General features: G+C 41.5%; 5 protein-coding genes across 13 annotated transcripts; 3 read left to right on the forward strand and 2 right to left on the reverse strand.

The window, feature by feature from the left end:
- Positions 1-17,949: 17,949 nt before the first annotated feature.
- LOC134876599 (P2Y purinoceptor 14-like) lies at positions 17,950-29,108 on the forward strand. The gene is made up of 3 exons (XM_063901610.1): positions 17,950-18,055; positions 26,575-26,980; positions 27,413-29,108. The coding sequence occupies exons 1-3, from the start codon at positions 17,986-17,988 to the stop codon at positions 28,107-28,109; spliced, it is 1,173 nt and encodes a 390-aa protein (XP_063757680.1). The 5' UTR covers positions 17,950-17,985; the 3' UTR covers positions 28,110-29,108.
- Positions 29,109-68,212: 39,104 nt separating this feature from the next.
- fam49a (family with sequence similarity 49 member A) lies at positions 68,213-108,266 on the forward strand. 4 transcript variants are annotated; one of them, XM_063901452.1, is made up of 12 exons: positions 68,213-68,356; positions 90,278-90,333; positions 96,880-96,959; positions 100,549-100,670; positions 101,392-101,497; positions 102,616-102,752; positions 102,847-102,924; positions 103,826-103,942; positions 104,152-104,231; positions 104,341-104,467; positions 104,615-104,685; positions 106,083-108,266. In XM_063901452.1, the coding sequence occupies exons 3-12, from the start codon at positions 96,890-96,892 to the stop codon at positions 106,144-106,146; spliced, it is 972 nt and encodes a 323-aa protein (XP_063757522.1). In that variant the 5' UTR covers positions 68,213-68,356; positions 90,278-90,333; positions 96,880-96,889; the 3' UTR covers positions 106,147-108,266. The 4 variants fall into 4 exon arrangements, with proteins under 4 accessions (XP_063757522.1, XP_063757520.1, XP_063757524.1 ...); XM_063901450.1 differs by lacking the exon at positions 96,880-96,959 and adding an exon at positions 97,210-97,289; XM_063901454.1 differs by lacking the exon at positions 68,213-68,356 and adding an exon at positions 73,373-73,546.
- Positions 108,267-108,437: 171 nt separating this feature from the next.
- Positions 108,438-117,105, reverse strand: fbxo16 (F-box protein 16). The gene is made up of 9 exons (XM_063901449.1): positions 117,009-117,105; positions 115,830-115,956; positions 115,191-115,226; positions 114,817-115,023; positions 113,864-114,028; positions 112,721-112,983; positions 111,662-111,773; positions 109,929-110,211; positions 108,438-108,941 (listed from the first exon to the last, which is right to left on the reverse strand). The coding sequence occupies exons 2-9, from the start codon at positions 115,926-115,928 to the stop codon at positions 108,883-108,885; spliced, it is 1,224 nt and encodes a 407-aa protein (XP_063757519.1). The 5' UTR covers positions 115,929-115,956; positions 117,009-117,105; the 3' UTR covers positions 108,438-108,882.
- A 1,699-nt stretch (positions 117,106-118,804) lies between these two features.
- On the forward strand, positions 118,805-143,060 carry fzd3a (frizzled class receptor 3a). The gene is made up of 9 exons (XM_063901448.1): positions 118,805-118,975; positions 120,022-120,597; positions 133,203-133,399; positions 135,130-135,592; positions 135,670-135,969; positions 136,365-136,616; positions 140,792-140,940; positions 141,662-141,919; positions 141,989-143,060. Exons 2-9 carry the CDS (start codon positions 120,397-120,399, stop codon positions 142,245-142,247), a joined length of 2,079 nt encoding a protein of 692 aa, XP_063757518.1. The 5' UTR covers positions 118,805-118,975; positions 120,022-120,396; the 3' UTR covers positions 142,248-143,060.
- Positions 143,061-143,102: 42 nt separating this feature from the next.
- cdc42bpab (CDC42 binding protein kinase alpha (DMPK-like) b) lies at positions 143,103-232,521 on the reverse strand. Of its 6 annotated transcripts, none has more exons than XM_063901442.1 (43): positions 231,342-232,521; positions 193,898-193,989; positions 187,122-187,205; positions 184,825-184,920; positions 182,897-183,045; positions 172,729-172,822; positions 171,776-171,976; positions 171,465-171,603; positions 170,987-171,096; positions 170,818-170,897; positions 169,865-170,043; positions 169,353-169,475; positions 169,042-169,175; positions 168,644-168,765; positions 168,391-168,511; positions 167,548-167,658; positions 166,651-166,898; positions 164,681-164,786; positions 161,516-161,640; positions 159,639-159,744; positions 158,932-159,080; positions 158,703-158,794; positions 158,153-158,229; positions 156,580-156,618; positions 155,821-155,940; positions 155,190-155,273; positions 154,972-155,077; positions 154,680-154,816; positions 154,394-154,533; positions 153,839-153,920; positions 153,532-153,751; positions 153,258-153,320; positions 152,920-153,173; positions 152,713-152,837; positions 151,751-151,965; positions 151,566-151,663; positions 150,819-150,903; positions 150,378-150,501; positions 149,755-149,872; positions 148,835-148,937; positions 148,599-148,756; positions 147,848-147,922; positions 143,103-145,709 (listed from the first exon to the last, which is right to left on the reverse strand). In XM_063901442.1, the coding sequence occupies exons 1-43, from the start codon at positions 231,517-231,519 to the stop codon at positions 145,578-145,580; spliced, it is 5,394 nt and encodes a 1,797-aa protein (XP_063757512.1). In that variant the 5' UTR covers positions 231,520-232,521; the 3' UTR covers positions 143,103-145,577. The 6 variants fall into 6 exon arrangements, with proteins under 6 accessions (XP_063757512.1, XP_063757511.1, XP_063757514.1 ...); XM_063901441.1 differs by having other exon boundaries at positions 148,835-148,952; XM_063901444.1 differs by lacking the exon at positions 156,580-156,618 and having other exon boundaries at positions 148,835-148,952.
- Between the last annotated feature and the right edge of the window lie 3,753 nt (positions 232,522-236,274).

Here is a 236,274-nt window from a genome sequence, read left to right on the forward strand (position 1 = left end):
AGTGTGAATGTGTATAACAGTGTGTATGCATGGTCAAACTAAATGATAGCCTTCCTCACGGGCAACTATAGAGAGTGCGCATGTTGCAGTGTCCTATAGAAAGCCAAACGCTGTGCTGTGTTCTTTAATGGATCTATTATATCAACATTACAATGCAAGGGTACTGTTTGTCCATTATCAATTGAGCCCCTCAGGCTGCAGGCCAGTGCAGCATTAATTTTTATCACACTATGCAGGTGTGTATGAATTTAACCCAAGAGAACACAGTGCAGATCAAAAGTGTTTCCCCACTAGCGCTAGACTTTGATTAGCTAACCTCCACTGCTCCAGGAGTGCTCAGACAACCCCTCTATCCACCTCTCCATACAAAGGGCTGGTGTATAATCTGTATATTTTCCATGATATTTAGCGTCTCCAGTTTGCATGACCAAAACAAAAAAGCACATCAGAATTTCACTGACATCCTGCAATAAGTATGGAGCATCTTTTGTCTCCCTTCCCTTATTTTGGTCCCTTTGCTGCTCATTTTAAAAACATAAGCGAGCCTCCTTGTGTGATGGTTTATTTTCGGCACAGGAGCAGAAGGGCACACACTCAATGAAAAAAAAGTCATGTTCCTCCACTCAGCAGCTTGTCTGGAACTGAACGTCAAAGCGCAATGCCACAGAGGAATGCTTTGTCACTCCAGTTTCAGCAAAGTGGAAGGACAAGACGGCTGCCCACACAGAAACCTGATGGATGAAATAACCAATGTGCTTTTTGCGGGGGGAAACTTGACAGGAGTGATGCAGCAAATTAAACAACTTCCTGCCGCAGACAAAAGGCTTTGACAACACATTTCCACATACCTCTTCAAAGAAAGTGTTTCATTTTTACATCTATGTATCATAGGAAGAAAATCAGAGCTTCTGCTGGTTTTTAAATTGGTATCTCTGACTTCTGCTGTGGCTGTTATTTTTATTGAAGAAAGCTGCCCTTTATCTTAGATTTTGAAGGAGTCGCATCAAATCGGGGTTTATTCATGGTTTAAATGGAAGATAAATTGCTGTTCACAACAAATGTCTATATTAAGCAATTGAGACACCAGAAGTTCCATTTTTACCACAGACTGCTAGATCACTAGTAGAACATTGATGAATACCACTCATGTATCAATCTGCAGGAAGGGAATCACAGTTATTAAACTTTGTTGACTTTTAAAAACGGTCGAAATGGAATGAAGTTTCAATCGTTACAGTTGTACACACCTTTTGGTTTAACTAGCTTGTTAGTTAGGTGTCTATGGCTAGATTACCTGCTAGCTTATGCTGCTTTGTTTAGCTATTACCTTATTGGTTGTGCTTTGAACATTCAGCAGAAATCAAGTTTTTTGATCTATGAACTTTTTTGGGGCACATTTGAGTCATGGTGGGGTACAGTGCCTTGCTCAAAGCCACTGCTGCAGTGACTGGAAAACTTTCACCTACTTAAAGCACCACTCCACTTTCTTTAAGTTGGTTCTCATGGGGACTTGAACTGGCGACCCACCAGTTCAAGTCCTGTATACGCAAAAATGTTATTTTCTGTCAACATGAATGAGTACAGTTGCCAGCTCCTTTAAAGCTCACTTCAATCTTCTTTGTGATGAGAAACATAACTTTATATTTTAAGTACATGTATACTCCATGAATTAAACCATGATTAAAAAGACTTTATCCATCCACCCAGCTCATTTGTTTGTTTGTGCCAGATATGTTCAAAGAGCAAAGGTTTAATATAAGTCTTTGTTGAGGCATGATGTATCCAAAACCGGGCAACTTCAATGAGACAATCGGACGTGTCCAGGAAGTCACTTCACCCAGTTTGCTAAAGACTTGTTTATGAACATAACTCAAGTCATTTTAAATTTCTGTTTGAACACAGAGTAAATAAAGGCAACAGGGCATGTTGATTAATGTTCTTCAAAGTATGTGGTTTAGGTAATTTTTTACTCTGAAGAGAGTTCAGGGAGTTGATTGAGTTTGCTTCTAAGCTTTACTGGAAAATGTGTAGTTCTATCAAACTAATACATGCTTCTCTGAAACTTCTAAGATAGTTTCCAAAGAAAGCATGTTTAATAACAACAACTTTAAATATGACTGCTCCTTTGTCTCTCCAGAAAGGGAATATTGAAATACCTCTCTGCAGATGACATGCCAAGTTTTTTTCCATTATGCTAATGCCGTAGCATTTATCAGCTTTGGGGCGGCAGTGGCTCAGTCAGGGACTTGGTCTTGGGACCGAAGGGTCGCCGGTTCACGTCCCGATCGGACCAAAAAAAATATTTAAAAATGGAGTGAGCTGGTAGCTGGAGAGGTGCCAGTTCTCCTCCTAGGCCACTGCCGAGGTGCCATTGAGCAAGGCACCTAACCTCCATCTGCTCCCTTGGCGCCGGGTACCTGGCTGCCTCTCTGCTCTGCCACCTCTCCTCTGCATGTGGTTGTGTGTGCATGTATTTCCTCTGTGTTTGTGCATGTATATCCTCTGTGTGTTCAGGGGCGGATCTAGCCATTTTGGGGCCCTAGGCAAAATATAGACATGGGGCCCTCATTCTTGAAATGGCTGCTAAATTTTTCCAATCGTTTGTGCCATCGGAGCTGAACCGCTGCTTGTTGCAATTGCCAAACAGCCAACAACAGAAGCAAACAGCGCGGTCTTTCATCATGCTGTACACGAGCCAGGACCTCTGGATTTTTTCGCCATTCTTCATGTTCATGTTGTAGTAAGTGTTTGTGAATCGTCTGCCCTGAGTGTTCTGGGGGAAATCTCCTCGTATCTGCACTGGTCCTTTCTGTACTATTGAACAACGCTCTCTGTCTGTTAACTTTTTTGGCCAATGTGCAGGGTCGTCGCCTATTATTAAATTATCTCCACTGCTGGTGGTAAATGGCCTAGCACTACTCACCACTAAATCACCTTCGTCTTCATCATCCAGAGTCACCTGTTCCTCTGCTTCGGCTTCTATAGCCACCTCTTCTCCTTCGGCACCCATAGCCACCTCTCCTTCCACTTCAACATGTTCCTCATCAATACCTGCTGAGCATGTAGAACTAGCAAGTTCAGGAGCTACTACAGCGGATGCTGTAGCAGCAGGAGATGTAAAAAAGCCAAAGGACGTTAATTTTGGCAGTGTATCTGCAATTCTTTTGCTCTCTTTTGCTCTCTTTCTTTTAGAATAACCACTTTCGTAGCTCCGCTTCATTTTTACCGAGTCGCATACAGTTTACTTCCCGCTGCTTTGGTTTGAAGGCACGTCATTATTGCTACGTCATCATATTATGGACTAGTCAATGCACAGTAATGGAGGGGGGTATGTGTGCTTGGACAATTATTATTTAGACATTAATTCGGTATTATGCTGATATTTCTTGTTTTTTTATTAGAAATGTGTTTTGTTTTTTTACTTCACTTAAGTAACAAATTAACATTCGTTTTTTGTGTCTTTACTGTGACTGGGATGGTCAGATTTGGGGGCCCCTATTTGGTTGAGGCCCTAGGCAATTGCCGAGGTTTGCCTAATGGAAGAACCGCCACTGTGTGTGTTTAATGTGTGTCAACACAACAGAGTAGAGAAAGCAATTTCCCTGTAAGGGATTAATAAAGTATGTATTCTTCTTCTTCTTCTTCTTCTTCTTCTTCTTCTTCTTCTTCTTCTTCTTCTTCTTCGGTGGTGGTGTGTTGGAAGAGGGAAGAGGGGTTTTTGAAACTTTGTTTTTGGAACGTTATTTCGTTCTTCTTTTTCTACTGTGTTTGATTGTATGATCATTTGTTGGGTTATTTGTAGTTTTGTAAAGTAGGTTAGTTGGTTTTCACGGGTGGTTTTCCCGTGCCTCGTGGCGGGGATGACGCCCTCTGGGACGCCATCGGTGTCTCTGAGACACGGAGTGCGGTTGGTGGCTCAGGCCTCCAGCACCGTGGAGCAGGTGCTGCTGGCTGTGGGGGATCAGGTCGGTCATGAAAACATTTCTTATGCTTCCCGCATGAATAAAGCGGTCGTGGTCTTTCTAAAAGACCAGAAATACGTCACGGAACTCATCGAGAGCGGATTAACCCTAGATGAGGAATTTATTCAGGTTTCACCGCTGGCGACACCGTCCACGCGGATCACCGTTTCCGGCGTTCCTCCGTTTATCCCGAATGAAGCGCTGGAACGGGAGTTGAAGCGGTTTGGTAAGTTTGCCAGTAATCTCCGCACTGTTGCTCTGGGGTGTAAAGACGAAAAACTGAAACATGTTCAATCTCTGCGGAGACAAGTGTTCATGTTTCTGAATTGTCCCACTCAGACACTCGATGTGTCTTTCCGTGTGAAACACGAAGATGGTTTCTACATGGTGTATGCCAGCTCTGGGAACGTTAAGTGTTTTGAGTGTGGGGAGTTGGGTCACAAACGCATTGCATGTCCACATAGACGGCACACCGCTCCACCTGGTGCGTCTGGGGCAGCTGATCCCGGGGCGGCTGAGCCCGACACGGGCCCTGGTGCGGGAACCAGTGCCGCGGGTGCTGCGGACTTAGTACAGACGAGTGTTGTGAGAGAAGAAACCGGGACGGTGGAGAGTGTGGTGAGTGGAGCTAAACATGTGGGTACAGGTAAAAGGGTGAAGGATACTGTAGCAGGACAGGTGAGGACTGGTGCTGTGAGACAGGTGGAGGCTGTTGACACACAGCAGGAGCTGCCGGCTGGCTCTGATCAGCAAGAAGAGCTGATACAGGCTCCAGAAAACAGTGAGGTAGCAGAGATGGACACAGACGGTGAGGGGGATTCTGACAGTGTTTCGGTTGCAGATAGTGTCTCTCAGAATACGGATTTATATTCTTTGGAAGAGATTAATGTCTTTTTGAATGAGTCTTTTGGCAAGTCAGTGGAAGTGAGGGATTTTTTTCCTGACACTAATAAGTTTCTTCAGACAGTGAGCACTCTCCAGAAAATTGTTGGGATGGATCTGTTGAATGAAAAGAAACGATATCGTCTCAGAAAACATGTCACTGCCATGAAAAAAGGTGCAAGAGGAAGCAAAAGGGGGAAGAAACTGAAAAAGTCCAAATAATTTCAACATGATCATGCAACACTGGGTGTCTCCTCTCTGCTGTGTGTACCTGTCGGTTCTCTTTCTCTGTGTCTTTCCTCTAATGCAGGCTTTGAGGGTTGCTTCTTTAAACATTAACGGGGGTAGAAGTGCACAGAAAAGGGCTTTAGTGTCAGAGGTTTTCCATCAGAAAAAATTAGATGTGATCTTACTGCAGGAAACTCACAGTGATAGCCTGAATGAGACAGACTGGGGAATGTGGTGGGGGGGTCAGTATGTACTCAGTCATGGCTCTAACCTTAGTGCTGGGGTAGCTGTTTTATTCTCCCCCTCTTTAAATGTTAAGCTTGTTTCCAGCACGGAGATAGTGGCAGGTAGAGTCTTGATGGTGAAAGTGGAACTTCTACAGTTTATTTTCACTTTTATTAATATGTACGCACCCAATCAAGGCCCTGAACGCTTATCTTTGTTTCAGGTTCTAAAAGACAAGCTAGACACAAGTGGACAGGGCGAGTGTGTTATACTGGGGGGGGACTGGAACGCTTGCACCAATGTCACTTTAGACAGAATAGGACAAGAGCCTCATCCTCAGTCTTCCCTTTTATTGTCACAGGTGATCAGAGAGGCTGACTTAGTGGATGTGTGGAGGATGAAACATCCCTCGGTTAAACAATACACCTGGGTGAGAATGCTAGTTGGAGGCGTTAGTGCAGCCAGGTTAGAGTGATTTTACATGTCTGCCTCTTTTATTGCTCGAGCACTGAACTGTCACATCCAACCTGTTGGTTTCACAGATCATCATCTAATTTCCTTAGATTTGGTTTTATCCACTGCAGAAAAACCTAGATCGTTCTGGCACTTTAATGTTAAAATTTTACAAGATTTCAATTTCTGTGACAATTTTAAATTGTTCTGGATTAACTGGAAATCAGAGAGAAACTCTTTTCCTTCCCTGAGTCAGTGGTGGGAGGTAGGAAAGGCTCAGATTAGAGTTTTCTGCCAACAGTATACATCCTACTCCACTGCAAACATTAGAAGGGCTATAGAGCAGTTAGAGAGGGAGATCAGTGAGTTAGAGAGGGTGTCTGTTGAAAACATAGAACAGTCCCTCCTAAAAAAACAACAGCTTAACTGTTTTCTTCAGGAGAAAGCCAAAGGAGCTCTGATCAGAGCCCGTTTTACTTCCATGAGAGACATTGATGCACCAACCACCTTTTTCTTCAACCTGGAGAGGTCTGTGGGCCAAAGGAAGCAGGTGGTATGTTTACGTCTTCCAGATGGACAAGTAACCTCTGAACCTGCTGAGATGAGGAGACACGCAGTGTCCTTCTACACAGACCTGTTCAAAGCCGAAGGTTGCGATGTGGAAGCTGCTGATGAACTTCTTCAGGGTCTTCCACAGTGGAGTTCAGCAGAAAGTGACACCCTGGGTTCTGACATTACTCTGGAGGAACTGACCTCTGCAGTGACACAGATGGCCTCCGGCAAGGCTCCAGGCATAGATGGCTTACCTGCAGACTTTTTCAAACACTTCTGGAGTATTTTAGGACATGACTTGTTGGACGTGGTTAAGGAGTCCTTTGGAAAAGAGGCTCTTCCAGCTTCCTGTAGGCGTTCGGTGATTTCACTGTTACCTAAGAAAGGAGATTTAACCCTGCTGAAGAACTGGAGACCTGTGGCCCTGTTATGTACAGACTATAAGATACTGTCAAAGGTTTTAGCCAACAGGCTGAAGTGTTTTATTGAACTTCTTATTGGAACTGATCAGACATATTGCATTCCTGGCAGATCAATTGTGGACAATTTGTTTTTGATGAGAGACACTTTTGACGTCTGTGAGCTGTATAACCTAAATGTTGGTATAATTTCTATTGACCAGGAGAAGGCGTTTGATCGTGTTGATCACTCCTTTCTGTTTGCCACATTGCAGGCTTTTGGTGTTGGGGAGAATTTTTTGTCCTGGGTGAAGTTGCTGTACAGTGATGCATGTTGTATTGTGAAGGTGGGGGGAGGACTGAGCAGACCTGTACCAGTTAAAAGGGGGATAAGGCAGGGCTGCCCTATCTCAGGCCTATTATACAGTACTGCCATCGAGCCCCTTTTGAACAGGCTTAGGAACCGGCTGAGGGGCCTGTGTTGCCAGAGTCAGCTCAGGGCCCCCCTGTGGTTGTATCAGCTTATGCTGATGATGTCAGTGTATTTATCCAGGGTCAGCAAGACATCCAGGAGCTACAAGACAGTCTAGTTCTGTATGGCAAGGCTGCTTCAGCCAAAGTTAACTGGGAGAAGAGCGAGGCTTGTTTGGTAGGTCAGTGGGGTGTAGAGAATAGGCCCAGTCTTCCTGGTAACCTCAGGTGGGGAAACAAGGGTTTAAAGGTCCTGGGAGTTTGGTTGGGGACTGGGGACATGGTGGCACAGACCTGAGAGGGAGTGCTGGGAAAAGTGCAAGCTAAATTATCCAAATGGAAATGGCTGCTACCCCAGCTGTCCTACAGGGGAAGAGTTCTCATAGCCAACAATCTGGTCGCCTCATCTCTGTGGCACAGACTCCAGGTAATATCCCCACCGCCGGACCTCATGAAACAACTGTGGATTTCTTCTGGTCGGGACATCACTGGGTGCCAGCATCGGTCCTGTACCTACCTGTGGCAGAGGGGGGCAGGGCCTTGTGGACATCACGGCTAGGACTGCTGCTTTTCGACTACAGGCAGCTCAGCGGCTGCTGTATGGGTCATCTCCCTGCTGGCTGGCTATGGCCCGACTGTTGCTTTGGAAGGCAGGGGGTTTTGGTTTTGATAAACACCTGTTTCTGCTCAAGGCCCCTGCGTACACGATAACTGGACTTGCACCTTTTTACAGTTCAGTCATCAGTGCCTGGAAGATCCTGAGTTTTTCCAGACCACCTGACGCCCGTCCTGGGATGTGGCTGTATGAGGAGCCACTGTTTGATAGTGGTTTTCTTTCTGGAACCCCCTTCTCTTCGGCCACCCTAAGGAGCGGTTTCATCAAAGCAGGGGTGGTAAAACTGGGCCATTTGACAGGGATCTCTACAGAAAGACTGGCTGAAGTGACAGGTGTTTGGTCAACCCGAGTTTTACAAAACTTGGTAGATGAGGTGTGGCATTCGCTGTCGCCATCCCACCGGACTTACGCTCGGAATACGGATCTAGCTGACCAGTGGAGAAAGGGATACGAGTACATCTTCCCTCCCTTGAGTGTGGGTCCTGCGGTGGGGGAATGGAGAGAAGAGGACGGTCTCCTGCTGTCCCTGAGGACTTTGACACTTGGAACTTTCAGCTCCTGCAGTGGGAAGCAGCTATACTCTTGCTGTGTAAAGGTGCTCAACATCAGTTCACTTGCAGGCGTCAAGGAGTCGAGGTGGACAGATGTGTTTGGCTTGGGTTTTTCCCCTCAGGGCAGCTGGCGTAGATGGCTGACATCCAATGGAGAATTATACATGGAGCAATTGCCACAAATAAATATAAAGCACATTTTGACCCAGGCACAAGGGGGGGGGCTGCCCGTTCTGTTTCATGGCAGAAACATTGGAACATTTGGTAGTGTCCTGTCCCCGATTGGCTGGTGTAAAACAAATGGTACAGGAGTGGGTGGAGGGGTTAGGGGAGGTTTTCACCATACCACTATTTGTCCATGGCCCCAAATACACCCTGAAAAAGAGTAAACCTCTAGCTTTGGTAAATTTCTTGTTTGCTAATGCTAAGTTAGCGATCTGGAAAAGTCGGAAAAATCAACTTGCTGGAGTGGGATGGACAGATGAAGTGCTCTGTCTGAGGGGGCTGGTGGCAGCGCGTCTGAGGGTGGAGCATGCATACTACAAACTGACCAATAATCTGCAGGGTTTTTTGGATGTGTGGGCTGTTGGGCAGGTTCTGTGCTCACTTGGGGAGAACAACTCTTTAGTGCTGACTTTTTAAAAGATGTAGTTTGTAGTAGTGTGTGTGGTCTTTTATGGTCACAATGTTTAAATAATATTTATTTATTTATTTATTCATGAAAAACTGATGATTTTAATGGATTGTATTGTTATTTTCTGACTTTTGTTGTGGGAAAAGACAAAGTGGTTTTTAAAAATCAAAATCTTCTTCTTCTTCTTCTTCTTCTTCTTCTTCTTCTTCTTCTTCTTCTTCTTCTTCTTCTTCTTCTTATTCTTCTTCTTCTTCTGTGGAAGGGCCAGCAGCACAACAGACCTCCTGCGCTTGGCTTGAATGCAAAACTTTGACCACTTTAAGTTCCAGCTCCACTGGGCCTGTCGGTGCAGGTAGCTAATTTACAAGTCAGAAAATATCCCTGTGGTCCTCTGGCAAGAAAATATGCAGAGTATTTCCCTTTGTTTGGGTGCAGTTTGCTGGCAGCAGTGCATAGAGGGAACCACAGTTAGAAGCCAACTGAGGCAGGAGAAAGACATTTTTAGTAAGAACTGTGTTACTTTGAAAACATTAAAGTAGTGTATTTCTCTAAATTGGAAACTTTTAATGAGGTATAAAATGTGTTTATACAGCTTCTTCATTTCCAAGCTGTATCTAATGTAAACGGTGTCGCTTGTTTTCGAAACCCAACTTGAGCATTGAAAATGTTAACCTCTTTTAGCTTTTGTTCAGATTTTCTGCAAGTTCTTCTTTCATCAACTTGTTTCTTACGTTAGTAAATGGAGGTAATGAAAGTTAAACGTATAGCATCTTTAAAAATGCATATGATTAAGGGGCGGGACAGGCAGTATGAGAAAAATAAAGAGCTTTCTGAAATTGAAAGCATGCAAACATGTCATAATAGAGGATCAAAACACTAATACGAACCTTAAAAAATAGCATGATAGGGTCTCTTTATCTTTACTGTCCTTTCAGAGTGGAAACTAATTAAGTGCAACAGAAACCAAATTATACAATCAAAACTACAACTGCAAATCTTCGACCAGCCTAAAATGAAAACTAACCTGATAAGAACAGGACACGAATGACAAATGAGTGCCAATCCTCAGATGGGTCTGTCAATCAAATCAAAGTCATTGAGCTCAGTTTGGTTTATTGCTTATTTCCTGTGGCAATATCACTTATGGATGGACAAATGTGACATTTAGGCCTACTTTTAATGATTTATTGCAGTTTTAAAATAAATTATTTTCAGACTTGGAGTTTCACTCTTCAATGGGAGCAGAAATATAAATATGCTTTTCCTGAGGCTTTGTCCTCAATGGAAGACATGAAAGATCTGTGACTGCATTATGTAACTGTGCACCGAAGCTGCTGCAGCTACTTTCCTCTTGTATTATTATACTCCTCTGTGCAGTCAACCGGAGCCACTTCTGCTCTCTGCCTGAAATCAAAAGTCGCCTATCTTACTTTTTTGTCAGTTTCTATCTCTTTCAGTCATCGTATTGGAATTTCTATAATTCCCTCTGACCCTCTCAATCTCCATTCCTCTGTATCCCATCTATCAATTTTCTCTTTATTTCTGGCAGTCTCACAATTTTATTCCCCTCTCTTCTTCTTGCTCTCTTTTTTAACACCAGTTGAAACATGGATGGGGTGGATTGCCTTTGACAAGATAGGAATAGGGGTGTATTTCACCCAATGGAACGCAAGACAGACATTGCACACACTTTTATTATATTCTATACCCGCAGAGGAAATAATAAATATTTAACACTATCAATGCCATTGTGTGCCGATATCTTGTCCTGTCTGTTTCCCTGTAGGGTAGCAACAGGTTTTTCCATTTCAAAGACAAAGTGGGGGGCCTGATGCTCCCCAGGGTGACATTAAACTGAACTTCCATGGCTTGTTGTTCGCCGTGATTGATTCGCTGCTTTGCTTATTTTTAGTTGCATTGTTTGACCTCATCTGTCACTTTCACTTTTTCACTTTTCTACCTCACTGGCTCTCTTCCTCAATGCATTGCTCGCTACAATATATTCTACAAAAGTTGACTATCCATAAAACTAATTTGGGAGTGAACACAGATAACGGACCGTAACAGGAAGCATCAGAGACAAAGGCTTTAGTTTGAAAAAAACACTCATTACTTAGGAAAAGTTTGGTACACAGTGAATCAGTCAGCCCGAAATAGATTCAGAGTAGGCAAAAGCAGGGAAACGTAGCAAGACCAGGTACACCATGAAGGAAAAACTGCAACTACGCTTCAATATGAGGTACAAAGAGGAACCGGAAATGAGGGGGATGGGGAAACAGGGAGAGGGATGATAGTGCGACATAGGTGAGGCTAGGGCTGAACGATTAATTGCATTTGCGATAATATCGCGATATGACAAAACCAGATTTTCCAACCGCAAAGGCTGCGATTTGACTGGTCACGTGACCAGATCACGTGACTTGCAAGCAAACCGAGCCGAGCCGAGCAGGCAGGGAAAGAAGTCAACGCTGCGCTTGAACCTGTTGCACAATGGCCTCAGGCTCGTCAGAAGAGTGCACGGCTGGAAGTTTGGTACCAAAGAGGGGCGGCACGTCAGTTGTGTGGAATTATTTTGGCTTTAAAAAGGAAGATGCTGCGCAACGTCAGGTATTGTGCAGAACGTGCCTCGGTACTGTTGCTACCTCACGAGGTTCACGATTGTAATCACGATTGATTTATTGCTTGTGTTTGTTGAAAAATACATGAGAAGAGGACCTTGAAAAAATAATCGCATATTAAATCGCAATTGTACGACGGAGTATTAGGGCCACATATGAAGAAAAAAAATATTTTTGCCGTGACGAGATTAAAGTCGACACGGCGACTTTAAAGTCAACATGTCGACATTAAACTCGAAATGTCGAGAATAAAGTTGAAATATTATGTCGAGTTTAATCTCGACATGTCGAGAATAATCTCGACTTTATGTCAATTGACACTGAAAACTATTCAGAGAGAAAGCAACCGCTCCACAGGTGCAGTTTGAGTCACGCATGGTTCTTACACTAATCACCACACTGTGGTTCTGCGCTAAAACAGCGAGGATCTCTTTATTGTTAAATCCAATTCGGAAGTATAATTTGACCAAATGATCTACACAAGCCATTTCGGATTCAGTGCAGGACCTGTGGGAGCGGTTGCTATGTCTCCCAACTAATTTCAACTTTATTCTCGACATTTCGAGTTTTATCTCGACACGTCGAGGTTAAAGTCGACATAATATTTCAACTTTATTCTCGATATTTCGAGTTTAATGTCGACATGTTGACTTTAAAGTCGCCGTGTCGACTTTAATCTCGACACGGCAAAAATATTTTTTTTCTTCATATGTGGCCCTAATACTCGTCGTACAATTGCAATATTTACGACGGAGTATTAGGGCCACATATGAAGAAAAAAAATATTTTTGCCGTGACGAGATTAAAGTCGACACGGCGACTTTAAAGTCGACACGGCGACTTTAAAGTCAACATGTCGACATTAAACTCGAAATATCGAGAATAAAGTTGAAATATTATGTCGACTTTAATCTCGACGTGTCGAGATAAAAGTCGACATGTCGAGAATATAGTTGAAATTAGTTGGGAGACATAGCAACCGCTCCCACAGGTCCTGCACTGAATCCGAAATGGCTTGTGTAGATTATTTGGTGAAATTATACTTCCGAATTGGATTTAACAATAAAGAGATCCTCGCTGTTTTAGCGCAGAACCACAGTGTGGTGATTAGTGTAAGAACCATGCGTGACTCAAACTGCACCTGTGGAGCGGTTGCTTTCTCTCTGAATAGTTTTCAGTGTCAATTGACATAAAATCGAGATTATTCTCGACATGTCGAGATTAAAGTGGACATAATATTTCAACTTTATTCTCGACATTTCGAGTTTAATGTCGACATGTTGACTTTAAAGTCGCCGTGTCGACTTTAATCTCGTCACGGCAAAAATATTTTTTTTCTTCATATGTGGCCCTAATACTCCGTCGTAAATATTGAGGGAAAAAAATCGCAATTAGATTATTCTCCAAAATCGTTCAGCCCTAGGTGAGGCTAACTATTTTAACACAAGGGGAACCATTACAATAGAACAGTAGCGGAAGGATGTGGTGGCTCTGCAACGAGAGCAGAGATGAGTCACTAAGACAAAATGACTTGTCAAGGGGGACTTCCCCTTTTAAGTGAATTTTAGATTTAGATTTTGTTTTTTGTCATCCCATTTTAATTGGCTGTAAATGCTTTTTGCTGGTACTGCTTTATAAAAAAAGTCTTAAATTTGTACCAGTTTAATACAGGATGAGGTTACTTTAATCAACCCCAACTCTATCAGCACAACATTGGTCATAAGATACTACCATCAGAGTTTAAGTACAACCGGGATCTGGTATAGGACCACTGTTTGAAGGTCTCAACTGCATTTTTATCCAGTCTACAAACAGGACAAAGATAATTTATTTCAAGACGGCAACTGCCGGGATATAACTACATACTGTATACTATACTATACATACTGGATGTTCAACATATTACCTCAAATGGAACAATAAACCTGTTTCCCTCCCATTCCTGATGGACTAAAAATATTTAGGCAGTATATGCTGTTAAAAAACTGCAAAGATTTATTTCAAATACAGAAACTGCTGGCAGACTAATGACTATGACATGCCCATATTTGTTGTACTGAAAAATACTGTTGAAATATGCTACACAATATGATAACTTAAGCAATTTCGCCATAACCTTTTATTTTAATACCAGTTTTTGTTATTTATTCATTGATTGCATCACCTGCCAATCATTAATGACTTTACCAGCATTGCTCACTCACTCACTCTTTTTCTACTTTTTCTCTCCATCTATAATCCTTAACGTTGCTTCACGCTGTGTGGTTTGAGATGAAAGAAACTCTGTGTTGTTATTGACTGCGCCAAGAAACGTTAAAGTTGTCATATCACTGCTGCTGTGAAATGTTTTCTTCACCAAACCCTCAAAGAGAGCTCATTACGAAGAAAGGTCACTTCTTACGGCCAAGACATGAAACAGCAGCGATTTGCTACAACCTTCATCCTCCTGCCCCACACACACACACACACACACACACACACACACTTGATATTTTGGGCTCAGTAGTACGACCAATATAATGCAAAGCAAGCAAACATATTAGCCAGGATAAACATGGCGTGTAATAAGATCTCACAGTGAAATCAATACTGTATCTCTTTGTAGGGACACAACTCTGTCATCAAGCCGCTTGTCTATCTGCAGCTGAACAACAAAGACGGTTTAATAAGTTTTCGCTCAATGATGGTATGATGTGAATTTAAAAGGGGGAAAACAATTTCAATAAAAAACGTTTTTATAAAGGGACTGAAATTGATCCTCAGCTTCCGCATATCTAAAGAAACATTGGAAATATACATCAGCTGACTGTCATTGTAACACTGGCCTTACAACCATCGCGCTGTCATTTCTGTGGTACGATGCTGAAGTGAGCGACGAACTGAATATTGGAAACACAGGAAAATATTTTCATTTTTCCAAAATAGGAATCCTTAGACATTGTAAGCCTACTAATTCTGCCAAGGAGTTTCTCTTTTTTTGCTAGGTTTTTTTGTTTCGTCTGTCGCCTTTTCAGCAGGAAAGCTAAAAACAATTTACTTACTTAACTTACTTACATACATTTTAAGGTTCAAGTTTTTTTTTATCATGTGCAAAGTAGCTACAGTGTAGTTATGGCAATGGCAATGTTAGGTCCCGAGCTCAGTGGAGGGCTATATTATAGGAAAAAGAGAACCAATCAAAATTGTGGAGAGGTTCTAAATCACAGGATGGACATTCATAGCTGTTGTATTTGCTGCCCAATTCTAGGAAGGAAATTGCCTGCACAGTTAGAATTGATAACAGTGCTAAAAGTGCTGACATAGCTAACACTGTTAGCCTGTGGGGGAACTAGAGGATAAGCACACGGCAACATGGGATCAGGACAGTGTAATTAGTTGTTTTCGCCGAATGAGCACATTACAAAGCAGCAGCAGCTAGCTAGCTAGCTAGTGAGGCACTATGCACAAAATAAAGGCACGGCTTACCCTGGATTACAACAATAGACTGTTAATATAAAGGAATTACTACACACACAGGGAGAGTGACTTCATTCTCGACTCAGGACACCAGCACTCCACTATCTTTTACGTATAGCTACTTTGAATTTGATCTATACAGTTGAACCTTTACCATTTAGGGATAGGCCATTTGGGTTTGTCGGAGGTCAGCGCTCTTGGAGTGCCCTTCTAGTTCCAAGATGGTTACCAACTGCCAGCTTTTGTGACACACCGAAACGATTAATTAGACATTGTTGAAGGTTCATAGTGGTTTGTTGACAAATTAAATACCACACTTCTGTAGTTTCATTCAAAGAAATGGGAGATGTTGTTAAAAATGTTCAAACCATAGACTATATAAATAATGGACGTAGTATCCGTGACGTCACCCATAGGTTTGTGAAGAGCCGCAATGAAGCTCACAGTGGGCGACTCCCACCGTCGATATCTTCTCAGTCTACCTCCCGCCCACTCCCGGCTAATCCAAATATGGACATAGGGTTGGAGCTGAAGCGGGCGTGGCTACTGAAACACGCCCATCTAGCGCGAAGCTACATGCTACCGTATGCTACTTGCGGCGCTATCCCGCGGCCGCTAAAAGTCAACAGCACACTCTGCGGTCTCGTTGCTCCCGATTGCCGGTCGTCTTACTCAAGGTAAGTTAACCTGAAACTATACAACAAAACTTTACATACATTTCACTTACCGAAAAAACTGGAGACCAGACTTCTTGGACGGTCTGTTAGTACAATTAATCGCACATCAAGCCATATTATGTCTGATGTTTGGGCAACAACACCACCAATATGTCCGACAGGTCAAGTTCAGTGACTGTTAGCGGAGCTAGCAGAGCAGACAACTAGCGGCTAGCACCCACTGACGGCGCTAACCTGTCAATCAAAGTGACCACGCCCTTAATTATGCATAACTTTAAGCCTTAATATAATTAAAACGGGAGAGTTATATAGAAATTCACCCTCCTCACAGTTGTCATGAATAGGGAAATTAGCTATAGAGACCAAAAGCAATTTGTGTACCACGCTGTAAACATGTTTATTTCTGCTGTAAAAATGTTAACATGGGGGGTGGGGGGTCTATGTAAACTGCTCTGTTTTGGAGCCAGGCCACGTGGCCATTCGATGAACTGCAGTTTTTGGCACTTCGGTATGTGTTTCACTGCTCAGCCCCGGAGGTTGCCCCTTGGTTTGAACTTATTGCCTCTTTAAATATACCTCAACGAGTCAGGCTGGATTTCTCTTTTCCCCAATCGGCTAGTAATGACGTCTTTACATGGCTGGGTCAACAAACATTGATCCAAGATGGGTCTTTCCAAGTGTTTGCATGATAATAGCTGCATTTGTTGTCCATAATTAACAGATATATTTGTAAAAATTCAGTGTCTGGTCTTGAGTTTGAACATATTTAGGAGCTGCACGGACACACAGACCTACTCTCTTATGTTTCTGTAGCTCGGCCAGTGTCTCCGGTTCATATGTTCGGCCCTGGTGGCCTGAAAGCACGGCCTTCAGCCAGCTTCACTGAAATGAAAAGAGCTGCAAATGTTATAGAACAGGTTGTCCTGGAGGATTTACCAGAGTGTATGACTGTGTGCGTCTACTGTGTAAAAGGAGAACGTGCACTTACTGCTGTAGGCTTGTGTTTTTTTGCATCGCTGCAAGTTTCTCCAACACAAATGTACACAGTGAAAGCTTAGCTGCAAAGTCTCTCATACATCCGTCACATGAGTTAATGGAAGTAAACTCAAGTCACGGCAAGGCTGAGTTATTGCTTTAAATGCAGATTTAGACAATCAGAATGGACTGCAGTCCCTTTTCCTGTGTAGATAAATTAACTTAAAAGCTTTGATCAATTAGAGAGGAAAATATATCACTCAGGGAAACATAAAGCCTGTGTAAAACCTGCACATACACAGTTATGTAATTAAACGACCGGCTTTGTAGAAATGACTTTAAAAAAGGCCAGATTGCTTCTCTTTTATGGAACGCTCGTCCACCAACCTCTGTACAAATTGTTTCCAGAAATGCAGTATGTCATTTGGAGCCTTCAGTCTGCTTGTTATGACAGATGAGGATAATAACACGCTGCACTTAATTCAGTTTGCATAATGAATTTGTGATTTATTGGTTACGGGAGTAAAAAACAAAAGTGATGATTGCAAATCATCCCCACAGACGCCCATGGTGTCCAAAAGGAAAAATGGCTCATGCTTCTCCGCCAGCGCAGGCAATTAGCTTTGCAGCAAGAAGAATCTACACAAGATTTACTTTAAGATTTCCTCTAACAGCAGATGTGGTTATTAGTCTTTGTATGCATGGCCACATATAATGGAACAACTGCAAAAGCTTGCTCAGTGTTAAAAGGCATTATAATTACCCTTTACAATTTAAAAGCCTTGGCAGGAATTGCCTTTTTAGTTTATCTATGAAACATGTGAGTATAAACACTTCCTTTTGGGGTGGGCAGGGTGGGGTGGGGGTGGTGTGGGTGGACAACTTCACTGGAAAAACGATTTTATTTGCTCCATGTTTTATTTGACTGACTACGCTACTGCACTTTTAATATTGAAGCAAAGTAAGACAGACAGACAAAATAGACATTAGAAAATATTAAGGAATACATTTAAATACACTATAATATACCAAATTAAGTATGCAGAGAGTTGCATTTTGGTTTTATTCAAATTGAAATGCAGTGAGATGTGCAAAGTGTGAAGGGATACTAAGACAGCAAAAGAAAGGAGAGTCTGGTTAGGAGAAGGTAACATAAGGAAACATAAAGCTTGAAATGAACCGTCAGCCAAAGGTGAAAACAGACATAAAGGAAACAGAGGGAGGATCAGAAAAAGACAGAGGAAGTGGAAGTGTCCTCAAGAGACTCTCTGCTCTGAGTCTCACTTCATGAGAATTTTAAGATTTTCATCAGAATCATCTGTCATCTGTATCGAGCAGAAACCAGAGTGTTTTTATGGTGAGTAGAGTTTTGTTTTTATAAATATGATGTGCAAATACAAATACTACATTCAACTGTTATAATATGACAAGATGAATCAACAGTGAGTGTGGAGTGCAAAGTCTGCTCTCATTTAACATTTGAAAAGTGCATTTTCTTCCTTAAAATATAAAATAACAGAAATAAGCAGATTTTTATTCCAGTTGTGGGTCCACAAAACACCTGATGATAAAAGAATAAAATGATTATTTATACAGAAAGTTTTGAAAAAGAAGTCTCAATATTTGAGAGAAAGAATATGATGGAAGTGCAGAAGTTTAAATGACAGTAAAGAAAAGTTTAATCAGGATTTGTGATTCATGGTTATTTATCTTAGTTGCGTGTTTGGCCAGTGGCTCGTTTTGATTCCTAATTTAAGCACAAATTAACGCTTATAGATGTTTAATTCTAGTTTGCTGTAACATGTGAAAACAAAATCATTTTAAAATATAATTTAATTATAAGTTAAAAAAAACTTGAAATCCTCACATTTGAGAAATTTCAATCTGCAATATTGATCAAATATTAATTAATCATCAAAGCAATATTCAATTAATATTCTTGACATTTACAAGTTGATTGATATACTGTACCAAGTCATTTGGCTTGCAAAAGCTACCCACAATTTTTAAAACATTTTTTACCCAATATAAAATATGAAGGTTAAAGAAAATGAAACCTTTTTCTCTCCAAATATTAGACATTTATTTCCTTGTAAAAAAATTAAAAAATAAATAAAAAGCCAGGGCCAAAATTAACAGATGGAAGTTCAATGTGCAGAGGAAGAAAATTTAGCAAGTAACCACCACCACCACCCCCCACACCCACACACACACACACCCAAGGTCGCTTCACAAAGTGGGAGGTAGGTAACATTAACATTAACACAGGAAGACAATATTTAGAATCTCAAAGAAAAAATGGTTTGCTTCTGACACAGAGGATATATTTAAAGTAGCAGGAAATATCCAAAGAATATGAACTAAAGATCTAAAAATACTCCATGCTCCACCTGTACCTGCAGCGACATTAAAGTGATCATAGTGATTTTTGAGTAATTTCTCAAAAATATTATTGTTTATCAAATAAAATAAGTAAAACATCTGTAAAGTATGTGAAGAATGTTAAAAAAAATACTACAATATAAAAAATTAAAGGATCTGCACCTTCACCCGCTGCAACATAAAAGTGATGAAAGTTGAATATGTGAAACACGTATTCATGATGCGCCAGCGGACATTATTAATGTGCGTCTGCTGTGGGGGAACTCCACTTTCTATAATGCTGACCACTGAAAGCGGATCTAATTTGCACCGTGCTCTGATGGTGTTGTGTTATGCTTTATGAACGGGGACAACAGAGAGACATACAGTGGGGCAAAAAAGTATTTAGTCAGCCACCAATTGTGCAAGTTCTCCCATTTAAAAAGATGAGAGATGCCTGTAATTTTCATCATAGGTACACTTCAACTATGAGAGACAGAATGGGGGAAACAATCCAGGAAATCACATTGTAGGATTTTTAATGAATTAATTGGTAAATTCCTCTGTAAAATAAGTATTTGGTCACCTACAAACAAGCAAGATTTCTGGCTCTCGCAGACCTGTAACTTCTTCTTTAAGAGGCCCCTCTGTCCTCCACTCGTTACCTGTATTAATGGCACCTTTTTGAACTCGTTATCAGTATAAAAGACACCTGTCCACAACCTCAAACAGTCATACTCCAAACTCCACTATGGCCAAGACCAAAGAGCTGTCAAAGGAGACCAGAGACAAAATTGTAGACCTGCACCAGGCTGGGAAAACTGAATCTGCAATAGGTAAGCAGCTTGGTGTGAAGAAATCAACTGTGGGAGCAATTATTAGAAAATGGAAGACATACAAGACCACTGCTAATCTCCCTCGATCTGGGGCTCCATGCAAGATCTCACACCGTGGGGTCAAAATGATCACAAGAACGGTGAGCAAAAATCCCAGAACCACACGGGGGGATCTAGTGAATGACCTGCAGAGAGCTGGGACCAAAGTAACAGAGGCTACCATCAGTAACACACTACGCCGCCAGGGACTTAAATCCTGCAGTTCCAGACGTGTCCCCCTGCTTAAGCCAGTACATGTCCAGGCCCGTCTGAAGTTTGCTAGAGGGCATTTGGATGATCCAGAAGAGGATTGGGAGAATGTCATATGGTCAGATGAAACCAAAATAGAACTTTTTGGTAAAAACTCAAGTCGTCGTGTTTGGAGGAGAAAGAATGCAGAGTTGCATCCAAAGAACACCATACCTACTGTGAAGCATGGGGGTGGAAACATCATGCTTTGGGGCTGTTTTTCTGCAAAGGGACCAGGACGACTGATCCGTGTAAAGGAAAGAATGAATGGGGCCATGTATCGTGAGATTTTGAGTGAAAACCTCCTTCCATCAGCAAGGGCACTGAAGATGAAGCGTGGCTGGGTCTTTCAGCATGACATGATCCCAAACACACCGCCAGGGCAACGAAGGAGTGGCTTCGTAAGAAGCATTTCAAGGTCCTGGAGTGGCCTAGCCAGTCTCCAGATCTCAACCCCATAGAAAATCTTTGGAGGGAGTTGAAAGTCCCTGTTGCCCAGCGACAGCCCCAAAACATCACTGCTTTAGAGGAGATCTGCATGGAGGAATGGGCCAAAATACCAGCAACAGTGTGTGAAAACCTTGTGAAGACTTACAGAAAACGTTGGACCTCTGTCATTGCCAACAAAGGGTATACAACAAAGTATTGAGATGAACTTTTGTTATTGACCAAATACTTATTTTCCACAATCATTTGAAAATGAATTCTTTAAAAATCCTACAATGTGATTTCCTGGATTTTTTTTTCTCATTTTGTCTCTCATAGTTGAGGTATACCTATGATGAAAATTACAGGCCTCTCTCATCGTTTTAAATGGGAGAACTTGCACAATTGGTGGCTGACTAAATACTTTTTTGCCCCACTGTATGTTCTTCATTACAAAGGTTGGAATTGAAATAAAAAAGGAAAGTGAAACTTGTGCTCGTCACCCTCACCGTCCGTTCCACACAGTGGCGTAACTATCGGTAAGCAGGTACTACATTTGCGTCGCTCCATTGCAGGCTCCACCCACGATCACTACTTCGCTTTCGATTGTCGAGCCGCTGCTTTTCGATGAATTAGTATAAAGCCGTCATACGATACTGTTGCCATTCGGGTCTTATGAACCCATCAGAGTCTCACACACTTCTAATCCATGGTGTCCCTGGAAGCATATCCATCCAAATAGCATACATAGGCTGTATAAAGTAATTACACAATTTGATTTAATATTGACAACATGTTTTAGTGATCATGAAATATTTGTTAAAGCTAACAACGATGTATTTTGGTGTATTTCGTATGACATTGCGACTGGGGATTGTGGGATATGGTAGTGAACGTGCGTGTTGCGTAGCTCAGTGGAATCGGTTACACGTGAATTTGAATTAGCGAAAGATAGAGATAGCGATAGAGTCGTTCAATTACAAACATAAAAGTGGCTTTCAAAAGCGAAAACGACAAGAGGAATTGGAGAAAGACAGAAATAAATTGCCAAAAATCGGACGATTCTTCCAAAGGATTCCTCAAGAGGTGAGCTGGAGCAAGAGAGTGCACCTGAAGCATTCGGTGGCAGCAGCAGCTCCCTAGCTAATGCTAGCACCAGCCCATCGAGAAACAGCAATGGAGAGGGTGGATATTTGGAGGAGAGGGACAGTGAGGCACCTGCAGCGAGTTCTGTGGCTTGTGCTGACATCAGCGTGACTAACAGCAACAGAGAAGGTGAAAATATGGAAGAGAGCGTGGTAATCAGTGTATCCGACTGACATGGGACATTTTCCTGAGAGTCTACACTCAAACATCAAACGTTATATAGTGTCCATGGGGTCGTGCAAACCTACAGGCCCCTTCCCACGGGATCGCGAACAGGATAACCGCTGCTTTACAACGGCATATTACGTTTGCAAAACCAAGTCTGGCTTGGAGTTACCACGGACATGGCTATGCTACTCACCCCAACTAAATGTAGCTTACTGCGAGCCCTGCTGGCTCTTTGCTACGCTAACATGGAGAACAAATAACTGGCGAAATTTGTCGAGGAGAATCCATCAACATGACTCATGAGACATCCACTGCTCATAAGTTGCATGTGTGGTATATGACCATTGGCGTCAGAACAGAACTATGGATAAGGATATGGAGAGGGACATACTTCATGAGGCCAGCTTTTGGAGACAGGTACACCGTGTCGTCTCTCTGGACTTGCCATACTTTCAATTGAGAATGCCCGTGCGCGTCACCCGGATTTGGAAATCCCATGTTTTGCTATCCATTATCACCTGATCCATCTTACTTTTGTGCCAGTTTTTCAAAGGAACATTGGATTGGATCACTGTGATCCAAATACCAAATTTCAAGATTACCAAATCCTGTTTACCAGAGCCTTAAATGGAACCGCCAGTGTAGCCTACTGGCTTAGCAAGTAGGCAAAATACCAGAGGCCACAAATAGCCATTGTTTGTTTTAATTTTAGGAAACAGAAACAGTGTAATAAACATAATTATTTTACAGTCCTTATTTTTTTCTAATGTTAAATAACAAACAATACTATTCAATAGTCAAAAATCATTCACAGGACAGATACCAGCTCTTTTCATTTCTTCCTTTAGGAGTTGTATCTCCATATGCACTTTTGTCTGCTGCAGTTTGGTAAGCAACATTTGTTCTTTACCCAGTTGAATTTGTACTTCTGCTCTTTCGGTTTCCCGTTTCAGAAGCAACTCATAGCTGTCACCATCCTTGTTTGTAGCTGAGGAAAGTTTGCGTTTTCTTCAGGGAAGGTCTTGGACTGGGGATCTATCTTCCTCCTCAATCACTGGAGTCAGGTCCAGCACAAACATTTCCTCTGCAGGAGAACTTTGCTCGCATTCTTCTGAAGTCATAGTCTCTGTATTTGTGGGCTCTCCATCTGCTTCTATGCCTTCAATGCCATGCAGAGCCTCTGATTTCTCTCCTATTATATAAAGGACCATATCAGTGAATTCCCCCCTCTTATATGGCTTGTTACCTGTTTGGGTTTTTTTGGCTTCAGCAAGGTCTTTTGTTGCCTGGGCCCTAAGGTTCTTCCATCGCAACATTACTTGTTTTATGGTGTTCTTCTGGCCAGACCCAGTGGCATTGACATGATTGGTAATGTCCTCCCAAATGTTCTCTTTTACTTTCTTGGTTACTTCTCCACCCTGTGCAGAGCTGAAACCTCCTACTATCGATGCAAAATTGCCCCGGACACCCTCCAGCATTGCACAAGTTTCTGCCACAGTGAAATTAGGCCCTTTTGAGTCCATGGTTCCAACTCTTTGGTAAAAGCCAACACTGACCTTATAAGCCTTGAGCATGATTGCTTTGGCTTGTGCTCAAATAGGTTTACCTCAGCTTGTTGCTGGTTAATGGGTGAGACCATTTAAACACATCATGTCTTTGCACCCATTTCTCCTAGCATACAGAGGCATCCACATGGCGGGTATTGTTCATCGTTACCGTAGGAGAAGGTACCGTGACAGGGTGTATGCTGAGCAAACCAAACCACTTCAGCAATACACATCAGAAGAACTGTATGCACGTTTTCGCTTTGGGAGAGATGACATTAAGTACATTGCAGATCTTGTCAGGCCAACACTCGAACACCAAACCCAAAGGAGTCATGCTTTATCCGTGGAGGAACAGTGCTTAATCGCTCTGTGCTTTTACGCATGTGGGACTTTCTACCAAGTAATTGGTGACAATATGGGAGTGAGAAAATCAACTGTGAGTAATGTGGTGAAGGCTGTGTCAGTAGCACTGGGCAGTCTGATCAATGAATTTGTTTCCTTTCCCAAGGATGACCAGACAGCTCAGACTAAGCACAAGTTTTTTCAAATGGGGAACATGCCTAGCACAATTGTTGCTATTGATTGCACTCATGTCCATATCCAAGCACCTTTTGAAAGGGAGTGGGAGTATGTCAATCGAAAGGGGAGGCACAGCATCAACATCCAACTTGTGGGCAACGCTGACCTCATAATCACGAACTGTGTTGTGAAATGGCCAGGTTCTGTTCATGATGCACGTATTCTAAGAGAGAGTGCACTATACAGAGAGTTTCAATCCAACCGACCAAATGGCATACTATTGGGAGATAGCGCATATCCACTCCTACCATGGCTAATGACCCCTTTTTCAGTTGCAAACACACCTGAGCAGGCACGCTTCAACTCCTCACATAACAACATGTGCCATTAAACGCCTAAATGGAGTCCTGAAGACACGGTTTGCATGTCTAAACTACTTGCGAGTACAACCCAAGGTGGCATGCAACGTAATCCTTGCCTGCATTGTTTTTACATAACATTGCCACCAGGCGTAATGTCCCTCTTTATGACCATTTTGATGGATCTGAGCCTGATGTAGAACCAGAACAGCCGCCAAGGTTCTTACCAAATGAAGGACACATTGGACATGCTATCAGAGATGCTTTGTTTGGTTCAAAATCACAACTGGATCCACTCTTCTGATGGGATCTAGATAATCCGTTTTTTTGGGATCAAACAGATCCCAAACCGAGTTCAAAGTTTTGAAAAACCCAAAGGGCAGGTTTGATCCAGATCAAATGTAAAATCGGATTACATGATCTGATCTTATCTGGAATCCCTCTTTTGCCTTTGAAAAACCCATTTCCAAGATTTGATCCAATCCGTGATCCAAAATCCCACTAGATTACTTTTGAAAAACTGGGCCCTGGACAGCCCGGAAAATGAAATAACAAAACATAAAACATGACCAACCATTGACCTGGAGCATGATGAGACACATCAGAAACCTGACAAGACTAACATCTTTGATGAGACACATCAAAAAAATCTTCATAAAATCTTCCCTAAATTCTTAAATGTACATAATGATATTAACACTCTCTGCACAATAATGCATACATATTCAAATGTATATGTTTTGATGTATATGAAGTACTCTTCATGTTTTCTAAACTTCACTTATTAGTTCATTCTGAAAGCGGACTTCAGGTAACTCTTGTGTTAATTTCGTTACCAGCTGAATGTGACTGAGGTGTGATGCAGCGAGTTTGGTTTAACAAATTACTCTTGCAAATGTTTTGAATTTGCAAACCAATTATAAAACACTTACAGCAGCTCCTTTGAGGACTGTTGCATCACTTCCAGTTTTGCTGATCTGTAAACCTGAAATACCACCAAACCAAACACCAGCTGATAAACTGCAAACCAGTGGTCCTACCGATCCATGTCCCTTTCCAGTCAGGGGCCTCGCCGTCCCATGTGCCTGTCCAGTCGGGGGTCCAGCTGACCCATGTTTCTGTCCCGTCAGGGTTCCCGCTGACTCAAGCTCATGTCCCATCTGGGGTCTCGCCGACGCCAGTACTACCAGGGGTCCCGCCGAAGTCATCTCCTGCCCCTTCGGGGGTCACACAGATGCCAGTACCAACAGGGGTCCCGCCGACAACAGTTCATGTCCCGTCGGGGGTCCCGCCGACTTCTGCTCTTGTCTCCTCGGTGGCCCTGCCACCTCTTGCTCCAGGTGCTCCTTACCTCCCTCCGGAGCAGTCCCCTCGGCTTCCTGTCCGTCCTCCAGAGGGTTCCCATTGCGGCCTCCAGCCATGCTCTGTCTCATCCTCTGCCTTGCCCCCGGGCCATCCGCCCGAGATACCCTTCTCATCCTGTGCCTTTCCCCCGGGTCGTCCGCCCGAGACACCCTTCTCGTCCTCTGTTTTTTCATGTCCCGGATTTCTCAACTTTGTATTTTTGTTAAGGTCTTTTTATAATAAAATCACGCTTTTTGGTGAAATTGGTATTCCACCTCCTTGTGCTGCACTTGGGTCCTAATTTTTCCCCTCCCTGACAGATCCAAACTGTGAGATAAAAAGTAAAGGAGAAAAGGGACATTTAGTTTATAGATGCATCTGCTGTGTGAGGAAGGTAATCATATTCCTGCTGGCCCTGAAGGTCAAAAGCATAGACTGCATATTACACAAAATTTCACAAAACAGTAAAAGATTTTTTAAAACACTAAAATATATACAGTATATATACATAAACAAAAAAGACTCTTAAAAAAAATAGAAATCACTAAAACATTTATAAATGTTTTTACTAAACACTGCGCTTGTTTTGTCAGGTATCATCATTTGCGTGTGTTTTGGTACATGGGGGTTTTTATATTTGCATTGCTTTTAAAACTGCTACGTGTTTCACCTTATGTTAGTGTTTTGGGCCGCTGTAGGCCACCGTACTTTTGGCCAGGGATTCCTTGTAACAGAGTGAGAAACACTCCTGGTTCAATAACGTTTTAAAACAAAAAGGAGGTAATAGACAAAGGTCATCAAAAAAAAAGTACAAAATAACTGCTACACAAAAAAGAAGCATTAAGACTTGCTGTACATTAAAGTGTGTTTTTGTGTTTGCAGTGATGGATCACCAGAACACCAGCCACCTATCTAGCAACCAATCAGATGATAGGAGCATCTACACGCATCAGGTGCTGTCATCGCTGTACATGCTCACCTTCGTGGTGGGCGTGGCCCTAAACGGCATTGCCGCCTGCATCTTCTTCCGAGTGCCGAGCGACTCGGGGCTGGTGGTGTATCTGAAGAACATGGTGGTGGCTGACCTCCTCATGCTCTTCACCTTCCCTTTCAAGTTTGTCGCAGGGCTGGGGCTGGGGGGTTGGCGCATGTACTTGGTCCACTGTCGCTATACCGGCGTGCTCTTCTACTGCTCAATGTATGTGGGCATGATCTCCATGGGCTTCATCAGCCTCGAGCGCTACGTCAAGATCGTCAGACACACCTCGTCCACCACCTCCACCTGCGGGTACAGGTTTTTGATTTTAACTTTCATTATTTACCAACATTCACTTTAAATAGTAGGCTACAACCCTCCCGAATATAGTCGTGTCCCTCTAAAACAGAAGTAATACAATAGTGCAGGAATGAGTTCTTGTTACCCCACAAGGGGAAATTCTGATTTAAACTCACCAGTGAGGTTTTTACTGACGTATTTTATGTTGTGGAACAAAACATTAAAATATCTTCAGCATGTGTTAACCGCAAATTCCAACACGCATGTTAAGACACTGCCCGTGGTGGCCAAGGAGTTGTATTACACCCATATACATTTTACTCTACCTTTACATTCTTTTCACCGCTGAATCTATATTTAACTTAAACCTTAGCATAAACATTTCTTCTTAAGTAGGGTGAACTCTATGTAATCTCCTAAAGGATACATATTTTTATCCTGCAGGTTGAGGTGGTGCAGGGTCCCCAAGCTGCACCTCCTGCATAGAGTGGGCTTTGCGCAGGGGCTGGTGATCTTCACGTGGAGCTTCCTGTTCCTCTGCATGCTGCCCAACGTGCTGCTCACCAGCAAGAAGGTGAACCAGACGAATTTGCAACACTGCATGCTGCTGAAGACGCCGCTTGGCCAGCAGTGGCACCGATTCTCTGTCATCTTCAACAACACCGTCTTCTGGCTGACGCTGTTCCTGCTCTTCTTCTGCTATACCTCCATCACCTGCCAGCTTTACCGCTCCTACCGCCGCGTGCAGCGTGACAACAGCAACGTCTGCCGGAAGTCGAAGCGCAGCATCTTTAGCATCCTGGCAGTGTTTTTCGTGTGCTTCGTGCCGTACCATGTTCTGCGCTTCCTGGACGAGCTGGTCGAGAAGTGGAAGTCTAGCTGCAGCCTGGACAAACACTGCCTGCTGTTACAGCTAAAGGACGCCATGCTCTTCTTCTGCGCCATCAACGTCTGCCTCGACCCCGTCATCTACTTCCTCATGTGCCGCACCTTTAGGGAGTCGCTTATTAGGAAACTGTCAGTGAGGTGGAGGGAGGTGGAGGGGGTCACTCCCACCAACAGTCGGTCTGTCACATATTTAGTAGGGGGAGAGGAGGTAAGAACAAAAGTAAAGGAAGAGGAGAGGAAATCTAAAATATAATGGGGGACAGCAGGAGCATAGAGGAGAGGAAATGAGAAAAGAGGAAGGGGAAAGTGGGGAGACCAGAGTCAAATGTCAAATGAAGACGGTAACAGTTTTCACTTTGTTGTAATGTTGTATATACAGTATGTGTGTGTGAGAAGCCCTGCTCTGTTAAAGCTGATGAGTGATACGCTACAACTCCAGAGTTGGTAAATCGCGGTAAAGAAAAAATAATACAAATTCTCCTACATCAGTGAAAACTAAACCTGTGTCTAATGCAAACAATATCAGCCTTTCTTTATAAATGCCCATGGTTACTATTACTTACTTGTGTTAGCAAGTATGCCTAATGCCATTCTGGAGGAAGTGGTAAGAGGAATATGGAGGCAAGAGAGATCTCTATCAGCAGCACAGAGCTTCTGTCAGTCAGAGGGCTAGGTAACATGTAAGAAGATTTTATTGACTAACACTTCATTTGTTTGTATCCAGGCATATTGTGTTAATTAACAAAAATCGCCAATGTGCCCCTCCAACACGCTCTGCATTTGCCTGTTGCGCAGCTCTGTCATTTGTCATATTTAGATTTTAAACTGGATTTTGTCAGCAGTTCACAATTACATTTCATTACATGTCACTTATTAGACTTATTCAAAGCTCAGCACACTATCCCACTGCGCCACAGCCTGTCATTGTACATACGAAAGATACTCATGTTAAGCCAAACCATGATCCATAACTAAACATTAGTTTTGTGTCTTTTTTGTTGTTGTTTGGTTTTAGTTAGTTTTTACAATGTGTTAAAAATGTAAACCGAAATTGTGTATTAAATACGTTCCTCAATTCAATATCAGAATGCACTTTACAGTATGGGGAGACTATTTGTTAGAGAGTGGATGCCATCTGAAACAATATTCCATATTTTGGAAGGAAACATTATCTTTCCATAATAATCTGAAAATTGCATAAAGGTATTCAAAAACAAACTGTAAGTGTCCTGAATTAAAGAAATACACACAATGTGCGTGGTTAAGTCTTTGTTCTGTAACTGCACTACGAAACTAACTGCCAACCTTCATAATCATTAGAAGGAGCAGCATACAGTTCATATGATACTTACATCTTCCTCCCCCATCAAGCCATGTGTGTCCTTGATCTTCAACGCTTTTATGGTAACTCATGATTAAATTCGTCATTGCTGAAGCATCAGAAGTGATTAAGGTTATCTGGTGATAGCAAAAGGAAGGATAATAATGTGAGGGAAGCCCCGTAACTTGACTTTTATTAATCTGTGGTGCTTGGATCTGTAGATAAATGGTGCCAAAGCGAGGGGTATTCTCTCATATAGCTACTATTGATAAGGTCATATCGTATTTAATGAGCCAAACCCTTCGGGAAACACTGCGGTGAATACTCTTAACTAAATGGCACTTATCACTCTTATTCATTAGTTAATTACAGCTTCAAGCTGATGTTGGTTCTAATAGCACTTCCTAATTATTACTGCACATGTTTATCACAGCTGGATTCATTGAATTTATGATCTGCTGATTGCATTTAATTCTGCAGATCTGACCATGTGGGACCTTTATTCTGTGTATGCACTCTATGTACTGTCGAAGGTGTTTATATTACAGTGGCCATGAGGGCGGATTCATTTCCCATTCATTAAATTACACTACAAAAAGGCATTATTCAAGTGCTAGGGATTTTGTGTTGATGGCAAATGAGTAAAGTCACACATTTGCCATGTTTAGTCCTTGTTTAGTTTGTTAGTTATCAGGTTAATGGTATTTATTACCCGGCTGAGTTGAATACTCAATTCTGATTGGTCAATTCGGAACATGTGACACATATTTACAGTTTTTTTTTACAGTTGCTAACACACTAAAATGACATGCATAGCTCAATTATTTAAACTGACACACAGAGAGCAAAACCTCTTCTCAAGTCTCCAAAACTCTAAACACATTTTCTGCTTTACACACATTTTGCAATTCGAAATGGCACTGAACACGGTTCTCTGCATAAGACACAACAATCTGACATAAAGTCACATGTTTGCCATATGAAAACACTGCCATTCAAAATAACATTTCATGAGTTAATTGGCCAAAATATGTGCCACCTGGCCAAACACCTCAATGCTTAATTGTTAGCATTTCAATCAGGAAGTAAGCACTATAAAAGCACCACAGGTGAGCATCTGTTTTTTACAACAACAATGGAAAACGTCGCAGAGAGAGGAAGAGGAAGGGTGAGAATGAAAGGAGGAGGAGGAGTGAGAGGTAGGGGTAGAGCTGGTAGAGGAGTTCATGGCCAAAGACAACAACTTTCAAATTACAGTTTTTTTTTACAGTTGCTAACACACTAAAATGACATGCATAGCACAATTATTTAAACTGACACACAGAGAGCACAACCTCTTCTAAGTCTCCAAAACTCTAAACACATTTTCTGCTTTACACACATTTTGCAATTCAAAATGGCACTTTTTAAATGCACTGAACACGGTTCTCTGCATAAGACACAACAATCTGACATAAAGTCACATGTTTGCCATATGAAAACACTGCCATTCAAAATAACATTTCATGAGCTAATTGGCCAAAATATGTGCCACCTGGCCAAACACCCAAAAGCTTAATTGTTAGCACTTCAATCAGGAAGTAAGCACTATAAAAGCACCACAGGTGAGCATCTGTTTTTTACAACAACAATGGAAAACGTCGCAGAGGGAGGAGGAGGAGGAAGAGTGAGAGGTAGGGGTAGAGCTGGTAGAGGAGTTCATGGCCAAAGACAACAACTTTCAAATGAAATCAGAGCAACCTTAGTTGATCAGGTCATCAACCATATGCGAGAGGCTGGACAGAGAGTGCAGCCCAACTTGAGCCGTTTTACTGTCGCCTCTGTCATCCGGACATTTAGACTGGAGCACAGGTATGTAACCAAAATGTATTTCACACTTTGTAGTACACGCCATTTCATAGTGTATCAGTTGGGTGACACCTGTTTACTTCATGAATGGCTGATGTCATACACTTACTGTACACGTTTCCTGTATCATTTACTCTACTGTGGGGGAAATATCTTCAGGCTGCAGTGCCCTATGTTTTTGTTTTTTTGTTTTTCTAAAGGAGTGAGAGACGCAACCATGGTGGAGGAAGGGGCCTAATGTTTACCGAGGTACAGGAAGCTGCCATTGTAAACTTGGTTTTGGAAAGTAATGAAATCAGATTGAGAGATATTCAAAGTCACATCATCCAAGACAACACCGTATTCAACAACATTCAACAAGTCAGCTTGTCCACATTGATTGGCTCGCGTTCTCGAGCGAAACCAAATCAGTAAGAAACAACTTTATAAGGTGCCTTTTGAGAGAAACTCTCAAAGAAACAAAGAGCTCAGAAGAGCATATGTGGATGTGAATACAATATTGACTACAGTACACTACATGCAACATGGTTTCCCAGTGTACTGGATAACACCATGTTGACTGATGTTTGTTCTTTGTTTCTAGGGAGTTCTGGAAATGGATGCACATGCAATCCCGCATGAGTTCATCTTTGTAGATGAGGCTGGATTCAATTTAGCAAAGACCAGAAGAAGGGGAAGAAACGTCATTGGCCACAGAGCCATTATAGATGTTCCCGGCCAACGTGGTGGGAACATCACAATGTGCACTGCCATCTCCAATACGCATGGTGTCCTCCACCGTCAAGCCAACCTTGGACCATACAAGCCCATTGTCTCACATTTCTAGACAGACTCCACAATATTCTCATACCACAGAGCGTATGAATGATGCAGAGCATCGAAGAAACAGGTATGTTATAGTATGGGACAACGTGAGCTTTTCATCGTGCAGCCCCAGTCCAAACCTGGTCGTGCAATACCTCCCACCATACTCACCATTTTTGAACCCCATAGAAGAGTCCTTTTCAGCATGGCGGTGGATGTACAGCTGCAATAGTACAGCTGCTTGAAGAGATTGCCTCTGAGAACCATCCACAAAGAGCTGTTGAAGCTAGGGGGAAATGGGCACAGATTGATCTGAATTTTGTTGGAACTGTTCCGAAAGGTCTTGAGTGACTCTACATTTTTGTCAGACATGCTCCAGTCTAAAACATTGGACTATGCTAAGGCTGTTGAACTAGCTGAAGCACTTAAAGAGACATTGGTACAATATCATAGTGAAACCTCTTTTGATGAAGTGTGGAGTGAAACGCTCTATTTGTGTGAAAGAAGTAGCATTGATACAGCTCAGCGAAAGCCAAAGAGGTCAAGACAGACGACAAGGACCCTTCAAGGTAGTGTCATCCCTTCCACTTTTGGACAGCATGTAGTTCCAGATAGCAAACACTCTTTTTGCGTCAATGTGTACTATCCAGTTATGGATAACAGGATTGGAGAAATAGAAAGTCGATTTTCTAACACAAATGCAACATAATGCAGGGTGTCCAGGCACTAAATCCGTCGAGTACTACTTTTTTGAGAGAGGAGGCTGTTATTTTATTGGCTGATGCCTATGATTCAAATATAGATTATCTTAAACACAAGTTACATCAGACAAGGAGAGTACTAGAAAGAAAGAAGAAGGAAAAGGAGAGTCCTACTACCACTCTGATGGACTTTGCTCAATTTTTGGACCCATACCAAGATGTTTTTTATGAGTTGTTCTGATTGTGTAAAATAGCAGTAGTTTTACCTGTGAGCAGTGCATCCTGTGAAAGAAGTTTCTCAACTCTTAGAATCATTAAGTGTTATGCGGTCTACAATGACAGAGAAGAGACTGTCAAGTTTGGCTGTACTCAGCATAGGATCAAAACGCTCGAAAGCTTTGGATCTAAATAAGTTTGTGAGGCGTTTTGCTGAACAACATGGTAATCGCCGCATTCAGCTGTTATAGGCATATACTTCAGACAGGGGATGCCACCCCTCAAAATCTCCTGCCACCCTCTTGCCACCCCATGCATATTTTTCTAGATCCGCCCCTGCTTAGCGGAAGAAATGCGATCATGTTTGAGTCAATAAAATAATTGCAATTAATATTTGGAGTCGAGTCAGTTTGTTTGTTCAGGCTGATAAGGGAGCCTGACGTGAAGCGGAGGGTGTGCTTTTCCCTATAATGACCGCCTCGCTGCATATTATCCCTTACATGTTTCCAAGTACATGTTAAGATTTAATTTATGTTTGATCCTGTCTTGTTCAGGTGTGAGGTTAAAATCACGTATGTCTCGTCATAAACTGCCAAATGGCATCATTTGAAAGAGTTGTAATTCCGTGGTTTAGCCATTATGTCAAATTGTCTTCAAAGCCTGGAGCTGTTCTATGGGGTTTGGGAGATACTTGCATGCTTACGATGACAATGCTAACACACTGTTGTTAAGCAGGTATAATAATGATTAAGCATCTTACCATACTATCATATGCTAATTAGAAACAAACACAACTGAGGATAATAAGAAGGAGCCATGTTTTGAAGAATCCAAAGTTACTGATTGGACTTTTGTACGTTTCAGTGGAAGATAACTGTTTGTCCCACTCAGTGTCCTGTTGACAGCTTATTCCCACTGTATTGGCCATTTGAAGCCTTCAATAACTGTTATGTATCAACCAAAAAGATGCAGTGTATGTTACAACTATGCTGTGATGGGGGAAAAAACTGTTTCCTCTGGGTACCAGTCAATAGGCTTTTACACACAATCACTTTATTAAACATAAAACATCCCTCCTCTCTTTGCTACAAACTCCATTCACTCCAAGTGAGCAGTGTTTTGATTGCCATCTGAAGTCCTCTCATAGCATGTAGAACCACTTCAATCCATTTGGCTTTTTAGAATTTGGGCTCTACACTATCTCTTACATAAATGCAGCTTTTGCAGGGGGAGGGATGAATGATAAATAGATGGATGTGGTGGAAGGGGGGGTGGGGATGGAGGAGGTGTCCATAAGTGAACATCTCCATCCATCCTAACCCATGAGAGAATTACATGTGTGTTCTTTTGTACGCCTGTTGGTGACAGAAATGCCCACACATGTAATTACAGGCACAAACAATATCCATATATTCTGTTGTACAATTAATAAAGACAGATACAAGTGGGAGTGTACTGCAGCGTTGTAATGATTGTGTAAGTGTATGGAGATGCTTTAGTGAACAACAGAAATCATTATTTACTCCAATGTTCCATCGGCTGTTCCTTAAAACAAAGTATTCCATCCTCTTACTTCATTAGCATATATATATACATGTGAATTTGTTCCTACCTTTGTGTTTTCATGGAAATTTAAAAGCTGGAAGTGAGTGTCCAGAATTAATAAGTTTATGTGAACGTGTTTGATGGAATGCTCCATCTGCTTTGCTCTGCCAACCCCCTATCTGTTGTTATGTAAGTAGCTTTCCACTTCCGTGTGTGTGTGTGTGTGTGTGTGTGTGTGTGTGTGTGCGTGCATTGGACCTCATCCTTTCCGAATGCTAGAGAGTGAGCCCTACTGAGTGAGTTAAAAGTGAGTTGCTGTTTTTTACAGAGGTTTATTACAGTATAGTTTGAAAGGGTGGATCCCACAATCGGGTGAAAAAAGTGTGTGTGTGTGTGTGTGTGTGTGTGTGTGTGTGTGTGTGTGTGTGTGTGTGTGTGTGTGTGTGTGTGTGTGTGTGTGTGTGTGTGTGTGTGTGTGTGTGTGTGTCTCTTAATTTACCACAACTAAATTTGAAATGAAATCTTTCTGGCTGTTGCATATCCCCTATGATAAAACGTATTCGCTAAACAAAAATCAACTTTGAATAACATTACAAAACAATATTATCATTAGTGCCAGCAAATATGAATATCAGTAACTGAAACTGTCAATATTGACTGCTTTCCTTTCATGGTAAAACCAACCTTAACATGATAGTGATTGATTCTTGAAAATTGAATATGTACACAAATCTGAGGAGAAGATTACTTTCTTGACAGTTGAGTACACAGTAAACCAATAAAGCAAACAGGACAACAAAAGAAAAGGGTATAAATCCTGCATCTGTATGTCAACAAATATTGATTAAAGATCGGACAGATGACAGCTACCTAAAATGATAGCCTAAAACTCGCCCCCTGGTGGCTGACTGCAATGGAGCGCTCGGTGATGACATGTTTTTTCTAGCCCGACCTAGAACTTAGCATTGGGTCCGAAAACAAAAAGCATCAGGATTTTTCCATTTTTCCTTTTTAATATAATATATCATATATATATATTATATATATATATATAATATATCATATATATATATATATTTAATAATACTGATTGCCAGATTCTCAGAAATTGTAAGAGAGGAGATACTGTATAATCTAATTTTCCACAATTGTTTCTTTCTAGCCAAAAAGTTACCGTTGTGCTATCATAGCAGCTACGTGGCTCACGCTAACAGGCTTTGGCTATGCTCGACTTGAAATTGGTTCAGGCAGGTGTATGGGCGTGGCTCATGCCCCCATAATACTACTGCCAAGAAGAAAATGAGGGAAAATCTCAAGATAACAGCTATGTTCAGTTTCAAACGAAAAAAGTCCATCTATATATAGAGTGTGCCATATCCCAATTGTACCACATAATAATTTAGAAGTGAATGCTATTTTCATACACACCCAAAGAACGCAATACAATGCACCTGCAGGAATATTTAAGTGACTTTGATGAGGCAGTAAGAGCAGCAGGTAGTCAGAGTGTCAATTACTTTAGCTTTGTGTTAAAAAGTAAAACACAAATTGCCTCCTCCTCTCTTGTGTGATGTATGGGTGTTCCCACATGAGTCCCGGCTCTCCGTCTGCTGGCTCCTCTCTCTGATACCATCAGGGGCCGCAGCACCAATCCCGGTTGCTGCAGAGAGTAGCACACTGCCACAGCACACACACGCAGGGAGGAACACACCCACAACAGAACACACACGCGGCGAACAAACGCAACATGCCGGCATGAGCCGTGCTCCAACATGGTGCACCTGAGCCATCTGTCCTCATAATTTCTGTTCGAAATATGCTTGCATGCACACACAAACACACCCATGCATGCATTGACACAAACTTGCACACACGGTTAAATGCAAATGCAGGAGTCCACATATATGCAAATTAATGCATGCAGCATATCATTGCACATATTACCTTGCAGATAATGCAGGCATTCATGCATGAAATCATGAAAAAAAACACATCATTAATATGAATTCAAGCATGTAGGTGCACACACACGTGCACAGTCACAGGAACTTTCCATTCATAGCAATAGTAATGTTGAAAAAGTGATTCTGCTGTTTGAAGTGTTAAGGTAATGGTGCGTGTTATTCGGTCCAATGTTAAGGTATCAGAAAATGTATACAAAATGGTAATAATTATCTCCATTTTATATTTGATTTTCTGTGGTGTAGGCTATGCTAACAACTTCTTTTAGCATGTAACTGTCAATATGGTCAATATGCTAATATCAAATACAATGCTAACTTTCATGGGCATACATAGCACAGTCTGTCCAAAATTTAACAAAAAAGTACAACATTTTCAACGTACACGAGGCAAACTTCGTTCTGAAAAAAGACAAAGGAGCTTCCATTACATGTAGGTTTATGGAGATTCCCATAGGAAAGATTAACCTTCAGAAAGTGGCTCATAAAAGCCACCAAGCTATTGACAGTTCAACACGCTCGTTCATCTGCAATGGCTGTTCAACGACGAAGACAACTTCTCCCTTGATCTGAGATTACTATACATTTTCGGAGTCCATGTTCTGTTAATGTTCTGATTGTGAGAACCAACATTCTTTCAACAGAAATAACATACTGTGCATTTAATAATCAGAGGAACAAGAGAGAAGGTATACTTCCAATTTCTCATGACTGTAGTTGTACCCTGCCAAATGACATAACCCACAGGCCTCGTTATCATCCTCTCTTTCGTAGACCCTCGGCTGACATAAGGGCAGCTGATTAAATGAATTTAAATCCTCTCTTTGGCAACATTGTGAAGTAAGCGTCGATAGACTGTAATTCCTATTCAAACCTGTCGTCCTGATTGTAAAAAAGAGGAGCAAGGCCTTTGATTGCTTGCTTGGATGTCTGATTGTAGGTCAAGTGCTGGGCGTTTGGCTGCATCTGAGCTTGATTAAGGTTTTATTATTCAAAAACAGACCTTTTCATGAAGAGATTTAAGATAGGGGGAGCTAATGACAGGGACGTCTAGGCCTTGCTAAAATGTAGAAGTTCTCTAAATGCTTCCCCTCTCATCATGGTTGTTGTTGGAAACATTTTGCAGTTTTCAGATCCCAAAGAAGAAAGCAAGTTCCCTCCCCATAGAGTCTGACGGGATGACAAGCTGGTCCAAACTACGTCTTTGAAAGCTTGGTGCGGGGAGACGTAATACCCAAAGAGTCACACCGTAGAAAAAAAGCATTTTTACCAGCTGTTAGCTTCTCTCCCCATTTGCTGCTCTAACTCCCTGTAAAACAGTACTGGTGAAGCCAAGATACATTTGCTCATCAAGGCAAAATGACATGCACACACCCACACTAACACACACTGTGCTGCAGATGAGAACAGGAGAAGTGCACTTTGAATTATTGAGCTAAGAAGATAAAAATAGGTGTTCAAAAAAGACCCTATTAAAAATTCAGAGCCGTATAAGCGATTCACTGCTGATAGCGGAGAGCATCAGAGGGCTTCTGGATCCTTCTGCTGCCAGGCTTAAATGAGAAACTCCCTCCGGAGGAATACGATTTACATCACAAAATATGGTTCTTAATGTTTCGCCTAAAATAAGAAACTAGTGCACGGACCACTGACCAAAAAAGGTTTTAGGTTAGATGTATGTGTGACCGCATTAAGGATAGACTGTATATAAATTAACAATACTGATGAACAAAAAGTAAAAGTGAGCTTAAAGGTGCATCACAGACTATCTATAATGTAAGTGTGAATGTTGGAGCCAGTGGTTTGTTTATTAAGCCCCACTGCGCCACAGGGAGGGCGTTTCTTTTTCTGGGCAACTTTGGGTTTTTTGATTACAGAAACCCTAGGGAAAACATTGTGAGGTATCTGAAAAAAGGCTTATTTCAGTGTAATCAGGACAAATGCGGTGTCTGTTTCTTAAGGCTCTGTTGTATTTATAGCCTCAGAGACCCGGTAGAGAGTAGAGAGTTCTTGTTTGTTCATGGGGTGATGGGGGTCTTTGATAATCCTGTGGGCTTTCATCCTGAGCCGCTGGGAGTTGAGGTCCTCCATGGATGGCAGCTCCGCCCTGGTGATGTGCTGTGCAGCTTTCACCACCCTCTGAGGGATGTGCAACTGCCGTTTCTTTCTTGAAACCATGTCAACCTCATGTTTTATTTAACAGTTATCAATATAATGTAAATCTATAAACTACTGTTAAAGCTTTTCAACATAACAAAATAAATACAATTTTACATTCACTGTATTCATTCCGGAAGACATATGTGGAGTTTTGGAATATGTGACGTGCCTTTTCAAGTTAAATTATTAAAAGCCCCCATAAAAACAAGGAATTCAGACAAACTGTATATCATGTGGGGGGAATAACAGTTCCTACTTTTCCAAAAGAAAGTGCATTCATGTTCGACTCGGTATCATTGTAGGAACATGATTAGAAAAAATACATTTTCAGTGCCTTTAAAGGTCCCCTATTATGCAAAATCCACATTTGCATGTCTTTTATACATAAATATGTGTCCCCTCTTTGTTTAGAGACTCAAAGGAAAGTTTGAGTAAAAAAGACCCTCTGTCTTATTGTCCTGATCCATTTATATAAAAACCTGTCTGAAAATGAGCTGATCAGATCTTGGCCACTTAGTGATGTCACTATGATTTTTTTGGGTTGTGCAACCATTATCCAATAACTAACCAAGGTAACACCCGCCCACCTTACCACTTGAATCTCCTCCTAGAGCACCATTGTGCTTTTTTAAACCAATCGCTTCATGAGGGGGCGTGGCCAGCAGCAGCTCATTAGCATTTAAAGCTACAGACACAGAATCAGCAATTTTGGAACAGGGCTGAAACAGAGGGGTTTATGGGATTCTACAATGATCTGTTGGGTGTTTCAGCCAAAAACGTCAGAGATACAGTATGTTCTGTATATATCTGAGACCTATAATATATTGTTGAAAAAGAGTATAATAGGGGATCTTTTTAATCAAGACTTATCTTTTTCTACAGATGTGTTTTCTGGTAGAAAAGACTAGAGTTGAATGTAATGTTGTACTTTAAAACAGTTTTAAACGCTTTTATATGTCAGATTCCCTATATTGACTAGTGATAGTAATCTTTAGTTTGTTTGGTTTGAAAAGCGAGAGTATATGATGGTATCCTGCACAGTATGTGCTCTGCTCAAACACTCACTAAAGTCTGGGTTTGTTCACACTGCTGGAGGGCTCACAGTCTGACCTGATTATGTGGCTACGGCTTAAAACTGCTTACAGTCTTAGCGTTTCACACATACAGTAGCGTAGCCCAGAGAGCATGACTCACTCCCACCATGTGAGAAGACTTGGTATTAATAATATCTTGTGCATCATCCAGTTCGTGAGATTTTCTATTCTTTTCTTACCTTCAAATACCAGAGAGGATCATAGAAAAAGAAGGTTCAAACAAATTGTACTTTCTCAATAAATTAGCCAAATCCACAGTATCTTTAAGTACAACTTAACCTTACTAGCGACTGCGGTAGCAATAGCCAACCACAAGGTCACCTAAATCATTATGGTTTGATCTAAATTAGACTGTGATTTACAAAATGAACATCGTGTTGGACTGAAAAAGACATATAACTGTGAATATATAACAATTGAGACCAATTCACTCATTAGCAAAGTGGTGAGGCAAGTAGCCTGATTTTCTGACAGATGTAACTTCTATGTGAAATTCAGAGGTTGCACCTTAGCATAAATATCTACTAACAACTAATTTCTCAGTAACAATCCACATTAACAATCAACCGCTTAAGTAAGTTACAACAGGCTAAAGGCTAAGGCTAGTTTGCACTTACAAACAGTTGGTACAACAGACAGCAACCGGTAAAGATGTCATGCTGTAAAGCTACTAAAGCAACAATTCTGAACTACAGTAATGTGTGATTCAGCACAGATATATACATCATACATCACTGCTCAGGTGCATACATGGATAATCTATGAAACCTTTATTAATGTACCCACATAAATGAGGATTTTAATTTGGCTTAGCAACAGCCAAACCTATAATGACTCTCTTTCATGAAAGGCACTACCCTCTCAATTGATTTTGCCTTAGATGCAAGAAAATAAATTCAGGTATCTGTTTTCAGTTGAAGAAACTAAGCAGAGTGAAGATTCTTGCCTCAGGGCATCAGCAGCCCGGGCACAAAGGAAAGTACGGCACATTCTTTGAAGTAACAACTCCTACGGCCTCACGGACATGTCACAATTACAACGGTGCTGAATCTGTTACCCTGGGGGAAACACGTTAATGCACTTTTTCAGGTACATATCTGCAATTCTCTACAACTGAGAGAACTGTCATTGCCCAATCTTTAAATTCAGAATCATATACTATAAATAGAGTTACTGCAGAGGTTTTTCTGCTGCACATAAGTACCTTCCCTCGGCGGAGGTCTATGCTTTCAGGGAACTCTCCAGTTTCTAAAGTCATTAGCTCCAAAATAGAAACAGATCCTTTACTTATTATCCGCAGCTCACTGAACTTTTGCTCAGAAAATGTTGGTCTCCCATTTTTACTCAATATATAATTGAGGGTAATGTCATCCCCAACCATTCTTTCAGTTGGTTTACTAGAGAAGACTTTGTCAAGACCTTCAAATAAAATATGCATTGTCCTCCTTTTTTTGATATTTCACAGTGCCATTAAAATATGCATGAGATACACAAGAGAGGGATGAATAAGGGCGACAGGTTGGGATTATATAAGCTCTTTGAGGCCTTTTACCCTCATAAATCCCAAACTTATTTGAACTAAAACCTTGATCTTTTATTGAACATGCAAGTTTTGTGCATGTTTAAACCTGCAACCATAATCTGGGAGAACAAAGTATTGTCATATGTGGACGTTATTTTTAGGACAGTATTGTTTATTTGTATCTAATTTAAGTTGCTGAAGCACATCTTTACCTCCATAGAGTTGTTGTGGTCACAGCAGTCTGCTGTGTTTTTCCTCCTCCTGGGTTTGCCACTCCCCCTGTCGGTCTCACTTCACACCTGGCCGTCATCTGCAATCATGCTCACCTGGTCGTCATCTCCAATCAACTCCCCTTCATAAACCCTTGGATTCCCTGCTGTCGGTGCCAGATCGTACTTCGCTCTACAGTGGTAATGATACGTACCCGGCTCCAGTTTACCTTGTTACCTTGTTACCTTGTTACCTCGCTACCGAACTCTCGTCTCTTGTTGCCTTTGACCACAACCTAACTCTGTTTCCCTCTGCCTGCAGTTATCCGGATCACGCACTCCAGCTCGCCTGCCTCACCCTCCCCCCGGCTTCCGCGTCCTCTACCTGCTCCTCCACCTCACTCAATAAACCCCCTTGCATCAATTCAACACCGTCTCTTGTCTGCTCTTGGGTTCAGAATCGTTATCATAACAGAACGATCTGGCCAAGATGGACCCAGCGGACATGGACAGCATCCGCGGAGCTCTCGCCGCCCAAGGCACTCAGGTTGCTGAGCACAGCCAAGCCCTCCGGGAAGCTATGGAAGCCTTTAAGAATCTCGCTACCCGAGTCACTCAGATGGGTGCGCAATTGGACTTACTAGCCCCCCTTACCACAGCGCCTCCACCGTCAGCTTCACCTCCGCCGGCCCCCACTCTCCCGACACACCTGCCACGAGCTCGTGAGCCTCTCATTCCTGCGCCTGAGCGCTACGCTGGGGACATGGGTATGTGCAGAGCCTTTTTGATCCAGTGTTCGCTAGTTTTCAGTCAGCAGCCCCTCACCTATCCCACTGAAAAGGCTAAGATCGCCTACATTATGGGGTCACTTAAGGGTAACGCATTAGAGTGGGCTTCAGCATTATGGGACAGTGATTCCCCAGTCAACGATAATTTTGAGCTTTTTGTAGCCGAAATGAGGAAGGTTTTTGATCATCCAGTAGAGGGAGGTGACGCCGCCAAGCGGCTTATTTCCCTTCGTCAGAGCTCCCGCAGTGTAGCTGAGTTCTCCGTCGAGTTCCGGACCCATGCAGCCAGGTCGGGCTGGAACGACAGGTCACTATGTGGGCTTTTTCTTTCCGCTCTCAGCGAGTCAATTAAGGATGAGCTGGCTACTAGGGAGGAGTCTAACACTCTCGATGAACTGATCTCCCTTTCCATCCGGCTGGATAATCGTCTACGCGAGCGGCGTAGGGAGAGGACAGGCAGTTCCGTACCCCCGGCACTCGCTGCTTCCTATTCTCCTCACTTCCCGAGAGCTGCTCTCTCTGCCCCCGTGACACATGCAGTCACTGAAGAGGAGCCCATGCAGCTGGGGCGCACTCGTCTTACCCAAGCGGAGCGGCTTCATCGGATCAAGACCGGAGTGTGTCTGTACTGTGCGCTGCCCGGGCATCTCATCTCCACCTGTCCGTCACGACCAAAAGACAGGGCTCGGCAGTGAGACTCGGGGCCCTGCTGAGCCACGCCCCCTCCGTCCCCGTTCCTCACTATGCACGCTCACCGCTGGAGGCCACTCTGCTGTCCCTCGGTCATCCCTTTCCGGTATCGGCCCTTGTGGATTCGGGAGCGGATGAGAACTTCATCGACGCCGGCTTCGCGTCTCAGGTTGGCATTCAGTTGGAACAATTACCCTCTCCATTAAACGCTAATGCCTTAGATGGCCGCCACCTGGCCCTTGTTACTCACTGTACTAAGCCCCTGGAGTTAATTGTTTCTGGTAATCACCACGAGATGCTTCAGTTTCACGTCATCCGGTCTCCCCTTATTCCCCTGGTTCTGGGCCACCCCTGGCTCAAGCGGCACAATCCCCAATTTGACTGGTCTTCTGGCAAGGTGGTGAGTTGGAGCACCTTTTGTCACTCCACCTGCTTACAGTCTGCCCTGTTTCCAACGGAGGGAGGTGTCCCCTTGCCCCAGGAAACCCCCGACCTCTCCTTGGTCCCCCCCATCTATCATGACCTGGGAGAGGTGTTTAGTAAGTGTCGTGCACTCACCCTGCCTCCCCATCGCCCCTATGACTGTGCCATTGATCTCCTCCCCGGCGCCCCTTTGCCCAGTAGTCGCCTGTATAACTTGTCCCGTCCTGAGAGGGAGGCCATGGAGAAGTATATTAAGGATTCTCTTTCGGCTGGCCTCATGAGACCCTCCTCTTCTCCTGTTGGTGCAGGATTTTTTTTTGTTGCCAAGAAGGACAAGTCTCTTCGTCCATGTATTGATTTCAGGGGACTCAATAACATTACAGTCAAAAACAAGTATGCCTTGCCCCTCATCAGTTCCGCATTTGAGCCGCTGCAGGGTGCTACAGTCTTCTCTAAGTTGGATCTACGCAATGCCTACCACCTGGTGCGTATCCGGGAGGGCGATGAGTGGAAGACTGCTTTTAACACCCCCCTCGGCCACTTTGAGTACCTGGTCATGCCCTTCGGCCTCACTAACGCCCCTGCCGTGTTCCAGAACCTGGTAAACGATGTCCTCCGGGATTTTCTCAACCGCTCAGTTTTTGTCTATTTAGACGACATCCTTATTTTCTCTCGCAACCAGGAGGAACACTTCCAGCATGTCAGGCAAGTTCTTCAGCGGCTGTTGGAGAACAAATTATATGTGAAGGCCGAGAAGTGTGAGTTCAGTGTCACCTCTGTATCCTTCCTTGGGTTCATCATTGAGAGCGGGCAAGTGAGGACCTGTCCCGAGAAGGTCAGTGCAGTGACAGACTGGCCCATTCCCGATTCCCGCAAGAAACTGCAGCAGTTCCTGGGATTTGCCAATTTCTACCGGAGGTTCATCCGTGATTACAGCAGGGTTGCAGCACCTCTCACCCGTCTCACCTCTCCTGCCCGCCCATTTGCCTGGACGCCTGAGGCGGAGACTGCCTTCTCTGGTCTTAAGAGACTTTTCTCGTCTGCCCCCATTCTTATCCAACCTGACCCCTCCAGGCAGTTCATCGTGGAGGTCGATGCGTCTGACACGGGGGTGGGGGCGGTCCTGTCCCAGCGCTCAGCTTCTGATGAGAAGATTCACCCCTGCGCCTTTTTCTCTCGCCGGCTGGTACCTGCTGAACGTAACTATGATGTTGGTAACCGCGAGCTGCTGGCTGTGAAACTGGCATTGGAGGAATGGCGGCACTGGCTTGAGGGGGCAGAACAGCCATTCGTGGTTTGGACCGACCACAAGAATTTGTCATACATCCAGACAGCTAAGCGCTTGAATTCCCGCCAAGCCCGGTGGTCCCTGTTTTTTGGGCGGTTTAATTTCTCCCTCACCTACCGTCCCGGATCCCGTAACGTCAAACCTGACGCCCTCTCTCGTCAGTTTAACACTATGAACACACCGGCCTCCCCTGACACTATCCTCTCTCCTTCCTGCCTCAAGGTTGCTGCTGTCACCTGGGAGATAGAGTCCCTCATCCGGAAGGCCCAAGTCACCGAACCAGATCCGGGCAACGGCCCTCCTAACCGTTTCTTTGTCCCCAGTTCGGTTCGCTCTCAAGTTCTGGTGTGGGGCCACACATCGCGCTTTGCCTGTCACCCTGGCGTGGGCCGCACCCTGTCCCTCCTGAAGAGGCACTTTTGGTGGCCAGCGATGGACGCTGACACCCGGGCATTCGTGCTTGCCTGCACGGTGTGTGCTCGGGCCAAGTCCTCCCATCAACCTCCTGCTGGTCTGTTACGCCCTCTCCCTGTTCCTGGTCGGCCCTGGTCCCACATTGGCCTGGATTTTGTGACTGGTCTTCCCCCCTCTAAGGGCCACACTGTAATACTCACCGTTGTGGACAGATTTTCGAAGGCGGTTCACTTCATTGCGCTTCCTAAGCTCCCCACTGCCACAGAGACTGCCCAGCTGCTTGTGCAGCATGTCGTTCGCCTCCACGGGATTCCCGCTGACCTCGTCTCCGACCGTGGTCCCCAGTTCGTTTCCCAAGTGTGGAAGGCCTTCTGCCGAGCGCTGGGGGCCTCTGTCAGCCTGTCATCAGGGTACCAGCCGCAGACTAATGGGCAGGCTGAGAGAGCCAATCAGGACCTCGGAACCGCGCTGCGTTGTGTGGCTGCGCGCAACCCCTCGGCTTGGAGTGACCATCTCTCTTGGATCGAGTATGCCCACAATTCCATGTCCTGTGCTGCCACCGGCATGTCCCCGTTCGAATGCTCCCTGGGATACCAGCCACCCTTGTTTCCTGCTCAGGAGGATTACATCTCCGTCCCCTCGGTCCAGCACCATCTCCGCCGTTGTCGCAGGACGTGGAGGGACGCACGCACCGCTCTGCTGCGCTCCGCAGAGCAGAACCGGCGCATTGCTGATCGCCACCGGGCTCCCGCTCCTGCCTATCGGGTGGGTCAACAGGTGTGGTTGTCCTCTAGGGATCTCCCCTTACGAACTGGCTCCAAGAAGTTAACCCCTCGTTTTGTTGGCCCTTTCCCTATTATTTCCGTCATCAATCCCTCAGCGGTCACACTCAAGCTGCCTCCAGCCATGCACGTCCACCCCACCTTCCATGTCTCTCGTTTAAAGCCAGTCTCCACCAGTCCCCTCTCCCCCCCGGACGTTCCCCCCCCACCTCCCCGTTTGACTGACAACCACCCAGATTACACCGTCCGGCAGTTGCTGGACATTCGTCGTCGGGGCAGGGGGTATCAGTACCTCGTGGATTGGGAGGGTTATGGGCCAGAGGAAAGGAGCTGGGTTTCGCGGGGCCTCATCCTCGACCCCTCCCTCATCCGGGATTTTCATCGGGCTCACCCAGAGAGGCCTAGGCCGCCTGGAGGCGTCCATTGAGGGGAGGGTACTGTTGTGGTCACAGCAGTCTGCTGTGTTTTTCCTCCTCCTGGGTTTGCCACTCCCCCTGTCGGTCTCACTTCACACCTGGCCGTCATCTGCAATCATGCTCACCTGGTCGTCATCTCCAATCAACTCCCCTTCATAAACCCTTGGATTCCCTGCTGTCGGTGCCAGATCGTACTTCGCTCTACAGTGGTAATGATACGTACCCGGCTCCAGTTTACCTTGTTACCTTGTTACCTTGTTACCTCGCTACCGAACTCTCGTCTCTTGTTGCCTTTGACCACAACCTAACTCTGTTTCCCTCTGCCTGCAGTTATCCGGATCACGCACTCCAGCTCGCCTGCCTCACCCTCCCCCCGGCTTCCGCGTCCTCTACCTGCTCCTCCACCTCACTCAATAAACCCCCTTGCATCAATTCAACACCGTCTCTTGTCTGCTCTTGGGTTCAGAATCGTTATCATAACAAGAGTCCCACCATAATGCAGTATTGTTGCAAGATAAATGCATTAAGGAGAATTATCATGTGGTTGATACTCAACCTCATACCATACACATATTTATTGCATATGCAGTGACTCACATACATATGAATTAGGCAAATTTATGCATCTCTTCTCCTGCTTTGGCTAATAATAGTAGACATTTCATTACAACCACCGTAGTATACTTTTACAGAGGGTAAATCCCTTAAAAATAAACATCATCAGCTCATTTGTTTTCAGAGGTCCCCTTTCATACTCTTTTTTTTAACAATATATTACAGATCTCAGATATATAAAAAACCATGTCTCTGAAAGGCTCTGATTGAAACACAAAACAGATCATTGTAACATTCCAGAAACCCCTCTGTTTCAGCCCCGTTCCAGAAGTGATGATTGTGTTTGCGTAGTTTTAAATGCTAATGAGCTGCTGCTAGCCACGCCCCTCTGAGAGATGATTTGTTTAAAAAGCACAATGGTGCTCTAGGAGGACATTTAGGTGATTAGGTGGGCGGATGTTACCTTGGTTGGTTATTGGCTCATTGTTGCACAACCCAAAAAAACATTGTGACATCACAAAGTGGCCAAAATGTGATGAGCTAATTTTCAGACAGGTTTTTATATAGATGAGGGGACACACATTTATGTATAAAAGACATTAAAAAAGTACATCTTGCATATTAGGTGACCTTAATAAACACAGATGTAAAGAAAGGTATTTATTTATTTCATTTGTTATTCGAAACAATATTGTCGTTTCATTAGCAACTGTCCTTTCATTGACCACAGGAACCTGACATGTGTGATGGACTACACATACTCATCACAGCTGGTAAACTGACTCTACATGTTCCCTGCAATATTCTGGGAAATGTTATTATGCAGAGGGTACATGAGGAGAGAAATGTAGGACGTGCTCACAAAGAGGGTGAGACAGTAATTCAAAATGGGGTGACTTTAAAGAAAAGTGGTTTAGTGGGAAGCATAAAAGAAAAACAACAGTGCTATGATGAGATGGTGGGAAGGGGTAAAGGGCCGGCATGACATGGCGATAAGAGGAGGGGAAGGAAAGGAGGAGGGGAAGAGGAGGGAGAAATGAAGGTCGCAGGGATTGTTGTATAGGAGGGTGAGGGAGCATTAGAGGAAGCTAGGGATGGATAAACTGCAAGAGAAGAACAACTGGAACAGACAAATGAGTGAGACAGAAGAGGGAAAAAGGTGAAAGATATATGTAAAGAGGGAATGATTGAAGAGAAAGGACGACATAAGTAGAGTAAATGAGGGAGAGGCAGACGAGGGGAGACGCTGTGATGCAGTGGAAAGAGAGAGGGAAGCAGAGAGCGTGAGGGGGGAAGCCCGGCAGATCTTGTCTAGAGGGGAAATTGTATTGCTAAGGATTTATTGCTTCAAGTGTAATTGGGTTCAACCAGCGCCAGGAGAGAAAATCCATTGAAGTCTCCTCCGGTGCAGTCGAGAGCAGGTTGTTGATGCGCTTTGACTCACATATACTGCTGCTGCAGAGCGAGGTAGCCTATTACCAAACACATGAAGCCGCCCAATCATCTCCACTCAAATGAACACACCTAAATAGCATAACGGCAGGGGGAGCGCTAAAAAGGAAGCCCCATAATCTTATATCTTTAGCAACTCAATTTGAATCGCACTCATTCTGCTCCACTTTGTCTCTGATGTCGGTTAGATTGCACTGGAGTGGTACCATTAGCTCTATTGTTGAAGCATATTGTTTCCTAATTCCTATTCAGTTTCCCAGAATATACAACTCCAGGTCGTACGTGGAAGACATATGTCTGTATGTATGAAAGGGTTTCATTGCAAGATTATAGAAGGATATATTTTCAAAATATATTTATCAAATGCCATTAATGAGTAGACATAACTTGGTTAAGATGTTTTAACAGATGGATAGATGTCCTTTTCTTTCTGTGTTGTGTAAGAAAATAATAATCGATATTAGGTGTAACTACGACACTGTCTTATTCTGAAAACTGTTTTACTTTGAAAGTGTTTATTTTGGAACCGGATGTTGTCTTTAGCCTCAGATAGCATGTAGCTAATATTGTATTGTACATATGAGTAGAGGGAGAAGGACGCGTGGAGTTACATACTAAACACACCGCCTCTGCCTCTCACTCATTGATGCTGCAATAATACTATTGCGTGTTTAATAACTGATAGACCTCAGAAGGATTGCATAATAAGAATATCGTAGGGGAATCTGTGACTACGCCCACAAGATGGCGGCAGTGACGTCATAGCAGGACCCGCCTCCGATGAAGTCAGCCAATAGAAGAGACCAGGATATTCCCATGTGAGGACAAGGGGCTAACAGGATCCAGTCCCCGCTACCAACCAATGACAGGACGAGAGCGGAGCTCGTCTTATTTTGAAATTGTTTCTTTTTATGACCGGAAAGGGATGGTAGCTCAAAAGATGTTTGTATTGTGAAATCGAGCTCTCTTTTGTCCGCTGGCTACCAGACAGTAACTTCTCATGAGCTCCCCTCATTTGTGGCCTGTGGAAGCATGTTCCGAGCTGTTGAGCCACAGCTGTGAAACTTTTGTAAAACATACTGCTGCATCCTTTTATTAAGTACTCTTTTTAAAACTTATATGAGGGGCTTCACTTCGTTTTCTTTTAAATCTACTCCTGGACTTCGAATGAAAGAACATTCTTACAGTTGGTATCACTTTCTACAACAACAAACTGAGAGTTCAACAGTGTTATTCTCCCTAAACAGCTTTTCCCAACTGTGCACAGGGTAGCTATAAAGCTAGCAAGCAACAGACAGCCGGACTGGCAAGAAAAACATTTTTCTTTAAGTTTTTGGTATTATTATAATAATATTAACCTCAACATTTTCCTAATTTATAAACTATCTCCTCTAAATAGTATAAACAACATTATTTACAGAGCAACATTAAGGTGTGGAAAAGACTAAAGAAGCATCAGATTCACTGCTAACATAACACATGGTAGCTAATGCGCTAAAGAGTAGCTTGATGTACTTGGTGATTTTGTGTTTGTCAATTAAGTTATTGTACAGTTACTTTTCTATCCAATGATAGAAGGTGTTACAAAATGCTGAGAAAAACGTTTTTTAATTAATATATTCTTTATTTTTGAAGGCAGTATTAGTTTGGGATCACGTAATTCAATCAAATCAAACACTGTCACTCACAACACAAGAGAAATTTATAGAATTGTTCCAGATGTATAAAAAAGTGTTTTAATGGATAATAATTATGGATTAAAAAACTGATAGCTTCACCGACATGTATTGTCAGCCATGTTGTATTGTCCTAGGTAGTATTTTTTTTTGTCTAAAAACATAATATTGAATATTTTTACTTTATTAAAAATCATTCTGTTGATGAGATTTAAAGTCTTGATTCGAAAAAAGAAGGAAAAAAAATATTGACAGCTAACAGGAGAGATGCAACTTATTTCTGGGAAACCTATAGGAAATTACCAGCTTCTTTCTCCTCATTGGCTGTAGAGTCGGCAGTCCCCAGACGTAAAATTGGACCCACCTGGTTCAACCCATGCTTTTCCCTCCAAAACACTCTAAATGCCTACATACAATATGCAGATTAATTGATTTATGTGAAAGAATGTTCTTGCAATGAGGCGGCATAGCAGAACATTTACCATAAAAATACACTAATCGATACATGCAAAGGCTCCTTTTCAGTATGAGTTAAAAGAGACAGAAGCGTGACGGAGTCAGTCCAAGAAGGAATTCCTGGTGCAGCATGGGAGGTTTTTTTTATGAATGTGTGTGTGTGAGTTTGTGTGCTCACCCCACCCGCCACTGCAGTGCGATTCCCCTTTCTCCCTGACATGCAGCAGCATTCACAAACCCACACTGCAGAACAGAGCGGGCCTGGCTCTGCATACTAATCAGGGAAGGTTAGAGACAGACAGGGTGACAAAGGCAGAGAGAGAAAGAGAGGTGCTGTAACACAGAAAGACAAAGAGCGAGAGATAAAAGAGAAGAAGCACACCTTTCAACGTTCTCAACTCTGCAGTCAGCTTGTCATCCCACCCGGCCGAGCAGGTTACAGCTCTGAAGTTCCTACAAAGGGATTCTCCTCCCAGGCTTTCCCTGCTGAGGGATGAGGGGAGTGGGGGAGGTGGAGGCAGGTAGCTGTAGACACGTGGCTGTCATAGGGAGCAGCCGACCTGGCTTTGTCCTGATAATGGTATTGACTGAAATCGCATTGATTGAAGCACAGGGTGTTTCTGATGTAAAGGGTTGTGGCTCAAAACATTATTCAGAGTCAATCTGAAAAATAACTTGTTTCATTCTTTTTATTTGAGAAAAAATTATTTAAATCCTGTGTGGTGCCAAACATCTGAGGTGTAATTTGAGTAGCTGCAGTGAAAACGCCATTCGAAACAACAAGGTTTTATGGGCTGAAAGAGATGGATGTTGACATTTGATAGCCAGCAGTTACTCATGCTTGGAAATTCTCAAACAATAATCAGTCAAGAGTAAACCGTCGTCTGGACTGCAGCCGATATTTCTGCATGGGCTTCTACCATAAAAAAAACCCTGAAAAGTTGGAGACACATCCATTGTGCTTGGCTGAGGAATTGTTTTGACCAGAGATGTCAAAATCTTCAACGTGACGGGTGCAGGTCCCACAGTTTTATAAAAAGTGTTTTTCAATGAATTTGCAACTTGAGAGTTCATGTTCCTTTTTATTTAAACCTTGCTGGCTTATGTTCTAATGCTGTGCTCGCGTATTTGTCCTTCTTGATGTTGCAAATGCAGCTTCTGTGATGTAAGAAGGGATATATTTAATCTGACGCTACATCGATATGAATAAACGGATGTTGCTGTTAAAAAATTACATTATGAATTCTGCTGTGTCAGTTCTGTCCATGATGCAATTAGCAAAATACTTAAAAAATGTATTTCAGAATGTAGGTGAACTGAACTCACCCAGGGTTTAAGATGTGTATTTTTGGCGGCAGCTGCCCACAGGCTATATTATTCTCCAATTCCTTGATACAACAATGTCAAGTAAAGTATATCCACAAACTTTCTCAGTTAAGTAAAAAAAATAACAACATTGTCCCCCATTTCACACATAATTTCTGCTCTTGGAGTGACCCAAGCCCATAAGGTAAGAAGAGTCTTTTATGATTCATAAAAATAATTAAAAGGAAAATATAATGAAATGGTAGCTGTGCGAAGGATTGTACTTGTAGGGAAACATAATCATTTTATACAACTTTATCATAATTCATAAGAAGCAATCATGGCTCTTTCCAATTGTCAGGAGCATAAATTGAGTCATTTGCAACCAAATTGAGAGAAAGTATTGGATACATACTTTGGGGAAGCTCCAACCCACTGGTACAGTACTATGGAGTCTTTCATGTTCATTCCTACTGTAATAAATTGCTTCTATTTCCAAATTCACACTTGACTTCAGACTCATAACTATTCATGCTTTGGAGCTGTGCAGCCCAGCAAAGCTTGTCTTTTAGATTTAACCTTGAGAACAAGCACAGACATTTCCATGTGGACACATTTCCCAAGTGAAACTTCATATCAGGCGATGATGTATCTCATAAAGAAGCATGAAAAGGAGAGTGTTGCACTGCGTGTCCGGATGCTCTGACACATTTCAAAGAGGATAGAAAAAACTGCTTCTGTTGGGGCGCTTTAATTTCTTTGAGTTTCAGTTGATGAAATAGAGGGCATTTTGCTTGAGGGCATTCTCAAATTAAGAAGCTTTTATTTCAAAGTCATGACATTCTTATTCAAAAGACTATCCAGTTTAATTTTGAGTTTTTGCGATGCTTGGCCTTTATCAGACCAAGTGAAACTCATATTTATTCAAAGAAAAAAGATCAGATGAAAAACAGAATACAAATGATAGATTCAATTCAAACATCAAGGCACATCCTTATTAGAGTATCATCCACTGTGAAGTGAGATCTTATAAAGATGAATGCCTGACTGTTGAACCTGCCTTCAAAGCAAAGGAACGATTTGCTTTCTTCAGGATATATTTCTGTTATTAGGTGAGATTGAAAGCCTTCTTGAAAATGGCTTGAGAGGGCAATCACGGTTTATCCAGTTGATTGGAAAAGTGAGTGTATTTGGGTGACCCTTCTTCTGAGTTGGACTTATGAGGACGTGATTGTGTCTGGGGTGCAAATTGGACAGTCCTCTGTACATCAACGATCATCTGAGGGAGGGCAACAAAGGTGAAAATGAATTTTCCCCTCAGCTCAGGAAAGAATACAATCCAAAAATAAGTGTCATTGGCTTCACTGGCACAATTATTCACCCACTTAGGCCAAGTCTGTGACAGTGCTGCTGTGATGAAATGCTACATACATAGCATATGTTTTTGAGACATGTGGTTTTCGGATATAAAAGTAGGCCATCTTGGGTGAGGGAAGGGGTAACATTGTAAACTATGTCTCAAATTGGACATTTCCATTAGAACACTTCGAAACAGCACACTGTGTACACTATATACTAACCTGCGTAGTGCTGGAATTTGGACAAGGTGGTGTTTTATCAAATCAAACATGGCTGTAGTGCCCCGGAAATCAACACTGTAAGGTAGCTACCTATAAGTCGTTGAACCAAATATTTACAGACTGTTACATTAACCCAGAAAACAGACTGGTGGCTTTTATCCTACAACTCTACAGTGGTATTTGGTGAAAAAAACCACACACATGTACACTTTCATTTTTAAAGTGCAGCTGCTAGTACCTACCCTTTCGCTATGTAGCCAAGACGGCAACCGTGGAAGGGGAGAAATGTCCATAGAATGAGGGACTATACCTTTCTAGCTTTCCTTTAAATTCATTTCATTTTAAGGCTACATCTCCATATAATGTAACTGCGTATCTGAGCCCATCACACAAGACATGTTTCTTGCATTGTTGCTGCAGTTTCTCTCCACTCTCAGGAGGACTTTGTTGTAAAATGGTGGACTATTATTATCGCTTGCATTCAGAGTGGGGACACATCTGCTGTGGTGTCCATTGAATGTGCTGGAAATAGAAACAGAGGGTTTAACTAAAGCATTATCTCCATCCTTGCGTGTCATCTTTCCCTTGGAGATAGAAACTGGGTGTGGTGCCGCACAAACCAAGCGTGTTGTATCATCCTTTTCCAATCATGTGTCTGCCCTTGGAACACAGCAATAAATCTGTGGGGACCCTCTCTGATAGTAGATAACACTGTCACGTTAGACTGCGAAAGAGAAAATGAGGTGAGATAAAAAATGCTGCGTTCCAATTCATTTGTCGGCTAAAGCTGCATGCTGGATAATTTGACGTAGTGCTGGTCCAATGGGAGGCGCATGATTTAAAATCCCATGACACTGAGATCATTCTGTCATTTAATCTGTAAAAAATGGTCATCGTCAGTATTAGACAGGTGAATCATTGTCACAGCAAAGACTTGATACACCATCGTCTGAGCAGTTAAAATGTGTTATGTTTCTGCCTTTCGTGGTGCTATTTTAGCATTTAAAATGTTGGCCTTCAAGCTACTCAAGAGTACAAGGTTTATTTGTGATTGAATAATCCAAAACAGTATTCTAGTCATTAGCTTTAGTGTTTGCGCCTTCAACAATTATCCCCAGCAATAGTGCAATCCACTGTGTGCAAATCATTGTTATATTTTGCTTTTTTAATTTGAAATCAGGATTCGAAAGGGCATAAACATTACAAATACAGTTGCTTGATGAAGCTAGGATGCTGGGAGACATTTATACACAAGTGGTAAAATTACTCGAAAAAAAGGCCAATCAAAACATGCACTTAATCATGTATTTGTCTTGATGCAAATGTGGCTAGGCCCCGCCACGTCCCATCAGCGTAAGGCACAAACAAAATCCAACGCTTCCAACCACTGATTGCACGTCAGTCCCCGTCAAAGGCAATCAGAGGCTTCTGTTTCACTTTGTTAAGCTGTCTATGTGTATGAGAGCATGTAGGAGTGTGCAAAAAGAAAAGAACAGAGAAAACACAGACGGAGAATTGCAATTATGTTTTTATATAATATGGTAACAGCTGCCGCTGTTTAGAGCAGAGGAATGCCGTTTGCTTTGAGTAGAAATAATGATGATGCCCCAAGGGTTTTGACTACCACTTCGAGTGTTACGCAACTCCAACTTTGGCTGAGAATGGGAGATTTTTGATTCAAAGAGCACTGAATTACATAATTCAAATGCAAGATGGAAACTTGCATGTATATTTCAGAAAATATCTATTATTTACGAAAGGATGTTGGCTTGTTCTGTCTCTTTTTGGAGTTAATGAGAAGAACATCTCAGAGAAAGTGAGCAAAATGTTACGCAAGGCATTTCAGGTATGATATTCTCATACCATTATTTATGTTTAAAGACTATGTGCGTTAACAAATAGCAGCTTTTTTCAGAGCTCCTGTCAGTAAATCATGGTTACTCCATCTGCAAACAGCTAATCACGCTCTAATAAAAAATCTCATGAAGGTCAACGCTACAAATCAGCAGCTTCCGCATACAAGTGAAATGCTTTTATGTGAATGCTCCCCTTTCCCGTAGTTTCACGCTTGAGCTCAAACACAGTGAGTGAACGGCAGGGCTCCCGGGGGTCCTACGCCACTGAATTAAATTGAAAACCATGAAAGAGTAGGGGACAAGAGGCAAAAATAAAAGTCCTGTGAGGGAGGAAGTTGCTCATCCTTTACAAGGCTAAGGTCAGACATTACAGTGAGGAAAAGTGTGAATGCACTAGATGTACTGTATGTGTTGTATCGTAAATGCAAATGTGACCCAGCAACATAAGTAAATGAAACATGCTTACCACTCACAAGGGGAGTATGCAAGGAAGGCAAGACTAGAAACAAGTACAGTACATTCAAAACAGCAGTGAGGAAATGTGTCTTTAAATCAAACAAACAATAGACTCCAGTCCAATAAAAAGTAAAGATTTAAACATACACTTTGCATGAACTGATTACTAGCTTGTAGAAACTTACTCCTAACACCTCTTAGCTTCACAATGTCTTTAACTGCCTTTCAGCTCATTGTTTTTCTTTTAAGGCCCAAAACGTTTTTTATTTGATGACTTTCACTGGCCTCTTTAATGTTCTTTCCAGTGGAAGCAAGCCGATGTTAAATGTTAAAGTCTCTATAAACCCACTGTACTGTACTCATATGGCACCAAATCCCAGACAACCAAATGTAGCTGCTAGATAATAAACATAATGGAGCATTTTAGCTTAAAGGGAGCTGGTGGATACCAAAAAAGCTCCAAGTAAGCCTTTGTAACTTTGGATTAACTATGTTTGCCAGTGGCAATTAGTTGCTTAAGTGAGAAAACGTAGTGGATGTCAGTTTCAAAATACCTTCCTGAAGTTTTGGAACATTAGCCAAAATAATCTACTGCTCATGCCACACCAAATAACGCTGTAGCAGTAAAACCACAAGGTGTGTTATTTTGTTTTTTTGTGCTCTTAATACCATGCCTGTTGCCCTTAGCAACTAATAATGATGGGAATGGGTTTACATTGCAGTTAGTTTGACTAGTTAAGCCTGGTGCATCTCATATGTGTTTTTCCACTGAAGCAGTTCCATTGCTGGTTTGGAGCAGAGCTCAATTCTGAACCAGTTTTTTAGTTTTTCCAATGCAGAGGCACCTTCCTTCCCCGAAAAAAAAAAGGTAAAACTCAGGAAACAACTATTTGATGGGTTTATTTAGGCTTACGACAGAGGCAGGGGCAGGGATATTCTAATTGTTAGAGCCATTTAATGAGAGTTCATGTTTGGGTTTTTAGCTGTCACAATTAGGTGTTACTCACTGTGTCACTGTCAGATTACCGATGGCACAGGTATTTAAGGTTTGTTTTGTCACCTGATTGCATGTGTCTGAAGGGCAAATGTTTTTTGACCGCATTACCACGAGTGTCAATATTAGGATTGTTTGTTGAGGCAAAATAAATGGATTATATTATTTTGAACTTAAATACAAGGCTACGATTCATTACTGAACACGACAACAGAAAGTGTATCGTATCAACAGTAAAGCGCATCAACCAAGTCATCCCTGGGAGTTAAACCACCACATGGAAGCTTTAGTATTGGGCCAAAGCTCCTACAGTAATCGCTAACAGTTCAGTGTGAGTACGACACATGTAAAACGTTGTTGGAGCAGCTATCAATCTTGTTTTATTAGAGTTAGAGCAACATGAGTCCAGCTCTGATGCAGTTCATACTTGTTGTCATTGTACTGGAAATTAGCGCTCTGTTACTGAGAATAGCGACATCAACGGTGATGTTGATCTTCTTGGGCTTTAGTTGGTGGAGAAGCAAACAGGTGCTTAGGAGATTTCCTCGACACTAGACCTAGGAACCAATTTTAGTAGAAAAGTTTTAACAAATTCTCAATGGTGCCCTGTGAGTCGGTGTCAAGATGCTAAGACCTACTGCCGAAATGTTGGTATTTGATACCCTGGAAGTGAGACCAGGCTTTGCTTTGAAAGAAAGAGTTAAGCTCTCAATCTTTCTCTCCTTCCACATAGCCTGAGCTTCTTTCTCTCTCTTGCTGTCTCCAACTGATTCACTATTGAATTTTTTCTTACCTAAAGTATGTCATGGCTGTCTCCTTCTATTTCTTTTCTGATCTTTCTCTCATCTCTCTGTCTCTCTAACCCTTCTCTATACTTTCAAAGCTTACATAGGAGACTATATATAGATTGACAGCATCATTACCAGCAGCAGAGCCAGTAAACCGAGCCGCACCACCACAGAGATGATAAAACGGGAGGAGAGGAGAGCCCCATAGCAGCTTACAGTGGATCTGTATGTGGTAGATGGCATAAAGCAGAGGGTAATTAGCTTCATAAGGAGAATAAGCATTAGCCACACCAGTCTAGGGCTGCATGAAAAGCTAAACTGAGGTCAGTTTTGGCTTTGTTTTAAAGTGCTGCCATTTCTGTCCTCTTTACAGGTTTTTTTAATGTTAGTATTTGATAAGACATGCTAAATTTAGCATTAAAACCTCAGACAATTTAAGAGGGTTTCTGTAATCTGACAACCTCATTGTAATCCTTAAAGCGGGGGCAGAAATTGAGTAAGGAAGCTATCGTGGTTCAGGGCCCACTGACAACGAGTGAGTAAAAAAAAAGAGCTCTAAGGAGGGGTAGTAAATTCATTTTGATGACGCATTTAAAAGCCTGAATGGATATTTTATTGGACTTGTGAATCTTTTGGACCATACCGACAGAGGACATTTTTGAAGATCATTCATCATTGGCTTTGCAATTCCTAAATCCTGAGGTTTTTACAGGCTTTCCTGTGCACTGAAAATGTTGAGCTGGGTTGCGGTGGAATTGTCAATTTTAGAAAGGTTTGTAATGGAGTGAAATGACCTGAAATTAGTGGCAGTCATTGTCTCTAGATGTTAGGAAAGGAGCTTCCATACTTCCTTTATTATCTCCTTTAGCTTAAGAAACACTGGATCATCCTTTATGAAAGGAAAGGAGAATCTAACATAACATTCGGCTTTCACAGGAACAACCGATGACCCAGAAATGCAGATTATGTGGGTTATGGTGCTTATTAAGGGTTTTACAATTTATATCGTTGTTAGGATCTCAGTTTTGGTACTTATAGTTTACGGTTGTCACTCCTGTCTTGTCTAGTTTACTTCCTATCTTTAGTTTTCCTCCTGTCTGATTGTCTGATCGTGCTCACCTGTTGCCCCTGTGTTTCCCCTCCCCCTTCCCAGCTGTTTCTTGTCTTGTGATTACCCTCCTCTGTATTTAGTCTGGTCTTTCCTTTGTGTTCTTTTTCGTGTCGTCATCGTTATTTGCCGTTTGCCTGTTCCCTGAACTCTTTTGGATCTCCCTTTTTCAGCCCTCCCTCTTCCACTGGTTTGTCCCTGTTTTAATTTGATACTTTTCCTTAGTTTTACCTTTTGTCTGCATTTTTGTAAAAAGCCTTTTTATAAATAAAAGCTCGCCCTCTGTTACGTTTGAACCCCTGCCTCCTCTATTGATTCTGCACCTGGGTCCTTCCCCCAATCCTGACATTACGAAGCGACCAAAGAATGGACCCAGCAGAAATATTCGAGGATGCCTTCCCAAGACAAGAGGTCTTGATAACCCACCAGGCAACCTCAACCCAGCTACATGCGCTGCCTGACCTCAACGTCCTGATGCAGCGGCTGGCTACCATGGTAGAACAGCTGGTCCCCATAGATGCTATTCTACCTCCGCCCTTAGCTCCGGCACCTGTTCCAGCTCCTGACCTGACTGGATACGCTCCGGAGCCTCGTGTGGGAACGGCGGAACTCTACACTGCCCTTGCCCCGTCCTCCATGTCGTTTCAAGGTTTTGCCCCCGCCTTCACTTTGTTCCCAGGCCGAGTCCCGGCCGCCATGCTTCCAGCTGCGGCCTGGCCCACTCCATCCCCTCCTGCCCTGTCGGTGGCCCGACCGACTCAAGCCATTCCTGTCCTGTCAGCGGCCCAGCCGAATCCAGTCCCGCCTACCTTGTCGGTGGCCCGACCGACTCCTGCCCTGTCGGCGGCCCAGCCGACTCCATTCCCGTCTGCCCTGTCGGCGGCCCGGTCGACTCCAGTCTCGCCTGTACTGTCGACTCCGGCCTGGCCTGTCGTGTCGACTCCGGCCTGGCCTGCCCAGTGGACTCCAGCCTTGCCTCCAGTCTCGCCAGTCCTGTCGACTCCAGCCTCGTTAGGATCTCAGTTTCGGTATTTTTAGTTTACTGTTTTACTTTGAAATGTGTCTTGTTTTGTCACTTCCTGTCTTGTCTAGTTTACTTCCTGTCTTTAATTTCCCTCCTGTCTGATCGTGCTCACCTGTTGCCCCTTTGTTTCTCCTCCCCCCTTCCCAGCTGTTTCTTGTCTTGTGATTACCCTCCTCTGTATTTAGTCTGGTCTTTCCTTTGTGTTCTTTGTCGCGTCGTCATCGTTGTTCGTTGTTTGCCTGTTCCCTGAACCCTTTTGGATCTCCCTTTTTCAGGCCTCCCTCTTCCACTGGTTTTTCCGTGTTTTAATTTGATACTGTTCCTTCGTTGTACCTTTTGTCTGCATTTTTGTTAACAGCTTTTTTTTATAAATAAAAGCTCGCCCTTTGTTACATTTGAACCCCTGCCTCCTCTATTGCTTATGGACCTGGGTCCTTTCCCCAATCCTGACAATACGACGCGACCAAAAGATGGACCCAGCAGACTCTGTGTCAGACCTCTATGAGATAACTTATAATTTAACGTGCCTGAAAAATGACGGTACGCCTCCAGTACAGAGTGGAGGCATGCCATCATGGCTACGGCATGCATGGAGATATGTTCGAGGCCGTGGCTAAGGGACTTATTACCAGAGTGGGTTGAGGAGTTTTTTGGAAGCTGTGAGTCAAAACCGGTTTCTCGGCCTGCTAGCCCCAGGCATGCTAGCTCCCTGCCTGCCACAGCTCCCCACTTGGAACCTTATGTGGACCCTTTTGTTGGCTCCCGCCTGGCCTTTGGAGGTCCGCGGAGCCTGCAACAGTCCACTAAGGGACGCAAGGCCAGGCAACCAGCCTGTGCTCCTGCAGCCAAGACTCTTGCAGCCACGCTTCCGGCTCAAGTTTTGGCCCTAGCAGCCATGTTTCCAGGCCCAGCCCTGGCCACCATGCTTCCGGCTGTGGTCCGGCCTACTCCAGCCCGTCCTGCCCTATCTGCGCCCCGGCTGACTCCAGTCCCGCCTGTCCTGCCGGCGGCCCGGCCGACTCCAGTCCCGCCTGCCCTGCTGGCGGCCCGGCCGACTCCAGTCCTGCCTGTCCTGTCGCCGGCCAGGCCCACTCCAGCCACTCCTGTCCTGTCGCCCGCCCAGCCGACTCCGGCCTCACCTGTCCAGTCGACTCCGGCCTCGACTGTCCAGTCGGGGGTCCCACCGACACGTATTCCGATGGGGGTCTCGCCAATACCTGCTCTTGTTCCATTAGGGTTCCCGCCATCACCTAGTCCGATGGGGGTCTCGCCAATACCTACTCTTGCTCTGTTGGAGTCAGCAGGACAGACGAGGCTGGAGTCGACTGGACAAGCGAGGCCGGAGTCGACTGGACAGCGAGGCAAGGCCGGAGTCGACTGGCCTCCGTCGCCCTCCTGCTCCTGCTCCGTTGGGGGTCCTGCCATCCCCTGTTCCGCCGTGGGTCCCGCCAACACCTACACCTGCTCCGTTGGGGGATCTGCCGTCACCTGTTCCGATGGGGGTCCCGCCAACACCTGCTCTTGTTCCGATGGGGGTCCCGCCAACATCTGCTCCTGTTCTGTTGGGGGTCCCGCCAACTCCTCAACCCGTCAAGTCGGTGGACCCTCCGACACCCGCTGCCTACGCGGTCCTCAAGCATGGTCCTGTCGTCCTCCAGCCCGACCTCCAAAAGCATCTCGCCGTCTTCCAGCCCGTCCTCCAGAGGCGTCTCGCCGCCCTCCTGCCCGTCCTCCAGAATATGTTGTATTGGGATTTGTATGATATTTGAGGCCTTAATTAGGGTTTTCTCAACAAAAGCTCTTTATCTGTATTGCTTTGTATTCCTCTTTTTTCATTGGCTCTGAATTCATTGATGCTGACTTGATGTACCCAGTCTGAAGTGAGAAATGGGAAGTGATGGGGAAGGAATAGGCCACATTACCCCTCGGGTGAAGAAAAAACCTCAGCATTGTGGAATTCCAGTTTGTAGACAAACCTTATGGGACCCATCCGACTCAAACCATCAGGATTCAAGTTCATTCAAGCCAAGTAATTCATTCATTCCCTTGCATTGCTTTAACAATATATTATATACAATCAGATTTGAGCCAGAACATTCACTAGGCTTTATTGCAGTTAGACGAGACTTGAATATGCAAGCGTAGAGTTTAGCTCCAGGGCAAAGAAAGACACATTTTTTATTTAAGAGCAAGCTACAAATACTTGTCTACCTACATTGCCTGAGTCTAAAGCGCCTCTGTTAATATCTGACACTAATCGGAAGAAGCCTCGGGTATATGTAGCCAATAGCTTGCAAATTCAAGTTTACTCTGCTTTTTTCTTATGAATGTTCCTATAACTCTTTCACACTGATACCCCATGGCTGCTGATGTTTCTGACTCGTCTCTGCAACAATTATTCCACTCCGGCCATCAATCGTGACACAAAATCAGACGTTGTTGCCATTTGTAATCCCAGAACCCACCCACTGAAGATGCACTTTTCCCTGCCACATCAGAGGTCAATGGTGGACAAGATGGGGGAAAAAAGAACAGGAAAAAGATGTACATACACCATAAACAGCCGGCAGCATCCAACAGTGCAACCAGGTTCTGGAGGCTTTGATAGTGATTGAGTGAGCTGCACAGAAACAGGCAGAAAGGAGGAGACAGAGCACAGTGGAAGCGGGTTATGACCAAGTTAATTAGATCAAAATGTTCAGAAATATCCAACAAGTGCTCCACGTCTGGCAGATCTGACAAAGGCTGTTTACTGTTTGCTGTCAAGATGTGTGTGTGTGTGTGTGTGTGTGTGTGTGTGTGTGTGTGTGTGTGTGTGTGTGTGTGTGTGTGTGTGTGTGTGTGTGTGTGTGTGTGTGTGTGTGTGTGTGTGTGTGTGTGTGTGTGTGTGTGTGTGTGTGTGTGTGTGTGTGTGTGTGTGTGTGTGGCCGCTCAAAAGAACAGAAGCCAATTAGCATGTCAACAATGCGAGGAACATGGGTGTTGGAAAGCGCTGGGCACATTAGCATGCTCTTAGGTCAGGTGAAAATCAAACAGCTTTTATTTCAAAACCCTTCAAATATCTTGTGAAGCAAATTTGCGGGGGGTTTTCTGAAACATTTAGGCAGATCGGATGCTCTCAAAGTCAGTGAACAGGCAGCTGTGTGCAGCCTTGACCAAGCAAAGGCCTCAGGCAAGGCTAGCAGCTTCCCCCGGGCTAAGATTTAAAGAGGTTTCACATGTTTTTTTAAAGTCAATACATCCCTTCCTGTGGTAGTTTTCAGTGAAAACAAGGGGGAACAGTTAAGTCGAGAGTCACCAAACCAGAGAAAAATGGAAAAAAAGGAGGTCCAGATTTAATTCATGTTAGACTCTCAGCTCTATTTACAGCACGCCGCGCAGAACTCGGTGTTTCCTCAGCCACGGAAAACCCAGAGCTGACATTTGGATGGTTTGCAGAGGTGGGAAAAAGCCTTGCATCCAACAGCAGCAGTGACATTTAGAATCCCTGCACGCTCACATCTGTTCTGCCAAGGTTTAGACTCTGACCCGCAAAAAATGGAAATCTTGACTTATCAGCTGGAAGTATATAATAATAATGTTACTGTATATATTTTATTGAATTGTGTTCTCCCAAGTGTTTGTACAATTCACAAACCTAGAGTAATCTGTCATTTGACTCAAGGTGCGTTTCATTTCACCTGTATTCAGAAATCAGATCTCCTTTTTTCGTTCCGCAGTGGAGAACCGTTTCGGTTTAACAGCAAACGCAGATAAAAGAGGAAAGTAAAAAAAGGGTTGACTAACATATTAAATAAAGAGGCAACTAAAATAACCAAACAAATAAGTACCCATCAACGGTATATTTAAAAAAAAGAGCAGCATTTTAAATATGGAATTAATGAAGGAGCCATTAATATAAACACATTTTATATCAATTGTAAAAAATAAAGAGTATATTGCACACAAGTTGTGATAATGGCATTGTCTTCCCTTCACACATGGCGTATGGTGATTGTCTGCCAAAATCTCTAACAACTTTTTTGTCCTGTTATGAACTGTCAATTTAACAATACAGAAAACAGAATAATAAATGAATACAAAAATGTTTAGATCATGGTCATTTTTAACAGTTTATTTTAACCTGAAGAATGATTTAAATTATCCGGGGTCTGAATCTTATCAAAGCATAGGAAAAACACAATTAACATAAAACTGCTTTTAATCACAAGGTCCGATTGTTTTGCAGAGGAGACCTCTGTGGATAATTCGGCTTCCAGTAAAAATCTGACCATTAAACACTGAATAAATCTTAACCAAGATGAGTGGAAGAACTGCAATGGAAACCCCCAATTGTTTTGTGTGACACACCCATCATGGCAAAAAATAACATTGAGTTCCTACTTTTCTGCCATTGACAGTTTACTCACCATTTTTTAAACCAAAGCATGGAAATTCTGTCTTAAATCAGCTGAAAATCTAACCAATAACAAGCTTAAACATGCTGAAAATGTTCATATATTACATATCCAGTACAGTATCTTCTATCTGTGTGTGGGCATGTGTGTGTGTGTATTGTTTTATTGTACAATCAAATCTATGTAGCCGTTAGCAACAATGCGCTGGCCTCCCGCCAAGTATGGACATTGAGAGGTGAAAGAGTGGAAACGTGTTCTGATCTGCCTCAGACCAAGGGCAAACAGAGAGGGGAGCAATAACATGCTGTTTGTTTTGTGTTTCTTTCTTGCTCCCGGGCCTGAATGTTAATATCGCTGTATGTATTATAACACTCTCAGTAGGCAACTGGAGTCAACTCCTCGGATGCAACAAACAACCAATTGCATTATGTCACCATATTTAGCTCATTTTCAATCCCTGTGCTGGGAGTAGATTAGTGTAGACAATAAACAAGGTTTGGGTGTCCTTGCTCAGGGGCACTAATGGCCCTCACTGATACGGTTGACTCCAACGAGTCTTGGACTTCTGTACCCTCTTTTCCACAGAAATGATCAGTGCTAATCAGCGCTGGAGCTGATAAAAACTGTGACCACTGCTGAGTCATTTTTTCCAAGGAAGGGTTTTCCAATTGTTTCCTTCCCCACTACAGAGGGTAGCCAGATGTTAGAATGTTTTTTGCAAAGTAGGATACACACTCTAGACTCCCTTACTAATCTACCAATAGAGTGGCGCAGTGATGACACTAATGTTGGCCGACGCAGAAGTTAGCATCTTATGTGATCACTTGTCTAAAAGCAATAGGATTTTTTAACACAGGTTTTTGATACTTTACACCACTTTCTAACTTTTGAATGTAATTGCCAGAAGTAAATAAGCTAATGTAATGCTATAAACACCAAACTTGACGGTCGTGTTACTTCACATCAACAGTACACCGCTAAGCTAAAGGTGGCTAATGTGTGGCTAAGGTAATAGTCTTATTTGTCAGTCAATTTGTTAGCAACCACTATATTTAAGACATGTGACAGATTCATGTGTTCACCAGTGGGGTGTTTAATGACATATTTTAGATTGTGTAAGCTTGTATTGTCCGCATAGAACATTTTGGGAATCTAACCAAAAACTCTTTCCAAAAACAAAGGCTAAAATGCTAAGACATTTCGTTTTTAGGACTCATTCCTGCAGTGATCTATATGCCATTGTATTACATCCTCAAGCATTTTTGCTGTATCATGCCTCCAGCAGCCTCGTTGGACAGCAACAACCTAGTTTTACACAGCCATCCCTCAGCATCATTAACACAGACTCTAGGGGATAATGGGATTAATATAGATCATGTCCCAATAAAACAGACAACACACTGAGCAGGATAACAAATATTATGCAATATCACAGTGTCTGCATGTTTCTTATGTAAAAGATACTGTGTTTTTTATACATCTTGCTAACATGATTATGGCATAAATCCCATGTAATCTTTTAACACAGTAAGTGGCAGTTGCAACTCAACCCAAGACTGTGTTCATTAATCATGCAGCATTAAGTATAGAGTGATGGATGAGAATGCTAGTAAAACTGTTTATAATATTTTGCGACTTAAAAAAAAACCGTTAAAAAAGCCACAAACTGTAGATCATGCTAACAGATTGATTCACTGAAGTGAAGATTATGCACATTATTATAAATTCTGTTGATATCTGTGCAGATACAGGCAGGAGCAGCTGAGTCAGCATTATGGTGAGCTACTGCCTCCTAGAGGAGGATGGAGGGAAAGGGTTATTTTACAAGCAACACGTGAAAGTTTATAGTGACATTCAAATGATCACATGATTTCTCACGTTTTTTTGTGACTCTAAAAGCTGTACTCTCTGAAGACATTTATTTTCATAGGGCAATCTGTTTTGTTGCATTTTCTGGTATTTAAGCTTTAACACTTTAACACAAATTTTTTATTTTCGTTTTATTTATTCAGGTCGTTTTTTTTGTTTTTTTACTTAACTGAATGTTGCTTCTTCACCTCTAACAGTATTTTCTTGTGTTTGACAACATTTTTGCATTATGGCTCAAAAACTATTATCACCAAATGTTCAAACATACAAATCAAACATCATACATCATAAAATAAATACATACATCAATACATACATAAATCAATACATACAAATACATCAATACATACAAATACATCAATACATACATAAATACATACATCAATACATACAAATACATCAAATACATACATCAAAGTTTACTCAGGTCTGAGTAAACTTTCGGTACTTTATTTTCATGCCTAACCTCTCTTTCAATAATCTCTTTGTAACAACCTCCAACACTACAATTAACATCTTCAACACTGTTATTCAAAACATTTGAATAGGACTTTAGGATTTATTTTTAAAAATACATTTCCATGTAAACTCTATATCTCTATATATTTTTTTTATACTTATAGTGTTGAAACCTTAAGGATTTATGCAATCATTTTCATCTTCTAAATCGTTCTAATTATTTTTAAGTATTATATTAAAATATGTTTGTTCCTTAGCCTTTCGTGCACATGGTTTTTAAAATGTGTTTATGTGGAATAAACCCCCCAAAAAAAGTCTTCCTGTATTTTTTTAGCATTTTGGCTCAACCGTTTAAGCTTTATTTTCTAAATCTTACAGAGGATAAGACATTTAATTCAATTTCTTTAAAGTCGGAACACATAGAATAGGTTTAACATAACAATTATCTTTCTTGTGAAATTCTGATTAAAACTTTACTACTTCAACGATTATGGCAACACTTGCATTTGCCACTAGGTGTCCCCTTTACACCATATATACAGTTGGACAATCTGTATGGGTATTTAGACACTGTGTGACCAACTACTGTAACTCCCATAGCAAAGGTTTAAATTATTGTTATTTTCAGCCGGCAGCAGGCGGATCAGGGCACCACTCTTCAGGATAGACTTTCAAATGCACTCATTGTGTCATAAACAAAAAACCCTTCTGTAAAGTATATGCATTTATGTTTTTTGATGTCCTAAATTGACCTGTTGGATAGATTAGCTAAACAAATTACTGCTTTATCACAAAAGCTTCTGCCATTCTACTTTTTACTCACTGTTTTTAAGTGATGTATGGTTTGGTTGTAATGTTTCCTGCCTTGGGATCTACAGTAGTAAAACTGACAGTCATACTTTCAGTTTTCCCTTTCACTGACCTATTTATTTATTATTAACTCGCATGATACAACACATCAGTGGATAACAATAAAGTGTGGCCTCGGAAAAACGCAGGACTGTACTGTAATAAAATCATACTGAAAGTGTCTGCCTGTGTGTGTGCGCCTAAAGTCACTGTAAAGGAAACTGAACTCCATGACAACAGGCGGTTGTGGTAGTGGAAGACGTAGGCGTACTATGACCCCAATCGTCTAACCTTCATGGCCCTTATGGTCCCGTGGAGGTGTATTTACCCTGAACATAACTTCCACCGCACTGCAGACAACAATGAGCTCCAAACCATTCCCAAAGTCACACATTCTCCAAGCTCCAGCAGGCGTCGTGGCAACTTGATATGGCACAGACATAGCATCAGGGAGCTACATGAGGCCTTGCACTGAAACGATTGCATATTTTCATTGTAGAGCCTTGACATTTGTGTGTGTGTGTGTGTGTGTGTGTGTGTGTGTGTGTGTGTGTGTGTGTGTGTGTGTGTGTGTGTGTGTGTGTGTGTGTGTGTGTGTGTGTGTGTGTGTGTGTGTGTGTGTGTTCCTTTTGCTTTGCTTTACATTCCTCAGGGATAAATATGAGAGCCCCCCAATCTTCAGATGCATGACTGTTGTCTTTGACTTCATCCATTTTCAAACCAGCGTTAGAAGCAGGAAGTTTATTTTGTTGTACTTTGCTTTGCCATCTGAACCCTGACCTGGTTGTGAATGCTATGAGGTCAAAGCAAAAGTATTATGGTTTGATAAAATACCAAGCCCAAGAACACAAGTTATAAAATCTGCTCTTCCTCATTACAAATTGTTTGTTTGGCTGCAACTATAACTTAAATTGGCATTTCATCTTTTGTTACAGTAAAATGTAATGTGATCTTCATTATTTCTGCTGATTCATTGCTTGTCGACAAACTAATGATCTAATAAACTAATATATACTATAATTATTCCCAAGATGTATATATAATTAAAGGATATACACATGGAACAGTAAAAGTGGTAAGATAGTAGTGTTACTAGCAGCAAAGATTTAATTAAAAGAAAGGTTGAACTGGAAATGAAAGCTATAGAATATAACAATTGATAAAGCAATGTAAACGTTTTGTGTTTTCATCAGAAATACTTTTCACTTTTGAAGCAGTGCAGGGGGGGTAATGTGCTGCATTACTGTTGAAAAAAATCAACAGCAGATGTAATTGGCCCATTTTGTACTGTCCTTAATATTGACCAATTACAAAACACAATGGGCGGAGCTTGAACGTCGATTTTTTGTCTTGGTTTTCTGGTGGCAGAGGGAGGGGTATGCGCTGAGAGTGTTGTTGTCTGTCGCTGCTGGGGACACAGAGCTGCCAAGGTCGGTGAAAGTACGGCTGAGACCAACAATACATCCTAAAAAGTACTCCCCAAGAAACATACAGGTGAGTTTTTATGTTTAACCAACTTTTAGTCGTGTTCAGTGGGCGCTGAGTTGCATTTCCTTTGCCTGGTGTCGTGCCAAAGTGTGTATCCCCGACAAATCAGTGACTGTCAAATGAGTTCACATGGGAAGAGATGCCGGGGGGAAGCGCTAACATGCTAGCTAACATTAGCCGCTTTTCAGCGCTGAAAGTAGTTATTTGCTGCCGTTAAACGTTTTGCAAGTATGACAAGACACTTATACATCACCGCTTGTGGTAGCTCTGACCTGTTCATTGAGGAAATACGTTTCCGCAGGGTTTGCTTGACAGCAGTGCCAGCTAACAGTCGGATTGGCTAGCCAGCAAACTTAGCTTGCAAGTAGCAACCGAATACAAGCTACATTTGAGTGTGTACATGTGAGTTTTCAGAACCTGTTGTCCGTATACCGAATAGTTTAGTTATTGCTGCATTTCGACCGGTAAATGCTTTGATAAATATGTGATGTCTGAGTGAATTGAAGTGCTTTTCGGCCATGGTTTGCTTCAAGTTATAACAATTTGACAACTCTTACCATCCTCAATCACTGCGTTAGATTACTGTGAAGAATATAGCACGATGTGACATGAATGTGCTGCTATAAATATGGGTCATTCAGAATTGGAGGATATTTAGACATCAAAGCGTTGTATTTGTAGTTTTCTGTTATGTGTTTGAGATAAACTGGTAGTAAACTATCACAAAAACTGATATGACCGTAATATTGCTTTTCAGCAGAGCTCAATAGTGGGCTATAACTTTGAAATCAACAGAAATACATTTTATAAATGTCTGTTAACCTCTTGATTTAACTATCATTCATAAACAGTTGTTTTCATTTTGAGTTAATTGTAAAGAAACTTTGTTAACTGTCGCAACCTTATCATGCTTAGGCTCCCTGGTGCCAATATCAATATCAGATGTTGTGTGTTATAATGTGTCTTTCTCTTCTCCTGTCACCCGTAGAAATATGTGTTGTTCTCAGACTACAATTGCAAATCCTCAACAACAGCAGCTGTTTCTTTCTCTTCCCTTCTCTTCTGTTACTGCAGTACATTCTGCATTTCAACCAATAACAGCAATACATAACGTGCATTCAGTTTAGCATTATGAGTCATTGCAGTGTTGAGGTGTAGGTGGTAGTACCCAGGAAGATACAGTGTGCTGTATAACATAGTTGGTATTGATTGTTTGAGAAATTATTCATGACTAAGGATTTTCCAAGAATAAAGTCCCCATTAGTTTGCTATCTGAAACACTAAAACACAGAATTGTGGAAACAAGTAAATTATTCAATGTAGGAAGTGTACACACCCAAAATGTTTGTATTGATCACAAGCTTTACATCGAAAACCAGCTAGAACTACCCCTAATGTGGTGCTTCTGAGAGGAATGTTCTTTATAGTGGTTCTCAATGCACTGAAATGGCGCTCTTTTGTTGGAGAGAACATACAGCAACAGCTGCACTCCTCCACAACTGTGTGTCTGTGTGTGTGCGCTTATGTGTTTTGTGTCAGTCGGTATGCCAGCCTGTAATTGCAGCATTTGGGGAATGCTGGTTGAATCCTTGTCTTAAACACGCTGTACAATGGCTGTTGTGGATTAACCTGATCTCTCATGGAAGACGTTGAAATGCTTTGCATGTTCTTTGCATGACATAGTTTTAGCTGTGCGCCTCAGTATTCACTTTAAACCCCATTCAGACAAGTTGGTGCACGCAGGGCTTCATGTAGCCCCAGAAGGAAGCCATGTCATTGCTATACGCGGCAAGACACAATGCTGCACTTTCCACCACGTGTTAATCAGATCTCGTTCTGTTGGACTTGATAGGGGTATCAAGACTTCTGCTTTTATGTCAGACATGCATAAGACGCACCACACTGTTTGCAGCGATGATAGAGTGTAGCTTCGGACAAATGTTGAAATAGCATGACCCTTATTTATAACGCCCAGAACACGTCTATAGCTGTTTTAAACGGAATAATATTGTTGTATTGACAAGTTGAGGCATTGCTTTTGAAAGTCTCAGCGATGTTCCAGCAGACTAGTTTTGGCAAAGATTCTCTCCTGATTATCTGAAGTGTGCAGCTAATGTAAACTAAGCAATCGGTTTCTGTAGTGTGTTGTGAAGCGCTTGTGAACCATGGTGCAGCAAATGAGATCATTCAGAAAGAGCAAAAGACATGTCAGACTTTACAAATGTGTCTTGGCAGAGTCTGAATGCAGCATGTGTGTGTGTGACTGAAACACTGATCGAGCATTACTCTGTCAGAGCGGGAGCTGCTAGATTGCAGGTGAAGTCTCGTAGTTTGGTTCTCTCACGGCTCAGAGACAGAAAAACAGGATATGGCACCTCACACCCTTTCAAACACTGCCCTTCTTTGATACTGTGGTTTTTAACCTGCTGTTGCATTACAGGTTGCCTGAGGCAGTCACGGGGGCTTTTGTGTTGCATAATCTACTTCTGGGCTGAAATTGATGTGAAACCTAAAGCTTAACTACAAATGCAATACATCACCTTTTGAGTTAAATATGTATTGTCATGATCAAAAAAATCACAATCCATCTGAAACAGGGTTTGCAGGTTACCTTTAGGATGTGTGAAATATGATGACTGCAGCCATTAAAGTCCTATTGCAAAGAGACACACAGATACTTGAATGTGTTGCTTTAAAGCCTGGTGAAAGGTAATGTGATATTCACAGTTAAGCTGCTCCAAAATTCCTCATGCCTGCTGCAGCAACACTGGGTTTTTTGTTTGTTAGTGTAACTACGAATCACAAGTTACTTTGCGACAATAAATGAGAAATCTCAAAGGATTTCCTTCCAGCATTGCGCTCTGTGCCAAGTCCAATATCTCTTAAGATGTTTTAGCTGAAAAAGCATTGTGAATCCTTAAACACTTTTGATGCCAACTGAGGTTAGCCTGCAGCGCTGCAAGTCTGTCTCTGGTGCATCCGATCACACATGATGTTTATGTGTGTCAAATTTTGGCCAGAGAACTCCTCTGTGCTCATTAAGCTGAAGAATTAGCATATCACTGTTGCAATAACTGACACAAAAACAGAAAGTAACAACCGTTATTTTAAAACCCCAAGCAAATATGGCAACTGACCTGCACGACATTTATGCCCCAAAACTGAAATATCTCAAATAAAATATGTGACGCCTTAATCCTCTTGATTTATTTTTGTTTGTTAGTTAATGGCAATGTGGTGCACATCCTTAAACACTCTCATTACATTTCTTTTAATCAGTAGCCTATTTCATTCAGACTGAACAAACTGGCTACCAGTCCTTCAGCCCCTCAGCTCCTGGCTATCAGCGCTCAGCTCTCCTCCTGTTGTCAACGACTAATCATCCAGTTTACTGTGAAGCAGCAGCCACCGCTGACTCAGCCAATGCTGCCATCTGGGCTGGAACAGAAAACACAACAGACTTCTCTCTGGCTCCAGAGCCTCAGATACTCGGCTAACAGATTGTGTGTCCCTGTGTATGGGACAGTTATAAAAAGTGAAAGAGACAAATGAACTGTATACAGTAACACGAAGATGGAGAGGGGGAAAACAAGTTTCAAATATTAAATAAAAAAAGTATATATTGCTCTTTATAAGTTCTCAACACATATTGCTTTATGACAACATTTCAATCCACAAACATTGCCAGTCCGCTCGGCCTCACTGCCCCAGCTTACGGTGTAGTATTGCTGCTGCACTCGGCTCGCCTGGTATGTGGTGCAGTAATGAGTTCTTAACCCATCAATAAGTTAGCATTTTAGTACTTCAAGAGCGTTTGATTCCCAATATAAGCTCTGTGATTATTACACTGTAAGCGGATTTTCATTTTATTTTTTTAATTACGACATAAGAAATGTTACTGAATGCCCACCGCGTGGCTTAGTAGTGTTGACCTGAAGTCATGTGAACGCGATGTAGTTTGTTTTATAGCCGTTAGCCTAGCCGTTAGCCTAGCCGTTAGCCTGACATAGGCTTTTCACTTTTGATTATCCTGCTGAACAAATTGTGTTAGTATCTTAAACATGTCTTTGCTATAGATCTTCTCCTGCAATAGTCCAAAATCCAACATGAAAATCCCATTGCAATACTAACTTCAGGGGCAGCTTAAAAGAAACTGTGGAGTGGGTGCTGATTTGCCCGATTAATGACAAATTACTCACAATAGGTTGATTTCTATGCAGTCTTGTTTTTATTCTACTGCTCAACATTTGGTTTCCACAGAAAGTAAAGATAAGTACACAGCAAGGGTGAAATAATATGACATTCCTACTTAATTGTATTGCTCACACGCAGCAATAGCTTTGCTACAAAACCCTTCGATCTTTGCAGCATCCCTTCTCAGCTTGTCTCTATTTCTTTTCCGTGTGCATACTAATGTGTGCATGTAAAATGCTGGAGTGAATGCAGATTTAGAAGAGATTTAATGATGGCTGAAAGGCCTATAACGCAGGGCTATCATTTCATCTGCAATCATCCACCTACTTACACAAGGAGCCTTTTCAGTCCCACTATTTGGCAAAGCAGGATTAATAAATCTCCTCTGTTAGCGCAGCTTATCCCCTAAAAGCTTAAAGTGTTTTAACTCTTAACCCACAAGCATTCAGTGTTCACCAGAGGAATTAAATAACGTCCTCAAGTCAGAATATCTATAGGTTATTAATTCTTGGCTCTCCTCAATCGCCTCCTGTTTTTATTACTTTCAGGAAATCGTGTGTGTGTGTGTGTGTGTGTGTGTGTGTGTGTGTGTGTGTGTGTGTGTGTGTGTGTGTGTGTGTGTGTGTGTGTGTGTGTGTGTGTGTGTGTGTGTGTGTGTGTGTGTGTGTGTGTGTGTGTGTGTGTGTGTGTGTGTGTGTGTGTGTGTGTGTGTGTGTGTGTGTGTGAGTGAGAACTGGCTGTGTCGCAGTGAAATACAAATGACTGTGTTCTCCGAGTTCCTGTTTTACGTCAAACTAACGTGTGCCTGTCTCTGTCTGTCTGTGAGAACAAGTGTGTGTCGAGCTGCGCTGCTTTATGACCCCACACACTTCCCGCTCACGTTTCACTTTTTATGCTCACATCCTGTCAGTGGGACAACAGCTCTCTGTGAGTCTGTTACTGTGCAGTTCGCTCTCGCTGGCTTCTATTGTCCAGAGGACGTGCTGTTAATTTTCAGCCCTGGTAAGTTTATTACCCCCGAGGTGATCCAGTATTACTGTTGGTGTTTTTCTTTACTTTGTTGCTTGGTTGCTCATCCAACAACATAGACTCTCTATTAAATTCATTTTTTACATGGTTTAAAATCCTCCATGTAGCCCACATGTGCAAACTCAGAGCAATGCTTGTTTTTTAAATTTAATTTAGTTTACTCCTCCCTGCTTTGAATATTTTTTGATTTCCTCTTTTTTATATTACTTTCTTTTTGTCCTTATTTGGCCTTGTCGGGTCTCATGCTGCCTCATGATAGATAAGTAACCTGTTGTTTCTGAAACCTGAGTGGTGGTGTGATGGGGTCATTCAAAATGCACACCATCTGTCCTATCGATCTTGTACAAACTGCTTTCAACGACCGGCTTCTTTGCTTTGGCAGTTTTATTTATGCACCAATGCCCAGAGCATCTTGCTTTTCTAGGCCAATGGAAAATTGGAACGCTTTGAGAAATGTGTTACAGTACAAAGCTTGGCTGATGGTTATGAAACTCAGATTGATTTTGTCTCATTCTTTCTTTTGTCATGCTACTGACTGATCACATTTATGCAGCACATGGACTATAATTCAGCATGATGATCACATGTCTATTGTCAGGGTTGATGCCATTCAACAAAAAGCAAACATTGCCTCACTTCTGCTTCTGAATCACACTTATGGTTATGGTCTGGTTTTTATGAACTGGAATTACCTGCATGAAACTTTTCTTTTTCTGGCTCGATGCTACAGCCAGATCTGTCCGTTTTAAAACATATTCTGTTGGAATGTTGAATGGCTTTTGATACAAACATGCATCCAAAGAGTGGTGCAGGATTGGCTTTTTGTAGGCAGACTTGGGAGTTAGCATCGCAAGGCCTCCTTCAACTAAAAGCAATGGGATTGTTCTGTTGGATTTTGTAATATTGTAGAAAATAAGATATTTACACATTTTGTTTAGCAGGATAATCCCAATTTATTCACAACACTTGTATAATTGTTCATGTGTAAGTTCAATGTTGAGCTAAAGGTGGCTAACATTCGGTGTGATAATGTTTGGTATGGTTTTGGTCTCACTACCAGTGGTTAGAAACCACCATTGTTTTTACTCATAGAAATTCATTCACCGGTGGGGTGTTTACTGACTTATTTTATGTTGTAGAAGAAAACGTGAACAATCTCTTAAGCTCTTCTTAACCACAGATCTTGTATCAGGCATCTAACATAAAGCCCGATGAAAAAACATTGTTTTCAAGGTGAGCGAACCGGGAGTTCTAAAATGCTAACTCATTTCAGGGTTTTGGGACCACTATAAGCATCACAGAGCACACCACTAGTTTGTATTGATAGAGGTTAGAGAGCTGGCCGTGTGCTGCACCGCCACCTGTTTTCCTGCATCTCCACAGCTGGCAGAAGGATCTCTGCTTCTTGACTGGCTTTTTGCAATTCAGCACAACTTCCACTGTTCTCTGCAGGTGCGGGAATCCAGAGATTTACAGCTGTTTATTGTTCATGACAAGCTAACAGTGTGTGAGGTCAGGGCTATTAGGAAGTTTAGGAGGACCGCCGTCATGCTTCAGTGAGACGCTTGTATCAGCGCACAGAAACAGTGGAAAATGACAGCAGTTCGGTCCGGGCAGGGCGCTGACTGTCAAAACTGATTTACTGTGTGCAGGTGTGTGTGTGTGTGAGCTGCAAAGTAATGGCTAAACCTCTGTCGCTCAAGACTGTATATAAGCATTGTCATGATTATTCGTCGTGATATTTGATTAGACAATTATTCTTTGTGTTCCAGAGCTACTAAAACTAGAACACAACTCTGCAGCAGCAATGTGCGTGCAGTATTTGTGTATGAAGATAAATATGCAGTTGTTCCGCAAAGATAAACATAGCACTGTTATCACCTTAAGTAGTCCTAGTTCCTATTTTTTGTGTTCTGCCTGTGCTCTGTACACACTCCTCTAGCTGCAGGTTGGTGTATGTTGAGCTACACTTGCACTTGTGCAGACTCAGAGCAAAGGTAACAAAGTGAAAGCAGAGTAAGTAAAAGATGTGACCAAGCTATGTTGCATGACCAAGTATACTTGATCTTGATCCGTGTCAAGATAAACAGATTTGTGTGATGACAGAAGCCAAAGGTCAGGAGTCGTCTGCTGGACCAATCTGACATGATTAGCACTGATCCTTCACTGTAGAGCCAACGTTCAAGGAAAGACATAAATAGGTTTGTTTTCAAAAGGAACTCCCAGGTGCCCCACTACTCTGTGGGTATAAGAGATCCAGATACCATGTCTTTGAGCTGTGAACGATCTTATCCTTTTGCTATCTCTGTGTTGAAGGATTAATGAAGTGATTCACTGGCTGGACAAAATTAAAAATGTCAACATGAAGCTACTGTAATTTAGGGTTAATAGTTTAGGTTTTGTATAGTGCGGCAACGTTTATTAGCATCTCATCGAAATCGCACTATGTTTAAGTGGAATATTCAAATGGCAAGAAACACAATACTTGTTAAAGATGATCTAAGGCTTTATAATAATAAACTTACATAAAGTATTGTGGAGCTGCATTCCTCTTAAAACACACATAATCATTTAATATACTTTTTAAATATAATGAGAATTATGATTCAAACATGAGCAACCCCTCCAATATCCTGAGTCATATTACAATATTAGAAAACAATCGCAATTTGATTGTTTTTGTCAATTACTAGTTTTGTAAGATGTATAGAGAATACTTAAATAAGTGACAAAAAATCACTATAAATAATCTAAGGATTATTCACATTTTGGGGAATACACTTCCTAATTTAGTCGCTGCACGCCATTCCAATAAGATAAGCAGTAATGTTGTATGTGATTTAAATATTACTTGCCATAATACAAATAGCTTGATGAATAAAAGCATATTAATTAGGATAATCCTGCCGTCAGGGTCAAGGCATCTTCTGTTAGCCTAGCGTGGGTGCCTCCACCCAGCAGAGAAGGAGCCTGCAGTGGTGGAGGCTGCTTGATGCTCTCACACACACTAGCTTCACACAAGTCTCAGTCACACACAGACATGGTTCCCTTTGTATCTGCAGTGCTGCTGACATACAGGGCTTGGCAGAACAGAAGTGGCATTGAGCAGAGACGTAGGAGGAATTTCTACGCCTGGAGACCCACTCCACGCAGCAATGGCTGCTGGTAGCCAGCTCGGCCTCTTCCTCCTCTCCGAATACCAAACGCCCTCCTTAACTTTCCTACTTTGCCTTGATTTCTTTTCCTTCTTGTATTGTTCTCCTCATGTGCCTTGGCAGTCCCTCTTTTCCCACTCTCTCAGCATTGACAGAAGAGTTGTTTACTACGTCCACTGATCCCCCCCTCCCACTATGCTGCTCTGCAAACAGAAAAAAATGACCACTGTGACTTTTTTGTCTCTGTTGTTATAATGAGATTCATTTTTTCTCTACACCAGAGGCCAGATGTGGTGAAGGGATAGTAGTGAGTCTGTAATAAGCGAGTGTAAAATGAGGCAGCCCAGCTGACTGCACAGAGTGCTGCTGATCACTGGCCTCTGTGAGTGTGTGTGAGTCTGTGGCTGTGTGATATGCTTGGTTTCTGAGGGAGAGCAACACGAGTACTTCAAAATGAGCTGAGCCTGATGTAAGAGTCCTAACTGCTCGAGTGTTTGGAGCACGGTTAGCAGACCAAAACAGTAGAATCCTCGGCTGCCGGTCCTGTAAGAGGCGGGATAAAGAGTGTCAATGATACAGCAGAGAAGCAAGGCTGCCATTGTGGTGGTGCTGGGCAGGTTACTCCACCCAGCCCACCCTCCTCTCCCCTGCCTTCCAGCAGCACTCCACACACCCCCCACCCCCAGCCTGTGTCCATATTAGGGCAAAACTCAGCCAACCTCCCTTGCAGCTGAGCTCAACTCCCCCCAACACACCCTGCTGTCACATTTGCTCCAGCAAAGGAAGCCTGAGGGAGACGCAGCTCCCCTAACCCAATTTGAAAGTCTGTATTCCCTGGCCAGTCAAAACAGCCAGGCATTCAAATATGGATGCACAAGGCCAAGGCTGATCTTGTTTTGATTTTAAATGTGGATGGTGCATTTTAAATGGTTTTATTTTGGCAGTTTATGGGCTTAACTTGAGCAGAGATTGACCATATGCCACTTGCTGATCACTTCTCCAAAGTGCCATGAAGATGCATCTAGCATTCTTAGTTAAGGTTACCACAAGATAATGGATCCCAATCCTTTCTGCGTTGGTGCCAACTAGCTTAAGTTGTTCTGCAATCGTGATGTTAACAGTTTTGCTTCTGACTCCGCACCGTACCTTTAATAGGGTGACATAACGGTTAGTTGCTGCTACTTTCACAATTGTTTGAGGATAAACTAAATAAAGAACTACAGTAACAACCTTCAGCAGGCACCGAGGTAGCAAGTTTGCACAGATTATACCAGACTAAAGGTCAAGAGCACACAAGTACATGTTCACTCACTTCACTGGAGGCTTATTTATGAAAAGGAATTGGTAGTTTACTACGGTGTTTCAGGGTGTAAATTCTTACCGATTAGACAAAGTTACAAACACAATAAAGGGATCAGTATGAAAAAAGGGATGCTGTTATTGCACTGTGAAGTTTGCAACAACACTGGTAGTGAGAGACGCACTGGTTTAACAATTGGTTTGTGCTTGCCAGTGATTTTCCAAGAGATTCCCAAACAGAAGTTATTTTGGGTCATTGGTGTTGATTTTGGTTTCCCTCGGTTTATACAAAGTCTCTCTCAGAAGAAAAGGGTTGACTTAACAGACATAAGAACTACTCGGTTACTACGCATACAGACATGTTTGACTAAGAACATTTTCACTTGATACTCACTACAATTAGCACAAATTGTCATAAATGGTTTGGATAAGTTCACTGGCGAAAAAACTGTTGTTTTGAAGGTTGGGTATATTGACATTTCCAGACCTCCATTATCATCTGAATTTGACATCCAGTCAAGAAACAAAGTCCAAAGAAAAAAATCTAGAGAATAATGGCTTATCATTACGTCACCAAGTTGTTCCTAATCAAATCAGGACTTTGGGAAACACAATGAAATTGGGGAAATGAGTGGCCTCTAATTCAATTATTTTGGCTATTAAATTATAATTAGATTGTTAATGTGATTAAATACCCAGAAAGTGCTGAGGCATGTTTGCTTCATTGACAGACGTTTCGGCCAATCACCAGTTGTTATCAATCACTGAAAAGTTCTCCTTTATCTGCGATTTTGATTTAGCATTTTAGTCAAATCCAGGCTTAAAGATTGTATTAAAGGGGCTTCATTATGCTTTTGGTGGTTTTCCCGTTACTATAGTGTGTTATTTTGGTTTCTGTGCATGTAAATGGTCTACAAAGTCTAAAATCCATGTGTTCCCTCCAGAGGGAGTTTGCGTTTGACCCACTCAACAAGGCCTTTTCTGAATGGATTTATAGTTATCTGCAGTTTTGTGTTCCTCAACAGACACACAAAAGTAAGCTGTGCTTTTTAGTCTGGTAACATACTCCTCAAGATCAAAACTTGGAAGACATTCATTGTGTTCCAGGTTCATTGTTTTGTAAGCATGGTTGTTTGATTGTGTGCACCGAGGTACAGGAGAGAGAATTAGCTTGCCTCATTACATTTGACCTTTTATGGGGCTTGTTTGAAAGTGTTGTTAGCTGACTAATAATAGTTACCTGAGGGTCGAGGAACTAAACTGAAAACAGATTCTTTACGCTGCAGGTCAGGTTTAGCTGGCTTGGAGTCGTCTAAGCATTTCCTGTTACGTGTTATATTTGTTACATGTACAAGTACACAGAGATAATAATTTGTTGTGTCTTACCCCAAACTAGGCTGTGCCCGTATAGTAAATGAACCACATTGCCTGTGTTGCTAGATTGTGTTATTTATTCAGATTCTTTCCATCAGAGGGACTCAAACAACTTAACTTTCATCTAGTTGCTCCAGCGTCCTGACTTAACCACAGCAGACATTCTAGAAATATTTCGTAAAGAGGAACTTACGTGCAGGGATTGTTATGAGGAATTCTAATGGTTTTAGTGATGGTGATTCGGTGCAGCTCAACGTCAGAAAGAGAAAACTGTTGAACACATTTCCCACACTTTTCAGCACCTGTTCGTCCTGCTTTGGGTTTCTTTCATTCGTTTTGTGTAGAGAGGGTGAGCGACCCAGTTCTTGTTCAACGGAGTGTTAGTTAAGGAATAAAAGGTTTCTCACTTTTTAGTTACTGAGGGTAGTAGGGATGTCATGATACCAATGAAATAGACAATACCAATACCAGTATTGCCAATTCATTACCAACGTATAAACATTTTTTTTAAAAGCGCCGTGTACTTCATCACACTTTGAAGGTCATCATTCCCTCTCTTACTGCTCTGTTTCTTAAATCTTTATCTCTACATGTTTGGCAGCCATTCCAGTGTCTGTTGAATTCCGACACAGAGAAATGTTGTCAGTAGTTTATAGAATACAATAAAAACATTTAAAATGAACTCAAACACATACCTATAAATAATAAAACCAGAGAAACACATACTGCTGCAGTGGAGCTGTATATATATTAGATACTTTAAACTTTGCTAAATCTACTGGCTAATCACTACATTTTTTTTAGGACAAACATTTGGACATATAGTGACAGTAAAATGTAACCAGTTAACATTTTTACTGAATAGACCTTGAATGCACCTTAATCCCCCAATAGAACCTCGTATTTCAAACGCTAACAGCTAAACATATGGGCTACTCCTGTGGATTGAACAGGGATCTGCGTTGTTTTCAATGTAGCAGTATCAGAAAAAGACCTCATGGACGTGTCATTGTGCGGTGCAATAAATAAATGATGATCAAAAGTGGCCCGATTAGGTGCTTTTGGAACCCATGAGTAAACTAAAGATTGATTTACTCATTTCCGTTGGGATTTTAGAGTTTGAACCTGAAGCTGTTAGTCTGTAGCCCCGGTACTTTCTACTGTAAATCAACTTGTTACCAAAGTATAAATTCTCTCATCCCTAAAAGAGTATTAATAAAAGCTAGAGTTCTGCAAACTGACATGTTTGATGTCATAAAATGAAGACGTGGAATGTAGGCACTTGCTACATTACGCTGTCAACCTCATGAATCCTAACGGTTGGTGATGTTTCCCCCTCAACCCCCCCTCCTAAAATCCTCAGACAGAGCTCACTGGGCTGCATGAATCCATCAGCCATTCATCAACTGTTGCCATGCAGAATGGAAGAAAGACGCACCAGAGTTGACACACACACACACACACACACACACACACACACACACACACACACACACACACACACACGCACACGTACGTCCATTTACTCATGGGACAGTGGCACACTTCCAGCCCATTGAACCTCCAATGAGAGTTAGCCTTAGTTTGAACCCTTAGAGGGTGTTTGCAGGAGGCAGATCATCCAGAGCCAGATGTGTCACTCCTCCCCTCCTCTCCTTTCTCTCTCACTGACTCCATCCTTGGCGTTTCACATTGCAGTGAAGGACAGACTTTTGCCATCATACTCGTGCACAAACACACACATTAATCCTCTTGCCCGATGTCACCTGGGACTTCAGCTTACGCTCTTGCTCAGTCACAAATTAGCACACCTACTCCCCTTGCGTGACCTTGAGCAATGTTAGGAATATACTTTGGAATTCTCCAGCGGTGGAGATAATGTTCATTCATGTGAATAATTGATTTACAGGTTCAGTCCTGGATGTCTGAACATCAACAGCTGTCACGCTATCCAGGGTTTATCCCGTTGGTTTAGGGAGTGGGTAATGGAGCAGCCGATTAAACTCATAAAGTGTGATTTTACACAAACTAAACAAATGATGTTCACAAACCGACAGCAAGTTTAAACTGCACATTTATTTTCTTTTTAATATGGCTAATACTACATATTACTTCAATTATTTTAAATGCCCTCAAAAAACAAAGCAGTACTGTATGTTCATTACATTTTATTCTAGGAGGACCCAGTGGTTATATAACTTGTTCTATGAAATGTATTGATGTGCTTACATTAATACTATGTGTTTAAAAGAAGTCACTTTTCATTTTTTGTAACATAACCAATCACTCATGCTGGATATTTACTGAAATACGTTAATGAGTGATTCAACAATGCATCAAAGAGCAGTGTTTTTTAAAAATAACTTAATGTTTCAACCTATTTGCCAGATTTACATGCATTTTACATCAAATAGGAAGAGTGAGGAGTTGGACCAGGCTTTATATTTAATTAATTTCATTAATGAATTTTTTTCTTTTTTTAATGAGTGAGTGCCTAGTTGAAATTGAAGGAAGAATTAAAGCAACGATGACAATGAGCTCCAAAATGTCACCCCTTATAACCGTATATAACACAAAGTTATGCTTTTCCTTAACCCTCTGCACAAAAGGATGCCTATCATAGCTGTAGACCAGGCACAATTTGAACTATTCCTAATTTCTGACTGTGGAAACTTGGATGCAGTATTAAGAAAACAACGGATCTTGATCCAAAACTAGGTCACGGCCTGTTCCTCCCCTCAGGACAAGAAAATGTTCCTGACTGCAAAGTAGAGACTTGCAGATCAGCAGTATGCATCTCCCTGTAAAACTCAGGAACCAGTGTTCATGAAGCTTTATATTTCCAATCTGGTGTGACAACCTTGACTCTTGCCTTTTTCGTAGGAGGTGGAGAAGAGTTTAGGGCACTTCTGCTGTCGACCTTGACAAATGCTCTGTGACTTTGTCTCTTTGTGTCTGTGCTCACCACTCTCCCATCAGCGCAAGGGAAAAGACACATGATGTTTCTTCACTCGATTGATTTTTTACACTGACTGATAACTTTATTGAAAAAATGTGGAACTAACCCATGCACTTGCAGTAAATCTGATTTGTTTTATAGAGTACAATGTCGTTGTTTTATTGTAATAGGACATTTTCAAGGTTTGTTTTTCTGCTTGGCACATTTCCTGGATGTGTTTCAGTAGTAGTAATAGCTGTGCAAATGCAATATCCTGATCCGGGTGTACTTCGGCATGATTTCCGAGACCTTTTCTGGTTATGACATAGCATTACATTTATGACCCATTCACCAGTAACTCCTGTAAATCACAGCTAGAAAGACATTTCACAGGCATATTTATGAGTAACAATTTCAAGGCAAGCAGATAACACGATACTCATTGGAAGAACGTAAATAAAGCTAAGAGATATGTCATGCTCACACACTGTATTTAGCTTTATTGGTAAGGACACTTCAAATTGTGTTGGACATATTTGCACTAGATTATAAAGTGTTCTTACTGATTCATTAAGTACTCAGTGGCTTGAGGCTAATGTTGGCCGAGTAAACAGTCCCTGAAAGCACAGCTGATATGAGGGACTGATAAGAGGGACTCGGGAATGTTCTCTATTATGGTCCATTTAACCCAGTGAACTGTGGGACATGGAGTCTTTGGTCTCATTGTTTAAACTTTGGCTACAGACCATTGGAGGGTTACATTTGGTAGTAGCAAGTAGTCTTTCCATGTTAATGCACCTTTTTAATAGATCTACAACTGTTTTGATTTTCATTCAGAGGAAGATTTCCTGTTTACTTGTGGATCAGATTTGAAAACATAGTCCATGCGTGAACGTTTTTTTCCAGTGACGTTTAGTTTTGCTCCCCTTCGGTCATTCTTCTTTGTTTAGTGATTTCCCTAAGCAACATAAAGTCAAAATATTGATGCGCTTTTTGTTCGTCTTTAATTTGTTTGGATGCACAATGCATATTTTCCCCCTGCGGGATTACTCCTCCATCACACTCTACCTCTTTACCCAGAGGGGTTAGCATCCTGCATGCAGTCAACCAGAAGTAACAGCAGCAGCTTTCATCACACACCTTCCCCTTTTCCAAACCGTAACCTATTGAAGAACAAAGTGTGTGTGTGTGTGTGTGTGTGTGTGTGTGTGTGTGTGTGTGTGTGTGTGTGTGTGTGTGTGTGTGTGTGTGTGTGTGTGTGTGTGTGTGTGTGTGTGTGTGTGTGTGTGTGTGTGTGTGTGTGTGTGTGTGTGTGTGTGTGTGTGTGTGTGTGTGTGTGTGTGTGTGTGTGTGTGTGTGTGTGTGTGTGTGTGACACACTCGTATTAATGTGCTTCCCCTGTTTTAACCGACAAACTGCTGTCACCATGGAAACAGCTTTTAGAAATGGATTGCATGGTTGTGCACAAAATAGACTAATGTGTTTGCGGGTTGGGTGTGAGGACCACACACCAGGTTAGAAAAAGGTCATCGTCTGTCAACAAGTACTTGACACGTGTTGCACATTTGAGTGAGACTCGAACTAAACTGTGATAAAAAATGTTCCTTTTCCTTCAACACTCTTTGTTTGAACTGGACATTGGTCGCCGGGGTCTGGTGAATCAGAGTTGTTACAAAGATCATAATTCTTTAAAGCTGACCAGATGGGTAAAGCGTATCTGGAGAAAGTGTTAGAAACAGTTCCACTGAAGCTGCCATCATTGACCCAATTCCAAACCCATTCCTACACCCGCCCACTCCCTGACAGAGGGAACTCCCTCTGTAGTCGCTCACAGCTGAGGGAGGCTCCCTTTCTTTAGGTGTAGCGTACAATTAAAGCCTCAATCGGTTGTATATGTGCCGCTTAGTTTTGGCAACTGACCCTGTAAAAATACAAAACAATTGCACATGTCTACAATTTATTGACAAGACAAGGTTTTACAGCCCCGGGAAAAAATGAAGAGACCTCTTCAGCATTATCATTTTCTCTTGTTTTAATATTTGTGTGTCTTTGAGTTCAATTATTTTAAAAATGTGATTCTATAAACTATCGACAATTTTTCTCCGTGTTGGAATTCAACAGACACTGGAATGGCTGCCATACATGTAGAGATAAACATTTAAGAAAGAGTGGTCTCTTCATTTTTTCCGGAACTGTATATGTTCCTTATAAAAAATATATATATACACTGCCCAGCCAAAAATAAGGTCACACTCTAATATTCGTTGGACCGCCTTTAGCTTTGATTACGGCACGCATTCGCTGTGGCACCGTTTCCACAAGCTTCTGCAACGTCACAACATTTATTTCTGTCTTGCATTATTTTTTCGCCAAGATCTTGTATTGATGACGGGAGATTCGGACCACTGCGCAAAGTCTTCTCCAGCACATCCCAAAGATTCTCAATCAGGTTCAGGTCTGGACTCTGTGGGGGCCAATCCATGTGTGAAAATGATGTCTCATGCTCCCTGAACCACTCTTTCACAATTTGAGCCCGATGGATCCTGGCATTGTCCTCTTGGAACATGCCCGTGCCATCAGGGAAGAACAAATCCATTGATGGAATAACCTGGTCATTCAGTATATTCAGGTCAGCTGACCTCATTCTTTGGGCACATTGCTGAACCTAGACCAGACCAACTGCAGCAACCCCAGATCATAGCACTGCCCCCACAGGCTTGTGACCTTTGTTTTGGCCATGCAGTGTATAATGTAAGCTTTAAGTTGTTATAATACGTACAACGATATTGTATGTCAATCTTATTTTGTGCATTTTAATAGCAAACTCAAACTATTTCCCCTATTTTCCTCTTCCTAACCTACTGTTTTTGTTTTTATACAACTTAACTTACAACCAGTAATATTATAACTAATGGAGGATCATTACTACCTGACTTCCTGGGGATTTTTGCTACTTCAGAATAAAGGATTTTTATGGTAACTTCATTATAATCTGCCCAGCAGCTGCTTTGCACCTTCAGGGGTGTTGACAGGCTATCAGTAGTGATGTTAAAGCAATCAGATAGTGATGTGGGGGGGACTTTGAGTAAGAATAAGGAGTGCTGACTACAGACACCGACAGCTGCCTGTGTCAAAGCTAGGGTCGTCGTAAAATGTTCAATTAGTGTATTCTATGGGGCTAAATATCCCAGCCTATTAAACCATTTAGCCTGACTGCCAAATGGACTGATGTGTAATAACGGAAGATTTGTACAAACTCAGCCCCTCATCCAGAAACGTATAAAAAGACACTAAAGCTCAACTACAGCGACAGCTAATTGTATAAGTCTCACTTTATGAAGACACCAGTGTTTTTTGATAGTCCTCATTTCCATAGGGCAAAGAACAATTCAGCCTGAGTGGTTGAGAACAGACTAGATATGTAAGCGTTGTTTGGGAATAAATTAGTTTGGAAATGAAATGCCTGAGATCCATCATTTTTGTAGCTTTTGTTTAAGTTTATAGATAAGTTGGTTTAAGTCTGGTTGGCAATGATTATCTCACTGTGAAAAAAAGTAAAACCAACAAAAGGATCCGATGTAACACGGTTAATAACACAGAATGGGGCCTGTATTATTATGCAAGCTATTCCCGGTGGGGTCACTGGAAAATTCCATTCCGGCTTTCGATTGATGTTTCCTGAAAAACATGTTTATTTTTTCGGAGTCTGCACGCATCTCCATCCTCTCTGTCTGGCTCTACCACCTGCCGGCATGATTGACATATTTACTGACTTTCTGACCGTTAAACCGAGTCGTCTGCTTACTGCCTGACTCAATGTGCGCTATATAACTGCCCATATGAAGGGTTATATGGATGACAGTCTCCATCTGGGTCGCTAATGGCTGTTTTTATAATCGGAATGGACTACGTTGTAATTGAATTCAGTGTCATTGTGCAAATTGGTCGATTGCCTGGTGACACCTGCTTGTTTCCTAGCATTGAAAAGGAAAAAATAAAGAATATCCAGCTTTGAGTCGTTGAAGAGGAAGTGGAGAAATTAAAGGGAAAAAGAAATCGAGAAACGGGAAGGAGGGAAACCCTGATAAAGAAGTTGACTCACAGAAAGAGAGAAGTTGCTTGTATAATAAATGATGGTGAAGTGTCTGCTCTCCTCAGCGCTCGGTCTGTGCTGTCCACATGGTGTTTTGGCAAGTGTGTGTGCCTAAGAGGTCCAGAAAGGGACCAGACGTGTGTCTGTGGGGACAGCATAATGTTGAGGTAATGTGTCAGAGCACGGGGACTCACCGCACATTACTGTGGTGCAGTGATGATGAAAGGAAGGTCTGTAGCCAACACATGCTTATGATAATTACATGTTGTGTTAAGCAGGATAATCTCCAAATATTAACACCAGTTGTGTGTTTTTGGAGGCGTAAATTGCCGTCGCTAGAAGAAGAAATCTAGAGTAAGGCTAAAAACAAAGACATCACAGTCACAAGGCTAAGCTAAATGTGGCTAATGTTTCGGCGTGATGACATTTGGCGGTCTCGTTTATTAGCAATCATTGTTTCTGACTTCAAACCAGAAGTGGTAAAACTCATTGCTGAGTTTTAGGACTGCTCTATAAGGAGTGTGTCTAGTGTCCCTAGGGGGCCCCCATCCATCCATCCACAGCATGCCACCTTTATTTCCCTGGCTTGCCGTGCAGGTTCTCCAGAGGAGGGATGTGGGTCAACACAGATGGATGAGGACTATTTTCTCTGACAGATGGGACTGTCTTCAGGCTCCTGGATGCTGTATTATTGCAATAGAAGAAAGGAGATTTCACAGTTTGTAGAAAATGTGCACACAGTAGATAGATAATGCTTCCTGCTACCTGGTATGATCAGTGCTTGTACTAATTTGTATAGGGGTGAGTTTATTCTGAAAGTGTGTGTGTACGCTATGCAAGCTTAATCACCCATGGCATATCATTTGGCCTCATGCATGAATGTTCTCTTATTTTCTTCTTTCATTTGTTCGTGCACATGAGGAAAGAAAGAGATCCCTTAAACGTGCGCTGACAGCCAAATCTGTTCTTACCCTGATGAATGTGTCTGATCTTATATTGGATGTGTGTGTGCGAGGCAATTAGCATTTGTCACGTGAAAACACCCGAATGAGCCCAAATAAGGGCAGCAAATTGAAGTGCTGTGTGCAAACCACAAACTAACATACCCTGACGTTTGACAGGTCACATTAAACCGCAGGCCGAATTTTTTTGAAATTCATAACTCTCTGAAACACTATTTCCTGCATTTTGAGGTGAACATTTTGTGGAATACAGCCACGTTTTTGTCTTTGTTACAACATTATTTTTGTGCTGAGGTTGGGAGGAGGTATGTGTGTGTGTCGGGGGGTGGGGAAGACCAGATCACTTTTGGGTAATATTATAATTACACTGATTGATATACAATATATAAGTTAATACAAAGAACAGTGAGTGTAACTGAAACTAAAAGGTACAACTTAATTGTCACATACATCTTGTATGTCTACTTATTCAATTTTGTTAATCTATATCATATATTTATGCAAGACACTTAGCATACAGTTGTATTAGCTATGTGTTTGTGATGCTTTCACACCTTTGAACATTCACACAAGAAAACAATTCTTACATGACTACTCTGCTGGAAGAAGCTGGATTTCGTTGTCTGTGTTCTTCCTCTTTTCCTCATCTTTCACAGTCACTTGAAACTTTTTTTTTTCATTTAGCCTTCATATCAAATCAAATCAATCAAATATTATAAAGGACATTATCAACTGTAAATATGTCAGTAGTGGGAATTAAGTACACTGTTCTCCACAAGCAACATCCATTTATCGATCTTTAAAAGTAAAGGCTCCCTATTATTCAAAGGAACCACACACATTTTGATATCCGTCATGCGCCCCCCTCCCCACTACAGTTCTCGCCGGTCGCATCGTCCTGACGTTTTTGTTGTTGTTTTTCCCCCGGTTCATCGACAGTTATTGCCACCAAATAAGAATCGGCGAATTTTGGTCACATTCAGCGAAATTACCGGGGAAAACAGCGGAGGAAAAAATTAGGGCGTCTTTAGGGCGTCTTGCCTAAAAGTAGGGTGTCCAATTTCTTATTATTTTTAGTACAGGGCGTCCAGACTCCCCCCTCCCTAAAAGCCTGTGTGTGCATGCATACTGGTCTAATTTAGTTGTCATTTAGACTAAATTAGTGTGACACCATGTCATTGAAGCCTGCTAAAGATATGAGTGTGTTTTATTTGCTTTAAATAGGTTTTGCAGCTCTGCTTTGCTAATGCTAGTCCGTGTGAAGGGTTTCATTTTAAACCCCTGTCTTGAATAGCTCATTTTTTATTTAGTGACTCTAAAATGTGTCTACAAGACATCCCTGATGCTGCACTGTGCCCTCGTGTGTTGAGTAGTTTTTCTTTTGCCTTTCCTTTTAATAAAAAATATAACTTAATAAAACATTCACACAATAATTCTTTAATCCATTCAGAATCGTAGAGCCTTGGTCATCATGTGAATCTTCTCTTTGTGGTTGTAGTTCATTTATTGGAAGATTGGCGGTTCGATCCCTTGGCTCCTCCCAATTCAATCCAGAGTCAAAGCCCAAATTTCTAAACTCAATTAACCATTGACCACCTTTTTTTCCCCCTGTTCCTCACTGGGAAATCTGAGATTTGCTGATGCTTGTATCTTTTCAGTCAGGTTTCTATGTCTGGAAATTGGCCGTTGTATTCCCATGCACTGGAGCACAGAGAGTATTTATAGATGGGCTGGAGTGCGTAATGATGGCCTGCCCTGCTAATGATTTCCTCTATTGTTCAGCTGGATGCCATCTCAAAATCCATTCTGATGCCAGAAACAGTTCCACCCTTTGGCTCTTAAAGTGTCTCCACCAGCAATAATGTCACTGCACAGCACAGGTGTTCCAGGTCCAAATGAATCATTCGCAGATATATTTATAAATCACTCATAAATCTGTTGTTGATAAAATGTTTAAATGTATCCTTTACTATATATTTCAGCTGCACGATTTAGAAAAAAATAACGTATAACGATTATTTTGGACGTTAGACATTAGAATTACAGTATTGATTTTTTTTTTTTTGTAAAACTGGAGTCATTTCATATATTTGTGTATCTTGGGTGTGATATTAAGCTGTCTTTGGCTCTTTCTGCTGTAAATAATGAATATGTCCCCTCTGTGGGATGAATAAAGCCATCCGATTCTGATTGATCATCTTTCCATTATGTTCATTTTCATTGAAAAATATAATTGAAATGGTTATGGTATGATTTTTCTTTTTCCATTGAAAGGATCAGTACGCAGCTAAGATATGTTAGTCTGTAGAAAACAATGTTTAGGGTGGGAAATCTATGCGCACCTCAATCCCTAATTAAGATATCTTATTCTATCTCTTTTGCCTGTAACAAATATATCGACTCCTGCTTTTTAAATAGAAACAATGCAGGATATTGCAATTGTTCTTATTTATTTCTTTATGACATGTCCAGCCTGACGACATTTTAAAAAGATATATAAATTAACTTCAGATAATTCTTTCATCGGTAGAAAGAAATGGTGCCATCTTTTGTATTTATTCGCTGCAGGCAGTAACAGTACAGAGCAGGCTAATGACTGTAAGCATCCCCAGCTTTTCCCAGGACATTTAATACTGCAGTGAACATGCAGCAGACGGAGCTTTAATCAGCTTTATTTTAAACATCACACAGACAAGGGTGTAGATTTCACTGTTAAATAATTCAGTGTGTGTTTTGTGGCTGTATTTGCTAGCCGTACTCTTATATGTGAGAAAGGTGGAGGATGGAAATGTGATACCCTACCTGTCCGATGCACACATGTTGTGTGATTGCCTTTATTTCCAATATGTATTTTAACACGCTCTTTCTTTTCTCTTTTTTCAGAGACAAAGAGAAAGCGGATGATATAGACAGCAACCCGGGCTCCTCCACCAGAGAAGGTATATGACTCTTTCTCTTTAAAACACAGTTTCTGGAGCATGTGGAGTCATGTTGGAGTCAGACCACAGTGTGAGCTGCCACTGAAGCACATCAGCCCAGTCACTAAGCTGTGGTTTAGATGACTGCTGCTGGGATTAGCCTGCACTTGTTGTAGAGCGCCCAAAACTTTCTCCCTCCAAGGCACTGTTTATCCTCCGGGCTGTTCAAAGAGAAATACAAAACTCTGTTAACATTTCTTAGATTTGGGCAGAGGGAAGGGTGAAGTTTGGATTTCACTTATTACATGTGGAAAGAGCAAACATTTTAATGACCATTGTATTCTCTGATACCCCAATATCTAGCAAGTTAAATGATTAGTCATTTTCATAATCCAAAGGCCTATTAAAAGCGTCTAATGCCAGGCAAAGGCTTCTACTACTGACCATCAGTTACACATGGCCACATCTTTAGAGGATTAACAGGATTCTGAAAATATCCAAGCTTAGGGAAATGTATCTTTGAAAATAATCTATATTACTGATACGTTTGAAATGAGCATTATCAATTAGGCTCAATTACCAAGTTTTCCAGTTGGGTTAAAGAAAATGATTGCAGCTTTAGAAAGAAATGAAAATGTGTTCAAAGAGAACAGCTGCAGCTATTTTCTGTTTGCAGGGACATTTTTGGGTCTCTTTTTCCAGATGTTAATTAAAGGTGCCCTGTGGAGCTCCTCTCACTGATGAATTCAGTTTCTGGTATTGGATCTGATTTGGTTGCTATGTGACAGTGCAAATTATATTTTATGACATTCATTCTCACACCGTTTTCCGATTAAAAAGAAAATATGAGACCTTGGAGGAATACAAAATGGATTTTAACTCTTCAAATGATTGTGTTTGTTTGCTCACAGCGTCATTTGTCTCCCAACAGAGGTTGTTTCAGACGGCAGAAGGCAATTTGAACGTGGCATTCATTTTGAGTTTGCTTTAATTATAATACGCAGATAGCCTTGAGGCGGCTGCATTGTTTCACTAGCACATCTTTTAAAGAAGAGGAATGTTTGAAATGAAGTTAAAGGAGGACAGTGGGGCTGTTAGGCAGGTTTGTGTCGGTTAGTGTCCCTGAGAGCAACTTGTGGAATGTTTTATTTGTGTCTTTTTTTTTTAATCCAACTAATTTAATATTAATTATATATTAATATATATTAACAGACAAGGTACAAGAAAACTAAATTAGCCCTCCAGTGAGTATCCAATTTCAACATGTTTTGTTCAAAGACTCAAACATTGTGACCAAAAGAAAAATAGAAATAATTAAAAAGATCTGTTTAAGGTCTCAAGTTACGAGTTCACAAAGCATCTCAGGGGCTGAAATAATAAAATAAATACAATACCGTAAAATGAAAAGAGAGAGAAAAAAGTCATACAAGTACATATATAGATCATAAAACAATTTCCTATAAGTTGACCAACAAAATAAAATAGGATGAGGCGACTAACGTCACCTCTGGTCAAAATGACGGCCCCGCCCTCTTTCCAGTGAAAATACTGCATCAGAGCGAAGTGGAAAATAAGTGTTCCTTCGTGTCTTAAAGCTGCTGAGTCATATATTGCACCTCAAACAACAAATAAATCCGAGATACAGTTTCTTTCCTTCCACTACTGAAAAAGGAGCGTAAAAGAAAGCATGTCATTCAGAAATCACAGTTTCAGTGTACGCCTGCTGCCTGCCACTCGTCCACCCGTCCACCCAACGGACATCCATCCCCTATTTATTCTCCGTAAAAACAGAGCTGTCTCTGCCGTCGCCGTTTTTGACAAAAAGAAATATTGTTTTCTGCCATCACTTTAAAATGTTACGAGGAAAATTGTCATTTTGGTATGAGGGCGCACGCCGACAGTAAGAAGGCGAAGCACCCCTGAAGTTCCCCAGTCACACAAGTCTGACATTTGCTTTTGCACCACAATATCCGACCACACCTTCCTTATTTCTTTCCTTTCTAGTTGGGATATTCTTGTAAATGACTTCATGAAGAGAAATATTATTTGTCTCGCACACAAATATCCCTATCTCTGGTACACTGTATGTGATATTTCACTTTCAATCTGAACCACGTCAGACAGCTGATGGTTAACACTATGGGAAAGAGTTACATTTTCCACACTTTCCATCCAGGCCGTAGAGGTAAGTGGTTTTGAAAGAGGAACCGGGCAGACGAGAAATTCCCCAGCAGAGTTTCCCCTTCCCCGTCTGTTCTGACCGAAGCGAAGAGACGGGAAAGTCTCATGTAACAGAGAGTTTATAGTTCTCTGAAGCTCTTAGTAGATGCAAAAGGTTCTTTATAGTTGCCCAATCCTGAAAACACTTATCCACTCATAGTTCTGCTAATCCCCCTTGGGTATAAATTGCATAACGAATATTTCCGTATGGTAACGCATGTTTAGTGAACATGAATTGTACCTGTATCATCATCACAGCTAATGCCTCGCACTGTAGAAACTATTTAAAGAGTTCAGTTTGCAACTGTAGTCCCACACACTTTACTGCCAAATCATTGAGTTACACAGAATGACCTTACATATATCCAGTTAACTCCTGCTCTGCTACTCAGGTGTGTCTCACTCTTTTTTTGTTGAGCCACCTTTGAGGAGTTAATCGGATTAAATTAAACACCCATCCTATCTGCTGGCTTCGTTGACCCAAGTCAGCAGGAGTCATGTTATGTGACCACTATTTAACCCTGCTTGTAACAAGCAGAGATTTCTGAGGAAGAAAAGCAAACAATCCTCCTTTAAGTCATAAAAGGAAACCAAAGACTCTGAAACATTCATATACCTGGTTAGACCTCGCCTGTCAAGATGAATATGTTCCAACCAGCATTAGCGAGGCTTGTCCTTAATTGTTCTCTTCACAGCAGACATTTACATATTCCATGACAGGAAAAGTACTGTCATAATAAACAATAGCTACTGCATTTAATTCATGTAAGAGCAAGCTCCAGATTCCTGACTCACTGTGCTGGCATACTTAGATCGTTAATAGAACTGAGCCATTGTTTACGGTATTGGTTCCATCTGTGATTTTATTGCTTTACAAATAAAAATGTCTGCAGTTGAAAACTCCTGTGCTCCAGCTAGCCAGCGTTGTTATAATGGCAAGAAAACCATATATGTAACATGCCTTAAGTGAATAAACAGGAGACCTTGGGGAGTGCAGACATCTTTTATATGCTCAGTTTTACTCTTGATTTTACCATATGTGGCATGTTGTACACAATGACAGTGAGCTTGTAAAAAATGTCTCTATCCAATCCTTTTTTAAATTTTGTATAAATGTACGTTTCTTTAATTATTAATAGTGTGTTCAGCTTGTCTGGAGCTGCTGTTGCTTTCATTTCCGCTTTCAAGAATGCGGCTGGAACTTGTTTGTTTTCCCTCAGGGGGAAATAAAGCTCAAACCTAACTACACGTTGAAAGCACAGTTCTCCACGCAATCTAAAATGTTTATTTTTCTCTTACCTGTAGTGCTATTTATCAATCTAGATTGTTTGATGAGTATCCAAGATATTAAGTGTAGGGAGGTCTGACTCCTCTGCAATATTAAGAAACCACATTTCACTCAAGTTTGTTTCTCAAAGCGCCCAAACATATTTTATGTACTTTCCTTAAACCAAAGAATGACTCAACTCATGCTAGGCTATTGTTAGAGCTAACTTACATTACAGCTCAGCCTTGGAGGACAGTATTAATGTTTAATGTTTACATCGCACCGTCATCATAGGTACAAACCCTTCTGCGCAGTGATACAGTGGAAAGAAAGTAGTTCCCACATGAGACAGCTCACAACTAGGCCCATGCAAGTATGTTTTTCTTGGTTTGTGGTTAGAACTGTCCCTTAAGATAACTGGCATAGGATATTATCTTAGCTTGAATGAGCATACATGTTGGAATTTTTACTCCTTTGGTCAGATTTTCTATATGTTAGGTTTCTGTTTTTGTTTATTGAATGATCTTTCCTCCCTCTGTATCGTACTTTAATCATGGTGCTAAGTTGACACATATTCAGGATATCTCCTTGGTGTACCTTTTCACTTTCTCAGATGAATGCTTCGTTTTTGAATTCCCTTGTCTTTAGGTCATCTGTACACGGACCTGTTTGGTCCAATTAATCAACAAAAGCCTTAGCATACCAGAATGCAATGCAGCTACATTTTTAGTGACATCACTGCAATCACGGACACTCCCTAGTGTTCATAAACCCGATGACTCTAATGTGTTCTGTAGAAGTTGTTGAAGGCAGTTCATGTGTCGTAAGACAAATTAATAGTATAGTTTTAGACAGTTTAACATGTGAATTATCTTCCTTAAGGCATCTGTAGACAGTCCCCCCCCCCCCCCCCCCCACACACACACACACACACACACACACACACACACACACACACACACACATAATGAACCAAAATACCCGGAGTTGAAAGTTATAGTATAGCTTGATGTATACGTTGTTTTTGAAGCTTTGTTGTCACATGCTCAGTCATTCATGTCTGATAGTAGTATCTCTTCTGCTGGATACCGGCACCTGAGGGTAGCAGAAGCAGAGTTTGGCTGCGGATAAAGGCAGAGACTCGCTGAGGAACTTGTTGTAGCTGCAGGTCAGGGTTGCTCTATAAAAATGAAGCACATGTACCAACATGCTATCATTTCAGTACAACTGCAATCCCTGCTGGTGGAAGGTAAAGTAAAGCAGCACTGCCTCCTTCTGGAACAACCTTGTATTACAGCACTGCGTTGAATCACTTCATAAAATCCATTATCTGAACACTTTATAGGATTAATCATGTCTCCAGAGTCAAAGCTGATCCTCAATAAATTGTACTCGATGTGTTTTTGAACTTATGAGGGGTGAAAGAGGAGGAATGAGGGTTATGATTGGAAATAGTGGCCGCTGGAGGCTGTGCACTGTGAGGATCATGTGCACAGGGCAGGACAGAGTCGCTTTTGTTGTCTCCTCAAACTATGGCAGTGAAGTCAAGGAGAGGTTGGATCTCTGTGTGTGAGAAGAAAAGAGTGTGTGCCCGGATAGTCTGTACAAACAGCTGCTTCATGTCCTTAATACACTGACTGAATGATAGAGGCAATAAAAAAGAGAAAGTATTAAACAGATTCAGAGTCATTATCCTTTATTTACCACAGGGCAAATTATATTCTATGACTATCGCTTCATTTTATTAATACAAAAAATAGATTATATTATACTAAATTAATACTAAATAAAATAAAATAGATTTTTGTTTTCTACAAACACAAGAATTTAAAGTAAGAATTTGTTCAAAACAATTATTAAATAAAATAAAGATATTTCTATAAACATAAGAAGTTACATTTTTTAATATTAAAAAATATATTTCTGTTTTGTAAAAAAGGGTTTTGTCAGAGGACCTAAGGTGACTTTGGTTTCCCACCCAACGAGAAGTAAAAACGTCCCTCTATCTGAACCCAGTGCAGTTATCCAGTCTCCACAGCCCCGCCATGATGTGCTGTGAGGTTTCCTGCCGCCGTGCCCTCATATTATACAACTGCTGGGATTACAGAGTTGAGACCACCCTCCATGGCTCAAGAGGGAGAGACTTTTCTCTGGAAATAGCTACCTACTGACTGCCTTTTGCGTGTAATAAAACATTTATGGAGTGAAACCGCCATTTAGGGCTCCCACGTGTTCTGGAACCAAAAGAGCTGGGAAATAAGGTCAGAAACTCAGGAGTTCTGTCCAACAAAGGTGGGAGGAGTCATTGCCGTCTCAGCCTCTCTACTGACCAGGGAACACACGTGCACACGGAAGGAAAAGTGTTTTTTTGTTTTACTTAAGTTCTTTGTGTGTGTGTGTGTGTGTGTGTGTGTGTGTGTGTGTGTGTGTGTGTGTGTGTGTGTGTGTGTGTGTGTGTGTGTGTGTGTGTGTGTGTGTGTGTGTGTGCTTATTGATACACACAAAATAAGAAATCCTTAGTTTACCCTTCAAATGTATTCAAAATTGTAGAGCTGAAATAATACATCCAGTAACTGATGGATTAATAATCAGAAATCAGTAGTTTTTTATTTATTTTTCAAAACAAATACCTACAACTCTGACTTTCATTTTGTTCTAGGATGTAAAATGTTTATCTTGGAGTTCAGTCAAACACGAGACATTTTCTGGGAATTTATGATGGCAGCTTTTGTTCTTTGCTGTCTGAATTGATGGATAAATAATAATGTGTTATTGTAGTGAAAAGGCTGAATTACATTTATTATTATTGTTATTGGCTTTTATCTAGAAATGCAGCTTTACTTTTATAATGGCTTGCCTAAGCTGCTCCTGTTTTTAGACTGGGTCACAAAAATAACAAATAATTCTCATTTTCAACTAACTTCCTACTTCATTTGTAATTAAATAAAACCGCTTTCTGAGTAGTGAACTGAAAGGTCAACAGTCAGAACCAAAGGAAACAACCTCTGTTAGATACAAATGTTTTATTGTGAGACTCGTTTTTAAATGTGTGTTATTCTCTGCTGTATTCTGACCATCAGGTTTGCTGGAATGGGTAACCTGCTAAAAGTCCTAACAAGGGATATAGAGAACTATCCACACTTTTTCCTGGACTTTGAAAGTAAGTCTGGCGGAGGAGTGGATCAAAGACACAAAAGATGGATGGAGAAGGGGGGGGGGGTCTCTCAGCTGCTTGCTTTCTATCAGCAGGTCTCGATGAAGAAGCCTCGAGGAGTCTGCTTCCTTTCTGTCGCTTCCTCCTTTTTTTCCCCTTCACTCCGTCGGGACCTTCTTCTCCTTTGTTCCAATAACGTATTTGAGACTTTCTAACATCACACTTTGTTCCTGTCTCTCTTTCTTCTCTCCTGCAGAAACCAAATGGGGAATCTGTTAAAAGTGCTCACTTGCACAGAGCTTGAACAGGGGCCAAACTTTTTCCTTGACTTTGAAAGTGAGCTCAGCCCCCCACCCCCCACACTCCTCCTTCCTTATCCCAAATTCATCTTTCCTTGAACCTCTCTTTAGCTGCTCTCAGGGGTCAGGGGTCAGCCTATTCAACTGTTAAACCTGCTTTGCATTTATCAGACTGATTTATGCTTTTGAAATCCATTCATTAGAGACATGTTGAAGACCAATGGAGCTGACCCCTGACCTTTTGCTGTCTGCTTTTACTAACTTATTTGCATGCACTACTCTCTATGTGCACTTTTTATACTAACACAGCATCAACAGTTCTCATAATAGTGCTGCAGTTAATTCAATATACCAGGGAAGTCTTTCTGAAGTGGATACAAGTACTACAATTGGTAACTGTTTGAAAAAGCCACACAAAAATCCAAGATGGAAGCAACTTTCCACCAAGGATGTCTGGGAAATGTCATCTTTTGCCATATAATCACTCTCTCTTGCCCTATATGAATGATCTTGGTGTCATATCATGTGTTTTTGGCCTTGTAGAAACCAAATTCAGATGGGGGGATTTCCTCAGAAGCTTCTTTTTACCATGTTTAAGCCATATAATCAAAATTATCTGCCAATAACTGGGTAGCTTTTAATGCATGGTAGTTGAGATGCTGGAGGTATTATGGGGTGCAGCAGTAGAGATGGGCATCATGGTGTATGTCGGCTAACAACTTCTGCTTGGATAAAGACTAGCTAGTATTAGAGTGTTTAAGTGTCCCAAATGCTTTCCAATAAGGCCCAGATTTTAACATGTTGTGTTTAAAGTGACACAATATAGCTCTGAAGAAGTTCCAAAATATTACATTTGACTTCCTCACAGTCAAAAACATATAATTCAATATTAAAATCAGCTAAATTGATCCAATGCAATGTTAAAATACTGTTTCCTCAGCTGGAAATGGCGACCATTTTCCAAGATGTTCACCATTATGGATATTTTGGTGCCTTGATCCACTTTTGAAAGATTGCTACAGCTGTCTGCAGCACTATATAGTGTTTTAAGTTTCCCCTCCTGCATTATACTCATATCTGTGGTTATTATTTCATGATGTTATGAGTGTTTTATCAATATATGAATGCTTTCAAAACTCCACATTCCATCACTGCAGCACCCACTTCCCTGGGTTCAAATTCAAAAAGGGAAATTGGTTCATTTTTATACAAAGCACATAAATCTGCCTTCTCTTTTTCCTGCAGAAAAAAAACGCCCCCACAGTGGCATTTCAGTCACCCTCACAATGTAGCCATCCCTTTGTTTTTTCAGCAAAGAGGAAATGATGGGAGTGGAGGGGCTTTAGAAATGCAAAACACCACGCAGCACAGTTTAAAAGTCACTTACGCTCTAAATTTAGAGCCGTCGTTCTGTCTGTGGTCAGGATAGCAAAACCCTGTGAATTAATGTTACATTTAAAACCTGACTTTGACTCTCAAAATATTAAAACATCACCTCAACACTAAGGCAAATCAAACTTATGCGAGATACTGAATATAAGGCCATTAATTGATGGCATTATGTGACATATTCAATGTATTCCTGCTGAAGTATGATGTAATCAATGTATAGTTGCAGACATGGCAGAGTAGAGGAGAATATCGTTTAAATATGCAATATAAATACCATTAATTCAATGTGGTAAAATGTATAAATGTAGTATAATCAAGACTTGTAAGACATCTGTTCCTGTTTACCAATATGGCTGCACAGTTAACAAAAAGGTATTGCAAAGGCAATAAGAACTAGTGCAAGTTTAAAACTGAAGGAAGAACAATATTTCGCAAATGATTTGAAAATATTGTTCTATATAAAGTATTGTGGTGCTGCAGAGAAGTCCCAGCCCACAAACAGTTGTTCAGACTTAATTAAATAAAAGTATTTTCTATATTTGTTTGCAAATCCTCCTAAAATAAAAAACCAACACCAAGGTCCTTTTATTCATCTTTTTAATAGTTCAAATAAATATTGGTTAAAAAATAGTTATTCCCCTTCTATTATACATCACAAATCATATCGCAATGGCAACTTCAGTCAAAATAATAGCAATCAGTTATTTTTCTAAACGGTTCAGTCCTATTTTAGAACAAAAACCAGGTTTTATTTTTCTCCATGTCTACCCAAGAGCTAGCTGTAGCATGCTTTGGATTAGCCTGCCCTGAACACATCTCATAATATTTCACTATAGCAGAACACTTAGTTTACTACTGTAGCACACACGGTATACCTTCATGCTAGTCCTTATAGACCCGACTTCTGAATATTTATACTTTAAAATGACCTTTTCCATTGTATTCTGTTATCATTCAGTCTTCAGTGCTTTCATTTCATCATATAAAACTCTAATTAAACATGCCACTAGGATTTGTTTTGGCTGCCCATTTTGGGGACTGACTGTTAATGGACTCGTGTTGATATTCCCTGTGTGCTAAACGCTCAAACTGATCACTGAAGTGACATAATAGTGCTTTTAACACACTTCATTATGTTGAATGATTTTGTGTCATCATAATCTTAGTTTAGCTACTATTTAGTGGCAAAAGCATTCTGCACACATTCCCATGATCCCCCAAAAATTGTTCCATCATGACAAAAAAAAAACCGGTCATTACTTATTTAATTAAAGCCCTTTCACATCAACTTACAATTTGAAATGTAAACTAGAAAAACTAAATCTTTGCTAGAATTACAAATGGAGTCTTGATGTGAAAAGGCAAAAACTGATCAGTTTTGAACTTGTGCGGAGCGGTGCAATGATGACATCATTTTGTAGGCACAAACCGGGGTTAGCATCGCAAGGGCTTCCTCAACATAAAGCCAATGGGATTTTTCCAATTGCATTACGGAACTGTAAATTAGATCAGTTGCAACCACACATTTATGATACTTTACACGTTTTGTTCAGCAGGATAATCTATTCATATGAACGCCGCTTTATGATTGTAGAAGCATCAAAGCAAACACCAGAAGTAAAACAGTAACGCTAGGCTTAAAGACATCCCAGTCACATTAGCCACTTGTTAACCACAGATTATTTCAGACATCTAACCAAACACCGTTCATTTAAAGACTAGGAGACTGAAAGTGCCCAATGCTAACTCATGTCCGGGTTTTATGACTCATTCCTGCACCACTTTGTTGATACAACTTCAGTAGATTAGCTTAATATATTTATGGCATGTGTGTTTTTTGTTGTATATCTGTATTCCTGCATGTGTACATGTATTCACATCTGTGTGTGTGCTCTGTGTGTCAGATGCACAGCCGACGGAAGGGGAGCGGGAGGTGTGGAACCAGGTGAACTCAGTCCTGCAGGACTCTGAGAACATCCTGACCGGCCTGCAATCGTACAAAGGAGCCGGCCAGGAGATCAGAGATGTAAGACACACACACACACACACACACACACACACACACACACACACACACACACACACACACACACACACACACACACACACTCCAGAAAATTAGGAATATACATTTACTCAAGTATAATTGTAATGTTCTTGTACTTCTCTATATTTAATGCAACTTTATACTCCTGCTACATTTGGAAGCCAGTATTATATATTTTACTCCATTAAATGTATCTGACAGCTTGAGTCACTGTATAGATTCAGATTATAAGCTTATACAACATATAAATCAACCAATAAATATCAGTATAGGCTAAGATATCTTTATGAGCTGTAATGAACACATTCATGCATTTAAAATCATACTCAGTCATTTAATAGATATGATACACATGATAACTACTTAGTGCTTTAAGTATATTTTGATGAAAATACTTTTGTACTTTTACTTTAAGAAGATTTTGATTGCAGTGTCATTTTACTATTAAGCATAGGGACTTTTACTCAAGGAAATGATAGGATTAATTCCTCCATCACTGCGTACACTACTGTCAAAGTGTGAAACACATCTGAACAGTTTGCAGCACAAGACAGACGAGAATAAGCTCCATTTAAAATAAGTGGAAAGTTTCCGAGGTCAAATCTTCTACTCAACATACTAAATGTGTGTCTGTGGTCATTATGGCTCTATTGATGGAGGTTTTCTGATGTGTTCTGATGAATTTTAATTTATGTCCCAGGCAATTCAAAACCCCAACGACTTCATGCTGCAGGAGCGAGCCTGGAACTCAGTGTGCCCGCTCGTCATCAAACTCAAGAAGTTCTACAGTTTCTCCCTCAGACTAGGTATGCTCATTGTGCAACAAAATATCTGTTATCTCTTTTTGTTTTTCAGTGGCCACTTTTTGAACGGTTTAAAGCCGGAAAAACAGCAGAAGATCGGCCGCATCTAATGTCTTTAGAAATCTGTTGAGGCTGTTTCAACCTCTGCACGACACGCTTTCATTCTGCAACAAACAGTGACCAAACCAACCTGTCAGGGAGTATTTAACAATACATTATGGAAAATAGTACGCGCCAACAATCAGTAAACAGCATCCTGTAAGCGTGTGGCATGTTGACCTATGTCAAAAATAATTTAATTCCACTTAAAATGCGTTAACCTGCCTCTCAGAACATTCTAATTCTTTTGTCACTATGCTAGGGCCTGCTGTGTTTCGGGCATAATCCTTATCTTACAAAAAGGGGTTGTCTTCCTTCACTCAGGGGCTCTTTAAATTAGTCATTTTATTTTACTGTCACATAATGTTTTTTCTTGCATCTATCTTGTAAATGTTTTTGGATAAATAATTACAATATAAAAAGAAGTAGTTTCTTTTTTATGATAAAAAGTTGTGTATTGTGAAAGTCTGTGAAAAACCAGAGGTGGGAAGATACTAACTCGAGTACTGTTCTTAAGTACAAGTTTGAATTACTTGCACAATTATTGAATACCTTTAGTCAGTTTACACATTTGGATTAATGATGGTAAATATGATCAGCCCTTAAATCAGACTTTAGTTCACCTGGAGTAAATCCAGCAGCTACCCTGCAGTATACAAAGCCATTAAAACTAGCTGCAGCTTTACCAGCTCTGAGAACACTTTAATGATCAATCATTATAAAACATATCAGAGATATTATTCTGAAATGGACCAATCAAACAATGACTACTTTTACTTTGGGTACTTTAAGTACATTTGATGCTGATACTTTTCTACTTTTACTTGAGTAACATTTTGAATGCAGGACTTTTACTGTAGCAGAATGTTCCCACACTCGGGTACTTTTACTTAAGAAACTCAGGTCATAAACAAATGAAGTGTTGATATCTTTTCTTCTCTTCTATAAAATCTCTGAATGTCCATATTCAATCTAAACTGGACAACTCACAATAACTGAAATGTGTGTGTGTGTGTGTGTAGAGGAGGCCCTGCAGAGTTTGTTGGAGAGCCTGACCTGTCCGCCCTTCACGCCCACCCAACACCTGGAGAGGGAGCAGGCTCTGGCCAAACAGTTTGCTGAGATCCTCCACTTCACTCTGCGCTTCGACGAGCTCAAGGTTTGCTCATCTACTCACTCAGTCTTCCTTCATTACTAAATTAAATGTTGTTTATTCTACGGTGATGTTTAAATATATTCTTGTTTCCCTTCAGATGAGAATTCCTGCCATCCAGAACGACTTCAGCTACTACAGAAGAACCATCAGTCGGAACCGGATAAACAACATGAATGTGAGTTGTGACTGAAATTGCCATTACGATATAGGAGGGATTAATGTTATTGTCATGAAAAAAACATGAAAAGATCATGGTATATGTTTTATCGGTTTATTTTGAAGAGAATCTGTACCAAAACATGTTTTTTCAGTCTGTGGAATATGACTTCTTCACAATACTTTATTCAAAATCATATTTAAAGGTCACCTATCTTTCCTGTCTTTTATACATAAATATGTCCCCTCTGTGTTAAGAGACTCAGATAATTTCAGGAACAAAGACCCCCTCTCTTTTTGTCCTGATCCATTTATATAAAACCTGTCTAAAAATGAGCTGATCAGATTTTGGACACTTTGTGATGTCACTATGTTTTTTTTGTTGTTGTTAACCCATCAGCCAATAACCAACCATGGTAACACCTGTCCTCCTTATCACCTGGATCTCCTCCTAGAGCACCATTGTGATTTTTAACCAATCACGTCCTTAGGGGGCGTGGCCAGCAGCAGCTCATTAGCATTTAAAGCTACAGACACAGAATCAGCACTTTTGGAACAGGGCTGAAACAGAGGGGTTTATGGGATGCTACAATGATCTGTTTGGTGTTTTAGCAAATCAGATACATGTTCTGTATATATCTGAGACCTATAATATATTGTTTAGACCTTTAAAACATATTTAGCCCTTTAACATATATGCTTATGCTTCCTGTGAATATGAATATAATGTTAGGAGACAGGAAAAGATGGCCGCGTTCACTGTCTTTAATGTCACATGAGAGAAGGAAATAGAAATAGGCAAAATAGTGTCCTATGGTATTAGAATATGTCAGAGAAGGTTGTAATTAATGTACTCAAAGACGAAAATCTCACTCCACTGACACTTTGTTGATGTTTGTTGGTTGTTTGTGCTCCTGCAGTTGGACATTGAGAGTGAGGTGAACAACGAGATGGCCAATAGGATGTCTCTGTTCTACGCTGAAGCCACACCCATGCTGAAGACGCTCAGCACCGCAACCACCAACTTTGTGACAGAGGTGAGAGCTCTGACCCTGCATCACTGCTGTGGATGCAACCCATCTGCCACACAGGGATTGTGTTTTTCCAATGCTGCAAATCTCTGGGTTCAGACATTTCAGTTGCTTTCACTCTGAATATTAGGATTTTCGTATTTTCTGTCAGAAATGTCTATTATTATTTATTTTTTATTTAATAACTGAACGTATTTCTTCATCGTCTCATACAGAACAAGACTCTTCCACTGGAGAACACGACAGACTGTCTCAGCACCATGGCCAGCGTCTGTAAAGTCATGCTGGAGACACCGTGAGTCACCGTGCTTTTCTACACAAACAAACAATTTCAAATTTTAGTCAGTTTTCCATTCTTTTCACAACTCTCCTCTCTAATCCTCTCCTCCCCTCTCTGTACAAAGGGAATACACGAGTCGGTTCAGCAGCGAGGACACGCTCCTGTTCTGTATGAGGGTCATGGTGGGAGTCATCATTCTGTATGACCACGTTCACCCCAACGGAGCCTTCAACAAATCCTCCAAGATAGACGTAAGACACACACACACACACACACACACACACACACACACACACACACACACACACACACACACACACACACACACACACGTATATATAGCAGCACCACTGTGAACCTTGGCTCTGTTCCTGATGCTGCTCTGTTCCTCTCTTCAGATGAAAGGCTGCATAAAGGTCCTGAAGGATCAGCCGGCAGACAACGTAGAAGGCCTCCTGAACGCTCTCAAGTAGGTCCACTTTGGAGTGTGAAAGAGCTTCTGAAAAACATATTGTATATATCTCAGGGATGCAAACTTGCCGCCTTCTGTAGTAATTCGCCATTTTGAGTTCAATATAGGTAGTCCTATAGTTTTGTTTTTTGTATATAATTTAATAAATCGTTTAGGTAGTTAACTTGCATACATCGTCACTAACTCCTAACTTTAGCTTTAGATTTTTCATGGGCACTATGTTACACACTATTACATGTCAATATTTATGTGTTTTAAATCTTATGTTAAGGCTATAAACAGAGCTATCCCCTCCTGACCCTCTGTTGCTGTTGCTGTTGTTGCTGTTGTTGTTGTTGCTGTTGTTGCTGCTGCTGCTTCAGCTGCCACAGCAGCAGTGGTTGAAGCCTGTGTAGCCTGTGACTATTACACTCAGGGATACGAAGTACTCATGAAATTTGGCTTTGGTTTAATTCCATAACTGGGAATATCATTGGCTGACTTAATAAAACTGGTTTGCGCTCTTATCATGGAAGAGAAGCGAAAATGTAACCTCATTAAAAAAAATAAAGTTATTATTATGTTAGAAAGAACATGCTCACAAAATGCTGCTCTTTTATTTTTCTTATCCTTTATTTTCCAAGGGGAACCTATGATCTAATTTATTATCTTCCTTTTTGCCTTTCCTATCTGCGACGCAATAGAATTATTTATTAAAAAGATGTACGGTAAACAGATGCCAGTTTCTCAGGAATACTATTTTAAAAATCGTATAGTGATCTGGATCATTTCCTGACTTATATTATGTTTGGGCAGGAAGTTCATATCGTCGTGTACACATTTGCAGTTGATTACGACTAGCAGCTAGCATGTATAGCGTGCTGACATCGACGACCCTGCTATATTTTCACTTTAACTGCGAGACTTAGCTAGCAGATACATTTTTGTTAATACAGAGCTGCCCAAACATATGTTTCGTTCGTCTTTAACCGCACAAACATGTGTTATGTATTTCTGTTTACTTATTTGTTGTTCATCGCTACCAATTATTTTTTGATGTGATTTTTAACCACCACAAAATAAATTGCCAACTACTTGAATAATCCTTTAACGGTGTGTTACTATGCAAACGGTGTTGAGTTACGTCTTCCAGTTATTATTTTTTTAGCTGTTTCATAAACCACCCCCACCTGAAGTAGTCAAAGATAGAACGTGTTAATCTGTAGTTTCTCAACACATCAAATATCATATTTAATGGATAAACCTGCATTAACTTTCCACTTGGATTTGCCAAACTCTGTTTAGAACTACTAGATTAGCCTTAGCATGTGCACAAAAACAAGATGGCTGCTTTGTATTTTCTGTTTTCAGTTTACATCCCGCTCACATACACTTTCACGCTTGTTCCTCCTCAGATTCACCACAAAACACCTGAACGACGAGTCCACTCCGAAGAACATCCGGACGATGCTCCAGTAACGTTTTCTTTTCTTTTTTTAAATCTAAACAGATATGAAGAGGATCAATGCTCTGACCTCAAATAAGATGTATATGTTTACATTATTTAAAAAAACTCTATGTTAATACTCGTGTGTATTTGCATAGTCATTCCCTCCGAGCTATGGAAAACCTTGTACCTTGTTCTAACTTTGCAAAAAAACAATATGAAAGCACCACATGACTCGCCTCTGCTGTCAGCAGCTGTCAAAGCACAACGACGGACACCCATCAGCCTTATGTAACGAGCTTTGCAAGCGGCACACGGAAAAACATGACGTTCTCAATCTTTTATTTGACAATGGAAGAAGTTCAGTGTACAGCTTTTAGTCAAATTTGAAGCGAAATAAATCTTTTCATAATGAGCGTTTTAGATTGTGACAGTGTGTGTTAAAACAAGTGGAAGTGTTTCTGTCTTCTCACTTGATCTGAAGTCTCAATGAAATCAATCAGTGTGTGTTGCAGTGAAGGGCTAAACATTGAAGCAGATAAGGGATTGGTTGGTTTGATGTAAGTATTGCTAAAAGCATTTTCTCTTTCTATGCTCAGCTGTTGTATTTTTTTTTTCTCACACTCCAATCTTGTGAAATAAATCCACTGTGAACATTAATCTTACTTTGCACATCCAGTAAGATCCGGTTGGCTTTAAATCTGAGTTCTGTAAAGGCAAAATCAAATCAACCCACCATGTGTTTTTATTTAACTGTTAATGCGGCAATCCTTCTGAATGATGGTCGATTGTTTCGCCATATTTTAAGTGACTTAGTGTGTGGCTTTTGTATTAAACAGAAATTTCTATAAAAAAAAGGCCGACCTTTAATTCTGAATAAATGATATGTGCTTCTTAACTGAACAAGTTTTTAAAAAAATCTTTTTTATTAGTGCCCTCCAAACTAATGGCATCACTATGTAACACTCACACTTCTATTTACTAACACTCCATCACATTGTACGTGATAGGCTAAGGGGCGGGACTCCTCTAAGCGGTTGACCAATCACAACACAGCTAACCAATCAGAGCAGAGGGTTTCAGACATTCTCTTTCAAACATACAACGGTTTTATTCCCTGAGGGAATAACGGAACATTCATCTCGTCATTATTTAAATAGAAACTTTTAGTTGAGTTTAATTACATTTTGTGTCATCTATAAATAGAACTACAGCCTGGATCTGTTCATAACCTGACATTTTTCTTTAAAATTAGGTATTTATCTCAAATTTGACTACTAAAGTATGATGACCTTCACATTTTGTGAGCATGATTAATGTCATATCCTCACTTGGATATTTCCTAACGTTCTTGACAATCTCATAATTCTCGATTACATTGTTTTAAATTGAATTTTGTTTATTTTAGTAACTTCTTAATGTTGATGGATAGGAAATTTGAGTAAAAAAGGAACTAATAAAAATGTTTGGAATGTAAAACCTCCACTTCTCCATAAAATAACTAAGCAGATTTGAATTTGACCATGTTGCATACTATAATAACTATAACTGCAGCATCATCACCCCATGATTATAAAACATTGAAGTACATGTTGCTTTTCATGGCACCGCCTTAAATATAATCACACACTGAGAAATATTACGGTTTTAAGCTTAAAATAACTCCACCTACAACACAAATACTTCAAATCAGTTTCATCATAAGCCATATACAGTATGTAGAGATCTATACCCCCCTCCGCGCTTTCATTAACATTCAGTTCATGAACATGCATTAACACGTCAGGTATTTCCTTTAATTCAGGCCTGTTGTTTATTTCTGATCCTCTTGTATTTAGTAATATATACCTGTGTATGTGTGTGTGAGCCACACTTTGAATGCTATGTAAGTGTACAATAATTGGAGCAGGTGTGCGTATGATACTGATATTTCATATCTGACTGAATCATCATGATGGATGTACACCGAGCCCCCCCTCCTGCGTGTTGAGTGCGAGGTGTTGAATTCTGCGCCAGATTCAGTTTTTTTCCGTCAGGTATTGTTTCATATTTCTGGAGTTCAGACTCACTGTTTAGATGAGTTGCTTTGGCTTTGTACTGCGTACTGAATGGGATGTGTGGATTGGATAATAAAGGTGGTACATTTCTTATACACGGTTTCCTTTGGCTTTCTTATATGCAACATGTTGTGCAGGGTGAAGTAAAAGTACCACACTGTGAAAAACACTCAACTACGAGTAAAAATACTGCATTGAAAATGTAACATGTGAATAGTAAGTATTTTGGGGCAATATACTGAAGTACTCGAACTTAAGAATGAGTCATTTTACCTCAAAATTTAAATAGGTTTTGATGTGAGTTTATATAGTATTTTTGATCCAATGTTTTTAAGGTAATAAGGAAAAGAACTATTCAATGCAGAAGCCAATATTTAAAACGTTTCGACTAAGTTAAAGAAAAGCAGCAAATCCTCAGTTTGTGTATAGAATATATAGATTGTGTACGCATTGTCTCCTTTAAGATCATTTTTCTGTTCATGAGTGATTTGATTTTCGTTTTTTTCCCCCTAAATTGTTCTCTGTCAACCCTTTTCTGTAATTCTTTTCACATAGTCAAAAAGTGTATAGTGATTTAAAATGACGAGTAGTGCTGTGCTTACTCAATACCATGCCAAGAGATTGCAGTTGTATGCGGCATTAAATGTTAGAAATATATAAAGTCCACCCTTTGGCGGAGCTTTGACGTCTTCCTGATGTTGGCGTTGAACTTCACCCGTGTGTGTTTGAAAAAGGCACAGTCCAGTGATGAATCTCAAACAGGGGAATACCTGGGAATAAGAAAATACATTGTATTAGTGATGTTTACAGCTGAGGTTCAAATCACTCAACACAACCACTGTCATGTGGAGGAGTCGGTTTATTCAGAGGGAGACATCTGATTGGTCAACATGATTATAAAAGGGTCAGTAGCCCAATCACAGAATTCCACTTTGAACCTTTTCCGTCCCACAAAAAACATTTGAAACATTTCAAACATTTTGTCGATGCATTTGAAACATTTGAAACATTTTGTCGATGCATTTGAAACCGCAAATACTTGATTTTCTGTTTCTTCACCTGGACTGTCCCTGCTTTGACGTCCGAGGTCTGCCATGAAAAAGATCTAAAACCTTAAATACTATTTATCTTTTCGTTTTGGCTGCAGCATGAAATAAATAGCTTTATTTGAAAATAAAATAATAAGCAATAGCAAATGGTGATTTTGAACCTTTTTATCACTAAAAGTGGAATGGAGAGGTCTAGGTTTGAGAAAAGAATTAAAAGTACATTAAAAAAGGATAATATATTTAAAGGGAAATCCAATAAAGTCTTTCAAATGTATTTGTTCTGTTACTTTTATAACACTACTTTTATTGATGTGTGCTTTGCCCTTTATTTATTATGTTGGTCTACTTTATTTGTTGTGCTTTTTATCTGTACTGTCCCCTTTGCTATAACACTGTACATTCACCCACTGTTTTTCAATTGATGTCCTGCTGATGAGCTGCAGCCAATAACTTCAAATGCTTATCTTTGAAAATAAATGTTCTGAATGAATTATTCAGCTTCACTCAGGAATTAGTAACAATACCAGCAACATTTCTAATGGGGTCACAATCTAATAATAAGATCTGACATTTAAGCAATTGTAACAGTGCCTAAATGATGGCACTTTCCTGCAGCATCCAGGGATTCTATCCCATCATTTGTCCTGAATGTGTGTCTTGCAGTGTGTTGCATCACACTGAGCCCTGGGGGGTGCACTAGCTGCTTACTGGGGGGGCTCCTGTGAGAGCGCTGGGACGCCCTGAGCGCCTCCTCCCTGAGCCGGGGCACCGCCGACCTCACCGGCCCCGGGCGCATCCCAGCATTCCACTGGGCCAGGCGCAGCAGGCTGCTGATGGTCTCCTTGGTTACGGGGATGTCGTGACTGGGAGAAGCCCAAGAGGGTCGAGTCTCATGATGAAGAGGAGGAGGAAGAGGAAGAGTAGGAGGAGGAGGAGGAGGAGGAGGAGGAGGAGGAGGATTTCCGGGTCTGCTGTTGGAGCTGAGGAACATCTGAAGGAAGAGGGAAGAGGAAGAGAAGAGGGGTTACCTTGACAACCACGTTTTCACTAGTTTCAAGAGTCCTGCATTTAAATTCTTATTGAAATCAAAGTGCAGTTATTTTTTCAGGATAATGTACTATTAGCATTATAAAGCAAACGTTGTTAGTGCAAAAACCTCACAATTATTTTTGGAAAGTTTCAAATAAATAAAAGAAAATATTGGAGGAGCTGGAACTCAATATTACCACAACACTTCCCACTCATTTTTCTATCGACTAATCATAAGGGCTATACTTGGATAAACAGGTGGGTTTTGTCATTTATCCTCTTTTATAATCCTTAGTCACACTGAAAAAATACTCTGTTAAAGTAAAAGTATTGCATGGAAAATGTTACTTGAGTAAAAGAAGGTAAGTTCAAAAAAAATGTGCTTAAAGTTTTAAAAGTCTAAAGTCAAATAAAATAAAACATAAACAACTTCTAATTATTCTATAAAAATAAATTAAAGCTCTTTTCTGGGGAGTTGGTGGGGGACAGGGTAGTGATGGCAACCCCCCCCCCCCACACACACACACACACACACACACACACACACATAGACACCCCTGATAGGCAATACCAGGTCTGTAAATATAAAACTGTGTGCAATATACGCTCCCGCAATTCCATGCTTATTTTCTTAAAAACAAATATACTGCTACTTTTTTTAGCATGGTGTACTATCTGCTACTTTGTTTTAATATTGTACTTATTGTGTTATCAATAAGGGAAGCATACATAGCCATCTGTTTCTGATTCAAGCGGTTGACCAAAGACAACAGAACTGGCCAGCAAATCAATCAGAGCAGACTGGGCTCTGGTTTCAGGCAGTATGAGAAAAATAAAGAGCTTTTTGAACATTATAGCATGGAGACATGTCCCAGTAGAGACACAAAATACAAAAATAAAGCTGAAAGTGTGCATTATAGGGCCCCTGTAAGATATGTATTGTAAAATACAAAATGTAAATTGTCGTGGAGTAGAAGTTAAGGGGCATGACAAGAAAATACTCAAGTAAACTACCTCAGATGTAGTGATACTTGAGTAAAATAGTTCCATCTTCACAGTGTGCTATGTATTAATTTATTAGCTCCAGTTTCCATGCTAATTAATTTTGTCTGATAAATACCACCAAAGCCTGATTAATAAGTGCCACAGTGTCCTCTGTCTCACCCGTTCCTCCCCCCTCCTCCCTCACACCCTATCATCAGCATAATTTCTCTCCCCCCTGATGCCTCCCTCTCTGAGCAGCATCATTAACATGCTGTGTAAACGCTGCTCCATAATGCATGATGTCTGCTGGTTGCACCATCTCCAGAGACCCCTCCCGCGTTTATCCCCCCCCTCCAATTCAGACTTGGAGGTCACAGTCACAGCAGGGGGGGTGGGGGGTGGGGGTTGATGGATCGAGTGTGCTTTACCATCGATTTGGCTTTGCGTAGTTTGTAGTGCCTCTCAGACAGGGATTTCTGGTCCCCGCCGCCTGGCTTCGGTGTGTTGCTGCGGCAGGTGGAGGCTCTGAGGGACCTCCGCCTGCAGAGAGACAGGAGCAAGTGGAGCAACACCATTAATACTCTTCTAAACATAGTAATCGGTTATATTACCTGCAGATGACGAGGGTCAAAGAGCAACATGAGGCTGTTGCGCTGCAAAAAATGCATTAAGCTTATAATGCGTTACTATAATATTTTTGTTTCTGGCATTATCGAAAGAATTTGGGCTTCTTTGCAAGATCCTGTAGATGACAACAACCTTTACTATTGGGAACACTGTTTTTGGTCCTATTTTTGTGCATTGTTAGAGACAAGAGACCCAGTTTAAAGAGTATGTGGAACAAAAACCAACGCTATATGGCTATATTTCTCGATGTCTAGGTCTCATATATCAGATTGTGGCTGTGGACTATGAGGTGTGTCTGAATATAGTATGGCGTGTAAATACAGAAGGTGACATTGTTCAATCTCTCTTGTTTGTTGGCCAATCACTGGTGAACGGAACGCTTTCCATTTACAATTCAGCACCCATTTACACACAGTCATACAGAAACTGTCATACAAGGTGTCCTCTGCTCAGGGAGACACACACACACACACACACACACACACACACACACACACACACACACACACACACACACACACACACACACACACACACACACACAGTTGGCCATGTATCTTAAGTATATTTCCCAAGGACACATCAGGATGTTGACTGTGGGGGCTGGGATCAAACCACCTACATTCTGATTGGTAGATGACCACTCTAGTCTCAGCCGCCCTATACTCTGGACTTTGGAATTGACGTTCAAATTGGGAGCGCTAATGTAACAACCATTAATTAATGATCTACTAACTAAATGTCCCATTACAAACATGATGAAGTTCAGTAAGTGGTTTGTTTGTTTGTTTGTTTGTTTGTTTGTGCTAACATGGTGAGTTTTTGTTTGTGATCAATTACAATCCTATTGGACATCTTACATGTTCAGGGCCTGCTCAGAGGGGTCCAGGTTGTCAAGGTAGTTAAAGCGCAGAATGTCTGCAGGATGTCTGTCAGAGTCTCTCCAGGGTGGGGGGGCAGCCGGCTGCTTCTCCTTTCTTAACCCTGTCCTGGAGATGCTTCCTGTAGGCTGGCTGCTGGAGGCCGCACCCTCCTCACTGATGAAGACTTCTGACAGATCTTCAGGTCTGCTGCTGATGGAGGATACATGTGGAGCCACCGACTGCTGCTGGGGGGAGGAGGCCTGGAGGTAAACAAAAAACGAATTGTATTACATTTTATCACTAAAATGTAATACAATTACCATGTAATTTCAGTTTTCCTGCATTAAAGATTTAAAGAGTTTGCTGAGCTAACGTGCAGGAAATTTACCTGAATCATGTTTCAGGCCAATCAGCATTGGAATGTCAATTATTAAGAACACACACATTTCCTTAACCAAGTAATTGAGTACTTTTTCAACATTCTTATTCTACTCCATATCTTGATAAATACTGAACATTTCACACTACTACAGCTTTCATAACTTAGCAAATAAATATTTTACATATAAAACAAACAAAAAACTCATAAAATAAGATGTTTTCTATAATTTAGCTACCCAACCGAATAATATATTCATCAATCAGTTGATGAATCAACAAATATATATTTATTTTGAGAAGGGTATAAGTCATTTTTCATGCAAAAATGTTATAGTGCCAGTTGTGAAAAATTGCTGCTTTTTTCTTTAATAAAAACCAATGTCTTTCAAATAATTTCAAACGGTTTCTTAATTGAGAATGCCTTCTTTTACTAACCCTAATACTTTAAGAACATTTTCCTGATTATTCTGTCACTTAAGTTACATTTTCAATTAAGGATGTATGCTTTAATAAATTATTTTCACAGTGTGGTAATATTATCTTTATTAAACAGGAACCATGAATAAATAATATTATTCTCAACAGAGAGTGGATGATTTCATTTGCATGTGCAGTCCCTAGGCAGGTTCACACATAATAATCTAAAGATACTAAAAACACGACATGGGTTCAATCAGTTCTTTACATTGTAGTTCTTTTAGTTAAAGAACCTGAATACTTCCTCCCCTGCTGGAGTTATTCTGTGTGTGACCTCCTGACCTGCAGTGAGGTGAGCCTCAGCTCCTGCACAGAGTGGATGTAGAGTCTCTTCCACACCCCCTGCTCCAGAGGGGTCGGGGTGAAAGTGAGGCACCAGCCTAGCCTCACACACTTTGGCATCCACAGCTGATCCAGCTCCACCAGGCTCCTCCAGCACCAGCTCACCTGAAGCAGAGGTTTAAAGAAAATGGATTTGTATGCAAAAATCCTCAGTGCTAGTTAAGACATCAGTTTGAACCATTCGTTATACAGTAATATTATACTTAAGACGGATACAATCTTGAGACACTTAACTTTAAATCTTTAATATTGTCCTTTTTTACTTCCCTGCATTTATGTACCTTGCAGATTAAAATACATAGGTCAAAATATTATAATAAAACATATAACGATGTAATAAGATGAGACCATTTTGTTAAGACTTATTAAGATCAAGCTTTATTGATTCTCAGGTAAAAGAAAGTCCCATAATATCCAGCAGATAAAAATGTGATCAAAGATAAATTGAGCTCCACCTGAAGCTACTTATATGGCCTATACTTCTACTCCACTACATTTCTGGGGGAAATATTAAAATCTTCTTAGCCAACAACACTTATTATACAGCTTTAATTACTTTGTATATTATTAGATATACAAAATAAATTAAAGTAAAGTCAGCTACCCTGCTGTGTATTTAACATGAGCTCCACCTATACACACTGCATCATTAAAATGATAAACCTTTAATAGTGTTATTAATGGAATGGAGGACTTTTACACTGTGGTATCGTTAGATTTATGTTTAGATTAGATTCCTTTATTGTCCTTTCACACAAGTACAACGAAATTGAGTAGCAATCCTGACGGTGCACTCACACACAACAAACAGCAATCTTACTTCTTCTAAGTAAAATATCTGAGTACTCTTCCCCCTCTGCCTGCATCCACAGAGTGTGTCATGGTGTGTGTACCTGTGCGCAGCGGCTCAGGCTGCGGGGGTCCAGGAAGGAGAAGAGGTAGAGGCAGAGGGCCCGGGGCAGCAGGCAGGTGAAGTCAGCCGCCTGCAGGGGGAGCCGTCTGCTCACACTGAGGCTGAGGAAGAGGAGCTGCTCCACAGAACAGCTCAGCACCAGGTCCTGCAGCACCGCCCTCCTCTGGCTGTCACTCCACCTGTCAATCTGACACATGAGGGAAGATCACAGCAGGCTCCACAGGCACAGAATCAGCACAATGGAGAGGTTCTCACGACTCCCGGAGCTCACACTGAGTTCACTCAACAGGGTAAAACCAGCAGCTTCATCATCATCATCATCATCATCATCATCATCATCATCATAGAACTCACCCACTTTGCCAGAAGTTTCCTCCTTTCTTCAAACACCTGAGAAATAAGAGAAAAAATGTAAGTAACCATGACAGATTGGGTGTATTGTATTTTAGATTCTATTCAAATGTATTCTCTTGGCTTTTTATTGACATTTTTAAAAATTGAGAAAGTTAATTTACCAGATGCTTTTTTTTAAATAACTGTATGACAACCGAAGGGGTAAAATTACAAAATATTCCACTGAAAGCACAATTTTAAAGTCGAAAAAATAAAGACAGATATGGGTAGTTGAAATGTGTTGCCCTATTAATCAAGTAATATAACAATGTATAAATATCTTAAAATCTTTAGAGGGGACTGACCCCTCCTGCTCTTACATTAATGCATCAGTATACAAAATATAATGATGTCATATATGATAACAAATCGTTCATATGGTCCATTTTACTGCAAAAAGAGTACAATAACTTTTGATATTTTGATCAAAATGTGTTAATATGAGGCTTACTTCTGTACATTTACTCTAGTAAGATAGTGATTGCAGGACTTTTAGTTGTAATGGAGTCTTTTATACACTGAGGTTAGTTTTTCTTATTGAATCAACACACAGAATATATCTGACTCATTTGTTTGTGTCTGATGTTTCAGAGTGGTGACCTTGCTGTTGGAGGGAGCGTGGTTCAGAGGTGTCCAGGAGCTCAGTTTGGTTTGCATCTTGGAAGAGCTGGCAAGTGACCTCTGTGCAAGCGGCATCATTGAGTAACAGCTGGGTGAAGGTGATGCACTAAAATACACAGAACAAAACTTTATCAGCAGGTAATTTACATTTCTGTGTGTGCAGCATGCCATTTAACATCATCTGAACACTTTTGGGCTTGTGTTTAGCCTTCTTTAAAAATGTTAAGTTACATAACATACCAGCTTTTATCTCACTCAAAAGGAACAGTGAGTGTGAGTGCAGTCTTATATGATAAATCAATGAATAAATGTGTAGATTTATAAAAATAAAGATTAAAACCAGAGGAAAGTCAGTCCTACAGCAATAGTTCAAGTATTAAAAAAGACACATATCCAGCCTGCAGAAAGACACTTTTATGTACCGGAAAACCACATGTCCAACAAATACGACATATTTTCTGGAGATGCACAAGGGAGCTGTCTTGGTCCCCTCCTTTTTTATCATATATGCTACCACTAGGTATAATTATTAAAGTTTTAGACACAAAATCAATGAATAAATGTGTGAATATATCTATATCATGTTTAACGATGTTTGTGCAGTCAGATATATAAACCTCTAGACTCCCCTTCTGTGTTATTATGTTACTATATGTTATACTTTTATGTTACTACATTGTTACCAAATACACAAATAATCTCCATCTTTAATTCCATATCTTATAAAACCAAGAGTCCTACATTTCATGTCAGAATAAGAAAATCTAGCCTGCATAAAAGACGATGTGAGAGAACATATGTTCATAAGATCCGACATGTTTTCTGGAGTTCCACAAGAAACATTCCTTGGTCCCTTCCTTTTATCGTTATATATGCTACTGCTAAGTATAATTAATAAAGTATTTCATAGTCAATCAATGAATAAATGTGGACATATAATGCCACATATTGGCACTATGTAATATTACCCCCATCTTCGTTATTATTCAACTTGGTAATTACTAATACACAAATAACATACAACTTTAATTCTACATGAACTAGGAAAACCAGTGAGCAGTTAGAAGAAATGTAAACGACTTAAGTCCCGCCTGGCACACACCATGAAGTGTTATCATAATGTAGGCTACACACACACTCCTATAGTATTCTACTCACCATCAGTTTTCTGCTGACAGAGGGAGAAACATTCCCTCTCCGTCTCTCTGTGTACTCCCGAGAGCCTTTTTGTCTGTAAACCAAGCTCTTCTTCTTCTCTTCTATTTCCCACTTTCCTGTGCACAGTTTACTCGTTCCCATAGTAACAGTGAGTGGCAGGGCCTGTCACACACAGAGGGGGGTGCTGCAAAGCAAACCACAGTGCAGAGTGGAGTGTGCAGGCGACAGTGACTTTAATGATGACAAATACGAGCTGCAGAAAGCCTGACACCGCAACTGCTGCACAGACCATCTGCCCGTGATAGTCTGATACTGCAAAAAAGACCTTTCAGAACATGTTTTCTGACATAGTTTGTGTGTTTATGAGTATTTTCACACTGGAAATATATATTGCTCTAATGCACAGTTGATAACTTGTATAAAACACTAGGATAAATTGAAAGGAACATTTTGAAGGATTGTGTTCTACAGTAACTGACCTTTTAATTCATCAAAAAATATTGTGTTTTAAAACAGTAATATGTATGAACAGCTGTTCGAATTGTACATATTATATTATGAGTAATTGCATTAGTAGAAAAAGTAGTAGAATAAGTAGTAGTATTGATATACAGTGGTGTAATGTAGACTCATTTAAACGTAGGTACTATTTTTATTTGTACTTTGATTGAGTTTTACATGCAATACTTATTTATACTGCTACTACACTACATTGCAGAGGTATACATTTAGCTTTTTACTCCACTACATGTATAAACACTTTTGTTTTTTACATATAAAAATACATAATATGTTAAAGAAGGGTTTAGCATATTACGTGTTTCCTTTTCTATAATAAGTACTCTAGTGACCTTTTAAAATCAACACTTTTACTTGGAATGGAGTATTTCTCCTTCAAAGGTAAAGCAACAGAGAAGGCCTAATTTTTCAACACTAGTAGTACAGTAGTAGTTTAATAAGATAACTTTGTTTTAAGCTTAATATATTGAATGAAGTAGGCGTTGGCTGTTTTCAATACAACAATGCCTCTTTTATATGACGTTTGAACTGCTGCTGTGGGCCTGCTGATAAAACATTTTAGTTTTTTTTGCAGACAAACACTGAGTGCCCCCAGTCTGAGAAGTTTTTCATTCAAAAGGCGGCTCGTCCTCGGATGGGCGGTCGCGCGCAACGAGGACAGAAAACCTGCTGTGAAGAAAGAGGGAGAGCTGCGTCAATGTATCAGACACTCACTGAGCGAGACCGGAAACCAGCTGGAGCACCTTCAAAATAATAATGATTATCAATAATGCATGGCATACATGCATTTAAATGTATAACAAATTTAACAAAAAAATAGCCCTCACACCAACTAAAAGTGGTATTTTATTGTGTACTTAATACATTACATCAGTGAATCTTAAGTGGCCTGCTATTTTACAGTAGCTGGTAGGATTTTCCTCGATGGAAGTGCTTTAATTTGAATTAGCCTACAGGAGGCTTAATCACCTAACTATTTTACAATTCTGTTTTTCATTCATTTTAATGAAAACCTTATCAACATTATTACAATTGTTGGTTATAATATTCAAATTAAACCTCATGCCTTGATTTGCTGCAACAACATTTTTTGGGGAAATCTCTCCAGCATCCGTGGTTGGCATTTAAGTACCAGTAACAGACTAGTTATTACCATACTGTATTTAATTTACTGACACACTAATGTGTTGTGTGCTTGGTCTTACGTTCGTTGTTGATGAGGCTTTTATTTTGTAGACTTTTGACTGGAAGCCATTTTGAAAACATAGCTGGCTTGACGCTGGGCTGAGAGGGGGACATAAGCGAAGCGAAGGGGGGAGGCGGACAGAGGAGGAGGACAGGAGGAGACGGGAGGAGGGTTCTGGTAGGGGGACATTCAGTCATTGTTAGCAACTCGAGGAGCGGCGGAGACCCCGTCGCTACACGTGAATTTTCGGCACAACATTCAGGTAAAGTTGCCTTGTGTTTTTTTCCACTTTAGCTAACATTTATCACCGGAGTGTTTCTCATGAACAGGCACCTCCGTCTCAGCCCGGCTCGGTGCGTTTAATTATAACACCGGTACACGGGCAACATATGCCCCGGTTACTATCATTCAGGATAACTAACCGTCATCTTTTGTCTCCGCTGCGCCGCTTGACATTCTGTTTTATTTAACCATTTTAATGCAGGGAGGCAGGTACAGAGGGCAGTGGCTAAGATATACCGTGATAAGCCTCTTGGTGACGTTAGTTGTAGCTAGCTACGCTCACATTTAGGAGGCGCAATTCATTTATGAATTCCCTATCCGGAGCTCCCGTTAATATTGAAACACAGGTACGCTAAAGGGCGCACTAATATCGCGATATTTCAAATACTTAACCTTTAAAAAAAAGCAGCTACGCTTGTTTGATATTTGTTAACATAGGCGCAGGTGTACAATATATTTGCTTTGCTTTTCAGGGAATTGGAATGTGTTGGGTTGTTATGGGTGTGTACTGACATGTTAATGAAGCTGTAAATGTATTTCCGCTGTGGAAATGTGGTTGAATAAAAGATAAAAATAATACTTTTTCTGTATTGTTGGAAATGTAAAGTCACAACATTTAAATTACACTAATACCAGTAATAACAACATACAATAAATCATGATAAGTCAGTTAACTAAACTACCACTCAAAACCTGTGAATCTTTGAATATGGGAATGATGTAGTGCCCTGTATGGAAATGCTTTGCTAATATTATTAATCCCTAGCATGATATATTGCTGTTAATTAATTCTGTAAATGTTATTATCAGTCATGTACATTACCAACCACACAGAAATGCAATTACCAAGCCTCTTGAAACAGCCATTTGTGTGTTTTTCAGTTGCAGTCTGTTAACAGACAAAAAACAAACAAACACGTAGCTTTTTACATTTTTTTATATAAACATATTACAGATGTTGAGTAACCCTCTGCTAATGAGCTGTTACTGAACATATATTTAAAATGTTTTACTTTCATTTTTCAGATCCTACCCTGAACATCATCTTCAACAGTGGTCGTCATCTGTCTATATTTCCTCCAAAGCATCATCGCTTCCCGTCGCGGCAGGAGAGGGAGCGGTCATTCACAGCGCAGCATCTTAAAGGACCACAGCATCTCCCAGGCTATGGAGCTCCTGTGACACACATCCCCAGGGTGATGGATGTAGCTATCTTCAGCCATGGATTACGCTGCCAGACCCAGACTGTTTCTCTGTGAGCTTAAGCGGAGGAAAAGACTACCAGACAGTCCTCGACTCACCTTAAGCCTGGTGATTTCCCTTCCCTGGTGAATGAAACGGATGCTAACAGGGCTCAACCCTTCTTCTCAACAAGCTTCTCTCCTCCTGTACTGACCGGTCATGGATCTCCTGTGGGTGCTGTCAGTGTCCATGTTGACGGCGTGCGTTGCAATCCCCATGGACGCGGCAGGGGAGAGCCATAGCCTGTTCACGTGTGAGCCCATAACCCTGCGCATGTGCCAAGGCCTGCCATACAACGCCACTTACATGCCCAACATCCTGAACCATTACGACCAGCAGACTGCCGCCCTCGCCATGGAGGTACAGTACACCGCCCATATGTGGAAAATATAGACAGCAATGCATGCTTGATTCCAATGTGTCAAAGGCTTTATTTGTCATATGCATAGTAGATACAGTGTCTCAGGTTCCTCCAGTAATGCATCATACAACATAAAAGTAAAAGACATAAAATAGTGAAATATGCAAATTTGTTCAAATAATTTTCAGGCATAACCAAAATAAGTAATGTGAAATTAAATACTATGGTGTAGAATAACTACTGTTTTCAATATTTAACGCTTGTTGGGTTTCTATAAATTGAGATTGTGAGGGAGAACTCTGTATTTGCTGATATTATGTGCTTACAATCAAGACTGATCATTTTATTCCCCAGAAAATAAGGCATTGGTGTTTTCTCCGCATTGTCAGGGAGATACCTTTTTACATTTAGGCCACAATAGACCCTGTAAACTGCACTGAAACAGCAGATCTGCTACACATACGTATGTATTCAGTTGGAGATAAATATCTGGAATACATTAAACCTTTTAAAGGGATAATCTGGTTGTTTTTGAAATTGGGTTCAAAATAGGTCATTTCAATAGTAAGTGTGAAACGTACTGTGTACGGCTGTCGACACGCCTCTAGATTCGAGAAGAGGACATGAATACTAGCACGGAAGCTAAACAATGTACTGCTGTGGACAGGCAGAGCAGTACAATTCATTTTAGCCACATAACAAAAGGATCTACTTATTATAAATGTTTAAAATAATAACATTTAAATATCTTTGCTTCATATAGTGGCCATGGAGGCACTTTTTAGCAGAGATGATTTACAAAAAAATGACAAAAAGTGGCCTTTTTTCATATTAATATTTAAACCTGTATTTGTCTTAACGGTCTCAAAAAGCCATCTATTATTATATATACATGCAGTACTTTATTTTTTTAAACACAATGTTATATGTGAGTAATCTATATGGAAGAAGATAGGAATTAATTAGTATTTGAGTTATTAAGGAGTTCTAAACAAAAAAAACAGACCTTTTGGCATTTATTTTGGAAAATTGCACATTGCTTTCTGAAGCTGAACCTTTCTGCCTTCCTCTGTTTCATATCATTTTAAGGGATAGTTTGGGTAGTTTGAAGTGGGGTTGATGATGTACTTGTACATAGTCTCAGTAATACATATAGTAGATGGCGGTCAGCATTCCGCCAGTTAGGAGACACAGACAGGAGTACGGGCACGGATGCAAAGCTGTACATTGCTTTGCAGCCTACAGGGCCAGCAAGGCTAAAAGGTAAGACGCCCTAAAAAAATATGGTGACTCCAAATGAATCCTCTTAAAAGCCAAATCACACAATAACACAATCAGACTCTCGTGTACTGCAATGAAAAATGACAGTTTCTGACTGTATTATGGAGTTTGGGGCTTGAAAGAGAGCATGCATCACCATTTCAGTTCCAAAAAAACAAACAAAGGAATGTTTGACGGCAAGGTAAAGCTGTAAAAAAATCTCAATATAGAGTACAGAAACTGATATTGATTTGTCCAGATTAGGCCTTTTTTAAAGTGGTTCAGATACATTTTTCCTGCTGCCTCAGCACTACATCGCTTAGCCCCCGCGCCGTGAGTCCGGTCTGTCTCTCCAAACTGGAGGCATGCCAACCGCCATTACTGTAGTGATACACTGACTATAAGCACCTCGTATAGCACCACAAAAAACATCACAATCTTTTCATTTTAATTTAATTCATCTGGTTATGTCCCCTTGGTTTTATAAAAAATGTAAGGGTCAGTTTTTCATAATATTTTTAGATTTTCAATAGACTGATTAATGGATTGTAAATTGTTGTATACGTCTGATGGATGGAAGTTAGTTTAATGAGGATTTGACAAGCTAATGAATATATTTTAAAAAGCTATGGAATCGGAACAAATATAGGAACTGGCCTATATAAAACAAGATTACACCTGAACAAAGAAACTATTAAATCACATATTGAGGGAAGACAGTTTATATTTTTGGCATACATAGTAATAAGCTGAGCAGATAGAGTTACTGGGTGCCGGTTATCTCCCCCAACCTATTTCTTTCTGGAGATAGCATGACTTTTGAAATTGCGTACCTTCAGTTTTCCTCCCATTTTGTTTCCATCTCGTACCGTTTCTGAGCGTTTCCTTTGACTTTCTTCCTCTGTTGTGGTTCCCACTGTTGTGGCTACAGAAGTGAAATGGAAACACATCTGCAGACACACATCTTTGCAGACGAAGCCCACAGATTTTCTATGTGGATGTAGGCCTATGTATTGCCAGATCAGGACAGGGGTTGGTGATCTCCCTCACATGTTGTGTGTGTGTGTCTGCTGCACTGCCTGCCCCATAGACATCAGTAGCCTATATAGCTATCACTGCAGCTAACAGTGTGTGTGCTGAGAGTTGGTAATATCAAAGTGCTAGCCTACTTTCATTTGGCTCCTGTAGCTCCAGGGGCTGTGGGTGTATTACCAAAACATTAAGCAGAAATTAAGTTTTAATACTTTATCTCTGGGAGCCAGGAGAACAGTGCATTATTAAACTGTCTGAAGATGGTTTCTGGCCGCATGCTGACAGACAGGCGATTTACCAACACATGTAGCGACCCATCACATCAAAACCAATTTTAACAGTAAGTTAGCTCAGCCTGGGAGACACCAACCAACTTATTGAGTTTCATCTGAAAGATTAAAGCTCAGTTTCTCCTGTTTAGTCCTTGTTTTATCGTTTCCACCCCACAGATTATCTATAGATTTAGCAGCCACAGTGTCTGAATGTTGTGGTTGTGTTATCCTCTTTGAAATGACGAGTTAGACATTTACAAACAATCATGGAGCAGATGCATCCCCTCGTTAACTTAATCCCATCGTCCTCTTAGGCCGATCCCTCTGGAAGCTCAATCTATCTAGCAATTACTGGCCAAACTGTACCAAAACATTAGACTGGATGAAATATCTACCTATCTGTGTGTGTGTGTGTGTGTGTGTGTTTCAGTCCTTCCATCTATATTTATCCGCACTTATTCATGCTCAGCATCGGGTTCCCATTGGCTCCCACCCCCTCGATCACTTTTAGCCTTTGACACCCGCCCTGCTCCGCCTGGCACAGGGATGATGTCGATGTGCACACCATCTGTGCCTTCTCCTTTACGCTGCACTCAACATAGACACACTGAGCGAGGGAGATATGGAGCGATGAAGGGCGGGTTATGTAACCTCTGAACATGCTCTGGCCGGCTCACAGCACACTACAGCACATCTGTACGCACGTTAGGAAGCAAACAGACGCTCCTACCTTCCTGCTTTGGGTCCTTTCCTGTCTTAGACGAAATATTCCCTCTCTGATCTTGTGGATTTAATTTACATTTTCAAGATCAATTCAAGAAAATACATTTGGGATTTTTGTACAATCATTTCCTCATTGCGTAGATGTTGCTTCCCCGTGATGTTTTGAAGCCACGTTAGCTTTTTTACGCTAATCTCAGTGTGTGGGTTACCGTGAACAGAGAGAGGCACTTCTGGTTTGGACGGTGTTCACTTTGATTGGTCATGGAGCCACAATTAAGTCTCTTTTAGCTCTCAGAAATGCTCATTGGGTTTGGAAAAGACACACGGAAACCAAATAGGTTCCAAATAACAGAGACTGTGCCTCTGTTTGGCTCTTGTTTTCCAGATAACTCGCCCTAGATCCAGTTCATGGGAGAATTCAAAGCCTATAAGATGTCGAGGGCAGCCAAATGAGAATTGACAGTTGATTTTAAAGAGAATTAGGTCCTCTGAATAGCCATGATAATGATGATGAATGCCTCGCACCGTGGAGAAACTGGGAGTTGGACGAGAACCAACGCCTGCCGTTCTTGCAGTTTTTGTCTAAACCCCCTGAAGTGGTGTCTGTCGGAGTTTCTTTTCTCCTGTCTCGCCTTTTAAAGGGCTTTTCAATGTTTTTGTTCCTTCTGGAAAATGGGGGCAATTTGTCATGATATCGTTAAAACTTTCTTGGTTCTTTATTTACCTTGGTTTAGTGTGTGCAGAGGTTCACTGTAGCCTATTTAAAACTAGACGGGCGCTTACAGTGTTGGCATATTTGGTGTATGAGCTGCAAATCACATTAGCAGATCTGATTTACCCGGAGATAAAAGTATGATTTTTAACTTTATTTGAACAAAGACAGATTGTATGGTTCGTTTGAACTGGAAACATGACAAACAAGGTGATACCGATATCATTTTCTGTCCCCGTGTTGATGCTCGCTCCGGCAGTCATCGCTGACCGATAAATGACCTCTCAGCTGAAGTGGGGCAGCGGCCTCGGGGCTGGGAATCGGCTATTTCTGTGCCACAATGATACTGTGCAATACTCTATACCATAAGTGGGAGCGTGGCGGATTTGACTGGCATTACAAAAAGGAAAAAATAAATGGGCCAAAATCCCCTTCTTTACAGATAAATGCACACTTCAGCTACAGTAAGGCAGCGTGGCTTCAGCACAGTTAATCAATTAAGCTGCTATGGACTGAGCTTGGCATCCAAAGCAGATGGCATTTATCTCAGTATGAAATCATTTCATTCTTTAATGGACGTTGATGATATAAAGCTATTACGTTTGCATACGCTTTAAGGATTTTTGTCTGGAGAGGAGACATAAATGTGATGGTTCTGTTATTCCAATGCTTTAACTGCCAGGTTAAAGGTTAGCGCCTGGTGTGTTGAGAGAATAGCGTTTATCGTATGGGTACTGGCTCCAAAGCACACAATCGCACACAAAAAGCATTAAATACTCAATATTCTATAAATTGTTCATTCAAATGTTTTGTGTAGTGGCATTGCCGCCTTGCGCTTTATTGCACAGCTGGTAGAAGACATCGAAAAAATGCCAGACATTTTTTCCCGAGCTCTGGACCTAAGCTTGCCACCACAGATATTTAAAAATAAGCATAAATACGCCAAAAAAGAGGGGGAAAAATGCTAAAAAATCCACATATTTTGTGTTTATTTATTTGGAATCTCACATATTTAGTGGGATTAAGACAAAAATGGTTGCAGTAGGAAGAAATATGGAGGGGTATTTTTAGGAGGGTACAAGATGTTACTGTCAAGGTCAAAATAATAAGAACAGGAAGTGCTTATTGAAAACCAGATGGTGTTAGGGTCAGTTCCAACTGAAGATATTGATTCAATTAGGTTGGTAAGAGGGGTTTGTTTACAGGATGCCAAAGCCCAGCCAGCAAATCTTTCTCTAATGACTACAAGATGAAAAAAAGGTTTGACCCGGTGGATATTCAGTGATCATTTTTGCAGAAATGTAAAAGGGTTATTGGTAGAATTACCCTCTAACATGATGGCACAATTAAAGAATAATTATGGCCTTTTCCCGGTCATGAGGATTTCAGCTTTTCACAGTATTTCAGTGTGTGTGAATGCATCGCGGTGACACAATGGTGTGTTTTTAATCTGCTCTGTCCCACTTCCACTCATTTCCTCCTCCTTTCAGGTCGTTAAATCAGCCCCTTGTCTCAGGTTTACAACGCATTCAGACAAACTGTGTCATGTTACAGCTGCTGTGTACAATAACCCAGATACTCCACCCATGCTGTGTGAATGGATTTGTAAAGAGGAGCTGAGATTTGTGTGTGAATGTGTGTGTGTGTGTGTGTGTGTGTGTGGGAGAGTTTCAGGAAAATGCTGATGAAGCTTTCTGAAGACTCCAAGTCTGTTAAAACGCTGCAGTCAACTAAAAAGTACACCTTTTAACATGACTGTGGTAGCTAGTGAAGATGTATCCCAGCTAATCGCACACACACACACACACACACACACACACACACACACACACACACACACACAACATGGTCTGATAAATCCTACTCAGCGTGACCCAGGCTATAAAGGAGCCTCTTGTTTTATTTAATGTCCAACACCGTGTTTATTGGCAGTGGACTGAAAGAGGAGCACTAAGAGAGAGCAAGTCGCTGGTCCACAACAACCTTTCTGTGTGTGTGTGTGTGTGTGTGTGTGTGTGTGTGTGTGTGTGTGTGTGTGTGTGTGTGTTTGTAAAAGGACGTTAACACACTGTCACAGCGAAACGTTTTCAAACATTTCTTAGCAGTGAATGACACGGCTGACTCGGCCGACCCATCCCTCTCCTACTGCTCTCTTCCCCACTCTCTCACCCAAAACCCCCACCCGCCTCCTCCTCACCCCCTTTACTCTTTTGTCCTCCCCCTCCCCCCTGCGCAGGGCTCACCCGTTGCCCAGGAAACAGTCCCAATTGTGCTGTTAACAAAGGCAGCAGAGGCTTTCTTGCCTCCCGGGAGGTGGTCCCCTCCGCCCCGCACCCTGACCTCCTCGAACCCCGCTCTCCTCCCTCTTCTTCCCTCACTCCTCCACCCCGGTGATGCATCACTCGTCTCCATGGCGCTGAGCTTTGAAATTTTGGGGAATTGGAATGGCAGCGGAGGAGAAAGGGGGGAGAGAAAATGCAGGAGGGAAAGGGTCAGAAGCAGGGAGGGGGGTGACGGGAGGAGAGGTGACCGGGAGGTATTTCTTAAAGAGCGACTCAACACAGACCAGTTGGCCTCGGTGGGCTTCTTTGTCAGCAATTCATCAGTCACTAACATCCCAGCAGCAGACCCCCAGCCTTCATTAAAAACTAATTACTGCAGCATCGGGCCGCTTCAGACCACCACCCTCGGATGACTTCATATGAATAGGCCATATTAATATTTAATATCTTGATCGGATTCAAAACACGCCTGATAATCTCAGAAACGCACCGAGGTGAAACTAAGGTCAATGCTGTTTTTCTGCAGCCTTCAAAGGCTGTGGATTAAAACTAAAGTATGCAAATACATGCAAAATGACACATTAAGTAAACACATTGGACCGCATGCCAAAATAAATCTAATTTCTAATCATATTCCCCAGTTTTTTCCTTCGTTGCAATTCAGCCGAGCGGTTTCCATGCAGACTCGGAGCTGATGTTGGCCATTTAATCAGAGATGATTGACATATCAGGGAACGAACCTGATAACTCCAGTAAACAAGCTTTGGCCAGTCCTCTCTGCAACATAATTATATGTTACAGAAGATATTTTTATGACGCAGTAGCAACAACACTCTTGTAAGGCTGAATTTCATTTAGCTGTGTCTGTTTCAGCTGGCTTCATGCTGACTCCCTCTCATATGGTCATGGTTACCGGTACACTTGTGTGAAACGTCTTATATAAAGAGGAATGTTTGTAATGCATATATGAAGTAGGACAGGACTGGGGAACATATATCTTCTTCTGATGGATGGAGAGACAGTTCTTCCTACATTTATTTTTTATAAAAGACACTTATTTCGGATACAAGTGTCACCTGGTTTAAAGAAAAGGCGTTTCTTCTTGCTATGCCGTTGTAGCAGAAAACAGCCATCTGTCTAAGTGCATCATTAGCATGGGACACTGTGCTTTCTCCTCCCTCGGTCTATGTCTGTGGAATCAGCTTCCAGAAGACTTAAGGACCGCTGCATCACTCTCGGTCTTTAAGAAAAGCCTCAAGACCCACCTCACAGCGTTTCAATGACTGTCCTTTCATTATATTTGAACCTTTCATGCTCCTACGCCTTTTCTTTTATCTTTTTAAAATTCAGCTCCCTAGTTTGATTTCTTTAACTGTATTTATTAAATATGTTCCTTAGCTACATTTGATTTCATTTACGTTTTTTCCCCCCTCACAGCATTGTGAAGCACCTTGAGATAACGTTGTTTTTAAAGTGTGCTTTAGAAATAAAATGTATTATTATTATTATTATTATTATTATTATTATTATTATTATCCCTCTCCCCTTTTAGTGTTTTTTTCTTCAGTTTTTGTCTTCCCTTAGACCATCTGTTTGTAGGACATTTCGATCTTAGGTGTTCCTAATATTAGAGTTATCAGAAAACACTTCTCATTTACGCTGAGTCACCTTTCCGTATTTGCTTATTGTAACCCTTTTTTTTGTTAGCAATGTAAGATAATGGCACCCAGCAATATTATTTTTGGCCTCTGTCCACTGCTGAAAGAACTTAGCCCCGGTACTTTGGAGCAGCCCGACAGCACTAATTTATATTAGAAATTAAATGTTAGAACAGACATTACCTTCATTGTGTAAAAGAACACTTGTTTTTTTATGTGCAAGTCAGTGTGTCACCTTCCCATGGATTGCTGTTGACCAGAATCCTGTGTTCCTCTCACACACATCTGACTGTGTGTGAGAGTGGTATTTCCACAGTGGCATATTATTCCACATTTCCAGAGATAAAAAAATCCCCATCTCAAACGCTCATGAATAAGTAATGAGTGTAGCAGTGGGGATAGAAGCTGAAATGACATTAGCATACCACCCCTCTAGGCCCACCCCGCTGCACGGAGCCGGGTATTACACGCCTGATTGTCCCTAACACGGTTCCATGACAAACCTCTGGCCATTCACCGGACCGGCGCTCCACCAGCTGTTTCCAGTGTGGCCATTAACATCAAATCCCCATGGAGACTGTGGGGGGCTCCGCAGGGCTTCAAGACACTGCTCTGTGTGGGTATAGCAGCGACCCGCCATATGTCCCATCAGCCACCAGCAGCAGCAGCAGCAGCAGTCCTGCCCAGTAGCATGATGGGTCGACTCTGATAAAATGGCCGCATGGAGAGTCTGAAGAGATGGAGGAGGGGTGGGACAGGGATGGATGATGGTAAAAATAGAAAGAAGAGAATCATGATGAATAGGCAGAGTCTCCTCCAGTAGATCATCACTTCCTGTAGCCTATATATTTATTCAACCGTCTCCCGTGGCAGCCCTGTTTGCCACGCAGAGTAAAGTGTGGTACATTGTGTTCCGTGGTGCAGATCTGCAGCCTGCGGGAGGCAGTGGGAGAGGGAAGAGTGGGAGAGGGAAGATGAGAGCTCACTTTAGCTGCATTAGCTAATGTTTGAGTGCTTAACCAGCGCTGACAGGGCGCTGCAGATGAAGTAATAGAAGTCACAGGACCGCACACTGGCAACAGAAAGCCCAGAGATCCACAGAGAGGCCTCGCTACAGTAGCACCATGGCAGGGTGGGGGCAGGGGGGTTCAGGATTTTCTGCTTTTCTCTCTTATTCTTCCAGAGAGTCTGACAGCATACTTTCCTTCCTCTCTGATCCTTTGACCCTGCTGTGCCTGACTGTAGCTGCAATATAATGATCAACAGATGTGTATGTCTCTATAATAAGTCTAGCAATGCTTTTATACGAGCTGTGAATTCACTATCTCTACACACAGCTCCGGAAAGAATGATGTATGTATGGCAGCCAGTCCAGTCTCTGTTGAATTCCAACAGAGAGAAAAATTGTCAGTAGTTTAGAGAATACAATCAAATAAAAAGTAATTTAACTCAAAGACATTCCTATAAATAATCAAACAACAGAAAATGATGATGCTGAAGTGCTCTCTTCATTTTTTCCGCGGCTGTATTTTTCTCTTCATTTTCTGTAAATCTTCAGGTGTTTTTAGATTGCTTTTTTATAGTATTTCACTTTAAATGCATACTTTTATTTATTTAAACGTATATTAAATGTATATGGTTTTTGAAGACTGACACTTGATTGTTGACTAAAGGGTTATTATGTGGTTATTTATCAATGAATTCATTGGTTAATACACATCAAAAGAATGAGCAATTATGGTTTTAGCTCCTCTAGTGGGAATATCTGCTGGTTTTCTTAAATGTATTATATTAAACTGAAAGTATTTGGGTTTTGGACTGTCACTCTGACAAAACAAAAGCTTTCAAAATGTCATTTAAAATAAAATATACTATTATTGGATTATTAAAGACAAATGATTGGTGCATTAGGTGTAAAATGGAAAAAATGTCATTTTTGTCAAAGTCTCATAGCCTTTGATGTGTGACCGATGCTGTACGTCTGCAGTAATAGCCCCATGTCAAGCTGGATCTTCTCTCAGCTGATTTGTTTATGCCTCTGACTCGATGCAGTGGTGCTCAATGAAACGTGGTGCCTCCATTTAGAAATTACACGATTGAGCGGATGATTGATTTCACAAAAGACAGCCGTGTAACTCACCTAAGTTGTTCTTCTGGCTTTTAAAATACACATGAATCAATATGGATTCCACATGTGAATATAAGTCCTTATATTACCATTACCAATCCATCCCTGATCCCTCACAAAGGAAGTGATTACCTCAGAGCCCATATGTCTGTCTGGCGTGAACAGTGATATGAGCGAGGGGATGACAAATGCTGCTTGGATGTGGCTGCTTTGTGCTCTAACACCCATTATAATCCTTTTTACATAAAGACATTCAATGTGGGTGGCAGGCAAACAGGCTTTCAGGAGAAAATATGCTGACGTGGTGGGAACACATTAGAATATTCTGCTCAGATGTGATCAGGTAGCAAACAAGGGAGAAGATCCGCAACACCCCCGGCCCACTGATCACTGAGTTATTGCTGCATTCTGAGCTCAAATGTTCCTAGCAGAGCAAGATGCTGAAGCCATTTTTCATTTCTAAAGCTGTGTACTGTTCACCATGTGTTACATGTAGGATCAAAGGGAATTTGATTGGAATCTGTTTTTACACAAAATCCAATCTTGAGATTTCTTGAAACGTGGTTCAGATGAGTTTTTGTAAGCTATCATGAGGGTCAGCAGAGGATACATACTCAGTGATAGGTGTAAATAGAGCTGTGTGTGTTGCTGTATGAACTTCTCAGTGCTAACCCAGCTGCTGCTTTGACTCCATCACTGTAGCAGTGCTTGAATCCGTCTGGAATTACATTTCCTACTCTGAAAGTGTCATAAAAAACACACACAGAGCTACATTGTATTTTTCACTACCTGTCTCTTTTTGAAGAGGTCCTATTCTGCTTTTTGGGGTTTTCCCTTTCCTAGTAATTAAAAAACGTTTGCATGTCAATGGTCTGCAAAAGCTAAAACCCCCCTGCCCGAAACGGCTCCATTGGAATGCTTTGCTTACTACCTTGTAAACACTCGTGCTTCTATTGGCTAGCATTTCAAAATAGTTGTCTGTGATAGACTAATGTTAGCCATGGATGTATAATAAGAACTGGATACAGCGTTGGAGGCGGGGCCTCGTTCATTCCTATGAGAACTGCTCATTGGAGCATGAAGACGAAATGGCCTGAGATTCTCGAGAGCAAAACACCATAAATTACCCATCATGCCTGGCTGTTCGAGAGCATAGAGCATGCGCAGTTGAGTTTTCCCTTAAGCCCCGCCCGACATCCGCTCTCGGCTCCAATGAATGGAGAGAGAAAATAAATCTGGATTCAGCTTTTAGTGCATTCTACAGCTATAAAAGGGTTCATACTGGGTCATTTATTTAGTTAAAAAAATGATCCACCGATTTACAGACGTCTCTTTCCCGATGTAAGTCAATGGGAAAAAGTATTTCTGGGCCGGGTGACATCACAGACTGATATGGAAGATGCAGTACCCGCTGTTTGGCCACTACGAATACTTTCTCAAAGTCCGGAGCACTCGCTGGGGGCTTGAGGTTGACAGCAGGGCTGGCCAGCTAACCAATCAGAGCAGACTGGGCTCTGGTTTCAGACAGAGGGTGAAAAGAGGTGCTGCAGCACAGGCAGTATGAGAAAAATAAAGAGCTTTTTGAACATTAAAGCACGGAGACATGTCCCAGTAGAGGCACTACATATAGATATGAAGCAGAATATGGCCCCTTTAATCTGAACAAAATGTTAACTCGCAGGGATCCTTAACATCCACCCCCTAACAAACACAGAGACAAATTGCCCCCTGCCTGTCCTTCCCTGTTCTCACCCTTCCCTCCCCCTCCCTGTCTGTCACAGACCTCTGTCTTTACATCTCCGGGGGGAGGAGGAGCATGTGTCTGACTCGCTTGGGTGTGGCTGCAGGCCTTTCAGCAACACAAATGTAAACCCACGCAGCACAGAGCCTCTCACACTGATCTGTACATACATGCCTTCCCACTCACACACACACACACACACACACACACACACACACACACACACACACACACACACACACACACACACACACACACACACACACACACACACACACACACACACACACACACACACACAACACACACACACTCTTCCTGAAGCATTTGCATATTCACAACATGACCCACGAATGCTTCCTGCACTCCCAACGCCTCTTGGCTCAGTGTGTGTGTGTGAGACTATTATGGTGCTGTGGCGTGGGTGTGTTTGCATGTAAATAATAAACTTGTGTTGGCTCATGTGTGTACGAGTGTGTCAGTCAATCTCAGCGTGGTCCTCCCTGCAACACAAAGGCCTTGTCAGCACCAGTGTGTGTGTGTAAATGGTGGGGGTCGCCTGTTGAAGGTTGGAGGGAAGGAGGAGATGGAGGAAGGGGGGGGGGGGATGGCTGATATCATGTGGGGTGGAGGGGATTATTAGGAAAGAGGCCAGAGTTGTTTTTATGGACTCATCTCCAGAAAGTATCCAAGGCATGCTCCACTGATCTCTTTGTGCCTCAGAGCCTCGCTGTGAACTCTCTGGCATGGTGTTGTTTTAGTATTTATTAACACTAAAATCTCCTTCCCCCTGCAGCCGTTCCATCCCATGGTGAACCTGCACTGCTCCCCGGACCTCAGGATGTTCCTGTGCGCGCTCTACGCCCCCGTGTGCACCGAGTACGGCCGCATGACTCTCCCCTGCCGCCGCCTCTGCCTGCAGGCCAAGAGCGACTGCTACAAACTCATGGACATGTTCGGGGTCAGCTGGCCGCAGGAGATGGAGTGCACCAGGTTGGTACAACAGAAATAATGACTCCCCCCCCGGATGTATCTCTGCAACCCTGATGCATCAGTAATGCAGAGCAGGATGCCTTTCATAGGGACTACAGAAATGTGGCTTTGAGGAATACCATGTTTTTAGAAAGACAACTGGCTGCCTTACAATTACAATTAGGCTACAACTAGCAGTGTGTAAATGAGTTCTGCTGCCAGATAATTGGTTCAGTCATCCTCACATCAAAGATCTCCTATTATGCAATATTTGAACAATACATTGTAGGGCCATATCTATACCAAATCTGTCTGTGAAGTGTTTTGCTCAAAATACCAAACAGATCACCCATTGTAGCCATGCCTCATCCCCCTCTATTTCAGCCCTGTTCCTGAAGTGCTGATTCTGTGAGCTGACCTGAAGCTAGCATCATGCAGCTCTTTCTGCTGCATGATACTCAGCTAAACGCTGCCGTGATTAAACCCCATATTATGTTCCAAAACACATGAAGCGTTATTTCTGAAACACTTCTCAGAGTTTACCACTAGAACAGAGACATTATATGTATTATATACACAACAACTCCAAGTCCCTCCTGCAGACATCCTGCACAGACACACAGAGGTGCTGCGGAGGGGATTCAGCTCGCGACTGTATATTGCGGACGATAGGTTGAGAAGTGTCACGTGGGCGGGACGTTGCCAGGAGTTCCCACATTTTGGTTATGACATCATAACCGAAGCAAATCTGGATCAGCTCGTTTGTACCCCCGTTTTGAGAGATGTGGGTAAGGAGAAAAAGAGAGAGGGTTGTATTTTCTGACACTTTGTGAGTCTCCTTAAACACCGGGGACACATATTTATGTACAAAAGACAGCAAAAAGAGCATTTTGCATAATGGGCACCTTTAAATTACAAGAGAGATCTGAGAATACAAACAGCAAAACAGAAAAAGCCACAAATTGACATGAAAACATAAATAATAAGGAAATACAAATTGTTACACAAATAAAAAAACGTGACATTATACATGATCTCAGGACAGACATGAAGGTTATCTGCACAGTCGTCTTACAGTTGGAAGAGTCCTTTTCACCTGCTGTAAGGAGCAGTCTTCTTTCTTTAGAAGAGCCTTATATTGTGTACAAGCTATTCAGACTCTTTATACACAGCACAGTGTCTCTGATCCAGTGGGACCGAGAGGGGGGTTATTTTCCATTTCAGGAGACGCAGTCAATCAAATGAAAGGCAAATATACCAAGTTGTGTTTGAATGCTGAAGAGGAGACACGTTTAGGCTAGAAGGTCTTCCACAAGGTTTTTAAGTCTGATTTGAAATATTCTGCTAAAGACGGACATGATTGAATATTAGGAGGAGTGAGGTGTACTTTAGTAAAGCCTAACATTAGAAAGATGTATCTAAGTCGTCTGAGTCGTCCTTGTGCTAGTCAAACAGTCTTTCTTTATCTCATTCCCTATTATATTCTTATTTAATAAAGAACTCCCAAGAAAACTCACGAGGTAATCAGCTGCTTCACGGAGCTGGTATGTTGTGATTGAGAGAATAAAAATAATCAAATACAAACTCAAATGAAAGATCCTTCCCAGAGAAGCTTGAAGTCATTATTCTGAAGTTGGATTTCTTCTTCTGTGTTTAGACGCCCTGTACTCCCCAGACTCTTTCAGATGCTAAATATAATAAATTGGTGGCAGTGTGAGTAATTTTATCCCCCCCCTCTGATCTCCCCTCAGGTTCCCGGATTGTGACGAGTCGTACCCCCGCCCCGTGGACCTGCTGTCCAGCTCAGACTCCACCGACTCCCCCATCTCCGTGCAGAGAGACTACGGCTTCTGGTGTCCCAGAGAACTCAAAATGGACCCCGAGCTGGGCTACTCCTTCATGGGGGTGCGGGACTGCTCCCCCCCATGCTCCAACATGTACTTCACGCGCGAGGAGCTGGCGTTCGCCCGCTACTTCATTGGGGTGGTGTCCATCGTCTGTCTGTCTGCCACCCTCTTCACCTTCCTTACCTTCCTCATCGACGTGTCGCGCTTCCGCTACCCGGAGCGGCCCATCATCTTCTACGCCGTGTGCTACATGATGGTGTCCCTGGGCTTCTTCCTGGGTTTCCTGCTGGAGGACAACGTGTCCTGTAACGCAGCCAGCCCCGGCAGGTTCAGGGCCTCCACGGTGACCCAGGGATCCCATAATAAGGTCAGACCTCTCTCTTGAAGCTGTTTGTTTGCTGCCTAAACACTGATATTGACCCTCCCCCCGCCTCTCTGTCCCAGGCCTGCACCCTCCTCTTCATGGTGCTGTACTTCTTCACCATGGCCGGCAGCGTGTGGTGGGTAATCCTCACCATCACCTGGTTCCTGGCGGCCGTTCCCAAGTGGGGCAGCGAGGCCATCGAGAAGAAGGCGCTCCTCTTCCACGCCTGTGCCTGGGGCATCCCCGGGGTCCTCACGGTTACGCTGCTCGCCATGAACAAGATCGAAGGGGACAGCATCAGCGGCGTCTGCTTCGTGGGGCTGTACAACCTGACGGCGCTGCGCTGGTTCCTGATCGCCCCGCTGGGACTGGACGTGGTGGTGAGGAAGATGAGGATAGAACATAAAGGGAGATGTGTTCTATTTAATAGATTGTATTTTTCTATTTTAATCACAATCAGAAGCCGAACATTTTATCCGCTAGACAGTTGGTTTCATGACAGTGGCTCCATTTCAGTAATGAAATAAATTAAAAATAAAAACATATATTTCTATATACAGAAACAACTAACACTTTCTAAAATAGATTAACTTTAATCAAATACCCTACATCGTGGCCTGCATCCTCCATTCCACTCAGAACTCCCCCTTTTCTTTTTATTGTATTTAGCAAGGGTTATTTTAAGAAATCTAATAGTAACATAAAGTCTGTACCCCATGATCTCCCTTTCAATATGAGGGAGAACTATAACCCCCCCTCTCCTCTATCTTCACAGGTGGGCGTGGCGCTGCTGCTGGCGGGCATCGCCGCTCTGAACCGAGTGCGCATGGAGATCCCTCTGGAGAAGGAGAACCAGGAGAAGCTGGTGAAGTTCATGATCCGCATCGGCGTGTTCTCCGTGCTCTACCTGGTCCCTCTGCTGGTGGTCCTGGCCTGCTACCTGTACGAGAACAGCTACCGGTCCATCTGGGAGACCACCTGGGTCCAGGAGAAGTGTCGGGAGTACCACATCCCCTGCCCCTACCAGGTAATACACACCACGCTCCTCACGGTGTCATTCATCATCTGCAGCAACATTATTTATATTTGATCAAATCTGCTTTGGGCACAACATAGATTTCACTGAAAGTTTAAAATACGTATTAAAGTTCCCTTTGTTTAGGATAATAATAGCTCAGCTTGTCTGCACTTCTTCCTGGTTTTGCTGAACAACGGCTCAGTGCAGAGATCAAGAGCGAATTTGGCTCCGTGACCAGAACCGATATAAGGTCAGATTTCATTGAATGTTTGTTGCTGCTAAACACTAATATTATGACTCCCCTATATGTCAGTCACTCTCATATGGTGCTGTAATATTACATAAATGGCGGCTACGGTGGTAATCTCACTCACTGTTTGAGGTTCCCAACATGGGCAGCGAGCCATTCAGACAAGGGCTCCTCTATCAGCCTATGCCTGGTGTCATCCGGGTCCTACGGTTCTCTCCCATGAAAGTAGGAAGCTTAAACGGTTCTTGGGCTGTACAATCATACGCTGCGCTAGTTCTGATGCCCGATGGACTGCGTGTGTGAGGAAGATAGGATATACAAAAGGGAGTTCTATTAATGAGATTGTATTTTCTATTAATAGCAGACTCAGAAGCCACCTTTTTATGCAGGACGTGTGGGCATGCAGTGTCTGTAGCAAATAAAGTTCCCTTTGTTTAGGATAAATAATAGCTCGCTTGTCTGCAAGTTTGATAGTTTGATGTCATCATTTCTTTTTGACTGTCACTCTCCACTGTCCTATCCGATTAAAGGCAAAAAGCCCCCAAAAAATATCAAAGGGAAAAGAACCTTATCGTTTAGGGTCGTGCAGGGCTGCACTGGAGCCTCCCTACTCCAAACCTAACGTATATATCCAGCTGCGCTACATCCTATAATCCAGAAACATCCAGCTCACTTTGAGTTTAAACCCAGTTGAAGTCCTTCTGGGGGACCTCTGGTATCTGAAGCGCTGCTGCATGTATTCAGGATGCTCACCACAGATGTTTGAACACGGTAGAGCTACATCTGGGACTCCCGCGAGGAAGCAGGAAGAGCAGGAAGAAACAGCTGCAGGCGGCCAGATGTGTTTGCACACAGAGACATTAGAGAGCATGCTGCTCACTGACAGTGTGTGTCCTAAGTAAGCCCAGATACTGAGTGCATATAAACACAACCCCCCCACACAGAGTGCAGCCACAGTCATAAAGGACTCAATACAGTGATTCAGGAGGACACACTGCATCTGATAACAGCTGATAATGGTTCAGCCTCAGCCCCCTGCTCTCCCCATCGCATGTTCCAACTGTGTTTCATGTGGCAGAGTGATGCAGTTTATTTTTTAGTGTATATCTACTTATTCTATTGGACTGTATTCTCTATTCTACAATCAGACGCAGAATACCTTATCCACAAGAGAGGCGGTTTCATGACAGAGGCTCCATTTAAATCATCAAATAAATGAAAGAAAAAATCTAAATAAATAAATAAGAATCTGCAAAAAAGCTCATATTTCTATGTACAGAAATAACTCGAGCAAAATGCCAAGCAAAAATAGATCAAATAGAATACAAGTAATGTAAACATGTCAGAAACACAGGTGCTACAGTCATGGCTAGGGCTGGGTTAGGGTTCCAACAGAATACCAAATACTATCAAAACTTCTCAAGTCTACCCGCATTTGATCCGTTTTGTGCCAAGATCTAGAAAATACTATCTATATACTATATGTAGAACATCAGTGGTGTCTGCAGAGCGCTGTAGAGCAGAGCCAGAGCCCTACAGTGAGCTACATACTAGAGGTTTCGTTTAAACACACTAAACTTCGACTTTTCTCAACATACCATACTTTATTTAATATATCCGACTTAGACCATGAGGTTTTCTCAGATATTTTCAACATACTATACTATGAAACTTTGTTTAACATACTTTGTCGTGTTTCCTGACTGCATTGTTAAGTCCATAAGTCAAAGTTTATTACAAATAAAGATTAACGTAATCATTTCCAGAATTTATAACAGTGATTTTCTAAAATAATATTCTGCTTTAATTCTTATTTGTTGATGTTTAGCCTTTTAAAAAACTACATTTTTATTCTGGTCCAAAAGGGAAGCACACCTTCATTCATGAAGCGGTTTAGCCGTAAGCTAACAGCACCATACAATACATTTAAACAGCCATAATACACAGAAATAAAGACTTTTTCGGGTGTGGCGCTTAAATACTATGACAGATGTTCAAAGTGTGATTCTCAGATATTAATAGAATCTTCAAAAAAAAGAAAGAAGATATTTAGTACGACCTACCTCACCTGGATAAGACCCGCACTGATGCAGCTGTGGGGGAGCGCTGCATTCTTAATCTGTCACGTAAACACTGCATTGTGTAAGAGAGCAGTGCAGTAATCCTGTGTGTGTGTGTGTGTGTGTGTGTGTGTGTGTGTGTGTGTGTGTGTGTGTGTGTGTGTGTGTGTGTGTGTGTGTGTGTGTGTGTGTGTGTGTGTGTGTGTGTGTGTGTGTGTGTGTGTGTATGCATGAGGACTGGGTCAGTGGGGGGCGAGCTGCATCCCAGTGGCTGCAGATGTGCTGTCTGTTCTGTTAGCATCAGAGCGCTGTAGAGATGCCTCTAGGTGTAAAAGCGCACAAAGTTTTTCAACCCCCCCATCCCCCCACCCCCTCTGTGTTCATAAAAGCGCACACACTCTCAGAATGCATTCACACACAGTCAGTACATCAGGAGAGAGCTGAGACTCAAAGTGCGCTCCTATATTTATCTTTAAAGGCTTCCCTGAGGCTGCACTCTGCTGAGGCTGGACACACACACACACACACACACACACACACACACACACACACACACACACACACACACACACACACACACACACACACACACACACACACACACACACACACACACACACACACACACACACACACACACACACACACACACACACACACACTCAGATTGGTCAAGTCAATAAGAAGAGATGTGTTTTGTGTCTTGGATCGAGGCAGAGCTTTATTAAACGCCATGATGGTGTATCCTGAAGCAGAACAGATGACAGTGTGCAGCGAGGACGTCCTGCAGTCCGTCTCTATCTCTCCGCTGTAATGAGTGTATCAGTGGATCGCTGGGCCGGGCCCCGGGGCCCTCCGCCTAGCCTGCTCATAATGAGGCCATGATGACTACATCTGTGTGTGTGCGTGTGTGTGTGTGTGTGTGTGTGTGTGTGTGTGTGTGTGTGTGTGTGTGTGTGTGTGTGTGTGTGTGTGCACACAGAGAGAGTGTCTCTGCAGCCGTGTTGCTGAGACAGACTCGGTTGTCTGCCAGTGAATAACCTCCATCAGAGAGCACGGAACCCCTCTAAGGTTCTCTTTGCTGTAGCACAGGGGTGTCCAAACTACGGGCCGTGGTCCGTTTTGAATCCCTGAATCTGAGTAGAGCTTTCGTCCACAGCAAAGGATGTGCGCCAGGGAACCTACGTTCCAGATAAGAAGGGCTTCTAGACGTCCCTGAACAATACACATGTCAGCTTGTGCTTGCTCATAGACTGGCATCAACAAAGCGCCCAAGCTGCCCCTTCTTAAGGGAGATTACAGCAACCTGAAGGCCGAAGATTTATGCCATGGGAATAGAGACAGAGGAAGGAGAAAATGATGGTCTAGGTCAAAGGTTAAACACATAAGCAAAATATTCCCTGACAGTCCTTTTCAGCAATATACACATGTGGACACAAAGAACAGATGAGACAAACGTAGAGACAAAAGAACATTTAGGGTAGACTCTTCTTTACAGCAGAGTACCTCACAGTGAGGCCACGTCCCCCAGTGTGAAGTAAACTGCTCCAGTTTATGATAAAGACAAAAGCAGTTATCTGGTCCATGTTATAAATGTCCATCCATTCAGAGTCGGGCTGTCCTTCCATAACCATATCCTGGTTAATGCAATCTGAGCAGCAGCCAGCAGAATGTTTGACAAATATTTCTCCTTTTCGATCATTCTGTGGCAAAGTATTGATCTGTGATAGCTGGACAGTCCCAGAACACATGGTAGTGGTTTGCAAACTTCTACACAAACATTGGATATTTCTTTCAGCGCTGTCTCCACCTCACACACATCCCAAACCTTAACCTCCTCTCTGTGTGTGTGTGTGTGTGTGTGTGTCCTGCAGGTGGAGCGCACCAGCCGCCCCAACCTCGCCCTCTTCCTCACCAAGTACGTGATGATGCTGATCGTAGGGATCCCCTCCGTGTTCTGGGTGGGCAGCAAGAAGACATGCTTCGAGTGGGCCAGCTTCTTCCACGGCAAGAGACGCAAGGAGTACGTACCTCACCCCTCACACACACCTCTCACCCCTCACACTGAGGCTCACATGAAGCTAAATATCCGAGTTACAAACTTCGTGTGTGAGCAGAGTGCAGAGCATGTCGTCTCTCTGTGGTGATCATTAATAAGAAAGGGACCGTTTATTTGAATCTCATTATTTATTCTTGCACAGAAAATATTTACATATTTAGCAAAGAAAATAAACGATCAATTTGAAGACAGCTGCTTTAAATAGGATTAAAGTAATGTGAAGGTTTAAGTGGACAAACATTAAAGCATCCTCTGTGTGATGACAGCTGTAAATAAACACAAACAAACAACAAAACACCAGGAACAATAATTATATCAGATTAAAACTTTGAATGTAAGGCTGCAGCTCCACAGCTCAGAGGACTATTATGGGATACATGAGGACCATTTACAGCAGAACTCTGGTGCTACAGGAGTGTGTGTAGATGTGTGTGTGTGTGTGTGGCTTGGTGGTGGTGAACACTGGCCCTTCTCTGCACCCCCCCTCCAAACTCAGAGCATTAACCCCTTCTCCCCCCGCCTGCTCCACCCAATCCTCCATCCTCTTCTACCACACCCACCGCCTCGCTACCTTCCCCCTGTCCCTCCCCTCCCTGCTGCGTCTCTCCCTGCCCTCCCTTCCTCCACTCCCCCCCTCTTCCTCCTCCTGCTCGTCCTGTTCCGCCCCCTCCTCCCCCCTCCGCAGCCGGATGGTGAACGAGAGCCGGCAGGTGCTGCAGGAGCCCGACTTCGCCCAGCTGCTGCTCCGGGACCCCAACACACCCATCGTTAGGAAGTCCCGGGGCACCTCCACCCAGGGGACCTCCACCCACGCCTCCTCCACCCACCTGGCCATGCTGGACGAGCCCCCCAGTGGCAGCACCAGCCGCGCCGGCTCAGTCCGCAGCGCACGCTCAAAGATGAGCAGTTACCACGGCAGCCTGCACCGCTCCCGCGACGACAGGTGGGTGTAGCTCTCAGATTCCCCCCCCCCCTCAGAGTCCGGCTCCTGACGCTGTTGTTTCTGTCACAGGTACACCGCCTCCAGCTTCCGGGCCGCAGATGAGCGCTCCCCTTACGGCAGCATGCCCCGCCTCAACGACGTGCCACAGTCCCGCCACTGCAGCACCAACCGCCTGGACAGCCTATCCCGCCATGGCTCCACGCAGGGGCTGGAGAGCCAGTCGAGGCACAGCAGCGTCAGGGACCTCACCAGCACCACCCAAGCTGTCCTCGGGGGCCCTCGGAACGGGATCCACAGAGTGCTGGAGGAGAACGGGGGCACCGCCTGAGCACCACCTTGGAAAAGACTGTTTCTAGAAAGGGAAGAATGAGAGGATCCACAGGGAGCCTCTCAGAGGGTGGAGGAGAAGATGGAGCTCGGAGCGGATAATGGCAGCGACGTCCCGCCACAGAGGGCTGAGGGTGGTGTGGATCGACGCCTTAAAAAGTCCTCTCAGCTTTCCTCCACAAAACTGAACTTTGAACTGACCTTTGAGCGGTTTACACCCCACCATGGATCGGGTGGTGCTGATGGTGCCCTGTGAAACACTGGAGTACTCTGACAGATTCACTGGATGTTTTTACTGTAGCTGTTTGTATAAAGGACTGAGTGATGGATGCTACACCCCTCTTCTCTTTAGTTTGGGCGGAGGCAGGGTGTTTTACCGGCTACATGTACACTGTCTGCACCTGCTCACTAAACAGTCCTGGTTTATAACCTGCCGTTTATTCACACCCAGTTTCCAACTCCACATGAAATGCAACAAATCTGAGAGCTCTCTCTACATGCTGTACATGACTCGTGAATATTACAAAAGCCTTTTGTCATTTTTAAAAACAGTTTTTATATTCAGGTTCTTCATTGCTTTGGTGGAAGGTGTACTGACCCATGGCAGAGTGACCGGGCTGCACCAGGAAGCAGCTGAATCCAAACTCCGGCCTTACAGTGAATAGATGCTAGTCCTGAGAGTAGAGTGATTCTGATTTAGTGTCCTTACTCGTAGAGCTGCTGTAAATGTTAGAGCAACATTCCCTCTTGTGGCAAAACTTGTATAGCTGTAAAAACTTTTGCTGTCCATTTGTAATAAAGTTTTTTTAAAGAATGTACATTTGTCTGCGTAATGACCACACAGCAACACACCGGGTTTGTATTTGTAACAGCCCTCCGCTTTATTGAAATACATCGGAGTCAGGTTAATATAATGAGTTCTCCACATCAGTGTGGCAGCCAGTTCCATACATTATTTTTTGTTTTGACCTTACACCTTAAATATTTTTTTTTTTGTGCAAAAAAGAATCTACATCACCTGTAGTGGGTTATCCTCAGTAAAACGCCCAAACCGTTCAAAAAAGGAGCAAGTAAAACAACAAACCGAAAACAAAAATGATTACATCTATAACATGCAAAACTGTACAAATTATTACAAAGCAATCCTAGAAAAAAAAACAAAGTGTAATATGATATGAAAGAGCAAAAATAATATAGAAGGTACTGTAGATAAGACCTCACTGAAATGCAAAGGCGTTTGAATTTTTTTTTGTTGATTTTCTTACCACTGTGGCACCTGAGCCATAAACCCCCTGCCACCCTCAACGCATTTTCTCCACCTTTATCCTGCCGCCTCCACCTCTACTGTACAGCTCTCCTCACCATCCATCCATGAAGATTATTCATTGGTTCTTCTGACAATTCCTGAGTTTCTCTTTCTGTGTAGGATCCGTTTTTCTGTACAATATGGGCCAATAATAAAACACCCCAACCCCTCCCCATCTATCTAATACATTCTACAGAAACTGCAGGAGACTCACTAGCTTTTTAAAATAGGTGGTTGTTTTGGAATAAAACCAGCAGACCCCCCTCCCCCCTTCTCTTCATATAAAATGGAATACTTAAAAGAAAACACTTGGAATGGATCGTGTTAGCGCCGCTTAGCTTTGTGTCCCTTTCTAACACACAATGGAATAGATTCTGAGTCTTAAAGAGTCACCAACAACAGGCCGGTATCAGAGGACAGATGACACCACGTTAGACCACATTTTATTTAGAGTTTAATGTTGCCCCCCTACAGTTTGACACCCTTCTGCCCTCGACCGAAGCACTATCCTATCAGGGGGTTCCAGGTACTTTATTTCCGAGGCCTTTCTAACATCCAGCCCTTACAGACCACAGGAAGCTCTGAGGTTAAATCATCTGCGCTTTATCAAGACAAACGGTGCTGACTTTAAGTGTTACATTCTGCTTTGTAGTGTTTTTAAACAAATGTGTCGTCAGAGTATACATGAGAAAGATCGTCCTCTATTGTCCTTTTTTTAGTTTTTGGTTAAATCAACACTGATCTTTATTCCGTAACCGTAAATGATCACTTCCTCCTCGGACAGGGAGGAGGAGGAGGAGGAGCAGGACGAAGGCATAAAAACACCACCTCAGAGTGCGTGTGTGTGTGGATACATGTGTGATAACTGTTCACTCTACAGTAGTGTTGATCCAAACGCAAACAGAGTGGGGGAAAAAAAACAATGTGTCATACATAAAATATAAAACAAATCTAAAATCAATGGGTAAAAAAGAAAAGTGGTTTAAAATGGCTTTTTGTGACAAAGGAAATGAAGAGGATTCTTGGTCTCTCCTGTGTAGTTCTCTAAAGTATTTCCTTATCATATATTACTCTCTACTTTCAACCTATGTACATTATTGTGATGGTTGGTCAGTTTGGTTGTACAGCAAGGCGGAGCGTCTACACTATGACGATGATGTCACTCGCGTTGGACCAATAAGGAGAGAGCACAGATGTGATGATGTCATAGTAGCTTTTTGCTGACGGTCAAAATAAAAAATAGTATAAAGTCACCGCACGTAATATCATGAGCAAAAGAAAAATAATCCTTTCTCCTTTTTTTTGTTACATTTTGAATTTTTTGCAGCACCCAAAGAGAAAGCAAAGAAAGGGTAAGTGAGGGGGGAGAGGCTAAACTCCACCCGTCTGATTCTGGCCATGAAGCAAAAACAAGCCTCCCTTCTAAGATTGATAAATAAATTAAAATATCGTCCCCTCAAACCCAACGGGTCCTATGTACAAGTACAAATCCTCTTCTCTCATTATGATCCTCTTCTCTTTTTGTTGCATCGTGAGGCTTTAGAGTCTCTGAATGAATCTCAGCGTGGGAGGGGGTGGGGGGTGGGGGGGACAGAGTAGTGTCAATGACGCTTCGGTTGATAGCAAAAACACGGGAGCGCTTCATTCCTATATCGTATGCCCTTTCTGAATTAACACATGCACACACGCTTTTTGGCAAGCGCATACAGCTTCACACACTCTCACACTCTCACACACTCACTCACACACTCACACACTCACACACTCACACACACACCTCAAACATCAGCACCTACATGTACACTCATTTTTAAAGTTATCCCTCGGAGAGACGACGAGTCTTGGAAGTACGATAAGACAAATAGAGGTCATGAAGTGGGACAAATGCTCGTCAGGAGGTGCAGTTATCTGGGCAGTGAAGGGGGGGGGGGGGGGTGTCATAAAGGTTGTGAGAGGTTGCGGGGGAGGAGTCCTGTGCTGTCGGTCAGGGGGCTGGCGGGGGGTGAAGAGGTTTCAGGCGGAGGCTCATGTGTCCCAGCCCATCCGGTCTGTGCTCTCCAGGGACAGGGACTTGGCCTTGTGTGGGGAGGCCGGGCTGGGGGGGCTGCTGAAGGTGGAGCTGTTGGAGGCCGTGGAGTGACGGGGGGAGTCCGAGTCCTGGAGGGGGAGAGGAGCAGGGGAAAGACAGGTAAGTTAGAGGAGGTTCAGCTGTAACGTACATTACAGTATTCCTGATTCACACTGAGGAGCTAAAGGCTAACTGTGGAGGCTAGCAGAGCTGCAGGGACCAATCACGTTCATCCAGAATCAGAAATAATCCCAGGCAGGGGGGAATGTTTTTTTGGGACAGATGTTCCATTATACACAACATTTAAAATAGATCAATAAAATATAATGTTTTGTATAATATAAGAAGTAAGAATGTGCAATAAAGATCAAATAAAATATGTATAAAAATAAGAATGAAAGTAAAATGTCCAATAAAAGGTATAAAAAGTATTGATGGATAATTGGATTTTTCTATTGGATTTTGCATTGTTGCAGAGATAGGATCTGTGCTAAACACATGTTTATACTCATGAGTTTGTTTAAGCACCTCTATGATGTTTGAAGTGTAAATGCAATCAGTGGAGGTAAAAATCTAACATTTTAGACAAACTAAACTACGTCTCAATTCTCCACATTTTTTAGGGAAACTTTCAATCTTAAAATTCATGTTCTGGCTATTCAAGAAGTGCTTTATGTCATAGGAGAAAATACAAAATATCTCTTAAGCTGTGTAAACCATAGACCTTATTCCAATCAGGACTCATTCCTGCAGTATAAAGATATTAAATAGGGACCCATTTTAGACTCCCATCTACAGCAGGGGGAGGGATACCTCACTGATGCATAGCGCTCTTTCTGCTGCTCAGTGTGGGGGGAGGACAGATATAAAGGGAGATCAAACCCCCCCGCCCCTCCGTTTTCCACTACATCCCACACCATCAGCAGAGGACCGGCTCAATTGAGCAGAAATGATCAGCTGAGGGAAAACAAACATGCAGCAGGCCAGATGAGGGGGGGGGCATACTGTACTACTCCTACAGTATGACTGTCCTGATGAGACACATGATTCTGTAGAGGAGAGGAAACTACATGCATGCTACTGGATTCTGTTTACAGTCCGGTGATAATATCCTCAGGTTATTATGGGATGGATAATTATCTCATGTGTTGTTTGGATACACAGTTTCCTGTTCAGTGACCCTGATGTAGTACAGGCTCCTGGGGGGATTCTAGAAACACACACATGCTCTGGCTTGTAAGCAGCTTTTATTTCATTTTTTTTACCAATATTCTTCTTTTTGCTGTTCTTCTAAGTACACCAACATGAAGTGCTGTATATTAGAATGTAGATTTCTTGGACAGTTATTGCGTTTACTATTGATGATAGTTATTAACTAAAGTAGTGGTAGAAGGCGCAATATTTGTTACAGGTCAAATGTGTAAATATTATTTTCATCAAGGATTGTGGTGTTGGATACAAATCAAACTACTCACAGACTAAATCAAGTATCTTACAGATCCTCTCAAAACACAGAATCACACCGGGTTTAACTAATGTTAATAGTAATGTTAGTAATGTTACATGTTAGTCTCAATCACAATTCTGGTTTTTCCCCAAATCGTTGGCCCTAGTTTAACATACATTTCTATTGTATCCCAGTGTCCCCCCCAGGGATCAGGAAGTAGTTCTGACTCTGATTGAAACTACAGAGCGGCTGCAGTGTGTGTGTTGGGGGGCGCACTGCCCAGCTAGTGTGTGGATGTGTTGTGTTTCAAAGTGCTCATCCTCATTCTCATCATCATCATCCGACCCAGAGATCAGAACCGCTCTGAAGCATGCAGCTGTGCTCCATCTGATCGGCTATGTGTGATCAGACGGTGAGGCCCCAAGCGCACGCACACACACACACACACACACAACTCTGTGTCTTTATTTTGCTGCGGGGCTGACAGCTCATGTCAGGAACATGGCGGCGTCTGTCGGGGAGCCGTGTGGAAGCAGACATGCTCTGTGAGGGTGGAGGAGATGGAGCAGCAGCGTTTATCCAGCGACAGAGAAACATGACGGAGGCCGGGGGGTGTGAGGGGTGGTGCGGCTGGCGCTCCGGTGAAAGATGTGACAGCCATCAGGTGGGCGAGGCACGGTCCGTGCCTGGCTAATGCGTGTGTTTATGGAAATGACACAGTGTGTGTGTGTGTGTGTGTGTGTGTGCAGATACTCAGTGACACTCTCAGGTTGACATTACCTTCATCTTACTAAGCAGGGTCCTTAAAGCCCTTTTCAGATCGGGGGTCTTCTCCGACGGGGAGACCGCCTGCCACTGCAGAGGAGAGTTCACACTCAGCGCCCGGCCCACAGACAACATGCCGGGAGGGGGGAGGGAAGGAAGGGGGCGAGGCACGGCTGAGTGAGGGTGGAGGGAAGGCAAGGAATGGGGCTGATGGGGGCCATGAGGATGAGGGGGGGAGCCACGGGAAGGATGGCAGGCGCTTTGAAGGTGTGTGGGGGGGAGGGTTCTGGATAGAAGTTGCCCAAAAATCGCAGAGGCTACATTTGATCCGAGTTATTTGGTGTTTTCCGGGGACCGTTACACGCTGATTTGAGGCAACAGCTAGCCCGCTAACGCTATAGCAGCTAGCACAGGAGAGCCTTTACAGCGCTAACATCACAGGGAGCTAACGGTGTGTGTGGGATGAGGTGGAAGCCTGCACCGGGGCCCGGGATGTGTGTGACGGATGGGTTCAGGGAGGAGGTGTTTGAAGGGGAACAATATTATGGCTTTTTATAATATTTCAGCTTCATGGCTAGCTGCCGGATTGCAGGGGGCAATGTCTGGGTCATACAGAGCCAATGCTGGGTTGACATTACCGGCTGGACGGAGAGCTTCAGTTAGTAGAACATTAGTGCTTTAGCTCGTCCACACTAAGCCTCTCTTAAAGAGTTTCATTTTGAGTAGCTAGTCAACCGCACATGAAGCCGTATGCTCAGCTACTCACCTCTCTGTCAAACTGGGAGAGCGGGGCGTCGCCGCAGTCCATGCCCCCCCCTGAGGACAGGGAGCTCTCCGAGGGGGAGGTCATGGTCTGCCGTTTGGAGCTGTAGCTTCCTCCCGACAGCTCTCTGCGGAGCGCACTGCCGTTCTGAGAGGAGGAGCCTGGAGAGAGGAGGGGGAGTTGAGGGAGGAGCAGCGAACAGGAGGAGCAGGTGGAGTGTGTTCAGCTCCGGTACTCACGTATGCCCAGCCCGCTGCTGGCGCTCATGGAGCGGCCCGGCTCCGCCCGGTTCTTGGTGATGGAGGGGATGCTGACGGAGCCGCTGAAGCCCGCCCGGCTCTCCTGAACACGGACGTTCTGGTTTAAACACGCACGGAGCAAACACACACACACAGGGTGCAGTGCAGGGGACAGCAGTGAGGAGGGGGCAGTGACACACACTACATGCAGCTGAACACTAAGCTGTGATTGGTCGCTGTGGTTTGCATGCATGTGTAATAAACCACAGTCTGACGGGTTGGGGGGGACTATACAGGATAAAGGGGTCTGATGGAGAGGCGGGGCAGCGTGGAGGTCAGCAAGCTGCTCAGGTTTGCTAACAAAGCAGGTGCTGATTGTTAGCAAACATGCTAAAAGCCGTGGGGGGCGGGCTGGTTCTGAGGTAACACACACATCTCACACACTCCCAAGTGTTGTCTTTTTTAATGTGTGTGTGTGTGTGTGTGTGTGTGTGTGTGTGTGTGTGTGTTTAACGTGCGATCCTGTGTGTGATTATCCTGCTCAAAATACTTTATATTCATAATAATATCCTGATAATCAAAGATATAGATTAAAACATTACTCTCCCCTGCATGAATAAAGAATTAATACCTTAAAACCTAAATATATTGGAATCACTTTAACTAAAGTAATAAACTATGTTTTGCATATATGTTTTATAAAGGATTTAATCATAGCATTAATAAAAGATTAAGAAATCCTGTTTATTTATAAATCAGGCTCTGGTTATTTTATTTACATCTCGTCTGACCATAATAGAAATAAACACAACCTATAGCATTTTATTTTTATTAAGCCCTTCTTCTACGTGTCAGTGTGCTCACACAAGTCTTTAACAACGTGCAAGTGTGTGTGCTATGCTTATATTTTAGGATTCTACCATGGGCAGGTCTTTGAGGATCTGGATCCCGTCTCCTGGTCCCATGTGGGCCACGTGGTTGAAGTTGGTGGGGTTAGAGATCAGCTTGTTCCTCATCTCTGGATCTCGCAGCATCTCTCTGGAATCACAAACACACACAGAACATAAGAAGAGCCCAGACTGCTGTGATTGGTCAACTGCTTAAAGATGTCCCGCCTTTTAGCATATCACGTACAATATGTTGAGCTACGATCGCCGACCATTAGAAGAGCGAGTGTTTCAAAGTGATGTCACTATATTAAGGAAGTAGTGTGAGAGAGAAACTGCCTCTAGATTTTAGCCCAAAGGAGTGTGTGGGAGAAAGGTATAACCCCCAAAAGTATAATAGGGCCTCTTTAATGCTCACTTGCATAAAGATGTCATGTAAGCATTGATTGTTCCGTATTTTCTGAGTGCCGTATAGCATAAAAACCTTACTTGAGTCACATGTCTCTTCTACAGCAATTTAATCTTTACTTAGTCCCCAGTTTCTGTGTTTCTGTTGTGTTTTATTCTAGTGTTCCTGAGAGCTTTGGTAACGGATCCAGGAACAGCTCAGAGAGAGTACAGAGTGTGGGTGCTGCCGGGTGCTGCAGGAGCTCTACCTCCTCTGCTGAAGCCGCTCCTCTTCTGGCACCTTGAAGGAGAAGCGTCTCTTGTTGTTCATGCTGCGCACCATCTGCTTCCTGCTGTTGTCTGACGTCTCCGGGACAACTAGCTCATCACCCTCTGCGAGATCACAAAAAACACACAGATGTTTACGAGAGAGACGACAAAGTGCTGCAAGTACACTTTGCTGGTTCTGACTGGCCTGTCAAACCTCCTACAGTTACCCAACTTATAACATAATGAGCAGAGGAAAAGTCAAAAAGTGAAACAAATTCCTGGAAACTGTAGCTTCATATCCAGCTGGAGCTTACTTAGGAAGCAACTGCGAGACATAAAACCTTTACTTTTTGGAAAAAGAATGGAATAAATAGGAGGATTTGTTGTGTCACCCTTCAAAGTCTTTTTCTTCTTCCCACAATACTCTTGTGAATTCTTACCGGCCAACTTGTTTCTGAAGTAGATCAGCCGTACTGTTTCCAGGCCCAGCAGGTTCAGAGAGCCGTCCACATTCAGAGGTCGCACCTAAAGAGGAAGCATCACATGTATAGAGTTATGTGATGGGGCAATAGACCAACTGCACCAATCAGCAGCTCACACTGTCTTAAGAGTTATTGTGTGATATTATTCAACTGAGCAACACTAACTACACTTCCTATTATTACGGTATTACTCTGTATTTCCAGCAATACTCTGATTAATCTCATCATTAATACCTTTAATAACCACTGTATATATTGTAATTTACACATTTTTACCTATTTATTGTGGTTAATTATTGTTGTAACGAGCATATTTGAACGTCTTATGTTTAAATAAAACTTAATTCATTTAGATGTTCTTCTTTTGTACATTTTTCTTTAACTTCTTATGTCTACAAAATATTTCCATTTTATTTTATTTTACCTTTTTTATTTTTCAATGAGCAACTGTCACAAACATAGTTTCCCCATTGGGTAAATGAATTATTCTGATCTGCTACATTTTACAAAAGTAAATGTTGTTTATTTATTATGTCAATCTGATGTAAAGTAAACTTAACAATTAGGACTTTTGGTTTTCTATTCATCAGAGGAATGAGTCAGGCTTCTATGATGACAGAGGCAGGTAGGATGCTTTTTAAATCCAGCAGGTGGAGCCAGAGAGGCCTTCACTTGTCCAGATAACTTGACACATTTTCTGCTGACCTTCTTCAGAGGGATGGTCTGAATCCACTCCATGGTGTTGACGTCGAACACGTCCACAGCGTTCTCACTGTACACCGACAGGTAGGGGGCGTTGTAGCCTGGACAAAAGAAAACAGCATTGTTTTTTTTTAAATGAGCCTCCATGTTTGATCTCCATGTTAATGAATATTGAGATGAGCACTCACAGGCGGAGATGGGGACAGCGGGCCACATGAGCTCCTGCTGCCGGGACCTGCGGCCCTGAGAGTCCACGTACACCCCGATGGAGCTAAAGCACAGCAGCAGCTCCTTGCTGGAGATCTCCACGGCGCACAGTGCTTCCAGGCCCTGCTGTGGGATGAAGGCCAGGGTGTGGTCCTCGTGGTGGAGCAGGTTGACGGGGGATACGTCACCATGTACACTGTGGAGGTCAGAGTAATTACGTTCAGAAATGTGGAGGAAGGTAAAAATGACCTTAACTTACATACTATACTGAGGCGCAAACTCAATACTCTAATGTTGTATGTGAGGGAAAGACTCATCACTTCACTAGATCTCTGGGACAAACATTTGACTTTTCATTTACCAGACAGCTTTACGTGCTAGTTGCTTAAGGTACATTTGAGTGTTCATTTTTTGGAAAATAAATTAACTAATTAATTGTTTCTACTTCCTCTGCTAAATAAAATATGTATAAGGACTCTTAGACTAGATGGAAAATGTATTTTCAAAAAAAGCTGCAGATAGTAGAAACTCATTAAAAACGTTGACTTTTTAGAGAGATACAGCGACCAAGTTACAAACCTCACGGTCTTACAGAATATATGCTTTGCTCTAGATTAAAAACTACACAGCCGTATATAGAGGAGTTCAAATGAGCAAACCATAAGAACTTTCAGCAGTAAAATGAATCAATGACATTAAGGCCGCAGTAATGTTGATCAAAACACTGACATTTTACTGCACAATTACTCATTGTGATACTTGAAGCACATTCTGCTTATAATACCACATACTTACAGTATACTTAAGTAAGGTTTAGAAAGATTTAGATTTGTATTCTTTTAAGTAAAGGATCTTAATACTCTTCACTGGATCTCAACACTGCAACAACAAAATCAGATCTAAAACCTTCAGAGGAACATCTTTACTGTGTTTATAGCAGTACCTGTAGCGTGTGAATCCAGACTGGTATCCAACGTAGAGACGCTCACTGAGCAGACCCATCCACTGAACGGGCCCCGGGGCCTGCACCTCTCTCAGCCGGCGGTGACGAGCTTTACTCTTATTCACCTGAAGAATAGGAGGGCAAAGTTTATACCTCAGCGAATAATATAAATATGATAAGAGGACTACTCCTGCTTTGTGTTCCTACCTCGTAGCAGATGATCTGTCTCTTCATGGCCACGCAGAGGCAGGTGAGGGAGCCGTTGCGCACGGGGCCGGAGACGATGGTCTGGCAGCCCTTTGTCTCTGCCAGCTTGTAGGACTCGGTCTCGCGGCCGTCCAGGGCCTGCGTGGGGAAGAGACGGACATGGCGGTTCCTGCCGGAGATCACCGCCAGCAGCAGCTCCTGGGAGATCAGGTCGATGTGGTGCACTTTCTTGTTGTCCCCCACCCGGATAATATCTGAGGGGTGTGAAGAAATGTGAGGACAAACGTACAGGAAGAACACTGTGAGGTACAACACAGATCTTAGAGAGGGGATCTTACCATCTTTGGTGACATGGATGACAAAAAGGCCTTCCTCGTTGCCTAGGGCGACACGCTCGTGATCTGGGGGCGGTGAAAATGAAGTTTCAGTAAGACGACAGAAAACGACATTCTGTGGGAAAAGTTTCAATTTGCTAGCTCCTTTATTCATTCTCTCTTCTGATTGGCTGTGAAAAGATAGCCTCTATTGTTGAGGTGGGGACTGCATAGAGATTAGCTTCCTATTGAACCTCTGTAGTGCTTTTTCTCAGCAGGATTGCAGTGTGGAGCTCACCTATGATAGCAGCAGACTGGGTGGTCTTGATGAGCGGCAGGGTGCAGTCGTAGGCCTCCTTGGGGACGTAGACGAAACGCTCCTTCAGCTTGTTCTTCTTGAGGATGCGGTGCAGCTCGTTGAGGAGGCCCACCCATTTGTTCCTCTCCTGATCGCTGTCGGCCAGGATCAGGATGGAGGGCTTGTGGTTGCTGGAGGGGGAGAGCTGGGATGCCGTCACCTGGGGAGAGAAGAAGGTGAAAGGTTATATGAGAACTATTCAGATTTTTTTTTAAATCTTCAGTTGCAGAAAAACAAGAATACTCACTCTGAATATACAGGGGATGTCTTTGCGACTGGCATGGATGACATCAGAGGCCAGGACAGAACTTACTGAAAACTCTTCATCCCTGGAGGACAGGAGGAAGATAAAAGGTTAGACCAGTGGCTGCAACAGTGAGACCATTAGTCCTTTAGATGATCGACAGAAAATCAATCCGCAACTATTGGAGTTCAGCTAAATCATAATTTATCTTGAAAAATTTTCCACTTGTTGATTTGACATCTATAATAGTAAATTGTTTCAAATATTTAAGTATATATAAGGAAGCATACTTTTCAAAAATAAAAAAGTGGGGTATCGCAATGAGTCTTTTCTATATAGACAAATATAAAGTAAAGACATTTTCTTTTTAGTTTAACAATCAAAAATTATTTTAAAAAAACCAAATAAAAGTAACAAAATAAACACATTTTAATAATGATAAAAGTAATTTAAAAGAAAAAAAGACAAATAATAATAAAGCTATCATCCTCATTTAAAAAAAAAACTGGAAGTCAGAATAAAGTTAATCCCTAACTTGAATTCCTAGACTTCTCTTACCTCATATCTATGACTTGGCTGACTACGACACTTGGCAGAGTTGCTTTTCCTTCTCCCAGTTCGTACAGGAACAGTTTGAAGTCACACACCACAGCCATCGCCCTCTGCCAACCCTTCTTCACCCCGGTCGGTTTGGGCACCTAGGACAGAGACAGAGACATAGATGAGTGATTCTGTGTGGGACATGACCAGGGTCTCCAAAAGTCTGCATTGTTTTAAAGTGACTATTCTAATTCACACAACCATTATCTGAGGCCAGAGCCAAACAGAAGTCAGGTTCACTCACCCTGACGGTGCCTTCATACGCAGTACCGATCCCCCTCTGAGGGTCGATACCCAGCGGGCCCTTGGTCTGGTCCTGGGGCACGGGACACACAGCTGGAGCCTTGTCCGCACACGTTACATGGCAGGAGAAGTTACACACTGGAGACAGGGAGACAGACGGAGACAAATAAGATGTTTGACTGCTAAAACATTTAAAATCTATTTAAGGGAGTTGTTATTGTTATATAAATGTAATGCTACTTTTATGTTTTTATGAGTGCAGATGACAATAAAGACTTTGAATCCGTCCTTACCTTCACAGGTACAGCCTTGACGTATGAGCCCCACCATGAGGGAAGTACACTGGTTACACTTAGTGGGGGTGCTGAAGGACTTCACCACAAACTGATGGGCTTTGGGCTGTGGAGGACAAACATGAATGAGCATTAAAGAGCAGGAGAGACATCACGAGTGGTTGTTAACATAACGCAGTCTGGTGTGGGGACGTTTAACCAACTGAAAAATGTCTAACCTTAGGAGAGGAGCGTCCAATACTGCCGTACCCTCCTGAGCGCATGGTGGGGGTCTGGACTGTGCGAGGAGGGTGGTCTATCAACTGCATGACAGAAAAAAGTAAAAGATTGAGCAGTGAGATAAAGTACTTTGGCTGTATTTGAACTATGTATGAATATTCACTTATAAAACATGGTAAACGGCTTCCAAAAAATCTGAAATAAGGTTGAATGTGACAAAGTAGGAGCTGGAATTATATACTATAAACAGTTTCTAAGAGGGTCATATTAGTAGAATGTGAGCAGTGTGATCGCTTGCAATGAATTGTAAATTATCTGTTCCAAATTTGATTTTCCAGCACCACGAGTCTCAATTAGAAGACTGGTATTAACTCGTAGCACCATGTTGGACACAAGTTCTATTTTCTCCTTTTTATTGCATGGCTCAAATGTCTCCATTATTGAGCAAATTGCAATTGACCAACACTGACACACTCAGTATTGTGTGAGTTGTAGTACCAATTTCTTGTTCCTCGACATGGACATAACTGGTGATGGGGGGGACAAAAGTCTTGTTGTACTAAGACATGACAACACTTGGCAATACACAAAGCAGAAGAGTGTAATGCCCAGCCTCAGGGAGGGTCTGACCTCTATGGGCTCCATGTCACTGGCCATGGAGGGTGACCGCGAGCGGGACTTGAGGTGCAGCTTAGGGTCATCTTCCCTGGATGGAGTGTTAGAGGGGGTGAAGTTATCCATAGAGTCCACCTGAGAAGGGAGAGGCAGGATGGAGAGGAGAGGGAGATGACACAGGGCAATGTAAGAAAGGATAGGTGAGAAAATAGGGGGATGAAAGAATGAAAGGAGATGAGGAGGAGGTAGGGGAGGAGAAAAAAGCAAAAGGAGTAGAGAATTATTTACAAAAACAAACAAGAGAGTAATATGCAGCATCCATGCTTAGAGAAAGAGCGGGGGCATAATACACAAATAGAAAACATTACACAGATATTATGGTCAAGATGTGTGTTCATATCCAGTGGCCTCCACATCTTATTGCACCCCATGTGTTGTACCAAGGAGGAACACATCACAGCCCAGTGACCATGCTAGTGTGAGACACCCCAAGCACACACCTTACACCATGCACAGCCATCCACAATGCTACACCAATACACAGAGGCAGCACATAGAGCAATACCCAATGTTGTTCAAATATTGAAAATCCAACACATGAATGCCTTTGACAAACACAAATATGAATCCAAATGTTTATAGGACCCCTGCCATGCAATCAGATAGCCACAGGTAACATACGCAGGAAATGCACACACAAATGAAACACCGACATGCCCAGAGGGCACATTTAAAAAGCTGAATGAGATCACAGAGAGCAGTGATGGTGCTTACGCGTCTGCCTTTGCTAGCTGGGCCAACGGATGGCGAGCGCTTCAGTGGCAGGAGAGCAGAGAGTGGCAGAGACAGAGAGATGAGTGAACATCAGACAGGCTGTCTAACAGAGCTCAAACACAGTCAAACACACGGGGGCTAACTATTTCAAAAGTAGATATCTATTACTTTTAACCAACTATCAACTGTTTTTCTGTTACTTTTAGCCAGCTATTCACCTGCTAATCCATTACTTGTAGCTAACTAGACTGTTTATCTATTAGTTATAGCTTACTATTTCAAACCCAATATATTTTACTTTAAGCTAACTATTTCAGAACTTACTATCTTTTTCCTGAAGCTAACTATCAACCATTACTTTTAGCTTACTATTTCAAAACTGTATTTCCTTTACTTTTAGCTATATTTTTAGTTCTGTATCCATTACTTTGACTATTTTTATGTCAACTATAGCTAACTTATTAAACTGTTTATCCATCACTCTAACCAATAATTTCAACCATTCATCCATTATTTGTAGCTAACTTAATCCAAACGTGTTCTTTAACTATTCCTATAACTTTTAGTTGGGTAAAGTGCAGATCAGGTAATACTTGGAGATTTCCACAACCTTCCTGCCACTTTCACCAGCACCACTAAGAGTTGGAAAACACTGCATGAGACTACTGTATGTCTTTGTGGGTTGAATTGAGGACAGAGGCTGGATAGGATGGATGGGGGGAAATGGGAAAATAAAATACACATGGTGATGGGAAGGGAGCTGGAAAAGTCAATACGGAGCACTGTGACAACCTAAGTTCTCCTTCTGGCAAAAAAAAAACTCATTACACAAGTATGTAGGAATTAAAAATAAGTACGGAATACTTTGTGGCTCTGTTATGTTCGACACAATTTAAAGCACCAGAAAGCCATTCGAATAGCCCACTGGCTTGGCTTACTAGGACTAGCAAGCAACTGCATACAAGAGCAGAACACTTCAAAATAAGTATATGCACTTGAAATAAATCATTCGCATTAATCAGAATTTCACTACTTCTCTCTAGTCCCATCTATTTTTAAGTTTCAATGGATGATAGTGGGCCTTGTTTAAGACAAGATTGACATACTTAAAGGGTTTCTGCTCTTGTTTACAGTCACACTGATGCAAAGACACAAAACGTACTGACGTAATACACAGATCTAAACTGTCTTTCTCTACTGTAAAACAAAAAAACTTTTACTCTACTACAGCATACAACTACTGGTACACACACGTAGACCTCCGCCTAACCAACACTTACGTCTTCCCAAAACTCAATTAAAGAAGATGAGGATGAGGAATAAGAGTCCTGATGTACCAGAGAATGAAGCAAGGAAACAACCAAAAAGATAGAACAAAAATAAAGATTGTGGAAAAATCATACGAACAAAAAACAACAAAAGCATGAAGAGAAAGCACAGATATATTTTATGACCTGCTGATTAATGATATTTATGATGTTCTGGATCATAGACTTAAAAATCATTCATTTCTGAGAGATGGTTGCTCAAATCAGCTGTATTGTATTCAGGATTTGTTGTGTTATATACTTACGTCAAACTGGTCAAGCGCTGAGGTGGGGGCGTTGAGAAAAGCCAAGAAGGAATTCTGGGAATCCTGGTGCTTGACACCTACAGACACAGAACAAATAACACCAATCGAGGTGAGGTATTAAAACATCAAAGGGTGACTTAAACAAAATGAGTCACAGGACTGTTTCTAAGAAATGGGGGGGGGTTTCATATGACCTGAGTAACAATACATTTCCATGCTCATAGCACATGATTTCCTTTCTGTATTATGGCTTCTGATGCAAAACCTAATTTGGGACATTATGGGACTTTTAGGGATTATTTCTCATGGAAAGTTTCAGAGGGTGCAAGTTATTGTGTATTTTTGGGCAATAATGATCACCAAAAAATGTTCAAATATCACCATTTGTGAATTAAATCCAACAAGAGAAAAAAGTGCCTTCTGGTTTGTTGTTTTTCATTTTAACCTCGGGGAACGAAGTATTCTAAAATGATATGTTAACAGTTAAGCGGCTTAGAGGATTGGGTGCACTGACTGAGGAAAGAGAGACAGAGGTTGCTTATTTGTTTACCTCTTCGTAGCCGCAGCTCCTCCGTCTCTTTCTTCAGCCTGTCGATCTCTGCGAGGAGTTCCTGGTTTTTACTTTCCACATCTTGCAGTTTACTGGTGGATCAGAGACGATAATGCATCATATTTTATCAAGAGGTTTGTTAAAAAATATCTGAAATCTGAAAACAAACGACAAATCTGTTTTATGTGAAACCTAAAATCTGTCCCTGTGATTATTCAAGCATCCGTACCATTCCGTGGACATGTTGTTAGCCTTGACTTTGTTCAGCTCGTCCTGGATGCCCTGCTTTGCTCTGATCTCAGCGTCTAAGGCCGACTGCAGCTCCAGACGGGCCGACATGTCCAGCTTGGCGAAGCGCCGCATCTTCCACGGCATGTCCTGAATCAGAGAGTAAAAAAAAATTATAATAAATGAAGGGATATGAAAAGGGAAGAGGATTGTTGAAACTGAGCCATTTGTTCTTTCTCTGAAGTTTACACTTGCTTGTCAAGATAAGATAATATAAAGATAAGATAAACCTTTATTAATACCCTTGGGGAAATTCAGGTGTCATGGCAACAACAGCAACAGAATGAAACACAGGATGGGACAGATAGAGTTCACACAAGGATAATAAGACGGTAAAAAAGAAGAAATATTAAGTAACAGTGTAAAACGAGTATATGAGTTACATGTATACAGATCATTCTAAATAAAAAACATGTCTATATGCAAGTTAAGTCCAAGTCCTTATTGAAGTTTTTTTTTCTACGTTTAAAAGTTTGAATGTGGTGGTCAAGCCTTGACAAGAAAACAACATAAAAAAGGTGTCGAAAGATTCCAAAAAAACACATCTTACTTAATATTTATCATCTGCTCAAAGGGCAAATTTATTTCACCTTTCATAATGACAGAATGAATTTCTAAAGGAGTTTGAATCAGTGTGTGTGTGTTTACCGTGGCCCTCGCTCCCAGGCTGGTGTTTCTCAGTCCCTCCAGCTCTTCTGTCATCTTAGTGGCCAGAGCCTGCAGATAACCCCGAGCATCCTTCTCATCACTCACCCTGCAGCAGACACACACAAACACACAGATTACTAATCATGCAGAGCCATTACAAGTACATACACACACCCATAAATAATGAAGACGGACCTAATACCTGTTTTGACTGCAATACATCACTTACATTGAAACTTGTTTATGTATTTTAAACTGTCTTTAAACAGTCCACAGGCAGATGAATTCAAACCCATCCTACTTTTCCCTCCATTTATGAAAAAGTGACACCATTATATGCTCTTTATCAGTTCCAAAGCATTACATTTACAAACACCTATAGATACGGACCCACGCTCAGGTTTCAGGTCTCAGCACATTGCTAATGTAACACATTGCTAATGTAACATTAAAATAAACACTGCCTGTGTAAAGCATACATTTTCACCGTATCTCAAACTTTCTCTCACATTTTCATTTGAATTCCTCAGAAACTAAACAAAAAGTGATGATATGTTGTCCACATATCATATTTCACCCCCTGGAATCCTGTTTCCCCATTATATGTTCTGCAGTGTCATAGTATCTCCAGCAGGGGGCAGCGGTCATCGCTAAATTCTTCTTTAAAAATGCATTCCACTCAACATTTGTATGTGCATGTCTGGAATGTGAGTTTGTGCTTTGGTGTATGTATGTTTCTGCGTCTGGATGGATCTATTAGTGTGTGTGTGTGTGTGTGTGTGTGTGTGTGTGTGTGTGTGTGTGTGTGTGTGTGTGTGTGTGTGTGTGTGTGTGTGTGTGTGTGAGAGTGGTATGTGTGCTATGTGAGGACTGCGGGCTTGTCCTACAGAGGGAGGCTGAGCAGCTGGCAGAGTGTCAGCTACGAAGGGAAGTGATCTGAGAGGAAGGGAGGGTGAAGCGGCTCTGAGATCTTTAGAGGCATGTAAGAACGCTGCAGTTATACTGTACGGAGGAACCCGATACACTACCACACAACATGGGTGTGTATGTGTGACTATACCACTGAATACGTCTATAGCATCAAAGGGAAGGTACACGCCTCAGCTTGTAGTGGGGACATTTGAGAAAGTTCCTGCTTGCATGTGTGAGAATCAATCATATATCTTTATATTGATATACTAAAGAGAACACAAAGTGCGTCCCAAAACAAAAATGCAAATTAAAAAACAATAAAAACACTTAATTCCAACCAGCAATAAATAAACAGAGGACTTAAAGAAGCAAGAATCAAATATAATTCAAATCCAAATTAAAGGTGTGTCTATTAGCAATATGAACACTGTATGCAGAGCAGCATATTAGGGCCACACCTGTACAACGCCTGCAGTGCATGATCTAATAAAATGATACTTTGCAATAGTTTTTGGTAATAAGGAAAGACTATACTCGTACGGCGTATTCTTATAGGCATGTGGAATTTGGAGAATTTGTCTAAATTTAGCTGAAAATACTGACTTGATTATTTGTCTTGGAGTTTTTTCTCTTAATATAAGCCGCTCCATCACTCGCCTGTGCAATTGTTATTCTTTCTAACCAACAATGGCCCAATCATCCGTCCCATTTTTGATTTACAGAGTTTACCCAATTACACAAATTAATCAAATAAATCATTTTTCTCAGGGGGCTTTAGAGTGTGTACATCCCATGACACCATTTGTCCTTGGATCCTTGTACTACAGAAGGAATAACTTCCAATTAATTAATGATTGTGGAATCTTTGGGAAGAGCAACAGAGGAGAGATCCGTCTCACGAGACTCACAGATGTTTGTATAGATAGAATTATATCACTGACAGCCTATGTGTGCGCGTGTCTCACCATTGGATGATTTCCGTGATCTGGGCCTCCCAGTGAGCCACACTCTCCTTCTTGTCGGCCAGCTCCCTCATCTCATCCTCCAGCTGCCTATTGGAGCTGCTCATCTTCTCAAACATGCTGGTGAGCTGCAGGGATGCACACAGGGAGAAAAAACACATCATATTAGCCATCATGCTAAAAAGCGTAGCATAGTAAAGCTGTCAGTGGGAAGCATGACACCTGGTAAATGGATTCATATACAGTATATATAAATAGAGACGCCATGACATAACAAAACTGAAGTACTGTGTGATGAGTCTAACAGGTAACGTTGCTGCGGAAGCAAAGGTGCTCTGCCTTGAACGTGATGACTGCTCCGATATGGAAAATGAATCATTGTATTGTTGAAGGTTATGACAGTTTTCATGAGTCAACTCCCAGATGATCAACCACGCTTGACTGCAGTGCTGCTGTAGAGGTGTGTGAACTCACACTCACACCTACAGAAACAAGAAGGGTGATATAACATGACGCGCCAGTGAATACTTTCGCTCATTCCAAGCCTCAAACTGCCCTATTGTTTGCTTGAATATCTAATTGGTGGGCGCATATTTTGGGTGTATTGCAACGGTAGAGACTGATGTAATGGTCAAACTGAAACTGTAATTTATTATTGTTTTGAATTAGCTTGCCAATCTAGCTTTTCAAACAAATGTTTTGAATATCTCTGAGAACAGCCAGAAAATGATGTTGTTGAAAAAGCTTCAGGCCACTGAAATAAACACAAACATGATATGAAAGAATTTAGTTTTTAAAGCATGTGCTTTTACTTGTTGGGCCCTTTTAAGGCTGCATTGGGTAAGGTCTACCACTGATGAAATCATTGTTTATATGACAAAAGTGTAAGTGTTAGCAGTCTGTGGTTGCTAATTGCATCACAAGCCCCAAACCTTGTAGAAAACACAATGTAGGTTAAATCTGCACTGCCATCCAATAATGTAACGTAAAACCTTAAATTACATTTACTGTGTTAGCGTGATGTACATCGTGGCATGCCAACTTATCGTGAGGTTTAGGGCTGCATATTAAGTGGGAATTATATCGAAGTCGCAATATGGACTAGTGCGATATCAAAATAGCAGGAGGTACAATATTTGTTTATGGCTAAATATGGGATACAATTGTGCAGAAATATGGCGGCCCACAAATCATATTATAGAGATATGACACAGAATAATTGTTTGGTACAGATTCTGCTGCAGCAACGGCGGTATGGGAAAAATAAAGACCTTTTTAACATATAGCACCTGAAAATTAGCATAATAGATCCCCTTCAATATTTATTTTTAATCACTAGTGAGAATAATGATTAAAAAAATCCCCAATGGCACCAAAATCTTGTTCATATCTCAAAATAATCACAAATACTCTCACAAAATCATTACCTGAATTGTGCAGCCCTAGTGACAACTTATTTGATTCATTTTCTTACTACATTTCATTGTAGAGTTAAAAGGGACTGCTGATTCTGAACTGGAAGGAGACTGAAGCACTCCTTTGTGCACCAGTCAATTATTATTATTATTATTATTATTTGCATACTTATTCTTTATTAGTTATTTTCTCACATACCCCTTTACATCCAATAGTACTCCAATTTAGATAAACCGTTTCTTTAACAATTGGTCACAACATGTATAAGGACTCAAACCCAAAAGAATCAACATGAGAATGAAGAACAAAATGTATAGAAATCAAATCAATAATAACACCAAGAACGTAAATAACAACACAGGTTTCACACAAATAAAATAAAAGATGGGTTGTATATAAGGTCCTCCTACATATTACAATAATACAGTCCAATAGACTTAGGAAAATATCCACATACTAGAACATAAACAAAAAAAAGAATACCTAATTTTAAAGAAGCCATATTATATTATTTTGGGATGTTACACAGCCCAGTTCCTTTTTATGCAGCCTTTATAATCCTTATATTATTAATCCCAGTTCCCTCCTATTACCTCCACCCATGGTTTACATCCTTTGCCCCAGTCAACTCTAACAGTAAATACAGAGCTGAATCCCAGGTCGAATGCACGCTAAAGGGTCTGGAGCATGTTAGTGATTGTGACGTTGTGTTAAATATTTGTTATTATGTCTTAATATGTGTCCTTGTTAATGTTGCAAATGGAGCAGCTGTCACGTCATTTTACACTTAATCTGACTATTAAAGTATTATCGTAAGCCTTGCAGAAAAAGAAAAGAATTCGGAGAAGAAATGTCTGGCAGTAATCTAAAGCTCCTGTTTTCTACAAACGTAATATATTCCTCCATAACCTCGTTTCTCTGGCTGAACCATAGCTGAGCTCCACTTTCTGTATCATTACCCCACATCCATCACCAATTCCAGCTTGTCAACAGTAGAAATTAAACTGAAATCACACACAAAAAGGCATCATAGTTGAAGATGGAGTGCTCTGATTTAGCCAACAGGGTTGAAATTCATGGCCTCCTTTGAAAGATAAGACTATTCAAACAATAATATTTTCACACACTCCAAATGCATTGAAGAACTGTCTTTGTGCAAAGAAGCAAATCATACAGACGGATCTAATCTGTCCGGAGTGCTTTAGCTTTTACAAATATTATTTCTCAGAATGTGAGAAAACATTAGTGATCATTCCAGTGTTAGCCACATACATATTCTCCTCCATTTCCTCGGGATAGTTTCCATTTTATCAGCTGCAGACTTGAAAAACAACACTCTTTTATTCCATATGTCAAAATGCCTCCCACTTCTTTAAATTGGGAGCCTTATTAAACTTCCAACAGCTATTTCCAAAGTCAACAGAGTTTAATCCAGAGAGCCATTCCATCTGAGTGTGTAGGAGGCTACAGGCTGTTTTTACCGGAGATATTGAACAGTGATTTCTTTGGCAAAGCCAGGACAGAGGGGGTGGAGGAATGTGATGAAAGAGTGGGGTTACCTGGGGTTAAGGAATTGTGGGTATTTTTTTACAAGTGTATGTGTGTTTTCTGAAGAGATAAACAGACCACTAGGCTCAACTTGAAAGAATGTCAAATACGAGTACAAATATTGACAGAGAAAAAGGAACCGGATTCGTTTTTTCGTGTGTTTTCGGAGAGATATTTGTTTATTTCTGCGTAAAAATGTCTTACCTTATCCAGCTCACTGGACAGCTTCTTGTTCTCTTCGGTCAGCAGGACTCTCTCCCTCTCGTACTTCTGCTTGTACTCGGTCTCAAACTCTTCCCTCTCGCTTAGGCTGGAGGAAACACACAAACATGGAGTGTTAAATTTGTGACATAACATACACAGACATTTAGTCCCTACCCATAATTCACAGCTGCAACTCCAATCTTGAAGCTGCATGTGGGAACTGATCTTTGTTCAGGTTGGAAGCAGAGCCTTAAGGTGAAATCTGCAAGTTTTTTTTAAAGGTTATGTAGCCTGCTAGCTTTATCGCCGCTACATGCAGCTGTCATTTGATTGGTTGCGCGTCGAGAGGTCAGCGGTTAACGGCGTCAAAGCTGAAATAATTTGAACTCCAGGTGCCGTTAAGCCCCCAGGAAGTTCACCGGATATGATGGAAATATTCACAGTGGCAAAATAGTGGAATGGTGGAATACAACTTCTGTGTCAGTCTGTGACATCATTGGGCCCAAAAACTACTTTTCGCATTGACTTGCATACCCAATAGGATCACTTTTATAGCCGTTATTTAAATCATTATGATCTAAAAGCTGTAAAATGCGCTCAAAGCCGAATCCACAGTTATTTTCTCTCTATTTATTTGACGGAGCCGAGAGCGGGAGATCGGAGGCGGGGCTAAAGGAAAACTCAAGTGCGAAAGCTCTATGGCGTACAAAGTGCATTCAGCTTGACACCTTAGTTTGTTTTCATTTTAACATTTATACTAAATCAGTTTTTCAAAAAGGGACTGAATTAAGAGATTTCAAGTTGTTCAGAATTATTTTTTGTCTTTCAGGCAAAATACCAGGTGATGTAATAAGGGGTTTTATAACGGTCTTTAAGTCGATGTCTCATCTATCCTCCTACCTTTGTTCCTGTGTGGGCCTCTGAATCCACACATTTCCTCAAAACTTAAATCAAAGGCTTGGTACTGAGACCAGGTACACATTATTCAGCCTGAATGCGTTAATACAGTCAGAACCTGATCCAGTTCTGTTTGAAAGTGAATTAGAAAGCAGTGAGAATAACATGTGGGGAACAGCAGGCGGGAGAGTAAGACTACAGGGTACAAAAACAAAGCTCTAAAGCTTTCTCCTCAAAAACATTATTTTAATAAAATTTGATTAAACCAGCAGTTCTTAACGTTGGATCAGGCCCCCCCCCCCCTAGCTTCGAGGGGGGTCTGAAGCAGAAAAATAAGTTTTCATTTCTCTGTATTGCATATCCAAGTTGGCACATTTTGACACGATTTTTACTAAGTGAACCCTATTCACCCTTTCTTTATCCTTTAAAAAAAGATACCAAACTTTTTTTTTATACATTTCAATTCAGAAATACATCCTAATTTAAGTCAGGCCGGATTGAGAAGCTCAGTTCGACAGCTCATTCTGCCTTGACATTTGCTTTCAACTCCAAAAGGACCTATTATGCCTTATGTATGTCAGAGTAGAGGCACTAAATAGAAATATGAACCTGAAAATGAGCAGAATATGTCCTCTTTAATGGCTCAGGAAAAAAGAAAAACATTTTAAAACGATTGCCTATAAGATCACCTATATCAGCAACTGTTCCAAGAGGAAAATAAATGACAAATCTTCTTCAGAATGCACACCTCCATGCATCCCTGTGTGATTTGGGTCATTATGGAGGGATGAAAAAGATTATCTGGTTGGGTTGGGAGCAACATTACTATAACATTCTGATAACATATTAATCTAACACTAGTCTAGTAAGATTAACCACTCACTGCCACTACACATTTATACCAGACTCAAGCTATTTTTAATACCACTGTATTTACCTCACGCAGCCATCACTGGAAGACGCAATGAAGGAAAAAAAAATCATGTAATCACAGTCGGGATATAGGACTCAAAATACAAAAGAAACAAATCATTTGCATGGATCAGATGTAAAAAAGACAAGCTGATGAGTACCTCTCCCGGCGAGTCTTGTCCAGCTTGTCTTTGAGCATCAGGATCTCCTTCTGCAGGGCAAGGTGCTGGCTCTCAGCGTCCCGCAGCTCTTTGCGCAGAGCCTTCAGCTCACTGCTGTGCTGGCCCTCCCTGCGCGCCAACTCCTCCTCGTACTGGACCGTCTTCTTCTCCAGGTCCCCGCGCAGGCGTCCCACCTCCTGGGTCTGGTCTGCTGAGGCCCCGGGGGTGGAGGAGCCGGCCTGCTTCACCTGGGTGGGGAAAAGTGACGTTAGTGAGGATGGGATGAGGTATGGAGATAAAATAATGGAATGGTAAAGGGTTCATAAGACTCCCTGGCTACTGTTGTATTTTTAAAAAGTATTTTCCTAACAACTTGTTTTTAAAAATTTCCTGAAAACGTTACGGAAAAAATGTGGAATCAAGAGAAATAGCTTAATAAACAGTTATTAGCATTCATAGTTAGCATTTTTTGTTTAATACAACACACTCTATAGCACACCAAATATGGCATAACATGGAAAATGCTTTATCAGACAAATAATTTACACAATCTGTCTATCACAGTGTCGCTTGAACTATAGAGGAATTGTATGACCGACTCTCTCCTTTCCTTTTATAAATGAGGGTCCAATGTATGGTAAGCTAAGGGAGGCTACAGAGAAAGCATTCATGCTCATTTCCTATCATCTAGAGTTCAAACAGCTCCTATCATGGCTGCCATTTCACTACTTCATTTCACTCAGTTGGTAACCTTAAAGTAAAAAAAATGGACCTAAACCCTTGTGTCAGCACAGAGTAAAAACACGACTATCTGAACACAGTCTTGACTTTTAAAGACGTGCAGTGACTCTGCTGATGGAGGGGTTAATGATCATCTGTGTTTGTTTGCACACTCACCTTAAGCCCCTCCAGCTCCTCCTCCAGCTGTCGGCTGTACTGCTCATTACGCTCCCTCAGCTTCCTCTCTTTTTGTGCCTCTGCTGTCTGCTCTTCAGAGTGCGCCTCCATCTGACACACACAATTGGATGCAATGTATGTCATGCACTATTTCCATGTTACAGCCATTGAAACATTGTTTTTTTAATCTACGACGTGAATAGAGTGGTGCAGTGATGACCTATTTTAGTAGACCAACCCGGAATTTAGCACCGCAGGTGCTCCCTCCATAAAAATAAATGAAAACGTTTTTTCAAATTCCAAACGAATGTTAATGATACTAACACATTTGTTCAGCAGGATAATCGACACACAAACACCCTTTATGATTTTTGAGGTGCAAATGCAATCAACAGAAAGAAAAAAGCTAACGTTATAAAGTTAGCATGTGGTCTCATAGCATCACCAGCGCTAAGCTAAAGGCGGCTAATGTTAGGCATGATTACGTTCAGTTTCGTCTCACCCAGAAACTTGTTAATGACCGCTGTTTGTATGACACATACCTTTAAGCATTAGTCAGTGGGGTGTTTCCTGAAGTGTTTTATGAAACTTGAAAATCTCTTCAGCTTGTATTAACCACAGACCTTATTTCAGGCATCAACCCAAAAATATATATATTTTCTACTTTAACCAGAATGCTAAAATGCTAACTAAATTCCAGGTATTAGGACTCATTCCTGCACCACTCTATCTTCATGGAAGTCTAGAAATATTTCATAAGGTGATAGGAGTACTATAAAAGTAGGCAATAGGTGAATGGAGACAGAACAAGGTGTGCTAGCAAACACAGGGAGACTACTCTACCTCCTTCTTGGCCCTCTCGGCCTTTCGCACCTCGAGGCGGAGTGCCTCCACCTTCTGACCCTGACTCTCTACCTCCTCCTCTTTGTCACGCAGCTGCCGAGCCAGGCGTTGCTTCACCGACCTGCAGCAAAAGATCAGGCAAAGGTGAGGAAAGGAACAGAATTAGGCAATAAATGAAATGGAATACCGCCTAAAATCACAATTTCTGAGTTTAAAAAGCAGGAAGTGCAGCTGTTTTGGGAATTGCTCCTACCTGAGGTCTGTGAGCCTCTCGTTTAGCTCTGAAAACTCCTGCATTGCCAATTTTCTCTGGCTGTGAGCATCCTTCAGGTCCTTCGACTGAGCCTTCAGCTTCTCGTTGGCATCCAAAAGATCCTGGCCAGAGAGAGGGAGAGTTTAGATATACATTCTCACAGTGACTTGAAAGAAAATACAATACTAAAACAAGCTAGATTTATTTGAATTTTTGGACAATCAAATCTGAGCAGATGTTTTTTCTATTGATCATTGTTATTTGGTCCATGTGAAATAAAACTATTTTTTGACTATAGAACTGTATAACAATACTACCACGTTTTTCGATTTGATTACATTTATTTTAATTTCCATATCTGCTCTCCTCTCACACTCCCCACAGAACACTGGTTGTACCTTGTGCATGTCGTCCCTCTCCTGTGAGACACTCTTCATCTGTTTCTCCAGAGTCCTGGTGTGTTTGGAGGAGTCCTCCAGGTCTCTGCGGGCCAACGACACATCCTCCAGCTGCTTCTCAATCTGACCCGAGTCTGACAAACACATAAACAAAGGAATATCATTAAATCAAATACATTACGTAAACATTAACTATTTTCGCTCTGGCTGCTTTATTCATTTTATCAAGGTTTTCCCTATTCTAAAATTATAATTTGAACATTGATTCATTAGCACATATCATTTGATGGTGTATGAAAGAAAATCCTCACCAGCGATCTGCTTCTTGAGGATGTCGATCTCGCTCTTCAGACTCCTGATCTCCACCTCCCTGTTGGGGCCGACAGGGCCCTCGCCTGACGGGTGCTGCAGGGCCTGCACCGTCTGAGTCGACTCTACAACACGTTGAGCAAAGAGAGGCTTTAGTAAAGTGCTTTGTTGTGTAAAATCTCCCAGGAATTGAGAGATAAACTCCCTCTTTATGGATTTTAGCCTTCCTAGGTCATTTACATGCACAAAAACGTATATAAACACACTACAGGGAAGTGAAACCCGAAAAATCCTAATACGGCCTCTTTAAGATTTGTTCTGGTCCACTTTAGCCTTTACCAGAAAGTGACAGTGTTGAAGGAGGGCGATCACACGGGTAATGAGACTGCAGGCCGGGTTTTAGACCTGTGTCTGCCAACTATAGACTGAGCCCCAGTACATGGGCTGCCATTTTTGTCTTTTCAGTGATGGTCTGAATAAATCTCTTTGCCTCTTTAAAATGAATCATTCTTACCATGCAGTTTGCGGCTCAGCTCTAACTTCTCCTGCTCCAGGCGGCGGATCCTCCTCTCGTAGGCCTCTGTGGCCAGGCTGTCCTCCAGGCCGCGCTGGACATCCAGGTCCACCTGGTCCTTTCCCGGCTTACCCGGATCCCCAGCCAGCTGCCGCAGGGAGGCCCGGTCTGATAGGGAACTGCAGAGGGGGAGGAGGGAAAGAGATTAGAGGAGAAAGGTGTAGGAGGCAGTGACATCAGCCATTATCAGCCAAGTGTAGAGTGAGGAAAGGGGATTCAAAAAAAGTTGAAACATAGACATAAAGGTGTTAACAGAATAAGAAAATTCAATATGAAAGTGATGAGCAAAGGTCGAGAAAGGGGCCAGAGGGAAACAGCAGGAGAAGGGAAACAGGAAAGAGACGTGGACGACTCAGATAGAGATGAGTTGAAAGATGAGAGGATGTTGAGTCATGGAAGAAGGGGGAGAGGGAGGGGGGAGAAGGAATGACAGCGACAAAAAGGAAGATGGGGAGTGAGAGAAAAAGAAAGAAAGGAAGAGTGGAAAGGGCCATTATCACTGAACCTTGAATAGATAAGAAAGTAGCGGTGGGTTTGTTGCTTTCTCACGGGCAGGCATCAGGGTGAAGACCTACAGCCAGTCTTGAACATCACCTTATTAGGGAGGGAAGCTACTGCAACACTCCTACGCCTCTATGCTATGCAATGAGGGGGCTTACTGAGAAATCGGTCCATTTATGACGACTAAGTACAAATGATGCTAGATTGGGACAACACTGCTTTCATCCTTAGTTGGTAAAGGTTTACAAATGCATGCAAAATCGAATTCTGAAAACGTAAAGTGAGTTTAAAAAAAAAAACACAAAATGACCAAAATCTAAATTTAAGCAGCGGCTAAAATAATCCTTTATATATGATCTATTTATAAATCTGTTTCCAGTGTTATCACTTACCATTTACTGGTGTAGGTAAAGCCCACAAATGGCAGGTGGTGGCCGGAGAAGGCAGTGTGAGAGGGCGGAGGCATGGTCTCCTGGAAAAAGATTTAGAAACATGACAAAAAGAGTTAGATATTGACATGGCGAGGCAAGGATAGAGAAAAATATGAAAATATTCCCTTACCGAGTTCTTTAGGCAGTCATCGTCCACATCAAAGTTGGAGGTATCTGTAGGACTGCTGACTTCTGGGATGTAGGGAGCCTCACATGTGAGAATGTTTTCCCAGATAATGCCTGAGAGGTCACAGGATACTTTTAAGCATCAAATAGTGGCACGACTCTATTCAAAACTAGTTACCCTGATAGTGGATCATTAAAAACCTGTTTAGAGATATACTGTCAATCACATTCTTCAATGTATGCAGTATAAAGGTTTGGTTTCACATACAATATAAAAAACGACAGACATCATGTATGAGGAGATTCAAAGGTAATGTGCTATACAAAATTATAATAAAATATATTAAATGATCGAACCACCAAATCAGGATGATACACACACTTGTAGATAAAAATACCTCTACGATATATCCTTATAATGGAAATAGAAGCTACATTTAAATCCTTAAGGACCTCGTGACATCCGTAATGTTAGAACGTACCAACAAAGAAGGGGTGGTGCTTGAAGTCTTCGATGCCGTTCTGGCCCAATCGGTGCTCTCTGCTGCAAATGAGCCTGCGAATCAGATCCTTCGCATCCTCTGACACGTCTGTGATCTGCTGCGGGAACTGGAAGCGCTCCTGTGGAACACGTAATGGTACTCATTAGAGGTGATGCGGCGTTACTGGAACATTTGATAAGATCAAATTAATCCCACTGTTTCGCCTATCTTTTAAAACTATTTTGTATTACCATGTGATTGACACACACACAGAAACAGCGTAGAATCCTCTTCAAACTCTCTAAGCTCACCTTGTGGTTCATGATTTTCCCGTAGGTTTCCACCAGGGACTCTGCATAGAAGGGAGTCTCGCCGTACAGCATTTCATACATGCAGACGCCCAGGGACCACCAGTCGCACTCAGGCCCGTACTTGCCCTTCCCATCCTCCATAGCCTGGAGGATTTCTGGGGAGATGTAGTCTGGAGTCCCCACCGCCACGGAGGACTGGACCTAACAGAGGGATAAAAGAAAAGTCAAGAACTGATGCAAAAGATCTCTAAAATCTCGCAAATGAGAGAAAATCTCTCATGCAAAGAAGGAAAATAATTAAGTATTCAAGTCCAGCCTGCACGCTAACGAAAGTCATTATGATGATGAGTAATAGTGTGCCGTTTTGGAAGCGTGTGAAGTGAATACCAGCGTTCTAGCAAAAGGACTATTTTCAATCTTTTTTGGAGCTCATTTTTAACTTCTAAACCAATTTTGATGCTGAATCCTGTGTCTAATTCTATATGATGTCTGGATTAATCGCCACATTTCCAGAGTGGAAGAGAAAAGCAGATGTTGGCATCTTTTTCTCAATTCGTCAGAAAGTTGCTTCAATACAGATGAAACCCCCAAGACTCTTATCATGATTTGAAGGTGTTCCAAAAAAATGTCAAACAAGCCCCTACATTTATTTGTTCAAATGGTCATATAACCTCATCACTTTATTATCATTGAAAGAAGACACTGGGGAACTTCTTTGATCGTCTATTTCATCCTGTCATTTCTCCGTTATGTAACATCTTTTCTTTTGTTTTGCTCGGAGAATTGTCCGAATCTCACAAAGTGCAGGCACAGCCGAGCAGCTGAACCACACACCCCTCCTGGGAGACCCCCGGGGGTTGACTAGGAGGTCAGTAAAAGCTCTGGTATGTTTGCTTTGGACCGGAGGAGGCTTCAGCAACAGTGTGGTTTAAAAAAAAAAAAAGAAAACCTACCGTCCCGTCCTCCATGAGTTTGAGGCAGGAGCCGAAGTCTGCCAGGCGGATGTGGCCGTTCATATCCAGCAGGATGTTGTCGGGCTTTATGTCCCTGAAAGAAGAAAAAGGAGAAAATACGAAATAAATAAGCAAGTTCGTCAGAGTAGAATGACGAAAACGCCATTCTTCCAAAGACCAATATACTTTGATGACATTCAGAATGCCGACAAGCCCGACCTCATATCACACCATCGATCATAATCAAAATGAACTTCTTAACCTGGGAAAATGTGACTAACAATTCAGATATTTATCATTCAATTAAGTGTAATTTCCCCATTGCGCATTAATCAGCAATGTGACAACTTTAAATTGACCGTAAGAAACAATAAACACTGGACTAAGTTGGACTTGTGTTGTGGGAATTAGCCTTGCAGCAAGTGTGTGTGTGTGCAGCTTTCAAAACACACACACACACACGCTCTGTTGGAGGAAATATGCAGGGGCACAAACACACTCCCACTTGCAGAAAAAAAGACCCTGTGTCCTAAACAGACACACTCCCCTGTTCACGACTCCTTCAATATTTGTGAACAGAGACAGGCTGGGTGGGGGTTTGGGGGGGTTACTGACAACACATTCTTTCACAGATGTGTACACGGTGGCTGGCCACTGTAGATGTTTCTTCTCAACCTGCATCTGTTCTGTATTACTCCTGCTGATGGTGTGTTTATAATATAGATACTGACTCTGGCTGCCCCAGCTGGATCATCTCAAAACTCATCAGCTGCTTTCACTTTTTAACAAGCGACAAATGATAAGGCGATCATGATTAGAAATGGTGCTGTTGAAAACGCATTTCATTAGCTGAAGTGAAAGTGAGCGTTTCAATTTTCAAAATGAGTTCAGTTAGGTGTTGGGCCAAAACACCATCTATATATTATCAACATTTTGAGATGGAAGGGGTTGTTTTTGCAGCCATGTGTGTGGCTTTGCATCTATGAATCACTTGTTCTGATTCATAAACTCTAAAAAAAAAAATGTCAGAAAACAATTGCCTTTAGTCTTTGTTTTTACTCATAACCGCTAGAATATAAAGCCATTTGTATATGGGCACGTAGAAGTTGATTTCATACACACTTGCCGAACCAGCCAGCAGGAAAACATATTGAAATGTTGAACCCTGAACAATCGTATAAAACGGATACAAGCAGGAAATGCTCACAATTGAAAAGTCATTTTCTGTCTAGTGTGGCTGGCTAGATGATGTCAAACCATCTGTTTCAAGTTGCTTTTATAATAGTCAGCTACTTCTCCAGTTGGGAAGGCTCACAGATGACGACGTTTTGAACAGGAGGGCCAAGATAAAATGAAATATAATGATTCCTAATTGGAACACACAACACATGATAAACTTTTCACTGTACTTTATCATGGACCGACATTATTTATTAGTGTTGTTTTCTTTTATTTTGAAATGTGTAGGGTTAGTTGTTTGGTCTAGTTATGTTCTGTACTATTTTTGAGTGTAACATTAATTTCTCATAGTTGCAAGATGCAAAAACTCATGTGTCATGACATTAAACTTTCCACCTACACTGTGAGAACTGTTCAACAAGGCAGAGAAAAAGGGAAAAAAATGATTGCTATTTTTGCTTGATGTTACTATGCAGAACTTCTAAGGCAGAAACACTAAAACAGCTGGGATGGTTCTAAAATATGTATGCCTACTTTTTAACCATACAGAAAATTGGTTAGAATCAATATAGAAGAACAGGAACGCATAATAAGAATTGATAATGGTGTTGATACCAAATACATCTTATCAATTCCAAAGTTCCAGTGCTGGTTTTTCTTTTTCTTCAACGTTATGAAAACGGTGTATACTTTCAGCAATCTGCCAAAGCCATGGTAACGTTAACTACTGAGTGCAAACTATTGGAAATGTATCCAACATGAGGATGGTTTTTAAGGTGCATAAGATGGTCCAGTACGTCTAACAGGTGTTCACTGACAGGTGGTTTGTGTCTGACTGTTGTTGCTATTGTCTTTAATGGCAGTAAGTGTGTTAATGTTTATCTCCTAGATCTACTGCCAGGCCTGGTTTAGTCCAGTCTTTGTGGCCATGGTGGGCATTTTAAGGGTTTTAATTCTGAGTTATTCCAGGAACAAAAAGGCAGTTGTTGGTTTCATCTGTGACCTTCTGGTGTCAATGTAATTATTCTTGAATTATGTGCGTTTGAAATCCACGTCATCTTAATTGTAAAATCTTACCGAGTGACCCCAATGGTTGCAGGGCATGACTGGTATGAAACAAGAGGCGTCACTGTCTTCCAGCATCATGGCTAAATATAGCCTCTGTGCTGGCCTGACCAATCCCCTGAGGGGAGACCCTGTCCAGCCCAGTGTCTGAGGCCCTCTTATCAACACAGTGACCCACCACATGGCTCAATACACACAGCATGAGGCCACATAAAAACCCTAGTAACACACACACACACACACACACACACACACACACACACACACACACACACACACACACACACACACACACACACACACACACACACACACACACACACACACACACACACACACACACACACACACACACACACACACACACACACACACACACACACACACACACACACACACACACACACACACACACACACACACACACACACAACTGAGCTGCTGCTATTAATGTGAGCATTGTTCTGCCTAAAATAAAATATAAACCTGATGACCAATACAAGCACACACACCCACGTTGCTACCCCCACACCACTAGCACTCTCATAATGATAAGAAGTGGATGAGTGTACAGAATAAAATACAACAAGGAGATACAACCAAAACAAGCAGAATACCCTAAAAAGGAAACCCTCTGCCGGTTTTGAACCATTTAATGCTTTGTTACTACTACAGATTTTTGTCCTTCCATTTTTGGTAATAACGTAGGCAATTACTTGCATTATTCAACCGGTACAGTGTGAGCATTTTCTTCAGATTTGGCTTCAACAGACCTAAATCAAGCACTATAGAATAATTCCACTGGCTTCTAAAACAACCGATGTGATGACGCTCTATGGCAAAACCATCGATTTTTTGCCAGATAACAAGTCGTCAGGAAGTAAAAGCTGATCAGTAAAAGCTCAAGAAATTCCCACATTTCACTTTGAATTATTCTGAAATTCTTGATGTCTCACTAAATTGCATACATTGAGACTTTCACCCAAGCCTGGGAGATGTTTTCTTTAAAAGAAAAAGAGTGTGCAGACATAAACTGGCTTTGAAGACGTCTTTGATGTTTCCGTCTTCCGCGAGACATCTCTTCAAAGCCAGATGTGAAGCCCCTGTCATTTTCCAGAAGCGTTAATAGTCGCATCGCATGGGGGTACAACAGGGGGTGGGCCAGATATCTCTCTACTTCAGTGACGCCACTAAATCACCAACCTATAAAACCATGGATAAAAGTAATATGTGCACATATGTGACTTGTATAGACACATTAACGTGGCGCTCCAAATGTATATATACATAAATTGACACTTACTTTTCCATATCCCCGTTTGCATCATGGGTTACTTAGAAGTCTTTTTAAAGAGCTCAGATGAGTTCCAGATTGGACATCACTTTCCAAAGTGGATACTGTATATAGCATTTGGATGGGAACCACATACTGTACCCAAGTGCATAGAACATTCACATATCAGGAGTGATGTGAACTTGGCAGGCATGAACACGCAGAAACGACTGACGCGTTGTATACTCAAGGTCATATTATCGAAGTACATCTGAAACTTTGACGTAGTATTAAGATTTCTCTGATAAAATGTTTATGTTTCTAATAAAATGACTGTTATGTTGGACCTTACACTGCGCCATTACATCTGACATTTTACCTTGACTTTAACAACTCCAAACTAATAGTGGTGCTAATGGAAGGCAAGAAGACACAAGCTTGGGAATTTCCGCTGGAAGAATTATACAGCTTTTGGATTGTGATGGATTAATCTTATAACCAGAACATTCAGAACAAGTTTAGCCTTTGTTAGAGTTGTCAACTGTGCTCATTAAAAGCAACGGATAATTTTAAAGTGGCCCTACTTACCATTTATAGCGCTATGCAACAATGTTTTTCACAGGTAAAACATGTGGATTTGTACACTATACGAGGGTTAGGGATAGATTACTCAACAGATCGGTTATACAAAAGTTCTAGGAGGTAAGACAAATGTGTCAGTCCTTCAGGATACACACCATTTTTTGATGATGATCTTAATGTAAATACAAACTTTATTTACAAGGAAACTACACCGGGGATCTTTAAATGTCAAGTCTGTAGCTTTGACACCAGGAATCTAAGTTCAAATACCTTGATAGACATGATCCTTGAAACGGTTAGTATCTGATACTAAAACAAACAGAGGACTAGCCTAGATTACGTCAAGTTTCATTTGCAATATGATGACATAATAAGTCAATTTCCCAGCAGCACTCAAACATGACAGTGTCACATTTTTCTGTTTGTGGGTATCACTGTTGAAGCTGACATGCCATGTGGTTTGTTAATTAAACATCTGAGGAGCCATCAATGGAAACTGGACAAGCACTTTCAAAACAAACTTCGCATGTGATTGAATGACACATCTGTCAATCAAATTCTTAACAAAGATAGTCAGCAGATGAGCGAAAAAACACCCTTTCCACCAAGAAAAAAAATCCACCATACCAAAGGCGCACAACCTCTGAACACAGAATCTGAATCACCTTGACAGGTAGTGACAACCCTACAAATAGTAAATGGCAGCCGGAACACTCGTCTGTGTTCTATCACACTGTGAGCATGTGGATCTGTGTGGATCTGTGTGTGTGTGTGTGTGTGTGTGTGTGTGTGTGTGTGTGTGTGTGTGTGTGTGTGTGTGTGTGTGTGTGTGTGTGTGTGTGTGTGTGTGTGTGTGTGTGTGTGTGTGTGTGTGTGTGTGTGTGTGTGTGTGTGTGTGTGTGTGTGTGTGTGTGTGTGTGTGTGTACACAAAGGTGCTCCAATAGCAGAAGGCCTTAATCTGTTCCAGAGATTTCTGGTCTAGCAGAGAGCAGACAGCGTGAGTTGACCCTTGCCTGTCCATGTGTGTGTAAATGTGTGTGTGGCAGACAGGCAGCACAGTGGGGGTAAGGGAGGAGGGTAATGGTGCAGCTACTGATAAACCATTTAGCACTCAGCAAAGCCCCCGTCTGCCCATTCCCCTCTCTTCCACTCTACCACCCTCCTCATTTCCCAAATCTCCCTAAACCTTTTTCCCCTCGCAGACACCAAAAATGTATTCATCTAAATCAAATGTTTTCTCCCCCCTGCAATTAAAATCAGTTTTTTTTTTACACTCTTTCCCACTCTTTTTAGATGAGCCTGCTAATCATCAGGCCAGCTCCAGAAAAGTACCGAGCTAACACTGGAGGCTAACAGCACAAGAGCTGACATGCATTCAGTATTCATTTCATGGTGGGTGCTAAGCTAGTGCTAGGCTAATTGCCATAGCTTATTGGGCTACTGTATCGCAGGGCTTCTGCAGTCTTAAGGAGCAGTGCAAAGACGAGAATAGAGGGAGGTAATCTCTTCTAAGACCACAGCATCCATCTGGGAGGGCCATCTGGACACACACACACACACACACACACACACACACACACACACACACACACACACACACACACACACACACACACACACACACACACACACACACACACACACACACACACACACACACACACACACACACACACACACACACACACACACACACACACACACACACACACACACACACACACACACACACAGCAACAGTCGAAACTGCACAGACAAGGCATGTCCACATGGCTCTAGCCAAGCATTTGTGAACTATGGATCAAAGAACTGCTGCCTGTGTGACTTCTGGCATCCCTTGATACCGACACACACAGACTACAAACACCCACACATTCCTCCTACTTATTGGACAACAAACAATTCAAATACATGCCCGTCATCATTCACATTTGAGAATATTCTAATATCTAAGAAGTCAAATAGACTAATTGAACAATATGTATGAAGTGTGTATGTAAGGTATTCTGATTCTGATGTGTGATGTGTGTTTCTAATTTCATTGAAATAGGCAAAAGATAATGGAAATAAATGCTTTTCTTTCATTGACTAACATTATGGGATTATTAATGGGAGTATGCACATCAACACGAGCTTACGGAATGATGACACTTCTTCATGTAGTAGGCCGAGTAAGGTACCATCAGATATGTGTAGAGTGGGGACGAAATGTAATTAAAGGGGCCCTTTTATGCTAATTTTCAGGTTCATATTTGTCTGTAGTGTCTCTAATGTAATGTCTCCGTGCTTTAATGTTCAGAAAGTTCTTTATTTATTTTCTCATACTGCCTGTGCTACAGCACCTCTTTTCAGCCTCTGTCTGAAACCAAAGTCCAGTCTGCTCTGATTGGTTAACTGGCCTGCTCTGATGTCCCACACCTCAGCCTATAATGTGCATTATAGGCTAGCCAATAGAAGTGTGAGTTTAAATGGTGATTAGAGATTGTATTCACGGGGGGGGGGGGGACATAGTTAATCAGTAATGTTTTTTTTTTACACTGCATTTATTGACATTTATTGTTTGATTCACCTCAAACAGATGTAATAAATGTTTTTCTGATGTTTTTAAAGTGTGCATAGAACAGGTGGATGGTCTAAGACTTCTGATCTATCCTCTCTTAGATCACTCTGCTGTGAAGAGACACATGGCGCCGATCAATAATAAATCACACAAAGGCCACAATCAATAGGAAAACACACACCATGGCGAGTACACACAGTATTCTACTGTAGTAAGACCCCACTCAGAAAAGCAGTAGCTGTCACACTGCCACACGACATCTTATTTCATTTAAGTGAGTGGTAATTCGTCTTCCCCTCTCCATGACAACAGATCTGCCCCTCTCCATCCATTCACACAGCCATCCCTCTCTACCAACCCCCACCTCCGCACTCACTCATCAGAATCACAGAGTGTGTCACACACACACACACACACACACACACACACACACACACACACACACACACACGCACACACACTCGTGGCAGACAGATGTGGTGCTCGGCAGCACAAAGCCATGCTGAGTTGGCCTATTGAAATGTTTGTCAGGCCCCTTGGGGAGGCCACGCAGATCACTGACCACTGAATAAATGAGTACACACACACACACACACACACACACACACACACACACACACACAGGTTCTCCCCTTGCCTCTAACGCACGCTGCCTCTCGTGGGACTCAGCTGAAGGAGACAGAAGGTTGACCTCAAGGCTTTCCTCTCTTCATTTCTTTCATCTGGGCTCTTTTCAACTTAATCAGTGTAAACAGGACTGCAAATATTCATTTAAAAATGGGCCAATGTTGTGGCAAGGTCAACGACTTCACAATAAAAACATTATTTTTAATCGAGCATTAGGGGAGCTTAAATACCCTAATTTAGACATATAGGGTTATTAAACAATATACAATGACATACTCAATACACACTCGTCCATATAGTTTCTACCGAGGTAGCCCTCCATTTGATATGTTTGACTGCAATGGTGGAATAAGGCAAATCGATAATCAGTAGCATGAGACTAAACATCACTAAGGCCTAACATTGGGAAGTGATATAAACATATTGCAGCACCATGTTTGGAAGCCGGAAGTCGTAAGAGTAAAACAAATCCAGCTTACAAAGCTAACAAAAAATGGGGGGACCCAGCAAACATTAGGGTTTCATAATCCATATTCTGTCCTGATCACACTAGAGTGAGCTCATATTGTTTTTGGGAGTTAAACATTACCCTATAAATAAAGCAGGTAACTAACTCATACTCCAGAGAAAGCTGAATCCTCACCACAGTTAGCTAGGCTGCGAAGCTTCTCTGCCTGTGTGTAGTGAGTCTGTTAGAGCTGGTCAAAGTGTTTAGTTCTCCCAGGAGTTTTGCTGGCTTGTGCAGTGTGTTTTACTAAAGAACTACAGATGGCCAGCTAACCAATCAGAGCTGACTGGGCTCTGGTTTCAGACAGAGGGTGAAAAGAGGTGCTGCGGCACAGGTTGTATGACAAAAATAAAGAGCTTTTTGAAGATTAAAGCTTGGAGACATGTCCCAGTAGAGGCACAAACTACAGATATGAACCTGAGCATAATATGTCTTCTTTAAAGTGGGTCACAGTAGAGTGAGTATAAGACCTTAAGTGATCCCAGAAGATCCACAGACCACCAACAATTCCTAAGACAAAAGGCTGGAAAACTGCATAATTGCCTGTATTTCCAAAAGTGGTTGTGTGTGTTTGGTGTAACGAAAAGCGAGCCATGAATTTTCATTTCCTTTTTAAAACGTTTATTAGAGCCTTTCACTTACAGGCCTGCTGCATTGTTCTCCAACTCAGTCACAAGAGTTGAAAACCGTCCAAACTCGTGCACCATCACCGAGATAAACACGCCCCGATGCACATGCACCCAAACACGCAGTCACTCATCAGACGGGATCAGCCTGCAGGACACGCCCTCCTCAGGGGACCGGCCTGTCCGTCTCCACCCTCTACAAAGCAATCTCCCACGAGTGTGTGTGTGTGTGTGTGTGTGTGTGTGTGTGTGTGTGTGTGTGTGTGTGTGTGTGTGTGTGTGTGTGTGTGTGTGTGTGTGTGTGTGTGTGTGTGTGTGTGTGTGTGTGCAAGTGAGAGCAAAGGAGGAGTTGGGGGGGGGGGGGGTAGCGGTACCACACCCCCACCCACACACCTCCCATACCATATCATTACTGTCCCGAAGCATCCACGAGGAGAGTCAAAGAGAAACTGTCCCCTCCTCCCTGTCCCTTTTTTTTTCCTTCCATGTACTATTCCGTCTCCGCTGCCACCGCCAACCCCCACCATTGGCCCCCAGATAACACCATGCAATTAGTGGCTCCCTACTCTCTTCTCGCTCACTCCCTTTCTTTACTTATACATTTATATCTAGGTCTGTACATAACTCTGTCTCAGTAGGTTTCTTTCTCTCTGGTTTTGCCGCGGCGCATTAGAGATCAGAGTATCAACAGATGCCCAAAACGACGTTATGAACCCTTGATCTGACCCCTCCCTTGATATCCATCCATCTCTCATCTGTCCCTCAGTTTATCCCTCCCTGCCTTGCTTCTTCAACAAAATTGCTGTGCAATTCCCCTGGCCACTGCAACACTGTAATTGTGTTAGCATGCCGATGTGACCACTTCCTGTCTGGCAATGAAACACTTCCTGTTCCCAAGGGCATCTTCTGTTGGCGGACAAATTATTTAAACATCTACAAGAAAAACAATCGCAGGGTGTGAACAACTTTGGGACAGCTGAACACAACAGTAATGTACTGTCACATATTAGCTGACATGCTAACACGTTAACAATTGCTTATTTACGAATCAAGCAACTTGATCACTAAGTCCAATTCTCTCTGTCTTTTAGCTCTGATTTTAGGCCTTTTAGCAGCTAAATGTTCACCAGCTTGTCCCTAAATATGTCTGTCTGCTTTGGCAGGTAGTGCACAACATGTTTTTAGAACCTTTTCAGAAAAACTAAAACCATAAAACCCACTTTGAATCTCTAAAGCTGAGGATCTACAGAGACAAGAAACACATTTCACATTGCTGCATGCTTTCACTTGGAGAAATAACTGTTATACCATGAATGATTATAGCCACTATTTATATTTAGTTAATACTACTTCTCTTTTACTTAAGCTGAATTTAAGATGCAGGGACCCTTTCTTGTAATGTGTGGATAATTAATGAAGGAAATTAGTATCTCTTCCAGCAATTCAGTTATTTTCCAAAGCCTCTCACTCACAAACCTATTAAAACACACACAGGAACACAAACTGACATACTCTAATTAGTCAGTGGTATCGACCACCTTCAGTGATTACTGAAGTCAAACATGTGCACGCTCACTTGTCTGTATTTTCATTTAGCTGCTCCCTGCTGCAGGGAAATTGCCCGCACAGCAATAATAATGTTAATACACTGAGCATCCATCATCAGGTCCTAATGCTCAGTGTGTTCCTCTCTCTGAATTATAACAAACACCTCCAAACATGGACACACACTCTGCCTGCTCCTCACCTGTGGACGTAGTGTAGCTGGTGAACAGAGTCGATGGCCAGCACCATCTCAGCCAGGTAGAACTTGGCCATTTCCTCCGGCAGCCGGTCCTCAAACTTACTGAGCAGAGTCAGCAGGTCACCACCAACGTAGTAGTCCATGACCAGGTACTAGAGAGACGAAGATACAAACAGGAAGAAAGAGATTAGACAAAAATGCCACCTATGAAAAAGCAGTATGGTTCTTCCTCACTTAATTGATCCTTTCCAGCTTTCTTAAGGCCCTAAAACAACAAGCCGACTATTGTTTGTTGTCAGTGAGTGTTTGTCGACCTAGTTTGTGTGACGTGATTGTGATTATACATGTTGAAATATTCAAATTAAGGGAATCAAAGAAAGAAGATAAATGAACGGACGATAGGAAGAAAAGTAAGTGGTGATGGTCAGCAAACGCAGCTTTGTTTTGATGTTTTATCAAAATAACGGCTTGTATATCTACAGACCTAAGTTTTTCCAGTCTAGACTAATGCCTCCTGCCAAAATGGAGAGATATTTCCTCTCACGCAACTGCAGAATTCATGTGATAGATGGCGGAAGTCCTTGCAGTATGTTCAAATGTGGCTCTCTGATTTTGTGTGTCAGTTCCTTTTTTAGTCAAGATGGTGGGAAATATAACCAAACAGGGATTTGTTCATCTCATAGTGTGCCTAACTTTAGTAGATATTAACAGATTGAGGAATAGATTAATCGACATGTACTCTAGTTCAAAATAAGAGCAGGACATTAGCTGTTAAACCTTGACAAAGATAAGAATGCGGCCTGCAACAGACTAGCTAATGCTTGTTTTTAGCTTGGCTAGTTGCCAGAAATTCCTTTTGCTACTAAAGCGGTTGTTTATTACTTGTGGCTCATACTGGCACTTTAAGAGAAGCAAAAAAGACAGCAGAGAATCACAACCACCAGAGGTCATTCAGCATGCAGTCAGAGATGTGCACAGAAAATGCTAGGCTGATGGATCAAGCAGTATGCGAGATTAGCTGCAGACAGACCGACACGTGACCCAACACGTGGCCCCCTCCGGGAGTTAGCAGAGATAATGACAGCTAGGGGAGGGAAATGAATTGGGGCGGAGAATAACAACAAAAAGTAATAGTTTAGTGTGAAACAGTGAGGTGTTTTATGTAGAAAACAACCCTAGAATTTCAGACGAAAGTCAGAAATATACCAACCTTCTTTGCCCTGCCTCTCTCCCTTTTTTTCACAGTATCATTACTATAGAGGGGCAGCCAGCTCTTAAACGATTCTAAAGTTATGAAGCTTTTTCCTAAAAATAGACGGCTGGTCGGGCCGTGCTGTGTGTGTGTTTAAGGCCTTGGGGAGTGTCCAGGGTGAAGCATTTGTTGTGAGAATGTGGGAAATGGAATGACGAGCAGTCCTGGCATTTGAACTCAGGGTCACAGGGAGAGGACAGACTGTCAGGTTGGAGAGAGACGACTTGCCTCCAGCAGCCAATCAGAGCGAAAAAGAGCCGGTTTGCCAGCTCATTCTTTTTTGCTCTTTTACGGAAACGTTGTTTGGCCTTTTCACATCTGTTGCTCAACTTCCTTCAAGTCATATTGTGCTCTGTGGTGAGGAGTGAATGTGCTGGTCAGCGTTTGGCAGGTCACCAACCATCGAGCAGAGGTGGTGCTGTTTTCTATAAATGAAATGGCAGGTGGAGCCGCTCAGTAGAAATGTGGTTGTGATTTTGGAAAGTGCAGAAATATTTGAAGCAAGATACTGAAAAACGAGTCATCGGATAATAAACGTTCAAAGTTCACTGGGAGATGTAAAGGTTAAAATCCTGGCAGGAGGATTTCTGGAAATACAATTATGGTGGTTTGTGGAGAAAAAAATATATTTCCTGCTCATGAATATACAGAGAGAAGAACAAAGGCAGTACTGTGTTACCAGATTATTGTCGTCCTGGAAGGCGTAGTGCAGGGTGGTGATCCACTGGCAGTTCCCATTTACCAACACGTCCCGCTCCTCCCGGAAACACGCCGTCTGAACAGAAAAGTAATAAACACATTCAGATTAGAATTTGTGTAGTTCCCTGGGCAAGCCATTTGTTTTTTTTAATCAAATGCAATGTTACTTCAGAGACGTATACCAATTAAAGTATAGCAGAAGAACACGTGGATGATTTCTTATCAATGTCATGAAACCCTGCATCGTGCAAGTGACACCTTTTTATCTGTCCATTAGGAGGTCAAACGTCTACATTCTTGGAATTGAGAAATATTCTTCAGCATGAAGATGCTTTCTCATCTTAGAGTCATTTCTTTAACTTACCTAGGTGTTGAAAGTGTCATGCAATAACACATCTTAACCATATTAAACAGAAAGCCCCTTTATTGATTCACACGAGAGAAACAGGATTTAATGGTCATCAATAGACTTATTATGGTTATTAGGTCACTTTTTACAAAACTAACACGGTACGTAAAAGAAAGATTCGGTTTATCTGCCAAAATAAAACTGAAAATTAAATAAGTTTAAAGAAGACAATTTACACAACAGCAGGCAACACAAACAAAAAAGTTAGTAAAATCTCCAAACACACCCTGACCTCTCACTTTTTGTCAATCCGTACTCTGTGACCAAAAAAAAACTGTATTATAAAATTTAAAAAATGTTTTTGTCTAAGAAAATATTATAAATATGTTATGTTTTACTTTATTGGACATTTTACTTGAACTTGTATAAATATCTTTATTTTATTGCACTTTCTTACTTTAACTCCTTATATTTATGCAAACATTTTATTTATATATCTTTGATTTTAATTTGAATCTTAACTGTCTCAAAACCAAATAAAGTACTCTGATTCCTACTGAACATTAAAGTTGTAATTATTAAAGAAAGTTCATTTTGGGACAGAGCACTTAATAATACAAATCACGACCAAATATGGCCAGTAATCTTGCTCTGAAAAGGGAAGAAACTCCTGACTAAATGTCAGTATTTAAAATACTTGCTCAGTGCTTTGATGTTCGACAATTACATGCTTAACGTGTCTACAGTACATCTGTTGCTCTACACTGTTTCCCATGTCCAGGCGTCTGCACACGCACACACAGATACGCACACACACACGCACGCACTCATGCACGCACTCATGCACGCATACAGCAGAGACCAGTTTTAGCCTGTGACGTATGAGGCATGAAGATTGAAGGCCCAGGGGACAGACAGGAATGTCAGACTGTCAGGAAGAGTTCGATGAGAAAAACATGCAGCGGCAACTCGAGGGGCTCAAGCAGCAACACGTCCTGCAAACATCTCTCAGTTAGCGCCTGATCAGAGTGCTGATAGTGGAGCCAACATTTCTTTAAATAATCACAACTACATATGATTTTCCATAAAGATTTCCCCAATACTGCAGCATGGTGCTGTATCGGGCTCCCAGGAAGTGGACGGTGCGTTGAAATCATGGATGTATAAAGAGGATCCAGAGGAAAGGAGGGACCCCGTTCATTCCTACTGACGTTACTCAGTGGCGCATCAAGCCACAATGGTGTGACTCGAGAGCAAAACCACCCGTATCTGGGCCAATAGAGAGTGCGCACTTGAGTTTCCTTAGGCACCGCCTCCAATCCACAGTGTCACGCTGGTCTTGGCTCAGTCAGAATAATAGAGAGTGAAAATGACTGGACTTTTAGCACATTTCACAACTTTTAGCTGCTAATGATTTAAATAAGGGCTATAAAAGTGTTAGTGCTGGGAAGCTGGACGGGAAAACGTCTATTTGGGCCATATTAGTCACGGACTGACACAGAAGGTGTATGAACACTGTTTGGCCTAAGATAATTAGCTTACGCCGCACTTCTGGGAGCTGTTAAGTTAACTTTGCAGTCTGAAAACTGTACTAGCCTAAATCTTAATTTGGTCCTGCCAGTGTAAAATGTGTTAGTCATATGCATAGTTGTTTTCCCAATCATTTGACTGATCAGAGAGGGATGTGATATAGCAGATTTAAGGCAGGGCTTAAGGAAAACTTGTGTAGGATTCGGAATATAGCTGGAGGAACCGCATATTTTCAAGAGTGATTCAAATGAAGTCCTTTTGGCTTGATTTGCCACTGGTCCACCTTCATATGAATGCATCCAGTTCCCCTTACAAAAATCATGCCGCATATCCATAATAGGCAGCAGTGGTGCATCCCAACACAATCTTTTTAACCTTTTTAAGTGTGTGACGCCTACCTCGGCTCGCTTCAGCATCTCCCACTTGTTGAGGATCTTCATGGCGAATACCTTGTCAGTGTTTCTCACTTTTACGACTGCAACCTGCAAAAAGGAAGAATTGTAGTGTTAAAAAGACGTTAATCACACGAGTGACAGCAAAAGCCAGACGAAGAATGTGGCCAGTGTTACGAACACAGACTGACAGATTTAATATGTTATCCTTGACAGCAACAGGAAACAGAAACTCAAGACCTGCACAATGACAACTCATGCAGAATCATATTTCAACCTAGGTTTTATTTAGAGAGCAACAAAAATGTTCTTCATCATAAATAGAAATGTTAAACTCTAAATAGTACAGCCATAGCTGCCCTTTTTTTAGGTGTGTTGTGGTGGAACAATAAAAAACAAGAGGGAATCATCTCAGCACTTTCTCACTGGGCATTGGGCTTTAAGGCACGAACCGTGAACCACAACACCCTCAAGAACCAAGCAAAACTTAAAGAAAACACTGACACAGAAGGGAGGAGGAACAGGGAAAAAAGGGATGAAAATAAAAAGATACGGTCAGGGATTATTTAGAGAAAGGTCAGCAGTACCAAAAAACATGTTGAAATGGAACCCCAAAACAGGGATGGTTGGATAAGGACAGGGGCTGGAAAGGAGGAAAAAGAGAAGCTGGGGTAATAAAAAAAAAAAACAATGAGGAGAAAGCAGAGTAAGCCAAGAAGGGAAAAAGCAGTGACAGGAAGTGACTACGGATACTGAAGTGCTGACCAACAGATGCAGTCCACCTGGATCCACATCCCTCCTCTCAACACACAGCTGGACTCTTAGACATGATTCATGCTTCCTACATACAGAGTCTGCAGTCTGACAAAACTGGAACAGTCCTCTAATCACTGTGTGCAATGATTTCTAAATGGGAACACATCAATAGTGGATGGACAGATTTAAAGCTATGTGATGGTTTTGGAAGGAAGTGATCACACAATATTGATGTGGTCTAGCTATCAGAATCCCAGACAAACCATTAAATGGATGCAAGTCCCTTAATATTACTATCTCACAACCTTTATAAAGAAATCATCTTAAATTATGTATCCCTCTATCGTTTGAGATCATGAACTCGTAACTATAAATTACACACTAACTGTTTTATAGTTGGAATTAGGGCAGAGTGATATTAAACATAACATTATCTTCAACTAAACACCTCTTTTTCTATATTGTAGAACAACTGTTGGGTTGATTGTGGTTGCTTTGGATAAACTAACGACTTATCCTGTAAAAAACTGTATACATTTGAAATAAAACCCTTAAAATTAGGAAAAGAAAACAATTATGCAATATTAGAATGTAAAGATATCGAAGATAAGATATATGAAATCCATATAACTGTTCCAGAAGTTAGCATCACAATAGTCCCTCGATTAAAAGCAAGGTGGTTTTCATTAGACTTTGCAAACACTCATTTATTATACCTAATAGTTTAGTTCAACACAATAATATCCAAATAACAACAACAAATGTAAAGTGTGAATGCAATTTTCTAGAGTAAAAAGCTTACATCACAATATAAACAAGCTACATGACATGTCGCTAAGATAAAGGCGGCTAATGTTCGGCAAGATGATGGTTAGTAGTGTCACTTAGAAACTGCTTCAGATGTTGACCAGTGGGATACTGTCTTGTTTGGATTATTAAAATCATGAAGATGTTGTCTGGTTGTATTCACCAGAGACCTTATGTCTAACCAAAAACGCATCCAAGAACCTAAAATGCTAAATGCTCATATATTAGCTTGTTTCTTACACTGCTCAGCCCTTCTCTCTTCCAGATTGTGTTTCACATGCTCTTTTGTACTGTCCGAGCGACATACCCACTCCCAACTATCCCAGCACTGATAATTGCCATGACAAACTTCCGCAACTCCGGCTTCACATTTTGCCAAAAAAGGAGCTGCACAAGCTGCTGTGACAAACCACATGTTCATGAAGACTTGCTTCTTTCTTGAAGCCTCTATTTGTATATATTTTTTTATCTGAGTGCAATTTATTTTTACCTCTCTAATGGTTAATGGAAAACAAAAATATGCATGAACAAAAAAATCAAGGAAAATATACATGCAAGTCAACAGATTTACACACACACACACACACACACGGGAAGTGAAACAAACAGGCGCCCTGTGTAGCAGAGGGGTCTGCAGTCTATTAAATGAGCTGGGGAATGCTGCTAATGCAATACAATGATAACATTCCTGCAGTGTTTGGATTTCCCCTAGTGATCCCTCACCAGAGAGGAGAGAAGGAACAGAAGAGGAAGAGAGGAGGACAGGGAGGAGGGGGGGTACTGTTCTTAGCAATGCCTGACTGTTTTTGTCCTTTCCTCCATCTCTCTCCACTCTTTCTTCCTTCATCTAGTCCTCCATATTGGCCAAGAAAATACTAAAGACGGACTTCACTATTCCCGTGTATGTATTCATAGACAAATATGATGTGTCTTCACTTTCTGTGGTTTCTTTTAGTGTAAGCTGAGAGTGTCCACTGAGTCTTCAAATGTGGTTTGGAACATGAGGCAGACTACAGTAGCTTATATATATTTACTACAGGACAAGTATTTCTCAGAGTGGTGATGACAGTCTGAAAACACACCATCTGCTATAATTGCCGCACAACTAACACACTTAACAGCCAAGGCCATTTTGACATGGATTTGAAGTGTTTTTTGACCCAATGCATGAAGTACCACAGTAGGGTGGTGCAGGAATAAGTCCTAAAACTTGAAAATGAGTAAGCATGTTGCCACTTCTGGTTCCCTCCTGTCAAAGTCAACATATTTTAGTATATATGCCTGATATAAAGAGCTGTTGTTAACACAAGCAAAAGTGATCAGCACATGTGTGTGTGTACTGTGTACTAACATGTGACTACATGAGACTTCTTAACCGCTTAAGCAACTTTTTTAACTAAATACCTCTTTTTCAATATTGTGGAAAAACTGTTGGTGATTTGGACTTGTCGTATGCCGTGTTTCAAATTAGTGGCGTGTTTCAAATATATTAAATGTGTTGTTTGAATTATGTTTTTATGAATTGTACCTCTTTAAAGTGTCTGAGTTTTTAGAAAAGCGCTCTATACATTTTTTTAAATGGATTGTCCGTATCCCTCTATCGTTTTAGATCATAACTTAGGTGGTCGAGACCTATAACTTACACAGTAACTGTTTTATAGTTGGAATTAGGGCAGGGCGATACTGAATATATTAAATATAACATTATTTCTTTATCAAATACCTCTTTGCAATATTGTGGAAAAACTGTTGGGTTGACTGTTGGTCTTTTGGATAAACTAATGACTTATCGTGACAAGACAAATTGTATATATTTGAAAATAAAATCCTTAAAATAAAGAAAAGACAACAATTATGCAATATTAGAATGTAAAGAAAATTGGAGGTTATATATAGAGCATCATGAAATCGATAAAATATTGTTTGGTTGTTCCAGAAGTTAGCATCACAATAGCCCCTCGACTGAAAGCAAGGTGGTGTTCTTATTAAACTTTGCAAAAACACATTTATTACACCTAGTTCAACATAATAATCTCCAAATAATAACAACAAATGTGAATGCAATTTCCAAGAGTAAAGAGCTTACATCACAATATAAACAAGCTACACGACAGTCCCATGACTTCACTGTCGCTAAGCTAAAGGTGGCTAATGTTCGGCAAGATGACGGTTAGTAGTTTCAGTCGCTTGTAAGCTGTTTCTAAGACATGTAAAAGCGTCAGATGTTCACCAGTGGGATATTGTTTTGTTGGATTATTAGAATTTATTTAATTAAAGTCTTAAGCAAAACACAAGACTAACTTTAGCTTTGCGGACATAGTGGATTCGTGATCATGTGACCGTGATGTAGTTCCTTTATAGCTTAGCGTTTTACTTCTGCCGATGGCATTTGCACTTCAATATCACATCAGTGGTTTTAATATTTGGAGATTATCCTGCTGAAAAAAACATACAAGTATCATAAATTTGTTTCCAAAGATGTTATTTTCTGAAATACTCCAAAATCCAACCCAATGCCTACTTTGCGATGCTAACTCTCCGGTGGGCCTACAAACATACGTCACCACTCTTTAATATTTATCATTGTCTGATGGGCCCATGAGCTGTGATGACATCTTTTGGAGTAGAACCTGTAACCCTGGCATTGTTCGTTGCCAAACACTATCCACAGAGAACCATTGGGCCTGTCTGTGTTGGTGGCGAGGTGACACAGTCGTAATGGTGGCATTATCAGAGGCAGGAGGCTAGCACACACTGGGCCATTCATCAGACGAGCGCCACAGCGTCACCCACCCCGCACCACTTCTCCGCCTGCTGCCGACAATGGGAGGATGAAATCAAAACATCCTGCACTCAGGATCTCTCCTCCCTTTCTGACTCAAGTATTTTTCTTGACTTTGTTTTCCTGTGTCTGCCCATCTGGGTCCGTCTCTTTCTCCGTCTGTCTCTTTTTTAACTCTTAGTTATTTAAGTCTCAGGCCTGTTCTGAGTTTTCTTCAAAACTTCCTACAGAGAAATAACACCCGGCCTTTTACATTTTTACAAGGCCTTCCCAAAAAACACATTTTGCATGTTTGCCTGGTCCAATCTGAGGTTAGACGGCTGTTTTTACTATCATCTGACTGTAATATAGTAAGCCGTCCTAGCTTTATGATGCCAACAGTCATAAAGAAAACAACAATAAAGTGCTTTTAAACCACAAAAAAAGTAAATGCAATGATTACAATAGAAGGACAGGAAATACTGCAGTTAATCTGAGAACCCTCACGTAGCGCAGTGAACATGTTTAGGGTTTTACTTTGAACGGCCGGAACGGAAGGCATGGAGCTGCAATGAATTCAAGTTGAAAGGAGTACTAGAATTTGCTGTCTCAGTTCGAACTACGCAGCCTCCATGTTATGGCATGTTGTTGTTTTATAATCAGCAACTCATAACCCTTGGCTACCGCAGAAGGTGATTGGTTAACAACAGATATATAGCCACGGAAAGAATTAAGAGACATTTAAATGTTCTCTTTTATTGTTTGCAGACATGTCTTTGAGTTAAATTATTTTTATTTTTATTGTATTCTATAAACTACGGACAATTGTCTCACCGTCTTAAAATAAAATACAAAACTGGAATGGCTGCCATACATGTAGAGACAAAGATTTAGGACGAATCTGGAGTGGTCTCTTAATTTTTTCCGGAGCTGTATATCGACGTGGCAATTATTAAACCTATGGTGTGTTAAGACCAATAATTTAATTTATATGTAAAATAAGCACAGAAAAGATCAATATCATCTGAACAGTCGTCTGGCAGTGCTAACCGGTTGCAGATAATTATGAAACGTCCACCACTTAACAAAAGCTGTCCAAAAATATAAACTACTTCAACCACGGACTCAACATGACATCTAGCTTGGGCCGTTCTTTTCATTCTGCTACTATTTCCCCATGTCTGTTTACTACTTCATAACAGTAACTACCACATGGCAACACACTGGGAAAGTGTTTTTAAAAGTGGAGCCATGGGACGATCCTGATGTCTCTCAAGCCTGTGCAAAAAACACACACTGGCACAGCTGACTTGGCAAAAAAAGGCTGTGGAATGTTAGCACAACTCACGGATCTCACACACAAACACACACACACACACACACACACACACACACACACACACACACACACACACACACACACACACACACACACACACACACACACACACACACACACACACACACACACACACACACACACACACACACACACACACACACACAGGTGTGTCCAAGTCTCCATCTAATCATCTATCACGTTCTTCATTTGTCTCCACCAATCAGACTGTGGAAAAAGAGCTCAGGAATTCTCCAACTTGTTTGTACAGACAGGGAATAACACTTTCAGACATAAAGTATTTAGAAGTGTTGTACTGCCTGTCTTAATTAAGCAGCAAGATTAGCCCAGTTTAGCTTACAAACAAGCAGGCATTAACAAACGACTTCCCTTTGATGTTTCGGTTGATGTTTCCTGGCTGTATGTGGGAGCTGACCACCAGCAATAACTGGACCAACATCCTGCTAACCTCATCTGGTTGCCATGACTCTACAGAGCCTCCAGAGTTGAGAAAAAGGGGAAATTCTAAATGCAATTCTGTGCAAAGTCAGCTATGGGACACAAAGGTCTTTGCAGGATATTGACTTTATGTAAGAGTCTTGGATGAGGACCACAATACCTGTTCCACTAACATTCCCCAGCTTTGACATCATTACCTGAAACCAAATGACAAATGTATTTCCACCTCCCTACGGGCATGCAAAATAGCTGAAACTAAAACAACGAGATGGTTTCACTGGCACTGTGATGTCTGCTCACGGGTTAAATGTGAAATAAGAAATTAAAAAGTGTTTGCTGCAAGTAGAGTCATGCAGCAGACCAATACTATGCTGGAATGTAGCAGAAAGTAATTTATGAAATACAACAACTGATTGCTTGTGTATGAGGGTTTAAAGTAATATAGATTGTTACTGGTAGGTACTGTTTCAACATCATACAGCACAAAGAATTTCTATATTTTAAAAGACAAAAACCACAAAGAAATCTATACAACGATCCGGCATTAACACCTGCTACTTGTTCAAAAGAGAAAAAAAGGGGAAATCCTAATTGCAGGTTCTCACCATGTATGGTTAAGGATTACTGAGTGTTTAGTGTAAAAACCAGAAGGTATATTACCTCTCCGAAGGCTCCTCGTCCAATCACCTTTAGGATCTCAAAGTCTTCCTTGTGCAGGCGCATCTGCTTCACTTTGGAAGTGAAAGGTTTAGCTGTAGAGAGAAGGAACACATACGTAAGGTTAAGTATAAAGTGATGCATAAAGGATCTTAAGCAAAAGGAGACACATACAAAGTCAGATCACACGAAAACATAGGAAATGTAGGAAGCTATGATTGACAGGAAAATATCAAACAACCAGGACTGGAAGGATCATTGTGCATGTACTCAAAAAGATAATTGTATGCTCTAGCATTTCAGCAGTATTTTACAAAGGTGGTATTGATTCTGCTAACACCTTCAAGATTGTTTATAAGAAAAGGAACGTGAAATTAGACTTGAGATTCAAAAAAGAAGCAGTGGTACATAGATATCAAGGCTTCAGGATTCTGTGCTCAGATGGTGATTTACTGATCACTCTATACGTCCACTTAGCAGTTAATCACAGGAGAACATCACAATAAACCTTGGGAGTGTTTACGAGTAAAAAAAAGGGGGCAAACAGATGAATCTATCACAATCAAGTGTTGACGTTTGAAAAAAGCATGAAGTAGGGGTAGGAAGTCATTGCCTTATTGACTAGAAAAATTACTGTTGCCCTGGCCTGATGGAAGCTTTTGGGCTTTTTCTATCAGTAACCCAAGATGAATAAATGTACCCTTGTCCTATGACCTGGGATTATGGAAAAATCATTGCGCTAGTCATGTGGTAACCCACAATATTCCCATAGCGCATAAAAAGGCTGCCATGCCATTCTAAATGTTCTTTATCAAATTGTTAGAGACCACTTGGACCACTCCGAGCCCATGACCCCGGACACAGAGCGGCTTGGTGATAAAGCTTGCTATTGTTACGCCTGCACTTGTGGTTCCTGGTGGAAAACGCACTCGAAAAGCAAACACAGATTCCATCTATGGCTGACAAAGTCGGCATTTCCCTCATTTGTGAAGAGCTATTCAACCACTTCCTGGTTAACATGATCCCAGCATGCCATGGAAAACCTAAATTGGCAGCAGGGTCAGCATACTGGTGACATTGATACTGATTTTCTGATAACATAGGCCTTTCTACGTTCATGTATGAAAAGTATACTGCCTCTACATTAAGCAGCGAGTTTAGCAGTATTAACATACAGACAGGCACCTAGCCTTATGGTTAACAAAAGACAAAACCTCCCTCCACTATACACGTTTGTTTTGGTTGCTGTTTCCTGGGTGTGTGTGGGAGCTGACCACCAGCAAAGCCTTACTGGACAAATATGAAGCTAAACTCATCTGGTTGCCGTGACAATACAGAGCCTCTAGTGTTGAGGAAAAAAATGAAATGATCCCACTGTGAAATAGAGTAATGCCTGCTGAAATCAAACAAACAGATCGCTCGAAGCTCAACAATTTGCACTTTCACACTCCCTCCTGACTCCACTGACAGCTGGCCTGCTATGACCACAGTGCAGTGGGAAAGCAGGGGCCAGTGCAGTGTGCCGTGTCCTGGTACACTGACCATTTACACAAAGAAATAAACAAGAAACAAGGCTATTGCACTGAGTAAGGCTGGGAACACATGACAAGGAAACTCTTATTTTAATCATTTTCCTGTAGACCGGTTACAGAGCCAGTAGACCAGAACCATCATCACTATTCTGTGATTTAGTGTCAGGCAAGTCCCCAGGACTACACCACAGATCTGTAAAAACAAGCCACACTTGCAGCAGAGTAGGGCAGTGATGACATATAGTTCTAGGCCAACCCTGAAGTTAGAATTGCAAGGACTGCCTTGACAAAAAATAGATATTTATCCATAGGATTTCGTAATATTTAATAAAAAGCTACCGCTAGGCTACACAATCTATATCTTTTTTTTTGTATCTTTTATTATGAAAAATAGCAGTTTACACTTTATTTACATAATATATACATTTACACAATGTAATATCCTTTATGGACATCTTTTTATCACTCAAACAAAATTATAAAAATAAAAAACCACCTCCGCCAAAACCTAATAATGAAAACTAATAACCCAGAAAAACATACACAAATCAAATAATTAAACAAAACATACGAGAAGATATAATGTCCATTTTCTCACACAAAAAAGAACAAAGCAATTTACAGAAAAACTAAAATAAATCCAATTCTTCAGATGAGGGGAAAACAATAATAAAAAATGTTCTGCTCATGCGCGGAAGTGGTGTGTAAAACTTAGGAGCGTGTAGCTCCCGTTTCAAACTTTTGAAAAATACGGTTATGAACGGATGATCAAGTTGTTCAGTCAAAGTCCATAGTGAAATATAATGTGGGGAATATAATGGCATCAAAGAAAGCACACAAAAAGGCTAAAGTGCCGTTAAACGAGAGCAGCGGCCTGTCGGGAGTGAATGACACACGAGCAGCTGAGGAGATCACCATGGAGAGCGAGTCCTCGCAGGTGAGCCACTCGGAGCTGTCGGCACTAATACGCTCAATAATAAGAGAGGAGATAGGGGCTGCTTTCGAGAGATTCCAGCCGCAGCTTGATGCCTTAAAGGGAGAACTCGACTCATGTTGTCAGAGGCTTGGTGATGTGGAGGAGGGACTGACCGATATGGATTGTAGGGTTGCTATACTCGAAACCGCAAATGGAAATCTAATGAAGGAAAACAAAGAGTTTAAAGACAAAATTGAGAGGATGGAGATTCAAAACAGAAAGTTGAATCTACGTGTGTTTGGACTGAAAAAGGATATAGAGAAGAGCGATCCCATTGCCTTTGTGACAAACTTTTTAAAGGAGGTATTCGGAAGTGAGCTCTCATGTGACCCGGCAGTTGAGATGGCATACAGGATTGGGCATGGGACTGATATGAGACCCAGACCTATGATTGTCACTATGCAGAGATACCAAGCAAAGGAAGCTATCTTGAAGCTGGCAAGAAGCAAGGGAGAGATCATTTTCCGAGGCATGCGAGTGAAGATATTTCCTGATATTACTGCGGATATTGCCAGGAAGCGAGCACTTTTCAATGACGTCAGGATGAAGCTGCGTAAGGCTGAGGTGAGGCATGGACTACTGTTCCCTGCAACACTCATCGTAACCTTCAATGGACAAACAAAACTGTATCGGGACTGTAGTGAAGCTGAGCATTTCTATAAAACAGTGATAAACCCGGTTTCAGCTCAAAGCTGAAATAGAGGTGGGAAATGACTGATGGACATGACATAATTAGATGGTATGTTTATGCATATTAGGAGATGAAATTAATTAAATTATGCAAAGGGAATTGTTGCAGTTTTGGTGTATTGCAAATGTATTTATTGTAGGCCAATATTCACTGGCCTATAAGTTATCTACTACCTTATTTTAAGTTATTTATTTCATCAACTGCGACTATGAGATTACGTTTGATAGATTTTGAATAGAGGCCAATTTTAACTGGTCTCTATTGTTGTTCATTCCTCCTAAAAATGTCATTTTGATTTATTGATTTATAAATTTGATCTTGCGTTGCAAGACATTACCATGAATGTATTTAACACAAAGGTTTTTATCTAAAATGTTAGGGAGCTACCGTGCTGCTCGTTTAGGTGAGTGAGTATGCACATGGATAGCAATCTATGGGCAGTGAGGTGTGGGGTTGTGTGTGTGATGGTGTGTGTGGTTGAAGTTGTGTTGCTTGTATGTTTTGGTTCAGCTCTCAATTTGAAAAGAAGTGAAAAAGGAAAAACATTTAAATTGCCATCTTAATGTCAAATAAGTTACCAAATAAAGGGTTTAAATTGGCTCATATCAATATTTGTAGCCTAAGAAATAAAGTGTCTGAGATAGAGGAAATATTATCATGTGGTATTCATTTGTTAGCAATATCAGAAACTCACTTAGATGACACCTTTAATGACGCTGCAGTGGACATTCAGGGATATAGTATATTTAGAAAAGACAGGAATGCATATGGAGGTGGGGTGGCAGTATACATTCAAAAGGAAATACCAGCTAAAGTCAGATATGATTTGATGTCTGCTGATATTGAAGTACTTTGGTTGCAAATTCATTTACCTCATTTGAAACCTTTGTTGGTGGGATGTTGTTACAGACCTCCTAATTCAAACCTAAATTATTTAGAAAAAGTATGTCAAATGTTAGATAAAGTTTGTGATCTTGATAGAGAGATTTATTTTATCGGTGATTTAAACATTGACTGGAATATGTCCCACTGTGCCTTAAAAAACAAGTTGCAGACAATAGCTAATACATGTAACTTGGTACAAATGGTGACTAAACCTACTAGGATATGCATAAAGAAAGGTGGAGCAACAAGTGCAACTTGTATTGATCATATATTTACAAATGTTAGCCATTTATGTTCACAGGCAATATCAATTCCAGTAGGGTGTACTGATCATAATTTAATAATTATCGTGAGAAAGACAAAGGTGCCAAAAGCAGGACCGAAAGTAATTGTGAGGAGATCAATGAAATGTTTTTGTGAAGAGTCATTTATAAAGGATGTTCAAAAGATATGTTGGGAAAATATTTTTGAAAAACTTAATCCAGATGATGCTCTTGCAGTATTTAATTTGTTATTCATGCAAGTGATTGACAAACATGCACCACTTAGAAAACTGACAGTAAGGAACTTTAGAGCACCCTGGTTAGATGATGAATTAAGAGATCTAATGAAACAAAGAGATGATGCCAAAATTGTAGCTTTCTCATCAAGTTATGAGTCAGATGGGCAAATTTATAGAAGGTTAAGAAATTATGTAACAGCATTAAATAAAAAGAAAAAACAATTGTATTACGGAAATAAAATTAAAGACATTAAGGATGATAAGAAACAGCTGTGGAGTTTAGTAAATGGCATGATGGGCCGTAAGCCAAAATCCACCTCAACATATCTTGAGGTAGAAGGGAAATTCTTGACTAAACCAGTACAAATTGCTAATTATTTGAATGATTATTTTCTTGATAAAGTGAATGATCTCAGGAGAAATATGAAGCAACCTATAAATAGGAACTCCACTTCTCTAATAAATGATTTAATTATGGAAAATAAGAATTGTAAATTTAAAATAGAGAAAGTGACAATTGCAGATGTTGAATGTCAACTAGGTAAATGTAATGATAAACCGCCAGGTGTGGATAATTTAGATGGTAAATTTCTTAGATATGTTGCTAATTTGGTTGCAGAGCCTATCTGCTATATCATCAATTTGAGTATTGAACAAGGCATTTGCCCACAGGCATGGAAAATAGCAAAAATTATTCCACTTGCAAAAAATCCAGCTGGACCATTTTCTGGTACAAATAGCCGCCCAATAAGTTTGTTACCAGCACTAGGAAAGATAATGGAGAGAATAATTTTTAACCAAATACAAAAATACTTTGAAGGTAACAATCTTAACAGTGATTATCAACATGCTTACCGGCCGGGCCATTCAACATGTACTGCTTTAACACAAATGACCGATGACTGGAAGGTGGAAGTAGATGATAGGAAGTTAGTGGGTGCAGTACTACTTGATTTTAGTTCTGCCTTTGATGTCATTGATCATCCATTGTTGTTGCACAAGCTAAAACAATATGGTTTTAATCTGAATGCGCTGAGGTGGGTAGAAAGTTACTTGACCAATCGATGTCAAACTGTTTTTTTTAATGGAAGTTTGTCAAAGATTAAGTCAGTCACTTGTGGAGTTCCTCAGGGTAGTTGTTTGGGGCCACTTTTATTTTCTATTTTTACAAATGATCTACCATTAGTGCTACAAGAATCCAAAATTGTAATGTATGCAGATGACTCGACAATATATGGAGCAGCATCATCTACAAGTGAGCTGAGTCACTGTATGAACAAGGATCTAGAACAGATCTCAGAGTGGGTCATAAATAATAAGTTAGTACTTAATGCTGGAAAAACTAAATCTTTAATAATAGGATCAAATCATCAGTTAAAAGGTGAACCTAAATTGCTATTACATTTAAACCATATTGAAATTGAACAGGTCAAGGAAACGAAATTGTTGGGTATAACTCTGGATCAAAAATTATCTTGGTCTAAACAAATTGATAATGTTGTATGTAAAATGGGAAGGGGTGTGTCACTTGTTAAAAGAATTGCAAAATATTTGCCAAAAGATGTCAGTAGACAAGTTCTAGATGCTTTGGTTCTGTCACAGCTTGATTACTGTTTTGTTATTTGGTCTAGTGCTGCAGAAAAAGATCTAGACAAACTACAAGTAGCTCAAAATAAGGCAGCACGATGTGCACTGCAGTGCTCCTACAGAACCAGAGTGACTGAAATGTTGGAGACCCTTAAATGGTTGAGTGTCAGACAGAGGTCCACTTATACTTTGTTAAATTTTGTTAGGAATATTACAGTGACACACTTACCACATATATTATCACAAAGGTTTATATCGCAGTACACTCAACATAACTATCAAACAAGACATGCAATAGAAAGAAGATTCGTATTACCCACATCTAAATCAAATATCAGACAGAAAACAGTCATGTACAGAGCCATGGTCAGCTGGAACTCGTTACCAGTCCACATAATTCAGGAAAATTCTCAAGTACATTTTAAAAGGTTGCTAAAACATTATATGAGCATTACACAGTAAAATGTAACTGTGCCTGTGGTTTGGCCTTGTGATGATGGCTAAAATGTGATGACCATTTTTGTTTCACTTCATATACCATTGTTCATATGATGAAATGAGTTGTTCTATTTTGCTTTTAGTTTTGTTTAATGTTTGTTCTGTGTGTGTGTGTGTGAGGACCCCAGGAAGAATAGCCAACGCTTATGCTAGTGCTAATGGGGATCCTAATAAAGAATAAGAATAAGAATAAGAATAAGTTCCCGCAAAAAGCTATTCCACCTTTCTAAACCAAAAGGGGCAGTTCTCCTTTCTTAAGACAAAAATGCTGCCCGTCAAAAATTCTCTCTGCCACAACACATACTACATCACGGTCGCATGGCTGTGCATCACTACCGCTAAGCTAAAGGCGGCTAACGTTGGGTGTGACGACTTTATGTAGTCTCATCTAGTCAGTTGTTAGCAGCCGCAGTTTTCAATGAACGGGACTTATAAGTAACAGTTCTTAGAGAGAAGACGGAAATGTCAGTCAAGACTCAATACACATGACTGGCTGGCAAAATACAGCATCTACAATAAATGCTCAACTCAAGATATTAAGATGTTATTACGGGCATGTGATATTTTAAAAGAGAGGTTGTCCCCTATGTCTGACTTTATGATCACACAATGTCTTTGATTCATGACAACGTGTCCAGTGCCAAAGTGGCTGGCAGACAGACTTATAAGAAACTAGAAACCAAATGGAGCGCCACTTGGCTCAGTGCGGTTTGTAATTTCTCCTGCAGAGCCAATTTGTTTTATGCGAGTATCTGCCAGATCTCTGTATGTTGATCCCAGCATTTCTAACCTGACATGTCATGTTTGCCGGGGTAGAGGGTAACATCAACAACTGAAATCCCTTTGGATTCTTATTAATTCATGTATCAAAGCCACGCAACTATGCTGCAGCAACAAACAATTCGGTGACGGGTTAAATATGGCTGTTTTTCAACAATAAAGCACAGAAGTAACATTTTCATTTGTCAGATTAGCTTTAGTGGGAAGAGACAAAGGGAAAAGACTTCATTGGTTAATATGATTATTATTTTTATATAATAATGATAATTTATATTGGTTGTCACATGAAGTTTATCTTGGATTTCTCATAAAAAATAATCAAAAATCAGTTGCATATCCCTTTGGTTTTTTTTTTTGGGGGGGGGGGTTTGACATGCAATAGAGCTCCAAAGGGGGGAATAAAATCCAGCACGGTTATACGGGACGCGCTCTTACCACTCTGCTACTTAGGAGCTCAACTTGCCCGGGTTGGAAGTAAATGCCCACGTTACATCAATTTGTGATTCAAGTGCAGAATTCTTTTTTTTTTTTACTTTTAAAGAATTTTTGGGGCAACCAGTGCCTTTAATACAGTGACAGCGCAGGTCAGAGACGGGGAGACAGAGGGGAAGACGCACGGCAAAGGGAATCAGGCTGGATTCGACCTTGGTCCAAACCCCAGTATATGGTCCCCTGCTCTACCCACTGAGCTATACGACAGCCAAGTGCTGAATTCTTAAGACTAACCCCTAATGCAGTAAAATGTTTTAGAATGATGACAATGTTTTGGTATAGTACCTTTCTTTAACAGCCGTATGAACACAGTATCTTAATTTGGCAAAGTGCATTATTTGGCCTCAAGTGTAGAATCACACTTTTAGACGCATCTGTCGGTTGATTCAGAAAGTCCATTGGAAATGAGACAAATATGACAGAAATTAGATGAAGTGATCCATGAAAAGACAAGTTGAATATCATTTCAGCGTTTTTTCATGGGTATAATGAGTCTATCTGACTGAACTCACATTTTAATTCGTCATGTCTTATGAGAACAAGAGAAGAATTCAACACCAAATTCAGCTTGAATTCCAGTGCCTTTAGAAAGAAAGTAACCATCCCTTTGTAATGTAAATTGCTCTACTACATCACCCCTTCTTTTTCATCCAAACTGACCTGATAAGGCAGGATTTTTCCGTGGTAGTTCTGAACTCGACAGCTAGAGGTTAAAATACAAGAATCTGGATCCCTTCTGTTTTCACGCGTACAGGTAAAAGCTAACATGGTTGCAGGTCAAAGAGTAGGGGGATCAGAGTCAGGCTAGCTGAGCGGGAGAAAACACTGATTAGTAGCTGCATGCTGACTCAGGAGCTCCACTAAACCAGCCACATGAGAAATGTCTTTCATCTGTGAGCCAGGAGCCCACAGGCCCTATACACAACAAAGCACAAACAGAGACAGATATGTGCACACATAGTTGGATCTAGATCCCCGCAACTACATCTGACACATAATTGGTAACTATGTTTTCCTCTGGCCTTAGCAGAAAGACCACAGATTATATAAATTGCTTATCTGGAGAGGGGAAATCATTGGCTGTAAGTCAGGCAGCAGGTGGGTTATCGAAGCACACAGCAGCTATTAGCCTGTTATCATGGCCTGTCATTTATAAATGGAATTCAATGAGTGTTTTGGAAATACTAGGCCCAGAGTCAGAAGGCTGGGGTCAACACATAAAACAAGAACGGCCTGTACTCGCTAAGCTCCACCACATTTACTCTGGGATCAATGTGTCTGTACTTTCCTGCAGCGCTGATGGATTCATAGCATCCCTTTTTTACAACAGAGAAGAAGAAATACCATACAGTGTGCTCATGCATTTTACCTCACTGGCAAAACATACAGGTGGGCCTAAACATAGCAACTGTTGCTATGACAAGGTGTGGTAGGAACCCTTGGCAACGTTTGGGAAAGTGTGTAAGCTTTAGCATGACTGCAGCTCTCTGTTTGAATAAGAGTTTGGCAATGTGTACAGCAAGAGAGCCAAGGTTGGAAAATGATGCTGTCAGTCACACTGATGAAGCGTAGGCTCTGTGAGCAGTGCTGAAAGAACATTTACTTAAATATCAAACTTAAGTACAAATAAGAAGTACTTTTTACTTTACTTGAGTATTTTATTTTATTTTATTTTATTCTTCAACTTCACAACAATTCACTGCACCTACAGCTCTAGTTATATACAAATTGGAAGATATACAAGAAAAATAATTTCATGAATGGTTTGTAATAAACTGAATTAGCCAACATGTTAAACACAAATAGGTGAACAATACAAATAAAAACATTTGCAGACTTAAAGAAAATTAGTACAGATTTTTTAGATTTATTTTAAATAATTTAAAGGCTTTTTATTTGTTTTTTTACATTTTTATACAAAAAACTACTTTTGCTGATTATACTTAAGATATATACTAACATAACATCATGACATAAGTATGCAACACAACAAAGCTGGCCAGCTAACCAATCAGAGCAGACAGGGCTCTGGTTTCAGACGGAGGGTGAAAAGGGTGCAGTACAGAAAGTATGAGACTATAAAGAGCTTTTTGAACATTAAAGCACAGAGACGTGTCCCAGTAGAGACACTACATGCAAATATGAACCTGCAAATCAGAATCATATGTCCTCTTTATATATAAATAAATGTTGCTTTTTTTGATTTTTAAATAGAAGATCTGAGTACTTCTTTCATCAATGTGTGTGGGGAAGACATCCATCTGCAGTACATAGACAGGAAGACAAAAACACAAGTATAGATAAAGACACACGTGGAGCATGTACTTTGCAAAACACACATGTTGGGCAGCAAGCCTGAGGAGGCAGTGAAACTGGAAAAACACGAGTGACGCCAGCTAATCCACATAGCCAGACTGGTTTAGCCCCAAAATGCTGAGTGCTTATCAGGCCCATCTTGGTCCACACCGACACGAGAAGTCAGAGTCGTATCTGTGTGAAACTTGGTAACTGCAGGCGAGTGTGTTCACTTAGCAGCGGGCCACAAATGATACGCTCCACACTCACAACAGGCCTCGGCATGGGGCGCTTCCATGTAATGTCTCCAGGGTGTGTTCAAGTGAAATCTGAAATATGTGTGTCATGGGTGTAGCAAGTTTTACAATGTTTGCATGCATTCTGTGTGTCACTACAGTGTCCCGTATTTATTCCGTCTTATCTTGTCCTTTTTATATGTACATGTTCTTCTTACTCCTGAAATGTCCTTGAACCATTTTTTCTATTGCACTATTTTATTGTGTTTTTTACCTTTGTGTCGAGTACAGTGTATGTTAGGGCGGAGCCTGAGACTTAAAGTAACATTATGCTCATTTTCAGGTTCATACTTTTATGCTGTGCACCTACTGGGACATGTCTCCATGCTTTAATGTTCAAAAAGCTCTTTATTTTTCCTCATACTGCATGGTCTGAAGCCCCTCTTTTCACCCTCTGTCCAAAACCAGAGCCCAGTCTGCTCTGATTGGTTAACTGGCCGGCTCTATTATGATTGGTAAACTGCTTTAAAGCTTTATTTTCAGAAAATGTAAAATCCAAATTTGAAATATTGCAATACACTGCAATTATGCTCGGAGTTTAGGGACTGTTGTGGGTGTGTCCGTCACGTTGTGTGTTTTTTGTGCTAAACGGCACACCCACTACTTAGGTCAGGATCACAGGACAACAAAAACACAGTCACCTGACACATACAGTGTGAGTAATACTTTCCTAAAGTCCCAGAGCAGATGTGCGTAACACCCTGCAGAGGTTAGAAAGTCAAAGTCCCCACACAGAGCGGGGGTTCATAACATGTTACAATGCTTTTTTCCCCTTTTGAAAATTGCAGATCTAACTTCAGAATTACTCATGCAAAGGAACCACAGCACAAGTAACCTTATCCAACCTTACATCATGTGCATGTTAAGAAGGAACTGTTTGTTTGTGTGGCTTCAAGCTAATTTGTACGTGCTACATGAATCATGCATTTCCAAGTATCTACATACCAGTGTGTCATTTTTGCATTTCCGCTATAGTGGAAACAAGTTCAGTTGGGGAAAAATGAAGAGTAGAAAAATAAATAAAGAGGCATCGGACAGACAGAAAAGAAAACCAAAAGGAGACAAAGGGAAATACACAAATAACTAAAAATGGAAAGATATTTTTCCAGAGCTGTATGTGTATGTATGAAATAAATAGAATGGCTTTTAATTCAGTCTCAACGTTGTCCACAAGCTAAAGGAAGCACATAATTAAGGTGGGTTGCATATTTTTTATATGATATGTATACTATTTTTTTGATGGTATGATATTATTTTCTGCCGTTTAATTTGTACATTTTACATTCTGATTTGAATTGTATCTTATTGTATTTAACATGTGTATGGCTTAATTATGTCTCCAGTTAACTTGCACCTTTGTTAACATTTTCTTGCGCACGTTTATTTCTCTATGACTTTGCGTTTATGTTTTTCTAAATCAAATATATCGTCTGTTGCATTGTTCAAAGATCCTTGGACTTGATATTTTCATTGCCAAGATTACCAATCTAACTGATATTGCACAGTTTGACTCAACGTTCTTTCTGAAAAATAGAAACAGAAACCAAAAGAATGGAAAAGTTCAAATCAAATCAACTTCAGCTCGTGGGAACTGGGCAGGACAGTGAGAGAAGAGAGAGACGCAGAGAAGTCATCGCATACTTTGGCTGTAGTCAGCAGCTGAGCCAGTTACAGTAAGTGTCCAACCCTTACAGCCGCAACGCACTCAAACCCCATCCCCAATTCCAGAGCGGGACGGAGGGACATCTGGAAGCCATAACGGGGATTATTTACAACCACAGTGAGGTAACGACACAAAAATGTAGCCTGAGAGAGGGAGACGGAGAGAGCGCGAGAGAGTCTTTTCAGGATATGACATTATGAGGGAGAAAGAAAAGAGAGGAGAGGAAGAGACCCAGGCATGGCCTTTCCTTCCATCGGACTGTGGCGGGCGAACACCTCGTCAGCAATCTGGGAGTAAACCTTTGCTGAGGAAAAGCTCTGCATCATAAAAAAAAAGCAAACGACGGTCTCGATGTGCCAAGGTCATAAATGGTCAGTCATGACTACGGATATTTGTATGATTCAGTGCCCAATCCAATGAGTTACTACATTATCCGGCATTTAATGACAAAATATGCTCCTACTCAATTTTTAAGTTAAATAAATGTATCAGCTTGCACTTTCCTGTGAAATCACGTGGTCAGGCCAGGATGTTACATTATCTTATGACTCAGAAGGCCTTGGTATGGGACAGAGCTAACGTGTCAGCAGCAAACTGAATCTGGTTTCACCCGCTCCTGTATCAGATTCCTGTGATTCTATTTCTAAATACTTGAGAAATGCATTAACTAGTACTGCAAAATGTTATCGAAATGTTGTCAAAAGCGCAATATGGAATGTGGATATTCAAATTGAAGTTAGCACAAAATACAGCTCCGGAAAAAATGAAGAGACCAAAAATATCTATCTCTACATGTATGGCAGCCATTCCAGTGTCTTTTGAATTCCAACACAGAGAACAAAAAAACAAAAAAAAACATTTAACTCAAAGACATTCCTATAAATAATAAAACAAGAGAGAATGATAATGCTGAAGTGGTCTCTTCATTTTCTCCGGGGCTGTATAGTGACGGCGAAATAGGTAAAAATATTGGGATGAAGTGTTGCAAAGATATCCCGGCTTACAAAAAGCATTCTACATTCTTAATAAAAACAATCTTCTTTTTTTTTGCTTTTTTGGCCGTGGCCGTGGCGCAACTGGCTGGGGCACCTGCACCGTACGCCGGCGACCCGGGTTCAATTCCCGACCCGTGGTCCTTTCCGGATCCCATCCCCAGTCTCTCTCCCACTTTCCTGACACTCTCCACTGTCCTATCCGATTAAAGGCAAAAAAATATCTTTAAAAAAACATTCTTTTTTTGGTACAGACTCTCTTAAAGAAACACCATGATCATTTTAATATTCATATTAATTTGATATTAATTGAAAGAAATACCACTGTTCCAGACCTACCATGCCATATCTCTAAAAACACATGGCTTTGCTCCTAGAAATAACAGCTGCCTTGTTGCAAAAGTATTTCCTGGTTAAATAAAAGCCAGATCAATCGGACTGAATAAATAGAAAGCCAAGGTCATCAAAGACTCATCTAAAAGCTGTGTGATTCTGACAACATCGTGCTTAAAAAGGAACAACATTCAGTGCCAGAAGCACTTCAAAAAGCCCTTTAAGCTATTGAATTGCAAGTAGTTTAAAAAACATCCAGTAAATTACCTAAATTACAGCTGAAAATAGAACCAGGCCGCTTTATGTCTCAGCCAGAGGTTCTCCTGGCAGATGTGAGCAGGGAGGCACAAACAACCCCAATAAAAGCTTTTTCCGTGTCGTGCTCTGGTATGACACAGCTGTTTTATGCCCAGAGGCACTGACAGCGCCCCGACACAGATTTTGCCATGTATGATATGTGTCAACTATTGGGGGTGGGGGTACGGTGTTGAATCTTTAATAAGCACCGGATATTCATCAAGGGCAAACGGGGAATCACTTAGATAGCACATAAACATGCCTCGGAGCATTAAATTGCATTTAATGCTAGGCTGCACACCAGCAACACCACAATTCCCAATGCTGTCTGTCTGCAATAACCCCCACCCCCACCTCAACCACAGCCAACCTCAAGTTCCCCTCAATGGCGTTTTCCTTTCACTGCTATCCCTACCATTCCCCTCTCTTTCCATCCCTTCATCTCTTTTCCTACACTCTTGTCTCACCCCCTTCTCTGGGTGTTTCTCTCTTCTTCAGTCACTCTTTCTTGTACTGTCACTCTAATAAGAGAGCAAGAGTGGTCAGAGGCCTTTAACTAAACAATCTGCGCCCCACAGCATTAAACACACAAACAGGATGTTCCCAAAATATTGTTCACCACAACCACCAAAGAAAAGCAGGGGAGGCAGGGCTTGACAAAACAATAGGTTTGGATCTTGTGTGTGTTGCAGTGCCGTAGTGACACCCGCGACAGCAACGTGAGAATAAAGTGCCTGGCAGGGGCAGGGCTACATCACTTTCTGGCATCTGTACAGGAAGTATTCTCAGTACTTCAAAGAAATCCCCAAGCCCGTACATGGACCTGTTCAACCCTCAAAACAAACAAGTGGATTTACACAATTCTGTGTCAACCCAGCCTCCCGATAGCATCTGCAGATAAAGACAGAATATGAAAGGAGCCTGCCAGGGTTTCCTTCAGTCAGGCCCTCTGCAGGTGGTAGGAGCACCAGGTGCAGCTTTGTTCCTCTGCTGGGTATTGATAGGATCAACGGGGGCAGGTGATAAGACTGAAAGATGTCAAGGAAAGGCATGTGACGCATCCCTCAAATCACAAATAATGCAGATTATTATTATATCGCCATAGGATATTAAGATCTTATGCAAACTACATACAGATTATATCATAATCTGTATTTTAAAACATGTTTTAAAAATAGTTTTATGAATGGCTTCAAAAAAGTATCAACTAAGGTTTCACAATTGACAAATTCATTTTATGAGAATGGAGCAGTGCAACACATCTAAATTGGAGTAAAAAGGGAGGTGTTTGGTTAACGCAAATTAGGGAAGAAAAAACATTTCAACCTCTTTCTTTTTCCTCGTTCTGCCTGTTTTTTGTATTTAACATAAGAGGGGTAGTAGTGCAACTTCCTAAAATAAGAAAACCAAAACATTTGAAAGATGTTTGTATTGTTTGTTGATTCTGCACTCCTTAATAAAGAATTGAAACTAAAGAAAAAACATTTCAGAATGTCTTATGGTGCTGCCGAGATGTCCCGGCATACAAATTGTATTTTAGAGACATATTACAAAATTATTGTTTTACAAATACCTAAAAAGAAATGTGAAAAAAGAAGAAAGCCGATATTTGGTTATATACGAGCACTCGCCGAAAAAGGGAATTTTGGCTAGCATTACTGCAGATGGATAACCATATACAATGCATTGTACCAGTCCAGGCCAAAAACGTACTGCGAATTTCATTTGAAAAGGTGGCACGAGCTATTTTTGTGTTTGTGATGACAGTCCTGGTTAATATCCAGTAATATCTATTATACGTGCCTCCGTCCCTACTCTGGAAATAGTTGCTCTGCTGGTGGCCATCAGGGAAACGGCCTCCGACAGCTGTATGAATATCCTGCCTTTACTGCCATCAGAAACACTTGTTGCTGCATCCCAAGAACAAATCACTTCATGGCAGCTTCTGAGCGCCCTCACAGCCAGAACCCTGGATGGAAAACACTACAGGGTGGTCACAAGAGCCAGAGCTAGGAATACCGGGCATGTGCTGTGGGAATGTTCTGCAACTCGGACAATATTTTCCAATCCCGAGTGTGTAAAACTCCAAGTTGGCGTGCTGACTCATGCAAGAATGTAGCCGTTCTGTGGCACCTCGTCAACTTCAGGCAGCACCTTATAAATTGAAAGATCAAGTCAAATTAAAGTCACCAATCACTTAAACAAAAGTCAGACTTTACTGCCGGCCGTGTTCCAGCACCAACATGTCACGACATCCTGACAGATATTACAGCACAACTTTCCTACTGCCTTTTCTGGGCTCATCCTCTCTCTCTTTTTTCCCCCCCTCTGGATGTCAGCACTGGTGGAAAATGAAGGGGGGGGGGGGTTGTTGCTATGCTACAGCCCTCTGCAGCTTGACTGGTACAGCCCAGCACTGACATTGCACCATTTAAGGGTTTGATTCCCATTGGGACCACCCATACTATAAATGGATCCACCCAGCTGAATGAAAGCATCCACTTGGTATTTATTTAGACCTTTAAAGTAAATGTGAAGTGGATAACAATAATACGGATATTTACATGGATCTGGCATTGATTGAAAGGGAATGCCTGGTCTCAAGTAAAACAGGGGGGGAAGGAGGAACGGGACAACAAAACACAAGACACAGAGTGGGGATAGAACAATGGTCCATTTGGCAACACGGTGCACTTGTGAAGGTAATGTGAATGTTTTATGCAAGAAATGTATATTATGGGTCACTAGCATTTACAAACTTCTGGAGGCTAATTTGCAATTGTTGGGTCATTTGAACAATTAGCACAATATTTCAAACTTGCTCGATTTGGACAACATTTGATTGGTTTTGGAGGTGGTTTGGAGGATGGTTAGTTTATAACGGTAACGATAGATATGCTAAATATCGAATCCAGTTCAATCCAGCGTCCCTGTAAAACCTAAGAATCGACTCAAAATTCATTAAAAATGGCCCAACAGGAGGGGTTCCGGTGACGTCATTGCCCTGAATGGCAGCCTAAGACAAAGTAATATTTAATTAACACGTAAGATCGTCAAATAAAACAAACTTCGAGGATAAGTGACTTGGCATTGGGGCAAGAATGGGAAGAAGGGATGAAACCAATAAAAAAGCTGATGGACAACCTGTAAATGAAGAAAACACGGATAACGGCTCACCTACACAGGTACAAGATGGCGAAGCTAGCGCTAGTTCAGTGGGCTTAGCCAAAGTTCTGGAGGAGATACGGGACTTTTGCATGGACTCCAAACAACTACTAAGCGATATTAAGGCTCAGTTTACCAACATTACCACAAACATGGCCCATCAGAAGTTGAAATATGGCCACTTCCTGGTTTGAACTGCCATCTTGGATCTTGAAAGTGTCAGAAATGGATTTAGTACCGTCAATAACGCCCAAAACTACTGCAATGTTTTCCAAATTCGCCAGAGCATTGTTGGAGTATTGTCAATACAAGTCATTTTGCTAATTAACGCTGTATGCCATTGTTCAATTAGCATCCAATAGTTTCTAAACGTTATGAACATAAACTTTGGGTACTCAATATTACTGGGTTCACAGTGCTCGAAAGTAGACTAAAATGGAACAGAAAAGGTAGGAAAACACAAGGCAGAGAAGAAGGAGAGGCGATAAAATGCAGGGAGGTAGGAAGAGAAATGTGAAGAAGGGAGGAGCGAAGACAGGAAAGAGAATAAGACATCAGCGAGGGGTGGAAGGAGAGATAGTTCAGAAAACACTGAGATGTCCGTGACAGTAAAACTACACCCTCTATATGCAAAGACAAAAGTATCCACACGCTAACACCGCCCCCACTGCTGTGACTCGAGGAAACAGCCAGAGCCCTTTGCAGATGACCCAGGTTGTTTCTATTCAGAGTTAAATGTGTGCTGCTGCGGGCTCCCTGTGGCAATATGTGTCATGATGGAGGTAACCAAAGATCCTTTTCATTCTCAGGAAACCTGCCCAGCTGGGTGTGCTCAGGGAGGACCTGGAGCTATGGCTAACATGGAGGTGACAATGATAGATAGAAGGCTACAAGTTTTTGTGTTAAATACTTAAAATGACCATGGTTTTGTAAAGAAAAAAGAACATTAAATAAGGTTGGGTGGTTATGATTTGTTTTAATTAAATGTGCAATAATGTCCCAATTATCCACAGAGTATGAATGAATTAATGAATTAATGAATGAATGATTCACAACTCTCTGGAATGGATGATTTGACTATAAAAGCAAGGGTAAGGACAGGTAGTCCAGGTGGGAACGAGAATAAAAAGGAAAATATTACAGTAACTAAAGAGTGTTTATTAGCGAAGTATTTGGGGGAAAAATTGAGGGGACAATTTGTTCATGGTCACCCATTTATGAATAAAACATTCAATAAAAAAATGTCATCACAGCTGGATGACATTAAATTAAATATGCTGTGGTTCAACATGTATGTAACATTCAATCGCATCTGGGATGTTTTTGCGTTAGATCATGAACTGTATGGAGTCATTTGAAAGACCAAGTCACAAACACGACAGTGAAATGTAGAAATGTCTGTTTTAAATGGTAATTTCCGAAATCAAGCTCTTCCTGTTTGTCAAAAGGCAAAACTGAAAATCTTACAATCTTATCACCTGCATCGTTTAACCCACAATAACAAAATGACTCCTTGCTAATACGGCAATGTTCACTATTCCAATGCAGGTGGTGGCCTCCTATGTGACAACAGAATAATAGAATCGGAGGATGAAACCCTCTTTATTTGTCACATACATGCACACAGCAGAGCACACACAGTGAAATGTGTCCTCTGCATTTAACCCATCCTAGTACTAGGAGCAGTGGGCAGCTATTGTGCAGCGCCCGGGGAGCAATGGGGAGGGGGGATTGGAGGTGTCCGGTGCCTTACTCAAGGGCACCACAGCAGGGCCTAGGAGGTGAACTGGGACCTCTCCAAGTAGCAGTCCACTTTCCATATTTCATGTCTGTTTGGGGACTTGAACCGGCGGCCCTACGATTCCCAGTCTAAGCCCCTACTGACTGAGACAATGAGAAGGCTGTGAAGTTAACGGGCAAGAACATCTGGAGAAAACCTCTAAAGTACAAAACTAGCTTGGTTGCTACTTATAACCTCCAGAAAAAAAGGCGTCAGTGCTGGAACTTGTAAGCAAAAGCATCCTGAAAATATTCATGTGGAAACAGCTGGGCGTGTTGGGACGGGCCTTCCCTTTGGAGCAGGAGAAAGCTACACAGGGGACCACTCAAAGAAATGAATTGGATTTCAAAGGGAAGGCACAGTGGTAGTGCTAGGTTCATTACCTTTTGACAGGCAGAGATCACATTTAGGCAGGTTATTTTTCATGTTATGTAGGAAGAACTAGAAGTAAAATGGGACTAATAATCTTCTAAACCACACAAACAACTGTCCCAACCAAGATCAATATTGGCATCCATTCATAAATCCAAGTGGTACCATTTTCCTTTTTTTTCCCCGATTAATTGGCTGCCCAATTAAATGGTCCATCCAAGGGTTAGCCGCACAGCCTTATCCATTTAAGACTTATCCATGAGCTCAGGTGTAAGCTGGGAGAACAAACAGCGGCCGTACAGTAGCGGGCGGACACCTAGATAGCGGTTACGAGACTAATGACCTCACTGATAAGAAGATTGAGTCAGCGTGGGAGGCTACCACGGGACGGTGCTTGTTTTGACGAGGCCTTGAGACATGTAGGTGATGGGACAAACCGTCTCAACAGGCTGTTAAACACAGGGCTGCACTTTGTCTGATTCAACAGTGGTGGCTGGATATGATGTAGAAACTCACCAGGGACCGGTACGGATACCACACATACCGGTACATAGCATCTACACCTGGGACTTTAGTTTGGGGGTAATATCATCTCCAAAAGTCACAAAAGAGTCAAATTCAAAAAGAAAATGTTTAAGTCATGTGACACAATATTATCTAGAACTGACACATAAAACAATCACGGCATTTTGTTTTGTTTTGCACAAGGAGTACTTTAGTTGATTTTGCTGATAATACTTTTGTACTTTTACTTAAGTAAGATTTTAAAGGCAGGACTTTTACTTGTAATTAAGTATTTTACAATAATGTATTGGTACTTTTATTCAAATAAAGATTCTGAATACTTCTTCCACCTCTGCAGATTGAGGAACAGGTTTAGGGGCTCTGGGTTTAATCTTCCTCACACAGAAATGGATACTATAGTCTGCACAAAAATGACAAACAATAAAGGAAGAACCTCAATTCAGATCTGGATAAATGACAGAATCTTCATGTCCACTTGAGCGATCACTGAACTCCTACTCCAAACAGTGATTGTGCATCATAGCTTAGCAACTGTAACAAAACAAAGCATGCCAAGCCCTGGAGTTCTCCACATGATAAAGTGGTATGTATGGGGCTGTAGTAAAAAGTGACACTTGGCATCTAAATAGTTGGGAGTATGTTTGGAAATGCGTATGTAATGGATTAACCAGTGTGTTTGTCTTCTCTTACAAAGGCTGCTAGGATAGCATGTCTAGCTTTATAGCTATCTACCTGCAGTATTTATGCTAGCAAAGGGTTACCTCCAAAGTTAAATACCATATCATTAACCAACAGCACTACTTGAGAGGGTAACGTTAATAAAATCCCCCATCAAGACTGGGATATCCACCTTGTCTTGATGATTAATTACAAAAACATATTTGTTAATAAAGATAAACTGATTGAAAAGATGGGAAATAAGAATCAATCTTACTATTAATTGCATATTTGAGAGTGAGATTACTCAATTTACGGTTTGTTAAAGATTTGACTGAAAGTACCAAATTAAGGATCCATTTTTTTCCATATTTGCTGCGAAACCTTGACATGCGTTGCAAGTTGCAGTTAAGTTGCAAATTGTACACTTAATTATCCAAAAACTCTAACAGAGAAAACCGTAACTGCATTCGGCGATTCAAAGTCAGGCTAATAAGCTCCCCTGCTAAGCTATTTGCCTACCTAGAGAATATCATTAGAATGATAAATGGAAATGCCTCATTTGAGGTATTTCCTTATTGTAAGAGGATTAAGTCTGGGGAGGAAACAGATTTGCACAAATAAGGCATTTTGAAAACAGATGGGAACCCAACAAGGCAATTATGGAAAGGCAAGGCCTCTAGCTACAGGGGCTAAAGCATTTAGAAAGTCATTATTATTGAATATCAGTTCATTAAGTATTTTGGACAGAAAAACCTGATCATGTTTCACCCTAGGACCATTTTGAAGTATGGCGCAATTTTATAGTTTATGATTGAAAGGTATCAAGGCTATTAGTAAGGAAGGATGTCTGGTACGTGTGTTTGTGTGCTTCCGTAATAATGAAACACACTTTTTATTAGTTTCAAATAGAAATGAGGCTATGTTTAACTGATTTCCCAATGAATCCCCTTCTACAAACTTCTGTGAAACATGACTAATCAATAAACAGGAAGGGAGAAAATAAATTCAGTGACTGTGGCCCTGTTTAGTCTTATTTCAAAGGCCTAAGGGCGGAAATATTGGATTTGGCGCTGATGGAATTTACTTATCAGAAGCATGTGTTGTGTCTGTGTCATGACCTTCAGCGCAGGGAGGAAACAGTGTGAGGCAGCTCTTTATATATAGAAGGTGAATAATGGTGACGACTCAGTGGAAGACAATTGAGATGACAATCGCAGCGACCACAGGATTTCCCCCCCTACACCAGAGACATATTAAGAAGATTGTGGGCTAGTCAAACAGCATCAAATTCACTGAAATGTACTTTCACAACACCCACTTATTTAGCACTCATTCAGGTTGTGCATATAACCAGTTTCTCTCCTACAAAACCACTTTCAAGCCCAACACCACAAAGCCGCTAAATCGCTGTTAGCATGTCACAACGCCGAGGGGAAAAGATGCTTGTGAGTGAATGTGTAAACAGATTGTCAGGCGATGAGAATCTACCCAGACAACATCGTTATTCAGACAGAAGAAAGGAGGGACAATCAGATCAGTTGCATGTGAGAGCGACCGGCGTGAATGACGGCCATTCAGGTGGAAGATGGATGAATTTTGCTGACTGGCTCATCGGGGAGTATTTGAGTCATGCGTCTCCACTATAAAAGACAGGAAGGTCAGAACAGTGAGTACAAGAGACATGCAGAGGTGTGGATATATAGATGGGTCTTAAAATAGATCAGGTCACCGTCAAATTCGCCACCGCACCACGAGCCAAGGTCGCCGCTCTATCAGTGTCGGCTGGTATTCAGCAGTGAGTACAACAGAGACATGAGCTGACTGCCAATGATGTCTCCTTCAGTGCATCTAAGCCAACACTGTGGGCTCCTTTAATCCATTTCAACCATTTTAAAATCAGTCCCCATCTCTCTATCTCTCACACACTCTTTGCCTAATTTCTCACATCTCCTCTCTCATTCGCTAATTAGGCAGAAATGCCATAAAATACAAGTTTGAGTGCTAATGTGTCCATTGGGGTTTGCCGGATACGGCGTACGGAAAAAAACAATTCACAGGAGTCAAAAAATGTTTTTCTTTAATGTTAAGTGTTGACAAAACAAAAAAGTACATTTGAATTTATACAGAATGCGCATTGCATAAAAAGTGAAGTAATAACTTGCTATCGTAGGCGCACCAAAGTCCAGCCTCATTTTCACTGTATGCTACAGTATGTATAGAAGTCTACTATTTTGGTTGTTTATTATCAGAAGTTGATAAAAGGTTTTTTCGTACCACCAAGGTTCTAAGCTGGAAAAGCCAATACTAGAAGGTGGAGTCAAAACACTGCAGACCACTGATTGGTCAGAGAGAATTGTCACTAAGGCGACACAAGACATCCCGCCAAATTTGAAATAGCCAAGCAAACGTCAATTGTGGCAAAAATGTGGTATTCACTCGGTATGCAAAAAAGGAAGCCTACAAAACTTTGAGATTTTTTAAACAAAGTATGAATAATAAAGTTCATGTTCAAAAAGAGCAAGAAGAAGCATAAAAGCTTTTCTAGCAAACATTGCTAATCGAAAGTCATACAGAGTTCAAAATAAATGTAAAAGATGAATCTCTTCGTACAAATAAAACAAATGATTAATAATGATATTTATAATAATAATATTTATAATAATAATGATATTTATAATAATAATGATATTTATATTAATAATGATATTTATAATAATGATAGTAAAATAATCTTTACAGATAAACCAACAACAAAAAAATCATCAAAGACAAACAATAATCCTGAGATCATCGGCCCTGCTCACGGTGGTGATGATCATTGCTGATCATTTGATATTCCCAACTACATATCAGGGTCATGTAGAAAAACAAAACAGGATAAAACACCCGATGCCAATTGCTAGTGGTGCTGAGCAGAGTCCCACCATGCAGTTGAAACATGGCGTAAGAACCCAGACCAGCTGACCTGCTCACACTGCAGCACTACAAATAACTTGATCCAGTCCATTTCGTTCCAAAAGACCGGCATCTGAGCACTGTTTTGAATAACAATAGCTGTCCCAGGGGGTAATGTTGCAGCAGAGAAGCCGGCCATTTATAATCAGTGATATATTATTATTATTATCATCATCATCATCATCATCATCATCAGGGGTGATATTTGCCTATTTATGGACTCAAGGCGTACATCAACAAAAGCATCTAATAGAAATGCATCTCGCTATGCACTGATGCTGGGTAATTTGTTTTATATTATCTAAAACTGCATCACAAATACCTACTTGCCCACATTTTCCAACTGAACTGTGATTTAAAAGAGCATGCTTTGCTGCAGCACTGCTGACTGATGAGTCTTGCTAAGCAGCTAATTTAGCCACAGTAGTGTGCAGTCCTTACTTAGCCTCAACAAATACCTTTCCATTTAGCTTGAAGTTCCCTTAACAAGTATGACAGCGTGACAGGTGGTCAAAGTCTGTGCATGTGTGTGGATGCAGCAGTAAAGCTTTATTAAGGATGCAGCTCGGCTCTGTGCTGTCAGACTGGTCTATCTGATCGACTCTGCCTATGCTCGTGTGCTTCTTGTGCACGCACCAACACAAAGTATACGCATACACACAAAATAAAAAAGGATAAGTATACACACTAACACACTAACACACAACACAAGATAGAAGATACTACTGGTAGATGCCCTGCATGCATTCACGCGCCAACCTCTCTGTCACTAGGCAAAGCTTGGATACAGCAGTCTGGGAGGGGGCAGAGGAGCTACGGGAGGCAAGGAAGGGGGGGGGACATGAGGAGAGAGCAAACAGAGGAAATATAGGAGGGAGAATATAGGAGGGTAAAAGAGAGGGATGATATTGAGACAAAGAGGACCCAAAAAAAAGAGGTGCATCATTACAGACACAAGTGCAATGAACAGTAATTGACAATGTCAGACCGAGACATAGCAGGAGCAGACAGACAGACAGACAGGGTGAATGGGGCGGGTGGCACTGGTGGACGAAGAGGCGGACCTGGCCTCTAAACAGCTGCTGTTCTCTCTAACATTGCACCTCTGCTCCAAATTCCACAGGCCGCCCGGCCATGAGGGGCTGTGGCCTGAGTCAGCACTTTTCACACACACAGCTGAGCCCTCTGCTCAATGCAGCCAGGGGATGCACTAGATACGGCACATGCAGAGGGACATAAAGCAGGCAGCCGTGACAAAGGTTGGCAGATTTCTCACTAGCTTTTTCAGCGTTTCATGAGATGTGGTTATCAAATCAAATATGGACGTTTTGTGAATTCGATGCATTCGATGTGATGCAAATGCTAACTCAAACAAGGTAGCAAAAGGTAACAGCTTTCTTTAGAGGACCAAGGAAGAATAGCAGCATCATGTTCAGCAACAACATTACACTGAAGTAGAACGACTACTAGTAAGAATCTCAAATAAATGCTAACTTTTCCCGTGCTAAAGCCAACAGGAACATTCCAAACTAACAGCAGCACGAAGCAATACCCTATGGTAACAACAACAGCAACATGTCCAAAGACATATAAAACAGAAAATACTGAAATAAATATTATAATGTCCATGGTAGAATTGAGTGGTGCAGGAATGAGTCATTAGTTAGCATTTTAGTACTTCCAGCTCTGTCCTCAACTGCTTATTGATTGAATGAGATGCCTTGAAATAAGACTTGAGAGATTTTCAGATTGATTTTCTACAACATAAAGGTCAGTAGATGCCCCATTCATGAATGTCTAAACTTCTGTGTCAAAGTCATTGGCCATATTGAACTTAGTAGTGATGCAAAGCCGATAGCGTAACGGTTGTTTTTCACTCCCGCCAGCGGCATTCACACTGATAAAACAGCTATTTGGAGATTAACCTGCTCCTGAAAGTATCATAATCACTGGTTTACTACATCCATTTTGTTGCGGTATCCCTAAATCCAATTGAAAAATCCTATTGCTTTTTGTCGTGGGACCCTTGCAATGCCAACATACAGATGAGCTTACAAAAATACAACATCCCTGCAGCAATCTATGCCCAGTAAGTTCACGCCTAAAGCAGAGACAAGTGAAAGTCCTCTGGCAACACCCCCCATCCAAGGGGTTCTGTGCCTCGCTATTTCTCTGCATGAAACACCCTGTGATAGAGGGGAACGCAGGGAGAACTCCAGAATGAAACAAAAAGGGGCAGAGAAGATCCACTGCTGCCATTTTCTTCTATGTTATTTATGAACAGGTGCCATGGCAAGACTCCTGAGGGCCCCCGTTTGAAGAGCTGCTAATAGGTTTTATCCTGGGGGAGGCGGCGGTGGAGCAGGCACACTTCCATAGATGCTGATAGATTTATAGGAATAAAAACGTTGCGCTGAACCTACAATGAGTTTTATATATCCAATATGAAATCAGAAATCTGCTTTTACATCCTATTAGATTTACTACATACTAGATGCCAAATTGTGTGTATGGCCACTGCCCAAAGTCTTAAATTCCCTAATCCCTAGATTTAACAGCGGCTAAACATAAAGTTTTCTTTAAATTGGGTATGTTCCTTCCTTCCACATCAAAAGTGTATCACAACACATATATTCTTGGGTCATATTTTTATTATAATAGAATCCATAGTTCATGTGAGACATTGCTACTGAACCGTATCATCATTGGGAGGTTTTTGCGGTATAATGAAAATAAAGCTTGACTGTACAGTGTGCTGAATTTCAGGTTTGAAAGTTTTTTATGTTGTTTTTCTGTCGATCCCTATTTGAAGCCAGTCTCATATATTACACATTAAAAAGAAGAGCGTTTTTGGAGACGCATTGACCGCATCCCTGAAATGATCTAGATATTACCAGGACGAGCTGTGAGAAATTAAGTATAATCCACGTCACGTTGTGCCTTTTTCTCGCTCTAAGAAGGTGCCACCCATCTCCCAAACAAAACTGAATATTTGCAAAGGTTGAGAACACTTCTAAAAACGGACCATCTCCTGTTAATTGTTACATGCGTGAAAGGGAAACTCCAAAAATGTAATTCTCCCGATAATCCAGAGATCACTAAATGGCTCTAAAGTCCGATAGTCATTCGCCTATAAACTCTGGTTTGGTAACTTCCAACTCCTGAGATAAGAACCTGGCTATTAATATACTAAAGTGTAATTTTCCAATTTTTTTGCCAAATTTGTGTCTGCTGTTTGGTTCTGAGGAATTGGTTTGGAAACGTTTTCACTTAACTATGAGGAAATAATAAAAGCAAAGGTTTGTGCCAGAACAAAACCATTAGTCCAAAGCCGATTTGAGTCGAATGATAATTTTGTGTGGGTTGGTCATTATAAAGAATCCCTTTACTATTACACATAGCCATTTAGATCCATTCTTATTAACACAATATTGATTATAGTCGCGTTATAAGTATCCCTTTAATCTTCTGCTGTAATTACTATGGATCACCTACAGTTTTATGAAATTAAAAGCAGGTGTTGGGCATTATTCTGCCATCAGTTGAATTGGCTTTACCTTACATCTTGCTCAGTGGACATACATTCCCTTTCATTGATACACACTCTAAGATGTGTGTGAATATGGGAAGAGACAACACTCAACTTTGGTCCATTGTGGTTCATCGAGAGGACAGGGCATGCAGCCTTCCCAAATTGACCCTCAACAGCATAATAAAATCTTGTGAGGAACATTATTGCTTTGTCTGTACCATCTATCTGTAAGAGCGTGGTCCTAGACTTGGATGGCTGACGAAAAGGACAACTTACTCCTCTTAGCTAAAGGGTCATTACAGCGAAAGAGGACCAACATCTTGTCCTTCAGTATGCATGGATCGACACACTCACAAATGATTAGAAGTGTTAGAAGTAGCACTAAAGCTTCTTAGACTTTCTGGGAAATCAAACTCATCTTGCATGTTGATCTCCGGAGCTTGATATCCACTACAAGAAATGGCCTGGGTGATATCAAGACAAATATATCAGGATATTTTCGCCCAAATATCTTGATATTGATGCATAATGTGACAATATTGTAGGGTAGACCTTTGATGCATTCACCAAATATTAACACGATAACAAAGTAAGTGAAGTCAAATATTTGGATTAGCTAGAATAATCTGGTCAATTCAGAAAAGTTCATCTGCAGCCTTTAAAAACAGGAAAACACAACATTTACAATGTTAGAATACCAAAATCTAAGTCGATATATTTTCTGATATATTACATCAATATATTGTCCAGTCTGAGGATAGAGGTGAACACATAATTCACCACGCAACTTTTACTAATGCAAGAGCATGTGGCTTGAACTTCATGCTCAAAAAAGATCCACCTACAGATATTTAAAACAAAGCTGCAGTAGAAAAAGAAACACTACAATGAGCAAACCCAGCAGGTTTATTTTCTTCAGCCAGTGATGGACAGACATCTGAGCAGCAGAAGACTAAGGTAGGAAGAAAAAAAGATATGGGTGGATGAAAGGAAGTGAAGGTGAAGAAAAAAGGGAAGGGGGGGGGCATTTGCAGTCAGATCCCGAGGGTCCTGAAAGCCTGGCTAATGACCTGTGCTACAGTGTGTCCTTTGGGACCTGAAGAAAGGAAGCCAACCCTTCCCCTGCCACTTTGTGATGACACATCACAATTAGCAGCAGGCATTTCTTTGCCTACAAAGCTCCCAGACAGATTGACTTTTTAAGGCCATCTGTGAAATGCCCAGATGCTGCAAATGCCAGGAGAAATTTCCAAGGCATTATTCTAAAGGTCCAAGTAATCCGAGGATGGCCTGCAGAAAATCCTATCCTTGCTACCACCGGTGTGTCCCTTAATAATCATACATTGTTAGCAACTTGTAACCACAGACCTTATATTAAGCATCCAACCCAGGGGTCTCAAGCCCCCGGCCCGCGGGCCAACTGCGGCCCTCGAGACGATAGTGTGCGGGCCCCACCTCAATATGAAAGTTTAATGTTAGTGCGGCCCGCGAGTTTGATACGAATGGCACTTTTCAGTGTTGTGTGCAGAGCTGAACGAACCTACCAATCACGGTGGGGTATATTGCTCTCGGGGGCGGGACATCGGCCGCGGGCTCAGAAGCGGAGGCGGGCGCGGAAATTGCTGCTCAGCGGGACAGAAAAAGAAGCGGAAAAGACGTAGCGGCTAAACACTGAAACTTCAACGCGACAGTGACACCAAGTGGAAATATATATTACACAGCCCCAAACATGTCTTTTTCAAAGCCTGCAGTGAAGAGAAAGGTTGGTGATGAGCACAGACAATTTCAGGAAAAGTGGGAAGTGCAATATTTCTTTGTTGAACACAGGGGCATCCCGACGTGTCTTATTTGCACAGAGAAAGTTGCAGTGCACAAAGAATACAATTTGAAACGTCATTACACAACTAGACATGCTGAGGAGTATGCAAAATACCAGGGAGATGAGAGAGCCAACCGGGTTGCTAATCTTAAAACATATCTACTGAGGCAACAAGATTTCTTTAAGAAAGCAACCAGAGAGAATGATGCAGCAGCCGAAGCTAGCTACGTGGTTAGTGAGATGATTGCTAAAGCAGGAAAGCCATTCACAGAAGGTGAATTTGTCAAAAAGTGTATATTACAGGCTGCAAGTATTGTCTGTCCAGAAAATAAAGGTCAGTTTAGCAGCATCAGCCTTTCTGCCAACACCGTGGCAGAGTGCATTTCTGACCTGTCAAGTGACATTTATGATCAACTGTGTGAGAAAGCAAAATGTTTCAGTGTATACTCAGTCGCTCTTGATGAGACCACAGACATCACCGACACTGCCCAGATCGCAATCTATGTCCGTGGTGTTGATGACAATTTTGAAGTCATAGAGGAGTTGCTCACAGTGATTCCAATGCATGGCCAGACCACCACTCAGGAGATATTTCACCAGCTGTGTGATGCCATTGAGAATGCCGGTTTGCCATGGAAGAGGTTTGTTGGAATAACAACCAATGGAGCGCCATCAATGACAGGGAGGAAAAATGGACTGGTGGCACCAGGAAAAAAAACTGGAAGAGGAAGGTGTGGAGGAGGCCATTGCTCTGCACTGCATTATCCATCAGCAGGCTCTTTGCAGCAAATGCCTGAAGTTTGACAATGTTTTGTCTTTTGTTGTGAAATGCATCAACCAAATCAGATCCAGGGGCTTAAAGCACAGAAGGTTCCATGCTTATTTTTAGAGGAAATGGAGTCAGAATATGGGGATGTGCTCTACTTCACAGAGGTACGTTGGCTCAGCAGGGGAAACATGTTGAAGAGATTTTTTGAGTTGAGAGCGGAAGTGAAAGCCTTCATGGAGAAAGATGGGGTTGCTGTTCCTGTGCTAAGTGATCCCAAATGGCTCATGGACTTAGCTTTTTTTGTTGATATCACACATGAGCTTAATTTGCTGAACAAGAAGTTACAAGGCCAGGGGCAACTTGTTAGTGCTGCCTATGACAACGTGAGAGCATTCTCTACAAAACTTATGTTATGGAAAGCCCAGCTTTCTCAGACAAACCTTTGCCATTTTCCAGCATGCAAGGCACTCATGGATGCAGGCACACCATTCAGTGGTGAGGAGTATGTGGAGGTCATTTTGAAGCTACAGGAGGAATTTGATCACAGATTTGCAGACTTCAAGACGCACAGAGCCACATTTCAAATTTTTGCGGACCCCTTCTCCTTTGATGTGCAAGCTGCCCCTCCTGTGCTTCAAATGGAGCTCATTGACCTGCAGTGCAACTCAACCCCCAGCTTCCCTGAGCTTTCACGAATGTTCAAGCGGACCATGTGTCTTTTGGGGAGCACATACTTGTGCGAAAAGCTGTTCTCTACGTTGAACTTCAATAAGTCCAAGTACAGGTCCAGACTTACTGATGAGCATCTTCAAGCCCTACTGAGGGTCTCAACTGCTTCATCCCTGCTTAAGCCAAATGTGGCTCGGCTATGCGAGAGGAAGCGCTGCCAGATCTCTAGCAGCAAGAAGTAGGCAGAAGAAGCCATGTTCAGAACAGTTTATGTTCAATGTTCCATTCATGTTCAGAAAGTGAAATGTTAAAGAACTGTTAATACAGATATTTGAATCTGAATAATAATAATTACAATTCTCAGCAACTATATGTGGTTTCTTCAGTCTTCTATATCTGCTGTATTATTATTATTATTATTTTCATTTTATTTATTTATTACTGATTGATTGGTTTTTTTCTTATGAATTTGTTAATTTATTTTTTCATCTTATTTTGTGTTAAAAAATAAAAATAAAGACATTTGATAACATTGGAATGTTTGTTAGTACTTTTCTTGTGGGAAACCTGATGCGGCCCAGCCTCACCCAGACTCTACCTCTAACGGCCCCCGGGTAAATTGAGTTTGAGACCCCTGATCTAACCAAAAACACGATAAAAAAGGCTACTGGTTGTGGTAAGATGCTCACTCCTTTTCTTTTCTGTGGTTGACACAAATTTAAGAGACGGATCACGTGTTGTTCTACCACATTAAATACATCAGCAGTGACCCCCCCCACTGGAGATTCTTGAAGAGTTTATGTGTCTGAAAAACGATGGTTGTTAACAAGTGGCTGAATAGGATTACAGAAGTTGTCAAGGACGTTGTACATCATTACACCGAACACGCAAACACTCCCGCTAAGTGTGTTTGCCCTCTTCTAGAGCCATGGCTTCTAGTTAAACTCAGTATGACTAAAAAGAAAAGCTTTGTTAAAATATGCAAGTGCGAAAGTCAGTTGAAAGGATTTTAAGTCGGCGTGACGTTGAAGTCCTGTGACCCTGCTCGTCTGTATATAGCATACCGTTAGCATTTTGCTTCTGGCAATTCGATTTATGATTAAAAAATGATAAAGTAGGGTAGAAATGTGGAGATTATCCGGCTAAACAAAACATGCATTTATAAAACAGGTTCGTTTTCCACAGAGCTAATTTTTTACAATATTCCAAAATCCTATGGAGAAATCACATTGCTTTTTTGTCAAAGGAACCTATGCGCAGTTTACTTCCGGGTTGGCCTACAGAAATACGTCATCCCAGCACCACTCTATTGATAACTGATCTTCTGTAAATGAATTACTTTCATTATTTGTATTCGTAGGCAGGCTTGTTTAGATTGCTGTGGACTACTCCCTTTGGGATACTAAACTCCTGTGGAACAGTAGCGGACACCAGGAGAGGAGAGGAGAGGAGAGGAGAGGCGAGGAGAGGAGAGGAGAGGAGAGGAGAGGATCTGTATGGGCCCCTCTGTTATGTCTGATTGTTTTCGAGGCCACTCAGGACAAAGGCAAAGGCTTTGTGTGTGTCCTGTGTGTGTGAAAGGATTGAAAGAGCATAGATGTTCAAATGAGCAAACAGAATGCATACAAATTAAAGGCAAAGGACTCAACCAGCAAAGGAAATAAATAAAGCTAGTGACCTCACACCTTCAACAACTCCAAAAAGTTGGACACGAGTGGGCCACAGAACACACAATGAGATTCAGCTGTCCCACTTCCTGGTGTGACATCATGTACCCGTTGGGTCCGGACTAGCTCACCGAGTCCTTGTGGTTACTTCCTGTCCTCTGTGCCCAGACAGGAAACAGCAGAACAACAAGAGGGTTGACAAGGATGTCCTGATAGAAGTCCAGCCCGCAGAGGATCTTAAAGTCACAAACTAATATTGACATTAGAATTGTAATGAATTCATAAATCTCCTACTGACTGTGATGCCAATGTATTATTCCCAGCCAGCTTTCACATTTGAGTGCTGGATTTATAATTTAAGACATCCACATTTTGAAATATTCTATTCTGTTTGCAGCTGCCTTTTATTATATCAAACTGTGACTTTCATTGTTGTATTTTATACCTGTATTAACCTTTGTTGGCTTGTTTTGCTTTGAATTATCTTGGCTTTTTAATAACAGTTTTTAAATGTATTTATTTTATCACTGTCTTAACATCTTTTGTAAAGCCCTTTGAATTGCCCCGTTGTGGAAATGTGCTTTAAAGATAAACATGACTTGCCTTGCAATCTAGCTCAACAACAATTACCACCAGCAACCATTTCAGTAACTCCATGTCTTTATGGAGAAATTATTATTACAAAGCAACCATTCCTGACAATTTCCATTGTGTCTTTGATATCCAACAAAGCTTAAAAATAAAAGCACTAGAGGACATTTCCTGCCTGGTTTACCTTGAGCTAAACAGGGCTAATCAAACGAGATGACTGATGTTTCTGCAGCTGCTATCCGTTAGCTTCCAATGATCTAAATGCATGTTTATAGCTGCAGCGTCAGTATGCAGCCAGAGGTTTAAAGTGCTAGCCTTTCACTCAGCCTGGTTAGTTCATGGTGGGGTGAATTGGCGTCCGAGCAGAATTTAAAACCATGTGACACAAAAAGGTCTTCTTTGGAATGAACACAACTCATATTCATAAAGGCACAGCATAGCTCTTCTGGTCTGTTCAATTACGGGGAATAACAGGGAGGGACTCCAGTCGGTGAACTATGAGATAGCCTATTTAGGAAAAACACAATATGAACTTGTGTGTGTATGTGTATGTGTGCGTGTGTGTGTGTGTGTGTGTGTGTGTGTCCACTGTGTGAGGCATGCTGCCAATGAAAGCCTTTCAGGGTGGAGCACCATCAGCTGCAGCTGAACAGCTGGCCACTGCCGGCTAACATTCAGTCTGGATTGAGAAAAGGTTAGATGCCCTCCCCCCATGTTTGCCAACTGAGTGCTGGCATGGCTGCCCTCTTTCTACAGCTGCCCGGCAATCCGTTTCCCCAAACAGGGAGGGGGATCAGGACCAAACAAAAAGCAGGAAATGAGGGAGAAATGTAGGAAAACAGAATTTCTATGACAAATGGATGCACAACTTAAATCCCTGAACACTAAAGACATCCAACAAACGGCTAAACTAATAAATAAGGAGGAGCTTAATAGTCAGTTTGAAATCCGATTTAAAAACAATAATCTTTACTGTTGGTGCTGAAATGTACTAAAACACTAAAATCCCACCACATGAACCAAGGGTCGGAAAGGAACCAAAATAATCATTCATATATTCATTTTTCACTTCCTAGCTGAGAATGTGTTGGTACACCTACAAGTTGAAAGAGGTCCTATTGTGCTTTTGGGGGTTTTCCCTTTCCTGCTCTGGAAAAAATTAAGAGACCACTCCACATTTTTCATAAATCTCAATCTCTACACGTATGGCAGCCATTCCAGTGTCCGTTGAATTCCAACACAGAGAAATGTTGTCAGTATTTATAGAATAAAATATATATTTTTATTTTAATCAAACACATACCTATAAATAGTAAAACCAGAGAAACGGATAATGTTGCAGTTGTCCCAGAGCTGTATGTTTCTATGCATGTAAATGGTCTGCAAAGACTAAAATCCCAAAGTTCTCTCCCACACACTCCCCCCCCCACTGCCTGAAAAACCTCCATGGACTGCCTGGTTCACTACCGTAACCTAGTGACATCACTATGTATTGCACGCTTCTATAGCCTAGCGCTACAACACATTGTACGAGAAAGGCTAAGGGGCGGGACATCTGTAAGTGGTTGCCGATCACAACAGAGCTGGCCAGCTAACCAATCACAGCACACTGGGCTCTGGTTTCAGACAGAAGGTGAAAAGAAGTGCTGCAGTACAGGCAGAATGAGAAAAATAAAGAGCGTTTTGAACATTAAAGCATGGAGACATGTCCCAGTAGAGGCACAAAATACAAATATCAACTTGAGAATGACCTAATAAACCTCATCAATCATCCACAAATATTTGCAATACTTCTGATAAAAACACAAAACAGGAAGATGTTGACATAACTTTGGTGTCTTGCATTGAGCTTGGCGTAGGAGAATAGATACAAGTGCAGGCCTGAGCTGGTGTAATTAATAGACATAGTGACTGCTGTGCAAGGACTCAGGATACAGTGTACTTTCTCTTGTGGCTGCAGGTCATATAGGGGTCTCTATTTCAGCTGCAATGAGGTCACCAAACAAGAAGAAAAGCACAACCCCAAAACAAATGTTCTTGTCTGGATCATTCTCAGGACAAAAGGAGAACATCACTTAACCTTTGTCCTGGTTGTGCCGCTGTAGCAAAAAGGGTACACAGGTACCATCTTCCCTGTCAGAACTGTAGCCTCTAAGCGGCTGACAAAGGCAGATCAATCACAAGTCCAAGAGGTCTTAGGTTTCATGGAGCCCATCTTGAACTATTTTTCTGTGTGTAAGATTAGACTGTGTTTTGAGTACGTGTTAATGCTATCCGTCTGATCCAATCTGTTCCTTATAGGCTGCAGTTGTCATGTGCACTCTCTGGTTCTGTTGTAAGTATAAACACGGGGTCGGAATGGTGTTATATCACTTCCTCAGCTAACATTTAGCTAGTAATTGTCCAAACACTTGAAAGTGTGTGTTGCATGAAGCGGGATTTTTCTTTCTCACAAACAAGACAAGACTTGACCCCAGTGATAACATATTTTTGTGGATGGTTACATCACAAAAGGTGTGGTCCGCTACATTTGGACTGCATCATCAAAATGCTATAACCACGCTACAGCAAGTCATTTCTTCTCTTCCAGCACAATGGACATCTCGTTTCCTGCTACTGCTCTTATATCTGGTAGTCTGTCTTTCCTTTGTTGTAAAAATGAAAAAAGGCACATAATATCCCAAAATGCTTTACTGGGACAATGCATCATGATTCAAATCACATAAAACAAACATAAGAAGTGGTATAGCGTTCCCATTACCCAGAATTACCTGTTTAAAAAGTTGTTCTTAAAGGTTTCTCAGTGAGCCCTGGTAAAACATTTTTTGTTCAAGGTGGTTCATAACGTTGTGCTACTCAAAGAATACGAGAGCAGGTTCAGAATGCAGAACACAAACATGTGGACGTTCCCAATTTATCGAAATACTATACCTAAATCAACCATTTAGACTAAAGAACTGTTTTTAGAAACCCTTTTTTTTTTTTTTTAAAAAGGACCCTATATGGCTGTCTTGCTTTGGGGAAAAAATAGACTTTCGATCAAAATAAACTGAAGTCAACCTTTTAGCAAGTATGATTGTCTTTAGCAACAGCTGAGAAATCCTAAACATTTTCCCTTTTAAAGCTTGCTAGGTTCCTCCACATCTGTTAGCTAATGCCAGAAGCGTACAGTTATCTAAGGTTAACTTAAGTTACTTGGTAAGAAAAGTTAATCTAGCATTTAATAGAAACCTCTTGTTTGTAATGACTGTCTTTAATAGGAGGGGTTAAGAATCTTTTGGGAGAACAAGTTATATCAAGACTCCTATTTCCCTTTTCTATTCAAGCCATAAGGGAGTCTCTGGCCAATATTCACATGGTGACACTTCCAAAATATCTAATATCACCAATCTTGACTAATGCAGTCTACCTTAAAGTCTTTGGTGACAAAAGAGTCAGTTTCATCGACAACTAGGTACAGACTCTGCAACTGATTTAAACTAATACATATTATGTGAAAGGCGGCTTATTTTTCATGTAAATCTCCCCAGAGCGGAACGCAGTTACAGGCATCAACATGGGACCTCGATGGGACCTCGATAGGACCACGACAGCTTGGACACATCTGCATGTTGTGTGTTGTGTCTGGCCGAGTTCCGTCAGAGTTTCTAGTGTCAACAGAGGGAAATGTCTGGATGAAGGCACCACTTTGCAATCACAGGGCACCAGTCCTTTTAGCACCAGCTTTGCTGATCGACCGGGGACTAACAATTGGGAGAAAAAAAAACAGGATGCTCCAAAGGGAAACCAAATCCACCCACTTCCAGTATTTTACCAGCCAGAAGAGCTCCATTTAGCACAGAATAGGTTGTCCAGATGGTGGCTGGTGGGGTAAACCAACTGAGCAACCACAGCCAAACGCAACCACCATTTGACTGATTTAACTGCCATCCTGTCTGTCTCACACTGCCTCTCTGTAATAGGCACAACTGCTGCCTGTTCAAGCTGTTTCACAAATAAAGAAAGCATAAAGATGCAAGCAAATAAGCAGAACTACAGCTTCTTTCCACTATGCTGTTGTCTCCTATACTGACTGGTGTATCCTTTATTTGTCTCGATGAAGGGCAGGGATTTACTCCTGTGTTGCCTCACAGTGCGGCAGCACTTCTTTCAGGGCTTTAAAAGACAAGCAGGCCAGCCAGGCATGCTCCGGCAGCTAGCTGGGCCTCTGCACCAGATAGAAAAAGGTGAGTTGTTCACATTCCTGCTTCATGCACAAACCAAACCCCCGATGTCACACACCAACAACTCAATCATTTGTGCAGAAAGAGAGAGAGAGAGAGAGAGTGTGTGTGTGTGTGTGTGTGTGTGTGTGTGTGTGTGTGTGTGTGTGTGTGTGTGTGTGTGTGTGTGTGTGTGTGTGTGTGTGTGTGTGTGTGTGTGTGTGTGGTCCTCCTGTGTGTTTTTATCTAACCTTCAGGAATGGGAAAAACCTCTTGCTGCATAACTACCTTCCTTATTAGGAACTGTTTGAATCATGGGTGAAATATTTTGGGTATGTTACAGCGAAGACAACAAAAGATCACTCTTTATTTTAACAATGTCAATGATAGGACACAGCTAGGTATCAACAACCTACACGCCCTTAAAAAAGGAAAACAAACTGCTATGCAAAGTAGTTGAGAGGGTTGGTTCAATGACAGAAAGGCATACACTTTATGTAAGAGTACTTTTTTCGTAATAATTAAATGGTAGCCTGGAGGATAAGACACCTTTATGAGATCTTTCCTGGATTGATATCAAACTCTGAGTGGGCCTGGTTAAGCTCTTCCTCACTACAGTCTGATGTGCTTCTGTGTATTTGGATACTCTTTGACGACGTGGTACCACCTTTCCCATGTGTCTATTGTCTCCTGTTTAATGGTAACTTCAACATGCTGTCATGTGTGATTCCTGCATAAAACATTTAATTAAACGTGTGGCCTTGCTTTAGGGAGGCCAACTGAGCCCCACTGCTACTATAAAAGGAATGTGATGGGAAGGGAGGGCCACTGCACCAGCAACATTATGAGCCTATCATCTTACCAAAAAAGCACGAGTCAAACAACAGCAAATAAAAAAAATAAAAATAGGCTTGCTGCTTACCCCATTCCAAAAACTCCAGGATATTTTTCTCTCTTCTGAGTGGGGAGTTGTTGCACTCATCGTAGAGGCACACCAGGATATCCAGCAGTGTTTCCACACTCAGGCACTGGCCGATAGACTGAGCCGGGCCATCCAGCATCAGCTTCTCCAGCTTCTTCAAACGCACCTCTCCCGACATGATTATTCCGGGTTTTTAAAAGTAATGAATGATGATGAAGGGGATAGGGAGGGGAAATAAGCCAACGGCCTAGCACACAGTGGGCCTGTAGAGAAGTTCTTAAATGTGTCCCGAAAATAATAAAACTTTTTTAGTTGGCCTGGGCTAAATCGGCGTTAAAACCGGCCAGGTCATGGTCTCCCTGTCAAGATCCAGAGTCTAAAATATGTAGCACGTCCCCATTTTATAAAAGCTATCCCCACAGGGCAAAATAAGTAGTCACAGTTACAGACCCTGGCTACCCCGGGCCGGCTGATTTGATGAAATCCAAACGTCAAGTGGCAGTTTTCTGGTCTTCTCTCGGTGAGAAATGGGAAAAGAATCCAATCAACTCGGTTCAACAGATCCCCCTGAGTTGTTGTGGTGGATATTTAGAATTCTCCATTCTTGCAGGGACCCAAAAATGCAAGGCAGATCTGCAATGCTACAAAGCCTCAGCGCCCCTCCTCTGCTCCAGGAATGGAAGGGCGACACAGGCTTAGTTAGCTGCTAGGCTAGCTATGTAGCTAGCCAGCGAGCTAGCATTAACGTTACTTTTCTTGCTTCTTAAATGCCATCGTTGCTCCTTTTCCCCCGGGAGTTGACATACAATATGCACAGTGTTAACAGAGCCTTACTGAATTTGGCCCCTTTCGACAGTGTAGTTGTTTTCCATCCAACTGGAAAATATTCCCTTGTTTTCACAACTCAGTGCTGGCAGATATGTTCTTTAAATCCCATTCTTCGTCCAAATGTCTATTTAGTTTCTTCACAGTTCAACGCGGTGGTTAGTTCAAGAGTTCCAACAGCCCGGCAGTAAGTTAGCCGTCAAAAATGCAGGCCGTTTTTGAAGGTTACAGAGGAGCTGGTTTCACGTCAAGAGCAAAACTGTAGTCTAGTCTTGCTTATTCCAAATACGGGACACAGCCTAAACTCCCCCTGTCCTTTCCTTTGCCTTGCCTGCCTCCCCCGCCGGTCGGTCGCTTCTTGCCGTCTTTGCACAGTCAAGCTACCAGCAGCCTGCTACCAGAGACGTTCGACAGGAAAGACAACCAAATAGATAGCTCTATCCGTAACATCGCACAGGATTGTGGGAAGAATTGCTCGTTTGTAAAATATGAATGAGCTACAAATGGACGCTAAGCTAGCGACGCTGCTTAAACGCACTAAAAGCACAATCTATTAGCTCTATAAAACACTTTACCTCTTTCTTACTCGATGGAGAATGTATTTAGCTGCAATGTGATACGTTTCGAGACCGTGATGTGAGTCATTTTTACGAAAAATGTCGATGTGGTCCACTTTCACGCATGCGCAGAGCACCTTTCCCTCAAATCGGCCATCTTTGCTTTGCCATGACTTGAATGCGTCCATTTCTTTACAGCTAGCAGCCTATCTTTAGTGTTCTAGCATCTCTGACTGCTGCTGCAGGCAAAATCCCAGATCATCATCATGGCGCCGGTCACAGCATCTGCTGTGCGGAAGAGGTGGGGGTGTGGGATGGTGGTGGTTGGGTGGGGGCTGTCAATATTGTGAATGGAAACTGCGGGCTGTCTGTCAGTTTGCTGGTGACGTGGTCTGGAGAGGACACATTTTCCTTCAGATCGGAATAACAATGACCGCTGTCCCTTTAATTGCAACAAAAAAAAACCGCTCATATTATTATGGCAGATAAAGCTTTGCAATGGTGTGGTCTGTGCCAATATATGCCGTGTGTGTGTGTGTGTGTGTGTGTGTGTGTGTGTGTGTGTGTGTGTGTGTGTGTGTGTGTGTGTGTGTGTGTGTGTGTGTGTGTGTGTGTGTGTGTGTGTGTGTGTGTGTGTGTGTGTGTGTGTATTGTACCTGTTTCCCATATACATGTTATTTTTCGTATGTCATTTTAAATGTATAAACAACTCAATGAATTGCTATTTACAGTGTGAAAAAAGTATAAAAATACGTTTAAAGGATGCTTCTGCATGCATACATTACATCAGACATATGTGGTGTCAGTAGGCCTGTGGTTTACATTCCCAAAAAACTGTATTAGAAAGGATAAACTCTTATTGCAGTTCTTATATATTGAGGGCCTATCCCATGTCTCAGCATCAAAGGTGTGTCGAGTTTGTCTCGTGTTATCTGCCCCTTGGACTGTTCTCACAGAACACAGAAGCTTTAATGCTGAGAGCAAACTTTCTAAAGATAAACAGACTTCAAGGTTAAAGTTTGAACTGTTATCTTTCTGCAAGATGTCTCACTTTTCACATGCACAGATCAATGCAATAGCTAAATAGCAGATCAATACATCTAACTATCTGCAAGTGGTTGCCTATTGGCACTTGTCTGTTCAAATAAAGTGGCCATCCTGCTCACATTATTAACTAACAATATGTTGCCTTAAAACACTAAAACACTCATTGCCATGCCATACATAAATTATAATCGAAGTATCAAAAGGTCATTTTACATTTCTACTATCATTGTCCTTTTGTAGTGAGGTGCTTATCGCCACTCAAAGAACATCTATTAATGATTAACGGCATGCATAACAACTGTGCAGACATAGAGGGCTTTGTGCCACACAGCAACAAAGAGTGACATAAAATAAAACACTTCAATATAAATCCATTTAAATGGATTCTTGCTGTAAGTCTGTGCAGTGTAAGGGAGAGAAATAATGGCACAAAGAAGCACTGTGATGAAATGGGTGCACATAAAACAACGAAGCATGCAAAGATGTGTCCAATGGAGGAGATGTTGATGACCGAGTTTAATGTGAAGCACACTGCATTGGCATGACTGTTGATCAGAAACAGCCAAACAATAGTTTTTATGTGTAACCACTCTGAGATGGGAAATATTCACTGTAAGCAACAACATTTATGATCTTCTTCTGCGCGTGGCACTGCAGAATCAGGTCACTTTCATAGAGGGAAAAAACATTCTAAAATTAAATCCAGACACATGATAAGTACTCTATTGTTTTTCATTGAGTTTAATTATAATATGAATATAAATAAGCACATGTGTCCTTTTGCGTAAAACATAACTATTCAATTTTCTTTGTTTAATTTCATCCATTTTTTAAATCTCTGTATATGCCTTTAGGATATCTTTACTGATGTGTTTTTTTCAGTTTTCATAACGCACTTAATGAATTGTTCCCATGTTAATCGCCCTTTGTGGGTTATATAGCTAACCACACTTGTCTTTATGGAGCCTGTTATCACTCTTTTGGTATAGGTGTGGTGACCATTTTCAAACATTGTGACCAGACAGAGAGTTAACAGGGACTCAATTGTTAATAGGAAAAAAAAGTATTGTTGAATTATTGATGCATTATCTTAATATTGCTAAAATGTTGCTTGTTTGTTCACTATATATGAATACTTCTGGGTAACAAGGGATCAAAAAAGTCTTCCATTCTTTTCTAAAGTACTACATCATAATTACTTGACTATATTTTGTAGTGTTGCTCTGAATCTTGATAGTGAATTAAGGCATCAAATTACTTTTTTAATATTATAATGTAGCAGGAAATGGAAATACTCAAGTTAATTCTATTTGATAAAACAGTCTGCTTTGACTGACAACAAGTCGACACACAATATTACATTTTTTAACATCTTCATCTATTAAATAAAACATGTGTATTTATTTTTTATGGCTTTCAAATAAAAAAAAAGTTTTATAAAGGAGAATCAATAAAATAAAATACAGTTGGGTAAAAATAGTACATGGATACAGTTTTAGTGGAATAATTTGTATTTATGTAGTTATTATGTATAGTGTCTTCAAGGTCAAGCTTCTCAGTGTCACTACAGCGCCCTCTGCTGGGCAAACAGCATCCATGCAACTGCTCATGTGTTTGTAGGGTAAGCTCTCGGTATATTCACAGTACACTTTCATTCGTAATAAGTCATTTCCAGTGTAGATATTCCTATTTTCTCACTAGTAACATACTGTAGGGCTGTCTTTCTATTTGTGATTTTAAATCCATGTAACTGAATGTTGAAGGGTTTTATTGGCTGCATCATGTTCATGTTCCTGCACACTAACAGTCTCCCCTATGTCGATTAATTAAAAGTTAATGAAAAATATGTATTGTTAGTCCTATCTAATCATGTCTGATCCTATTTGCTGGAGTCTGCACTGGGATTACAGCCTCAGTCTGTGCGCTGATTGGCTGCCGGTAGCTGTGTGAAATGCAATCAGACTGCCCTGTACTCTGTCTAGAGGCCATTGAGCAATAATTGTATTGTCCCTGCACAGGTCTAGCGCTTTCCCCTCTGACAGACACAGCGATGATTATTGGCTGACAGCTCCACGGATGAATCCAGACTGAAACAGAGCCTGTGTGGGCCATTAAGGCGCATGTCTTCAAATATTTGATGATAAGATAAAGCAGGCACTAGTAGATCAGGAAGTGGGTGACAATGCATCCACGTGAATAATGAGGAATTTGCGCTGACCACCAACACAAGTTCAATATTGACTTTTTGCTGCAGCTGCGCCTCCTTGTTTCCATGGAGACATGGCGTGGGATGTTGATATATAACGTAAACAGAAACACAACCAAACTCTTCCTCTCTGCAATATTAAAGGCTTCTACAAACAACTGTTTTGGGTGGGTTTTTGCCAGCAAGGGGATTTCATGTTTCACAAATGGAAGGGAATGACCTATAAATCGGAGTGCTTTTGAATGCAAATGCTTGGATGTTAATTAACACCTGAGTTGTTGATTGTGGGAGCTTGTTG

This window comes from Eleginops maclovinus, chromosome 15 (assembly GCF_036324505.1).
Source record: "Eleginops maclovinus isolate JMC-PN-2008 ecotype Puerto Natales chromosome 15, JC_Emac_rtc_rv5, whole genome shotgun sequence".
NCBI classification, from domain to species: domain Eukaryota; kingdom Metazoa; phylum Chordata; class Actinopteri; order Perciformes; family Eleginopidae; genus Eleginops; species Eleginops maclovinus.

Excerpts from the sequence above, each read along its gene's own strand:
- fam49a (XM_063901450.1), top strand. The coding sequence starts at position 97,217 with ATGGGGAATCTGTTAAAAGTGCTCACTTGCACAGAGCTTGAACAGGGG. Across the intron at positions 100,671-101,391 it reads CCGGCCAGGAGATCAGAGAT|GCAATTCAAAACCCCAACGA; the intron begins GTAAGACACACA and ends TTTATGTCCCAG. Across the intron at positions 102,925-103,825 it reads ACCGGATAAACAACATGAAT|TTGGACATTGAGAGTGAGGT; the intron begins GTGAGTTGTGAC and ends GTGCTCCTGCAG.
- fbxo16 (XM_063901449.1), bottom strand. The coding sequence starts at position 115,928 with ATGATGCCGCTTGCACAGAGGTCACTTGCCAGCTCTTCCAAGATGCAA. Across the intron at positions 114,029-114,816 it reads GCCTGAGCCGCTGCGCACAG|GTGAGCTGGTGCTGGAGGAG; the intron begins GTACACACACCA and ends CCTCTGCTTCAG. Across the intron at positions 108,942-109,928 it reads CTCTCACAGGAGCCCCCCCA|GTATTCCCCTGTTTGAGATT; the intron begins GTAAGCAGCTAG and ends TCTTATTCCCAG.
- cdc42bpab (XM_063901441.1), bottom strand. The coding sequence starts at position 231,519 with ATGTCGGGAGAGGTGCGTTTGAAGAAGCTGGAGAAGCTGATGCTGGAT. Across the intron at positions 169,176-169,352 it reads CCTCAAGAAGCAGATCGCTG|ACTCGGGTCAGATTGAGAAG; the intron begins GTGAGGATTTTC and ends TGTGTTTGTCAG. Across the intron at positions 150,904-151,565 it reads AGACCATCCCTCTGAAGAAG|GTGCGACCTCTGAATGTGGA; the intron begins GTCAGCAGAAAA and ends CTTCCTCTTTAG.
- fzd3a (XM_063901448.1), top strand. The coding sequence starts at position 120,397 with ATGGATCTCCTGTGGGTGCTGTCAGTGTCCATGTTGACGGCGTGCGTT. Across the intron at positions 140,941-141,661 it reads CACGGCAAGAGACGCAAGGA|CCGGATGGTGAACGAGAGCC; the intron begins GTACGTACCTCA and ends CCCCCTCCGCAG. Across the intron at positions 141,920-141,988 it reads CACCGCTCCCGCGACGACAG|GTACACCGCCTCCAGCTTCC; the intron begins GTGGGTGTAGCT and ends TTTCTGTCACAG.
- LOC134876599 (XM_063901610.1), top strand. The coding sequence starts at position 17,986 with ATGAGAATTTTAAGATTTTCATCAGAATCATCTGTCATCTGTATCGAG. Across the intron at positions 18,056-26,574 it reads GAAACCAGAGTGTTTTTATG|TGATGGATCACCAGAACACC; the intron begins GTGAGTAGAGTT and ends TTGTGTTTGCAG. Across the intron at positions 26,981-27,412 it reads TCCACCACCTCCACCTGCGG|GTTGAGGTGGTGCAGGGTCC; the intron begins GTACAGGTTTTT and ends TTTATCCTGCAG.